Below are 288,358 nucleotides of genomic sequence, written 5' to 3'. Positions count from 1 at the left end.
GTGAAAGAAAACAACCATTGGCGTCGTTGCCAAAATAGGGAGTTATATGACATCTACGGAGCGCCCGGTGTAATCAGCTCCGTCAAGGTAGGGCGCTTAAGGTGGGCTGACCATATAATTAGAAAGGACGACGACAACCCCATAAAACTCCTAACTCTCTCAGTGCCACAAGGACGATTAAGACTAGGAACGCCCAAAATGCGAAGGTTGGACTGCATCAGCGCAGATACGACAGCGTTAGAAAGTGGGGAACTTGAGAGGAAGAGCAGCACACCGAGAAAGAGCAGCACACCGACAAAAGTGAAAGAAACTTCTGGATACAGCCGAGGCTTACCCAGGGCGGTCGTGCTTATGATTATGATGATAATATGTAAGTTTAAGTTAATTGATTAGATCGGTTTGAAGTCACCACCGGAGTTCGTCAAGGTTGCGTCCTAGGACCGTTCTTTTTTTAAATTTTTATGGACTTCATCCTAAGAAAGTAAATTCCACTTGATCGAAGATTATCCATCTCTTTCTCCTAAAAACTCTGCGACCTAGAGTATTCTGATGATGCGGTCAAAATTGACGATTCAGTCACGGGTCTTCAGGCCACTGTAGATAGCCTAAATAGGTACTCCGCATGCATGGATTTAAAAATCAATATTTCAAAAACCCATGTACTGAGTAACACTTCATGCCTTGATGCCCAAAATCCCCTGACTCTGTCAAACCAAATCATCGAAAGGGTCGAGAGTTTCAAATACCTGGTAGTATATGTTACGGAAAATGGCAGCTTTAAAAAATAACTGGAAGTGCGGCTAGGAATAGCAGGCGTGAATGTGGCATTCAACAGTATAAAGGCTATCTGGAGATCGGATATTTACTCAGTGAAAATCAAATGCCGCCTATATAACGCCTTCATGACACATATTATCCTCTATGGATGCGAATCGTGGCACCTCCCCAGGGCTCAAAACAGCAAAATACTGAGTTTTGAGAATAGGTGTCTCAGAAGAATCTTGGGTGTGTGGTGGTTTGACTTTGTGCGGAACGAAGAAATAAGAGAACGGACTCAGAAAACTCTGGTGACAACTGTCATCAAGCTGAGACAATACGGTTGGCTTAGCCATGTACTGCGGATGTCTTCAGGGCTGGTATTCCAAACGCTCTCGTGGCCGTATTATCTCGTGTATTTCGTATGTTTTGCCCATAACTACAATATTAAGAAAATAAATCAATCATAGTTAGTAGATAAACATTGTGTAGGCAGATAAAATTAAGTAAGATTTAAAAAGTAAAAAGATGTTTAAAATAACTGTAGGTAAATAAACATTTCAAGGAAGAAAAGAAACATGGTTTCTACTAATTAAATAAATAATGAAGTTTGAGGAATTTCAATGCTACGGTAAATAAAATATTTAAAGAATTCTTCATCATCATCATCATTCCTTTTCCGCACCTAATGGTGCATAGAGCACTGCATTAGCTCACCAATCGCAGCGTGTCTTGATCATTTTTCTTACATGATGGTAAGATGATCAGTCTGACGCTTCAGGTAGCAGTCTTTTAAAGACACCTTTATAAACAAATATTTCATATCAACCATGTCGGGAATCGAACCCGAGACCTCTTGCATGGTAGGCAAACGCGCTGACTATTACGCCACGAGGCTGACAAAAAAATTCTGACGCACAGTAAAAATTAGAAATTTAATTGTAAGGCGAAGTTTTAAAATGAATAAAAAAAAATTAAAAAAATGGTTTCAATCAAAATAAACTTGAAACGACTACACTAGTACTTTCAAATCAACAAATGATAAGAGTGTTGTAATTTATTTCCAGTTTACGGGAAGCCAATTCACCAATCAGCATAACACACCGAAGAGAGCTTGTGTCGTCACACGCGGAGTAATTTCAAAATTACAAAACTTAAAAATTATGTAAAAAAACTTCTGAACCTCCTCAATATAAGTATATTGTTGAGTGTCCTCGGCACGGGTAACCCCAGTGAGGTCACATTATTTTTATTTTTAATTATAGTTTATATTGGAAAAAATATGAATAAATAAATAAATACAATAAAAAGACTAGCTCTGCACTTTTCTTATAATACATTTATACTTAATTACCCGTATTTATTTTTTATTGATGAACAGAGACAATGATCTCTTGACCTACAGGTATTTTGACAAAGATGGAAAATCTTTTTAAAGATGGATGGAAGTCTACGCAATTTTTGCGATTAATTGATCAATATTATGATTTTATCATTTTATACTCGTATGATACAAACGAATCGTAGAAAAATCAACTAACTTATTTTCTCGTTGTGTAATCACACTCGTAACACTAAATTTTACGTGAAAAAAAATGAGTTGGTATTTTCTAAAACAGTTATTAAATCACCGATTCCATAAAATAATTTGTTACTGACAACGTGGCAGTAATTATTATCCATTTGTGACTTATTCATGATAGTGTAATAGTTGATTAACCTCCAAATGAATGTGCTTTGAACGACTATTGATTTAAGAAATTGTTCAATTTGTTTATAAATTAGTAACCAGGCAGAGGGCGTGAGGCGGCGGCCATTTTCATAGCCGCGCAAAACACGTAGGCCGGAAAAAGAATCATGCGCACCGAATCGAGTAACTCTGAAAGTCAAGCGTGCATATTCAACGCTATGTAAAAAGGACCGAGCAGTTTTATTGCCCGTGACTAATAATTAACAAATTATTTTCACCTTTTGACGAAAGGTGATCGACTGCCGTATGCAATATAGAAGTCTAGATAAGTTCGATAGCGAAGAGAAACGTGTACTAATGGGGTCAATATTTTATTTTGAATTGAAAATAATAATTTTAGGTGTTTGGTTTCTAAAAGTACAAAAGTTATAATAAAGGATGTGAAAAGGGAACTAAAATAATATGCATTGTTGTCAAAGCACAACATTTATTTATCTGCTTCGTATTTAGCAAAGCACGTCTGAAAAATATGTTTTATACCTACTGTGACGTCATTGTGTTGACGTCACGGGTTTTTGCAACGTGGCAAGGTTTTATACAGCTAAAAATAAACTTTTTAAAATCTAGACCAATAATAAAAAGGCAAATCTTAATTTGATAGGCACTAATTGCTTCGTTTTTTTTTAAGAAGGTAAATAATCAGACTTGAATTTGTGTTGCATTGGATTAATGCATTTAAACAAAAAAAACAAGAGATTAAATATACCTACATATCTTTTTTAATTAATTTTAACGCGCACAAGTCCTTTACATATAAATGGTATAAAACAAAGCTAAATAAACAACATAAAAGTAAAGAAATGACAAATGTCTAGAAAAGGAAGTTCAGAATAATAGAGAAAAAACGCTGGATAAAATAAACAAAAAAAAATGATAAACAAATATGTGCGTCAGAGGTATAGGATCCTAAGCGCCATTTTTGACGAAATATTTTTTTGCGTGACTTTAGATTAGATTTTTTCTCTATCTGATTTTATAATACAATATTATGTGCAATGTATTATAAATCTGATAAAATCGTTTTAGACCTGATTTTTATAATGACAATTATCTCGGTCATAATTACAGCTTAGTAATCCATACATATCACTTGAAAGTATAATTTAAAAAAATATATTTTTGTATTATAAACAAAAGAAATGAAGCATTACATTCGGTCATGGAGATCGTTTTTTGCTTTTCCTGAAAAAACAGCAAATGGCGCATGGGATTCTTTACTCTATACCTCTGACGTACAGAAATAAACGAGTAATTAAAAAATATTATGTTACTAGGAATTCACTTAAAAATTTAAAACAACGATTTTTTCAAAATGAATATTTATAATATAATGTAACCAGTTTGTTAAGAAATCTAAGTTCTTTCAAGAAAAGGGTGTGTTAATATTTATTAACATTTTTAAAAATAGCTTTTTTTTAATTTTAAGACATTTATGTCATTAGCATATTGGTTCTCAAGTGCATCAACCGTAGTACTAGTGAATTTGCGCTGTAATTTCAAGGAATTAAATATTATTATTATATAATTCATCTGCTTCCTTCTATACTTATTATATATCTTGATGTTTTGATGTTTCATCATTTTTTATTTTCGTATTTTTTAAATTTACTACTCACTGTTATTTAACATATTATTTATTACTTTAACTTCTTACTCTATAAACCATATCTCAAATATTATTTCAATTACGTTTCTTTATTATTTTCGATTAATTTTAATGATTCTATTGTTTTGTATATTTGATGTTATTATATATATTATATTATATTTTAAAAATGTTCTTTTTCGTAGGACTTTTTCAGTGTACAGTACAAAATTTAAAGATATAGATTACACAAACATCACTCTGTCAGATTTAAAATTTACACTAAAAATGCATTATGTAACTTGGTAGACATTAAAATAATAAATATGTACATCTCCCTTCCCCTCCTTATTCTCTCTTCATGCATCCTTGTCCTAATCTCACCCAATTTACAGTTCTTAAAAAAATATTAAATAATTGATTATTGAAAAATATTTACGAGTACATGAAAATAACATTTTAGATGTATAAACTTATATGTATTTATTTCATATGTAAAATATTTTCTTTACTAACTTTGTGCACTTTGTGAAAATCTGTTATTAGTTCTTAGTTTATACACTACATCTGTTTTTTTACTATAAATATGTATGTAGAACTGTTGGTTTCTAAAATAAAATAATCTTTGCATCAGTTTTTTTTTGTTTGGAATGTTATTATTTGTTGTTTTATTATTTATATTTTATTTTTCTGGATTGTCATTCTATTGCATCTCATGTTATTATAATTTAATTTCTTTAACTGTGTACTTTTTATTCTTGTAAATGATTATAGATTAACACGGGGATAGCTTAAAAACCTCAATAAGTTCATAAATATGGAAACGAGTGTACTTTTGAATAAATAAATAAATAAATTAGAATGCCCATATTTATATATGTTAGTTCAACCGCTCTTTTTATTCGAATATTTCCACTCTTGATATTAAAAAAAAATATAGACAATTTCATCACCCTATTTAAATAATTTACGTATGTTTTTTATCTGAACGTGAAAAATATTTGTACCTTTTTTATTTTGATTTTGAAAGGTAAGGAACTTATAAATTCAGTAAAAGTTGAATATATTATACGACTTACGCATGCAGAAATTATATTTTATACGAATTTCCTCACTTAATAACCGGTATGCCAGTATTTTATAATCAATTTGTTGTAACTAATCAATATATTTAGTATGTCCAAATATTTGCAGACGAATTATACTGGGTTAATAAATGGACACTTTTGTGGGTTATCTTCTATCAGATCCGGCTTTACAAAATTGTAAATAATAAATTTGATTCTCCAAAACTAATTAATCTACTAACTTACCGTGTCCCCTCCAGACCAACTTGACTCTATGATATTTTCTATAATCCTAAAATTAAAACAGATCATCGGAAACATTCTACCATCCCTCATCTATGTTAAACATTTAACTAGAATTTTAGTAGTCTAGATATATTTGATACTCCATATGCTAGACACAGAATATTGAAATTGAAGAATATGAAAAAAAAAAAAGAACTGAAGAAATATCTTTTAGATACTTTATAGTGCCTGTTTATAAATAAATCTGTAAAATATAAATAAAATAAATGTAATATAAACCTGTCGTAAAAAAAAAAATGTGTCCCACCAAAAAGTCTTTAGACTTAGTGGGTAACAAATTATTATATGTATTTTTTAATTATAAAATAAAAACGCTGCTCTGCAGCACTGAAACTGAATAGTTTATCGGGACAAAATATATTTCAATACTTTGTTTTCTTTATAATGTATTAATATTGTAATAATGTGGATATTTTATTGAATGAAGACTCTATGAAAACAGGCTGGATTCAGAACAACAGAGAACAGACGTTTTGTCTTTTTTGCTCTTTATTTCTAGTCATCAAATTAAATGCAATTTTAAACTCATACTTTTCTTCATTAATCCTCCAAGACTTCTCATCAATTTCCTTCTTTTTTCTTCCCAGTATCTTCTTGTTTTGTCCATATTTCTTTTATTTTAATTTATCTAAAAAACTATTCAATTACTTATCATTCTACTTTCTATATAGTTATAATCGCTTTATTTCATTAAAATTAAGTGATTACACGTTAATGAATAGCAGGCCCTACTTTTATTATATTTTGTATTTAAGATCATTGGGGTGATTTTCACAAAAATGGCGCTATATAAATTATCCAAACATTATTATTATTATTATTAACATGTACGTATGTCTGTATTCTAAATAAAATAAAAAAATAAACAATTATCTCTTGCCTGAATGTTCTGCGCTATAATTCACATTGTGGTGCAAACAAATAAATAAATAAAAAAAATGTTCATTTAATCGGCATTCCCCGCGTATCACTTCATTATAAGTTATTATGAAAATAAAACTTTGTTATCGGAGTTACACAGTTTTATTATTTTACAAGAACACTACTACAGTTTCGGGAGATCACTCCTCCTATAGACGTTTTATATCACCCGTCGATGAGAAGAGTGCTCTCCCGAAACTGTCTTAAACTTTTTGTAAAATTATAAAATTGTGTAACTCTGATAACAAAGTTTTATTTCGTAATAATTTAATTAAAATATGATTATTTTGCTATCGAAAAATTACTACGTCAAACTCCGATCTTCTCATTGAGAGAGGGGTGTACTTATGTAAGAATACGATTTTAAAAAATATATTGAATTTAATATTATTTTAGTATTACAAAAGTTCAGTAAAAATAAATAAATGGGTAGAAATTATACAGAATTTAAGGGAAGAATCTGATTGAGATTCACAAAAACAAATGCTGTTTGTAAACATTCAAAAACAAACTTTTTTTATACATAAAAAAACAACATCTTTCCATTTTTTGTAAATGCATTCTCCTCGAATACAGCCCTGGTAGATATATGCATAAAACATTTATGCTCCTTACATGTCTTTTACATATTAGATTGAACTTACCAGGGTTGCATTCTTCTCGAATGCAACCCTGGTAGATCGACGAATAAAATATTTATGCTCCTAACTTCTTTTTTACATACTCGATTGAAGATTTTAATATCTACGACCACGCACAGCGCAAAGATCTATATTTCTCTGAAAACTACACGTAAATAGGTTTAAATAAGCTGTTTAGGAGAAGTTCGGTGACATCACGCGTATAGAGGAATTATATATATAAAGATAAAGAAAGGGGCGTCTCTAACATTATTAGGTCGATTATTCCACAATCGAGCAGCTACTACTGTGAAAGAGTAGGCAAGACAATTAGAGCGGTGAGGGGTATGAACAGGGTTCTCTCTTCACTGGAACAAAGAGATAGTCCGTGTTGTGACAGAGGTTGGATGAGCTCTCTCAGATAAACAGGCGAAGTGGAATTATTTAAAATATTGTTAAGAAGTGATAGAATGTGAATGTTTATTCTATGCCTGATACTGAGCCAATGTAGTTTCGTGCGATATTCGGTTATGTGGTCGAATTTGCGAAGATCAAAGATATATCGTATACAATCATTCTGCAATCGTTCTAACTTATCAATTAATTCAGAGTTAGCATCTGGATGACATACATCTGCATAGTCAAGAAGTGGAAGAAGTAAGCTCTGGACTAATGTATGCTTAACATTAATTGGCAAGAAATTCTATAATCTTTTAAGTGAGTGCAAACTGCTATAAAGTTTACGACTAACTTCTTTAACCTGATTGTGCCACCCTAAATGCTTATACATGATAATGCCTAAGTTTTTGACTGAAGTCAAGTATGGAATATCTGTACTATCTATTTTGAAAAGAGGAAGTGCGGAAAAATTTACTTTTGAATACATTTTTGATATGGTTGGCGCGTTCGCCTCCCACGCTTGAGGTTCCGTGTTCGATCCCAGAATGGTTGACATAAAATATTATAATGAGCATAACAAATGAGCTATAAAAGAAAATGGTCAATGTTATACATCATTCGAAAGAAAATTAAAAACATAAAAACCATTGACGAGCTGTTTTTTCATTCATAGCATCTTCACCATATACTGCGCAAATATCGCAATCAGATTTAGCAGCTTTATTCCCTAGATTGAACGCGAACAGAAAAAGGTGTCGAAATTGTTCACTTTTGTCAACTTGATATACCAATTTGAAGGCTTGTAATCAAATAAAATAATATATTTAACGTAAATGTAAACATAGTATCTTAAAGAGCAGAATATTTTCTTTCAAATGACGTATAATCTTTACCTTGATGTAATACTTTTATTTTTAAATTTGGAAAAAATGGACAAAACTTTTTAATTAACAAACTTTATTCTGTTTTAACTTGAATAATTGTTGCGTTTTCGTCAAAATGGGCATAATAGGTTGTTTTATCTAACGCTTTCAAGCACTTTTTCCTTTTTTACAAAAACACAAAAAATATTTGAATGTAAACTCTTTTTAACTTTACCTGCCCAGACTCACTAGAAAATTTGTTATGAGTCCGACCAATTTCATTTATCTTTTAAAAATTATAATAAACATCAAACAAAATATATTCTTTGAAGGTTTAAATACAACCGTATTGTGAAATAAAGAAAATTATTTTTAAATGAAATGCAATCCATTTATACGCATTCCTTTAAAATGGTGCAAACGGGAGCTTGATTATTTTACATCCATGCACTCTGTAGCTGCAAGACGTGCCGTACTCTAGCTTTCATCTGTATTGAAAACAATCATACTTAAAAAAGAGGAACTAGAATCCCAGCCGCTCATGCATTAATTATTATACAGCGCACAGAGGAGTATTACCAGTCAAAAAGTGCGCGAAATAAATAGTTTTATATTCATTCTCTTAACTAAACGCAAATACAACATATTTTAAAGAGTTAATTATGTACTTGGGTTTCATAATTCATGTAAACAAAAAATAGGTTAATTCGAAGTTTAATTTTGGTATTTATTTCAAAAGCACATTTAATTATAATAATTTGTATGAGCATACAAGATACTTAACTAAAATATTAATTGGAATTTTTATTTAAAATCAATATATAAAAAACAGAATCTGTAGAATTTTCAGTTTCAGAATCTTCTTCTCCATTATCTTCATTAGCTGATTCGGGCAAGAGTAAATTTATCTTGCTATAAAAAAGCAAGGGTTCTGCGAAACTACTGCTTTTTTTGTCATTAACAGTTGTTTGGAGTTTTGTAGAGACTAGTGAGCTTTGAAAAACATTACCGTCACTAACTGTATTATTCTGGAATTTTTTTTGAACTGTTGTTGTTTGGGTCCGTCACAACCCCATTTCGTAAGCAATTTAAGTTCTTCTAGTTCTTTTACAGGGAGTGCCTTAAAGACCTTTTATATTTATTTATTAGTTCCTAGAATGATTTTTCATTGTTCCTGGTTAAATCAGCTTCTACAAATATTTCTTAGGTTTCAGATGGGGTGAGTTTGTGTGCGAATTTTGCGGTTTGCAGAGTGAATATTTTTTTAATACTTGGATGTATTGGAGTAGCTGTGATGTCTTTGAACAGTTTTAACACCTCACTGTGCCCGGCAGATTGTTGACTCATAATGGTTGCATAGCTCGTTTCGTCTTCGTTTCACCTTTCGTTTTTCGTCGCTTTCTACTTTCGCATAAATTTCCGAGAAATCTTTTATGATTCGGCCAAATTCAAATAATTTATTGATAGGCAATGAAACACAATACGAAACCTATTTCTTTTTTTTATGAAATGATCTTTTTTATAAGTTACAGCTGCCTAACTTTTTTGTAAAATCGTATCTAGTATTTTGTAATGAACGCCTCAGAATCAAAAGATTTTCACTAAGACATTTTGTATGTTTTATAAGTTTTTTTTCTAAATACATCATCTTTGCATGTTGTCAAACATGTATTTTTTTGTCACCTTTCTAATGCTTTCTATTCTCTTGTCTATCTCTATCAACAAAAGAATTATAATAATGTCACAAAAATTTTAATTTCTCCAATAGACCTTTTTTATTTTTTGTTTTTTTTTGAAAAAGCAGAAACATGCGGAAGGTTTTTTTACTAATCCAGTACAAGTAAAAACTATATTTCTCTGGTAAGAGTTTGGTTGCCCAGCACAGCCCAACAAATAAACATATTTACCAGTTTTCAAAAAATAATGAAAAAAAATACTGACTATTTTTCGGTTTTTTATAATCAAAACATATAATATAAATTTACTTTAAAAAAACAAAAAAATATATCTATAAAAAATATGCACTTTTAACATCTTTTTCCAAAAGAAAAAAATAGTGAAACAACAAAAACTAAACGAAAAACAATATGTTACGTGACGCTCTGATTAAAAAATAAAAAGTGACGGGGTGTACGATCGCCACAACGATCGGGTTACAACTAACGTGGCATGCAGAGATGGTAAGAGAGAGGGTTGTAGGTGACAATTCCATGCCATGATTTTAGTTGACTTCATGATCAAATTGTGATTTTTAGTAATTGACGATTTTAATTTTTTACTTTCGCCCGCTTTTCGCCTGGAAATACTCCTATGTGCAGCGTAGCGCCTTAGGGTGATTTCAGAAAAATGGCCTTATTTCAATTATCCAACTGAATAATTTATATAAGCTGTATAATTTTAGTGGGTAGGTACCTATGTGTGAGGGGAATATTTTATTTAATTATATCGTTTTTTTTATAAACTTATTTTTTTCCAATAATTTCATTATTATTGAATATTATAATTTACGCGTTTTGTCAAATACCATATTTAAAAAAAAATATTTGATCTATCAAACTTAGTCATTTTATTATATCAATAAAGAACTATAGTCCTACGGGAAATTGGAAATGTTTTCTTGCGCGCGGTAAAAATTAGAGCATTAAATAAAAGGGGAAAGTTTCTTGAAAATAAACCAAATTAATAAAAACGCACTACTTTGAACGACATCACTGGTTGACATACGGGGTTATTTTAGAAATACAAAACTTTAAAAAATCATAGCGCTGATAATAACGATGTGTAAAAAAAATTAGCTCAAAGAGATAAGACTATTAACAAATAAAAAAATAAAAAAAGTCTCTGAACTTCCTCATTACAATGAACTTTCACCAAGAGATTTCACTATCTCATTTAAATATTTTTCATACTGTACTGGGAGCATATCTAAAATGGTTTAATCTTTATTTCAATATTTTTATTGTGTTTTCCATCAAAATCCATATTTTATTTATTGACACTGATACGAAAATACAAAAATCGACAATATTTATGTGTATGAAAATAAACCGTAGAATATTTTTGACCAAGAGGGTACGAACCACAGAAGACAACCCCTCCGTAATGAACAAATAATAAAATGAGATATGAATTACCTATTCATTATAATATGGCTAATTAAAATTAGGCGTGGTGGACTGAGATGAATGGACAAGGAGATGCGAGTGTTTACTGCAAACTAATCTAAATAAACCAGAAAAGGGTTTACACTATATATCAAATACTTACGCCATTGTGGTCATTTTGGGTTTCAATTCTATCCACGCATTGGTGTTTTTTTTTCTGACCCTATTTTGAGGTTATGACATTTTTCAAAAATGTAAAAATTGTCCACTTTCTAAAAATGTATACGCTTTCTGTAATTAAAGTGGACGAATAGCTGCCTGCCTCGTGGAAACGTAGTTGGCGCGTCTGGCTACTTTGCATAAGATCCCAAGATCCATTCCCAATAAAGGTGACTTAAAATAATTAAGGGTATTTTTTGCAGTATTTCTTAACAAAATTGATAATATCTCACATATGTAAGAAACGATCAAGTTACAATAGCTGCATAAACAACACTATATATGTAACATATACATATACACATAGCCCATAAGTACATCGCATGCTCTGTCATTCATATTTGCACTGGTTTTTTTATTTTAACAAAATATTATCAGAATTTTATGTAGCTATTTTAATTCCCTCGCCAAACTGCAAACGCCGCTTTTTTGCGAAAATTTTCCTCTATTATTTAGCTACTCTGTTATTTAGCAACACATTCTTACAGAATACTAAAATATAACCAATAATATCTAAAATAGTTTTAACAGAGGGAAAACATTTTTGAGAAAGCAATATGGAAGTCGAGGCATTTACAAGGCTTCCTGATAAGTATAGGGTATAAGCGATTATGAGATAAATGAGTGGAAAAGTGTCTTGTATTGTAATTTATAACATTAAAAATAAAACTTGTATTTTTTATTTATTTTATTTTTCATATTAGAATTATTGTGCATGAAATATTTAAGATTTTTCCGGAATACTTTTTGAAAGTATCTATGTACTTTCATGTCCAAAAAAAATATTTTACACTCATATGATCACATGATCCTGTTTTGTCATTAATTTTTGTTATTTAAATTCATTGTTGTGATTAATCATATCATTATACTTATGCACGTACATATAACTCTAGACCAGCGATCAAATCTAAATAATGATTATAGATTTTCCATACTAATAAATATATTTTGAAAAATTAAAATAAAACAGATAGTCTACCATAAAAATAAAATGTGAAAAACAGTTTGAATCTTCGTCCAACTTGCCCACCATATACCGCACACCGCATTTGAGGTCATAAGTCTCTTTGGCGGTGCCTTCATACACGGAAAAAATGCTCGTTGCCGAACGAGAAAAGCTGCCCGGAGGAGCTTTCTGTAATCTGGTAGCCTTAGCATCTTTTTGCTGAAAGAATATAATCCAGAACTTCATTGGATTGAGGAAAATAGGGAAGTGAATTCTTTACTGACTGGGTATAAATTGATTAAACATGATCGATTCGTCGAAATTATTACAAAACTTCGCTCTGTATAACAAAAAAATATTTATAAATTTATTTGAATTTTCAAGTACAATGATTAAGTACTTTAGCAAACCCTTTGCTAAAAGCAATATTCTCCAGCCAACTAAAAAACAGACTAGGAAGAACAATTGGTCAATTTTTTTTTCTAAAAAACAAAATGTATGTCAAAAGGTACATACATGTAAAAATCTAATTAAATAAAAATAACTGCCGTTTTTTAGTAGGGAGGTAAGGCTTGCACATATAAACTCAGATAAAATCACACTGCGTTGTTCTCAGTATCGCTGTTTGGAAGGAGATATAATGAGGAACCAGGAAAGAAAAGGAATAAAAAATATTTTTGTATAGAGATCAAACTATGTTCTTGTTTAATGTTGCCGTCGCGACGATACTTCGCGATACCGACGCCGACGTACTGGCACGTTCAGCTCTCGTAAATCATAATAAGTAATATTTGCCGTGTACCTGCTCTCCCTTGAAAAGAATTAATGAAATAAAATATTTGGGAATTATGATCGACATCTTAGATGGGATCTTACATTTCTATGAATGCCAAAAAACTCCGAAAACTAATACATGTGTTCTACTCATTGAGAGGTGTTTTAGATTACGAAGTAGTTAAATCGGTATAGGTTGCGTCATACGGAGTGATTGGATGGGGTGATTGTTCGGAGGTCATATTAAATCCATTGGTCATTCTCCAAAAAACCATATTGAAAATAATGCTAAAACTGCCATCCACTTACCCCTCTCATACTATATTTGAAACAACAAATTTACTAACTGTCAGACAACTTTATGTTAAGGAAGTCCTTAAAAATTTCTGGTCTTAAAAAAAAAATAGAACACAACAAAATATTAAAACAAGATATGCAATAAGCATAAACTTCGGGGTACCTCTAAGTAGAACTGCCTTTTTTCAGAGGCATTTTGCATTGGGCCCTAGATTTTTTAACATGTTGGACCCTGACGTAAAGGCGTCTGTCAGTTACAATGTTTATAAGAATAAGGTGAGCAAATGGATAAGGGGTAGACCTTTTTATATCCTGTAATTATTTTCATGACTAAAAATTGTGTTGCTTTTAATTGCCAAATATCTCTTTATTGTTTATATGTACATTTTATTTTTACTTTTTATGTTTATTCATTTACATATGTTTTGTTTTTCTTATTACTTCTAGTATTTACACGTATCATTAATTTTCTAATTATAAATGGTATGTTCTGCAATTTATTTTTGTTCTTCAATTTTTAATTACTAATGATATATTTTCAAAATTATATTTATGCTTCAATTTTTATCATCATCGGTTTGTTTTCCGATTTATATTTTTGTTTAATTTCTTTATTACTAATGTTACATTTTATAATATGTATTTATGATTCAATTTTTATTATTATCGGTATGTTTTCTAATTAATAATAATTATGTCTCATTTCTTTACTATCAATGGCATATTTCCTAATTTATTTATATGATTCAATTTTTATTATTATTACCTGCATTTTTTCTAATTTATATTTAGATTGATTTTTTCGAATGTTATTTTTATTTTTTGAATTTATTAAGCATCATTTAATGAAATAAAAAAAAACGCATGTAAAAAATAAGGTCCTTCTTAAACACAGGAATTTCCTAGCTAGTCGGGACCTGAAACAAAGAAACTCTGTACATTTTAAAACTGTGAAATACATAAATAAATAAATCTTCATTTTACTGGTTTATTGTTATATAAGCTTTAGATTTTCAATGAAACTTCTTATATTTTCTGGACCGGCTACTTTATAAAGTATATAAAGGAATTATTAGTTGTATTGTAATTTTAATAATGATATTGCGGACAATGCGTGTGTCTATATATTTTAAATTAAAGATAAACGCCAAAAGTAAAACAAAATCGTAAAGATTATACGTTATTCGGAAGAAAAATATTCTGCGCTATAGACGCTTTACAGTGGGTATCCCAACACATTTTGAAGCTACAGAGCGCATGGATGGTTTGCTTAATAATAATGATATAATTCAATAACAGATAGGAACTACATTATAGCACGTCTTGCAGCTACATAACGTAAAAAGGGTATGAAATCTAGCCCCCATTTATATGATTAAACAATTGACTTCAGTGTTTTTTTTATAATCATAATTAAAGTCGTTTATTTATCTAAAATTTATCATCTCTGTTGTAATATGTCAATACTAACAGCTTCCAAGGGCGTTGAAGTCAGTCCATGTCTACAAAATTTGGACAAACTCGAAATATTGTTGATATGTCCCCTGGTCCATGAAAAAGTATAGAAATTGAAAAAAAAAATTTTTTCAGGCATTAACTAGTATTTATTGTGTATGCAGACAATTAGTAGAATTTCATATTAAATTTGGTAATATATCCAAAATAAAACAAATTTACTGGATTATAATTCTACTTTACTTTTTGAAATATGCAAAGGGTATATTGTGACGCGTTTCGCCTTGTTAGGACATTTTCAAACAAAACTAAACTCTCTTGTTTGAAAATGTCCTAAAAAGACGAAACGCGTCACATATACCATTTGAATATTTTTTTAAATAAAGTAGAATTATAATCCGATAAACTAGTTTTATTTTTGATACATTACTAAAGTAAACTAGTATGCAGTTGAAATAATTCAATTAAATGAATCTCACCGGCAAAAATAAAAGTTTCAGCTCTTTTACTTCACAAACATCAACAGATAAAAGAATTTAAGGAATAAAGATGTTCAAATATAGGCAGAATGGTGAATGTTACACAGTGTGTAAAGTAGCCACTTAAACCAGCCAATGACAGGTCTTAAGCCCTGTAGATGCCTAGACTTCTATATTACCTTCGCTAAAATGTTCTTCATCTCTGCTGTAATAAGTCAAGTCACAAAATTCAATTTTATTGAAAGCAATTAAAAAGTATTACGAAATGGAAAAAAATATTTATGAAGAAAAAAACATATCAACATTTAAAATAATGGTCAAGACATATGTGATAAACAATTTATAAATTAAATATATTTGCAATGTTATTTTTAGAACACACATAACAATATGTATGATATGTGTGCCCCACTTTAAGATTTAAATAAAAAAATAATAATTTAGTATCTACTACCCTTTTGTATTTTTTCTCTGGATTATTCTTGGAGCTTTGTTTTTTAGTATGAAAAATTCGTTTCAAATTTGTCGTGGTTTATTATGTGCTGCTGCGGTGGTTGGTGGATGGTTCAGTGATTGTGTTAAAAATTATTTTACATGAACCCATCTTCTTCAAGTTCTTCCCAAAAATTTTACTCCAAAATTTTTTCTTCTCTGCAATATTTTTCGTTATAGCTTTCAAGTGTACATATCGCTAGCCCAAAGCAACGGAGAAATTAACCAGAAATGTCTGATTTTGAGATACACACGCAGGTATGTTAATAAGTTAAAAATGTTTTTTTAATAATAAAATTTTAATGTTCGATAGTAACCTATGTGAAAATACAGTATTCATAATCTACTTCAAATAATTCAATTCAGTCAGAGCCTTTGCACACCAAAAAGTCCTATTATCTCAGAAAATGTGCTTCTGAGATATCTCACTGTTGCTTTGGGCTAGCGATATATTGTTTAGAAATGTTAATAATAAGTATATATTTTAATGGCAATTAAACATAATTTAATATTAAGACATTCGTGTATTATGTTTGTACTATTTTAAGACTAAATAATAAAAAAATACATAGATGTTCATACGCTTTAAATTTAATAAATTTATGTCGGCCTCGTGGTGTAATGATCAACGCGTTTGCTTACCATGCAAGAGGTCTCGGGTTCGATTCCCGACATGGTTGATATGAAATATTTATTTAAATGGGTGTTTTTACACTTAAAATATTTCATAGTCCCTGGACTGGTACCTGAAGCGTGATACTGATTATCTTACCTTCATGTAACAAAAATGATCAAGATCCGATGCGATTGGTCTTCAGACGCGGAAAAGGAATAATGATAATGGTGAATGTTACACAGTGTGTAAAGTGGCCACATTAACCAGCCAATGACAGGTAATAAGCCCTTTGGATGCCTAGACTTCTATATTACCTTCTGTAAAATGTTCTTCATGTCTGTTGTAATACGTTAATATTAACAGCTCCCTTGAGGGTTGAATCCAATCCTTGTCTATAAAAATTTGGACTAACTAAAAACATTGTTTACGTTATGTTTATTTGTAATCAACAGCGTTATTTATTTATTTGACAGAAACAAACAGTCGACAATGATACAATAACATAAAAAGATACGGTTTAAAAACAGACCAGCCAAATTTCTGAATAAAAATCATTCATATTAAATTGTGGCACAACAAAAAGGTGTATTTGCGTGTATTTGTAAGAGAGTGGGTGTAAAGGTGTATTTGTTTGGGAGTAAGTGTTCAGGTGTATGTAAGCGTGAGCATGATTAAATGGCAAGTGGGAGCGTATCGCAGCCAGAAAAAATATTCTTGATTATTTTTTAAATAAATTAAGGAACATGTTGAATATATCGATAGATTTTGAAAAATCAGTCTTGTTTGAGCAAGAACGATAGAGAAAAGAGTGTTGTGTATATTAGTGCAACAGACTGGCAGATGGAATACATACTTATTTCTTGCCACGCGAAAGGGGACATTGAGATTAATTTTGGAGAGTAGGTTAAAAGAGTCTACATATTATTTAATGATTTATATAAATAGCATAATTTAGATGTATTGCGTCTATTTTCAAGGGTAAAAAATTTATTCTGTGTGGCAGTTATTGTAATGTTTAACTGAATTCAAAGCAACTAATATGGAAATACGCTAATGATTGTAAATTTTCTAGAGCAAAGGCATTCTTCGATGCGTTTAGAAATCGCTGCCTGTTCTCGGTGTTCCCACAAATCACGCAAGATGTGCCTTATCGCGTTTGAACTTTACTTTCTTAATAAACAGAACAGTATCTGTTATCTCGCTTGTGTCCGACCAGCGCAGCGTAATAATAATTTATTCTTAGCACCAACTACTCCTAGAATCTAGAATATCCACAGATTTAGTTCAGGAAATATGGCGAAGTATTACTAAACTTATGCGACTCTTAAACTTCTAATATCTCATTCATTTAACACAATTCCCTTTCTGCACTTGATGGCGTATAGAGCATTGCATTGGTATACCAACGTATATTGAGAATTTTTGTTACACGAAGGTAAGATGGTTAGTATTACGCTTCAAGTGCCAATCCGAAAAGATTCTACTGTAAAAACATATTAATAAAATATATTAAGATTCTACTGTAAAAACATATTAAATAATATATTAAAAAAATGACTTTAAATGCTCTTCTTAATGCTTGGCAATCGCGATGGGAATCTTCCTCTTCAGGGAGGGTTACCTTTCTTTTTTTTCCTTCGATCCGTCAGCGCCTAGAATCTTCTTGGGTTATCCCCGATCACTGGACTACGCAGTTTTTATCAGGTCATGGTAAATTTAATAAAAAATTATTTGTTTTTAATATTGTTGACTCTCCTTCGTGCTGCTGCGGATATCCTAACCAATCTTCTGAACACATCCTGTGGTCTTGTCCCTTTCCCCTTCTCTATGATTACCGAATGGAGCTTCTCGCTACTATCCGTGGCCCTGTTATAGGTCCTGTCGGATATACAGATCTGGTGGCTTCTAAAAAGAATTTCAAGGCTTTTAAAAAGTTTTGTAATCATTTCGGCGAATTGATCATGTCCAATCAATTTAATCCCAGTCAGTGAAGAATTCACTTCCCTCTCTTCTCAATCCAATGAAGTACATATTATGTACTTCTGGATTACTTTCTTTCAGCACAAAGATGCTAAGGCTACCAGATTTCAGAGAGCTCCTTCGGGCAGCTTTTCTCGTTTGACAACGAGCAAATTTTCCGTGTATGTGGGCACCGCCAAGGAGACTTATGTCCTCAGATGCGGTGTGCGGTATGTGGTGGGTAAGCTGTAAAAACATATTATAAACATGGTAGGCAAACACGCGACCATAAGACTAGGAGGCGGACTAATCTAATATTTATGTAAACAAAATCGTATTTTAAATAAAGGTATCCGCTTTTCTTCGTACCCTTTAAGTATGAGATGTTATTTTATATTTTATTTATAACATTTCCTGGTGGGCATTTTATAGGAAAATACTTCAATATGGTGTTTTTGACATGGAATACATATGTTAAGTCTCAATTCTCAGCATTTCAGTAAAGAGAAACATGTCACTAAATTGAATTATCCATTTTGAAACTAGAAAAAAAATGTCATAAAGTAGATGCTTACATAAATAATGAACGACTTACTGAAATTGAACCTTTTAAATACTTAGGACTAACAATAGACAGACAATTAACATGGACAATTCATATCAACAATTTAATTAGCAAAGTGGCGACATTATCGAGTCTTTTTTTAAAAATCAAAAACTTTGTTCCAAAAACGGAAAAAATTCTAATGTATGAAGCCTATGTAAAAACTAAAATATGTTATACGCAACTATTATGGGGAGCAGGATATCAAAATGACATAAACAGACTACAAAGACAACAAAATTAAATATTAAAGTTAGTTTATGACCTTCCCTATTTAACTGCAACTAGAGAACTTTTTAAACAAACTAAGCAATTAAATATAACTAAACTCTTTCAACTAGAATCATTAAAATTTATCCATAAATTAGCCACTAATGTAATTGTAGACGAAGAACTAAAACTAATAAAAAATTGTAGTCAACATGGACATAATACGAGAATATCAGACAAATACCATATACAACTTTCTAAAACAAGACAAGGACAATCAAGACTAATGAACCAGGGACTGAAATTATACAATAAACTACCAGACAAAACTAAACAAAAGACTCAGACAAACTTTACAAAAGATGTAAAAAATATTATTTTGAACAACAGAGTATAAATGAAAAATGTATATATTATTTTATGTAAAATGAATGTTATAATCCGTAAGGGTAAATAAATAAATTAGTAATAAATAAATAAATAGGTAAATAAATAAATTTTCAAATAAAAAAAAAAAAAAAAAAAGAAACAATAAGTTAAGTTTGCAATTCCATTCTTTATTGTCTATGAAAGGTTCCGTGATCTGATATGAGTTACAAAAAAAAAACAAATAATAACATTGGTTAATATCGTGCAATTGAGAGATGCAAATATCTAGTTCATTATTATCATATCCATACTTTAAATTTTTAATTTCGGCAATTATTTCATTCAACGTAATTTAAATTATTATGTCTTCAGTTTAAACATTTTTTAGTGTGTGCATGGGTGTCCTAATTAATAATGTGCTGTTCCTCGATCAACACAGCACAAATTATGGTTTGCATGCACCAATGTCCCAATTGTGTCGTATTGTAAACGCGAGACAAGATCTGGACTTTTTTGGTGTAAGTCTTTATAGATTTAAAAATTCACTAAGATAGACCGGATCTTGTCTTGGGGTAGTAATTTTTATTTTGTTTGTCCTAGCTTTAATATTATTTAGTTGTATTCTATTTTATTAGTGCCTGTATTTATTATAAGAAATTGTATTTACCATCGTTAGAATGGACTGCATAAGTCCGTCAAATAAATAAATAAAATAATTAAATAATACAAAAAAAAAATACAATATATTTTATACATACTGTTTGTTTACCTAATAAATAATTATTTATTTATGTTGTCCTGGCATTTAAAATAAGAACCCCACACGAATTTTTAGTTTTAAACTGTTTACTTTTTGCGCTGTTGCATCACGTACACTTGCCGAACTTATTAGTATTTTGCTCTATGTATTATTGTCGTATTTTTTTGTTATAAACTTTCAAAAATATTTTTATGTTGCTAGAATTCCATCGTTGATGTGCTTTGTAGCTGCAAGACTTTTGGTTATGTTAGATTTCATATTACAACTAAATTAAATTTCAACTGTAAATATAGTCAAGATTTTTAACCACGCGTGCTTTCTGTAGCTGCAGGACATGTAATCTAGTCATTTTTAGATAAAACATTTATTTTCAGAATTTCTTGCTCTATTTATTATTTTACTAAAGCATTGTAAAATTCCGTTTATCCGAACTCCAGTCGTCGTGATTGCCAAATATCCGGATCGTTATAAGCAATTAAAAAGTAAATATGCTGTAATGCCAAAGCAATAGACTTCGGTAAACATGTTTAAGTAAGTTTTTAATGTGATTCCTATTCTATGTGTAAACTATATTTATACATTATTTTACTTATCGTATCTTTTGCCATGTTTTTTTTAAAATATGTTTTTCATCAAACATATGTATTAACATATTACAACAGAGATGAAGAACATTTAAACAATTAAAAATAACAAAATGTGCATTTAAAATGAACAAAATAAATCGTGCTGTCTGTCTGCCTGCTATCAGCTGCAATAATCTAATTTGTATTCTAATTCTTATCCAACAGAACAAGTCATTTTTGTCTCGGAAAAATAATAATTAGAACCTTAGAAGTTGCACATGTTAAATTGAATATAATTCTGTTATTATAATACTGTCCAAATCAACATGAAAAATAAAGCTGCACAAAACATTTTTCTTCGTGTAAATTATTGACCATAAACAATATTACCAGGTCGTTTATTAGTTTGGACCACAAAACATTTTGGCAAACAAAAACCAAAGCTCGTAAAAATCTCAAACCGAGCGGATAAGAAAAAACTAGGACTTTTTAATGCAGGCAAATTTTAAGATCAGAATTTTCTTGAACCCTTTCCTTTGTAACTTTTTGGTTAAAATATTTTAATGGTTATTAGTATTATGTTTATTTTACAGTAATTATTATGGTTGAGTTTCTACACAAATTAATTATTTAACATTAACAACATGAATCTATTTTTAATACCCCATATGCATCTTTTATGAACAATAAAAAATATTTTGGCGTTCTTTTTATTTACACAATTATTTCAATTTCGGTACAATTTTCTTAAATTATAAATAACCATGTTAGAAAATGGGAAACAAACTATTGTAGAACAGGGCTCGAACTTTGGTCCCGCTGATCCCGTCCTTGCTTAAAACAATTATTTATTTATTTATTTATTCAATTCAAATTAACGTGGTAGGCAAATGCGCTGACCACTACACCGCGGAGCTGACTATAATTAATATTGTATGATAATATTTATGAAAATTTATATGTATTCTTTTTTAATGTATAAAATCGTTTAAAAAGGAAATAATAATTGATTCAAATAAAAAGTAAAAATCTACACTATACTATGAAGAGCAGATGGGGTAAACGTGAAAATATCTCAAATACTAAAATAGTGAGATTTCGATAGTGGTTGTGTTAGGTATGTATTCTCCTTCATCATTTTACATCAAATTAGTCAACAGTGTATTCTCCTTCAATATTTTACAGCAAATTAGTCAATAATTTATAGCGTCTTCATCGTACACTGCGCAAATATCACGAGTAACTTTGTCGGTTTTATTCCCTCGATTGAACGCGAACAGAACTTTGTCTCCCTGACATCCCATTTTGAAGGCTGGTAATCAAATAACATAATATGTGGAATATTTTTTTGTCGAATTAAACCTTTGCGATATTGTTTTAATTTTCTTGCCCATACCTTACGGACATCAATTAAACAAAATAATACATCTTTTTTAATGCACACTCTGTATTAAATTTGGAATAAAATAGACACAACTTATTTTAATACCTAATATTTTATTTAATCGTGTTACTTTGTTAAACGAAAAATTACCGTTTGGATTTCTTTGTGTTTTTGAAAAATATGTTTACCAGATGGAAATATTTACTTTTTTAAAAAGGAAGCCGCGTAAAAAATATCTCTAAATGTTTTATATAGTTTACTCTGTGGGTGGGCCGGTGAAGAATAAAATTCTGTTTGGAAACAAAATAAAAGTAATCACTTATTTTAATTAAATCGATGTTTCCTCCTGTGTCAATTATTACGGCTTAGCAATAGATAGAGCCTAAAAGGCCGTAATACGTTCGTGGGTAGGAAAACTATTAATTAATTTTAAATAAATAAGACTATTAAATAAATGGAACCTTTAATTTTACCTGTTTTTAATTAAATAAGCTTTTCTGTACAATGCTTTAGTAACGAAAATAACGAAATAATACACATTAAAAATACTTACATATACGCGATAGTATACTCATCTACTACATTGGTATACAAATAATATAATTATACATACATATGAATAAATTTGCAAGATTCAATATGTCCATGTATTTATAATTTTCTCAAACTGAACGGTTTGGGTAGGTAGGAAGAAATTGGCTTAAGGCAATATGCCGGCTCTAATATGTATATATATATTGTATATGTATATAAAGTGTCAAATAATAATAAAGTTACATACAAATATTTGCATAAATCTATGTGAAATAAATAAATATAACATAAATAACTTATTTGATAGACATTTTAACTGAAATGTGTAGGGCTAACAGTTAGTAAAGTAAATATATAAAATACTGTTACTTTGATCAATAATCAAACAACCTTTTAATATAGCCCATTATACGATGTTCTATTGTAATTGTCGCCCTATACCTATTAAACTCACGCCTCTGCCTTCATCCCCACCCTCTTTTTTCAACTATTTCTTCCACAACATAAAATATTTCCATAGGCTAATTTGTGCATGATTGTCCTAAACAGTGCATGTGCTTATTAAAATGAATGTCGTGTTGGTTATATATTTTTGTGCAACAACTATGGTGAAGGTGTATGGTGGGTTTGGCATGTTGGTTTAGTTGGTGTCCCTGACAAAGCGACAGGAACGTTCCGAAAGCGGTAGACATAAAAAAGTCGGGAAGTGGTTATATCATCATCATCAGTGGCGCTACAGCCCGTTGTGGGCCCTGGCCTCCTCCAGAATTTGTCTCTATTCGTCCCTGCACCCCGTGGCTCTTCTCCAGTTCGTCAGGCTAATCGCTCTTATGTCACTTTCCACATTATCCAGCCATCTTAATTATGGTCTGCCTCTGCTTCATCTGCCTTCCGGAGTGGTATAAATAATCTTTTTGGGGGTGCGGTTATCATTCATTCTGTGCACATGGCCCAACCATTGTAATCTTCTTATTTTAATGAATTGTGCAATGTTGGGTTCGCCATACAGTGCCTCTAATTCATGATTAACCGTCTCCTCCACACTCCGTTTTGGTTGACAGCACCAAATATCTTCCTAAGTATTTTTCTTTCGAATACTAATACCATATTTTCATATCTTTTAGTCATAACCCAGCATTCGGCACCATATGTAATGACTGGTCTGAGGAGAGTTTTGTAAATAATGGTCTTAGTTTTTCTCTTGAGCAATTTGGATCTCAGATGTTTAAACAAGCCATAATAACATCTGTTTGCTGCCGATAGCCGTGGTTATATACAAATATAATATATAAGTGGTTATATACAGCTCGGGAGACTACTCTCAAGAAGACAGCCCCCGATTTTGCCAATTTCCCGCTCAGCTATGCCAAAAGGAAAAAAAACAGGACCCTTAAACTCTAGAATGACCGTTATTTTAATGAAACTACCAGATAAAATTCTAAAATATTTTTCCCTACCATTTACCATGCATCTGATTTTAGGAGAATGCAGAAAGCCGGCTTTGAGTTAACCCAAATCCTCACTGGTCACGGTGGGCTCGTGAGCTACCTGCATCGCTTCAAGATTTCCAAGATTGACAACTACCCATGTGATGATAAAACACCTCGAGATGTTCTTCACCTGTTGATGCATAGCCCCTTTTTCTGCTTTCGGATACAATGGCTGGATACGCGATGCAGATGTTTGGGCGAACACCTTTGCTACATCAGATCGGTGATACTTCATAAAGATCCCACATGAGAGGTAGCATCTTACATAGTCAAGTTAGTGCAGGACATAGGTAAAATAAACCAAAGTAGGACAAAAAATGCAAAACAATCTTCAATTGGAACGGAAGGCTTGTTGATGACTGCCAACAGGCTGGCTTCTTCTGAAGAGTTTCAAGTGGTTTTCTCTTTACAAGAACAAATGTTGAGTAGTTCCTTGAAATAGAAGAAGAGAAGAAATAAAAGCTTCTTTAAAGCAGAAAAAATCCAGGTAAATAATTAATGCAACACTTTGTAATGTTTACCATATAAGAGTTTAATATATTAGAACACTATTGATTTCAGGTGTTCTGAATTACCCATAATCAAACATATAAACAATTCATATTTACACCTAATAATGGGTAATTCAGAATACATGAAACTAGTAGTGTAATAAACTATACTATATAATAAACTCTTGTGTGGTTAAAGTTACAAAGTGTTTTATTTTAAATAAATTCAAAATGGTTTTTCACAAAGTAAATGCTGTAACAATAAATGATTTAATAAATGCAACTCCATTATTATAATTATTTATACATATTTTTAACAAAAAATTTACAAAACTTTTTTCTGACTAAAAACATTAGCACGTAAGGTAAAAATTAGACAAGCTAATGTGTCGATTCCTAGACATAAATTTTCCCTTCTGAAAATTGTTCTCCATCTCCGTTTAAACATCTTTCAATGTAATTTACTTTTTTAATATCGCAATGAAATATACTTTTAAATGCATGATAAATTTTATTGAAATTCAATAACGAAAAATTGCCAGAAAACTGAACATTCTATTTTTTTTTCGTTTGAATTTTTTATCAATTAATTTTACACAATACGAGTATTTGTTGCTATTTTATTCATCCTATTTCTTTTTCATAATTCCTTTCATTTTTTAAATTTTAATTGATTTTTTTTATTTATAAATTATTTTAAATTTATATAATATACTACAAAAACATAATAATAACGTATCCCCAACTCTATGAGAACAAAACTCATGTATTGAGTTGGGATACAACATAATGGAAATTAGAAGCAGGTACATTATTAAATAAAAGCAAAATAAAATTTTCAAACTATTACATAAACATATATTTCAAAAAACATCTGGACAACACGCTTAATAGTAAATAAATCTATGCAATATCTCGCAGCAGTCTCCTGTAATGGTCTCTTCCCTGAGACTAAATCCAAATTTACACGCTCCGCCTTACGGCCTCCGTGGTGTAGTGGTCAAGACGCTTGACTTACACACGGAAGGTTCCGGGTTCGATTCCCGGTGAGAACACAAATATTAAATGTGATTTTTCTCAAGCCTGGGTATTCTCTGATGTAATTCACCACTGTAATTGGGCCTTGTGGCCTGTTGTGGTGAAAAAAAAAAGCTACTTATTTCGGGACATACATAGTAACATAAAAGGCAACGTAATGCAAAATATAGGACAGAACTGTAAAAGTATCACAAATAAAGGTATTTCATTACAATTCATTTATAACAATCACAATTTCGACATTTAAATACAGGTAAAAAAATTACTAAACAAACACGTTTTTTTACAATATACATAAGAGGTAAAACAGAGTATTCAAAAAATAAAGCATAATTATATAGCAATGAAATACGTATTAATAGTTAAAATAGTAAACAAAAAAATCCCACAAAAGCGTGGCCTGTTCGTGGGTTTACAAGAAAATATTTTTGAATTTTTGATCCTATAATAAATAGACAGTTATAATATTTTTGTGTAACATGAGAAAAAAAAAATTCTGTAAAAGATTATATGTTTTTTTATAGTAATTAAAAAAGGAAATAAAAAATATTTAAAAAAACATTAAAATATTCCTTATTATTAAAGGGCAAGAAATATATCATAGAAAAAAAGAGTTCATATATTTAGTTTGATTCCAGGATAGTGCGTGTTTTTTTAAAGAAGGAAGATTTTGAAATTTTGGAATTAATGAAAAAGAATAAAAAAAAATTTGGCCTATAAAATATGCATGTCTCTATGCGAGCCTCGTTTTACAATGTGGTACTCGTATTTCTAACACACGATTCATTCTTTGAATTGATCTATTTGAATTAGTTGTAGATAAATTTTGGTTCTTAAGTATATATTTTAAACATTGAAAACAATATATTTGTCTTATGTCTAAAAGTTTAGCATCTTGGAACAATTGGAAAGAGGGAAAAGTGCGATTTTTGTGAAGCATTATTTTCAATATAAATTTTTGAACAGTATCTAATGGTTTAATATGGTTAAAATACAATATTATCTTCCACATAGCTCCTAAGTAGTATTGTTTGAGACCCTCGATTATATTTTTTTAAGGTTTGTAGCGCTCGGGTAGCCTATTGCATCTACTACAAGCAAAGCACAGTAGATACCTTAAACCATATTTTGCAGTACGAGATTCAGATACTAACCATAATCATTAGAATTATAGGGAAATATCACCTTTTTTCTACCATTGTAAATTAATAAGGGCCTATGAAATACCGTTGATAAAATTGATTTATTTTTTGTACGTATTAATAGCATAAAAAATATTTTTAAATTTATAATTTTTAATTCCCGCGTAAACGGTCTATTGCATTGGACACTTTTCATTGTTTGTGACCGTTTAAATTTAAATAAAACATCATGACGAATCTTGACGTCATAATTGCCAAGGTCAAATATGTCGCGTTTTGTTGGAGACATATTTTTTAGCATTTTCATTTTTATAATTAAGTGAAAAAAGAAAGTATGTATGAAATAATTCCTCCACAATATTCATATCGATTTTGAATATAAAATTATTTTTTCTAAATCTATTCAGACAAGATCTGGACTTTTTTGGTGTGAGTCTGTATAGATTTAAAAATTCACTAAGATCGACCGGATCTTGTCTTAAGGCAGTTTTTTTTTTTTGTCCTAGCTTTAATTTTATTAAGTTGTATTTTATTTTATTAGTGCCTGTATTTATTATAAGAAATTGTGTTTACCATCATTAGAATGGACATTAGATGCATAAGTCCGTCAAATAAATAAATAAATATGTTTTATCGGTATCTGTAGTATCCCTATAACACAATGAGAAAATAAATTTCAAGCTTAATAACTCCATAGGAAGTGGATCCCAGCCTTATCTTCAAACATTTGGATATACTTAAAATATATTTGATTAAACTGTAATAAAAAGAGATAAAAAAACATAGTTTCAGGCATTGCCTAGAAGTGAAATGATTCAGCAAGATTAATCTCACCCACAATAATAAGGGTTTCAAATCATTTACTCTACAGATCAATGAATTCAAGAAACATGGATTTTCAAACATAGGCAAAATGGTGAATGTTACACTGTGTGTAAAATGGCAACTCAAACTAGCCAATGACAGGCCATTAGTCATGTAAATGCTTAGACTTCTATATTTCCTCATTTAAAAACTTTTACATCTTATTTATTAGGATATTTTAATATGGAGACGGGTTGAGATTTCTACTAAAGTTTGATATATCGTCGTTGCGCGCAATGTCTGTTAAGCGATTTTAAAAAAAAAGTATTTGTTACTACTCATTTAGATTACACAAATTTTGTTTAAAAAAATAAACTTAAGTATATTTTTTTTTTAAATAAAATTACTTTATTTTTCCGTTTTATAATAAATAAAAAAATATGTAAAACGAAATGCATCATCAAAAAATACATTCTATCAAATATCTCCTTATTTTTTTAATAAGTGTTACTTAGCAGATATCACTAGCGCAACGACGACATTCAGTTTTATAATTGGTACGATTGATTCTATAAAATCTAGATTACCAAAAAATATATAAGAATAATTTTATTGTACAAGAAAGGAAAAACATTGTATTTTTTAAAAAGTCCAATGTGACCAAATAAATTTCAATCTAGCTGAAATCTACCTATAAACATTTGATCATACTCATCAATATTGTTTATTAAACTAACTGCTGTAAAAAGTAGTATAAAAATTTAAAAACGATTGCCTAGTGGCTGACATAATAAGTCAGATGAATCTCACCTAAGTCAATAACGGTTTCAGCTCTTTGACTTCACAAAAGTCAAAAGATATAAGAAAGCTCCATGTGGCACAGAGAAAACATGAACTCTTTCATATATTTTTTCAAGGTTGTACAAAGTTTATGCACTTGTACGGTCATTGCTTTTCTATGGAATAATTGGATGGGGAGGAACTTTCAACAACCATATTAAACCATTAGGAACTGTTCAATAATTTATATTTAAAATAATGCTTCACAAAAATTGGACTTTTCCCTCTTTCCAGTTGTTCCAAGAAGCTAAGCTTTTAGATACACGACAAATATATTGTTTTCAATGTTTAAAATATAAACTTAAGAACCAAAATTTATTTACAAGTAATTCAAATAGATCAAGTCAAAGAAGGAATCGTGTGTTAGAAATACCACATTGTAAAACGAGGCTCGCACAGAGACATTCATATTTTATAGGCCCAAAAATGTTTGATTCTTTTTTTACTGATAATATTTCATTGATTCCAAGCATTCAAACTAAAGATATGAACTCTTTTTTTCTATGATATATTTTGTTGCCCTTAATATAAAAGGAATATTTTTATTTTTTCTTTTATTTTTTTCATTTCTTTTTTTGTAATTAGGAACTATAAAAAAATACCACATGATCTTTTACAGAATATTTTATTTTCTCTTTCTTATGTTACACAAAAATATTATAACTGTCTATTTATTGTAGGAGCAAAAATTCATTAACATTTTCTTGTATACCCATGAACAGGCTATGCCTTTGTGGGATTTTTTGGTTTACTATTAATATGTATTTTATTGGTATGTATTTATCCTTTATTTTTTTAATACTCTGTTTTACTTCTTATGCATTTGTATAAAAAAAAAAAAAAACAGAGAAAACATGGCTCTCCATGCTACATATACAACTCTCCGGATAAAAAACACCGAGATACGTATAACGTCGGGAATAAATAACGAAGTTGAAAGGGTGGCTACGTTTAAGTGGTACATAATTTACGGGTCATGTTGCCAGGCTAAAAGACTAAAGATGAACTAAAAGGGTAGTCGCGTGGAGACAAAAGATGAAGAAGGAGTCACATGATGGTCAAATGATATTAAAAGAACTACTGGTGACTGGATGCAGTCACACAAGACAGGTACGTGTGGAAGAATATGGGAAAGGCAGCAGTGAACAGAAGTGAACAGTGAACAGAAGAGCAGTGAACAGAAGTGAAAGAACAGTTGAACGATGAGGAAGTTCAGTATTTTTAAAAAATATTTTTATTTATGAATTTGACTTAATTTCTTTTATACTCTGTTTCACCTCTTATGTATATTGTTAAAAAAAAAAAAACAAATAAAAAAGCCAAAAAACGTATAATCAGTGCGATGATTTTTTTAAATTTTGTATTTCTAAAATTACTCCGCATTAGATGTCAGATATGCTCTTTCGCTTATTTATTTACTTGACTTTTTGTACAATATTTTAATTATACATTGGCGGGCTTATTACCAAATGGAATTTTTTTCCAACGAACCAATTAAATAAATGTTTCATTTTTACAATTTAGTTACAAAACATATTCAATAGAAAATGAAAAGTTAAGAATTCTCGGTCAGTTTTGCCGATTGGTCCGGTAGTAGGTAAACCGAAAATCTTTCACAGCTCTCTTAGGTTTATTTATATTTTATTAATTTATTTAAAACTTCAAGTATAAAGAATGAGTACTTTCGCGGACTTATTGCTAAAAGCAATATCTTATTTATTTATTTATTTATTTGACACTTTATATACATACTCAATAAATATACATATAAGGGCGAGCATATTGCCTTAAGGCAATTTCTTCCTACCTACCCAAACCGTTCAGTTTGAGAAAATTATAAATACATGGACATTTGAATCTTACAATTGTATACAAAAATTAAAAGCAAAGATTAACAAAAATTAAATATATATAAAAAAAAAATAACACTATACTATGAAGAGAGGAGAGGGGATGGGAAGGAAAGAAGAAGGATAAAGGAACAATTTAAATATTTAGATCGGCCAATCAAAAAACAAACTGATCAAAAGAAGAGATTGGTCGGAATTTGTACTAAAAAACCATAAATATATATCAAACGATACATACATGAAATATTATTTGTTTAAAAATAACAGCTGTTTTTAGTTGTAGAGAAGGCTGGCACATATTAACTTTTATAAAAAAGTACATTGTGTTATACATATAAAAAGATGAGGAATATAGGATGAGAAAATGAGTTAGGAAGAAGAGAGAAAGAGGAACCAAGGAAAGAAAAACGGAAAAAAAATATATTTAAGAAAAAATATAATAAATAAGCAATAAACTCAGGGAGCTCAAGATATATCCTGTTGGTTGATTCATATGAACTAGTGACGTCGTTCGGAATTCGATTTTGTTAAAATATTTTTGTTTATTTTTTCTTTTATTTTTATAGAAACTTTGCCTTACAATTTAATCCTCTAATTTTTACCGCACGCAAGAAAATATTTTTTGTATCCAATTTCCCGTAGGGCTGAAGTTCCCCACCGGATAACTCTTATTGTGTCTTTTCAAATATGTGTTAGATTCTCGACCGGAAAATTTTTTTATCGTCATATTAATGACGTTTATTGTTTTGTAGTAAAAGCGAGCTTAAATTGTTGTGACATGAAATTGTACCTGCATATTAGGCAACGCCTGAAAAATTGATTTTTTCAATTTTTATACTTCTTCATAAACCAGGTGGATTTATCAACAATATTTTGAGTTTTTTCTAAATCTTTGTAGACAAGGACTGGAGGTGGTAAGTGAAATAATTTAGTTACGTGAATCTCACCCGCACAAATAAAGGTTTCAGCTTTTGAACTTCACAAACATCAACAGAGGAAAGAATTGAAGGAATATGGGCAGAATTGTGAAATTTTACACACAGTATAAAGTGGTCACTTAAACCAGAAAATGACTGGTCATAACCCCTGTAGATGCCTAGACTTCTATATTACCTTATCTAATATTCTTCATCTCTGTTGTAGTATGTTAATATTAACAGTTTCCTAGGGAGTTGAATCCAGTTTTTGTCAACAAAAATTTGGACAAACTCAAAATATTGTGTATTTAGAATTTGACATACCTATTAAAATTTAAGTAATTTACACCAAACATCAAATCAATACAATATTTTGGGTTTGCCCAAATGTATGTAGACTAAAATATAAGATGTTTAATAATTGGAAAATTGTTTTCAGGCGTTGCTTGGTATGTGAAAGAATTCGATCAGATGAATCTCTTCACAACAATAAAGCTTTCAGGTCTTTCGTCTCTGTTGTAATTTGTTAATATCACAGTTCCCCAGGGTGTTGAATCCACTCCTTGTCTACAAATGGTTGGACAAACTCAACATATTTTTGATTAATACATTGATACTAATACAAATAAATTAATATAGAGAATGTAAATTTCCACTTAACTGATCCGAAATATTCCTGTATTTTGAACCGAATTATGGTGCTGCATTTGTTATTTTATTTATTTCCTTAAGTTAGCTAGACACTTAAGTAAGACATGTGTATATTATGTTATATTTGAAATTATATACAATACTTTATCTTGATATTTACAATACAAACATGAAATCTTTTTTTAAATCACTATTCTTTTTTAATTTTTATACATTCAAAAGTTTTGCAAAAATTAAGTGTTTGAGTTATAAATAAAAACTCAAACTCACATTTTTAGAACCGTATTTTTTAATGACAGTTTTACTTATATTTGTGTATATATATATGTATTATTTTTTTATTTCAGAAATCATCAGTTCTATATACATATTTATAGTAAACAAACAGATATAGTGTATAAACTCAGAACTAATAACAGATTTCCACAAAGTATACAAAGTTAGTAAAGAAAATATATTACAGTTTCAAATCCAAAATAAACCACCAGATCATGACCCGACAAGTATCGGCACAGCAGCTGATGGTACCACGACAGAAAAACTACTATGGTGACAGAACAATGGGTAGTGTAGTACCAAAACTGTACAATTTAATACCAGCCAAAAATCGCGAAGAAAAAAACCTAATTTCATTTAAAAAAATAGTCAAAAAATTATTAAACAGCAAGTGAAACTTAAGTGTATAAATATATCTTATTCTTTAATTATTATTAAACTATGTACTTACTTATAAATTTAAAAAAAAAAAAAGTAATGTAACCCGCAGACAAGCTTCGGCTTTGCGGGAACAAAAATACAATTTTGTATGTTATTTACTTGTTAAAATGAATAAAACTCAATAAAAAAAATAAAAATAAAAAAAATAAATGCATTTAAGTTTATACATATCAAAATGTTATTTTCATGTACTCGTAAATATTATTCAATAATCAAAGAATTTTTTAAATAGTTTTTTTAAGAACAGTAAGTTATTGTAAATTGGGCAGGATATCACTAAATGTGATATTATATAATTATAATATCACTTTTAGCTTTTGTCAATTTCCACTTATGAAAATTACCCTTTGAATTGGTTAAGTTATTATTTTTCTTTTTGAGGAATGAAGTAATAAGAGAACGGACGCAGCAAATTCTGGTGACAACTGTCATCAATCGGAGGCGATACGGCTGGCTGAGCTATATACTGCGGATGTCTACGTGGCATCAGGTTCTCGACATCTTCGTCGTCGACTACTGTTCGTCGGCAGCCAGAAACTACGGGACGTGATCCTGACTTAGAAGGACGCACAGGAGCTGGCAGCCAAAAATTATGCATGGAGGTTCTTTGTGGACACCATATGCTCCAACTAGGGAGCAGACACGGAGTGATGAATTTTGGATAGTGAAATATTTTTCAACTGTATTTTTAATCTCTTAAGTACGAATAGGAAATAAAAAAGATTAGGTACTCTTGTAATTATATGATTTTATACAAATGTAATATTTTTTTAATTTAAACTACCATAAACATGATATTTGTATGAATGCAAGTAACTTTAACGTACTTTCGCGTGAAATGAGATAATTTAGAGTTTTATCGTAATTATATTTTGTCAATAGATAACACATTTTAACTAAAGATAATGACAGTTTATGGTATGTTATCTTTGCTTTTAATTGCAAAAAGATAATGCATTTAATCCAATTTTTTTTTATAGAAAAAATAATCATTTGCGTTCATATAATTTACCTAAATGTATATATTACAACAGAGATGAAGAACATTTTAGAGAAGGTAATATGGAAGTTTAGGCATCTACAGGGCTTATGACCTGTCATTGGCTGGTTGAGGTGGTCACTTTACACACTGTGTAACATTTCACCTACATACTAGGCAACGCCTGAAAGTATTTTTTTATGTCTATCTTCTTTATGGGCCAGGTGGATTTATCCAAATATTTGTAGACATTTTTATTTATTTATTTTATTTACAATATTAAATTTTGTTGGCCATTTTCATCGAGTTGCAAATAACTCACTATTAGAAAATAGGAATCAAGTTGAGGTAGAGTGGGGTTCGAACCACGGACCTTTGATCCGCGAGTCCGAGACACAGGACCATAACCCGATTAATTTAATCAAGTAGGATAAAATTTAAAAATCCTTTTTCACCAGTTCATCGAAATAATTTAATAACAAGCTTTTTTTTTATTTTTATAGGTGATAAAGAACTCACACGAGAGGTAGTATCATACATGATAAATATAGCGCAGGAAATTTGTAAAATAAACCAAAGTAGGGAACAAAATGCCGAACACTCCTCTAGTGGAACGGCAGGCCTGTTGACTACTGCCAACAGGCCGGCTTCTCCTGAAGAGTTTTAAGTGGTTTCCTCTCCACGTGAGCAAATGCTGAGAAGTTCCCGATTAGCCCACATTAATATATCCCTCCTGATCCCAATAGTTTAGATAAATTTTAAGATATTTAATTGCAGAAAAATCCACTTTTTGAAATATAAACCTTGTATATTATAAGCAAGGTAAATAATAAAGCAACTCCCATATAAAAAAAAAATAAAAAAATAACAAGCTTTTATTATAAATGCCAAATATGATCAATAGAAAAAAATTGATCAGAAATAAAATACGAACATTAACAATAATTACAGTGAAACAATAATAAACCTCATGGTTAACTTATAAAACAATGTCTAAAAGAGTTAAAAAGGTTACAAAAATTACAACGATTAGTTTATACAAAAGTTTTCAAGAAACTAACAAATAAAAGTAAACAATTATTTTTTTTAAATACTCATTTTTTTAAATAATTTCTGGGCCCCGATTACAATGGGAAGTAAACGTTTATCTTTAATTTTATCTAAAAAATAATTAAAAGAAGAACACTATTATTTTTTCTTCTAAACATGTTCTTGTTCAGTTATATGTTACCGACGAAGATATTTAAAATGTTAATGCAAATATACTCATCTTTCTACGCAAGTATCGGTTTTTCTTTATACAGTCGAAAATAACTCTGTTAACTTCCCATTGATATCAGGGCCCTGGTCCAAAAAGTAAAAATAAAAATATTTTTTTAGGCGTTGCCTAGTATGTAGGTGAAATAATTATGTTGGATGAATTTCACCCGCACCAAAAAAAGGGGTAAGTTCTTTATTCTTTTAAAAATCAACTCCTTGAAAAATTGAGGAATATGGATATTCACACATAGGTAGAACGGTGAATACTACGCAGTGCAATACAGCCAATGCCATGTCCTGTATAGCTGATGAGCCCAGTAAATGCCTAGACTTCCATATTTCCTTTTCTGAAATCTCCGTCGTAATTCCATCATTATACTTATAGAGGAATATTTTTCTTTAATGAAATGAACATAGATAATAAAAAGTACAGTCAGGAATACAATATATTAAAGAAAGAAGTGAAAAATTACATCAATAATTCTTCTTTATGTAAAACTGATTGAAAACATCGTTTATATTTTTTTTGTAATTTATTTATATTATCCTAAAAATATTTGTTAGCATTATATTTTTGTTTTTTGGTTTTATTTCCACAAAACAATTGACGTCATTTATAAAGACGATAAAAACATATTTAGGTCGAGAATCTAACATATATTTGAAAAGACTCAATATTTATTTATTTATATATTTATTTATTTATTAACGGACATTGTCCATGTATACAATTTATAAGGTTTAAATATTTTTTTTATTTATTTAAATCTTAAAGTAGGGCACACATATCATACATATTGTTATGTGTGTTCTAATAATAACATTGAAAATATATTTAATTTATAAATTGTTTATCACATATGTCTTAACCATTATTTTAAATTTTGATATGTTTTTTTCTTCATAAATATTTTTTTCCATTTCGTAATACTTTTTAATTGCTTTAAATAAAATTGAACTTTGTGACTTTGCCTTTTTCCTAAATGGAAGTCTAATTTTGTTCTTTTCTCTCGTATTGTGATCGTGTTCATGCTGGTTCCGATCATTTTTTTCCAAAATTCTGTTTTTTTATTAGAGTTTATAATTTTATGAACAAATATCATTGTATTGTAAAATATTCTTTGTTTATATGTTAATAATTTCATTTCATTTACCATCGACTTTACCCTCGTATTTCTGTTTTTTTTCAAAATGATTCTAAAGGCTTTATTTTGTAATACAGTTAGTTTATCTATGTTTTCTTTGTTTGATAAAAATAAAATGCTACTACAGTAGTTAACGTGTGGTTCAATAATTGCTTTGTAAATAGTTTTGCAGAAGTCCTTATCAATAAATCTTCTGATCCTTCCCAAAATTGATATTTTTTTTGCAATCTTATTTATTACCATCTTAGCGTTTTGGTGAAATGTAAGTTTTGAATCCAACATTACACCTAAATATTTAATTTCAGTGACTTCATTAAGTTTTTCATTTTCTATTACAATTGATGGTGTAATTTCTATTCTTTTGTTTCCTATATTCATATATTTAGTTTTGTTAACATTTAATTTTAATTTATTAATTTTTAGCCACAGTGATAGACTATTAAGTTAATGATTTACTCTGTCCATAATTGTTTTATAATTTTCTCCCGATATATATATTAAGGCATCGTCTGCAAAGAGTCTTATTTTTGAATATTTTAATGTTTCGATATAACAATAAAAGAATAGTTTAAAACATTTTTTTAAAAAAGAAAGAAGTATTGACAAACATAAGGGACATCGAGACAAGATCTGGACTATTTATTTAGTGCTCGTTTAAATCGTTGTAAACTTAAACCAAAAAAGTCCAGATCTTGTCTTGAGTTAACAATACGACAAAGGCGGGTCATTGGAAAATTTAGGCCATAGTTTGTTCTATGCTGATCGATGAACAGTACTTCATTGTTTCTCAATCTACGAGTCGGAATATTGAATTTTACTTGTCCCAGTAATGATGGAACATCGATTATACCATTTAGTATGCCGAACATATATATGGAGTCAATATTAGTTCTACGTTTTATATGAGTAATATGAATGAAAGAGAATATTAATAAGGAGATTTTTTCAATTTGTTTATTTTTCCATAAATATACATGGATTTTTATTCACAAAAATACAAAAATATATTGTAAAAATTTCATCTTAAAATTAAGCTTCAACATAATTTGGAAAAAATGCCCACAAAGACTTTAGCGTCTGAGCGTGGGCCATTCCTTTTTTAATGATTAATAAGTTTAAAGCATAAAAATATGGCATGACATGACCATGAAAAGAATAGAAAAGAATACATTATTGACTATTAAAAACCGCCTTAAAAGTTTAATTACAAAACTTTTACCTTAAACATGACTGTTAACATAGGTTGTGTCCGTTTTCTTCCAAATTACAATTATCTGAAGATATAAAACTTTTTTAATTATCTCACAATACATTCATGTATGTCAATAAATACCTACTTTGTTATATTTTTTTTCCGAAATTCAAATATAAATACCTAAATTCCCCATTACCTATAAAACACTTAGCCTTGCCGTTAACTATTGGTTTTTCCCACAATTATGAATAATTTACACGCTATAGCTTATAAGTTTATTTTTATTTTTTACTTAATCACATTATATAACTATACTAGCGGACCCGACAGACGTTGTCCTGCCCGAACTTTGGCTTGCTTGCTATTAGCTTGAAAAACTACTTTTCATTGATAAGTACCTAGGTACTTGTTTATGATTAAATTCCAAAACTAAAAATTGTTAATATTCAAATATTGAATTTAAATATGTACTTGTTTATGGTTAAATTCCAAAACATAAGATTAATATTTTGAACATATAACTATATAAGGACATTCAATCCATCTAATCTTCACATTCGTTAGAAAATGCCCTCACAAGGCGAAACAATTTTCACGAAATTTTTGTTTTTATATTTGTAAAAATAAAATTAAATATTTAGGATACTCAAATCAGTATTTGATTTCTTATATTATTAGTTTTAAGTATACTTCTTTTTGCAACCTTAATTTTCAAACTTTCTTAATATGATCACGAAGTAAGAATGTACTTTTCACATGAGTAAATATTGATGCAACCGCGTGGAGAAAAATCTATGACTCCGCGTAAAATTTCATGAACATTTCGCCATACTTTTTGAGTCACCCAATCACGTCTGCATTGGCGGGCTGTGATTGGTTGTAAAGTGACTAATAACACCGATACCCGGGCCAGGATGCAAGTCAGAACGGAAACCGGATGACTCATCCTTGCAAACGAGACGAGGAATTCAAAATAAAACAATGCTCTGTTAATATGCCCTGAGGAAAGTTATATATTATAGAATTTCGTTGGTACCAAGATAATCTTTTAAATAAAAAAAATCTGATAGTAAAAGAGTTTTGTAAAAACACAAAGCATTTCATTACACAAGAGGATATGAGTGCTAGACATGAAAAGGAATTTAAACATTATTTTTCTGTCACTCACTTGCATCATTGAATTAAGAATAGTCCAGAAACCGCATACGCACATCAAACAGAAGGCGACTCAAGTACTCATAAATAAGTAGGTTTACGTTTTGACCCATTAGTTTTTTTGTAGACGTCGCTCAGTACGCAACTCCTGGTTTGAATTCAAGTATGCCGTGTTGTGTCCTTTTAAAGTGTAGAAATACTGCTAGGAACTTAAAGAAACAGGATGGTATAACATTTCATGTGTAATTAGCAAACGAATGTTTAAGTAGCAAATGCATTACTTAAAAATATTATTATTTTTCCATCTGTCAGATTGTCAAAGAAACAAAATGCACACTTCGTTAGTGTTGCCAGGGTAGTAATTGTTTCCCCTTCTTTGCTCATCTAATGAAAAAACTGATGAAAATTAGACCTCGGATTAAACAACGCCGTGGGGAACATTTAAACGCCATTATCTTCAAAACATCCAATATTATTTGTTTAATATTTTAAGTTCAAAGTTCATTAATTCAATTACTCCTATTAAATGACCCTTTACTTATCTACTCTATTGTGTCAATCAATGTTTCCGCGTGCATAATAAAATTTAAGAGAAGTAAACAAATTGCTTTTTTTACTTTACATTTATAGTTTGATTTTTTTTTTTTCCAGTAAGCAACATTACGCGGCGACATCACGAATGCGCGCGGCGAAAGTAGGGCATAGTTGGGGGATTATTGGACGCGGTCCGATGGATTCAAATATGATTCTGCGCTCCTTCGGGACTATTCTTAATTCTATGTATAATACCTACATATAAACATATTATTTATTAAATAAAAATGTTGACAAAATAAAGTATAAAATTACAAATGGTTTGTACATACATACTTAATAATAACGTGTCTACCTCTCTAATAGAGTGAAAACTCGTCTAGAGAGGGAATTCGTTTTACGTTTATTTTTATTTTTTACGTACATAATATTATATATCAAATTATATTGTATTGTATTTTATTTACATTTCATTTTTACTATCTAAAACAGATTCCATAAAATTAGATATTATTTTTCAAATGATACACAATTTTCCATTGTATAAAGTTCGGGATAGGGTGGGTAACATATGTTTTTTTTGCAACACATGAATTTTGCTGTTGTATTACCTATGTTTAAAGTTAAATTGTTAGGAAATCTAAAGTTTCGAGAATTTTGTAAATTAAGATGTTTTTTTCTTTAAATGTCATCAATTGAGGGTATGTATAGTTTAAAAAAATTGAATTTGAAGGGTAAGTTCTAGGCTTTTTTAATATAATTTTAACGATGTTTTTTTGGGCAGTCAAAAGTGGACGTAAATTTATCTTATACGCTCCTCCCCAGCCTATAATTCCACACTGCATAATAAACGGTATGATTGCGTAGTAAACAGTTTTTATATTTTTGGGAGAAAGAATGTTTTGTAATTTAACGAATATGTAAATAAGTTTTCTAACTCTTTTTACTATTGCATTTATTTGTAATTTCCATTTCATATTACTATTTAGGATAATACCAAAGTACTTTAAATCATTAGACTTTTTTTACGGTCGTACATGTTTGGGGACACATAGTTGAATGATTTATATCGTTTTCCTTATTGTGAATAATGATATGAAAATTATAAGAAAATCACAATGCTTTTTAGAAAAGTGTAGAAATAATGTGTTCTCACTATTCAGTGATAATTTCTCCCTAATACTGTGCAAATACACATTGGACTAATTATGCCTAACTGAAATCGACAAAATCTACGTTTCGTTGTGCCGTTTTCCGCACCTCAAAACTGAAACGATTGGGTTGTTTTATTTTTATAAAAAGTATCAGAATTAAATTTTCTGTATCGATACTTTTTGCGTTTTTCAAAAATATTTGTATATCGTACGTCCGAAAACAGCAAATAAAACTAGGCGCTTTTAAGGGTTTTCAGATGGTTCTAATTCTCATAATAAACAATTAACAATAAATAAAAACAATGAGGACGACGGTAAATATCTATATTGAGTAAAAGTTATTGCTATAGTGCCATAATTCAGGGGAAAAATACGAGAATACGTTTGTATGAAGAAAAGTTAGACATCAGTTTCTTCTTAAATTATTAGTTATTATCATAAACCAGATTAAATGGAATATATTATAATAATATTAAACTGTAGATATCGAATTTTCGTCGAAGTCTTGAGTCTTGACCAATCTCTGATCATTTTGTTACTACCCTGTCTTAATAATTTTGTAATAATCGAATTATTTAAAAAAAAAATATTTTAGTTGGTTCTTATGCAAACTGACCAGAATTTTTACTAGCTTATTTTTTTAAATACAAGCTTTATATTTATTCAAGTAATGAAATGTATTGTAACAGAGATGGAAAACCAATTTGTAAAGGATATAGAAGTCTAGGTATTTACAGAGTTCAACAAAAGTCAATAGATAAAAATTTGATGAAATGTGGATGCTACAATATAGGCAAAATGGTAGATATTACACAGTAGAGATGGGCATTTTGGTTATTTAAAAGGAGTACTAGTAACGTTTTAAAACAAATAGTTATAGCAGCGCGGGCGAAAAATCTGGTGCAACCAGCTGCTGAAAAAGTTTAACAAAAATACTGTTTCCGTAACGAAGAACTACTCAGAATAGCCTTAAGGAGTCGTGGCCATTAGCAAACAAGCAAACAGCCATCCATAAGCAAGGGCGGGGGTAGTCTCAAAACTTCCGAGATCTGGCAGTCACGGTCATAAGCAAGGGATAGGTTGTCATCCTGGTGGGGGGTAGTTTCAGATTTACAGACTACCCCCCTATCCACCCAGGGCTTATGACCAAGACTCCTCAAGGAAAACCAAATTGTTATTCTACAAATACATGTGATACACTAGCAATTTAATTTATTTTTGTGAAACAGTTTCAGCTGTTTCTTGAGAGTTACTGTTTGATTTTTTTGACACCTCCTTTATTACACAGTGTGTAAAATGGTCACTTAAACTAGCCAATAACAGCTCATTAGCCCTGTAAGTGCCTGGATTCACATATTACCTTCTTAAAATTGTTTTTCTTTTCGGTTACAACAAATTTTAATCGTGTTACACTCCATTCTTGTCTACAAACTCGAAATATTGTTAATTGTATTATTATTTGTCAACGGTTTTCCAAATAATTTATTGTTACATGCATTCTCAAATTCTTTCCTGATTTTTTAAATTGCATTTATGATCCACCAAAATATTTAATTGTTTGTTATTTTTAAATAGAAAGAAGGAATTAAATTGAGGTAAAACGGATTCCTACACTTATTAAGGACCTACAACTTCTTCTGTGCTCTGCGCAAAGTACTTTGTCAACCTCCATTGAGTGATTTACTAGCGAAATATTTAAAAAATCTGTAAATCTCAGTGAAAATTAATAAATGGCTGACGGGAGGGAAAAATCCATTTTAAATTAGCATTTCACGTTGCCGTCACCGGAAACCCAGGATCTTTTGCATGACAGCAAACGCGTTAACGTCTAGACCACGCGACGAACTAATCTTTTCTTGATTTTTAGAGAAGCGATGGAGACGAAAACACTCGTTCGGTGTTCTGTGCGTTAAAAAGTGCGTTTTCAAAATGTTGCCTTAATTTAATGGTTAATCCTATAACTAAGCTTTCTGCATATCCTTATGACGACTGGCCAAATAATTAGAATCTTGCTGTATTTCTTACATATTATTATGTTAATATTTTTGTTCGATACAAATATTTTTTATTCAAATGCATAAAACTTTAATACACTGCTTACATATTGTTTATTTAAATAAATAAAATAGAGGTGGATTTATAAAACTCTGGGTTGTACAAATTGTACACCTATTTTTTAGACCATGAGACACATTTTTTTACTCTTAAAATTCAACCTTGAGGTTAAAATTGAGGTGCGCTTATGGTCCGAGGCGTCTTGTCAAAACGGTACATATACAATCGTAAGGTAAATAATCGTAACTCTCCCGGGTCTTTCGCCACAATATCCACCCCTCTACATCCGCCCTTTTCTCAAATCGGAAACATGCCAAGGAAACTCAAAAGAAAACATGACTGATGTGATTAATTAGATCGCAATATCCCAGGCATATATTTCATAATAAAAAAATAATTAAAAAGGCTGAATGGTGCAAAGCCGATTAAGAACCGGGTTGTGGTCCCGTGGCTAGTGTAGCAGACTCGCGAATCAGAGGTCTGAGGTTCGTGGCGCTCTACCAGACCTTTTTTTCATTTTTTAAGGGAATATTGCGTTCTTATGATTTACCCCAATATTTTGATTTCGATGATCATTTTTAACGAGTTGTAAATAACTCATTAATAGAAAATGGAAATCAAGTTGGGGTAAAGCGTGGTTCGAACCTCAGACCTCTGATCCGTAGTCCGCAGCATTAGCCACAGGACTACAACCCGATTTAAAAAAATATATATTAAATAGTAGAATAAGAGAAAAACTTTAAATGTAAATCCTTTTCTTTTTGTAATGTTACTTATAATGTATGATAAATGTAAATTTTTGTTTAATACTTTTGCTTGATGTCATAATTAGTTTAAAAAACGTTAAAATTGGTATACATCCCTTATGTTCTGCACCCTTCATATGTACTGCTATGCATATTTCTGAAATGATATTTAAATTGTTGTTTTTATATAGTGAAATAACCTGCGTATTATTAAAAATAATAATAAACCTTCATTAACTATAATATACAATGTCATACATACAAAAATAATAACAAAGGTTTATGGAGGACTTATTGCAACTAGAAATTTCTTACAGTCTAAACAAAACCAAATAAAAAATACACTTTTTTTTTAATAAAAAAAAAAATCAACTTTTAAAAAAAATCAATAAATAAAAAAAAAATTAAACAAAAAAGTTTAGAAACAACAAACAGTTGAAACATTAAACAAGATTATGGTGTCTATTGCTTACATTAGTTTTATTTTGAACATCCATATTCCTTCAATTCTTTCATCTGTTGATGTTTGTGAAGCATATTACCTTCTCTTAAATGTTCTTCATCTTTGTCGTAATATTATTAATATAAACAGCTCCCCAGGGAGTTGAATCCAGTCCTTGTCTACAAAAATTTGGACAAACTCAAAATATTGTTGATAAATTACCTGGTCCATGAAGAAGTATAGAAATTGTAAAAATAATATTTTCAGGCGTTGCCTAGTATGTAGGTGAAATAATTCAATTAGATGAATCTCACCCGCATAAATAATTTTTTCAGCTCTTTAACTTCACAAACATCAACAGATGAAAGAATTGAAGGAATATGGATGTTCAAATATAGGCAGAATGGTGAATGTTACACAGTGTGTAAAGTGGCCACTTAAACCAGCCATTGACAGGTCATAAGCCCTGTAGATGCCTAGACTTCCATATTACCTTCTCTTAAATGTTCTTCATCTCTGTTGTAATATTTAAAAAAATGTTTTGATTTTATTCAAATATTTGTAGATAAAGATTAGATCACAATCCCCAGGGAGTTATTAAGATTATCATATTTATTTATTTATATATCAACGGTTCAAAGAACAATTTACAATAAAAAGTTTAACAGAAATAATCACAGCAGTAAATAATTCATTATGTAATATATAATATGAAATATAACTATATAATTCAACTGAATAATTCAAACTAAACAAATTAGTTAAAGTAAAATATTTTTTTTCTTAAAACTGCAAAAAGGTGAAAAAAGAAACATAACATATCTAAATATTATGACAACAGAGGTGAAGAACATTGTAAATGCCTAGACTTCCAGATTTCCTTCTCTAAAATGATCTCCATGTCTGTTGTAATTGTTTATCTTGACAACTCCCTAAGGGGTTAAATCTAGTCTTTGTTTACAAACATTAGGATAAACCTAAAATGTTGTTGAACTAAAATTACTGGATTTTTCTAGAACAAAAGAAAGTTTTTAAAATTGAAAGATTGTATAGTATAAATCATACGATATAAATTAAATAAATAATTTATTTTATAATTAAGTTTTTATTTTTTATCTCTATTAGTTCTAAATCCATGTATTATAATGTGTATTAGTGACTTGTATTTGTTTATTATTATTTTATGGGCTATATTTTGGACCTTGATAATTTACGTGCTTTTTGTTGAACACGTTTTTGTCATCGAAAAAAAAAATTTAAAAAATAAAATAACCAAATAAATAAAAAAGAATATTATAGAAGATTATGGTGTCTTATCTGTTTCATTCGTAATATGTTGTATCATATTTTGATTTCGGTGTACTGTAATTTTTTTCTTATGATCAAATCAAAAGTGCTTCGAAAAGGTTAAGGAACCAAGACTTACACCATCAAGTATACAAATTGATGGAACATTACATTGGCGGAGTATTTCGATCATATGCCACATGAAGATAAGGTGATCAGTCTTACTTTTCAGGCACCAGTTCAGGAACAGGATATTTCACGTCGAAAACATACGTCTTTCTTCAGTTTCGCATATTCTTTATCAATTTATTTAAACTAATTAAATCGAAAATTAATATTTCTTTACAATCAAACCGCGAAAATAACAAAACGTTGAAACTTTCAAAAAAATAATTGTACCCCTCACTGCAGCATTGTCAATTTGTGATCAATCAAATACACGTGGTCAGTACAATCACCTTTTTCTAATTTCCATGACAGTGAAGGAATACAGTGTTAGTTTCAAACTGAGATAGCTATGGTATAGTGGGCTGGGGAGGTTGCACGGCGTTCATCACAAAGCCCCCTATAAATGTACAAAAAATAATTCTTAAAGTGATGCACTCCCATCTGATACATTGTTTCAATGTATGAAGGTACTGGACATTAGGCTTTTTTATTTAAAGTCATTGACATATTTCTGGTCATGCGATTACAAGAGGACATCTCAGCAGAATGCTCGTACGAGGTTTTCTTTTAATTTGAATCGTTTAATACTAAAAACACGTACGACTTTTGCTCAGGAGAATTTCTCTTTTGTGGCCCCAAGAGTAATTAATGTTCTGAATGTACCTACACATTTATTTTTTTTAGTATTATTTTTTATTTTTTATTTATTTTTACTAATAACAAATAAAAATACAATATTACAACTAAATACAATTTTTTACATTAATCAAATACATATATTAACATTAACGTTTCCCATTACGTAAAAGAAATAAACAATTCTTGTGTACATGATGGGGAGTGGCGTCTTACAATAGATTATTTTATTTTAATCAATAATATTTTTAGAATAACATAAATAAATTACAAAAAAAATATAAACGATGTTTTCAATAAGTGTTACATAAAGAAGAATTATAGATGTAATTTTTTACTTCTTTCTTAAAAATATTGTATTCCTAACTGTACTTTTTTTATCTATGTTCATTTCATTAAAGAAAAATATTCCTCTGTAAGTAAAATGATGTTGTGCATTAGTTGTTTTTAATTTAGGAATTAAGATATTACCACCTGTTCTAGGTCGCGTACTTACATTTTGAGACCTAGAAATACTACTATTTATTGTATCTTTATGTATTTGAAGCAAACAATTATTTTTATATGGCAATTTTATATCTAAAACCTTAATTTTTTTTAATAATTGAACAGTGGGAAAAGTAGACATTTTTTTCCAAATAACTTTTATAATTAATTTTTGTATTTTTTCAACCGGTAAAATATTTGTTTTAAAAGCACCACCCCATCCGATTATTCCGCACTGTAATACGGATTGGGCTAATGCAAAGTAAATTGATTTTAATTTTTCGATGGTCAATATATTCCTTAATCTAATAAATACATATTTAAGTTTTCTCATTCTATTTACATTATTATTTATTTTCTCCTTCCATTTTATATTTTTATCAATTATAATGCCTAAATATTTCATGCTATTTTTTCAGTGGTTTTAAGGCAATTATCATTATCATTTTAAAAGGAATAACCCGCTAAGCCTCTATTTAGATTTTTACTGGCTTGACAGCAGGCGGAATAGAGGATATATGGAAGGGGATAATGAAAAATACACCACAACACCCTGACCGATCGATGATCAAATGATTAAATTGTTACGTACTTAATTTTTTTTTTAATTGTCAACAGATTATTTACATTGAGATCCTAATTGTCAGTAGGTTTACGCATATCTCGGATAAGTTTATCAAATGGAATTTATTTTATAACATGTACTGTATCTGTTAAAATCAGACGGAGTGAGGTCACAGGTTGTGTCTTCGAGTTGGATTCCATGAAAAGCATGTGAAATCTGTATTTTGGCCTGAAAATCCTTAGATTAAGGCGTAACGTGTCTTGTAATACAATATTTTTTTGTATCGTATTATCATCGCTAAGATTTTTTTAAATTTTGAAATTACTCCGCCCGTGACATCACAAGTTCTCGTCGGCGAGTTCTACTGTTATTTAAAAGTAGAAAAAAATGGTTACCAAAAACCAAAAATCTATCGCAACACATAACATCACCGATTGGTTGGTTCTAAAGAGCTTGTTACGTATTTCAAAGTAATTCGTTTTTATTAATACATTTTTTTTTTCATACATTTTCGAGAAACTCCGCCATACAATTAAATGCTCTAATTTTTAAAGCGTGTAAGAAAATATTGGTACTAGGTACTGAACTTTCTTATTTTTTTTCTTCTAAGACAATGTTTTTGATAATGATCTAGATAAAATTATAACAATAAAGAAATTTGGGTTAATTTTACTTTTATTTAATCTGATCAACGAGAGCTTTCACCCAAGAAGGCATCTTCAGGACTGGTAAATTGTATACAACATTTTGAACTTTTATAATATTTCTTACAAGGTTTGGGTATAAAAAATTAATTTATAAGTATTTTATTAAGGGACAAGTGAAATTGACAGGGGCAGGAGAAATTGAACGGGAAATTTGCGTACCTATTATAAAACGAAATAATTCACACTAAAATGAATACAAAGACATTGGAACAATAGGCATCTTTCCCTCCTCGGCAATTACACATGGACAGGGGAATCTTACAAGAATTTAGCAAACAACCTGTGTTTGCCACATGTTCGACACTGCGACAGTGACCACCCAAAATCTACGAAAACTACCCTTCGGTTATTTTTATATGTTTTGTTATACATGGTGTTGAAACGGTGCTTTATCTGTTTATTTTTTTTATTGTTTACTTTTTAGCATGAACACTTTACAAATTTACTATTATGCTCAGTGTTAATTTTTGTAAATTTACTGATAATTTTAAGCCGCTAGAATTTCACTCGTCCATGCTCTTTGTAGCTGCAAGACGATTAGTAATCTAGCTTCAATAGGTGAATGTTATCAACTATCAAATAACTCAATTTAGTAAATGGGGTCTAGAATTCTAACCGTCCATGAACTTAGTAGCTACAAGACTTGTTGTAATCTAACTTCTATTTTTATAAATTTGTTTTTTATTTCATTTTTTTAAATACCACCAAAACTCTAAACATTATTGTTAAATAAAAAATGTAAATAGGGGCTAGATTTTTTTAATGTCCATGCGCTCTGTAGCTCCAAGACGTTCTGTAATCTAGCTCCCACATATCATAATTGAAATATACTATAATTGAAAACGAGGAACTAGAATCTCAACCGTCCATGCGCTCTGTAGCTGCAAGACTTGCTGGGATAATTATTTATTTTACAGCGCCCTTGAGGTGATTTTCAAAAAAATGGTGCTATTTATATATATATACAGACAACATAAATATAATTATATAACTTGTTTGCAAAACAGTCCATTTTTAGGAAAGTTTTTGACTGAAATTATTAACAAGTCTTAGTATTTTTATTTTATTTCCTATTATTTTAAAGGTAAGAAAAGAACATATGAAAGAATAAAATAAAGTAACGGTGTGTGAAATACACATTTAAAACAATTAACTTAGCATACTACCTTGGTTTTATGATAGAGAAGTTTACACGTAATATAGAACCATGACAAAATATTTTAAGGGACACACATAAATATTACATTTTAGTTTCTGAACTGAAAAAAATACTATTTTTATGATAATTTGTTGATTATATATTATTTTACTTGTTAATAAATACAAATAACAATGATGGTATTCGTGACTAAAACTAATTCATATTAATATATCTTTAGAGAAACAACACTATTGAAATAAAAAATAACAATATAAAGGTAAATTTAATAAAGGGGAGTTCGTAAATTCTAATTGTTGGTTAATTACAACTGCTTTAAGTTTGGTTCTATTTATTTATATATTTCCAGTTGACCCAACTTTTTGCCTTTATTTTCAAAATGTAATAATCAAACATTATTCTCACTGTCAAAAGCATGGAGAGTATAAGTGGGTTGCAAAATTAGATTTATCGTTTTTTAATCTATGGGAGGCAATATGTTCTTTTATTCTAATTTTAAGTGACGTACCACTTTGTACTATATATTTGTATTTTCACAATCATTTCCTTTAAAACTAAGAAAAAACAAGTTTATCTTTATTATTTACCAGTAATTTTTTTACTATACACAGCTACATTTATTTTATTTTTATTTAATGTTTTTTTTAGTTTTATCACTTGCATTTCCCATATAATTTAATTTTACCCAAGTACCTATCTAGTTAATTATTATTATATATTGGTAACAAACCATTTAATATTGTTTTTAATGAATTATTTTTTTGTTTTTCAATTAGTAATTTATTAACAAGTTTTTTTTGTAACCGTTTTGTATGCTTTGGCTTTTATAATGTTTCTTTTTTTATAAATTTCTATAGACATTAGTACATAAACTAATATATGAATCAATTCATGAAAAACGGATAATTTGTTAGATAAATGATGACGCGAATAGGCATATATGATGTTATCGCTAAATGTAGATTTTCTAAAAAAATTAAGTAAAATTTATTGTTAATTATTTGTCTGCTTAAATTTTAAAAGTTAATTTTATTTCTTCCATACTCCATCGTAAATTTTAATGAAACGCTTAAATTATTTAATTCATTAAAATTTTTATCTAATTGTCTTTTACTACCTTCCCAGCAAATAACAATGTCATCGACATATCCATAATAAAAATGTACATTTATAAATAATTTAGTTTTATTTATTTTTTATTCAAAGTGATCCATGTAAAAATCAGTGAGTTTAAGGGATAACGGACTTCCCATTACTAAACCGTTGATTTATTAAAAAAACATATATTATTACATTTAAAAAGGTTTTAATCTATGCAAACATTGGCTAGAACACCCCAGTTAGGGGTAAAAAAAGCCAAAGAAACTAAGAAGAAGAAGAAGACTATGCAAACATTTTAAATTTGTGAAATTTCTTATTTTTAATTGAGCCTTTAAGAATTTTTTATGTTTAAAGTGTCTTATACTTTTTTAGTTCATTTATAGATAAGTGAAAAGATTTACTCCGTCAAAATATATTAGAATTGAATTTTGTGGAATAGCAGCGCCTTTAATTTTTGTGATTATGTAGTTCTAGTGAATTTTTTATTGTTCAATCGGGGTTTGATTTGAGAATATTTTTAATGACGAAAATCGCGCTCGTTGGTCAAATGAAATAAAAGTAAAACTTAACCAAGAAATTTCATTGATAATTTTTCTAAATCATTAAGTTGATTCCATAACACCACTTGATTCCTATTTTCCAATAGTGAGTTAATTACAACTCGTCAAAAATGGCCACCAAAATTTAAATGCTTGGGTAAATCGTATAAACCCAAATGCTTATTTTGCTACAACAAAAAGAAATATCTACAAAAAACATCAAGCTTATGTTTTAGATCTTCTTTTGTAGGTAAATGCATCAAGATTCTCCCATATGATTTTGTCAAAGTTTCTCTATTTTTATTTTAAAATGAGTGTAATTCATTTTCGAGGGCGGACTAGGATAGAATTTTTAGGGTCCTAAGGAACACTTATGCCAAAAATCAAAACTATTTTTTCAAAAAGGTTTGCTGCATAAGTTGCCTGTATTCAATATATAACGATGTAGAAAATAAAGTTTTTTTTTCCTATTTTATTTTTCAAATCTCTTGTCTTAATCTATAAAAAAAAACAAAAGAATATTTTTTAAATTATAGAAATTACATTAAAAAAATACTAAAATATAAACTTAAATATTTTGTTCCATTAAACTGTAGAAACGTTAAGTGTATTATGTAAATTGTAAATTATAATACATTCTATTTTTGTATATATGTATACAATCAAATAATTTTGAAAAACTTTGTTGATAAAATAAAAATATAAAAAAATTGTTTCTACAGGAACAATAACAACCCAAAGCATTGCTGGTTTAATGAGTGATTCTTTATGATTATGTAAAATGTATGTACTATAGTCCTTAAAATATAGCTTGATTAGAATGATATTTGTCAGAAAAAGTGACGACATAACTTTGCAGTAACGTCTAAGGAGTTATTAATATTGACACATGAAAAATCATTCGTATCTGGCGTGTTAATTTTTTTTTTTTTAAATGCTGTACACATAAATCAACATTAATATATAAAATCAACTTTAAAACTGAAATAAACCTAATTATTAACGATGTTCTTACAAGGTTATATTATTTTGCAAAAACGTTAGAGATGGGACAAATTGAACCATGTTAATTAATCGAATAAAATAATAATTCATTTGATTTTGTTCACGAAAAAAGTATAAATGTCTTATTTGTTGGTGAATAATTGTGTTAAGCACACTATAAAAGGCTTGTTTTTGCATTTTTATATCAATTTTCGGAAACAGAGCTTCATGTTTGCATGAAAAAAATGATAAAATCGATTTGATCAGTGATCATCCCATCACTAGTGACATTAGTTTGACAGCTGTCAATCAAGCTATATTGTAAGGACTATAGTTTAAAATCAAGTAAACCAATTTAGTTATTTTGGTACATAGCAATACATATGTGATACTTTTTAGAGTCCTTGTGGTAAATTTCACGGTAATGTTGCTATACGAGTGTATTATCTACAAATTATTGAAGGAAGTTCATTTGTCACCAAAAATATTATGATTAGAATTTTTCAACCTGAGGATCCTGAATACAAAAAAAGAAAGAAATATGCACAATATATAGTAGTAAAAAAACATACGTGACTCCAAATAAGTGTAAGTATTTTTGTGGCATAATTTGCCTGTTATAGTGCAAAAACATACATATAAATAAAATAAACAAAATTAATTCAGTGTAAACAAAAGTACAATTTCAAAAATTATGATCAACAAGTGGAGTAAGGGGCTAAAATGACATTGATAAACCGAAATATATCAAAATTCCCCCTCAGGATAGTAAAACTTAAGTCACCCTTATTTCAATTGAAAGGGGGATGCAACTTCCTATTTCCGCCTATTGGTTGAATGAGAATAATATGTAACTGTTTACTGAATTTTGTTTATCACGAATAATATTCATATTCACAAGGTTTGTATTTGAAACTTCCAGAGAAATGAAGTTATACAATGATTTTGATTTTGTTTAAAAATGGTCAGTTATTTTTAACTAAGTATTTGAATTTTTAGGCCAGTAAATAGATAGGCCAAAATTTTTCTTTAAATGTTCTCAACCAATTCGATGTTAAATTGTGATTGTAGTCTAGATCGAGAACAAAGATCACCGATGTGGTCCATAGGGATGCCAACCAGAAATGGAGCTAGGCTGGTCATATAGCCAGAATCATGGACCAAAAAAGTTCTGGAATGGCGACCCAGAACGGGTAGAAGAAGTATCGGCAGGCCTCAGACAAAGTAGTCTGATGACATAAGACGAGTTTCAGGAAGCGGTTGGATGCGGTTGACTCAGGATAGGGAAATATGGAGATTAAAGGGGGAGGCCTATGTTCAACATTGGACAAGAGACGGCCCATGATGATGATGATTATAGATAAAGTAAACACTTTTTTTTTAAATGTGAGTAAGTGTGAAATAATTGGATTCAATCGTTAAAAAAAGACTAACACTTTTTTTTATTAATAAATTTCATAAAAGGTACATGATTTTTTAAAATTCTATACATATCTACTTTAACACATCTAGTAAATGTTATCACTGCAACTCTTCAAAAAAAGAGACTAGCTCTTGTGCTTGGATAGTGACTTACACTGTTTTAGTTATTTATTTATAAGAGTTTATACAATTTTAAATACGAGTACATGGGAAAAAAATAAAAACATGGGATATATAAAGAAAAAACAATACTACATATATTCTAATTAAAATTGAATGTAGTTTTTACACGTGTTCAAAAAATTTCTTTAGATTTACGTTAAATTTATTTATTGATATGTTATTTTTAATAGTTTTTAGTTCATTGGGAAGATTATTATAATTTTTTACACCTTTGAAGACAAAGCCATTTTCACCATGACTTGTGTGGAATTAAGGAATTTTAATATTATGTTAGTATCTGAGTGACTTATTCATCTCAAATTCTTTTTTTTTTCTTTTTTATAAATTTGTATTATATAATTTATTTTATAAAGAGTGTCTACTGTATGAACCTCAAATATTTTAAATAGACTTTCCATATTAAATGTTGAGGGTTTCTTTAGAGTTACTTCAATAATTAATCTTTGTACTATTTTAAGAGGGTTTAATATATTGGCGTATGAACTACCCCACCCTACGATGCCATATTGTAACAAAGATTGTACAATTGAGTAATAATCTATTTTTAAATGATTGAATTTTAAAATATTCCTTAACCTAATAAATATGTATGTACGTTTTCTAATTCGTTTAACAAGTTCACTAATATGGTCTTTCCATTTTAAGTTTTGGTCTATGTATACACCAAGATATTTAATTTGATCTGTTGTATCAAGTACTGAACATGTAATATCGCAGTTGGTTTTGTTGCAATTGCTTTGGTGAATAATTGATTTTACTACTGAATCTAAATTTGTTTTGTTAATAAAAAATGGATTGATTTTTGTCTTTTCCGTATTTAAAGATAATATAAGTTTGTCCTTATTCTCTCGACAGTGTTACTCTTGCTTCTGTAAAAGAAATTCAAGACTTCGGTATCATAATTTATGAAAATAGTTGTAATGATTATGCATTAAATAAGGGTATGTTAAAGCTTGGATTTGTATTGAGGTCAACAAAAGATTTTAAATCAATATTATCTATCAAAAAAATATATCGTGCATTGGTTAGGAGTCAGTTAAAATACAATTCTTCAATTCAATCAACTTTCTATGCTACCCTTTGTAACAAAATTGAAAAAATCTTGCATAAACTTTTCCTGATCATAAATTTTAATCTGCATTTTCTCCGAGAAAATATAAAATTGAATCTAATTATGCATACATTGAATTTACTTTAAATTAGTGATAGAAAATTATATCTGATCTTTTTTTTTGCATAAAGTTGGAAATAATTTGATTCAGTCAAAGTGCTTAATAAACGAGGCATCATATTTATTTTAGATTATATTAATATCTCTAAGTCGAATTCGCACATTACACACTCTCGGAAACAAACACACTGATGACCAAAAAATAGATGTATATGCTGTAACTTAATCAAACTTCAAGGACCAATAATTATCATTTAAAAAAATTAATAATAATTAAGTTCCCAGTATTTTCATTTGTTTTTTTTTATATAAGTGTATATTTTTTATTTTAAATGGTGTTTTTATATTTGTAAATTGTTTATAACTTCTGTATATGTTAAAGCTTTTTAGGCGTTAGTAAATATGCAAAAATTTGTAAGTAAATAATTTTCCAAAGGTTAAGTTTTTCTGTTAGTAAATAACAAGTTTTTAAAATATTTTCTCTAACTTTTTTTTGTTTAAAGAATTCAGAAATGTAATTTAAAGAAAAAAAACGGGTTTATGTTCAGTAGGTTATTTAAATTATAAAGGAATTCAGAAAACTTTATATAATACTGTACTATATTTAGTTTCTAACGACCAGTTGCACCAAAAAACTTCAGTTAAATAATTGTTGTGTTTGTCAAAATGGATAAATCGATTGTATGAAAAAAGTCTGCTGAAACAATCCGTTTTGACGAAAGCGCTTTATTATTTCAGTGTTTTGGTACAACTGGCCCTATTTTTTTGTTGGAAAATTAATATTTGCGTTCTTATGATTAACCTAAATATTTCAATTTTGGGGACATTTTTAACTTGTTGTAAATAACTCGCTATTAGAAAACGGAAATCAACTTAGGGTAGAGTGGGGCTCAAACCTCGGAACCCCAATCTGCGAGTCCGCGACACTAGCCGTGGAATCACAACCCGATTTGAAAAAATAGTTGTTAATTATTGTTTAGCAGTAATCAGGAACATCAATCCAACGGGAAGTTGGATACAATAAATGTTTTCTTGCGCGCGGTAAAAATTGGAGAAATAAATTCAACGGCAAGGTTTTTTGAAAATGTACGAAAAAAATAATCAAAAATATTTTAATAAAAAATCGGGTTGTGGTCCTGTGGCTAGTGTCTTGGACTCACAGACCAAAGGTCTGTGGTTCAAATCCCCTCTACCCCAACTTGATTCCCATTTTCTAATAGTTATTTACAACTCGGTGAAAATGGCCCTCAAAATTAAATATTTGGGTAAATCATAAGAACGCATATATTTCTTTTCCATTAAAAAATTATTTTTTTCAAAAAATTAAAAAAAAACAAGTTCATAGAAATCAACCAATGAAAAGAGAGTTATCAATGATTTCTGTTAGGCCTCCGTTAACGGACCAATGGGCAGAACTAATTGAGAATAAGCGGAAGAGAGCCTCTGACGTCACCCGTGGAGTTATTTTGTAAATACAAAACTTTAATGCGTCACATCAAATTTGAAAAAAAAAATTGGCTTAGTAGAACAATAATTAACAAACAAAAATAACCACTGAACTTCCTTATTCGTTGTACATTTTCAGTCCATTATTATTGAGAATCAAACCTTTTTCGTTTTTTGCTTTTAGTATGTGATGTGCCATATACTCGTATATGTTTTTCTGATTTATTTTTTTGTGTTTCTAATCCTATATTTGTGGTGATATACACATGTGTCTGTGTCAACTAATTGCTCGTCCCAACTCAACACAGGACTTTTAGTCCCATGGAGTTGGGGCCTTTGTCGAAAATTATGTGCAATAAACTTATGTATATAAATAAATATGTGATGGATAATGCTGCCGTGTTGTGAATTTTGCTAGCAAAATGCCATCGTCTTTAAAGCCTCCATGAGTGAGTTACCTATCTTCTATGGAAATCTAGCTATCTGCTGGACTTATGACTAGTCATTGGCTGGTTTGAGAGAGCGATGAACTTAGAAAATATACATTTGAATATTTATATCATCTACTCATATTTATATATATTTGAAGTATCTTTGTCAATAATCTTTGATTGAAGATGTTAAAAAAAATAATTGTACGTAAACATTTAACTTTTCATAAAGAAAATTCGCTTTTACTTTACAGACAATTGAAGCTAAAGGTGTTGACTTCCCTTGGTAATCGTGAGGGGAAGGCAGGTACTCGACGTCCCGGGCCCCGATTACAATAGTAAGTTCGGAGAATTATTTTTTATTGCCTTTAAAGTAAAATCGAATTTTCTGCATGAGAAATTGAATATTAGTATAAATTTATAGTAGAAACATTTTCATCTACAGATTACCTGTACTTGAAAATTTCATAAATATCTGAACTGAAAATTAGATTTTACTTTATAGACTATGGAAGATAACTCTTCTAACTATCCATTGTAATCGGGATCCAGGATAACAGACGTCTAGAACCTGCCTCCCACCCTCAATTGCAATAGAAAATTAACAGAGTTATATTCAGTTGTCTATAAAGCAAAAACAAATTTTCTGCGTGAAAATTTGTTTTTTTTAAAAACTTCTTCAATTAATTCTTAGTTAGTAACGAAGATACTCGTACTTCAAATTTTATACAAATATACACATTTTCGTAGAAAAAAATCGATTTTATTGTATGTATGGTTAAAGATAACTTTTAATTTCTCATCGTAATCGGGGCCCTGATGCCTTGTAAAGTAGAAGAAACAGATAGATATAATGAAGAATAAATAAATAAGTATTGAAAACTTAACTTAAAATATTTTTTGCCAAACATTAAATAATTGTGTATTTATATACATCAACAGAGATGAAAAACCTTTTATTGAAGGAAAAAAAAAGTCTAGGTGTTTACTCATGACTTGTCGTTGGCTGGTTTAATGCCTAGACTTCTATATTCCCTCCAATAAAATGTTATTTGTCCCTGTTGATATAAATACATAAGAATTAATAACTTCTGATGGAGTCCAATCCAGTCCATGTGTACAAAAATTTAGGACTAATTCAAAATATTTTTAATAAAAATTTCGTAATACACCACACGAATCTAAGATACTATATTATCACTGTTGTGAATTTCAGCGCGTTACACCTAGACTTCACATTTAATTTATGGAATAATTGGATGAGGAAGAGCTTATAACAACCATATATAACCATTAGACACTGTTCAAAAATTTTAATTAAAAATAATCCTTCACAAAAATTCCCTCTTTCCAAAAGTTCCAAGAAGCTAAACTTTTAGATATACGATTAGTATATTGTTTTTAACGTTTAAAATATATACTTAAGAACCAAAATGTATTTACAAGTCATTCAAATAGATCAAGTCAAAGAAGGAATCGTGTGTTAGAAATGCCACATTGTAAAACGAGGCTAGCACAGAGACATGCATATTCTATAAACCCAAAAAAAAATCCCTTTTTTACTGATAATATTTCATTGATTCCAAACTTTAAATTTTTCCTTCTTTTAAAAAACACGCACTATCCTGGATTCAAACTAAGGATATGAACTCTTTTTTTCTATGATATATTTTTTTGCCCTTTAATAATAAGGAATATTTATAAGTTTTTTTTATATTTTTTATTTCCTTTTTTAATAACTATAAAAAAATACATTAGAATCTTTTACAGAATATTTTCTTTTCTCTTTATGTTACACAAAAATATTATGACTGTATATTAATTATAGGAGCAAAAATTCATAAACATTTCTTGTATACCCACGAACAGGCCATGCCTTTGTGGGATTTTTTTTTACTGTTAATATGTATTTCATTTCTATATAATTATCCTTTATTTTTTAATTCTCTGTTTTACTCCTTATGTATACTGTAAAAAAAACAAAAAAAAATAAATAAATTAAAAATTTTTAAAAAATATCGGGATTTCACCAGGAATCAAACCGGAAACCTTCAGTATTTGAGGAAGCGTCTTAGCCATCACACCACGAGGACCGCATAATAATTATCTAGTATATGTTTTGAGCATATTTTTAACACTATGGTTGAATATATTTCTATCATCATTTCCTCATCCCCACCCAACTTATTCCCACCGGAGATGATTCAGATTAGACCCAATAGTATTAATTATTCCCGATTATGTAAAAAGTAATTTTTACGCTCGTCATTTTCCTTATCAAAATCCATTTACTGCGTGTCTTTCTATTGATTCAAAACATATTTTGATGACTAAAAAATATTAAAAATGAAGTGAAAAATTACAAAATAGGTGGTTTTTAAAACATAGTCTTATCTGACCCGCCACCGCCACGCGCTTTTTTTTTAGCCTGCGGGGTTTAAGAGAGAAAAAAGGTGAGAGGAAAGTCGGAGAGATTAAGGAAATGACAACGAAAAAGAAAGAAGAAAAAGTGGTGCATTGGTACACCAACCGCAGCGTATCTCGGTCATTTTTTGCTACGCGAAGGAAAGTTGGTCAGTCGTACGCTTCAGGCGCCATTTCAGGGAATGAAATATTCCAGTGTAAACACCTTTTTAAATAAATATTTCGTGCCGGCCATGTCGTCAATTGAACCCGAGATACTTGTAATAAGAACATAAGTAAACGCACTGACCGTTAGAACACAATGCGGACAAATACGGAGGTAGAATATTATATTATGATGAATTTATCCGGTTCTGTAAATACTCAATTTAAAGTTATAGACTAGGTATGCAAATACACTGTCAACACTGAAATGAAGAAGTTCCAAGTTTTTTTATTTATTTGTTTAAAGACTATTTATTTATTTACGGTTCCGTGAACCTTTTACATAATTACAATAAAACCAATGAAAAAAAAACAACATAAAATAGCATAATATTAAAAAGAACAAAAACATCGAGAAAAATATACAATCGTCAACAGTATGTATATATAAAAAAATAAATATTTGTTAGGTAAGAAAGGTAAATTAAAGAAAATAGCAGTTTTAAAAAAGAGGAAGAGAATAAAAAAGAGAAAAAAAGAAAAGAAAAAGAAAGTGCTTAAAAAGGAAAGTTCAAAAGTTTACTTCGTGGTTTTTATAAATATTAATACTAAACAATAATACATTTTAAAAATAATTATACACATATGAGTAAAGAGAACAACAAATCATTATTTGAACTTTTAATTGATATCAAACTAAGATATTTAAAAATAAACATGTTTTCATCTATCGTATTATAAGCGCTATGATTTTTTAAAGTTTTGTTATTTTGAAATTACTCCACCAGTGACGTCACAAGTTTTAGTCTGATTCGGACTGTTAAATGCTCCAATTTTTACCGCGTGTAAGAAATCAATTTAATATCAAATTTCCTGTAGCATTAAACTTGAGGAAGTTCAGTTTTACAATGTAATATTTATTAATATGATATGAATGTATTCTATTTCTTTACTTACATTGTTAGATAAGTGTTTAGTTAATTAGATTATTAGATTTGTAGAAACCATTGGTTCTAAGCCCATGCAATATTTTTTTAATGTTAATCAATCCCAATACAGTTTTAAGGATTGAGTAAAAGAAATCAACTGGTACACAATGATTTTTTCAATTAAAATACTGAAAGCTGCAGGACTATATGTGGAATTAAAATATATTGAGTAGTTACCTTCAATCCCGATACAAATGTAGAGTTTACAGCTGCTGAGACAAAGGAGCATTTAGCCCTACGGGAAATTGGATACAAAAAATGTTTTCTTGCGCGCGGTAAAAATTAGAGCATTAAATTGTACCGCAAAGTTTCTTGAAAATGGACGAAAAAATAATATTTTTTATAAAAACGCACTACTTTCAACGACGTCACTGGTTCATATGTACCAACCAAAGATATGTGAGCGATGAAAGATATCCGTTTCGCTTACCGTAAACGAACCAAACAGAGAACTGACAGAGAAGAACCTCTGACGTCACACGCTGAATTATTTCAGAAATCATCATCATTATTCCCTTTCCGCACCGAATGGTGCATAGCGCACTGGATTGGTACACCAATCGCAGCGTATCTCGATCAATTTTGTTACATGAAGGTAAGGTGATCAGTCTTACGCTTCAGGTACCAGTCAAAGGACTATGAAATATTCTGGTGTGAAAACACCCTTTTAAATAAAAATTTCATTTCAATCATGTCGGGAATCGAACCCGAGACCTCTTGCATGGTCAGCAAACGTGCTGACCATTACACCACGAGGCCGACTACACGATTTAAAAAATACAAAGCTTTCAAAATCATTGCGCTGATAATAAGATATATAAAAATATAATTAAAAATATTTTGGCATAGTTTAATAGTCTATTAACAAACAAAAAAATATTCAAACAACACTGAAGTTCCTCAACGTTTATTCAGAGGGATCCTCTACATCATCAGCTTTGGCCTTGCTTATTGTTTCGTCATCTTCTCTTGCCGAAAGTTACGCACAAACTTATAATTACACTTCGTTATATTCGTTTGTGTCGGCCTCGTGCTCGTGCAGCGCTTGTCCTGCCATGCAAGAGGTCTCGGGTTCGATTCCCGACATGTTTGATGTAAAATGTTCATTTAATAATGTGTTTTTTCTCTTGAATATTTCATAATCCCTGGACTGGCTCCTAAAGCGTAAGACTGATCATCTTACCTTCATGTAAGAAAATTGATCAAGATACGCTGCGACTGGTGTACCAATGCAGCGCCCAGTGTCATATGCACCATTGAGTGTAGAAAGGGAATGAAGAATATTCATTTTAAACTGTCTACCGTATTTTGGATATTATTTCAATAAATATGTACGTGATTGTATTTTATCCGACTTTTTATTTTCTCAATAATGATAAAATGTTTTCAAAATAATATTTTTGTAGGGTTTTGCCAAAATCGGTTTAAAAATAATTCGGATGTTGAATAATGGCACAATTTGGTAGCAAAATAATGAAACTTTTCAAAACTAGTGAGATCATTAAAAGATTGGTATTTTTTGACATATTTACCTACATCATAGTATCGATTTTCCCTTAGGGGATCATTTTGAACAGGTCTCGCACGCGTTTTTTTTAAACCACTAAACTACCATTAGTGGCCGACCGAAGTTTCGGCCAATAAAACAAATTTCCGCTGTTTCAGTTCGGCCAAAGATTCGCCGAAACCTGCGGTCAGGATGACAGGCGTTTTCAATTCTCCCCGCAACTGATTTTCAATATTTTTTTACAAGCAAACTTTCGAAAGATTTTTTTTTTATACATATTGCAATTAGAGATTTTGGGTTGTTACCCATTCAAATAATTAGTTGTTGTTTTGCCGTTGTCTGGCATAAAAAATAAAAAGTAGATTGATTTTGCGATTTTTTTCTCTAGTTAGCAGTTTTTAAATGTGGTAAATTTAATCAAAAATTATTTGTTTTTAATATTGTTGACTCCCCTTCGTGCTGCTGCGGATATCCTAACCAATCTTCTGAACACATCCTGTGCTTCCCCTTCTCTATGATTACCGAATGGAGCTTCTCGCTGCTATCCGTGGCCCTGTTATAGGTCCTGTCGGATATACAGATCTGGTGGCTTCTAAAAAGAATTTCAAGGCTTTTAAAAAGTTTTGTATTCATTCGGCGAATTGATCATGTCCAATCAATTTAATCCCAGTCAGTGAAGAATTCACTTCCCTCTCTTCTCAATCCAATGAAGAACATATTATGTACTTCTGGATTACTTTCTTTCAGCACAAAGATGCTAAGGCTACCAGATTTCAGAGAGCTCCTTCGGGCAGCTTTTCTCGTTTGACAACGAGCAAATTTTCCGTGTATGTGGGCACCGCCAAGGAGACTTATGTCCTCAGGTGCGGTGTGCGGTATGTGGTGGGTAAGCTGTATAGTTAGCAGTTTTAAGATCTTTCGTAATTTCTTTACAGTGAATTAGTAAAAGTTCTTATAGCGAACATTGAAAAACTGTAGCGTTTGAGTTATATGCATAACATAAAAACGAACCAAAAAGCGCTAAAAAATCAACAAATTTACTCATTAAATGTATGCTTTTTATTTAATGTCTTTTGTTTTACACTAATTGAAATGAACTCCTAAGATTCGACGGTAAAAACTCAAAATTTTAAGCCTTTTAAAATGACTTTCAACTTATATAAATAAGTTGCTGTCTTGGCCGAAACTAGAACAGAAGCCGAATTTCGGTTACGGTTTCAGCTGAAAATCTTGTTTCGGTCAGTCGCTACTACTCATATTTGTCCCTTACATCACATACAGCTCTGTTTGTTTATATAACAAATAAATAGTGTAAACAAAATTAACTTTAAAAAATATCAATAAGATATTAAACTAATAAGAATAGCTTAGATCAATAAATTAATCAACAGAAAAATGGTTGTAATATATTACGTAGTTTATGAGTAAATTTTTTAGCTAAATCCATTTATTAAATTGAGTTTTTCTACTGACATTTCTTGATGGAACTGCATTTTAAATATAATAATAAAAATACATATATATTTTTATTCCACTTTTATTTATAAATTTAAGTAGTGACCGACATCGTCAGACTGGTGGGGGGACTAAACAATTTTTTATGTTTTATATACAAGTGCAAGCGGAAGTTGTAAATCATGATTTTATATACTTATTTATTTTTTTAGGTAAACAAACAGTATGCACACAAATATTGCCAATTTCTTTGTATATTCGTGTAAGAAACTCATGCACACACCAAAAAAATTGTTTACACTTAATACAATAATTTAAATTATGTTTAATATAATAAATGTGCAAGAAACGAAATGAAAAAATATGTATTTAATAATAATGTTAAATATCTGCTTCTCACAAAATGTCTATAATTTTTGACCTAAATTTGCATACATTGTAACAAAAAATATTAGCCTCGGTAAATATATTGTTATATTGGTCGCATATTCTAGGTATTGTAGATTGTTTAAAATAGTTTGTTGACGCGTTTTCAGTGTAAAACAGAAGATTTTGTCTTGTCGGTCTAGATAGCACACGGAATGGAAGTCTTTCATTATGGAAATAAAAGAATTTAAATTAAAATCACTTAAGTATTTTTTTTTTAAGGAATAACCCGCTAAGCCTCTATTTTGAGGCTTGTCAGCAGGTGAGATAGAGGGAATATGGAAGAAGGTAATGAAAAATACACTGTATATAACATAGCAAATTTCTATGTATATAACATAGAAATTTGTTTAATCTCCCACCTGTCTAACGATGTCAGTCACGACGAAACCCGGTCACTTGTAAAAATATATAAATAAAAGTGGAATAAAACTATATACGTATTTTTATTATTATAATTAAATCTATTTATGTAAAAATTTAGGTTCCCTGTGTCTAAGGCCGCAAATCTCGGAAAGTAATCGATGAATTGTTTTTTTTTTACAAAACGTTGCATTTTAGCGGTGTTTAGAGTGTTTCTATATATTTTTTATTCAGATGTTCCAATGGAAACGGAATATTCTATGCGTTTTTAATTGACTCATAATTTTCATAATTAACAAGTACTGAATGACAGTTCTACACAGTGCTGCTATTTTACATATCAATTTTAGCCAAAGTTACAAAACTTTATTTTTAATAAAATCTATGTACATGTATACAAAGATTAATTATCAAAGTAATTTTAACGAAACTCTCAACATTCAATAAGGAAAGTCTATATAAAATATTTAAGGTTCATACAGTAGACACTCTTTATAAAATAAACTCTATTATACAAATTTATAAAGAAGAAAAATTAAGAATTTGAGATGAATAAGTCACTCAGATACCAACATAATATTAAAATTCCTAAATTCCATACAAGTCATGGTCAAAATAGCTTCGTCTTCAAAGGTGTAAAAAATTATAATAATCTTCCCAATGAACTAAAAACTATTAAAAATAATACATCAATAAATAAATTTTAAGTTAATATAAAAAAAAATTTTGAACACGTGTAAAAACAACATTAAATTTTAATTAGTATGAATGTATTATTGTTTTATGTTTTTTCTCTATATATCCTATGTTTTTATTTTTCTTTTTCATGTACTCGTATTTAAAATTGTATAAACTCCTATAAATAAACAACTAAAACAGTGTAAGTCACTCTCCAAGCACAAGAGTTAGTCTCTTTTTTTGGAGAGTTACAGTGATAACATTTACTAGATGTGTAAAAGCAGATATGTTTAGAATTTTACAAAAACATGTACTTTTTATGAAATTTATTCATAAAAAATAATAATAAAAAAACGACATATATTCGGAAAGTAATCGATGAATTGAGCAAAATTTTTTTACCTAATTAAGTTAGGTATAATGAATCGCATAAAATTGTAATAGAGTACAATGTATAAAACAATGTTTTTGTATTATTTCATAATTTTGTAATTTAGTGTTAATGTAATGTTTGATGTGTTTATGTTTATAAAATGCATTTGTGCCATGTAGGTATACAAATAAAATAATATAAAATATACTTTGTTTTTCGTTGCATTATACCAAAATATATCATATATATATCAAGTATAAATAAAATAAAACATAGTTTTTTGTTTGTTTTTCGTTTTATTATACCAAAATATATCAAGTATAAATAAAATAAAATATACTTGGTTTTTCGTTGTATTATACCAAAATATATCAATTATGTTAATATATATATAGCGAAAGTGTGTTTTTATAAAATAAAATATGAATTTAATTTACAGTTTTTTATTTGGATAGGACCGTTCTTAAAACTTTATGAATTGGTAATTTCATGCACGTATTTTATTTAAATCGCAAATAACAGCACATGCATATTTATTTATTATATATATACGTTTTAAATGAAGAAACTTAACAAAAACAAACAAAAAACAATCCAGCAAAGACAAGCAAGGCCAATAAAAATAAAAGAATTATAATTCTTAAGTTTTAGGACCCGGCCATTAGGTGTACAGTATTAAATAATAAAGTTAATTATTCATATATAATATAATGTTGAATATATAAAATTGGCAAGTTCGCCGTCCATGCTCGAATTCGATTCCTGGCAGGGTAAATGTGAAATGTTTATTTCTACACTGCAATATTTCATTGTCCCTGGACTGGCTCCTGAAGCGTAAAATTGATCACCTTACGTACATGTAACAGATGATCCCGATAAGCTGCATTTGTAGTATCAATGCAGTGCCATATGCACCACTGGGTAAATAAAGAGAAATGATGGTATTAGATATGTAAAACTGTTTGTTTTTCGTTTATGTGTTAATGATCAGGATAAGATGTAGTGCAATTAGTGTTCCGATTGCAGTTCCCTATGCACTATTAGATGAAGATAAATAATTAAGGTAAAAAGGAAGAGAATTGTAATGGGACTCACGAGTATTGTAAAAATAATTACATAGGTATGTAAATAAATAAATCTATTTTTGTCACGATTATGTTGGTAGGTAGGAATATTTAGTCAAATGATTATCAATTTCAAAAGTGATATAAATTAATACCTACTGGTACCACGTGAAAAAATTAAAGTTTTTTTAAAAACAGGTTTCTTACTAGTGTTTAATAATATGTGAGGTTTATAATAATGTAAACTTTAGATAGAAAAGGAAACGTCCACATAACAAAAAATGACAAGTTAATGTCCTTGAAAACAGTTTGTTACTTTTTTGACGAGAATTTTTATTTATTGACATTTTTAAAGAATACTTTTGGATTAATTATTACGCGCATATCACTACACACCTCAAAAGGAAATAAAACCTTATTCCTAGAGTATTTAATATTTAATCAAAATAGTTTTGACAGCTAGGTAAGTTTTTAAACGAATCTCTTGGCTCTCTTTGGTTTTGGTTATGTTTAAAAAATATATTTGTTTGTATAAACGAAACTATGGTGTGAAATAAATGTAAGAATGTTGGAATTCACATAAAAAGGTTAATTTCAATTAAGACGATGCTAATATCTGATTACATAATACATTCATGATTTGCGTTGTACGCCATTTTTTTATAGTGGCAGTTAGTTATATCTAGTATTATTATGAACATAAACTACAATATCATATTTTATGATAGTCATATTTCTGTATTATTTTAATGTCAAGCGGTCGTACATCAAAAATGCATAACATCCCAGTAGGTAACTACTTAAAAATTATAGTACTTTAACTACCGTAAAACAATAAAATTAGTCAAATTTCTCAAATAAAACAATCCTTCGTTGATGATTTTTAAAAATAACATTCACCGTATTTAATAAGCTAACCGTTTCAATTAATTGAATATTCTACGCGGAATCTAACAAATACGAAGTGACATGAAATGGCGTCTACAAAGCAAAAAGAACGCTGTTGACGCGATTAATATTCTACGTACGATTATACTTATATAATATGTATGTATATTACATTCGTCAGCATACATTTTATAGGTAACTTAACATTTTAATAGTGCAGTACCCAACATATGAACCTAACTTCGTTTCAAAACATATAATGCAGCAATCATTGAAATAAAAATATAAATGTTCGTCGACCGGGCAAGTTATACGACACGGCATATGCAGCTAGGGAAAAAATGTTTTCAAGTTGAGCGGATAGTGTATATAGGTACATTCATTTACTACGGAAATAAGTTTGAACAAAACCCCATCGCGAGCAAGATCGTGGATGATCGGGCGTTGTCGGGAGGTGTCGGAAATACGGCAATAGAGATAAACCTTCCGCCGTCGGCCGGGCGACTGGTGGCGACTTTTTGAACTACAGTGTTTATGCATGTGTACACTCGACCAATCATGTTTAAAAAAATATATTTTACAAATAAAAACAATATTATTTCAAGAGTTTACACAACCCTTCTATTATTTATTTCCAATGTTATATTATTCCAAATACGTTTGTGTTACAACTATAACTTAAATAAATAACTGATATTAACTAAATTACTGACAAAAAAGACACTGAATTTTTTCAATACTTTTGCATGGTAAATCAAGAGCAATTATACGACTTGATGTATTCATAAACAGATTTATGATTTTTTCATGAGTCAATTAAACTACTAAAAATCTTCTATGGTAATATTCATGTTTTTTTTTGTACATTTGTTGATAGAACTCCATTGTTTTAATAAAACTATCAATAAAAACGGTTTAGTTTTACTATATTTAAACTACAAAAAGATAATTAAAAGTTTGCAAAACAGTTTATTTTTAGGAAAGTTTGTTAATGCACCAAAATTGGGATTAGCAATATCTATTTTTTAAAAGGTGGGGAAAGAACAAATGGAGAATACAACAGAGTAAACGAGTAGGAAAACAGATTAAGTAAGCACAATACCTTGATTTCATGATTATATTATTTCCACCTTTTAAATAATAAATACAGCTTAATCCCCTTTTCGATCAAATACGAGACTTTCCTGAAAATGAACTATTTTGCAAATTAGCTGTAATTATATTTATGTTGTCTGTCCCCTATGAAATACTCACCTGATGTTTTTATCTCCCAATCTTGAAGGAAAAAGTATAAAAGTTGAAAATGTAATAATTTACCAGTCCTGAAGATGTCATTTGTCAAATTAAATCAATTCAAATTAAATCAAGGAGTTTTTGATAAGTTTATCAAAATCGTTATTTCATGGTAGGTTAATTGACTTATGAAAAATCTTACTCTTAATACCTATTCCGAATTTTACAATATTAATGTTCCATTACCTACTTACATCCCAGCTCTCTTGTGTCCCTTCAATAAACATGTAAATATCTTGTAATTAATGGAACTAAATTGTAAAATGTTGTAGATAGTGTAATATATATATATACTTACTAATGTGCCAACTGCATGACATAATAATTAACTAACTAACGTCAACACGAGTAATTTTTCAAAGAGAAAAATATAGAACACTGACTTTAACACTCTCAGTAGCGAGATGAAAAAAGCAATCAAAATAAGAAGATTATTATTCTAGGTAGAACCATTATAATAGTCGTTTACACCGTATAATAATAAATAAACAAAGAAATAATACAAAAAACTAATTATTTATCCACCGAAAATCAGAGAAATGTCATATTTTTTAGTCAATTTACTTTACGATTATTTTCATTAAATCCATAAAATTTTAGTATCCAAATTTCCAATGTATAATATTAGAGGTGTCAACAAAATAATGTGTTGTATTGAAATAAAGGGCATATCAGAATAAATATTAAATTGATTATGAAACGATACAAAACCTTAGATTTAAACCGAGCCAAATTTACTACTCGTACATGAATAAGAAAAAAATCATAAAAACCCTTGACTTCACAAACCATTTTTATTGAGATATTATTTTGTTAAATAAATAAACAACGCGGATTGTTATATAAATAAAACTCAATGTTATTTATAAAAAAAACTTTTCTTTAGTACTTTATTTATAAAGCTTCGTTTTACAAAAAATCTTATATTAAAATCCTTTTTGCCTTAAAAAACATTTAACGTCTTCTACTACATCTCCCTTAATTTCTATATGTCCGCACAGTTCGTGTACACGCACAGGAAAAACTGTGTGATTCCTTTTCTTTTTTAGATATTCCTTCAATTCATCAGCCAGCAACCAAATATCACCTTGAACTCGCCGCACGATGGCAATTTTACGAACACCTCTAAATGTTGTCAACAAATACACTGGCATCATATGATTTTTGTTTCTAGGAACAAAATACGGAAGATTTATTGATTTAGAATCTTGCGGAAACCAGCCAGATGGATATTCTTCTTTGATTATCGGTTTTGGAACTGTTTTTAGTGGTAATAATCGTTCCACATATTGCCAGTGGGTGGGGGATTTCAAAACTTCATAATCTGTGGTAATTTTGACATCTTTCATGTAAGGAGAAGATGTAAAACTTGAATACGTGCGCTTCTGAAAAAAATAAAGTACGTTAGAAAATAATAATGTAACCGACACAAAAAAATGCGTCGAGTGTACGCATAAAATGGTACTGTCACATGTCACATTTTCAAAAACGAATTTTACATATACTAAATGATAAAAAATAAATCTAATTACCAGTAATGATTGTAGAGGTTGAGATCTCATAGTGTCCGTGCCCAGATACTTAATATTTTGAGTTATATCGAAAGAAAAACCTTTAAACGCACGCCGCAAACAACAACGAGCCACCGCCATTTTGAATAGCGAATAGAGCAAATCGCTGCCGACAATAATAAGAAATATACTCGCTCAAAGGAAACATCATGGCCGCGGAGTGTAGATATTTGGGCTTTTCAAAAATCGTTTTCTGAGTTTAATTTTGAGTTTATATCGAACTTTTTTGCAGTTTATGTTGCTTAAATGTGTGTTTATTAGTAAATTAGTCTTGTTTACGTATTATTGTACATAAAATAGGTGTATTTTGGCTTGACATATTCGTTGAGCGCCACGGTTCGGGAAATGAATTGTGCTTTCGGTCGACGCATACGCATTTAGCATAGCCCTAGGTGGCGTTAGGTGGCTGTTGAAGCGGGGAAGGTAAGTTTTTTGACAATGTTTTTCTTGATTTTTCCTAAAATTTTGTTTATGACAAATTTGATTTTTCGTTCCGTTTTGTTTATAAAGTCCTTCAGTTATGTTTAAAAGAGATAATAATACTGTATTTCAAGCGTTTGTTTGTAAAAATAACTTCTAAAGTTGTCAAAAGTCAGAAAATCCCAACAGGTCATCGCTTTTGTTTACGATTTGGGAATACTTTAACAGCCTCGAAATATAATATTTTTCTTATTATAACAACTCAAAGTAGTTCGATAAAGTTATTTTTCGCGGATTATATTTTATTTGGATTAATTTCATGAGTACTTTTATAGTTTTGATCATTTGAAAACACCGTGACTCGTTCCGATCCGCGAAACTTTTGACAAGCTAAGGGATTCTATTTGACACTCGTTGTAACCGTATTTCAGATTTCGGTTTTTACAGCCGATAATCATTATAAACTCAGCTAACTGACTGCTATTTTATTTGTAATAGAAGTTACGATAAAAATAATAATTCGCTCCCTCGATTGTCAACAGGTCCTCGATGCATCGAATGAAACGAAGATAGCATAGCATGGCCGCACGTGAAAAGAAAACAAAAAATTTATCCAATTCAAATGCATCGAGAGAATCACCTACAACATCCAAGCAGACCAGTTTACTGTCTTATATCACCAGCACTCCCTCGGGGAAGGCGGAGGGCGCGGAAGGCATGAACTCCGCAGGGGGAGAGGCCTCGGCCGGCGGGCGCAGGGGGCCCCCCAAGGGCAAGGGGGGGCGCCCCCTCAAGAAGCTCAGCCCTACCACCAAGATAAACACCCTGCGCGGCAAGAAGAAGACCAAGGCTAACTTCAAGCTCAACATTATCACTGCCAAGGCAGTGGCAGTCAACCGCAGGGGGCGGCCTCCCTTGAAGAAGGAGACCGCCGAGAAGGGCGCGGAAGAGGAGCCGCGCGGGTCAGAAGATCCCGGAGCCAAGACTAGAGGAAGGAAGAGAGGAACTACCGGAGACGGAGCAGAAGACAAGTTGAACGAGAGCTCGGAAACTAACAAGACCTCTCCGGCCAAAGAAAGTGATAATAAAAAGACTGTAATCAAAACTCTCCCGAAAAAGGTTGTAAAAAAAAAACAGCTGATTGTCGCTCAAAAAGGAATTACGAAGAAAAAAGTTCTACTTGTAAAGCAAATTATCAAAACTGACGCCAAACAAGTAGATCCTAAAGTTCTGAAGAAGAATTTAACTGCTAAGTTGAAATCTGTTTCTGAAAAGTTGGAAGCTAAGAAGGACACTGCGGAGGATAACAAGAAGGAAGTATCCGGAAGCCCCGCTCCGGAGGTCGCAGAACCGGCTGCCCCTGTAGCCAATATAAAGAGAGAATCTGATCTGTTGGATGTACCATCTTCTGTCCCCAACTCAAGATCGTCTAGTCCTCGGAGTGGAAGTGCCAGAAAGCGCAATAGTGCCGATGTTAGTATTTCCAAGAACGTTCCTACAGAAATGTCAGCAATACCGTCCAGTATCAAGAGCCCTTACTCCACAAGATCTGAAAGAAGTAAAAGTCCATTTCCCACAGTCGGAGAAAACCCTCAAAAGTTACTTAGAAATGGAAAACAGAGGAAATTCAAAATAGGTTTAAAAAAGGGAATTCTTTCTGAAAATATTGGCTTGGAATTTGGCAAACGGAGGAGATTGCTGTCGGAACAGTTAGATGAATTTACAAAAGTGAAGAGACTGCGATCCTCTTCGAGAGATGGAAGCGAAATATCAAAATGTTCGGATATTACCGAATCTGATCTCAGTTTTTGCGATACGCAAAGTATTCACGAAAGTAACAAAACATTAGAAAATAAAGACAATTCAACATTGCAGGGTATTAGTCTCGAGGACATCAAAAGTGAATTGTCTTCTCCGGAGAGTTCTCCTGTAACCACCAAGTCTCTGCTGGATTCCTCACCCGCTGCCAAGTTACTACAGTCCAAGGTTGCTGTACTAGAAAATGCGCAAGGTAAAGGAGATTGCATGGACAATGAAAATAATAACACCGATGAAAAGATTAAGACTGACGCGTTATTTGTAAGTGAGAAATTAAACAAGGGTGATGCCATAGATACTGCTGAGGAAACTCTCAAATTAAGCCAAAATGAGAAAATTGCCGAAAAATCCTTTATATTAGATAACATGTCTAAAACATTCAACGATATTACCATATTGAGTAAAACTAAAACTACCAGAAGGTCTGCACGACAAAGAAAGAGTACTGTTAAAGCAAAAGAACAGGAAGAAACTGTTCTATCAGAAAAAGATGGTCTGGAATTAGAGGTTGCTGAATGTAAATTACTTAATACCAGTACAAATAATTGTACAGTCAATTCAAGCTCGAACGAATCTGTTTTAGATGAAACAAAAGAAGACAAACGGGAAGAATCTTTATTTAAGCCCATTAACAGTGATCCCAACCCTACGAAAATCACCACCAAAAAGTTTTACGGAGAGGCTCCTACCGAGGATAAGAAAGCCACCACACTTTGCGACACTCCCGAAGAGCTAGTTGATTCGAGTTTAGCGCAAACCAACACCAGTTTACCCTCTGTTCATACGCAAGACGGAGACGATAGTATAAAACTTCACTTCGACGAGGATGATGAACATGATGATTGTCCGATAGACGATTCAGCTAAAGAAAATATTCAGGCAGGGTACACAAATAAAGCCTACAGTAACCAAGATATTGATAAACTTATTGACAAACTAAGAAACTTTGAAGAACTTGATAAGAAACGGCAGGAAGAGAAAATGTGTACGGTTGATAAAATGTCAGTTATGGTAACTAATGATGTTGTTTTAATTCCCAAATCTAATATCGAAATCAAGAGTATAAAGGATCTTCCTCATTCTATAATAGTGGAAAAGTCTGAAAAGCCAAAGGAAAACGTTCTCAGTTGCTTTGAAAATAATTCCGCCATATCAATAGTAAAGAAAGATCAAGTAAGAAAATCATTTGAAATTGAATTACCCAGCAGCGTAACACTCATTAAAAGACCCGGTACATCTTCCAGAAAACATTCTACGGGTTCCATAAACTCTAAAGAGGATTCAGTATCTGTGATTGACAAAACACTCTGCAAAGATGTTACACTGGAACTCAGAAAATCCATTGATAAGGGTATTCTGTCATTAGAATCCACCGCTGGTACCACTAAGTCTTCTACAATCAGTACAGGAAACGGCCAGTCCATTAGTATCTCTCTGAAGCCTCAACCAGCTACAACTGTGATCAAGGACTGTATCACAGTGACACCTACACAACCGCTGAATGCGCTTCCGCCGGCTAATCCCGTGACAGCTCTCATCAGTCTGCCCGCTGCTAACCATCTGATGATAACCCCAGTCCCGCTGGCTAGCTCCATCACGCCAGTAGCCCCGATTACAGCCGGCGCGAGGAACTCCATCGACGCTATTGCTCCTACGAGTACCACCCCAGTTATCCCTGCTACTCCCGCTACCCACCCCTCTCCATCCTCTACTACTCCCGATATACCTAAAGCCCAGGACGCATTAAAGTTGCTTAATACGCAACTGATCCCTGAACCGTCAATTACCCTTACGAACACTCTAACTTGTAATGTTCCCGCAATCACCATTGTACCGAGCGTATCCCTTCACCCATCTGCTCCGGTACTTCCCAGTAACACAACTATCTGCTTGACAAATTCAATTCCATCCACATTGATACGCCCTCCCTCGGAACTTACTATCACCCCGGAGACTCTGACTCCCACTGTTGCCATTAACGAATTGACTCCCAAGCTGACAATCGAAACTGCCGACAGCTCTAACCGCGATGCTCCCACCAAACTTCCCGATGCTGAGAAATGTGTGAAGAAAGGAATGGAGCCCGTTGCATCCTTAGCGTCTATGGCCTTACCACTCGTCACCCCACAAGTGACGGAAAGTAAATCCGCAGTTAGTCCTCCTCCCCCTGTGATATTACCCATCGTGGAATCCCCCGAAAAGCAAAAACAAAAGGAGAAAATACTGCGGATTCTCGGGTTGCTGACCCTCAAGGAAGCGGATGAAGCTAAACTTGAGAAGATCAAACTGAAAGAACTTCTAACAAAGTCCAATAAATCAGCTGTGCCTAAAGCATCCAACAGTGACGGTTACACGGGAACATTGAAAACGGTCATTAAAATCAACAGAACTAGTCCAGATAAAAAGAAATCCAGAAGTCCTCTGAAGATGACTTTTCAGAAGAGTAAGAGTCGAGGAAACAAACTAGTCTCGGATGGCGCCAGTGGAGACAGTGAGTCAGATGACAGTCCTCACTACACCATCCACAAAGAGGTAAGATCATTTCTCTTATTATTCACCACTTTTCATGATAGCTGAAACATCCCTTAGCCTTCGTGTATTTTTAATACGCATTTTTCATAACGAATAATTATTTTTTTAATAAAGTTACAGTTTACAATAAAACCGTTTTCGAAAATCCTAAATTGAAATATTCTTTAAAATCAGTTTTTCAAGAGCTTTATGCATCATTTTCTTCAATTATCAATTTGTTTGATGTTAAAATTTTATCGAAGTAAATTGGTGATGAAATAATTATTCAGTTCTCTAATTTATGATATGTTATTAAAAGTTCTCATGTAAATGGTTTAGTGAAGTCCCCAGGTGGTAACAAAATGTTGCGATGTTTATTTATCCTGCCTGTGTAAATGTCCAAACATCTAATCAAATAATGAATACTTAGTTAACACTCCATAGTTCTGGATCTAAGATACTTCAGTTTCTATTCAATGGGTTAACTTACATTTTTTATTACTATTAATTATTTATTTATTATTTTTTTATACCAACCCCTCATTACTACAGCTAACAATATTATATTCAATGACTATTGTTTTTAAGAATCATTAATACCTGGCACTTAAATATTTACTGAAAAGAGCTTAGACTACCAATTGATTAAGTAATAGAAATTCAGTAATCTCTATAATCTTAACAATTAATGCTATTTAATTATTGTTTTGTTTTTAAATATTTTTTAATCCCAGGTACTATCACCCTTATGGATATCTTCAGACGGATTAAGGGCGAAAGTACCTACACATACAATCAAAATAGTGAAATAGTTACCAGGGCTCGTATTCTATCGGAAGTTTAAATTTATCTTTAATTTTATCTACAAAGTAAAATTAAGTTTTCTGAAGATACTTTGAATTTTCATACAAATATACACATTTTTGTACATAAATATCGATGTTACTTTATACCGTCTCGATATATACCGATGAAGATAGTGTTTGTAATTGCGACCCAGGTTTGATAGGTATTAAAACAGAGGGGTTGAACATTTTTGAAGGGGGAATATGGAAGGCTAGGCATTTACAAGGCTTATGATCTATCCTCTTGAGGGTAGAATACAATATTCGTCTTCAGAGATTTCAATATACTTGAATTTTATCTGTTGTGTTTATCAAATAAATGTTAAATTTAAGATCTCATAAGAATTAGCAACAAAAACTATATAGATAGATAAATATCTCAATAAAGATGGATAAATCGTAAGGGAATATGGAAGTTGGTTAAGCTGATCACTTTACGTAAAGATTTTAACATACCTTTTTTTTTCAAGCATTATGTAACTTTAGCAATGAAAACTAGCGGACTTTTTGTATATTGTAATGATGTAATGTTTCCTTATCTGGTTTCCAGTTTGGAGGATCTTCAGCCTGCAGTACGGGAGGAATAGAAAATCACATCACTTCTGGTGGGCATCGCAAAACTCATTACAGTAATCGATTTAACAACCATGGTGTGTGGCTATTTACTGTTTCCTCTTACTATCTTCATTAAACCTCTCATCCACTCATCTCTCACCCCCACCACACGACTACATACTCCGGTATTGTGTGTGGAACCAGTTAATGATCAATTTATCAACTTTTCTGAAAGGAACTCGAAAACAATCTCATTCATTCTGCATTAAAAAAAGTATTTCACTAACATAATATAAAAATATATTAGTATAATGTAGGTACTATCTTCTTTAACCCTTAACATAAAAAGGTCATTTTTATACACTACAATGTCCAGAATCAGCTTAACAAAGTCTTCATAAGAGGAAATGCGATTTTAGAACCAATTTGATACTTCACAGGAATCGTCTGCTATATTTTTATTTTATAGAGTATTTTATAAAATTATGAAATTCTTTACTTAATTATCAACAAAACAATTTTTCCTTAGTTATTGGGTACTATTTCTAAAAAGTCATAGCTTTTAATGTATATTAATGATTTATAGCTTTAGGAAATACAGGGAAAACTTTTTTTTAAAACAAATAAACTGCAAAAACATAGTTCTCTTTTTCAAATTCTATCCTAATTTTTGTTAACTGAAATTTTTACATAATTGTGTTTTTAAAATAATACTTATTCTTTAAAACCCAGTACATTTATTAGCTGTCTCCATTACATATGTTGATTAGGAAACGTCTTGCTAATAATTACATTTCTTACCTTTTTAAAAAAACTGTATGAGATATTTTTGATTTCCTTTTAGATGGATAGTTATTTTATTTTTTTTAATGAAGATGTTCACACAATATGTAATATCAACATCTGGTTTTTATTTTGATTATCTATATTCTGTATTTGCAATCTTAATATATATTTTTATTTAAAAACATAATGATACCAATTTGTACTGTAGTTTTTTTTTTTTTTTTTTTGTATATTGTAATATATTAGAATTACTAATGATATTGAAGTATTTGCGTTAGACGTGAATTATATTTTTTAATAATAAAAATGCAACAAAAAATAACACTAATATTTTCACATTTTCTTATTAATATTTTTTAATAATACGGTTTTTGAATACAACATTTGAATTTTTGGTATAAGGAGTAATTTTTTTAATGAATTAATAACAAACTGCATGTTTTAATGAAATAATAAATGACTACTGACTTGAATATTACTTACTGACAAGGAATAATACTTTTCATTTTAATATTTAATTTGTGTGGAAAATATCTTGGATATGAAGTTTAACTTGTGATGTAAAATAGTGTTTTTCTGGCCTGCCAATCTATAAAGACCAAACAATTATTAAGAAATGAGAAAATTGTAAAACTCTTATATTAATATCTACTTTTCATTATCACAAATCAACTTTTCATGAAAGATGCCTGAAAATTACCTACTCTTTTCTTCACAACATTTTTATGCATATTTTAAATATTAAAATATAAAACTATTTTCTTAAAAAGTTTTCAGTATTTTAAAGTTGTTTTTTTTATTATTATCACACTTGAAGTTTTGTAGGTCCTTTCGCCTAGTTTTTTTTAGCTTTTCAGGCTAAAATTTCAATATCAATTATGTAATTTTCTCCTTCCTCCATAATCCAATCGTGCTTGTGCAGTTTTGTTTTCATATAAATAGTTCATTTTGTTTTAAATAATCAATTATACGCATTTTAATATTTATGTCCGCTGGTTTCAGATCAAATGTTATTAAGGCATTATCCAATAAATATTAGATGTTCACAAATTTTTCAAAATCAAATATGAGCATCAAAAGTAAAACCAAATGGTTAAGGTTATTCATTAGAATGAAAGTTTTCTCCTTAACAAGATATTGTGTTTGCTTTTGCGTTACATATATTATTTTATTTGATTACAAGCCTTCAAAATAAAATGTCAAGTCAGCAAAAGTGTATATTTTCGACATCTTTTTCTGTTGGCCTTCAATCGAGATAATAAAGGATATAGACTATACATTATGAACTATTTTTTTATAATTTGTCTTGTTCGCTTCGTTTGGAAAAAAATCGACAAAACTTATATTAAGACCCATACTCACAGTAAAAGTAATGAAACTTTCATGGCCGTTTTCAATAAAGGTATTCTTATTTAATACTAACCCTGATAATTTTCCTTCATTATTTTACAACAAATTAGTCAATAATGTATTCTCCTTATTCGTTTCCTTCTTTATTTCCTCGTTTGAACGTCAACAGAAGGGGTGTTGAAAATGCTCACTTTCATCTCTTTGACATTCCATTTTAAAGGCTTGTAATCATATAAAATAATATTGGGTCTATAACTAAAAACCGAAATTTGAGCGTTTAATAAAGAAAATCTTGTACAATTCCGTTATTCAAAGTATTGTCCATCGGAAGTAAAAACATTTCCCCATATTTCTGGCAATTTGTGGATGCCATCCCAATAAAACCGGTCATCTTTTGAATCAAAGAACGAATCGAGCCAATTTTTGATGCCTTGGACTGAAGTGAAGCGTATTCCGGAGAGTGCATTCTTCATCTACCGAACCAAATGGAAGTCAAAAGGTGACAAGTCTGGACTAAATGGCGGGTGGGGCAGAACTTCTCATCCGCTATTTTCCAAATACTAGTGGCCGAGCATTGTCATGTTGGAAAATCAATGTCTCGTGTCTGGTCTCCCATTCTGGCTGTTTTTCCTTCAATGCTCTCTTTAAACATATCAGTTGTAGTCGATATAGCTCTCCAGTAATGGATTCACCCGGTTTTAGAAGCTCATAATACACAACTCCCTTTTAGTCCCACCAAATACAGAGCATTATCTTGGTAGCGTGAATATTCTTCTTCGGTGTCGATTTGGCTGGTTGGCTGGGCTTCACATATGATTTGTTACGAGTTTTGATCGACTAACGCTTCCAACATCTTCAAACTTTTCGGCTGTCCAGGCTTCTTTGATATTAAAATTGCCACTTTTAAAGTGCTGAAACACTGATTTCGCAAGAGCATGTTCGCCATACAATTCCATGAACAAACAATGAATTTCGGCTGCAGTTTTCTTTGCAAAAAAGTGACTCACCAAAACTTGCAACTGCTGTTTTTTTCGCCAATTTTCATAATTTTCCGTAATTAATAATAAGCAAATCAAACTCTGTTGACTGCTTTTAACAGTTTATGAATAAAGCTTCAAAATGACATGTATGTCAATGATTTGCTACAGCGTCAAATTCCGGTTTTTAAGTTATAGACCTAATATATCGCCGCGTTGGGGAAACAAGGTTCTATCTAACAAAATATGTTTTTTTACATTGAACTTTTATAATATTTATATTTAAATATCAGTTCTATCTGCATCAAAATTTAAAGAAAAACTAAATCAACCCTTAATTATTATTAAGTTTAACAAGACAAAATTAATAAAAAATATATAAAACAATGTCTTTATTTCAAACTTTGCCTCAAAAAAATTATGAATCTACATAGAACCTTGTTTCCCCAACGCAACGATATTTTACGTAAAATTAAACACAATATCTTGTAGAGCAGAAAATTTTATTTCGAATGAATAACCTTTACCATTCTGTTTTACTTTTAGTGCTCATTTTTAAATTTGAAAAAAAACAGACACAACTTATGTTAACACTCAATACATGATCTTAAATCTATCAAAAACCACCCGCCTATAAACATTAGGAAGATGGTTTGATATATTAAGTCAATTTGATGGAAACTCTATAATTAAATTCATAAACATACCTACCCATGCTTAGTCAAATTTTGTATAAAACCTCTACTGATGATTAATTTGGAATTACTCGATGGAAAATTGTACCAAAGTTAGTGTTTCAGAATTATTTCAAGAGTTAAATTTAATTTATTTTAATAATTCTTATTGGTTCATATTCATTGTTATTTTTATTTCTTTGTTTTCAACATTAGATGGCTTCATTTGAAAGGAAATTAAGACAATTGAAAGAAGAAAAAAATGTTTTTTTTCTGTAGTTTTGGATGTGACAGGGTTTAAAGAACACCCTGTATATTCATACCTAAGTGCAAACTTCCCCTGCTTAAAAAGAATAAGTTTTGCAAACTAGATTTTGTTAAATCTGTCCCTAATTTGAATTAATTACCCGATGCTCTTATCTCTTAAAACATGTGAATAAAATAGTATTTCAGTGGAAATGTTGTAAACTATCAACCATATATGAACGTAGTTATGCAGAAAGCAGCCAGTCCACGATTTTGAAAAAATGCGATATTGATGTTATCAGGTGCAGTAAAGTCAATTATATGTTCTGCTAGAAACAGCCAGACCGCTTTCGTACAAAAAACTGTAATAATTACCTTCTGAAAATGGCGTCGAACACAAAAATGGCATTTCTCAATTTGCAGAAAACACCCACAGAGATAGAAAAATCTTAAAGTACTTAAAAAAAATCATTAAAACTGGTCAAATAAATAATTTGATTCGTGTTTGTATTATAAAAAAATAAAACAAACGTATTCATTGTTTATCATTTGTATATGTCAAAAACATTCCAACTGTTGTGTAGATTTTATTGTTCACTCTTTTTACAAAGGTGCTATTATCTCAGTTTCACTTTTCTATAGCTGGCTGCTTTCACCATAACTACCTTCATATGAAGATGCCTGCTTAGGCGAAAGCGTTTGTCAATCTAAACCAAGAATTGACACAAACAAGTACACATTATTCCCTTATTAATCGCCATTCATATTTATCAAAATTGCACTGCCCTTAATTCAAAACAAAGATAAATCATTAGACATGCAAACATTTATGTGAGAAAGAGATAAATTTACATATATTATTCGTCATCATCATCATTCCCCCTTTTACACATAATAGTGCATAGGGCACTGCATTGGTACACCGATCGCAGTGTATGTTGATAATTTTTGATCCATGACGATTATTAGTCTTACGCTTCTATGAAATATTCTATTGTAAAGACATTTTTTTTTTAATAAGAATTTAATGTCAACCATGCTGGGAATTGAACCCGAGACCTTTCGCACAGTAGTCAAACGCGCTGATCATTAGACCAAGGCGAACATATTTTATTAGTTCATATTTTTATTTAACTTTTTGCAATAGCTGCAACCACTGGCTGTCACTGTTATTATTTTTGTGCTTTAAAATTGTGAAAAACGTGTTAAGAAATATAAATAATAAACGTAATAAAAATATAACAATTCATTAATTAATGAATTGAATTGCATTTACATATAAAACTATAGAACTTCTATTCTTTTCACAGTTACATTTGTAATAGCATTTTCTCATCACACATGACAGCATATTTCTGGATAGCGCCACGTCTGATCAATAGTGAAAGTCCCTCATAGAATGAAGTCAAAAAAGGCAACTTCCTACTAACTGAAATGCCCGTAATCCTTTTTGTGCTGATTTACATCTTGCAAACCGAAAAATGTTTTTTTAAAGTTAATAAATCTATTGCATTTTTAAAAAGATGAGTGGAAGACTAATCTACCAATGTACATTATTAAGATACTCTTGTAACATAAGAATTATCATTAATATGAAACATTAGAAAATAAGTACCCCAATAAGAAAGTTCAGTGGTTTTTTTTATTTGTTAATAGACCATTAAACTAAGCCAAAAAAAATCACTTTTTACATATCGTATTATCAGCGCTACGATTTTTTTGAGTTTTGTTTTTCTGAAATAACTCCACGTGTGATGTCAGAGGTTCTTTTCCAGTTCTCAATCAGTTCTTCCCATTGGCCCATCCACGGCAAGCAAACCGGAAGTCTTCCATAACTCTAATATCATAGGTTCATTCATGTGAACCAGTGACGTCATTCTAAGTAGTTCGTTTTTATTAAAATGTTTTTTTTATTATTTTTCTTGTATATTTCAGGAAACTTTGCCGTACAATTTAATGCTCCAATTTTTACCGCGCACAAGAAAATAGTTATTGTATTCAATTTCCCGTAGGGCTGAAGTTCTCATTCTGGCAGTGTATTTATGTACCACTTTATTCTGGGTGTCCTGTAAAGGGTTGAGTGCGCATTTGTAATGTGTCTATTTCATTAGATGCCATTGAGAATTGATTCATAATTTTAAAAATTATTAGGTAATATTATGGGCTCAATGCTAGGCAACTTCAAAATCCCAACTTTTGAGTCTACCACTAAAATTACATCTTTTTCCTCCTCCGTGAATGATACAAATAGACAAGTCGTGCATTCAAATCATATTCGAAGGATTTGAAGACGATACATGTTTTTAGTGGTTAACTCAAAAATGCCGATTTTGAAGTTACCTAGTTTCAGCTTTGAGAGGATTCCATCTCATTCAGTGCGATGGACGGGAGATTTGACCTTGTTGTCCTTACAGAGTCTGCAGCCGTGGATCCTCTGGCTGACGTACCCGCTGAGGCCACCGTGGGTAAAGAAGTCACCCCTAACCTGGTCATCCCGGAAAAGGCCTCCTCTTTCGCAATCCACCCGGGGCGGCTCTGCCAGGATCAGTGCTTCTACTGCGGCGGCAAGTTCGGGCTGTTCGATACTCCGTGCCACGTCGCACAAATCAAGTCACTCGACAGGCAGAATAAGATACTAGCTAGTAAGTGGCAATTTATTATGTATTGTCAGTTCAAACATATAACTCGCAAAAGGACATTTACACCGCAAAAAGTTAAGTTAAAAAAGTCTGAAGTGACATTATTGTTGGATTTTTATAAAAATGGTCAAAATGGGAATTTTTATGTTTCATTAGAAGTACTGGTAGTGAAAAACCAGCTATGAAACTGTAGTTAATGTGTGGTAGGAGGAGATATTGTGTCCCTATAAAAAACAGACACCAACCAAAGTGTTCTAGTATGTTAGTCAAATTAGATTTACTTCAAACCATCAACTACAGTCCAATTTAAAGTGAAATATGTATTCCAAAAAATAAGAAATCTAACTATCTATTGTAAAACAATATCCATATAATATAGTACTACTTATCTACGTTAATTTAAAAATACATTTAACACTTTTTATGTATCTCATAAAATGACTTAAATATCATGATTAATACACAAGTTTATCTAAATCAATGTAAAATAGTAATTATCAGAAATTTTAAACAAGAAACATGCTTCTCATAATAACAGCAAAAAAACAATAAAAATTTACAAGAAGCGGATAGATCCCTTGGAACCTACTTACACACATGTGCATTTACTATCTCCCAGGAAGCAACCAACTTTGAGCCTAATGTTTTTACAGTTATGTACTAGGGAAGAGGACAATGGACCCTGTACACCTAAAATACTAACCTTTCGGTCATCAGCCACCACTTTCGTCATCTTGTTAAGGAATGCAATATTTGTTTAGTTTTTTTTCAGTTGCACCATACACTTGCCAATTTGCTTTGCTCAATATATTTTATTATTGTTTTTTTTTGGTTGTTAATTTTTTTAAATCATTATTAAGTACTCAATGCACTTTGTAGCTGCAAGCTTTTTGTAATGTTATTTTTTCTTTTGTTTTTATTTATTTAGCATGTTTAATAAATTACAAAAAAAAATCAATAGAAATTCTTGAGGCGAAAGTACACTTGAAGAAAACGAATCTAATTCCACATAAAAAAAGAGGAAACCTCTCCTGCTTGGTTTTCATATTATGTCTAAATTAAACTTCAACTGTAAATAGGGTCTAGATTTTTAACTGTCCATGTGCTCTGTAGCTGCAGGACATCTAATCTAGTTTCTATTTGAAAACAATTATTTTTAAATTAAAAAAACTTCTTACTCATTTTTTTGTGCAGTGTAAATAGGGGCTAGATTTTTAAACTTCCGTGCGCTGTGTAGCTGAAAGACGTCTTATCTAGCTCCTATATAATTGTTAAAATTTAACCAGGGAACTAGAATCTCAACCGCCTATGTGCTCTGTAGCTGCCAAGTGTGTTGGGATGCTTATTGTACAGCACCCTTGGGGTGATTTTCACAAAAATGGGGTCATATAAATTATCCTAAATAAATTAACAAATACCACTTTGGTTAAAATATTTATAGTTTAGCTAGGTTCAGCTGCCAGTGTGTAAAGCAATAAACAAATCATACAGTGACAGGTCAAAAGCCCTATAATACCTAGTCTTCCATATTTCCTTCTCAAAAATATTCTTCAGCCATTAATCATATTTCATTTACACCGGTCTGTTATGGTCAGTTGGAAGATTAGCAATAATTCCAAAAATATATTCTTAATTAATATATACTTTATATTAACACTACAATTTTATGTGTATATGATATCATCGGTTGACATGTAAAATTTCATTAAGTGCATATTTATCGTAGACTGACATGTCACTAAATTCTATATTTTTCAACAATCTGTTAAATGGAAAAATCATATCCTAAACAGTTGTTTATGATTATATAATTTCACTCACTAAAGTTTCACAAGGGATTGTTGAAAAGTAAAGAACATAGTAATACAAAGTTATTTCACCATAAATCTGTACTTAATGAGTTTTACCTGTCAACTGACAATATTGTGTTATTTTTTACTGTCAGGTGTGTGTTTGATTACTTACCCTAATTAGACATTCAAAGCAACTTTATATTAATATTATAATTTTATGTGAATATTATATGATAAATGAATAACTAAAATAAACAAAAGTACCCAAAGTTCAAAAAAATAACTTCATAAATATTTCTATCAATAAAATGCCTATTTCAGATGAGGAGAAACTGACGGTGGATAGCTGCCTATGTGACGCGTGCTACCGTCACGTGGACCGCCGAGCCAACTGTCCCGGCTACCGTCGCAGGGCCCTGGGCTCCGGGGGCCCTCTGGCCGTGTCCGCAACCCCCGGCGCGGGGGCCCTGTGCCACGTCAGGGCCTGCCGCTCCCCCGCACCGCACTCTCTCCGCCGCAAATGGCTCGTCAAGATGAAGGCCAGTGTTGCCAAAGTGGTAAGCTCGACACATTTCTCACCTTTCCTCACCTGCTAGTGCATCATGCCCCAGAATGCACTGCATTCAAAAACAAAAAACATCTCGCATTGACCCTGTCAGGAATTGAACCTGTGACTCGAGTATGGAATAAAAAAAATTCACCAAAATACTATATATTATATGCAGTGAAACGTTACTATTTTATTTCAAATTGGTATTTTAGAAATGAAGAAGTTAAGTGGTTTTTTAAAATTTTTTATTTGTTAATAGTCGAGTAGTCAAACTAAGCAAAAAAAAATATTTTGGATGCTTATGTATTGTAAAATCGTCCCTATGTTTTTTTAAGTTTACCAATTTTTTAATTACTCCGGCCGTTACGTCACAAGTTCTTGTCAGTGAATTTTGCTGAAATTTAAAAAAGAACCCAGTTTTTGTCGCAAGAACTGCAAATCCCCGCGGTCAACTGTTTGCCTTCAGTTTTTTTTTTTGTCATTGTGCGAAAATTGTCTTATGAGAAAATATTTCAAATGCACCCACATCTCTGACATCAAACGTGTATTTTTCATATTAAAAAAAACTATTAAAATAAATATTTTATAAGTTTAAAAAATATATAATTTTTATAACTTTTTGCTTCCAACGCCCCCTACTCCCTCCAGGGTCAGCATTGTCCTTTCAATCCGCTTTAGCGCCCACACCACCTCCTTTTTGGTTTTATCGATAATGCTCCAATAAAACATTTAAAAATACTAATAACTTTCCAAATATATAAAGATAATAAGTTGGATAGGTCTCTTGGTTACACAGAATTTCTTGTCCCCAGGTACAGCTGGACCTGGATTACCCCGGGCTGCACACCATCCCCCTGTGTGACTCCCACTACCAGGCCATCTCACCCCTCATGGTGTGTGGGCTGTGCAAGAGGAGTCTCTCGAGGAATCACATCCACTACATCAATCAGGTTAGTTACATACATAATGTAAAAATGCTTATCAAGGATATGGACATTCGAACATAGGCAGAACAGTGAATGTTACAAACTATGTCAAATGATTCCTTAAAGGTTCTCCATCTCTGTTGAAATATTCATTGAAATATGTTGACAGCCACTTAAGTGACATTAAACAGATTTTATCAAAATGGCTTCCAAACATTTATGACTTTTAATGCAAAGGAAATAAATTATGTAAACTAACAGCTCATACAAATTTGTCGGTTATGTTTCTCTGGTAATTTTTTTTATTAAACTTTAATTTAGCCATACATAGTTGTTTTATTTTTTAGTTTCCATCTTAAATATTAGCGCTGGAGTGTGGCTTAAAACTGTTTTTTTTTTCATCCAACTTCATACTCGGATTAAATTAATGTCAAATGTCGCTTAAGCTCCTATGGCTCTCAGTGCCTCATGTCTAGTTATTTTTAATATGAATTGACACAATACTTTGCATATTCTTAGGAGTACCAAAAGCTGAACCCCATCGTTGCCGGAATCGGCCTTCCTGTAATATTCCGGGAGCGACCCGTGGTGTGTAAACTGTGTCGCTACTTCTGTACCTTGCTGCTCCGTCCGCCCGCCGCTCACCAACTCAATAAGAAGTCCTTCCTCGTCACTTATCGTAGAAGGTAACTACATCACTTGCCGTCTCTTTACAACATAAAATTATCTATTGATCATTTTCAATGTGTAGTATACTTTTTTATTTCTGCACAATTTAATCTTTTTTAACCTCCGTACAATCAAATTAAATTATTTACATTTGATTATCCACCCGCTTTCATCTGTCACCTGTATAAAATATGAATTGAATTAACCTTGTACATTTTTTAATAATTCATTTTGATTAATTTTCTTCCAGATTGTTACAAGCGCATAATTTAGAAATTCCCGAGGAACTGGGAAAAGACTCGAGCGAACATGTTGCCATCTCGGATGGCTGTAGAGACCAGAGTGATTCTAATAAGGAAAGGAAAAAGGGAAAGAATGGTAAAAACAAAACGAAGAAATCTTCAGAAATTCGTAAATCGACAGAAATGAATTCCTCTAAGAACTCTTGCAACTCTGAAAATACTCCAGATGTGGATCATAACAAGAAAGACAGTGCTTGGAAGGATCGCAATAGCTCGGAAAAAAGTCACGGTGGAATAGAGGAAGATATCGAATCACTCATCTCTACCAACACAATTCCCATACCTCATTCTAATTCCAAACCGGGGAGCCATACTGAAGCTGGTGCTCGTACCGTTTCTGAAATTAGTGACAATTCAGATTTGGACACGATCGATTATGATAATCCCCTTATTACCGCTATGGATAAACAATCGGAACTTCAGTATTTGCTTCAAAGGTGTAATGTACCTTCATCCACCATTCTTCAAAGAGGACCCATATCTAACTTAACACAAAAATCTAGAAATATTCTAAAAGTACACAATGCGTCCACCATTAGTAAAAATCAAAAAATTCAGGATAAAAATGCCAGACGAATCCAGAAACTAGGTCAAATTATTACAAAAAATTCCGACATAGAAAAAGCCCTATGCAGCAAATTGCCCAACCGAGAGGAATTCACCATAGAAACAACTAATAATCCAGTCACTGACCCCACTGGACTCAGTGTCCTGCGAAACATAGCCCTGAATGATGAATGTACTATAGAAACCATTCCACCCAAGACTTCTTCCAAGGGAGTAGATTTTCATTCTTTGAAGAGCAAATTGCATATGAGCAATAGTTTTACACAAATAAAGAAAAACCTCAACGCTCTCTCCAGACGTCCTCAAGATGATTCTCACAAAAAGAAGTCCAGTCAACGTGATAACTTCTCTAACCCAGTCCGTAGGCTGGAGACCAACCCTTCTATTTCTGTCCGGGAACTATTCCCTGGAGAAGAAGAAATGAACCTCCAATGTTCTATAGAATTTGGGAATTTGAAAGGTATAACTCCCGAAGGATGGGAAAAGAGCATTTCAACCATTCAGTATGACTCCGATACCAAAAAACTTTGGCACGAGTTGCAGAAGCCATATGGAAATCAATCTAGCTTTCTCAGACATCTTATTCTCTTGGAAAAGTATTTCAGGAACGGAGATCTTGTTCTAGCTCAGAATGCCAACTGTAATGCAGTCACTTATAGTGAATCTGTTCAAAACAGGTTGAGGTCTTACGATAATATCCCCAGTAATGGAGAATCTGCTCATTTACCGTACTACGGAAATCTGTTACCTAAGAACTCTTCCCTTACTGTTCTTCAACAACCCTCACCTCCGCCCTTTCTGCCCCCTGACACAATCCCAGAGAGCGGCAAGAAGTCAGAATCTAGTAGCCTTATAGACTTCAGGCGACAAAAGTCTGGAGCTGTTAGTGGAAAAAGTTTACTTAAAACAAACCAAAGTCCCACCGATCACCCTAAAACTCTCACCCACAAGAGCTCCGCAAGCTTGGCCAGACCATTGGATAGTTTTCTTCCGCCTTCAGTCAATCATGCCAAAATCCCTAAGAATGTTCCTATATCCATGGCACAAATTAATCAGAGTGTAGACCAATCTTACAATGTCTCTAAACTGCCGAAGAATGTACCTATCAGCCTGTCTCAACTGGAGAAGCTGAGCAATCAGGTGCCTCTGATACACCTTCCTAGTGTCCCGCGTCCCCCTACACCACGCCCTGACATCTCTATACCAGATCCCAAGACCACCGCTCCCAAGACTGATACCCACCCCAAACTCCGCACTGCCTCACTACCCCCAGAATTGATTGCCATTAACTCGCAGCACTCCACGCAGAGGAAATCCATTGAAAATGTGCTGAAAAATATTCAACAATTAGCGAAGGGTTCCTCAACCCCTGTGAGCCAATCCATCCCGCCTCCTTCCCTCCAAACTCCCGGAGTGTCTCCAATTGCTACGGGAGCTTCCAAGCTGGAAGATCTGCCTCCACCGCCAGCCAAAAAGACCAAAGGTCCTTCCAAACAGTGGCGCCCAACCCTGATTCCCATCACAGATGACAGCAAGCTGCGAAGTACTAGTGATGTACTCTACCAAACTGCAGATGGGCGGCGACTACCTAGCCTCGTGCAGGTTATGTCGGGCGGAAAACCCTACCACATAACCATCCAAGACTACAACAAGATGTGTGTTATGAGAAGAGAGAAACTAAAACAGCAACAAAAGGCCCAGGAGCACCCGAAGAAACCATCCTCGACGGGAAGCCTACCCCCTCCACCTAGTACTGAAATATCGTGTGATACGCCCCCTACGGCGACCGTCACCTCCGACACTAAGGCTCCCTCTCCCGTGTCCGCAACACCTGAGGTGATCGAGGTGCCACCGGAGGACAAGAGTGCGGAGTGGGTGACCGCCGAGCCTTCCTCGGGTAAGGAACTAGTACCGATGGTGGAGAAGGTCGCCGCGTTGAGCATTCTGGAGCCGAGTGCCGTATCGTTACTTAAGAATGTGGGACTGAAGAACATAACTATAGGTCCGGTGAGCACTCTGGCTGAGAGCAAGAGCTCCTTGCTCCTGCCCGGAGTGACCGTCCTGTCCCAGGTTCCCGGAGATAGTGGACAGGCCGTTCTCCTCCCGAAGCTCCCGCGTTCACTGACCGTGATTCCCCAGGTGACCCCCTTCCCTCCGACAGAGCCTTAACCCCTTCTAACCCCTCGGCCTCTTATGTACTCCGTAATGATTTACCTTTAAGAAAAAAAGAATTTAAAACAATACTGATTAGTGATTAACGTGTGCCTAAATCCGCAGAATTAAAATGCATGTATATATTTATAAAAATAAATCTCATTCTATTCTGTTAAGGAAGTGGTAATAATGAAGAAGGTTCGCGACTAATGCGAGGCTGTATATGAACGCTTAAACCTAAATAGTATACGCTATTCCATATATATATTTTTAACAATATTTGACAAAAGGTATATTGAAATGTTAAGACTAAAATAAGATTTATTCTTTGATTAAAAGAAATTGTTGAAGAGTGGTGCGTATTAGTATATACAAATATAAATTCTCACATGTGTAAGATTTTTATATAATTTTTCATGTCTTCAGATATGACGGCTTTCATTTTATTTCCCTTTTATAGGTTATTTTACACGATTTTAGCGTTAATTTACAATAAGACTTCATTTCTCCCCTTATTAAGAATTATTGTTTTGGACAACCTTTCAATAACTAAAAGCAATGGAACTTTTTCAGTTTTCATATACTCTTCCAAAGATAGTGAGTTAGCAATATTGTTAATCATTTTAATGTAATGCCTTATGTATCAAATAACTTGTTAGGTTTAATATAAGTATAATTATGTATCTAATAAACATATCTTATCAATTTTTCTTGGTTTTATTTATAGATATTATTTTTAGTTCGCCTACTGAGCTTAAAGTCCTAGGTTTGATTCCTTGCAGGGTGGACTCAAAATATTGATCTAACCACTATTTCATTGTTCCTGAACTGGAATCTGAAACATAAGACTCAAAGCCTTGCCTTTCATGTAAAAAAAAACACCTAAATAAGCTGCAATGAGGAAGTACAGTGTTTTTAAAAAAATATATCATTTGTTAATAGACTACCAAACTGTACGAAATTCTCTTACAATTCCATATCCCGCCTAAACTAATAAGACTGGTGAAAGCAACTATGACCAACACAAGAGGCCAAGTTAAGGTAGAAGGGGAATTCACGGAAGCATTCACTATTACCCAGGGACTTAAGTAAGGGGATAGTCTGGCTCCTACCCTCTTTAACTTGGTGCTGAAACATGTCATCTGCAAAACATCAATCGATACTGACTCCCACATATGTTATAAGAGTAGTCGGATGTGCAGATGACCTAAATATCATCGGAAGATCCTTAATAGCTGTCAAGGAAATCTTTTTTCCCTCTGGAAACCGCTGCGCGTGAGATGGGCTTGAGAATTAATAAAGAAAGAACAAAGTTTGTCCGACACCCCTGCCAACAGAGCAAGAAGTGGCGTGTAGTTCAGAGATAGTTACTCCTTTGAGGCAGTCGACCTGTTCACGTACTTAGACTCTCTTCTCATGGAATGTAACGAGGAAACTACATAAATAAAGGAACGAATATTGGCGGGCAATAAAACATTTTTCTTCTCTCTGCCAGTGTTTAAGTCAAGAAGCGTCAATTGGAAAACGAAGATAAACCTGTACAAGATCATTATTAGGACTGTATTGGCGTAAGGATGCAAGGCACTGACTTTGGTTTGGCACTGAGGTTGTCATTAAAAAAATATTAGCTATATTACCAAACGTCTTGCAGCTACAAAGCGCCCGAACGAATGGAATTCTATCAAATTAAAAGTAATTTCAATAAATTTGACAAATCGCGTCTTGTTTATGTTATGTAATTTGGTAATAGTGACTAATAATCACAATTCTGCAAAAAATGTGAGTAATAAAAACTATTTTGCTGCTCTGAGATACAATAGCCGCAAAATCTCGTTATTCGGAAAACAATTACTATTATTGGGCAATTATTTTTACTATAGAAAAATCTTTTTCATAGTAGTGTGTTTGCAAGTTCTTTTTTACAGATTCTTCTTGCGTTTAATATTTTGATTCTCTCCTTTTTTTATATAAATACATAACACATAGGATACGGCCATCCATCAATTATAAAATAGGAGTAGTTGTTTACATATAAGTAAGGGTTAATTTTGTACAGCATAGTTAAGCCCGGAATTTCGTGCAAAGCAGCTCGATCGCCTAACCACGGGGAAAAAAATGTATTGTGAATAAAATTGCGAACACCTCATAATAAGAAAACTGATGTATTGTCGGTTGCTCCAATACTTAAGTCGGTGTTGGTTGCTCTTTTGAAAGTAGGTAGGTAACAAATTAATTAATCATCTTTGGTTCACCCTTGTCTGTGGTTTGTTGCCTGTCAAATTTTATAAAATTACACGTGGTTTCACTGGTTTCAGTTTGACAAATCAACATAATTGTTTTTCAATATCATCCGCCGCGAAAGCCCGTTTAAGCCTTATTCAACAATTTAATCAATAAAAATGGAGGAAATTTCGTCTTTGGAGAGTGATTCTCGTACAAAATTCGAGAAAACTGTAAAAGGTATTAAGAAAATGTTAAAGGTAATGTTAATTCTACGTATTACTGTTTTAGCATTTAAGATCTTAAGAGGTTATGTTTTATTAAATCTTCAGAAAATATAATTATTATAAATTATGAAATCAAAAATATTAGCAAAGAAGATGACACAATCCTAATTAAGCATTGTGGGGTACTTCCGATGAAGCAATTATACCACTGTAAGTTGATAATGAAGTACTTTGATGGGGGAAAAAACCCTGCTCAGTCACTATCAGGAACAAGGTCGATTTCAGTCATGAAGCTGGTCGAGTCTAGAGCACAAAACTTTTATGGAAGCGGAACAGCAGAGTTTATTGTACTGAGACTGTTTAACAAGCTCAAGCGGAGAAGCAGATGGTTAAAGAACTTCCTTATCAAAAACAAAACTTTCAAAAGTGTAAAAACGTGTTCAGCTTTATTTCTCTAATTTTTAAAAATTCGTACTTAGTTTTATTTTTGTGTTTGTTTTATTTTTTTTTGATAATTATCTGTTTTTTTTATATTTGTATTAGAAGCACGCCGATAAACTTTTATTTATTAGTTTGGCGCGATTGACATTTTGTTATTTTTTGTCCATAAATTAAATCCATTATATACGATGCTGACACTTGTAATATATGTAAAACTCTTAAATTTGTTCAAAATTTTATACTTAATATTTCAACAATAATAACTACATTAAATTATGTGAATTAAAACCTTTTTTATCTATTTTTGTTTCAGTGGTACTGGCTTTTTGGGTTTTTATTCTGTTCCACTTTGAAATTGACTATTTATTTGATCTAAATTAGTTAAAATCACATCTTTTAAAGAACCAAATACTTTTTATTACAGAAAGACGAGCAAAATACTGGCACAAAGAAAAACAAAAAACCTTTTAATTTAAGCACTAGTACACCCATTACCAGGGATCGAGGTGTCGTCTACGTAGGACATATTCCTCATGGATTTTACGAGGTATTTTGCTGTAATATTTAAAAGCTTTCTTCTTTTTCATGTCAGGTCCCCCCGGCGTTGACGACCACTTAGGAGACGGCTTCCCTGTCCTAAGCAGCTCCTCCATAGTTCTAATCCTGGTCCAAGCTTCTAACATTCCGTCTTCCAATTCTCAGTGCTTTGTTTACTATGCCGAGCCGGAAGATCATTCGCACCTCTGGTCCATTTAAGGACCGCCCGGGGCTCAGCTCCATTGTTTGGTTTCATCTCATAGTGATGTCTTGGAGAATTGTTGGCCGAAGTGGTTACCTGTTGCCCTCTTCAGTGAAATTTTCTGTCGGGGCTACCTTCCCTTAACTGAAGGGGCTCGCCATTCATCCTCTTCCACTGATGTTAATGCCAGTGGCAACATTGTCCAGGACTCGCGGGGCCTAAGAGACCATAAATAAATGCTAGGGAGTAGGACTATTGGTAGTGTTGCTGATGGAATGCAATTTTGGCATTACACGACATTTTATATGCACCACTGTTAGTTACCCTTTCAAAATTTGACCCCTTTAATAACTTAGTACTGTTTTTACAATTTATGATATTATGAAATTAATTATAACTATAGTCTATTCATACTCGTAATATGCATTTTAAGTCAATCCTATAAGTAAATAAACTACGATTAAGCAAGTTTCTAGTCATATATAAACTGTCGGTTAGTTAAAAAATTTCCATAATTAATGTTAAGTGTAGTAAGTTTTTAATATTTATTCCAGGATCAAATGCAGTCATACTTTAAGCAATTCGGAAAGGTCACTAATGTTCGGGTTGCTCGATCAAAGAAAAATGGCAAATCGAAAGGATATGCTTTCGTAGAGTTTGAAAATAAGGAAGTTGCACAAATTGTCGCCCAAACTATGGATAATTATTTAATGGAAAAAAGATTACTGAAAGGTAAACTGTTCACATTTTAATATTAGTTATTTTTATGTAATTGGCATAAAACTGTTTGGAAACATTACTAAACTAGAAATCAGCTCCGCATGATTACCTGATCGTCTGACAATAATTTTTAATAATTATTATTTATTTTGTTTACCCTCATTTAATTTTTTTGTTTACTTTTTTTTTAAATTCTCTCATATACATGCTTATAATTTTGGCTTTTATGATTTTATATGATTTCTTGTTCTGCTTGCTTTGTTACTATACTTTATTCAAATCTGGCCGGTTACATGATAGTTTTATTTTAAATTTATAATACCCTACATGTTTGACAAATGTATTTTTGTTATAAATTTACTTCACTATTTTACTAAACTTCTTGTTTGCTTTATTTATTTACTCTGTCAACTTATTTATAATGTTTGACTATGCACAGTGGCGGTGTAGCGTGGGTTGGCACCCGGGACGGTTTTCAAATGAGCACTCCCAAAATAAAACAACAAATGCTTACTAAACGTGCTTACCCGACTTTATTTTACTAAAATATTCAATAACATGGTCAAAGTTTACTTTTCTTTCCCTTTCAATTGACAAAATAGAGAGATTAGATAGTTGTGCTTGGCTTATAGTTGATCTTAAATACGATTTAATTCATTTTAATTTTAAAAAGCTTATTTTACACGAAGCCACCGAAACGCAAATAGTTAGGAAGAATCTGAGACACAGCGCTAAATTCGGAACAAACTCAAAATAGTCCCATTTTACAATGAATCTCAAACCCTGCACCTGTGAAAGACTGGACGGGCATGCACAGGGGTGACAAAATATTTGAGGTGACACTTGGTATGAAAAGTGTTTTATGAATGTTCAATAAGAGGGAGATAGATAGTTATTTTGCAGTTCCTTAGTAAGTGGGCACTTGCAACCATAGATTGCGGCACGTCTACAAGTATAATGCGCACTTTATATGGGAAGAAAACTGTACAGTATCTTGTGCAATTTGCAAATTATCCCGTATAAAGCGAAAACTGGGCGTAAGTATAGCCTGTGAGCTCGCCAATACATGACAGATGACAGTAAACATAACCATAGAAAAACATAGCAGTTGAGCTCTCAGAAGTAAAGCAACGTGAATGCAGCAATGCTTGAACTACATGTCAATAATATTCTAATTAAAAAAAAATAATGTTATTTGGCCATACGGAACTTTAAAGCACACCTTGGTTTAATTACTAATAGTATTTTATCGGTTAGGTAGGTGTATTTAAAAAAAAATGTTGCGTACAGAAAGTGGCTTTGTGACGTTTTGACATTTTTTATAAGAAATTCATGGCGTAGCCGAAATACTGTTATAAAAACGAGGATGTTTTTGTTGATTGACGTTAGCAGGCGCTACCCAGGGGCGACTTTGTGACGTGAGAAATTATTTAAAAAAAGAGATTCATGGCGTAGCCGAAATATTGTAATTAAAACGAGGATGTTTTTGTTGATTGACGTTAGCAGGCGCTACCCAGGGGCGACTTCATGACGTGATGAAATTATTAATTTAAATATTTTTTTTCATTTTACATAGCGTAGCCGAGATAAGAAATTGCGTGGTGTTTCGAAATTTAACCGTGTAGGTAGCCGCCTAGTTACAATATTATTTTTGTATTTGTATAACTCCTGTTTTATAATGTTTATGTATTTATCGCTATAAGATTTAAACTAAAGATAGTTTTTACTTTTAATCGCTATCCGTTTTTTAAATTATGTTTGTAACACTCAATAATATTTATTTTTCAAGTATTCAATGTTATTTTTGCATTTTAATTAATATTGTTAATATAAAGCGTATTTTTATTTATTCGAATTTACTAGACTGTTTTTATTACAAAAAATAAAAATGCATATTTTTCTGTTATAAACAATCTATTAAAATAATACACATCAAATTTCCATTGTCTGTTGATTTGATTTGCAATCTTCTTTTTTTTCGATGGTTAAAACTCTAGGAAATTCAAAGACAATAAAATTTTTACTGTCTTATATTGGCGAGCTCACACGCTATACATAGCCCGAAAACTGTATGGAATATTAAATGGTTGACACGACGTTTGGCTGACCTGGCAGTTAAGTTTTTTTAGTAAAAGTTTAAGTTTATTGATATATTTAATGGTTTCAAAAATGTAAAAAACAAAGAACGTATTTATGTTATTTCCTGCGTGTAAATTTACGACAGTAACTTACGATCGCGCTTCGAAAATATATATATTTGTGTTTTATATGGATAAGTAAATGAATAATTCGCTCGCCCCCCCGCGCTTACCCCGCTGGTTGCGCGTGCTCGTGGTTGTGCGAGTATTTTTTCCTAGCTGCACTGTGGACGGTGTCACCCCTTGGTGCTGGGCACCCGGGACGTACCACCCCCCCTTTACTCCGCCACTGACTATGCATTCATTTTTACAATACATTTTGCAATTTTTCCATAAGGTTTCATTGTCAACACATTAAAAATTATTACAAGTAAAGGCAGGACATTTCTGCTGAATTTCATATCCCACCTTTTATTTCCTGTACCAATTTAATTAACTTAATTATCTTATCATGGCAAACAATGTAATAATGGTACATTTTTATTTTAATCTCCCTTTTTCTGATCAATTGAGTTTACAGTGTATGTCAATAAAGCTTTTTAATTTTTATTACATGTTTTTTTCAGTCCTTTTAAATTTTAAATGGACATTGCTGTATATATATGTTTTATTTAAACTCAATAATATTCCATATGTGTGTATACAAATAACTATATACTTCCCATATGTATTTTTGGTTGTCAGTTTTTTGGGAAATATAAAAAGATCTGTCACATAAATCGGCAGTATCACATAAAAATTACATCCGATGTTTTAAATTCTAATTTGAAGAAAAACAGATGAAATAAACTACAAACATGTAAAGCAAACTTACCTTAATTTGAAAATAATGCATATTGCAACTTTCCCTATTATTTCCCGCTCTTTATTCCTCATACCAATTTAAGCTACCAACTCATTGGAAAAACAACTAAGCACAGAGAATAAGCCTGTTCAACTTGCTCCCTCGTGTGGCAAATATGTTATTCTATACTATTTGTTCACCTTTTGGGTTATTATAATCAGAATGTTTCATGCATTTTTTTATGATTCCCGACGAATTAAAATTGTGGTAAGAAAATATTCCATATATTTTGCAGCTGAATATGTTCCCCCAGAAAAACAAAGACCCACTTTTTTTTCTGGACCTAAATGGGTGGCAGGAAAAAAATGTCCAGGAATTGACACCAGGAAGAAAGCGATAAAGGTTAGTTTTAAAAAAATTGAATCGGTGAATTAGTAGAAATGAAATTGATCTCCTGTACGTAACACATTGATTATTTTTCTTACAGAAACATAACCAGCGTATAACAGATCAAGAGTGGATCAAAGAAGCTAAAAAACAACTCAAAAAGTAAACAATTACCTTTGTATTTGTATATTTTCGTGATGTATAATATTTTACATCACTTTCACTCCCCACTTAAGGATTTTTGTAAAATGTATCCGTGACTTTATTGTATACATATTTTTTTAGATTGCATTCAACTAAAGCGAAGTTGAGGGCGATAGGAATTGACTATGACTTTTTTCAACCTTGTGATATTCCTGAAGAATTAGCTGACTATGACCCAGCCAAACCAAATGCAAATGTCAACGAGAAAAAAAATGACGCAAAAGGGTATGGAAGTAAATTTTTTTCGAAACAATTTTTCATACTCATGTTAATAAATTAAAACCAGTTTTAATCCAATATGTATTTATTTTGTATAAAACAGTTTTGAAAGAAATACAATCATAAAAAATATGTCAATCAAAGCTAAACTGGCAGTGCACAACTGAGTTTTAGTCCCGAAACTTATTTATGGAAGTGAAACATGGAACTGGCAGAGGAAGGATGAAACCAAAGTGAATGTGGTCAAAGTGCGATCTCTTAGATGAATAGGTGGGAAATCAAAGTATGACAGGGTTACGAATGAAGAAATCAAGCGAGTCTAAATCTGAGATAGGTTTTAATGATAAGATTAAGAAATGGTCTCACAGATGGTTTGATCATGTAGAACGAATGGATGACAAAAGAATGGTAAAACAGATATATTTATTTATTAAGTTAGTTAATAACACCTTAAGAACTTATATAAACTTTTAAAAACATTACAATTTTTTAATCAAAATTTCTCAATAACATATTTTTTCAGATTAATTTGAAATATTTCAATCTTTTCTATCTCCTTTATTTCTTCAGGTAACTCATTGTACAGCTTCAATCCCTTGTGCAATGAGTTTTGAGATTCTGTTTTTATCCTCATTGGTAATCTTATCTTTTTTTTATCCCGTGTTTCATATGTATGACATTATTGGTTAAATTTTATTATTGTTTTGATTTTATTCATCCCCTTAATTATTTTATGTATAAAAATTGCTACATTATATTTAATTTTCTGCTTTACTGTGAGCAAGCCAATTTCTTTGTGTATTCTTTCTACATTAAAATAGATATTTCTTTTGAGTATAATCCTCATCGCCTTGTTTTGAAGAATTTGTATTTTTTTAATTTCTCCTTCATTACATAAAAAAAGAATAGAAGAACAGTAATATATGGCGAGAATGAATCGTGGGACGAGGGCGACCAAGGAAGATGTGGCATGACCAGATAAACCAAAACCTTAAGTCTGGTCATGTCAAAAGCAGACAGAACCGAAGGGCATGTATAACAAGATGTATACATGTGAAACAAGCTAGGAATGTATGTTAAGATAGATGTTTGCAGGGGTTCATCCTCTCTGTCTACCCCTATGGGGAATAGGCATGATGGTAGTAGTAGTAGGGCTTTAGCAAAAGAGTTTTGACCGCTATCATAAAAGAAAATAAAGTATTTTATGCATTTTTATAAAAATATGGCAGAAGGTTACAGGAAAAGAGGAATAAAATCTATAAATCTATCTAAAACTTTTATTACTAACAATTTTTAACAAAACTCTAAAATATAGTAGTACTCCATAGACTTCTCATATTCATTAGCTGTAATCAAAACTTTTTATGTTATATTATTAATATTTGCATTATTTTTTAGGCATTTTGTATTTTTTAATTTATTACAAAATTGAATTTTTGCAGCGAATCGCCCGGTGAAAATGAAGTGCCTGCATCTTCAGAGAGTAATAAAAAAAAGAAACGTAAGGAAAAGAGCATGAACAAACCGGTATCACCAATTGCCAAACCTCCCAAGAAAAAGGATCAGAAAAATGGACCGGTATGTTCTATAACTTTAAAATTGTAACATTACAATTTTACTTGAAATAAAAATGTCTATTTTATTAAAACTGTTTAAAATTTAAGTAAGTTTTGTACATAATAATAAAAGTTGTTACTTTGTTCTTAAGGATTTAACTCGTCAATATCAATATAAAATATTCATATTTAATTATTTTACTGTAATAAAAAAATAGCTGTTTAATATATTTCTTAGTGTAATATTTTTTACCATATTTTGTCTCTTCACGTTAGCAGTAGCACCATATTTTTTTAAAACATACAGCTTTCATTAAAATAAGTTTTCATAAACCATTTATTCACTTATCTTATCTTTACAAATTTCGGAATTGATGTGTATTTCGGGAATGAGTTTAGATTAAATAAATAATGATTATAAAATACTCAATTTTCAGATTGGAAGAGGTGTTCGTCCACTTATGGAAATGAATTTGGATCTGGTGACAGAGAAAAAACCCAAGAATAAAGTAAAGGCACCAAAAATAGCGACATCCGCTATTTTGGCACCCAAAGAATCCATTGGTATTGTTGCAAAAAAGAAGAACAAGAAACAAAAGAACTAGATATATATATATTTTTTCTTCAAATGCAAAGTTTTTAAGAAATACTTCATTGTTAACTGGACACTCTTTATGTGTTATGCTTAAGTTTATTTTTGCATTTATTATTTTATTATATTATGTATCGCTGTAATCACTTTATGTACTAGCTATTTACAAGTGATTGTATCTATTTTAATTTTATCTTAAGAAAATGCCACACCTACTGACAAATATAAACATTTCATTTATTTAACTTATTAATTTGTTTTATTTTTGTACTTCACACCTATTTTTGTGCAATTAAAAATTACTTGTATCATCCATTCAATAAGAAATTTTGTCATATAAAATTATAATAGCCACAAACGTAATTTTATTGGGTAAACAAACAGTATATGTATAAATATTGTCAATTTCTTTGTATATTAGTGTAGGGCACTCATGCACACACCAAAAAAATTGTTTACACTTAACGACGCTTAATTTTATAGCTTAGATAATGTATTTTATTGTCTAATGTGTTGAGCTAATTTTGTCATGTTTAAATGCATTTTTCAATCTCATTTTGAGATTCTGTAATTTGGTTAGATTTCTTTTTGGATTGTCGTGGACCTCCCTTTGTTCTTTTCCATTTCATCCTCCTGTTCTGGAACCAGACTTTGACCTGAAGCAAAAGAAATTTCATCTCAGTAAATTAAATTGTTAACTAGCACAGAATAGGATAGTTTACATCACCCAAATATAGCATAATTGAACATAGTTATACGAAAGCAGCCAGCCATAGAAATATAAATCTGAGATAATAGCACCTTTATAAAAACGAATGAATAATCAAATCTACACAACAGTTAGAATGTTTTTGACTTTGACAAATTAAAAACGATGAATACATTAGTCTTTTTATGTTACAAACAAGAATCCAATTACGTATTTGACCAGTTTTAATGTTTCTTAAAAGTACCGTCAGATTTTCCTAGTGCTGAGTGTTTTTTACGAATTGAGAAATGCTGTTTTTGTGACTGGACACTATTTTCAGAAAGTGATTATTACAGTTTTTTTTTTGTGAAAGCGCCTGGCTGTTTTTAGCAAAACATAGAATTGACCTTACTGCACCCGATAACACCAATATTTTTTTTTAATTATGGACTGGCTGCTTTCTGCATAACTACGTTCAATTGTAGGTCCATTTTACCGTTTGATATTAACAAATCATATTTTCATTCTAGTAGGCAATAAAAATAAAAATACTTGTATCGTTTTCCACAATTTTTAAACTATATTAACTATAAATGCTTCCATAATTCTTTAATGATTTATCTATATACCATGTTCCATACACTTAAAGCAGGTTCTCCACAACAAGCGTCTTTTCATGCTTATTTGGGAGCTTGCTACCTACCTTATGCAAAATTGACAAATCAGATTTAGATCAGACAGCTAAATAGATAATGTGTGAAAGGTACTTCTAGCCAGAAATTAGTTATTTTTCAGATCTTTCTTCTAAGCATAAAAAGTATTTCAGAATTGTATATATTTAACACTCAGGTCTTTTTTATCTGCCGGTTTTAATGTGATTAATGTCAAATTAACAATGTTTTGAGCATGTCAAAATGTTAGCAGACAGGCTGGATTTCCTGCCTAGGAAGTTATTAAAATCTAAATTTGATTCTGCCGGATGAACCTCACCCACATGATAAAGGTTTTAGCTTCTTTACTTCACAAAAGTCGACAGATGGAAAAGTTGAGGGAATGTGGAGGTTTAAACATGGTAGAATAGTGAATGTTACACATTGACCTGTCATTTGAACCAGCCAATGGCAGGTCATAAGCCCTCTCTGTTGTGACAAATTAAAATGTGAAATTAAGCCAATAGCTGGAACAGTGGCACAGTTATATTACATACCTAGTGTTGTTTTTAGTTGTCATGTTGAAATTAGAGAGGATTCATTCTTATGAAAATAACCAAATGCATGATTACTAAATTCATTCAAATGAATAAGTAATTGAATGAATGAACAAACGAACTTATGAATCTCGAAAATTTAAAATATCAGCAGGCTTATTCTGCCACAATTTCGTTTCGTAAGTTCGTTAGTCATATAGCCATCTCACTCTAACGCAATCAAAGTCATATTTCGCTCTCGTTTCCTCGCATATGTTACAAATGAATTAACTAAACGAATTCAGTTACAGAATAAGGCCACTGTTTGGCATCCTGGGGTAGCCACATGCTTTTGGATTCATTCAATTAATTAATTAGATTATTTTCATCTCTGTTGAAATACTGAAACTTACCTGTCTTTCTGTCAAGTTGAGTGCTACAGCTATCTCGTACCTCCTGAGTCTTGTGAGGTAGTTGGAGTGAGTGAACTCATTCTCTAAACTCCGGACTTGTGATTTACTGAATGCTGTTCTCTCCTTCCTGCTGCCTTTTGAATCTGAAAAAATAAAATATAAATAAGTACATAGATAATTGGCGGAATAAGAGAGGGCTGGCTGTAAGGAAGTGCTATGATTAACATATGGGTGATATTCATCTGACTGAATTATTTCTCCTACATACTAGGCAATGCCTGAAAACATTTTTCAGTTTTCATACTTCTTGGACCGATAGTTTTTACACTTCTACCTATTTACTTCTTTATTTTTCATTTTTTATACTTGGACCGATAATCGACAATATTTTGAGTTTATTCAAATTTTTGTAGACAAGGACTGAATTTCACCCCCTGGGAGGTTATTAATATTAACATTACAACCCTCTCTATTTCAATGGAGAACATTTTAGACCCGTCGGTGGCTGGTTTATGTCTCCTAAGAGCCTTTTCGTGCTTGTTTATTTTTATCACATGCTGACTTTCCATCAGCAAATTATGTGTGATGGAACTATGAAACGTTGACCTGACTTAGGTTAGAAGCATGCAAAAATAGCTGTTAGGCAAAAAACACTTAAAGTAAGGAAATCATACGATTTTGTCCTTTTATAATGCCTTTATAAGGTATTTCTGTTTAAAAATATAGGTAAGTACCTGTTTAAAAGTTTTATATGGCTAAAATCGTGGGTTTGTTGGCGTGCCTACCAAAACTTTTAATCAACGTATACCAAGGTATTCGGCGGCCAAATAGCGCACTTTGACGATGATGTTACGAAATGCTTTCTGAGGTGAGCGAAAGGAAATCAAACTTCCATAAGTTTAGACAATTTTCCAAACATTGTGGCCAGCAATGTAACAATGATAAAATATCCTGCCATTCCAAGCAAGAAATCAGTACCCATTAAACATTTAAATAGGGTTGAGGAAATTATGGTTTTATGTATTTGGTATTTTTATCAAAATAGTTGTATTTTTCGTTTTATTTTTTTATTTTTTTTTATTTAGGAAACATACAGTACATTTATAAAGTTTAATATTTTACACAATTAGACTTAATTCTAATGGACCAGTGAAGTTTCCATATTATAAAGCAATTATATGTAAGGTTAATTATGAAGGAAAAAGAAAAACACAAATGAAAGTTGTTTAAAAATTAAAATTTAAGTGAAAAAAAGATATTTTAAAGTTTGTAGTGAGTATTTACAAATGGAAATAATATTAAAAATGAAGAAAATTTGTAAGAGTAATTAAAAATAAAGAATGAAAAACATGCTCAGATGTAAAAATAAAATAAAATAGTTATAACATTTAAAAAAAAAAAAAAGGAAAAACATAAATATACACATATTTATTTTAAGGGATTCAAAGAAACGATGAGAAGAATCTTCAAGTGAAATATAAGACAATAAATTTAAGTCAATTTAAAAAACATCTTCAAAATTAATGACACATTATAGTAAGAGCAGCAATATATTGATTTTATTTACATATATAATATAAGTAATCAAAAGTAGCTTAAAAGTATAAAAACATGCCAATGCAGCAGAGAAAAAAGAAAAAATAAAGAAGGAATAACAAGTATAGCAAGTAATCTTTAAAATTTGTAAAAGCAATATAAGGAGAAGATTTTAAACCAAGAGAAGTCGATAAAATTTCATTAAAGCGATTTTAGTAGTAATACAAATTTCAAAAGAGAAATTTGATTTATAATATTAATGTATGTAATTTGAGTGATATAAAAGAAAAGGGGATCAACGGGAGTTTTATTCAAAAGTTTTCCATACAATAGATGTACTTGTCAAAATTACAATTATATATCAGATGGCATTTAAAACAAACATTTTTTTTCTTCTAGACGCTTCCTTTTAGCTAGGAAGGGCAAGGAAGGACCTATAGCAAATCCCACAAAAAACATGAAAAGACTCTATGAGGGTCTTCTTATGTTTATGTTTTTAAATAAGCAAAAAATTATGATGAGAACGGTGTTAAAAAAATTTCGTGCGACGTCAGATAAATTTTCTAGAAAGGTTTAACATATGCATATTTTGAATTACCCGAAAACGAGACGTTTCGCGCCCTGTAGGACAAACAGCACGTTACGCGATATTATTGACAACCCTGAATTTATGCGGAGCATTAACTTTTATGTTCCGGATAATTACCTTAGACAGCGTCAGCATATACTGTTTCACATTCCAATATACAGGACCAACCTGCCAATGGTTATACCGGTTGGAAGAGCTATCTCTATGTTGAACTTACTTTGGACATTGACATTTTTCCCGTCTCTGGGGGAGTTTTTCGTTACAAGATTCTCTTACTTTTTTAACATATTATTCTCTGGATATTATGTATAATTATGAGTTTTTTTTATCTATACCTAATTTTACTTTATTATTTTAATTATTTTTATATCTATGAATTAAGATATTCCATTTCGTAATGTACGTATATATTGATAAATAAAATTTAAATTGAAGTATGACGTTTTGGCGCCAAACTTGTACGCAATGTTTATTAGAACTAGTCTTAATTTATTATTAGTGCAGTCGGCAGTCATAACGTGTGACGTCAAAATGACGTGATGCCAACTGCGTGCCGTTTTGTATGTGCGGATTCTTAAACCCATTAAAAAATATATATTGATAGTTATATCATTGGAATCGTAAAAATCCGCTCTAAATATAGTAAATAATATTATCGTCTATAAAAGATAACGATCTCGCACAATGTTGCTGCTGGCTGTTGGTAGGTAATATTAGTACATAAAAATATCTAAACATAATATGTGTTAGATAGGACGATAGGAGCTTGTAGCTTATAATGGCTGACGGAATATTACGATCTGTCTGATCTGATCCGCCGCCGGAAACTAGATAATATGTTAGTTTTGTTTATTAGATCGTCACTTCCGATGACTCTAAACAGACCTAGTTCATTTACCTACACCCGATTTCCTAATAGACATTGCAAATAAAACGACAATATTTAGCATGAATAGGTACGTATTAGTACAGGGAGCATTATTTTTCCTTTTTATGCACCACAACAGATAAAGAGGCCAAAAAAAGAAGTTCAGTGCTACGGGATATTGGATATCTTTTTTTTCTTACGCGCGCTAAAAATAGTACAGCGAAGTTTCTTGAAAATGTATGAAAAAAAAAGAACTACTTTGAACGACGTCACTAGATCTTCTGAATCTACCAATGATAGAGTGTTATGATAGATTTCCGGTTTGCGGGAAGTCAATTCACCAATCAGCAGAACTCACCGAAAAGAACTTCCCACACGAAGTAATTCCAAAATTGCAAAACTTCAAAATTTCATATTATAATAATAATAATCAAAGTTTATTAACAAAAATAACAATAACTTGATCTACTACATAAACACTTAGGTAATAGATTTCTCTGGATCATGTCTAGTCTGCCTAACTAGGTACAACCTGTTTTAAGGCAGACATTTTTATGCAAAAATAAACAATAACATCACTACCTACTTGTTAATATACTAAATAGTTATACAATATTAATTTATTAGGAATTTATTTTTAGTAAATTTTCCGATTTTTCTCGACCTAAATCCAGTAACCAATTTTTTACAAATTTGTTAAATTGAATCCGGGTCATGGTTTTGCAATCTTTGGGTAACATATTGAATATTACCTACATATATTTTTTTTAATTGGTTTAGTTTGATATTTTATTAACAATTTAAAAAATCCACTGCACTTCCTTCTTTGGCAATTCAGAAATTATAGTAGGTAATGAATTTATTGATTTGCATTAAGGCTCATTACATTTGGCGCCGTTTTCAAGCGGAAAAAACTGTGCTAGATAAACCAGTTATGGTAGAACGTGATTTGAAGAGTCCACGATATTATCACGTGACCACAACCCGTTTATATTATTGTAATGACTAATTACATTTCAATCATTTGTTGTGTAAATACGAGATACCTAATATAATAATACCAAAATCACTCGCAAACGAGTGGAGGCGTATAAAAAAAATATATATATATATATATAATAATAGAAATCGTCCACATTTGATGTATTTCCAAAAGGGGGAAGATGATCATTTATCGGATTTCCTTTGACCGAACATTATTACGTATATTAATTATATTACCTGTTGAAGATGCCGCCTTAAAAACTGAACAGTAACTCGTGTGAAGAGTCGTGACAACATGTTAGTCAAGAAAAACCACAAAAAAATACTTCGGTGAAAGACAAGAATCAAATAAATATTTCACATCAAACGCGACCAGCTGGTAATCAAACCCTGATCCTAGTCAAATACACTTATAACTAAACTGAATACACTTATATAAATAAGAAAATCTGGCTTTTTGCTGATGACAACAAGAGACTTAAACTTATTGAATCTCCTAATGATTGTTTTCTTTCTCAACATGATATTAATTGTTTTAATGAATGGTGCGACGTCAATTGTCTTCAACTTAACATTGACAAATGTAAAATAATATCTTTCTCGCGACGAAAAAAAAAATACAATTCAACTACAAACTAAAAAATACTTCCCTTTCATTGGTTTCGTCAATAAAGGATCTTGGCATTACTCTCCTATCGTAAACGCATTGATAATATTGAAATCAAATCTCTCAAACTTCTTGGTTTTATCAATAGAATTACGACGGACTGCAAAAATAGTAATCCCATCAAAACTCTTTATTTCTATACCATCAAAACTCCTAAGTTCTTTTTGTTCAGTTTATTGTGTTTATGTTTCTTCGTGTAACTGTTGTAATTGACTTGGGCCGTATATTTAATAAATAAATAAATAACAAATTAGTAACCGCCGCACCATGAGGCGGATATTGTCCAATGTTTTAGTACTCTATAGTAAATTCGTAAATTAGGGGCACAAATCTTCTCTCAGGCCACCGAATATACTTTAGGCTATAGGCTGTTGGGAGACAACGGCGTCGGACATGACGTTGTGTCGAGGATGGCAGCGGAGGAACAATGGTCAACGGTGGCATCCTAAGCTCCAGTTAGCAAGAGGGGTTGCTGTCTCGGCGTCAGGTGGCAACCGGTCGTATAAACAAACCAAACAGCAAATCTCCCAGACTGACATGAAGACTGAAGACTAGGAGGGCTGACCCCAAGTAAATGGGACGTACAGCCAGGAGGAAGAAGAATAATTTATTCGTAAATATTGTCTGCGTCTAGGCGTATGAAAAATATAGTTCCGCGTGTGAAATAGAACCAGAATCCTGAAGATGTGTTGACGGCTACTCTCCGGTAAAAATCCTGAATAAGAAAATCGAGTAAATTAAGTCTGCCTTGCAGTGTAGTTATTGGCGCGTTCGCCACAGTGCTTGAGGTCCCGGGTTCAATTCCTGAAATGGCTAACGATAAATATTTTATTTAAAAGTGGTTTTGCACCGCAATATTTCACTGGCAAAAGGCATTTCACTGTCCCCAGACTGGTCTGTCTTTAAATGCTCTTCTTGACGCTTGGAAATTGCGATGGGAATCTTCCCCTTCAGGAGGGTTACATTTTTTTCCCTTCAATCCGCCAGCGCTTAAAATCTTCTTTGGTTATCCCCGATCACTGGACTACGCAGTTTTTATCGGGTCATGGTAAATTTAATGACAAATAATTTGTTTTCAATATTGTTGATTCCCTTCGTGCTGCTGTGGATATCCTAATCAATCTTCTAATCGTCTGAACACATTATGTGTTATCGTCCCTTTTTCTCCTCTCTATGATTATCGAATGGAGCTTCTCGCTACTATCCGTGACCCTGTTATAGGTCCTGTCGGAAATACAGATCTGGTGGGTTCCAAAAAGAATTTCAAGGCTTTTAAAAAGTTTTGTAATCATTTTGGCGAATTGATCATGTCCAATCAATTTAATCCCAGTCAGTGAAGAATTCACTTCCCTCTTTTCTTAATCCAACGAAGTGAATATTATGTACTTCTGGATTACCTTATTTTTGCACAAAGATGCTAAGGCTACCGATACAGATTACAGAGAGCTCCTTCGGGCATCTTTTCTCGTTCGGCAACGAGCAACTTTTCCGTGTATGTGGGCACCGCCAAGGAGACTTTGTCCTCAGATGCGGTATGTGGTGGGCAACCTGTCCCTCGACTGGCACCTGCAACGTAGGACTGATCACCTTACCTTCACTTATAGATGCCCTTATTACTTATTGACTTATACAGATGCTTGGCTTAAAGGGACAAAATTGACAACTTTACGAAATCACGCAATAAATTAGGTGCATAGGCACGTTATTACCAAAGGCGTTGTATTAGTAAAGACGTAAAAATATCGACTTAATTATTATTAAGTTTATTAAGGGTCGGAACTCTCGCGGCCGATTTTCGTAAATAAATATAAATATTTACTATCTTTTAAAATGGGAATGCCAAACCCTGTTTGGCCTGATTTAGGTGTTTCGACCCTTAAGACAATTTTTAATACTTTTGAAATGATTTTTATGTTTTTTCATACTTTTTTAGCTTGTATTTTTTATATGTAATTTTAATACGCTCTTCATACTTTTTTAACCTGTATTGGGTACATATATTTTGTTAATTTTAAAAACTTTTTCATTCTTGTAATTTCTAACATCTGCACTCATACTCGTTCAGCGTGTATATGTAATTATTAAACTTTTTTTTCTTTTATAGATTATATCATTTTCAATTCATTTCCATATCTTGTATTATGTTTGTTTTGTAATTTTTTGAAACTTTCTCGCACTCTTTTAATTTGTAAAAATTTCATAATTTCTATTCTACTTTTGTAAATAATGATATAGTTTAAAATATAAAAACGACTGTAAATAAATATTTTTGTCTACGTGTCCCTTAATGAGTTTTTTACAAAAACTCCTTGGAAATATTATATAAAATTATCTATAATATGTTTTCAATTTAAATTTAAAAAATATTGTTACAAAAAATGTAAGATAAAATAATGTCTTCATTTCAAACTTGTATGTCTGAAAAAAAATCTTGAATCTACATGTAACCTTTTTTCCGCAATACGACGTAATACAAATGGTTGTAGACGATGGCTGGATTTCACCCCCCCCCCCCCCCACGGAGTAAAATTTCAACTGACACAGTTGCATCAATAATTATTAATATTTTTTTGTTAAGCAATGTTAATTTCTGCAATTATTTTTCCTAGTATACCTATATTTATTTATTCTTTTACAATGTTAATGTCTGCCATTAGTCTTCCTAGTATACCTATACTTATTTATTATTTTACAATTTTTGAATGGTTAAGTGTTTTGTTTAATCTTGAATTATAATTTTAAACATGACTACACAAGACACATAAACAATGTGACGCCCTTGTTAAAAAAATGTCTAGGGGTCGTACCGTCTAATGACGTTGTGAAAGAAGCGTGTGACCCCATGACCCTAGTTTTCTAAGAGATTAAACCGCTTCTTGTCAAGGGATGTCCCGATTCCCCATCCACCCTAATGTTGATACTTCCAAACCTACCCCAGGGTACAATTAATTACACCCGTTAACCGATTTATGTGAGAAAAATATATTTGTCTCTTGGCTACCATTGATTAGGTACCTACTAGGATAATACATAATATTTATGCTGTGAAGTTATTTGTTTCTTATCTTTTTCTGCATAATGTAAGCGTTTTCTGTAATCACGCGTAATATCACAATTAATTGTTTTGCTGAATCAAAATACGTACAAAAATATTTTGCACTAAAAATATAATAAAATTAGATGCGTTCTTTTTTAAATAAAATAAAAGTAATTATATCTGGCCTCTGGGTGTAATGGTCAGCGCGTTAGCTTCCCATGCAAGAGGTCTCGGGTTCGATTCCCAACATGGTTGATATAATATATTTATTTAAAAGGGTGTTTTCACACTAGAATATTTTAATTCAATTAATTTATTTTAAATATAACATATCCATTACAAACATACATTCAATACGTACATATTATAAAAAAGAAAAAAAAGTACACGAAAGAGACTCATGTCAAATTAGTAGGAGAATCCTGCCCCGGAAAACCCCTTCGGATACATGGAACAGATCAATATCCAGAGCAATGTTGTTCAGCATAGCGGTAGCTCTTCCAACAGGCATAACCATAGGCAGGTTGGTCCTGAATATCGGAATATGAAACAATCTATGCTGACGCTGTCTTAGGTAATTATCAGGAACATACAAACCAATGCTCATCATAATCTCAGAATTATCGATCATACCGCGCAACAATCGATAAAAATGTGTGGTCAAATACACATTCCTTCTAGTCTCTAAACTGTTGGAGCCAAGCATACCCGGAGAAACTTGGTCGGGTAGAGCCAAGGATAATACCCGCACTCTCTCATGTAGAGATATCTCAGAAATCATAGTCCCTGAACTGGTACCGGAAGCGTAAGCATGATCATCTTACCTTCATGTAACAAAAATGATCAAGACACGCTGCAATTGATGTACAAATGCATTGCTCTATGCACCATTAAGTGCGGAAAGGGAATGATGATGATGATGAATTATATCTGGCAGTTCTTAGCCAAAAATAATTCCCATACTAAACCAGTGGTCGTCAATTTTGGCTGGCGAGCCACACGCGGCTGTTTAGCTACTTGCAGTAGGATTTGTACTTTAAGTGTGGTATTTTATAATATTAACGGTTACATTTCAATGCTCTAATTTTCACCCCTTTCAGAAATCATTTTTTATATCCAATTTCCCGTCGCACTGAACTTCCCCAATAACAGCTTGGTTCACTACACAAGTGGTCTGCTTGTGCTGTTAAGTAAATTATGATGTTTTCCAGCACCTGGGATAGTACTATTCTTGACTTATATGATCAGTTAAAAAAAACTATTTTTCACAAAGTAGAGACATATTCATACGAACAATATTTTTCAAACATAAAGCTTATCAAAAGTAAATTGAGAAATCGTATTTTGATAAGAACCCAGAAACGTGCTTATTCATATAAATAAACAACCCCCAAAAATTATTTATAAAAACAAAATTATTATTCTTCTCCTCGAAATTTCATTATCAAAATGAAATTTAATTAAACTTACAAACCTTACTTCTCCAAACGTTTCAAGAAAACAAATGCAAAGCAATTGTTCGTATTAAACATGACAAAGTTTTAACTATTAGAATAAAACTGTATTTTTTCAAACAAATAAAATTATTATAAACTATGATATATTGTGTACAAAGTTTAATCCAGTATACTGCCATCATGAGCAAAAGGGTAGTTTTTTTGACAAAAATCACACTCTGAGTTAAATATGAGGTAATGTTCTACAATAGATTTCGAACCATTTGATATAATTATGGCAATCAGCCGTAATATTTTGTTTTTCAGTACGAATAACGATATGGCATTTTTAAGCAATCATGAAGATTCGCATATATTAAATAAATTGTGTATGTTTTACGTATGTATGTATGTGTATGCGCATGGATATATGTATGTATTTATGTATGTGTGTATTTTTGTAAATAAATATATATATATATATATATATATATATATATAATATGTATATGTGTAAATACGAGTATATATGTAAACTAGTAAGTTTATATGTTATTTGTATGTTCTTTCTATTAATTTGTAAATTATTATTACGTATTAAAATGTAATTGCCTAGCTTGGAACGGGGTTACGGGGCCCTCTTTAGCTGGGCAAAGTGTACAAAAATTGTACATATGATAAAATGTATATATAAATAAATAAATAGAGATCCATAAGCAAAAACTTAGTGTAGATATGACACACACAGGTTTTACGCTTTAGAAACTTTACTTATAACTGCTTTTGCTTATGACAAAAGTATAAAAACCCGAATACGAATCGCGAATTGTCAAATCAATGTTTTTTTTTTTTCAATTTCGTATTTCAGTACACCGTGTTATTTCGGAACCGTTGAAAAAAGTCCTTGTGTATCTGATTCCGTTTCTATTTGATAAGTTTTTATTTTTATAACTTTATTTTGTTTAAAATTATTATTAATCTTCAAAATGTTTTTATTTATTGTGATATGACTTCATTTTGTTTTAAATTATTATTGATATTTAAGTATGTTTTTGTTGATTATGAATTAATGTACAATTTTGCTTCAAACAATTATTTACGCTATCTCAAAGATGTATTTTATGAATTTTTATTTCTATCATTGAGGAACTTCAGCCCTACGGGAAATTGAACACAAAAAATGTTTTCTTGCGTTCGGTGAAAATAAGAGTATTCAATTGTACGGAAAAGTTTCTTGAATATGTACGGAAAAGTTTCTTGAATATGTACGAAATCATTTTTTTTTTATTTTTTAAAAAAACAAACAAACAACATCACTAGTTCATATGAATCAACCAATGATAAGAAAGTTGTGAAAGATATTCGGTTTACTTATCCTCGACGGACCAATCGGCAGAACCGACCGATTATAAGCGGAAGAGAACTTGACACGTCACATGCGGAGTAATTTAAGAAACACAAAACTCTAAAAAATCATAGCACTGATAATACGATGTGTTAATTTAAAAAATATATATATATTTGGCTTAGTTGAATAGTCTATTAACAAGCCACTGAACTTTCTAAATTGTATTTCTTCTTTTCTTCAAATTCTTCTTCAATCTCTTCGCTACTAAAACAGTGTGGGATGAAAATGGATTGGCATGGTTTAGCTCGAAGTCATATATGTTGATCGTGTTTATTAAAATATTATCATCATTCCATGTCCACTCCGTAGTTGGAGCATATGGTGTCCACAACGGTCCTCCAAACATCTCTGTCGGCTGCTAGCTCCTGTGCATCCTCCCAAGTCAGGTTCGCGTCCCGTAGTTCTGACACGAACTGCCGACGAACAGTCAGCAGTGGACGTCCAGGACGTCGAGAAACTGATGCCTTGTAAAGTAGGCAAGCGTGGTTAAGGAGGCGTCCGCAGCACATGGCCAAGCCAACCGTATCGCCTCCGCTTGATGTTAGTGGTCACCGGAGTTTGCTGCGTCCGTTATCCTATTGCTTCATTCCTTAGAAAGTCAAACCAACGCACACCCAAGATTCTTCTGAGACATCTATTTTCAAAACTCAGAATTTAGCTGTTTTGGGCCCTTGTGAGGTTTCACGATTCGCATCCGCAGAGGAGAATAGGTGTCATGCAGGCGTTATATAGGCGGCATTTGATTTTCACTGAGTAAATATCCGATATATCAATATATTTATAATATATTGTATACCATTATTTTATTGTCCTTTTTTGACTTTGCAACATGGTTTAATGTTCTTTTTCTTCAGTTTCTTGTACATATATTTCTTTAAATAACTGTTGGCTTAGATGGAAAAAACGATTTTTTCTATGTATTTGTACTTTTTCTTGATTTAAGATATAGGTACGTATATTTATATTACTATTAATCTGGTATTGGCATTTTAAATATGTGATCAACAAGTAGAATACCATGTTGATTTTTTTTTTATGTAAACATTTCCGCTCAACGCGGGTTTTTTTAACTTAAAGAGCTAAAATGCACGCAGCCCAATAAAAATGTATTTTTGGTATTGAAATAAATAAATTGGTAAAATATCAATAATATGACGTTAACAGAGTTTGGATTGTTTAACTTTCCTTTGTAACATATTGCTCCAATTTGCCATCTTTCGTTTGCATAATAAACTTTATAATTTTATGATCGTTTAGATAATAATATCTGCTGTACTTATTCAGTAAATATTTATTTCAAATACCTTCGCGTATATTTTGTAGCGCCGGCGTTACAGTTATTATAGCAATATAGTCGGTAATTAAAATTATAATCATGTATCCGGGCGGATGAAGAATATACATATTTCTGAGAGTGAAATAGAACCGGAACATTGGCTAGAATCGCAAATGTTTTCAACTCGATGGCTACTCGTTCCGAAAGCGACGATATTACACAATTTCAGTCGGTTTTATTATAAAATGATTAATGACACATAATTTATACTATTTTCATTTACTTACAAAAGAAATTTTTAAAATGTCTATTGTCACTACAAATTTAATGTCTTAGTGGTTTTAAAAAAAAATCTAATGTATGAAGCCTATGTAAAAACTAGAATCGGGTTGTGGTCCCGTGGCTAGTGTCTCGGACTCACGGATCGAAGGTCCGTGGTTCGAATCCCAATCTACCCCAACTTGATTCCCATTTTCTAATAGTGAGTTATTTACAACTCGTTGAAAATGGCCCTCAAAATTAAATATTTGCGTAAATTATAAGAACGCAAATATTAAAAAAAAAAAAAAAAAAATGTTATACGCAACTACTATGGGAACAGGATATCAAAATGACATAAACAGACTACAAAGACAACAAAATAAAACATTAAAGTTAGTACATGACCTTTCCTATCTAACAGCAACTAGAGAACTTTTTAAACAAACAAAGTAATTAAATATAACTGAACTCTTTCAATTTGAATCATTAAAATTTATTCATAGCTTAGCCACTAATGTAATCGTAGACGAAGAACTAAAACTTATAAAAAAATATAGTAAACATGGACATAATACGAGAATATCAGAAAAATATCATAAACAACTTTTTTAAAACACGACAAGGACAGTAGAGACTAATAAACCAGGGACTGAAGGTATACAATAAACTACCAGACAAAACTAAACAAAAGCCACAGACAAACTTTTCAAAAGATGTCAAAAATATTATTTTGAACAACAGAGTATAAATAAAAAATGTATATATTATTTTTGTAAAATGAACGTAATAATCCGTAAGGGTTAAATAAATTTTCAAATAAAAAAAATTATATATAAATAAAAATTAAAAAATATTTAAACTTAAACATTAAATAATCAAAAAAGTTTACCCTCTTCGTTGAAAACTTCCAATGACTGTTCATCCAATGTGACATTTTCCGAAGAATTTTCTTCTCTGCTGTCAGGATTAATCCAGTTGTCGCTGTAATCATCAATAGTGACACGAACTTTCGACACACATTCATTTTCCGAGTTCTCTTCTCGAATAAACTGATAATTATCAAAGTTATCTGAGCTACACTGATCGTTGTCAGAAGAGTCGCAATTATGGGTTGACAAAAATCCCGCGAATCCATTGATGGCATAATATCTTTGATCATGCGCAGGAACTTCAAAATTCAAATTTTCGTGTGAACGCGACACATCCAAATTTTCGACAAATTGAGAGAAGCCATTTTCGTCAAAAGACCGTACAATAGTAGTTTTATTATAGATCGAATTCGCGTAACCGAAAATTGTTTGTAAGGATGTGTCAAGGTGTCGGTTATCGTAATAATTTGGCGCCACCGTTACAGGTGTGCAATAGTTTAAATGTTCATTTGTATTATTATGTTGGCAGTACGTTTGGTTTATGAAATCGTACTCTTCAGAGTGGTTTAAATTTTGAACTTGTTCGTAATTTTGATAAAATTCTGAGACTAACGTTTTACTTTTCGACGCGTCTTCCATATTTTATTATTATTAAATACGTGTATTTTTTTCAAACTGTCATCCGACTGAGCTCAAGAGATAACTGAATACTGAATCATTTCAAAGATTTTCTCCTTTCATGATCAACCACGTGTGCCTGTTTTTTCCAAATGAGTTCCTTGTCCAATCACACGAGGAAGACTTCAGTGGGGGTGGAGCTAATCGCGAGGATTTATCTTCATTGGTTGGAAAATCACATTAATTTAGTATCGAAATAAAAATATACAAGTACATATTATCTAGGTTTATTAATTTTATAATTAATTCGGGCGATAATTTATGTGGGATACATTTACTCTCTCATTACAAACGAAAATATTATAAAGTCAATTATTTGATTATTACTTAAATCATTTACAACTCAAACAAGATGTTTAATTTACTTAGTGACCTATCTTTTAAAAAATGTGTTTGCCAGAACAATAACATATTTACCTTTATTATATATAGTATCGTGAAATTGCATAATAAATTGGCATAGTGAAATAAAAACATTAAATATTTTATTTGAAAGGTATGTATTACGTACACTACAATATTTCACTGTCCCTAGACTGGCACCTGAAGCGTGAGACTGATCAATTTACTTTCATGTAACAAATTATTAAAACACAGTGCATTTCGTGTACCAATACAGTGCCCTCAGGTGGTGATAATCATCATTTGATTTATTTATTTATTCATTCATTCAAAATTACAGTCGTTTAAATATGAATGAACTTATCAAGGCTTTTTAGGCTTATTCCTTGTCAATTAATCAAATTAACAATACAAAGTACATAGTAAAATTAATTAGATTCAATTAAAATGACATGTGATTCAATAGAATAACAATCCAGAAAAAAAACAATGCAAAAAGGATAAACAGATATAAATATTAAAATATAAATTATACAAATTTAGATTCATACATATTCAAATAAACAAAATAATAGTATCATTGAAATCAACAAAATAAAAGTATAATAGTAAAATATGATAAAAAAAAAAACAAAATAACAGTATCACTGAAATCAATAGAAAAATAATGGAAATATAAAAATATAATTGAATAAATGACAGGCGCAGTTGGTTAAACTGTGAAACTGGCGTTGCGGGTTCAATTCCTGCCAGTTGCAAGAAAGAAATCAAAGAAAGATTTTTTTCTCAATTGGTATGGGTGTTGTGGTGTATTTTTCATTACCTCCTTCCATATCCCCTCTATCCTACCTGCTGACAAGCGTCAGAATAGAGGCTTGGCGGGTTTTTCCTTTTAAAAAAAAGATAATTGAGATATGGTTTATACAAACTCACTCTATACTATAGTAAGAAATAGGAGTAATAAATAATATGCCAAATAAGAGTGAGTACTAAGTTAAATAATATAAAAATACATAAGGAAAAAACATAAGAATATAAAGGTATATAAAAAGCAAATAAAAGTAAAAGTATGGAAGGAAAACAAATTTGTCAATTTTTGCTAATTGCTAATCTCGAACTTTTAAAAAATTGACAACCTCGTCCTTATCGATGTGCAGCAACCAATTGCAAATATTTTTCTTCAATACATTGGCACTTGTGGAGTTTTTTATGGCTGCTGGAAGTTGATTAAAAAATTCGGAGCCAGGAAGGTAAAGTTTCTTTGAGCTAGCTTTGAGTAAGTGGTAGGGCCAAGGTAATTAATCCTTCCCGCTGATTATGATGTTGATATTTGTTAGAATTGGTAAATTAGTTCTTTCTATATCATGTCTAGTATAAATATTTATTTATATCAGACCAGAAAATAATATTATTATTAATTTTATATTGCAGCAGAGAAGGAGAGGACAATTTTTGGGTTGGCAATACAATAGCATAAAAACTTATATGTATTTTTAGGCGTCGCCTAGTAGGTGCAATAATTCGATCGGATAAATCTCATCCACATCAATAACGGTTTCGCTATTTTACTTTACAAACGCAGATGAAAGAGAAATATGATTAACAATGTTTTGAGTATGTCTAAATGTGTGTAGACAGGCTGGATTTTCACCCTAGGGAGTTATTAAGATCTAAGTTGATTACATCAGAGAGGGAAAACATTTTTGAGCGGAATATGGAAGTCCAGGTATTTACAGGGCTTGTGACCTGTTGTTGGCTAGTTTAAATGGCGATTATACACTGTGTAAAATTCAACATTCTACCTATGTTTTAACATCCAAAATCCTAGACGAGCATATTTATCTCGATGGCTACTCTTAGTCGAGTGGAGATAAGCCCGCCTCGTAGTGGAGTGGTTGATGCGTTTGCCTAACATGCCTGAGGTCCCGGATTGAATTTCTGTCATGAAATATTAGTTTAAAATGTGATATTACACTCCAATATTTCACCGTCCCTGGACATAAGACTGATTACCTAGCCTTCATATTGTAACAGGTGATCAAGATTCACTGCATATGGTGTACGAATCTAGTGACCTATGCGCCATTGGGTTAAAATGGGGAATGATTATATAATACATTTATATGTTTACACATAATGCTCTCAAAAATGCTCTATTTGTTGAGTTTTTTTAAACTTTTTGTGCCGTTATTTCATGTAAACTAAACTTGTCAAACTTACTACTTTGCTCTATACATTTTTAAAAAATATTTTCAAAATATTTTGAAATTGATGGAATTCCACTCTCCATGCTCTTTGTAGCTGCAAGACGTTGCTTCCATAATTATAATAAGCTTCCATATTATGTAGATAAAATTGACTATAAAATTATTCGGATCAGAGGTCCGAGGCTCGAAACCTAATCTACCCCAACTTCATTGTAATTTTCTAATAGTGAGTTATTTACAACTCGGTGAAATTGGCCACCAAAATTGAAATATTTGGCTATATTATATGAACGCTAACATTAAAAAAAAAATAAAAAACAAAAATCTAACTTAAATTTCAACTTTAAATAGGGTCTAAATAGATTTCTAAGCGCCTATGCGCTCTGTAGCTGCAAGGCGTATTAGAATGTTTATTGTACACATTGCACCGTGCCCTTGAGGTGATTTTCACTAAAATAGCGTTATCAAAATTATCCAGAGTAAAAATCTTATTTGTGTGGATGTATTGTACCTACATAATATATACCTACCACCCCTACTGATCTAGGAATTATTTTAGTGTTTTTATTTTCAAACAAAAAGATAACTAGGTGACAGGGAACACTAGGCGAAAGCTGTCCATCATATTTTATTCCGCCGATCTTGTCACTAGACTTGTCTTCAGACCCTGATTTATCTTTTCGGTGTCATCTTCAAAGCTACCCCGTGTGACAGAAACATCAAAGGCGCATACTTAAAAGGAGCAGAAGTGAAACATATGTTTCGTGATATGTCGACAAATTGGGCGGTTAATTATTTCAAATTAACTCTGTCACACAACTTACGGCACAAACTAGTGTAAGTTAAATCATAAGAAAACTATTACTACGATACGTTTATTATTTTGATTATTATAATTTATTAAAGAAAAAATACGCAAGTAAAAAAATTGGACTAGAGAAATTTTCATTACCTACTCTCGTCGTTGAAATTTGTCTTTGATGAAATTTTGAAATGCGGAACGCTTTTGAAAAAAACTAAACAAAACAAATGACCAATGCTAAGAAATTTGACAGCGTAGTGGGCATAGATTAAACTAATATATAATGTATTAAACTAATATATAATTAATACTAATGTATAAAAATATTGTAATTTTCTTCCAAAATGTATGTCTGTAAAACGATTGGGTGTTTTTTAGGCTGTAGTCCAGTAAAACGCACGAAAAATTAGGAAGTTACTTTATTTTAAATTTAGAAATGCGTTTTATTTAAAAAGTGATTGTGGATACTTAATTTTACATGTAACAACACCATATTTTTACTGCATACGACTTATCACGACTTATCACGACTTATTTAGGTAAGAATTTTTTTTTTATTTAGCTCGGCATTATTTGGAAAAAAAAACATCAGCTACCATAGAATTAAGAATAGTCCAGAAACCGCATACGCACATCAAACAGAAGGCGACTAAACTACTCATAAATTAGTAGGTTTACGTTTTGACCCATTAGTTTCTTTGTAGACGTCGCTCAGTACGCAACTCCTGATTTGAATTCAACTATGCCGTGTTGTGTCATTTTAAAGTGTAGAAATACTGCTAGGATCTTAAAGAAACAGGATGCAATCACATTGCATGTGTAATTAGCAAATAAATGTGTATGTAACAAATGCATTATTTAAAAATTGAATAATTTTTCCATCTGTCAGATTGTCGAAGGAACCAAATGAACATTTCGTTAGTGTTACCAGGGTAGTAAGTTTTTTTACCCTACTTTGCTCATCTAATGAGAGAACTAATGAAAATTGTATCTCGGATTAAACAACTCTATCGTAGACATTTGACCGATAATATCTTTAAAACATCAAATATTACGATGATATAAAAATATCCGTTTTATGTCAAATAAAATTTGTTTTATATTTTAAGTTTAAAGTACATTAATTCAATTACTCTTATTAAATGACCATTTATTTATCTACTCTGTTGTGTCAATTCTTATTTCCGCGTGCACAATACAATTTTGGAGAAATTAACAGATGGCTTTTTTTAACCTTAGATTTGTGTTATAATTATATTTTTTCCCATCGTGCAACATTACGCGGCGGCATCACGAATGCGCGCGGCGAAAGTGAGGCATAGGGGGGAATTATTGGACACAGTCCGATGTATTCAAATATGATTATACGCTCCTTCTGGACTATTCTTAATTCTATGTCAGCTACATTATCTTTTAATTTTAGTGTTGCTATTATTTTTTCTTGTACCACTGCAGGCCAGGAGGCCCAATTACAGTGGTAAATTCCATCACAGAAATACCCAGGCTTGAGCAAAACCACATTAATTATATTTTGTGTTGGGAGTCGAACACGGAACCTTCTGTGCGTGAGTCAAGTGTCTTACTACACCATGTAGGCCGCCAATATTATTGTTTCTTATTTATGGTAACATTTTTTTTTTCATTATTTTTATACAAATAATTGACATATTAATCATAGACCCGCCATTTAGAGTAAAACAATTAAAAATTCACGTAAACGTTCCCATAGTTACTGAATTTGTTCATTTATACCAGGGCTTCTTGTTTTGTCGCCCTCGTGGTGCAATGGTCAGCGCATTTGCCTACCATGCAAGAGGTCTCGGGTTCGATTCCCGACATGGTTGACATGAAATATTTATTTAAAACGGTGTTTTTACACTTAAATATTTCATAGCCCGTGGACTGGTATCTAAAGCGTAAGACTGGCCATCTTATCTTCATCTAACAAAAATGATTAAAATACACTGCGATTGATGTACTAATGCAGTGCCCTATGCACCATTAGGTGCGGAACGGGAATTATATTGTATGTTATTTATACCAGGGCTGCATTTAACGAGCATGCATATACTACGAAAAATTGAAGGATACTCATTTTTGGCATAGAAATTAGTTTTTATTTTTATTTTTTTAACGTTAACATTCAACATTCATTGTTGGTGGATCCCAATCAGATTCATTCCTTAAATTCCTTACGATTTCTACCCATTTATTTATTTTTACTGTATTTTGGGGAATGCAAAAATAATATCAATTTACATTTATTTTGTTTAAATAACGTATCCCTATAAATGCAGCCCTGTAAGTGAGAATAGCTCCGAAATTGCGCCGCTAGGCTTAGTTTGAAGTTTAGACTTGGTCCCTACCCTGATGTATGGGAGCAAAGTATGGACTTGGAAAAAACAGGAATGAAAGTAGGCTAAATACTGTCGAAATGCGATCTCTTAGGTGAATGTGTGGTAAAACTATGTACGATAGATGCACAAATGTCGAGGTCCGTACATTATGTAAGGCTGATATAGGCGTTATCGACAAAATCAAGAAAGGAGCTCTGCGTTGGTTTGGACATGTAGAGCGAATGGACAGCGAAAGTACGGCTAAAAATATTTACAATGCGAATGTTGATAGATGCAGAAATAGAAGAAGACCGAGAAAGACATGACATGACCAAATCCAACAAATACTTGAAGACGGACATGTTAAAAGTAGGAATCAATGAATTTTGCGCCAATTGGCGCGCGTGCATGAGAAGATGTATGAATGTAGAGGAAGCGAGATCTGCACGCAAAGATTGAGTGATGTGGCGTTCTATCCTCTCTGCCTACTCTTATGGAGAAACAGCGTTATGGTTTGTATGTTTGTTTGTTACTTTGCCATATTACAAGCCCACTTGTGACGTACAGCATTTCAGTTTAAATGTGGTTTTTAAAAATAAAATCAATTATCAAAATACCTAAAACAATAACCCGCACATAACCATTATTATATTATTATTTACATAGGATTCATCGAATCTCATATAATCGTCAATAAATTTATAACTATAAAATATAAATCAATGATTAGTAAATAAACCTATCAAACGAAAAATTTTAAATCAAGAACACAATTTAAATCAACTAACTAAAATCAATAAATTTAAATCAATAAACACGAATCTAATACTAAGCTGCCTTGTCCTGCAAATATTCTTCGACTCTATGGTAGCTCTTTCCAAACAGCCTGTGCTTGATAACTCACGACCGCGTCCGCCGAAAAATTTCAGGATAGCAACCGACGGACTTTTCTTTATACAAACGTATTCCTGTATTTTCTCCCTGAATTATATCACTAGAGGACTAGAGTGAAGATTTTTAACACAGTATAAATATCCACCATCGACGTGTCCCTACCGTATTTTTATTCAATGAATTTTATGTTTTAGGAGCCATGACCACCCAAAAATCTTGAAAAGCGCCTAGTTTTATCTGCCGTCTTCGAACGTATGGTATACAAATACGATTAATATTTTTGGAAAAAAGGAAAACGTGTCGACACAAAAAAAAACTTTCTGATATTCTTTGACTTTAAAAACCAAAATCGGTTCAGTTTTGGGGTGCGAAAACGGAAATAAGAGGCCTCGCCTTTGTTTCGTCTATTTTAACTAGGCATAATCAATGCAGTTGTTTTTTTTGCACAGTATTCAGGGAGGCATCTGTGAGAGAGTGACAGAAAAACTATAGGGTCAAAGCACCAATGAATGACCGTTTAAGGTTCAGCTATTATTGAAATCTACATTAAAGGTATATATTTCATTATTTAAGCGTACAAAATAAAATAAAACAATTAAAAACACATCAATTTTACTTAAAGATAGCAGAATCATCAGTGAATGACCACTACTACCCCAGTAAAAATAATACTCGGATTTAGTTACATCATAATATTATAAAACACCCCAACACATTAGAATATGGATATATTCAAAGAATTGTGTAAGAAATAGCATCAAATAAAACACTTATCACACCTTTCCTTATAAAAACACTATCAATTTCAGAACAATAACGGGAAGACGCACTATTACCTTTTGGCAACTCTTAGTTCAAAACTGGTAAATTTGTTTCTTACCAAAAGATGTGTCCGCCTACTGCTTTTGTCATAGTTTCTAGTGTTAAAAGTTTTTTGACTGGACACATTTAGCAATTCTTATTATATTGTGTTTTATTTACCAATTGTCATTTACTGGGGGGGTGGTCATGTACTGGTGCTTTGACCCTATTCAAATACCCATTCATCAAACCGCTCCCCACTACATATCCTCTTAACCCCTAAAAACTTTACAATAGATTCCTTAAAAAATTGCCTTTAAATAACTTTCTTAGTTCGAAAGATTTGTAGGCACTGCAGCTGAAGAAACAGAGTCCCGGATAATATTATTTATTCAATAAGTTTGTATGGTATTTTCGTGATGACAACTTAATACATTCTTTGTCACCCTAACTGAAAGTAAAAAATACACAAATTCTTTCACGGGACGACATACAAATTGCTTTTTTATTATGAAAAATTTGAGCCAACAAACCCGAGAACTTTAGAAAAACACTTTTGATCATTAATTTGGGACTATTGATAAATAATCTAAACATAGTCATCAATTATTTATTTTACGATAATAAATTATATATCTCAGCTTTACCTTTATGAAAATGTGCATTTATTTTTTTATAAGTCGCCTTGCTTTAGTATTGTCACCAGAAAAATGGCAATTTATCACTTTTTTAATTGTCTTATTCTATGATAGGTATCAATGGGTAGAATATACAGTCAGTTGTCTGTTAAGAAAAGTAGCATGGATGATGGGCCTCGAAAGGGGAGGCTACACTACGGAGAAATGGAGTTAATATTAAAAATCTCTAGTTTGCAAAAACGTGGAAATAACTTTTTTTTTTGTTAATAAATTTCATAAAAGGTACATGTTTTTTAAAAATTCTATACAGATCTACTTTTATACATCTAGTAAATGTTATCAATGTAACTTTCCAAAAAAGAGACTAACTCTTGTGCTTAGAGAATGACTTATACTGTTATAGTTGTTTATTTAGTTTATATAAATTTAAATAGTAAATTCGAGTACATGAGAAAAAAATAAAACATAGGATATCCTATATATATGAAGAAAAAACATAAAACAATAATACATTCATACTAATTATAATTTAATGTTGTTTTTACACGAGTTAAAAAAATTTCTTTAGAATAACTTTAAATTTATTCATTGATATAATATTTTTAATACGAGTAGTTTTTAGTTCATTAGGAAGATTATTATAATTTTTTACACCTTTGAAGACAAAGCTATTTTGACCATGACTTGTATGGAATTTAGGAATTTTAATATTATGTTGGTATCTAAGTGACTTTTTCATTTCAAATTATTATTTTTTTCTTTTTTATATATTTGTATAATAGAATTTATTTTACAAAGAGTGTCTTCTGTATGAAAGATACATGTTTAAAAACAATTATATACAGATCTACGTTTATACATCTAGTAAATGTTATCACTGTAACTCTCCAAAAAAGAGACTAACTCTTGTGCTTGGAGAGTGACTTACACTGTTATAGTTGTTTATTTAGTTTATATAATTTTAAATATACGAGTACATGAGAAAAAAATAAAAACATAGGATATATAAAGAAAAAACATAAAACAATCATACATTAATACTAATTAAAATTTAATGTAGTTTTTACACGTGTTAAAAAAATTTCTTTAGATTTACTTTTAATTTATTTATTGATATATTATTTTTGGTAGTTTTTAGTTCATTGGGGATATTATTACAATTTTTTACACCTTTGAAGACAAAGCTATATGCTACATTGACTCCATATCTATGTTTAATTTTCTAAATGGATTCATTGATATACCATCGTTACTAGAACAAGTGGCATTCAATGTTCAGATCCGCCTCGCCGGTTGCGAAATAATAATGAGCTGTTCCTTGATCAGCACAGCACAAACTATGGCTTGCATGCACCAATGTCCCGATTGTGTCGCATTGTAAACTCGAGACAAGATCTAGAATTTTTTAGTACGAGTCTTTCTAGATTTAAACAATCACTAATATAGAGCAGATCTTGTCTTGAGATGGTAAGTTTTATTTGATTTTTTGTCCTAGCTTTTATTTTCTTTAGTTGTATTTTATTTAATTTGTACCTGTATATATTATAAATAAATATCTTACATTGTAAAATGGACTAAATTACTCCGTAAATAAATAAATAAGAGTGTAGGGTGTAGGTACTACCTACTAGATGTTTTTTTTGTGGGTAGGTACATCACATTGACATAATCATTCTAGAGGTGTTTAAGAAAAACTAAACAGATATTTTAAAAGATTTATTCTCTGAAAACAGCTAAGAGTTTCTCAAAAAATAAATTAAACTATTACTGTAACGAAAAACTACAAGTTAAATCGCTACACGAAACTGTTTCTCTGAAATAACAGTTTAAAGCAGTGTGGACAAAACCACAGACACCGTTTTGCTTATGTGTTTCTTGAAGCAGTTTAATTTGTGAATGAATAATATCCTGAATATTTTTTTGTTACAGAAACAGTTTAATTTATTTATGTGAAATTGTTTCGGTAGCTGGTTCTACCAATTTTTTTGACCGTGCTGCGCTGCTCTAATCTGTTATTTTTTTAACGGTTTCACGAAACAGTTTAATTTGTGAAACGGTAATTGTTGCTGCTACTCATTTTAAACAATAGAGACGCCCATCCTGTTGAAAATCCGTGTTGAGTCGGGGCACTTGTAATACATTCCCAAACATACATACATACAGACACACATACATATATATTCACACACATGTATATACATATTATAATTTATACGTAAATATTAAGTTTTTATATATCACTACATATGTTATGTTATGTTACTTATAATTTTTATTTATTTTACATTATGCATCTATATATATACTGGTCAATCACCGGTTATTCCTCATTATATTACTGGATTAGATTGTATTAAAAAAAAAAAGTTTTGTTCAGTTTTGTGCAAAGTGCAAAGTTAACATTTATGAAAGTACCAACGTCCGGGACGTTCCTGAGAGAGCTGAAGACGTGGCACAGTTTTTTTAAATCTAGATACCAGTGACTGAATCTGTGTCTCCCATCGCAATTTTTTGTTAATTATTATTGTTAACATAACTCATTTCGCAAATACAAGAGTTACTGGATACTCCACCCTGATGCTGCAAAAACAATTACAAATTAATACATCTTTCTGTCAAAGAGGATTGGCCTACTACTCGGTTTAAGTGTACAATCTACTTCCATTGTCCATAAGGACAATCAGTAAGTACTTACAATATAAAATTGCTATTAAGAAATGGATAGTGGAGGGGGGTTGCGCACGGATCGATGAGTGGATCAAGCCAAATAGGTAAAAAATTGTGTCCTGATTATGAAATTTTGTATGCAAGTCTAAATGAATTTATTATGTTTTTTATGATTATTTTAGTTTATATTGCTTATTATGTTAACGATGATAATTAGTTTAATCAGATTAATTACGTTTTTATTTACTTATTATGTTAACTATGTAAAATAACTAGTTAAAGGCATGTTTTATTATACTTATTGTAAAATGTTTCCCTCGGCACGGGACACTCCAGGGACATTATTCTGTATAAAAAAATACAACAATTGTAAAAGTATAAATAAATAAATATCAAAACTAATTATTGATTGGCTATTCTAAACAGCTGTTCTCTAGAATTTGTGACGTTTTTTGTAGTTCATTTTAATTAAAACGCATTCTTAATGTTTTTTTCGTTTATTTTCGAGTAAATTTGCCTCACAATGAAATGCTCTAATTTTTACCGCATGTGAGAAAACACTTTTTGTATCTAATTTCCCGTAGCACTAAACTTCTTCGTAAAACATTTCTTTAACACACTGACATATAATTAAATAGACGAGTTACAAGCGCGTAAAATATGGTAGTTGCGTTCCTATGATCTCTTTCTCACATAAATATTTACATGTGTATCGTGATTTGCTGTATCTTTTTTTTATCGTTGAAAGCAAATCAATATTAATTTGCTAAAACTGATATGTCCTATAGATTTAATTCCAGTCAGTGAAGAATTCACTTCCCTCTTTTCTCAATCCAATGAAGTGCATATTATACGCTTCTGAATTACCTTCTTTCGGCACAAAGATGCTAAGGTTACCAGATTATAGCTTTTTTCGTTCGGCAAAGAGGAACTTTTTCGTGTATGTGGGCACGGTAGGCAAGCTGTTAAAACTGAGATGTTTTTAGTAAGAAAATAACTTATCTATTTACTGTGTCAATGGTTGACACAATAAATTTTAAATAGATATTTGAATAAATAAGAAAAATACAAACAAGCTAAAAAACAATGTAAATATTCAATGAGAAAGTTCAGTGGTTTTTTCTAATTTTTTTGTTAAAAGACTATTAAACTAAGCTAAATTTTTTTTATTAAAATTTTTATATATTTTATTATCAGCGCTATGATTTTTTTAAAGTTTTGCATTTCTGAAAAAACTCCGCGTGTGACGTCAGAGGTTCCCTTACGCTTATTCTCGATCAGTTCTGCCCATTGGCCCATTGAAGGTGAGCAAACCGGAAATCTTCCATAACTCTCTTATTATTGGTTGATTCATTTGAACCCGTGACGTCATTCAAAGTAATTCGTTTTTATAAAAAACCTTTTTATTATTTTTTTCGTACATTTTCAGGAAAGTACTCAAATTTGTACCGCTCGCAAGAAAACATTTATTGTATCCAATTTCCGTAGGGTTGAAGTTACTCTTTAAGGGAGGGTTATATTATTTACTCATGGTCGAAATGACCAAGATTTCGCTGCAATTAGTTTCGCAATCTCAGTGCCCTACGCACCATTAGGTGCGAATATCGAAAAGGATAATCCGTCATCAATGTTTTCAATGTATTATGTAAGCAATATTATAAAATGTCGTATTAGTGATTCATCATTTTCCAATGAGGCATTCATTTACATAATAATGATGTATTAGTAGGTCATCTATGTATTTGCTTTTAGGGAACGGACTTGGGAATTATTTTTTCGTAAATTTATTTAAGCTAAAATACGACGTAAAACTCGGCTGCAACAATAAATTGTTTTATGTTGGTATTTCAATCACAAATAATAATAAAAATGCATGTTTTCCTAGAATCCTAATTTTTTTTGTACACTTTTTTTTCTGAAATCAATATATATTTTCGCATTTTATACAACTATAACAAACAAGCTAGAGTCTTAATTGCAAATAATAATTATAATTTAATCTATCTGCATTTGATAAAATTGACTTTTTTTTTTGTATACATTCACATTGTATTTATTTTATCTTGTTTTAAAGAAAAAAATGCTAATTTGGGATCAATCCGTGTGGATCCGTTGACGAAAGAGTTTTCTGAAGATCGAGTTAACAACAAAAAACCTTTTGATTTCCATATTTATGTTAGTTCATTACTATTGTATTTTTTCAGTCATGCCTCGTGGTGTAGTGGTCAGCGCGTTTGCGTACCACGCAAGAGGTCTCAGGTTCGATTCCCGGCATGGTTGACATAAATATATTTATTTTAAGAGGTGTATTTACACCATAATATTTTATAGTCCCTGGACTATGTAACATTTTGTTATTTTATGTCATTAATAACGTAGATACTTGTTAATATCAAAAATATACCAAAAAACGTAATTTGTAATTGATAGATTTCATATTGCGTATTTAGACTTACGCTTCGGATGCCATTTCAAGGACTTGCGATGTTAAAATACTCTTTGAATAAATAATTATTGTCAACAATGTCGGGAATTAAACCCCAGACCTCTTGTGCGGTGCGAAAACGCACTGAAACAAGATCAGAACAAAAATCAAGATAAAGATATGGTACCTACATAGAATTAAGAATAGTCCAGAAACCGCATACGCACATCAAACAGAAGGCGACTAAACTACTCATAAATTAGTTGGTTTTCGTTTTGACCCATTAGTTTCTTTGTAGACGTCGCTCAGTACGCAGCTCCTGGTTTGAATTCAACTATGCCGTGTTGTGTCCTTTTAAAGTGTAGAAATACTGCTAGGATCTTAATGAAACATGATGCAATCACATGTCATGTGTAATTAGCAAATAAATGTGTATGTAACAAATGCATTACTTATAAATTGAATTATTTTTCCATCTGTCAGATTGTCGAAGAAACAAAATGAACATTTCGTTAGTGTTGCCAGGGTAGTAAATTTGTTTACCCTACTTTGCTCATCTAATGAGAGAACTAATGAAAATTGGATCTCGGATTAAACAACTCTATCGTGGACATTTGACCGACATTATCTTTAAAACATCCAATATTATTTAACATGATATCAAAATATCCGTTTTATGTTTAAAAAAAAATTTTTTTACAGTTTAAAGTTCATTAATTCAATTACTCTTATTAAATGACCCATTACTTATCTACTCTGTTGTATCAATCAATATTTTCGTGTGCACAATAAAATTTTAGATAAATTAACAGATTGCTTTTTTTTTTACCTTACACTTGTGTTATAATTATATTTTTTCCCATCGCGCAACATTACGCGACGGCATCACGAATGCGCGCGGTGAAAGTGAGGCATAGTGGGGGAATTATTGGACACAGTCCGATGTATACAAATATGATTCTCCTTCTGAACTATTCTTAATTCTATGGGGACCTACTTAGATCTTTGTGATTATGGAAATAAAATAATGTAGTTAACTCACACTGACTACTGCCTACTTTTGTATTCATGAATATTAAAACTATATACCATAAATTAAACAAGAAATGGAGTAATTAAAAACGCTTTTACGAGATGCTGAACATATTTATGGCTGTAAGATTAAGCAGAACAGAATGGTCCGCCGAAAATAATATTGTTACAAAATGTTGTTGTCCCCAACCCGAGACCCGAGACCCGAGAGCTTGTAATGAGTTTAGCAGACGCCGGCGACATACTTTGTATTCTCGGCCATTTATTAAATCAGACCGCGATTAGTCACAACCGTTACGATGTTTCATTAACGAGATATTACGTACAAATTGTAAGCGTAAGTTAGCTTGACGCTTTCGTGATAATATATTGGCTGGGAAACGGACCATCACATCTTATCGACCATAAAACGTAACCCCTTCCTGAAAACAAACTGAAGTACTACTTCTATCATCACGCCATTTCCCGTAGGGGTAGGTAGAGAGGATGGACCGCCACACACGTCTATCCTGGCATACATTCCTAGCTTCTCCCACATTTATATATCTTATTTATTTATTTATTTATTTATTTATTTACGGACAAAGTCCATTATAAACATTACAATTAAAAGAAATTTTTACAAAGGAATAAAAAAATATAAGGAACAGAAATAAGCAGCAAAGACAGATGATAGATTTTTTAGATTAAGTAAAAAGCATAGGCTAACTATACAGATTCTTTAGCTGATTTGTAAAGAAAGACATCCTTACACCATAATAATCAAGATCTTGATGATCGTTCACCCGCCTGATCATTCTGGGCAAAGGCGACTGTGCACCATAATTGGTCCTGTAGTGACCGAGGAAAAGCATTTCATTATTTCTTAGTCTACGGGTGGGAACGTTAAAAAGAATCTTTTGCAAAATTTCAGGGGCATCAATGAGACAGTTCATAATTTTATACATGCAGATTATATCTGCAATGCATCTGCGTTTTTCAAGACTTGATATGCTTAAAAACCTCTCCATATCAGAATATGAATAGTCTCCTCTTTCCAATCCCATCTTCCATGCAATTTTTCTTATAAAACGATGTTGAACTGATTCAAGGCGCTTGATATGAACAGCATAATGAGGGGACCAGATTACAGATGCATATTCAAGAATAGGGCGAACTAAAGAGCAATAAAGTGTTTTAAGTGTAAGCATACTTTGGAAATCAGACGTAGTTCTATTAATAAAGCCTAAAATTTTTAAGGATCTGTTTACTATATTATCAAAGTGTTCCAGAAAAGTTAGTTTATTATCTAGGATCACTCCAAGATCTCTTATAGAGGTGACAATCGAAAGAACTTGCATACATGCCCTCGTTTCTGTCCACTTTTGACACGCCAGACTTAAGATTTTGGTTTATCTGGCCATGCCAGGTCTCCTTTGGTCGCCCTCTTCCTACAGTATAAGTATGATACGAATATCCTTGTTGCATGGATAAAAGGCAAATATCAACCTTTTGGGCGGTTTGATATTATTAAATGCTAATTTGACTATTTAGTCTATGCCCAGGTGGATAAAGAATACATGTATATGTGTGAAATGGAACCAGAACCCTGGACAAGTGTTTTTTTACCACAGGGTAAAAATCCCGAAAAAGCAAATCGAGTGGGGGTAACTCGGCCTCGAAGTGTAGTGGTTGGGACATTTGTCTACCGTGTTTGTAGTCCGACCCGTATTCGATTCCTGGCAGGATTGACGTTAATATTTGTTTTAAATGTAATGTTTCATAATAAATATTGTGATCTTGACATACGTAATAACTGCGAAAAAATGAAGTCTAAGAGGTGCATAAAATACCTGGGAGTAATCTTTGACTGTCAACTTAAATGGACCAACCATCTTGAAATAATTGTTAATAAACTGAGATATTTAACCTATGTGTTCAAACGGCTAAGTATTTACGCCCAGCTTAGTACTAATAAAATGATTTATTATGCACTTGTATAGTCATCGCTTTCCTATAGAATAATTGGATGGGGGGGAGCTTACAACAGCCATATTAAACCATTAGAAACTGTTCAAAAATTCATATTAAAAATAATGCTTCACAAAAATCGCACTTTTCCCTCTTTCCGATTGTTTCAAGAAGTTAAACTTTTAGACATAAGACAAATATAATGTTTTCAATGTTTAAAATATATATTTAAGAACCAAAATTTATTTACAAGTAATTCGAATAGATCAAGTCAAAGAAGGAATCGTATGTTAGAAATACCACATTGTAAAACGAGGCTCGCACAGAGACATGCATATTTTATTGGCCCAAATTTTTTAAATTCTTTTTTAACTGATAATATTTCATTGATTCCAAACTTTCAAAATTTTCCTTCTTTTAAAAAACACGCACTTTCCTGGATTCAAACTAAAGATATGAACTCTTTTTTTCTATGATAAATTTTGTTGCCCTTTAATAATAAGGAAAATTTTAATGTTTTATTATATTTTTTATTTAATTTTATTTATTAACAAAAAAATCAGAGGTCCAATTTTAGTTTAATGAATAGTATGTTCTTCTGTAAGATCACGATAAATGGTTGTTTTTTTTAGAAATAAAGTTATTGCATATCGTTAGTACGAGGAATGCTCATTCCTACGGCTGTAAATTTAGTTAACCTTTGAATTTTCCGTGAAAATGACAAAAATAACATTAAAGTGTAATTGACAGATCTGTAAATTTCGGAATATTTTATCTAGATATAATGTTTGATTATGTTCAAATGCTTGCAGACTGGCTGGATTTCCTCCCTAGGGAGTTGTTCATGTTTTAATTTATTTCAACAGAGAGGGAAAACATTTTTAAGAAGGGAATATGGAAGTCAAGGCATTTACGGGGCGTATGACCTGTCATTGGCTGGTTTAAGTGGGCACTTTACACACTGTGTAACATTTAAAAAAAATATTTTTTGCCGGTGTCAAGTGTCAAAATTTTGCAGTAATTTGTACATTGTCTATAATAAAACTCAGTGAATAACGGGCAAAATAATTTAAGAATCCTTTAAAAGCCGTTATTTTTTACCAAACAAACTAGTAAATGCACGTAAAAAATCAATGTCTCACTTCAAGTATAAATTCAATTGACTGAGATATCAGATTCAACCTTCTTTGCATACATAAATATTTATTTACATACTCGGAATGTCGCAGAAAAAATATGTTATGGGCATTGGGGTATATGTAAACAATAGTGTTCAAAAAATGTTCCCTTGACATGCGGCCAATTGGCATATGTTCGATAGAACGGACTTTAGTTAGTTGCGAGCATTCTCCGGCTACTTCTTTCCTCGCAATGACTAAAATGCCCATATGTACGCTAAGATACTGCACAAATCGATCTGGAAAAGATAGAAAACGCGATGGTATAACCTTTCACCGGTTAGCAACGTTTTTATCTCAATCAATACTTGTTTAAAACAGCTATTTTAATGTTAAAAAAAGTTTTATGAATATGTTACCAGTCGTAAGCTAACTCCTTTCTCTGTCCTGCTCAGTTAGTCGGGCGTAAAGTGAAACGATAAACAAAGGTGACGCGTATGCGGAAGGGAGCGACATACTGAATAGAACTTACAGTAGACCGATGTAAAAAGTCCGGGCTTTTTACTGTACTACTTGTTTTGCTTGTCAAAGTCGACGTGATATGACGTGACGATACTCGCTCCCTCCGCTAGTCGTTTCTCTTTCCTTTGGGGACGACTTTTTAACTCGGATTTGTATGCAGTGTTATCTCTATATATTATATCTCAATGGTTATGGGCAGTAATAAAAGTCGTATATTTGTCATGTCATTTTTATTGTTACGAAAAAGTTACACAATAAAAATAAAATTGTTTAGTTTTTCTGTGAGTAAAACTTCAACTTGTAGTAATAAGTGCTACCAGCAACCATTTATATTGCACATTGCGTTACTTAATATTTAATAATCAAGCTTAAAATTTAACAAAAAAGCTTAGCTCCAACAACTTCATTAAACTACATCAATTCCAGGTGAAACAAAATAAGCTATATATAAAAAACAAATATAATTAACATGATATATTTCGACACGTCATTTTTCTAATATGAAACACTTTTCATCCGAAGTCCAATACTAAATGTCTAAAATAACTATTCGGGAAGAAATTAGTTAAATGATTTTGCTACCTATTCTGAATAATAAATTATAAAGGTAGAATGAGTGAAATGATGTATACCTGAAGTTTCCTGTATTGGCAGTTAGAAAATTCAATTTACACTTTGTATGATGTGATTTTAAATTATTAATATTTCTTAATCATTGTGTCAAAATATTCAGTTATCGAATTTTCTTACTCTAAGGATGCGATATTTTTTATTCATCAGTAAATGGAAAAAATACAAAAGAAAGGAAATTCTCACTATCTTAAATAAATTTTACGTATTTTATATTTTATATACTTTTCAGTATTCCAACTTTAAAATGTGAATATTTTATTTAATGCAAAACAAGGTTTTTTTTTTGTAAATATGCAAACGTTTTATAAAAGTGTTGTCTTAAATAATACTGTTAAAAATGCAGAAGTACCTACCACAAATTGTAAGTTGGTTTTCACTTTTTATTTTATTTTACTAAAACATAGTATCTACTTAAAGTAGGCTGTTCTGATGACGAATTAAAGTATTTTCTAAGCCTAAAACATAAAAAAATCTTTCATGGTAACTACATTATCTAGAATAGCATGCTACATGATTTCATTGAAAGCTTTGTAAGTATGAAAAACAACCAACAAGCAGTTTAATCAATTGGTATGATTTTTCGGTATTATTTAAGTGATTTTCAGTGACAATCATTGTTCTCTCTGTATCATAAATTAGTAATAAACACAACCACTTGATGATTGACAAAAAACATATTCAAACTTTTTTTCTAAAGTCCACCATCTTTTAATAAATTAATTATATTAAACGAAATTGATAAAACATAAAATTTCACACAGCAGAATAAAAAACTTAATTACGTTCAGTTATTAATAAATTATATATAATAATACTTTTTGCATAAAAGTAATGTAAAAATATTTATGAATAGTCTAATTTTGTAATATTTTCAAGGCATGAATTTTTATCTTAAAGCAGCACATACTCTCAGTACTACTAACATTAAAAAGCTTATTATTAACTTATTCTAACAGGAATGATTTTTTAACCTCCTTTGTTTATTGTTTTTTTTTTGTGAAATGTACTTAAAATGACGAACGTTTATAATTTACTTTAATAACTCCGAATTTAGAATTAGCTCAGTTGTTATGAATTGAAGCGAGATATTTTTTATCAAATATTGAAACAATGTAGCCAAAACACAGAGATTATTAATTACGTGTAAGCATTGCTCTCATTATAATCTGTATTGATATTTTAAATTTCATTTTACAAATTATATCATCATTTTCTTCAATCTAAATCTCACTCTTGACATCTTAAAAACTAATCTAATCTTCACCTTTGATATTCACACTAAATCATAACATTTTTTCAACAATCAAGTTTTGAGGGATAATGTAAAACTGACTATATATGAGTATTTCCAAAAATAGCAATAATGAATAATCAAAAACTTTGTATCTATTTTTACACTACTATCACTATAAATATAATCAATTTATAAAATAAAATTAATATTTGAAGCCCTGACTTTGTGATTTTCAATGTTAAATAATATAACTATACATTTATTCAGTTTGTGTAAATCACTAAATTAACAAACTTAACACTAAAGATTTAAAATATTTAGTGTTAGTTTATCTTTCAGCCTCGACAAAGAAACGGTTCTGAAACCGGTAGTCATATTAAATTTATTTTAGTAATTCCATACAAACTAAAAACGTAATGATATTATTTAATTTTTGAAATGCAAAAAAAAAATTTGGACAAAAAATACTATTATCATATATTTTGTAGGTACATACTCACACATTCACTCACACTCATACGTACAAGTTAATAATTTCATTATTTTCCCTGTGTTTAAGGAAAGATGTTAAGTTTTTAAACAAACCATCACATTGTTTCTCCGTAAGGGTAGGCAGAGATGATAGAACACCATATTACTTTGTCTTTGCATATAGATCTCGCTTCTTCTAAATTCATACATCTTCTCATGCACGCGTACCGATTGTTCCGACTTTTGACGTGTCCATCTTCCAGTATTTGTTGGATTTGGTCTTGCCGTGTCTTTCTCGGTCTTCCTCTATTTCTGAATTCATCAACATTCGCATTGTAAATATTTTTTGCCGTAATTTTACTGTCCATTGGCTCTACATGTACAAACCAACGCAGAGCTCCTTTCTTGATTTTGTCGATAATGCTTATCTCAACCTTACATATTGTACGAATCTCGACATTTGCGCATTTATCGTACATAGTTTTACCGTACATAGCCTGAGAGATCACATTTTGACAGCATTCGTCTACTTTCATCCCTGTTTTTCCAAGTCCGTACTTAACTCCCATACATCAGGGTCAGCGCCAGGACTCTATAGTGGACTGGTAATTTTGGCTATTAGCCGAGTTTGATTTAAGACCATTCACACTGTTCCCTGCACACACTCTTCTTTCAATATCTTTCTCAGTCATTCCATCCCTTGTAAACATACTTCCTAGATACACAAATTTTCTTCCTGTTACAGTATAACCCCAGTCACAGTGATTTCACATTTAGTCATACTTTAATTTCTTTCAAAAACCATCACATTCGATTTATCGACATTCATCAGCAAATCGCTTCCCTCGCATACATCGTAGACTTTAGTTGCCAAGAATTGCAGGTCTTCTTTATTGTTAGCAAGAAGCACAAGAAGTCTGAAGTGTAAAGATATCAAATCAAATACACTAAATTAGTTCAATGGAAAAAGGGAAACATTAATAACATTAATTTTTGAAAAATTCATAAAAAAGAAATAGTCAGTTTTTAAATACCAAAATGCTGTAATTTTGAATTCTAACCAAAGACATAGAAAATACTTATTACACAGAGTTGATACCATGGTTGCTCAATAACAAACCTTAGCAAAATTGCGTATTATTAAAAAATTTCGAAGTTTGATTTTACCAATTGTATTTGAATTATTTATTGCAGCAAACCGTGTCGAGTGATTCACCATCAAATTAAGTGTTTCAATTGCAAAATTGTGTTTGTATTTTTAAAATACGTTTATCTATGTTATAACTTGTTTCTCTACATCTATGGTTATGACAACCACATACAAAATGGGGGTATTGATAACACCGTTGAAGTAGCCATTAGTGCAATATTAGCACAACTACCGCTCTTGCTGCGTGCTCGCTTTCTGTGCTCGAACCGGGATAGGGGAGGCGGGAGTTCCATTACTGAGCACGGACAGGGAGTTTGCGCGCTTCATGCTATAATCATAATCAATAACATACAAATTACATCAAATGCACAAACCAAATTGATTAATTTATTATAAAAATATAAAGTGGGTGGTACTTTAATTTACATGTTTGGATTTAAATCGTACATTGGAAGAATAAGTGTCGCAAGTGCAAATTTATTGATTTCGAGTAAACATCATTTGAATATTTGAAAAATCCCTGTTAATTGAGTTTTTAATTGGGGAATCTAATTTTTGTACATTAAATTATAATACATGAAAATGACTAAGTTGGCAAACTTTTATCACGGTTCCTTCATTCATTATTTTTTATTTCAATTTATTTATTTTAAAAACGTTTATGTACATTACAAAATATTTCAATGCATACATAAAACAAAAATTTAATACTTAAATTTAAATATACAAAAATGGTAAAATAAAAATACCCAGCAATTATAGAGAAAGAATGCTATCCTCTCTGAACTTTTTTTCCCGTATACACCCGAAACATTACTACTCCTCTAGAGACCCCGGACAACTGATTAGATTTATTTTCTTATTTCCCAATTTCTTTTCTTTTTACCATATTATTTTAACTATGTCTGTATTATTAGAATTCAATAGATAGTTCATTTTACGGATAGTTTTTAATATTTATAATTGTTTCAGTTAAAATCCTTGTGAGTAGGAACATAAAAAATTAACTATATTTTTTCATAAAAGTAAAAAATTCAATGAGGGTGATATCTAAAATTATGAGGAAGCAGACAGAAGACCTTCAAAAAAAGTTAAATGAATTTTTCAATAAAATTTTTGGCTGTATAATACAAAAAATCATTTTTATCAATTAACACAATAAAATCAGATTATGTGAAATATTATACATACCTCATTAATTAAAAAAAAAATAATTCTAGATAAATCATATGTAACATATTAAGACCTTAAGCATAATTTGTTAGAGAAAATGTTAATAATTAAATAAAATGTACAAACGGATCAATTTGACAGTAAATTACATGGTTAAATATTCCATAACATTAATGTTCTTGTTTCATTAGAAATATACATTTATTATACATACAAACCACCATGTGAATTATTTATAAATGTATTTTTAGTAAGTAAATTGGAAAATCAGCAATGTTCACTCTATTTTGTTACTAACTTAGTTAAAGTTGTCTGTAGAATAACACATAAGACACAACATGTATGTGTGTAGGCAGGCTAGGCCCACCCCATGTAGAAGTTACCTTAGTAAATCTGAGAAGTCAGCCACTGTAGAGGGCAGGTTAGCGGAGTGACGGTTACCCGTGAAGCGACTGATGAGCTTAGCGGAAGATCTTCTCAGCGAAGCCTTCAGCATTGAGAAGGAAGCACTCCGTTTCACCTCCCCAGACTGTTATGCAATTTAACAACCAACTGTCTCATTATGTACACGGCTAGCAAACCCAATATTGCATTTACAAATCATCAATATTATTCTGATAATATAACTATTATATTAATCCAAGATGTTTTAATTTTTAAAAATACTTTAGTTTCTAACTGATAAATTGTGTGTATGCACGTTTTTATCATGTATTTGTACCAGTGCAGGATTGTTTACTATATTTCTGTTTGAGTGTTAAAATTGTGTATTATTTCAATATGAACTAAATGTGATGGGTGAAACATCGAATATGATGCAAATCATAAACATTAAAATGCCAACAAAGCTGATTGAAATCATATTTGTGTGGTTTTGTGGAGCTTTTACAATGTCATGTCGTCGGATGATAACTTAATAGTAATGGCAAATTATCAGATACTCTCAAAGAGATGATCCATCTCCTTTTCAGAACAAGCAAAACTAACCAATAAATTTACGATGACATCAAGAATGGATTGTTAAATTGCATAACAGCGACATCTATTATCCCCATTCCGTACTAATGTGCATCTGAGCTAAACTCAGTCAAAGCATTGCTTTACACTTAGTAATAGTAAATAAAATATTGCAATCGATTAGGTACTTACCATTTTCTCTGCACTCTTATGTGTGTAGTTAGGTTGTTTTATTCCGTAACTCTGTTGTGTTATGTAAATAAAATCAATAGTTGATAATGAGGAAGTTCAGTGGCATTATTTCTATTATTCATTAATAGAGTATCAAACTAAGGCAAAAAAAAATTAATACTTTTATGTATCGTATTTAACCAGCGTGATGATTTTTAAAGTTTTGTAATTTTGAAATTACTCCGCGTGTGACGTCACAAGTTATCTTCGGTGAGTTCTGCCGATTGGTGAATTGGCTTCACGTAAACCGAAATCTATCGCAATACTCTATCATTGGTTGATTCCGAAGAACTAGCAACGTTGTTAAAAGTACTTTGTTTTTATTTCAATCACTTTTATTACTTTTTTCATACATTTTCAAGAAACTTCGCCATACAATGTTCTAATTTTTACCGCAGGTAAGAAAACATTTTTTATATCCAAATTCTTGAACCACTGAACTTTCTTATTGGAATTTTTATCATGAGCTCATTTCTAAATGAATTGGTTAGCAGTTAAAAGTGAGATATTTTTGTGTAAAATCTGTCAGCATAATTATCATAGTGACTAGCATATTGGGTGAATTATGTGTCGGTACATAATGCTTCATGCTCCACCAATGTTGAAAAATATTAATTAGCACCGTTTGCGCTAACTCCTATATAACCTAAAAATACGTAAACGAAAGAGTTTAAATAAAATTTTAATTTTAACTGGAAATACTTCTGGTAGGTACCATTTTCAATGGTATAGAATACGGATTTAAGGTAAAAATTTAACGATAAATTTCTTCAAATTTTAGGATGACCATAATATGTCAATTAAAATATAATTCATGTTGTACAGTGTGTTACATAAATTACAGGTCGTAAGCCTAGACTTACATATTTTCTTCTCAGAGGTGTTATTCGTCTCTGTTGTAATATATAGTGATAAATACAAGAGAAAAAAAACAGGTATCATTTATTAAAATAAAAATAATAAAATATAATGAGAAAAGAATCAACAAAATATATTTATTATCATTATTACAATTTATAAAGAAGTAAATATTGAACTAAGTGTTGTTCGTCAAAATTATAAGTACAAAAAAGTCTAACCATATATTATTATGTATAGCAATTGTAATTCTGTTTCCTGTTTACCGATAAAACTGCAAAATAAAATAAAAATACCATTTCATGTCTGTCAAGATTAATAAATACTAATCTTTAATATTTACACAAAAATATTCACCAGTAACTTCCTCCATAAAAGTCATGCAAAAAGCTTTTGTGCATTAAATAATAAAAACAAATTAATAATAAATATAGAACATTTTTTATTCAATAAATTTATAATACAAATATTTTTACAGTGCGTGCACAAAGTGAATAATGCGATAGCAAAAAATTAAATGAAGAATAAAAATAAATGTGCAAAATGTCTGAAAATTGTGAATTTATACAAAATAATTTACAAAAATCGAAAAGTTCATTTACATTATTGATTATTAAGAGAAAACTAATTTAAAAATCTATTTCTTTTTATTTATGACCGCAACAACAGTGATCTCTTGTTGTAATGTTGTAATCTTCTAATATTTTATACTTAATTTGTATTTTTACTGAAGTTTATAGCTAATATAGCTTTTATACATTTTCTCACTTAGAACTGATTACTTTAAAAGCAATTCTATTTGGTCCCTAAAATACTACAACAAAAGATCACTAAGTAAATGTGTTATAGAAAATAAAGATATTGCACAAAAATAAATTTAACAAATACTGAGACGAACAAAAATGTAACATTAAGTAAATTAAATCAATATAAGGTGAAACAAGTTATGAATAAAATGAGAGATGTATTGGGGTTAAAAAAATAATGGATAATAATATTATGAACACCTAATAAGGTGCTCTGTATATAAATAGAAGCAATTTATACTCAAAATATTTTTTGGTTTAACTACTATTGGACCAACATTTAAAATGGACATGTAAAATACTAAAATAAATGCGTTAAGTAGCTTGAGATAGCTACAAAATTTGTCTGATAATAAAATTATATAAAAAATATGAAATATATATTTAGAAGTAGCATAAATCCTTAAATTTAAGGAAAAAAATATTTCAGAATAATATAAAAAGGGGAAAAATAAGTCCATAAGTTATTTAAATTGGTGTTTTTCAGCCTGTGGGTCGCGAACTTTGGCAGCCTTGTTTGGGAGGATCACGGCCAAGCAATATAAAATTAAAAATCAAGGGCCAAAAGTCCTACACTAGCACAAAAATATAATTTATATAAGGATGTGCCTGTTTATTTTTAACAATAAGTTGATTTGTGGTTCTATTTTTGAGACGCAAATAACTAATATCAGTTCACATTAGGTAGGATATGGCGACCGGTACTAATAATTTCAAAGCTTCCCTTACATTCTGGACATTCTTCTTTTCTCTTAATCCAAAAGACTAAAAATAATTGAATTCCATTCTAAGCATACCATCATGCAGACGGCTCACTGAGCCCAATCATTCCTTGCGCTCGATTAATACTAATATGGTCTCAATAGAAATAAACTTAAGGTCCTGGGGGGTCGCCAGATTTTTATACTCGTAAAGGGGTCCCGTATTCAAAAAGATTGAAAAACACCGATTTAAATCATTGAATAAATGAGTCAGTCTGTATATTTTTTATTTACAATCTCGTCTATTGAATGGATTACGCTGCGAAGTCCAAACAAATTCATCTTTTAAATTATCAAAATTCAAATTAAAAGTTGTCAAAAATATATCAAAATACATTAGTCAACTTTTTGCTGAAAAGATATCATGATTTGAGATTCAAGTGAGATTGTGGAAAGATTTAAGAGCATTGAATGTCAAGAAGAAAAAGAATAGATACATTAGGATTTACGTAATCATATGATAAAATGCATTAAAATGTTCAGTTTTTATTCATAGAGTATAAAAAAATAAAAGAAACAGAACAAAATTAAAATTGAAAATAGAAATGGATGCACAAATAAGTTTATATTTTAAAAAATAGTAGTTTATATATTAACCTAAATTTTTTTTAAATTATGCTAAGTTAAAAATATTAAAAGCACAACATTCAGCTTGATGTGATGTATTCTTAGAAATCATAGCTTTTTTATATTGCGCTAAAGTAAATTTCAGAAGTTATTTCTTTGTTAGACGAATTAAAAATGAAATAAATTATTGTTAACAATATAGACTGTTTGGAAAATAGTTATTATTATTGTTCTAATTGACTATCAGAATTATGGAAATTAAGAATGTATCAAATCTCAGACTAATAATAAAATGAATTGTATAAACATTGATATGGATGATAGAGATGTATGTAACCGGGATTAATAATCCTCGAGAGAAAGCTTCCGAAGTATCATAAACTATATTACTCATTTGACTTGCACAATAACGATGAATCAGTTTGAAAATATGTTTTGAAATTCGGTGTGACAAATCTCAGAGTATCATTAATTACCGGGAAAAATGAGGTGAATGTTAGTTGGTTGTAACGTTACATAACTAAGACTATCGCTATTGATGTGTGCCGGTATGTATTCCCAGGACATTGAACAATTTGGACTTCAGATTGGATCTAGGTTCCGCATTTGTGCCTCCGCCCGTCTGATAAATCAAAACAAAATAATAAATAATCAAATTATAATCTAAAAAAAACATAATTAAGCTTATAAAAAAAATAATCTGGAGATTTTTTGCTGAAGTTGAAATGAATCACAATTTACATGAAATGAAAATGGTTATTTTTTAAAACAATTAGTTTAAAAATAACTAATGGTTTAAAAATAATTTTAAGATATTTGAAAAAAATAATTTCGAGTGAATTTGTTAATACATATATAGTGTTCAATACACCCAAAATGTTATCAGCAAAATAATCTCTAAATACAATTAAAATTTCTTATATAAAGTGTAACAGAAATTACTGGAAAGGGGATACACTACAACTCTACAAATTCTAAATATAATAAATATAACAGTTGTGCAAAAAATTAAAAACAAAATTTTACAAAGCACCAAAACTAAACTTAAACACGCAACACATGAAAAACAGCCCATTATCAACAGACTTGTATTTTTTAAAGTTAAACTTACATACCTGATTCTGAAGTTATCTTTGTGAGAGGCAAATTTGAATTTAAATATTGATCAGATCTGCTCTGTCAACTATCCTAACGACTTGATATTAAGAATATTTTCTATTCCTCGGAAAGAATTCAGAGTCTTTAAAGACGCAAACATAAAAATAAGATACCTCAATTGATGGACAAATTTTAAGAAAGGAATACAGAAGTTTTAAAAGAATGGCACAAATTCAAAACAACGGTAAGCATGTTTCTCCCCACAATACGAAATATCGTATAAGAGTGCCTCTGAATTGTTTCCTCGGCGTAGGTTCACTTCACAAATTGTATATATCGGGCCATTTTCTAACCTCTTCTTGTTGGTCGATGTGCACGGAATCTATGGATTCCCGACTTCCTCTACGCGCCGCTCTCAGTTTTGCCTGTTTCACAATGTCCAAGGCCTGTAAACGGGATAAATTCATTGGGAATGAGACCCCAGTCTAGTAACCCGGGACTAAAATATCTCTAGGTGGTCTATATTCATTCATGGGTGATGGTACTCCTCCAGATAGATGATGAATGATGATTCCGATTCACAGTCAGTGATTCTGACACCTTGGATGAATTTTCTCCGATTTAGATAAAGTGACGTTGTTTATTGAATAGTGTTAGATGAAATTATAATTCAAAAACATTTCTTATTGGATAAACTTTCTAATTTCTGCAGTAATAATTTGTAAATTAATATAGTGAAAATCATAATTTGATAAAAATGATAATATTTTTATTTTAGTCACAAATTTGATGAAGAAAATAGTTTAAATTTTTTCCCGATTACATTATTACACCCTAGTTACCTACATTTACGTTTATTAAATTAACTCTAAACAAGTTAGATTCCCTTAATTGCGATTTGTTTGAATAATTATCCATGTAGTATTCTATGCAAATCCGGAATATAAAAATTTGAATGTAAATAAATCGGTCAGTCTTCATTAACAAAAACAATATTTGAATAGGTCACTAAAGCACACATAGCCTATTATTGTGATGAAACTGAAGTGTGTGCAGAGCAACAATCGCTGAACTGGTAATCTAAGTTGAGTATTCTGTCTACAGTGAAGAACACAAAATACCACTCTTGTGGAAGTACACTTACTTGTTGCACGTGCTGATTGCCGCGTGCAAGAGAGAGAAGCATGAATGTTAGTGGGCGATAGTGTTAGTACAACTACTAAGTCACTTTAAGTGAAAGCTAAATTATCCTTCCATTAACTTATTACTGTGTTGAGTGGCTTATGCACGCATAAGAAATGTTCGCAAGTAGAAAAATTATTTATAATTGTAATTTATTGTAACATGTAATTGCTGTACCTCAAATTATAATTCTATTCAGAAAATAATCATTTGAAATAAAATAGTTGAAAACTGGTTGCAAACCAAATATATGTATTAATACATAGCATGTTTCAGCTATTTTCAGTCAACTCGAAGCACTTTTTCATAAAGAAAAATGAGGATGAGCAAATTGCAACAGAGATGGGGAGCATTTAAAAGAAGGAAATGTGTAAGTCTGGGCGTTTACAGGGCTTATGGCCTGTCATTGGCTGGTTTAAAAGGCCGCAGGTCATGAGCCTTGTAAACGCCTAGACTTCTATAAGTCCTTCTCTAAAATTCTCTCCAACTCTGTTGTAATTTGTTCATCTTAATAACTCACTAGGGGCGAAATCCAGTATTCTGTCTACAAACATTTGGCCAGTAGTATTGTAAAAATTATCATGTTTGTTTTTTTTTTTAACACCTTACGAGGAAAATCTTTTTTGTCTTACTTATTGCATAATTTATAAAAAAATATTTATTTTGTAGAAAACATATAATTTCATTTGCTTTTTACACTAACCTAAAGATGGTGGTAAATAGCTCGAATCGCCTTCTGACAAAAGACCATTCTGCGGAAGAAATAATATAAATTTCCATATCAATCAACCATAATTCTACACCACGGTTTGTATGAAAATGCATTTAATGGTTGTGAAAGCAAAGACCGAAACAACACAGATAATGAGAATATTGGAAAGATAAAACATTTTCAGACAACACTAAAAGTATTATTAAAATGTCACACATGACACAAACAGCTAACATGATACATTTTAATAAATTGTAACTTCCAATTAAATAAATTAACAAGGAATTTATATTAACACATGTATGAAATACACGATATTGACATACTAAAAACATTAAAAATAAATATGTTTCCTCACTTAAAGTGACCAACGATCATTGTTATATTTGAATTATGATATTAATGTATCAAAAGAATTAAAAAAATAGTAGATACTGTATTCTTCTGTGGTATAAACATATATTTGAATTTCGTGGAAGATGTTGAATACAAGTAGAACAATATTTTTATTTCTTTCAATATAAGTGCAAAATTCCACACAACGGTAGAATATTATGTCATGTTAAACAGAAATAACCAGAAAATGTGTTAAAAAAATCCACTAATACTTTTTTATATCTGTTTAGTAACACAATATTTTACCAAAACGGATCAAAACAAATCACTCCAAAGCACCACAAGTAAATTAACCGTCACCATCCACCTTCATTAATGTTGTTGTATGTAACAGCGTGAAACCTAATTGCAAATACATATTTACCAAAACCACACGTGCAGCTAAACATTGGGCTATATATACTTGTACAAATAAAATATGTTCCCTCTCCGAAGTACTGTACATTTGTATCATAGATCAAGAAAATTATATTTAGAATGGTATTGAGTCTAATGTTTAAAAAATTATATTAATGAAACTTATTTTAGAATGAGCAAGTACATTGATAAAGTGAACTGTTTAAGATACAATAAATTAATTTAAAAAAAAACACTTTTTACCATTCCCATAAATTTTATGACAGTAGAAGGTTTTTTCCTCATTTTACCAAAAAAGTTTGTAACTGCAAGAGTTTTTGTTTTGCAACGATAATAATAAATCATTGAGTCGATACAAAATCATGAATCTGCACAAAACATTATTTTTAAACATCTCTAGTTTGAATAAATTATGAATAACTTTTTCCATCAATTTACTACAAGCTTAATCAATTTCACTATCTAGATTCATATAACTGATAGATGTCACATCTTTATAACCTGAAGATAAACATAGATTTATTTAAATGCCCAATATGTTCCATATTTTTGTATGTTCTTCATAAAAAATATTAATTCTTACAGTATGCGGAATGTCTTTTGGGTGAACTAACTAATAATAACTTTTGGGTGATTAATTGTTTCGAACCTCTGTTTCAAGGGCCATTTTCATACTTAACCCTTAAGATGGTCTTTGCAACGGAGGTGGAAATGTAGGAACAATCAATTCCACAAAGGTTCACTCAAAAACACCCCATACATTGACAATGACAGTGAAAATCTACACAATCATTTTTGCAAATTCCAAATTTGTCATCCGTCCGATGGTATATAGCAGGGATGGCCAACTAGATCAGTCCCGAGATCTAATTTTTTACTGTCCAGTGTCCGTGAGACTGACCAATCATCATTTCCCTATCCGTACTTAATGGTACATAGGGCACCACATTGAAACTCCAATAACAGCATATCTAGAGCATTTTTGTTACATACAAGATACACTTCCGGCGCCAGCTCGGGGACTATGAAATATTGCTTTGTAAAAACAAATGTTTTTCATCGACCCTGCCAAGATTCAAACCTTGGACCTTTGCGTTCTTATGATTTACCCAAATATTTAATTTTGAGGGCCATTTTCAACGAGTTGTAAATAACTCACTATTAGAAAATGGAATCAAGTTGGGGTAGAGTGGGATTCGAACCACGGACCTTTGGTCCGTGAGTCCGAGACACTAGCCACAGGACCACAACCCGAATATCTATTTTATGCCTCGTCGCAATCGACAGTCTCGATGGTTTCGATCGGTTGGCCACCGCCGATATATAACATTGTATGATCTAGCCCGGGTAAGATATATCGATAGTCCTACCTCCTTCCTGCTCCTCATGGCGCAGTCCTCGAGCGTCTCGGCAGCTTCGTACTTGCCCTGGCGGCGGTACAGAGCGCCCAGGTTCTTCAGCGTAGTGGTGACCGTAGGAGAGTCCACCTTGGCGGCCTTGTGCCAGCCCCCGTACTCCCCGTACGGAGCGTTCTCACGCTGCAGGTGCTTGTTCTCCTCCCTCTCCTCCGCCACTTGCCAGATAGGCTTGTTGTCACCTGACAAACACAATTTCTATTAGCCCGGGAGAATCCAAACAGCCGATTTAACCAACAACTACAACTTCAAACATAGCTGGAATCGTTGATGAAATAATATGAGCCTTCCAAAATTAAATATTAGTGCTCTAAATGAAGTGGTCCTGTAGAAAAGTTATTTGTTGAATTTAGAATGGTGAATGTTACATAGGGTGTAAAGTTATCACTCAAACTAGTTTAATTTGTTAAATGACTTACATATTCCTTTCCTCAAGAATGTGTATATCTCTGATATCCATGAAACTGTTAAGAGTTTAATGAACAGCCTTCTTAAATTTTCACAAAAATTCCTGTATGTCAACTGTGATAATAATAAGTGCTTTGTTTTGATAATATTTTTTTACAGTTTATTTGCCGAAATGTTTTTTTTATATTTCGTTATTTATACATAAAACCTTATTTTTAGAGTAATGTAAAAGATAATTAGTCGTCAATGAACAGATTAAATATCGATAAATAATAGAACTCAAATATTTGTTTAATCTCTTATAATTTTTGACAGGGGTTTCACTTTGCAAGAACAAATAAAAAATGTTTTTACTTCCCAATTTTTTCTTTTTCCAAAATTTATCCAATACTAAACATCAATGAAGAATGCGAGTATAATAATGATAGCTATTGCATGAATTTATTATTTTTTTTAGTAAAGATCATGTATGTAAATCTAGTCATTTATCTCCAGAGTATTTTTAAAATTCCTCGAGGATTCAATCCAGCAGTTGCCCATAAAGATTTGCGAATACTCAAAATAATTATAATACAAAATTTATAACAATAACAAATATTGGCGAATAATTGTACTGTAAGTCCAGTCCAGTCCAAAATAAGCACAGTTTTTGTGTCTCATTCAAATCAAACAATAATCACACTGGTACTTTAGTTTCTGGAGATTACATTTCCTAAGGATAGTTTTATCACTATACTGTGAGTAATAGTAGCAGGTTACACCAACATTAGGTGTTTAACTACATTATAATCAATACAGAAATACTAAATAAAATAAACCACAAGCACATATCCTTTATATCAAAATTATATCCAATGATCATAAACATAATTGTTACAAATACATACTGTGCCAGAAGAAGCAATGTTACATTTCAATTTAGATGTATGCAAAGGGATTTTAAAATAGAATTGTCCAATCCACCGTAAAGAAACGACATGCTTTTAATATTTACTATTTGAATACCATAACCCAAACAAATTGAATGAAAAAGAAAGTGTATATCGTCAACGGCAATCCATCACGCGTATGTAATATCACAGCCTAAGACATCTTGTTATGCCATTTGGCGGTAAATATATTATAACATTGCTAGTAAAAACAAAAATAATAAATATTGTAAAGTAAGATTTAAATGTAAAAAAGAAAAAACATAAATTTACTGAACATACATCAAAGGACTATTAATCTCTCTCCTCTAAAATGGTCAAATTACGGGGTGATGGATTGCCGTCGACGACATGTTGAATACAATAATTATTAAAACAGAAAATGCGACACAGTTGGGACAAGTGTGACCAAAAAACAGTGCTTTTGAAAGTTAGCTATGGGGTCATGAAAATATGTCATAAGTTAGTGAAATTTGAATCCTATCCTATCTGTGTCACACTATCCCAAATATGTCACACTCACCAAGTTACGGTTACGGTAGACTAAACTCTCCAATGTCACAATTAACATTATCCCATTCCGTTCCCATCTTCAAATACCACTGGACTCAAATACGAAGAACATTGAGAAAATAATCCAAAGTATTGAAGCACTAGAAAATAAACTCTCAAAAATACTCCAATTATTACTGACAAATAAAACGCAAAATATAAAGAAAAACCATGCAGTTTATTGTGACAGTGAAATTATGTAGTAGATATGTACTTAAAATAATATTTATTGATGCGAAGCATTCTATTGAATGCATTATTCAATGATACAAGATAAAACACGATTATATATTCAAATAGATGTCTACACAAGTTCTTAAAATGATTCAAGAATATAAAAAAGGGGACACAAAACACAGTTTAATTTAAATAAAAAAACACATATTGAATGGTAAAAATTGGGATTGGGAAAATAAAGTAATTTTAGCTAAAAAACATAAAACTAAATATAAAATCATATTCCAAAAAAATATGTTCGTGAATTGTAGTAAAAATGGTACATATTATAAAATCTTATTTTAATAAAAAAAGAAAAGAAAAACATTTATATCAACTAAAATTATCTATATGGGTATAATTATGTAATTTTACAAATAAACTTTTCAAATATGCAATCGTACATAATAGGAAAAGTATGAACACAAATTTTACTTGGCCAATTTTTTGGTCACGACATAACAGAGCGAGCGCTGCCTTAGATTTTTTTTAAATGGATAAATTTAGTAAATAATCTCCATCTGTTTTGCTAGCCCATTATCATTTTACTGATTATGCTTTCCGCCTTACAAATCAAATTTTGTAAATGTAGCGTAGACAATTGCAAATGAATGACAAATGTATTTGAAATTTAAATATTCAGATATTCGGATCCCAAACCTCTAAAAATAAAAAAAACGGAACTAAAATTTATCACATAACAATTTACATACAAACAGATATTAATAATTTTTCAAATACAAAGATATCTATACAACTATTTAATAAAAACGTACAACATAATACGAACATCAGTCAAAATATTAAAGATATGAAAAAATGTCATATTTAAAAAATATTCACATATTTACTTCGGGAAAATTTAAGAGGTGAAGTGTAGTCACATAATATTATTATGTACTTCTCCCGTAATGTCAAGGATACTTTTGAGTTTGTAGGAATAACTGCCGTAATTTAAGCTCTAATTAACATAAGACAACAAATATGTCATGGAATTTAATAACTTGTATTTTTACATAGATTTTAATTTTACATCCACGTAAGAGTATTATTGGTAAGAAACATTGATGGGTTATTTAAAAACGAATACTTCGAGGTTGGATAGCAGCTATAAAGAATGCAATACCTAATATAAATTGGTATTTATTTATCTATTCATTTTTCCCATTATAAACAAAGATTAATAATAAAAATAATGTGACCTCACTGGGGTTACCCGTGCTGAGGACACTTAACAATATACTGGAATATGAAATGAAAAAAAAAACCAATTTGTAAAACCTTCAAGGGTAAATATTTTTGTTGACATACAATACATACCAAATATATACAGTAAAACCCCCTTTTTATGTTTTTTTTCAAGTGAGCAATTAAAAAAGTATAAAACCGAGGAAAACATTAAAGTGAGGAAATGAAAAATGTATGGAAATACATAAAAATAAAATTAACCTTCCTACTAAACTATAGTGTAAATGTGGGGGTCAAAAGCAAAACTGCCACTGCCTATGATCACCTTTTTGGAAAGACCAATAAAACCAGAAGCAAAAATACTATTTCTTTTAAGTTCAATGTGTTCAACTTTTTTTTTATTTTTTTAATTTTTTTATTTATTTATTCACACTCTTTATCAAAATACAATTCCATATTCACTTTGCCCAGCTAACAAGGGTACATACCCCGTTCCAAGCTAGGCAATTACATTTTAATATATTATAATACTTAACAAATTAATATAGAGCACAGACAAACAAAATATAAACTTATTCGGATACACATTTTGATTCATATACATACAGACATACACATATATACACACATGTATATATAAATATACACATATATACACATGTACATACACACACACGTACATACACCCATGCGCATACACATACATACATTCATAAAAACATAGACAATTTATTTATGCGAAACTTCATGGTCAAACTTCAATCATCTGAGTCATTTACCTGTTCTATGTATACACAGACAAGATAATGAATGTACCTAAAGTACTTTCACGGAGGCTGGACTGCTGTACACGTGCGAACCACGCGTGATATCGCCCATTCCACACCATCCCAAAAATCCACACGGTATTTATTTATTTTACAGAAACAAACAGTCGACAATGAGCCTTGATACCTTGCTATTTTGGGCAAACGAGGCGGCGTGCGACTTTGTGATTTTTGACACATCGAATGAGTTTTTAAAAATTTTCAATGTATAACCGGGGGTTATGAAAAACGCAAAACACGATATTTAGATACTCAATTTAGATTTAGTATTTTTTATTGAGGGAAAGATTTGAATGAAAACGTATGGAAAAACATGGGACCTGAACATTTCTGCATAAAAAGCGGGAAAACATAAAATTGAGGAATGAAAAATGAGGTTTTACTGTATTATGATACTGACAAAAGTTGCATAGATAGTAACATACAACCAATTTTACATAAACGTGCATAGAAACAGAAAAATTGGTATCAAGCTATTGTTGTGTATTTTATACAATTATTTTTATCCAACAATCAAAATCCACCTACCATAAAAAAATTATACAAGATTTTGTAATTTACATGATTGTTTTAAAAATGCACACTGTGTCAGAAACTTAGTAAAAACAAAAACATTTTGGGTAAATTTGATCAGACAGAAAAAACAGAATTCCGGAGATATTTAAATGTGAATTTTCAGACTGGGAAAATGATATTAATAATCAACGTATTTAAAAAACACCATAATGCCTTTAAAATATGTTTCAGGTTTCTGTCTTACAAAAAATCCTTAATTTATTATAAAACTAAATAAATGCCATTGTAAAAAGGACTGCACATTTAAAGCGATTACTAATCTAATGAATTCTATACACTAATTAATAATAACCATAGATACCCGATACCAATGTGATATGAATGTATTCACTAACATAATATTATTGAAATATGTAAAATAACCACAACTTGCACATAAAATCAAGCATGGAGAATTGCATCTACCAAAATTATTGTATTACAATTTTATTTATCTTTGATAGAAAATTGAAGAAGACTTATTACCATTATTGATTTAACTAATCAACTAGTTTGATATCTACGATTTAATTTAGTTTGGTGCAACATAGAGGCATTTATTAAGCAAATAATAATACAAAAATGTATTTAAGATTGTACTAACCAGTTAAACATATAATTTCTAAAAAAATGTGCATCAAAAGAAGCATCTGATAATCTGTTCATATAAAAATATAAGCAAAATAGATCAGAATAAACAATAATAATAAAATTGATTATGAAGTGTTGTGAAGTTATTGACAATTATTTTTTTTAGATATTTTTAACAATTTTACTATAAAGAAGTTGAGATCAAAGCAGTTATTTGGGTAACTTTTTTATATTTATATTGTGTTGTAATTGTAAGTAGGTGGTAGGGGTCTACAATATAAGAACTGAATTTAATAAACAACTTCTCCATACCTGAAATTACAAGCTATGAAAACAAATTATTTACTTTCATATAATATGTATTATAAAAAAAATAGTAAGCAAATTGAGTAAGGAATGGCAAAATAAACATTTTCGCTAAAATTATCTTAAATCTATGACAAAAGTCAAAATCACCAAATAAAATAACTAAAGTAAAATATTCACAGAATATTGTGAAGCATTATAATAAAAAAAAAAACATATTGACTAATGAATAAGCGATCAATCCAAAACATATGTTTGGATATCAATCTACAGCCATAGACTTGAGAACAATAAGTACGAGGGATATTACATCCAATGATACGTGTAATAATTATTTCTTTCTACTAGGGATAATGTCTGCCTTTGGTATTGGCGAGGAAGGATTGTCCTTACCATCAATAGTTCCAAATTCACGTTCATGCGCTCGGGTCAACACTTGTTTGTAGAGAATTTCAGCTTCCTTGTATTTTCCCTGAAAAAGACAACAAAGCTTAAGAATAGTCCACAACAAACTCATCATTCAGTTTATAATGTAGAGGTAAGACTGAGATCATAGAACTCACTGATGGTTATTCTCATGTGCTTTTTTATTTCCTAGATAATTTTGTGGCGTACACATCTGACAAAGTGTAGTAATTGGTTTCACATAATATATAAAGATGCCTACTACAGAGCAAAAGCTAAAATAGATTTTTAATTAAAGTTATAATTACCTGTTTAAGATACGACGAGGCCAGATTGTTCTTTGTTTTTGCAACATTTGGATCGTCAGGACCCAGTTTCAATTCATAGATCTCCAAAGCTCGCTGGTAATAGCGTTCTACTTCGTCGTATTTTCCCTGCATTTGGATACAAATAATTTATTAAAAACTAACTAATTTTAAATAAAGAAAATCCTTTCAATAGGTTTTACCCAGAAACTTAAAATTTACATTCTAAAATTATATTTTATTTAAAACTGTAAATAATTTAAAATTGTAAATAATTTAAAATTGTAAATAATGTAAGTAATATAAGAAGATTTGGTGAGGGATGGATTGATGTTTGTCTACAAAGATGAGAATTTAAAATACAAAATTCGAGATGAGAATTTAAAATACAAAATTTTAAGTTGCTTTCATCAGTTAAATGTACCAATAATGTAACTGACAAAATTTTATATGGAAAAATTAAGTTTATTATATTGAGAAACTAGTAAATTTCTAACTGTTTCTTTGTACTATGGATTCTATAAAAAAGAATAGTAGGCAATAAATAGTAACACATATTTAATAAAACTCAACGTACATAATAGAATAAACAAACTAATAATAGATAAGACAACACATTTTTGTAAAATATCATACCTGGTTTTGGCAAAGCAAAGCCAAGTTATTAAGCTGCTTAGCAACATCAGGATGTTGGTGTCCTAAAACGGCTTCACGGATTGCAAGAGCTCTCTTGCACAATGGTTCGGCCTCCTTGTATTTACCTGATCGAAAATTTGAATATTAATGTACGTAATTCAACATGAAATAAATTTAAAGATTTATAATTATTGCACTATATTTTTTTGCTGTTCTTTCCTTGTCTACCATTCCTTATAGCACTTCTTAATGAGGAAGTTCAGTGCTATGAGAAATTGGATGTAATTTTTTTTCTTACATGCGGTAAAAATTAGAGCATTTAATTGTATGGCGAAGTTTCACAAAAAGGAATGAAAAAAAGAAATAAAAATAAACCAATCAATTAAAGCACTGTTATGTATTGTGATAGATTTCCGGTTTCTGGTAGCCATTCTTTTCAACATTTAGTATATTTTGACACTACGGTGCTTTACTTTTAAACGTCAGCACAACTCACCGACATCTTGAGACATCACGGGCGGAGTAATTTGAAAATTACAAAACTTAATGATACACGATACCAAAAAATTAAAAAGTAAATTTTTTGGCTTAGTTTTTGATGGTTGATTAACAACTGAACAATTTCAGTCTTGCATCCTGCACAGATCTTGACATTGTGCACTATCGTAATATATTCAACACACATTCACCTAAAAGATTGGATTTGCTTTCTTTTTTTTTCTAACTTTCATCTTTGTAACTTTATTACTATCATACATTATGGTTGTAACCAGAGGTCCATTATGCGCTAAACTCGATGGATATAAGATGCATAAAATTTTTTAAACATGCATTAAATTTGTGTTTTTATATTACCCCGTTTTCCATAAAGAACAGCCAAATTGTTAAGGGTAGCAGCGACGGCTGGATGGTTTTCCCCGAGAGTAGTTTCTCGGATACTGAGAGCGTCATTTAACAAGTTAGCTGCTTCCCTGTACTTATTTTGATCCCTAGAAATTAAAGCATCGTAACATTATTTAAGAAAAATATTTTTCTAAATGTTTCAAAAGTAGGTATAAACATTTTTTTTTCTTTAATAGTCAAACCTCTTACCAAGTTCTTTCCAACTTATACTCTTTTTGACACATGAACTCTCACACATTCGTACACAAATATTAATATACACACACATGAATACAAACGTCGCACACATACAATTTTGTAAACTCTTTTCTTATATATTATTAGATTAACAGGGGGTTTTTTTGATTGGCTATAGTATTGTTAATATATTTTTACTTATTTTTTATGTATTAGCTGTAAAAATTACAAATAAAATAAAATGCAGCAATGAGAAAAAGTACTCAGCACCAAATATAAGGTATAAAAGCATCTTATCAACGGTGTCTCATCAAATTAAACATAAACAGTACTATTTTATAGATAGGTTTAGAAGATTGGGACTATTCATTCAAAATAACCTAACAAATATAATATGAAATAAAATTTAAATCTTCTGACATACATTATTATATAAGACACACATTATTATAACTTTAAAATGAAATCATCCTAGGCAAAAATTAATACAGACACTACTTCATCGTATTCAGTATGAATATTTTACCAAAACTGATGCTAACCCTAGACAACTAACCTTCGTCGCATAGTCGAATATGCAACAACAAATACGCTGTGTCTTTTTATGGCGCACACTGATGATCATGTTGTCGCTTGTCAACTCAGTGCTTGCCACGGTCACTCACGAGACAGTTATGTCCAGTGGTATTTGTTTCATATATGTGTATATAAACATATGTTTTTAATTAGAAATATCCACCACAAAAATCGTTCATCGAATCGACGAATGTACAAACGTTAGGTGTCCATGATTAATTAAAAATATGCTTAACCTGTTGATTACACATTGGTGTGTGATGAGGGTAGTGCCTGGGGTGCCGATCGCGCATTTACATTTTGTAACAATATGTTATTTCTATTTATCAATTTGTTTTTTCATTCCGCTGACAACTGCGAGTTTACTCATTAGCACCATGCTTCAACATTATTATATATATTACAATAATAAAATATTTTACTAAAAGCAGTAACAGACAACATTCGTATACAACTGCGAGTGGTATAGATCTTCCCACTTTTCGTAGATCTTGTTGTTCGGGATGAATGTTGTTGATTGGCATGGCTTAGCTCGAAGTATTATGTGTAGATCGTGTTTTTTTTACAAATTTACCATATACCATTCTTTGATTGTCTTTGCTACATGTTTTTATATTCTGTACTCTCCGAGACCTTCGCCAGAGCGTCAGTCAAACTGTCAAAACGTCAAAGAGTCAAACTGTCAACTGACCTATAGACAAGAGCTAGGATGTTGAGCATCGTGGCCACATCAGGGTGGTCGTGGCCGGACGTCTTCTCTAAGTCCTCGAGGGCCTGCTTGCACAGGGGGACCGCCACCTCGTACCGACCTTGGGACGCATACTGAATAACCAGGTTATGGAGAGTGCGCAGGCGGGCTGGGATTTCGAAACCGGTGTTGACTTGCTGGGTGAACTGGGATGATGGTGTCGGAGACATGGCTGAAGGAAATAATTAAATAGGTATTACTTCATGATACATTATTTACGCTATCCCATAACTGAATTTTTTAAACCATTAAGAATATTTGTTACTTTTCCAAAATATTAAGAACCGAGTCTCCTTAAATTTTTTCAAAAGGCTAAAAATATCACCGATAAATATTATTATGAATTTTAATAAATGTTGAGAAATTATATTATGATTTACTTACTATTCCTTTCTTCTTGTTCATCATCAGGGAAAAGATCTACAATAGGATCATCCTGTTTCCCGGATCCCTGCCTGTCACTACCGGTTCTATTGCTGTCTTCTTCATTTATGTCACTATCATATTTTCTGGAAGAAAAAAAAACTTTACCCAACACATACTTTGCACACTACCTATGTCGATTTTGTTGTTATTATGTATTACTTTGAATTTTACATCACGAAAGCCAATTGAGGCGCTGAGAGCCGTAGGAGCTTAAGTGACAATCGACATTAATTCAATCTTAAGATGAAAAAAAATGTTTTAAGCCACACTAATTTGAGCGCCAATATTAAAGCTGGTAACTCACAAAATCTGTGTGGCTAAATTAAAGGTTCACAAAAAAATTACGCCAGAGAAACATAACAGTCAAATCCAATCCGTATAGGCTGTCAGTTTAAATAATTTATTTCCTTTTCATTTATGTTAAGGAAAAATCGTAATTCCTAGTCACCTTAATCAAAAAATAAATATTAGGAAGCCACTGAAAACTTTTTTAAATGTCCCTTAAGTTCATCTGGCTCTCAGCGCCTTTATTAAAGAAATAATTTGAATAAAAGATGAATGATAATAAATATAATGTGGTGCGGTACTGACTTGATGGATGCCATGAAGGAAAGATGGCTGTTTTCCTCCTCAAGTTGCGCCACCCTCTGCTCAGCAGCCTGAAGTCGCTGCTGGGCGGCGGCGAGCTCGTCCCGCAGCCAAGCGTTCTCCTGGCACAGTCTCCGCACCTGCGTCCTCAATTTCTGTTTCTCCGCCTCCACGGTCTGGAGGTGCGTCGCCAGGGCCATCATCACCTGCACAAAAACAAATTTCCTAACATTATTAACATATTCACCCTTATTGATACGTATTGACACTTATGTAATATATCGTAACCCACGAAACATATGAAAATGACAAGCGATCCACTATAAGAAAAGAAAACAATAAATAGCCAAGTAAACAATAATTACTTTAGTCCAGTCCCGTCTAGTTTTAAAGATCGTATCCATCTCACTTCACATCTTTACAAAAATAACATTACAAAAAGACTTGACTTATTAGCTCCATATGTTCGATGAAATATTTAGTAATCACCGTTAAAGTAAAATAGGATAGAATTCATTCAGTTAATTGAATGTAGTTATGCAGAAAGTAGCCAGTCCACAATTTTGAAAAAATGAGATATTGGCGATATTAAGTTCAGGAAGATCAATTCTATGTTCTGTTTAAAACAGCCGGGCCACTTTCATACAAAAAAACTGTAATAATCACCTTCTGAAAATTCTATGTCAAAATGCCGTGAAAATGAATGTCGCCTCATGTATTTAAAGTTTGTATGAGGCTTCATTAAATATTAGATCTGGCTGTTTTCTGCAAAATGCATATTTTAGGTTGTGTGGTCAGCCAGACTCAAAAAATCACCAAAATTCCTTTATAACATAATTAAATTATGTTCAAAGTTATATTTTTAGAATGGATGAAATAATTCATTACAATTAAGTAGCCTGATAAAAACATAAAATAATATGATCAACACATAATGACATAACACACATCAGAGTTTTACTGGGGCTGGCTGTTTTCTACAAAATGCACATCTTAAGTTGTGTGGTCAGCCAGACTTTAAAAATCATTTAAACGGGTCAAATGCGGAATTAAATTATGTTTGCACTATAAAAAACTAATGTATACACTATTCATATTTTGTTGAAGTAAAAAACATTCCAACTGTTGTATAGATTCAATTATTCATTCTTTTCACAAAAGTGCTATTATCTCAGTTTCACTTTTCTATGGCTGGCTGCTTTCTGCATAGCTACGTTCAATTATACCTCGATAAAGAAGGTTGCGTAGCTTTGAAACCGGTCGGTAGGAAAAAAAAGTTTGTTTTATACTTATTATAATGAACAACCACAAAGTTATTGCTTCAAATATAAATTCAAAAATATTAACATTGATAACTACATGGCTAGAAAAAATAAAAAGATTGAAATTCTTAGATTTTCACGACCGTTCAAAATAGGTTGAGTTTCTCCGGATTTTTTTGCCGACATTTCGGATTGCATTGCAGCGCCTATCACTTTAGATGATTACTGCAAAAAATATGGCTAGGAAAAATAAAAGGACTGAATTTCTTAGATTTTCACGACCGTTCAAATATAGGTTGAGTTTTTACTGATTTTTTTGCCGACATTTCGGATCGCTTTGCAGCGCCTATCATTTTAGATAATGTACGATGCATTCCTGATGATGGACGTTGAAATGCGATTCGGCAAGAAATGCAAACGACGCGACAAATGGCAAAAAATCCATTTGCGTGATCAAAATGGAATTTACTTAAAAAAATATTCGTTAAAAATTCCCGAATTACTGAATTTATTTTTAAATTTACGCAAAGTTTCAGAATGATTTTCGTGATATTAAAGATTCTAGGGAGAACAAATAATGATAAAATGTGAATTTCTTTATTTAATCCGACTTCCCAGGGTCGCGTGTGAGCGGCGGGGAAATACGCCATTTTCTCGCGATTACCAGTTGCAAAGCGCCGCGCCGTAAAAAAGGTTTTTTCAATATAAATCGGAAGACTACGCGTGAAATGAAATATTACGATCAATAAATGAAATCGGTTTTAAATCGAACAGAATTACCGATCGGCAAATTATATTTGAAATTCAAAAAAAAAGTCCAATTCCAGCTGAGATTTCTCGGGAAATGCTTACCACCGAGAAAACTCAATTGGTCTCGAGAATAGAAGCGGACCGTACTTTTCGATTACAAACGAGAGAAAAAGATTTATAAGTGAATAAATTATCGTGAAAAAATCATTCTGGATTATCTTTTATCGACAGTAAAAGAACGATGCAAATATTTAAAGTTGGGCGTAGAAAAATCAAGATAGATATTTAGCATGATCGAATTAGATGTAAATATATCGTTATGGCGTTCTACCCTCTCTTCCTACCGTTACAGTTAATTGGCTTATCTTCTAAATTTGCCATAAACGAATGTGTGCATTTGAAACTTTTTGCGTCGTAAAGGACTAGGAAAATTGCAAAATACTGTATATGTTTTTTTAAACATAAGATTTCGTTGTTTTAAGTTGAGCGGTTATAATATATTGTATAAATGTAATTATTAACATTTGAGGAATAACCTGCTAAGCCTTTGTTTTAGAGGCTTCCCAGGAGATCGGAAAGAGAAAATATGGAAGGAAGTTATTAAAAATACGTCACAACACCCAGACCAATTTTTTTTTTTTTTTTTTATTTCGGTCTTCCACTGGCGAAAATCGAACCTACTACGCCAGTTTTAAAGTTGACCGTCTAACCAACCGCGCCACGGCAGTTTCATAAAACAAACAATACATAATCAAAATAAAACAGTAATCATATTGATGTTTTTTTGCAGACAGTATTAAGTATTTTTATCGAGTATTTATTCAAAAAAATATACAAGTTATTACACATTCGTCCCGATATTTCTTGATTTAGATAAAAAATATTGACTAAACGATTTACCAGTCTAGACGATAGTGGATTTTAGACGAAAGTGCTCGTAGGTCAATAAACAAAATAATAAAACTAAACCGATAATTTTTAATGATGTTTTCATCAAAGTTACTACATACATAATCCCCAAACCCTCGATGCAAAAACAAAACACGTTTTGTACTGAAGTAATCAATATCGTAAAGGACTAAGTGAATGCGAAAAATATAACTAATAAAATACGAGTTTCTTTTAATGTTTACACAAACTTATTTGTTTACAGAGTATATTTATTCGTATTATTACATCGATCTAAACTCTCACTCCTGATTGTATAGAAATACAATGGTTAATCTCCCGAGGGTATTTTTCAACACCGAGAAACAAAAGCGAAACAAAAACAATAGAGTAGCAATCGAAACAAAAGCGCGGGAAATAAAAATAAATTGAAAAAAACTGTAGTAAAAGTTCAAAAGCGTAGAAACTGTCTAATGTAGAGATAGGCACTCTGAACAACTTCTGATTTCCGAAGGCAAGGTTCGAACGCGTGAGTTGAATCTTCAAGTACGTGATCAAACAATCACTTTTGCTTTAATTGCAAATAGTTCGAACGGTCAATAGAGAAGGGAATGATATAAAAAGTCATTAATTAAAAATCTGAAGGTTTAGATGTAATGTATATGTATGAAGACAGCTCTACACGTTAGCCTATACGTTCACCAATACGTTGGTGCGCGTACTGGTGACGAAATCGCTACACTGCCCAAACGTTCGTGAGTCGTTCGTTCTGTGTCTCCGGGCCAATGTGCGGACGTGTTTAATCTCTGGTGCATAACGTCAAAGCGCATAAAAATACATAGCTCAGGTGCCGAGATGGATATAGAAAATGTTGCGGCCGCCATGTCTTTCAAATTTAAAAAAAAATTTTTTGAACTTCAAGTAAAAAAAATACCTACATTTTGACGGACTTACTGCTAAAAGAAATACCTTCTAGCTAACAAAAAACCAGAGAGGTGAAAAATTGATCAAAATGTTTACTTAATAAAGTTAATAAATATATTTTCGAATCAAGACTGTTGTTATAAATAACTTTTTTTTATTTAATGAAAACAACAGCTATTACGACAAAAAATACAATATTAACAAATACACCAAAATTATAGGCCAATTATTTCATTAGTGGGATACAGCTTGTTGTATACATTAAATTACGAGGAATCGAGGAAAAAAGAAATACATAAAAATGTTTTAGTAGTTTACTTATTAAATCATTTATATAGCACTCATAAGTGTGCACTATTCACAAAAATATTCCCTCTACACGTTTGTCAACACGTATTTGCCAGCGTACTGGTGAACGTATTGGCCAACGCATAGAGCTGTCTTAGAAGGTGCAAATGTTCATGCACCCGCAAATTTATAACTGTATACAATCATATTTACGCACACCTTGGATATACGTCTTTTACTAAAAAAAATTACTCGCGAAATAATTTTGGATTCATTTTCACGACAGACATTGTTTGCAAATTGAAACCGTGATACGCTTCAAAGCTTTCGCAAATAAATACTCATTGATATATTATTAATTTAATCATAATTAATTTGGGTTATGGTGCCGTAGAGTGGATAAAAATAAATAAAAACGGAATAAAAGGCAAAATCAAATATGGATAAAAAAAATAACACATTGACGAGAGCGTTTATTAAGGGAAAAAGATTAAACAACAAAAAACGTAATATAAATCCTTAGTAGGAAACAAACCCTTATTTTTCATTGTCAGTTAGAGGATTTTGGAAACTATCCCAAACGAAAATTCTTTCAGGATCCTGATTTATGAACGCCGCATTATGATAATTTATTTAACTTTTCTTTGTTCATTTTAAATTAGTACCCCACGGACACGTTAACTTCACGATCAACGGTATATTTTTAATACATTTATTGTTCTTAAAAATTTACCTTGAATTAAATTTGTCAGTTTGTCGAGTATCGTGTTTGGTTATATTATACATAAAACGAAAATTGGTGTTTAATTATATAATAACACCTCTCAACTAAAATAAGAAATAAGGAATACGATTTGTTTACTTTCATTTCTCTCTCATTGGGCTGGTACTCTAAGCGCTCTCACTGGGGTAGAGAACCCGTTGCCAGCATGTAATTTACTTACTAATTACGCGCTAGCAACTCTTGCTCTACCCCCGCGAGAGCGTTCAGAATCGCACTACTGATCAATTACGGCATTTTTAATTTTTGCTGATGACATAATAATACATCTATATTGTTTAAGACGCTCGCTTCGCGCACGGAGGGTTCCGGGTTCGATTCCCGATGAGATCCCAACAGCGTGGTAGCAAGGGTCATGAGCACCCCTGGCGAAATTTATTTATTTATTTATTTATTAACGGACATTGTCCATATATACAATTTATAAGGTTTAAATATTACAATAAAAGAATAGTTAAAAACATTTTTTAAAAAAAAGAAAGAAGCATTGACAAACATAAGGGACATCGAGACAAGATCTGGACTATTTATTTAGTGCTCGTTTAAATAGTTGTAAACTTAAACCAAAAAAGTCCAGATCTTGTCTTGAGTTAACAATACGACAAAGGCGGGTCATTGGAGAATTTAGGCCATAGTTTGTTCTATGCTGATCGATGAACAGTACTTAATTGTTTCTCAATCTACGAGTCGGAATATTGAATTTTACTTGTCCCAGTAATGATGAAACATCGACTATACCATTTAGTATGCCGAACATACATATGGAGTCAATATTAGTTCTACGTTTTTGTAGACTAGAAATATTTAACATTGACTCTATTTCAGCATAAGAATAATTATCTCTCTCTAGTCCAAGCATCCACGAAATCTGAATTTTGGGCCCCCAAAACTTATTTTCTAGAAAGAGAAAAAAAAAAGATGGCTGTGGGTCTGCAAAGTGCGGCCTCCTGAGTGTTGCGCCCCTGGCAGCCGCCCGCCAGCCTCTAGCTACGACGCTGGATCCCAATAATTATTTTCTCTTAAGCCTGGGTGTTTTTTTGCTGTAATTTACCAGACATAATTGGGAAGCCTCTTAGCTAGTTGTGTAAAAATAAGCTGAAGATACTAAAAAACGACAAATTTAAAATGATTGAATCAGGATTGTTTGCATTATTTGATCAATTGAACGTGTGTGGTGAAGTCTAAGTTATCACTAGATCCCATCCAATGGGTTTACCGTAAACGGGAGAGGTGCTTATTTACACGTGGTGAGTGGTAAGGGATGAATAGTGTATGAAAGGAAACGTGGCCGGCAGCGGTAACGGCCAACAAACATTCTCTATCAGAACTAGGTTAGGGGGTGGCGGGGGGACGCGCTGCATAAGCTTGCCCGGCCCATTAACCTCAAGTTACCAGTACCGAGTACTAAGACAGTACATACTACAGTGCAAACAGATGCAGGACAACTCTACTTTACTAACTAGGTCGAGAGTAAGGACTATGCATTGAAAAATATTATTAAGCCTAGAAGAGAAAACCGTTTAAAACGAATATTTCATGAAACCATTCGATGCAATTAATCAAAAGATTAAAAATTAAGGAATTAAAAATTTACACTGAAAAAATTTTTCTTCCTAAAATCAAATTTAGTATTTTTGTGGGATATTTTTAAACAAATTACAACAGGGATGGAGAATACCTTAAAGAAGGGAATATGGAAGTCTAGGCATTTACAGGGCTTATGAACTGTCAATGGCTGGTTTAAGTGGCCACTTTACACACTGTGTAACATTCACCATTTTGACTGTTTGAGCATCCATATTTCTTCAATTCTTCCATTTGTTGATTTTAGTGAAGTTAAAATGCTGAAACCTTTATTCTTGTGATCATCTGACTGAATTATTTCACATACTCTAGGCAACGCCTGAAAACAATTTTCCAATTTTTAAACTTCTTCTTGGACCAGTTAGTTTTATTACAATATTTGAGTTTATCCAAATGTTTAACATGTTAATCTTAATGACTCTCGAGGGGGTGAAATCCAGTCTTTTGTCTGCAAACATTTGGACAAACTCAAATATTGTGTTTTCAAAAAAGTTAGGGTTTAGGGTAAAACAGGTTTTATAGTAATTGAACATGCTTTAGTAATTGGATACACTAAATGTCTTAATCTAATAGTAAAAAATAAGTTAACATAAGAATTTGTGTGTTTTTTCTTAAAATTAACGCAATAAGTTTATTTATTTCTGACCATTAGATTTAGAATATCCAATTACTGTAGCATGTACAATTACTAAAAAACCCACCCTATTTCAAAATCGATGCAATATTACAAAATAATTATTTGAGTTTCATTACGTTTGGATATTGAACAGTTGGGGAAAATGTTCATAACATCTTAGAAACGTAGGCTTAATAAGATCAGAAAAACGTCGAGTTAACATTTTCTATCAAGTACCTACTTTGACTAACCTTATTAGTAAATAGGGTTAGTTAGTGTCAGATCAGATATGCAGTACTTTGCGGTAGTAAATACAAGTAAGGTAAATATGGTATTTAAGGCACAATTCACAGTTTTTTTTTGTTATAAATTTTAAATGAAAAAAGAACTTAGATTACTGAAAACCGATTTTAAAGTTTTTAATTCAGTAAGGGCCAATTGCACTCCGAAAAAATAAGTTAAAGAAGTTCATAGTTTACTTATTTATTTATGGTTCCATGTACTTGTTACATAATTACAATAAAACCAGTGAAAAAAAATACAACAAAAAATAACATAATATTAAAAAAAGAACAAAAACATCGAGAAAAGTAAACAATGGTAAACAGTATTTATATATAAAAAAGAAATATTACATCAGTAACAAATATAAATATTTGCCTTTATAAAAGAAAGGTAAATGAAAGAAAATAGCAGTTTTTAAAAAAGAGGAAGAGAAGAAAAAAAAGAAAGTGCTTTAAAAGGAAAGTTAAAAAATTTACTCCATGATTTATATAAATATTAATATTAAACAATATCAAATTTAAAAAAATATTTATACACACAAGAGTAAAGAGTTAAAACAAAAGTGAAGAACTCGTCATTATTTGAATTTTGAATTGTTAATTCTTTTTTAAAACACAGGACTTGATCATCAGCGGCGTGGTATAAAATAAATCTAAATCATCACTGTATTGCTTTGAAGGTCGCTGCATGCGAATAATCGGTGAATTCAATGAATAATTAATACCATGATGATGACTGTAAAACAAAAAATTAAGTCGTGTTGGTCTATGTGGAATACGAAAGTTTATTAAAGTTAACAGTTCGGGGCAATCTATTTTATTATTTAATAATTTATAAATAAACAAGAGGTCATTTTTTGTCTTGCTTGACAGTAATGGTAAATTTAAAGCAGTCATCGGGGATTTATAATTTATTTCTGACACAGGTAGACCTAATTTAAATTGAATATATCTTAAAAACTTTCTCTGTACTCGTTCAAGTTCATATGAGTTGCAGTAATAAACAGGACTCAGGAAAATAGTTAAATAATAATGGTTGCATTTTCGTCAACATTAGCAAAATGGGATGTTTTATCTTACCTTTTTGTGTAGCCCATTTTGTCTATTTTGACGAACACGCATTTCATATTTAACTTTAAACTTTTTTAACATAACTTTTTTTGTGCAACTGGCCCTAAGACGCGCGTGATAAAATAATTAATAATTTAATAAAATAATAATAAAGTTTGTGTTTCCTTCACGTCTCAGCGGAGCAACCGATTGGCATATTTTTTTGCATGGGGATAGCCGGAGAGGTGAGAAGTAAAATACGAGTAGAACACTTATTTTTCATCGCTAATTTGGAAAAATATATATCAATAATGAGCATCATTATTTGAAAGGTGGTTAGCTGGGATGTCAAAAGAATCGATATTGTTTAAATTTGAACAATTGACTCGCTTTATCGCTAGTAAGTTTGGTTTTTTTTCGTTTTGGTTTTGTAATAGGATTTTGGATTTGTGAACAGAATAACGAAGATCGTCACCATAGGCAAACGGATCATCGTATTTCTTTCGTAGCGATAGTCGAAAGACCAAGCTACATTCTTTCAATCCCGATAAAGTATGTCCTTCCATCGGGAAAACTCTTGTTGATAAACGAAAATTCTTATTGATAAGCGACACTAATTCATTACCTAAATAATTTCTCCCTAATACCACGTGAGGGAAGCCGCGGGTAAGAGCCAGTAATTTATATACGAGTATATTGAATAAATTAGTACTAAATAGGGAAATATCACGTACTACGAATACCGATAAAAATATATGAGATGGATTTAGAATAATTAATTATATTTTCAAAATCAATATAGATATTGTAGAGATTTTTTTTCATATATAACTTTAAAAAAGAAAATATTTAAAAAAATGTCACTAGAAAAACGTGACATGTTTGGCATTGATAGTTGTGACGTCAAGATTCGTGACGATGTTCTTTAAAAAATTAAATGGTTTAGAAAAAAGTTGAAAATAAACAAGAATCGTGAAGTTAGGGGCGTGGCCAATGCAATGATCGTTTTTGCGGGAATTCAAAATTACAAATTTTATAATATTTTTTATGCTACTAACAAGTAGAAAAAAAATATTTTCTTTACTGGACAGTATTTTATAGACCCGTATTACTTTAAAAATGTTTAAAAAAGTGATATTCCCTGTTGTTAGAGACACAAAGACAGATCTCATTCATATTTTGTACCTACCTATCTTTTTTCATTAGTTTGGAAGTCTGAATTAGCTACATAAATTCATGTTTTTAAGTATAGTAGCAATATGTTCCTTTAATAAAAACAAATGTGGTGAAGTAAATAAAATATATTTTATTTACCGAATTTCAAATCACCGAAATGTTCATTTGCGTATTAAAACCATATTTTTATAGTAAGGTACCTCCTGTGATCCTAAACCCCCGATATGTACAGGGTGTTCTTTAAACCTTGTCATATCCGAAACTGCAATGATCAGTATGGGCAAGAAGACATATTAGCATATTTAAAAGAATATTTAGAACCAAGAATTAAAAAAAAAAATATATTTAAAAAAACAAATGGTTGCTTACTTCTGCAGAGATGTGAGGGGAGCGCGGCGCAGTATCAGACTCCACCCTCCCCCCTCCTCGTTTCTCCCCTGCAGAAGTAAGCAACCATTTGCTTTTTTTGATATTTTAAAAAAAAAAATTATTTGTTCTAAAAAATAATTTCATGTGCCAATATGTCTTCTTGCTCATACTGATCATCGTGGTTTCGGATGTGACAGGGTTTAATGAACACCCTGTATATTTTAACTATCCCACAGTCATTATAAATATTTTTTATATTTTAAAAAACTCATTTGTATTACTAGTCAGATGAATTCGTTTTCGAAATGCAGTTTCTGGTTTTCAAAAGAAAATAACGAATTGACTTGTATATACAATTTTACAAAAGGTAAGATACTTACAGGAAATATTTTTCCTATTGTACATAAATCAAGTTCCAACATTTGTTATTTATTATGTAGAGTAAGAAAAAGGTAAATGGATAGTAATATGTTTAAAGGGATGACGAAGATCTGCGTTATGGATATACTTGTATGTAGAAGCTGAAGGGAATATTTCTCGTGACGTCCGTTTAACGCGGGTCGGATAAAGTGCGTTAATAAATCATACTTGACAAACGGGGAGTAATATTTCGGGAAGGTCGTGAAGGTTCATGGTCTGGGTCTGGACGTCTGGAGCGATGCGCGATAGTCGCGGTCGTTCACAATATTAACATAAAAAAAAGAAAATTAAACATATGCGGGCTAAAATTGCAGGGAAAAAATAATTATACAAAACGCCTATTAGGTAGGCAATATTATTGACGTTTGCTTTTGCCATTTTAGGAGATAATTCATACATTTTACATAAACTAAAATTCCTTCACCGCGTTGTTCCCCGTGTGACTAACTTTAAAAGTTAGCATAAAACGTAAAACAAGTTCGAAGATTTGCTGTTAAGATCGCTCTATTTTAAAGTATGCTTTAATTGAACTTTTAATAAATATAATGATCTTATTACAATGTTTCAAATTACCAAAATGTCATACTTAGAAATCCCAGCAAAATAACAAATATTTAGTCATAAAAAACTTACTTAATAGCTTTCCTAAAGAAATCAAGGAAACATAATATGCAAATAAGTTTAAAACAAAATTATGGGAACACTTTATAAAACAACTAGATAATAACTGTCTGAACATTTTGTTGATTATCTTTGTTTGTTAAGTCTTCTTTGTTTATTCTCACATGTAAAAATTATTCTTTAAAAAAAGATATTGTTAAGTGTCCTCGGCACAGGTAACCCCAGTGAGGTCACATTATTTTTATTATTAATCATAGTTTATAATGGAAAAAAATATAAATAAATAATGTATTATATAAAAGACAATTTATTATTTTTTATTAAATTAATTCTAACGATATTCCTCGTATTAATGAAAATTCTTCTGTTTAAGTCACCCTCAAAGCACAGGAGCTTGTTTTTTGGGATAATGACAGTATTATTTTTTTTTATAAATAAAAAAATAAATATTAGCGTTCTTATAATTTACCCTAATATTTCAATTTTAGTAGCCATTTCCAACGAGTTGTAAATGACTCACTATTAGAAAATGGAAATCAAGTTGGGGTAGAGTGGGGTTTGAACCTCGGACCTACGGCCCGTGAGTCCGCAACACCAATCACGTGACCACAACCCGACACAAAATTAAAAAGTAAAAACATAATATTACACTAAAACATATATTGAAACTGTAGCAAATGTCCCTTAATTGTGTGAAATTAAATAAATACCCATGTTACTTATAAATTTTAATGTTTGAATAATATTTAAAGTAAATATTGTCAATTTTAAAATCTACGAATTTAAAAATAGGGGAAATGTTCAATCCAGTCTGATTATCATATTTATATACAAGAGCCAAGGTAAATTTTTGTGCAAACATCAGATTTCGGCAGCCTCCGAGTGTAACAGCAAAAACACTTACCTCGCGCACGGAGGGTTTTGGGTTCGATTCCCGGAGAGATCACACAAAATGTGACTTCTTATTATGATTTTTAAAATACCATAGTGGAAATAGATTTTTGTAACTAAACTTAATAAAAGTAAGCGGCGGTAGTAATTCACCACTGTAATGAGGAAGTTTAGTGCTACGGGACCATCAAATTGTACGGCGAAGTATCTCGAAAATGCATGAAAAAATTCATAAAAATAAACTACTTTGAATTACGTCACAAAATCTTTCGTCTCAACCAATGATAGTGTTGTGATAGATTTCCGGTTTCCGGGAAACCCACTCACCAATCAGTAGAACTCATCGATTAGAACGTGACACCACTGGTGGAGTAATTTCAAAATTTAAAAAAATCAGAGCTGATATCATAATCATCATCGTTCCCTTTCCGTACCTAATGGTGCATAGGGCACTGCATTGGTACGCCAATCGCAGCGTATCTTGATCATTTTTGTTACATGAAGGTAAGGTGAAAGAGACTATGAAATATTCTAGTATAAAAACACACCTTTAAATAATATTTCATATCAACCATGCCGGGAATCGAACCCGAGACCTCTTGCGAGAATATTTAAAATTTATATATTTTATCAACTTATTTGAGAGAACTAAGGGAATGATTAAGTGTGGAGCGGTACTGACCTGAGCCTCGCCCAGCCCGAGCTCGATCATCTCGATGGTGTGGCGCACCAGACGCTGCTTCTCCTCCGCGGCGGGCGGGGGCTCCAGGGCTCCAGCGGCCAGGCCCTGTAGCAGCTGCGCGTGCTCCGCGCGGAGGGCCTCCAACCCCTGTGCCACGGTGCGCGCGCCCGCCACCATCTCCTCCTGCGTCATCTGCGTCATCCTTCCGATGTGCTCGATCTTCTTACTATAAACAAACAAACAAATCATTCAGAACGGTTAAACATATATTTCTTTAGTTTAGAAGAATTGAGTCGATGGACTGTCAACAAACAAAACTAATCGCGACAACCCGTCTAGTGGGGTTTTAGTTAATGGGAACAACAATGAGCCAGTCAGCCAGTAGATTATATATGTTATTTAAAATGTACAGCGGCCTTAAAATGGTCACCAGATTTTCAGACTAATTTAAATTTAATCCTACCAATGAACAAGACACAGCCTGAGTTGCACAGTTCAAATTTGCGCTGTGCACAGACAACAGATTTCCTGTAGGTAAGACATAAGACCCTTAAATTTGTATTGAAGATAAAGTCTATATCGATAAAAAAAAAAAATTCCTTTGTTAATAAAATTGACTATAAAAAATGATATGATCAAACCGATCCTGACATATGCCTCCGAAGCCTGGTTATCACAAAGAAATACGTAGGGAACCATTGCAGCCTTCGAATAAGAATCCTCAGAGTTGTCTATAGCCCTGAGAGAGAAAACAACTATTGGCGTCGTCACTACTATAGGGAGCTTTATGAAATCTACGAAGCGCCCGATGTAATCAACTCCATGAAGGTGGGGCGCTTGAGGTGGGCTGGCCATATAATTAGAATGGATGACGAAAACCCCCTAAAGCGCCTAACTTTATCTGAGCCACAAGGACGCCAGGAAGGCCCAAAATGCGATGGATGGACGGCATCAGGGTGGATACGACAACTTTGGAATTGAGGAACTGGAGAGGAAGGGCAGCAGACCGGCAAGAGTGTAGAAGACTCCTGGATACAGCCGAGGCCCACCCAGGGCTGACGAGCTTATGATGATAATGGTGATAATGATAAAAATAATTTAATAGTTTTTACGAATGAACAAAAAAAATAACTTTCGTTCGATACTCAATAATATGGTGATTGGTAGTAGCTAATGAGGAAATTGGATATAATAAATGTTTTCTTGCGCGCGGTAATAATTAGAGCATTAAATTGTACGGCAAAGTTTCCTGAAAATGTACGAAAAAAAATATTAAAAACATTTTAATAAAAACGGACTGCTTTGAACAACGTCACTGATATGAGTCAACCAATGAGAAGAGAGTTATGGCAGATTTACGGTTTGCTTGCTGTGAATGGACCAATGGGCACAACTGATCGAGAATAAGCTCAAGAAGGCCTCTGAGATCACACGCGAAGTTATTTCAGAAATAGGAAACTTAAAAAATCGTAGCGCTGATAATATGATATACAAAAATTGAAAAAAAAAGTTGGCTAACATTTTTTATTTATTTTTTAAACCAATAAACTTCCTAATTATTAATTAAATAGTTTTTCTAAAGTCATCCGGGGTAAAACTTCCGTAATTGTAGACGGTAGAACTAGACCGTAAGTTGGCAAGTTGTTTAATGTATTGAAATAATGTATGTGTATGCTATTATACGGCGTCGCCGTGTCTACCCACTACCCACCGACACGGAACTGCATATAAATTTATTTTAAATTGGGACTCGGGTTGATATCGCTAGCGCCCATACGTACCCAAACTCAATAAATAACAATCGATTAATTTTTAATACGATTCATCCTGTCCGTATTTTTTACATTTACTTTTGAAAAACCGATATTGACATATTTATTTATTATATATACGGCCTAAGCCAATTACAACAGTTACATGAAGAAACATAAATGCAAGAAACTGAACAAAAAGAACATAAAACTATTTAGCAAAGACAAACAAGGGCAAAACAATAATTGAATACAATATATTCATAAAAACGAAAGACCTAAGACTCCGAGCTAAACCATGCCAATCCAACTTCATCCCACACTGTTTAGTCGCGAAGAGATCTACGAAAAGCCGGAAGATCTATCTCGAAGAATTAAAAGTCGTGTGATGAATTGACTAATCTACACATTCTGGACATTGGGGCATAAAAACCAAAGTTGCTGTTGGAAGATTTTATAAATAGCAGTTTTTGACTTCTGGTGACACGGTTGGGAACATGAAAAGAAATTGATTGCAACAGAGATGGGACATTACTTATAGCATTAAGTATTTTGAAAATGCATATAAGGTCCATCTCAGTTCTATGTCTCTCCAATGAAGACAGATTAAGAGATTGCTCTATTTCAAAATAGGAATAATTACCCCTTTGTAATCCGAGCAACCATGCCACTTTTCATAGAAAACGGTGTTGGACAGACTCAATATGGTCAATATGAGTCCTGTAGAATGGAGACCAAGTAGGATATATTTTAACAGAGGCGAGGTAGCTCGTTTATAGGGGAATGGGAGTCCATTTATTCACAGAGTTTATGACCCGTCATTGGCTAGTTTGAGATTTCACTTCCGTATTCCCGTCTTAAGCAGGAAGATCTTTGTTAAAATATATTTCAGTTACCCTTGATAAATCCCCAAAGTTAAATTCAGTATTTTGCCAACATAGATTTAGATTTGGACGGCAACGTTAGACGAGGACGACCAAGGAAGACGCGGCATGATCAGATAAACCAAAATCTTAAGTCTGGTCATGTCAAAAGCAGACAGAACCGAAGGGCATGTATGACAAGATGTATGAATGTGGAAGAGGCTAGGATTGTATGCCAGGATAGACGTGTGTGGCGGTCTATTCTCTCTGCCTACCCCTACGGGGAAATGGCGTAATGATAGTAGTAGTAGTAGATTTTGACACACCTACTCAAAATATTGCTGTACAAAATTATACTTTATGTGCGTTGGCTGAATGCAGAACTATTTATAAGTCGTATTTTTAACAAAAAATTGTTTTTTTTCAAATTTTCAAATGTCCGAAAAAGTACTATTTACTTCGTGCAGATAAATATTTTTTTATTTACAATTTTAAAGCCCGTTTAGGGTGATATAAACATAAAGGTCAAATCGTTTTATGTTAAGTCTCGTCTGGATGGTCATCGTGTGCTTTTTAATGTTGATTTTAAATTTATCTACAACATAACTTTTCAAGAAGTCAGTTAAGTCATTGTAGTGTTGTCTATAGTATAGTACTTTTGACTGTCCTGCGCTTGTCTTTGCTGTTTCAATGTAGTAGTTATCAGAATCACTCGCAAACGAGTGGAGGCGTATAAAAAAAGTGTTGTTGCCCGGTATTTATATTTGTGTGTATGTTTCCCGATGCAGTTTTGTATGAAATATTTAGGGTCTCAATTTCCGTCAAGTATTTTATCTCAAACTGGCATGTTTTTTTGTGTTCAGTTCATCTCTCCTAAAAAAAATAGTAAAATACAGTCAAACTAGTTTTGCATCCAGCCAACGAAATAAGTATTTTAAAAAATATATATTTAACGTAGTTTTGCAGAAAGCAGCTAACCATAGAAAAGTGAAACTGAGATAATAGCGCTTTTGTAAAAAGAGTGAATAATCAAATCTACACAACAGTTGGAATGTTTTTGATTTTATGAAATGATAAACAATGAACACATTAGTTTTTTTTTATATTACAAACAATAATCCAACTATGTATTTGACCAGTTTTAATGATTTTTAAAGTACCGTAAGATTTTTCTAGTACTGTGGGTGTTTTCTGCAAATTAAGAAATGCCGTTTTTGCAATCGACACCATTTTCAGAAGGAATCAAAAACCAATGGGAAGAACCACAGAACAACCTCTGACGTCACACGCGGAGTTATTTCAGAAATACAAAACTTCCAAAAATCATAGCGCTGATAATACGATATGTAAAAAGTAAAAAATATTTTTTTTGGCTTAGTTTAATAGACTATTGATAATTAAAAAAATATAAAAAAGACACTGCACTTCCTCATTGACCTTACTGCACCCGATAACATCAATATCGCATTTTTTCTAAATTATGGACTGGTTGATTTCTGCATAACTACGTTCAATTATGCCTTGTACAATCTAATAAGCTCTTAAAGCCTAGTACGAACCTTTGTTAAAAATATAAAACATTAAGGGAGTTTTCACGCTTTTTCTATGGCGTCGCATAGGTATTTGAAATATATGGATACTTAATATCGTAAAAATAAATCATCAATGTGAGTGGATTATTATGATTAGAATCTATTGAAGTCTAGAGTATTTTTAGTTTCGTGTCATAAAGGACCATGGCGCTTTAAGCTCTGTGATCAAAGCTGGATTTAACGAAGATAAAGAAGGAGCTTGTTATACTTCACTAAGGAAACCTACTTTACTGAGAACTTTGAGGAGCCTTTCAACTCGGCCAACGTAATATTAATATGCGGTAGAACTAGAAATGCGGCGAGCAAGTTTCTCCTAAGCAGATAAGCGACACGCTACATACTTTATAGGTAGCACTATTTTATCACGTATTCAATTTAAAGAATTTAATAGTCAACATTTGAAAACTAAAGAAACTTGATCACATTATTATTGTATGATTTAATATATATATATATATATATATATATGTCTTTCTGGGTATCCACATTATAAAAAGAGTTTTAAGAAGAAACGTATAATTTTTGTATACACTAAATATAAAAACTGGAAAATGGTAAATGAATAATTATGCGTGAAAATTATTTCAAAAATATAAAACATAAGACGACTTTTTTCAATGTAATTTTTAATTGTGATCCCACCCCCACCCTAAGGCCCGTTTTTAACGACCGTTTTTGCAACGGGTGAGTACCCGTTTTCGTACCGGACCGCTGTCCGTTGGACAGTTTTATATGGGCTAGTATGAATAAACGGATCGTCGACAACGACTCCTGTTTCTTACCGGTCCGTTTTCACGGTGTTAAAACGGTCGATAACAAAAGCCCTAATAAGTTAGTATATTTTTCAATTTATTAAACTCTTACTTCATCTTTTTCTATATTTGATTAAAAATTATAGACAAACCCTTATGGATCGGGTAGTGTAATTTGTTAATATTGTTTACTATAACACACTTTTTTTAAATATAAAGTGCATTTCATTCAATCATTTTTATTTAATTAACAGTTCCTAGTGAGCATTATTCTTAATATAAGAAAATAGTACTAGTTGTTCAGTTTTTTTATTAATTCCAAGTTTTCATAGTTATATTTTTTATAAATCGTTAACAATTAAACAGCTGACGCATCGTTAACATTTCTAAATGCCCACTAGATGGCAGTGTGAGCGGCAATGCGACCGAAATGAAGGAGGCTACTCGTACAGCTAAATGCGAAATCATATTTCCCAATGACGGCAATTAGATTATGCATCACCATTATTTATACATCATCGTTAGACTATGAATTTACAAATTAAATGTACAGACGCGCATGCATAAACGTTTTAAATTAATCAAATACGTTTTGAGCGGGGAGGTTGAATATGTGATTAGAAATTTCTCTCTATACGACTATACTTTCGTTATTATAATGTGAATTAATAAAGCAAAAGAAACAATATTTTAATAGTTTTTTAAAAAATGGATATTATAATACATTCGTTTCATAATATTTTAATGAAATGCTTGACACTTCCATAATAATTAAGAAGCCAAATGACAGAATAAGCGCCCGGCAGTTTTTCAAAGATATTAGAGAGAAAAAAAAACATCTATGTAAAATATCGTAAAATCAGGTACTTAAATCTCGGTTTTTTCAACATGTGACGTGATTTTAATCAAGAATTATAGACACCTTAACAAATGAATATAGAGAACATTTTTGAGAAGAGAATACGGAAATCTAGACATATCACATGGCTTATGTCGTATTATCCGGACTGTTTAAGTAGTCACTTTACTGATGTAAATCATAATATCGTTTTCTGAAAATGGAATATCTTTTACTCTCTTCTTACTAAGTTTAAAACCTTTTGTTATCTGGATGGTAAACCAGAAACCGGAATCCACGAAATAAATTATTCAGTACTTAATGCAAACGAAGTACCTACGTTATTAAAAAAATATATATATATTTATAATGCTTATGTTTATATTCCATAGCGTAGGTCGAAAATTGTTCTAAGGATAGTGATGATGACATTATCCATAATGATGTCAACGGCAGACAAATGTATCAGGGCCGTAGCCAGGGATACCGCCTGCCCTGGAAGATTTTGTTCCTCCCCTAGTGCCCTAGCCTGTAGGTCCTTATCGAAATATTATTTACATATATGATTATTATATTTGCCATAATTAGACATTAAAATAATATAAAGAACTTACGAATTGAATTATTGACGACGACGTTCTTAAACATTATAGGTATTACATAAAGTCGATTGCACGATTTATTATTTTTTTGGTTATTAATGAACTAGCATTTCGCGGTAGTTATCTATCGCGGAACATCACAAAATAAACGACAGCATCAGCAGAAGAAGGGATGCTGCAAAAATGATTTGAGGAGATTACGTTTTCTCCAAAGAGAGCAACTAGAATATAAAAAAAGCATACAGAAACGCTCCTAGGTCGGCTAAAATGTACTCACCTAAAAAAACACTAGCTTTGTTTGTTGACGCAAAACTTACTAAACGACAGTATATGCTCATTCAATCAGAAGTTAAAGCAAGAAATTCACATTTCTTTAATAAAACAAGTATTTCATACAATAAATATTGCAGTTTCTGTATTTTTAAATTTTTCGAACCAATAAATACCATTTTATTGCATATTTGAAAAATTTCCCGTCAGAATTGAATTTGGGACCTCTGTGCATCGGTGCAACTATGTTTAAGAGGCAAATACTCATGCTATTGGAGAGTAATAAACTGTATTAATGTGGAACCATTGCTCAAGGGTTTCTGGTTTGATATTTTGTCTCAATATAACGCCTTATATATTTCATTATTTGTAATGTTATTTTGGTAAAATAAATTAATTTTAATTTGAAAAATTGATTATGTGAGAGTCTTTTTTAATCAAACTTGCGGAATGCTCTAAATACATACCAGCTATACTCTATCCAACCATTTATTTAACTTTTGACAGCTCGATTATGTATCGATTAGGGATGTCCTAATGCGTTACCGAATCGATTTCTCATAAAAATCGACTTTACTTATGAAAAAGTTTTAATCTCAACATTTTGTAGTTTATAAACATACCCAGACGTTTAAAGCAGAGTTTATATTACGAAAGCGCTGTAGTAAAACTTTTTTTTTTTTAAAGTCTTCATTCAATAAATAATATTGCTAAAATTACATCATTTCTTTACAAAATAAACTTTAAATACAGTCTCGATAAACTCCTTAATTGGAGTTTGTCATTGGGTGCAGGAGCTACAGAAAACCCAAATATGCATAGGACTATTTTATTGTCGTAATGTAAATTGAGAAATTTTGTGTCGCGACACTGTCAGTTTGTCGGCGACAATAATAAATGACAGCGACCACGGCGCCATTAAAATTCAATATATTCTGACGAACTGTCAAATTAGTTTTGGCCATAGACAATCGATAAGTAGTTTTTAATAAATATTTGATATTTTCACAATATTGAATCAGTTAGACATTTATATTTCATGTAAATTAGTCGTATTCATTATTAAGTGAATAAAAATACTGTGGCTTTCGATAGAAATTTTTTTTTTTTAATTTCTGGTTCATCTTGTCAACTTGTATAATCCTCGTTGCATAAGTAGTCTCAATAAACATCGATATCGATAAATATCGGAGCAAAAGAACATGTTGCTTCACTATCGTAATGAAAAAAACATGAAGTATTGCATTTTTCGGTCTATGGTTGCCTGTCAATAATTACGGAACTTTATAGGCGCCCATGTGTCAAAAGTTAAATAAACGCTTGGAAATACTGTAATGCTACATATTTATCCCCGGAAATACCAATGAAATATTGATTAAAAAATCTGGATTCCTGGACTAGCATCTGAAGCGTAAGACGTTTTAAGAGCGTTTTACTTTGGTCATTTTCAAAATCACCGATTCAAATATAAACTCGATTTCTATCAGAGCATCAGAGGATGAACAATTAAAAATAAGTGTCCACTAAAAGTATGAATTATGTACTTACATTTAAATCGTCGGGATTGTAAAACAAAGACGCATGTGGTTTTCTTCAACTTTACGTGAGAGGGGTTTAATGAATTTTTTGACACTTTATGTTACAACCAGAAAAATATTAAAAAAACAAGTTGAAAAGTAAAATTATGCCATTTGATACTTGGGTTAGTAATATATATTATATATGTATTTTTAAACCTCGGAAAAAGCCTGTATATAACTTTTTAAATATCAAATATTAAAGAAAGTCAAAGTCGCATTTTTCGCACATCCGTCGTTGTTCTACGATCACGACGAAATAATCGGTGTCGACCAATATCAATATCCATCCGTCTTAGGGAATTACCCAAAAATAGAAGTTTACACAATTGGAATAATGAGGAAAACTCATGCAACAAAACAAAATGTTTTTTCATGATTGTTTTCATTATTAACATATAACAACAGAGATGAAGAACATTTTAGAGAAGGTAATACAGAAACCTAGGCATCTACAGGGCTTATGACCTGCCGATGGCTGGTTAAAGTGGCCACTTTACACACTGTGTAACATTCACCATTTTGCCCATATTTGAACATCTATATTCCTTCAACTCCTTTATCTGTTGATGTTTGTGAAGTTTAAGAGCTGAAACCTTAATTTATGCGGGTGAGATTCATCTAATTTAATTATTTCACCTACATACTAGGCAACGCCTGGTCCTTTAAGAAATATATATATTAAAAAAATAACATTTTCAGGCGTTGCCTAGTATGTAGGTGAACTAATTCAATTAGATGAACCTCACCCGCATAAATAAACGTTTCAGCTCTTTAACATCACAAACATCAACAGATAAAAGAATTGAAGGAATATAGATGCTCAAATATGGACAGAATGGTGAATGTTACACAGTGTGTAAAGTGGCTACTTAAACCAGCCATTGACAGGTCATAAGCCCTGTAGATGCCTAGATTTATGTATTACCTTCTCTAAAATGTTCTTCATCTCTGTTGTTATATGTTAATAATGACAGCTCTCCGGGGAGTTGAATCCAGTCCTTGTCTACAAAAATTTGGACAAACTCAAAATATTGTTGAATGTTTTCATAAATGTTTTTTTCATTATTTGTCTTTGTATTGTTCAATTTAGTACTCACTGTTTGGTATTTATTACTTTAATTTCCTACTCTTTAAACCATATCTCAAATGTGTAAATATGTTTGGTATTATTTTCTATTAATTTCAATGATTCTATTATTGTGTGTATTCGATTATGTATTTAACTAAATTTGTATAATTAATATTTAAGTATTTATATCTAATTTTTTTTTTGTTATCTTTTTGGAATGTTATTATTTATTTTTTCTGGATTGTTATTATTTTGCATCACATGTTAGTAAATATTATTTTATTGTGTATTTTTTAAATATTGTTAATTGTTATGACTTAACACAGACAACAAAAGCCTTAATGTTCGTGAATATGTAAATGAGTTAATTTTGAATGAACAATATAAGTTTTAAAAATATATACATATATATTGGAGATATTGCAATAGAATCATAAAATGCCAAGTATAATAAAAGTGTATCTAAACTTCAAAATTAGCTAACTCAATATTCCACTCATGTAGAAAATTAGACAAAATGAAATCAATTTTATTCCTCAAACAAAAAAATATATTCATTTTTATGTCAATCTTATTCTAAAATATATTAAGTTAGCTATTATTGTATAGACATTGACATAAAAGTAATATTATTGGTCACTATAGTAGACCATGTTGTTAAAAGTAACTGCCATTTTTGCGATGATTTTAGGGGGAAGTGGTATTATTAATATGGATAATTTACAAAGCGCAATTTTTTGAAAAATCCCTTCAAGGATGATGTACAATAAGTAACCAAACACGTCTTGCAGCTACAGAGCGCATGGACGGTTGGGATTCTAGTTTCTCGTTTCCGATTATGAGTGTGATGATTTGTGACTAGGATTACCGAAGGAAAATGATCTTTGTTTTTCATTTCTTTGAGAGGCTTATCGTGAGCAGATTATAAATGAACAAAGAAATATTCGTTCAACACATTTCTTGGAAGGCGTAATTTGAAAACGGAAAATGTGTACATTAGGAAAAATGTGTACAGTACAAAAGGAAAGGTTTACATTTAAAAAGGATTAACAACTCAAAGAGAGGTGAACGAAAATATAATTAATTCGACATTCTAATCAATTATTGAATAAGAGATTCTAAGTAAGAGAATTAGCAAATGGTTTGCTAAAAGTATACACGATTCGTCAAAAATATACAATAATTAACAGATCATAAATTACAATAATAATTGTTTTTATTTGGAAGCTTGAGTAAACATGGTAAAATTATAAATGTGGCTGTTTGCATTTAATCTCAGGAGGGAATATTAATTTACTATAATTTATAAGGGTAAAATATACATTTAAGTTTGTAAGTGAAAATTCTTGATAGAAGTTCATTGTAATTTATTATATAAATAAAGACGAGTGATACTTTAACCCACAAATTTGGAAAATCCAGTGACCGGTTTCATCGCTTTCGCGACATCTTCGAGACTGGTATCTTTATTAAGAAGTTCAATGTATTGATACAAAACAGATGTAAGGATAGATAATTCAAAATTATATGAAAGTAAATTAAATAAAGTTATTTTTATCTTAAAGATCATTAGCAAATTTTTTTTTGGGTTAACTAATGAGTTGGTATAATGCTATTTTAATGAGTTTAAGTATTTTATTTTTAGTGCCCCATCCTTCGTGAGTGTGACTTCGTGAGGTAAATAACGGATATAATAATACATTATTTGATAACCTAATAAGAAATAAACAAAAGCGTCTCGTAAATAACAAATTAACCCAAAGTTTGACAACAAACAATAATAATAAAGACCGAAAGCGTTAGGCAAAACGTTCGTATATTGGAAAAACTAGTGATAAAATTGGACAAATAATAAATAAAAATAAATGCACCGCAGCCTTTTACAATAATAATTCCTTCGCTAATTTGTTGGTTAATACTAAAGACAAAAAAGATCAGTTTTCCAACTCAGGAACTTACCTTCTTAATTGTCACGACTGTAAAAATACATGCTACGTAGGCCAAACGGGTAGACCCCTTAAAACACGCATAAAAGAGCACATACAATCACGGTCGAATAATAAAGATAATTCAAATTTTGCAAATCATTTGGTAAAAAATAAACATTCCTTTAATGTAAAAAAATAATGTAAAAATAATTCATATTGCACATAAAAGCCACAAACTGGAAATTCTCGAAATTAATAGATTAAAAAATAAACCCGACGTAGAATTACTTAATGAACAGATAACACACGTGCATTCTCCATTCACTTTACCCATTGTGATATATTTTTACTAATGACTTTTTACCCTTTGTTTTTCAGAAATCATAATTGACATAAATTACACTCACGAAGGATAGGGAACTAAAAATAAAATACTTATAGCATTATATCAACTCATTAGCCAGAAAAAAATTTGAAAATGATCCTTAAGATAAAAATAACTTTCTTGAATTTACTTTCATATAATTTTAAATTATCTATCCTTACCTCTGTTCTGTATAAATACATTGAACCCCTTAATAAAGATACCAGTCTCGAAAATGTCGCAAAAGCGATGAAACCGGTCACTGGATTTTCAAAATTTGTGGATTAAGGTATCACTCGTCTTTTATTTATATAATAAAAAAAGTAAAATATACTGTTTAAAGCGTGGTCCCCAGAATGGGAATTTGTTACCGATATGAAACTGACTCCACCGTAAAATGTTATTGTAAAAACGGTAATATATTATAAAAATGGCGTTATATAAATTATCCATTATAATAATAATAATAAATTGACGGAGCGCAGGCGCGTGCAGTGGCGAAGCTGTCAACATAACAGTATTATAAAAAAACAGCAGAGTTAAATTCAATTAAAATCGCGGTTTATGAAATTACAATAGAAAATACATAAAGCTACTTTGACAAAAAAACTATTTTTTTAGTATGTGGGAAGCCGATAGGAAGACCCACGGTCCTTAAAACGGTTTTCGGGTATGTGGAGTGAGTGATTTCAATACCCAAAACGAGAAGTCAAATTTAGACCAAATTCCAATGAAACGCTATTTTACGCTTTATCCCCTATTTAAACTTTTTTTTAAAATTAATATTTGCGTTCTTATGATTTACACGAAAATTTCAATTTTATTGACATTTTAAACGAGTTGTTAATAACTTACTATTCAAAAATTGTAATAAAGTTGTCGTAGAGCGAGGTTCTAGCTAATTAAAATTAGTCTTTGAAACACAAACACTAATATATTTAAATGTAGAGATTTTGATTTCAATTTATAAAAAAAACTCTAACATTATAGTGTCTTTTCAATGTGAGGACCCTAGAACGCTATCTGGGACCCCACTGATATTTCTGTAAATATGTAGATGTACGGAAGTAAAAAAATAAAATAAACAAATAAATAAAACGCTCATATAAAACAATCGAGCATTCGTAATTTCGTGAAAAATAACGGGAAGCATGAACTACAAAATTATGATTGCGGTCGTTGGGTGAGTAGATAGTGTATTTTGGCTACACTGACCAAGACATTAGGTGTGGGTCGGTGTACATGTTGTGAATGAAACTTTTCTGCGTTCGACCTTGCAGATGCCGTGTCCGAGTAACCTACATCTTGTAGAACAATTGAACGTAATTATGCAGATAGCAGCCAGTCCACAATTTTGGAAAAATAAGATATTGGTGTTGAGGGGTGCAGTATAGTCAATTCTATCTTCTGCTAAAAACTCTTCACATATCTCTTGTTTCATCTAATTATAGGCGAAATTCATATTTATGGCGAACTTTGAATAATTTTAATGTAATAAATAAATCATTTAACATAGATTTATTTGCAAATAATCTTAATAACGTACGGCGTTTGCTTTCGAAATAATTCGTAAAAATTTTTCTTTTCTTTTGAATTTACATTTAATTACTATTTATTTTATGTTCGAGAATCTTTTTTAACTTGCCGTGATGCTACTTGTGAAAACCTGTAATTGGCTTATTTGTTATTTGTTTTGTTATATATATATATAAGATAATTATAGCTGTTGATTATCCAAATAAATAAAATAAAATAAAACAGTCAGGCCACTTTCATACGAAAAAAAACTTGTAGCTCAATAACAAATTCATATCGACGTGCTTAAAAACATGCTTAGCATTTGAGCGATCACAATGAACATGCTTAATTTATCGCGGTCATAAGTCAACGCGTATGTAATCTCTAAGTCAACGCTCGTGTCGGTTTGTTTTTTTGTTTTCCTCGTAAATAAATACAGTTCATTGGCGAAAAATCGGCGTTAATTATAAAAAATAATACAATATATTGCATTTACAAAATAGTAAGGAGTATTTAATACAAAAAAGTGAAAATTAAATTACAATAACTATGCCAACTGCTTTTCTTGACATTTGGCTTGCCAACCGCCGGCTAAATGCAATAAATATTACATAAAAATAGCAGTTTTGGAATATTTTCCATATTTACACCGGTGGAATTCAAATATGTGATTGCGCGGCAGGATTATGCGTCGCGAAACGTAAATATTTTGACATTTAATATAAGGTGTTCACGAATATTCCATTGTGATCGCGAATACGGTGAACAACCATGGTGAGAAATTGTTATCATGTCGCTTATTAGCACGTCGATAGCTATTTGTGATTGAGCTATGTAATAATCACCTTCTGAATATGGGGTAGATTACAAAAATGACATTTCTGAATTTGCAGAAAACACCCACAGCACTAGAAAAATCTGGTATAGATGCTGATGGGAAGAATAATGCGTCCAATTATCTTAAATTAATTAAGGTGGATAAATACATACGTATTTTAATTTAAAAAATTCATTAATTTAAAAATACGTGTAATCAAAAAATATGTTTAATACAGAATGTCACATCATAAATTTAAAGTTTGCATGGGGTAGCATTCAATATAAGATCTGGCTGTTTTCTGCAAAATGCATATTTTAGGTTGTGTGGTTAGCCAGACTTTCAAAAATTGGAAAAATATTTTTTTAAATTATTTTGATGTTAATATAACAAATGAATTAAGTGATTCTGGACAATTAAATACCCCAATATAAATATAAAATAACATGTTCAATACAAAATGACACAGCATACATCAGAGTACCAGGGCTGGCTGTTTTCTGCGAAATGCTCATCATAGACCACCAGACTTTAAAAATCATTAAAACTGATCAAATACATAGTTTAATTGTTTTTCATATTATAAAAAAAAACGAATGTATAAAGTATTTATCATTTGTCAACGTACGGCTTTTAGTACATCTCTTTGCCACTAAAACAGTGTGGGATGAAGTTGGATTGGCATGGTTTAGCTTGAAGTCTTATATGTCTTTTGTTTTTATGACTATATTGCATACCATTATTGTATTGCCCTTGTTTGACTTTGCTTCATAGTTTTATGTTATTTTTGTTCGGTTTCTTGTGTTTATGTTTCTTTATGTAACTGTTGTAATTGGCTAAGGCCGTATATTTAATAAATAAATAAATAAGTAAAAACATTCTTATTTCTGTTGTGTAGACATGATTATTCACTCATTTCACAAAAGTGCTATTATCTCAGTTTCGGTTTTCTATGACTGGCTGCTTTTTGCATAACCACGTTCAATTTCAGTACCCACTGTGAACAGTAAAACAGAAGCAAACTTTCACAGCACACAAAATGTATTGCGTTATTTGATATATATTATTTACAAAGGTACGGTACATAAAATGAAGTGAAATTATAAATCTACAGATGTAGTTCATCTGTCGAATCGCATAAAATCTACACAGAGCTGCTTAAAAAACTAAATTGCAATAATATTTTTATAACTGAATCTAAAAGAAAGTCATTTTGCATCTAATATTTACATATAAAAAATATTTATTGAGTAAAATTTGCTGAAGAGACGTATTACGATTTTCAGGCAAAATGATCATTTCATGCCTATTTTTATGGCTACATAACGCTTATATTTTTTTGTTGAATTCAAATTATGTAAATGCCAATCAATTAGCTATTTTATGTTTTCTCAGAGAAATAAAAAAATGTTCAATAATCTATTGAATTTTTTAATTATTATTGTTATAACATGAAAATTTAAATATCCGACTTGCTAAAAGTCGGATATTTAAATTTAATATTTAAATAAAAGTTTAAAACATTTTTTTAACTACAACTTATTAAAATAAAACGGGGCGGTACCTAATTACTTCGAAGACATTCCTATAAGTATGTGTTTGAAAGAGGCTAAGAATCAATTGTCAGTTATGGATATAAACGATTTTTCACGGCCACATTATTTGTACTTAAAATATTTCATATATTTAAAAAAAAAAATTGAGATTGAAAACGTATTTGATCAACGAAGAGATACGCACTGGATGTGAAATAGGGAATGGACCAGGTAGGGGGGGGTAGATTTTTGCGGAAAGGATGCTAGTCCGTGACATTAAGAATTTGTTTGTTGATTATTTTTTTCCAAAAAAAACGAGTTTAAAAAAAATATATATTAGGTTTTTTTTATAATTCACCATGAGGAATGCTACTTTGAAGTATCGCGGTCTGACCCTGAAACACTGTGTATAGTATAGATTTATACTGTGGCAGATTTATACATCTGTCAACGCAGTAAACGAGTAGTACTGTGTGAGAAGTACAATGTATTCTGATTCAGTTCCAAAAAAAAGACATTTACCGACAGAGGTTATTTTACGAACAAATTAAATATTTACATACGATTCTAACAAAACACTCATTTTAGGGCTTCAATCCCATACAACTATAAAATTCATGTCATTTATTTATTTATTCATTCAAAATTACACTCGTTTACGCATTCATGAATTTATTAAGGCTTTTTAGGCAGTGCCCGTGCTAAGCCATAATAATTAACAACAAAAAATACACAGTAAAATTAATTAAATTGTAATAGCACGCGATGCAATATAATACAATCCAGAAAAACAAAGTAAAAATAGTAAAATTCCACCAAACTTCCAACATAATAAACATATCTTATTCGTCGGCGTTAGCGCACAAATAAAATAAAAGAATATTGAAAAAAATATAAAAGCAAGAAAAGGAAGAAAATCAAAAACTAAAATGAACTGAAAGAAAATGTTAGTACAAAAAGTAGTAGAATTCCAGAAATAACAAAATGAGTTTTTTCCTATTATCTACTTAGTTATGTATACTATTTTTATTAATAATCTAATATTTCAACAGCTTGATGGTGAAAGTATACGAAGAAAGAGAAATTTTATAACTTCACCTCTCCTTCAAAACTAACAGTAATTTATTAATCTCAACCGGTTGAAATTAATATTATCAGATAAAATAAAGGATAGCGTGAGAGAACATTATTTGATAATTCTATTTCATATCGCGTGCTAAAATTTTCATTTCGTTAGAAAGGAAACATGAAAGGAATATAATTGTTAGGTACATTAACTTCATCATAAAAGAAAATTTAATCAAGAATATTGATAGCTAATTGCTGTGGCATGGCGAGACAGTAAACCAAACTTTTTGGCTAACGAAAGCTCGTTAAACGAAAGAAAGAAATTAAAACCATTTTAACGATGGAAACGTTATGAGGTCAGAGCTCACAAAGGGCCAAACTATCCGATGCATATAGAAAGGGCACGTATATTGTAAACATAAAAACAAGATAATTAAGAAAACAAACATTTTAGTATTATGATTTGAAATCGACACTATACTACATATATGCACCTATTTATTTTATTTTTTCAATTATTTCTCACTTATTTTTACATAATTAATTAATTATATCTGAGAAATTAATTATTGGTCTTATTATTTTTCTCAAATTAATGTTATATTTAGGTATACCTTGTATTTTGTATCAGAGACCTTGTTATTTCAAGAATAAAAAAAAACATATAAACATGGACATTGCATTGATTTATATACTGTTCGGCGTGTTGTCCGGATATTTATTTATGTTTATGTTTTATTTTTTTATTATTCTTTAATAATATGCATGCTTCCACTTTCTATTTTGTTGTATCTCAACTTAACACGGAGCTCTTGGCCTCATAGAGGGATACGTTATTATTGTTTTGTTATGTGTAAATTTGTATGAATAAATAAATAAAAATAAAACTAAACAAATAAAAGTAAGAACATTTTCGCACATAAAGAAGGAAAAGCATTGATGCGTTTTATTTATACTTCATTAATCAATTATTTAATATTGTGTAACATTTAAATTTACTGCCATATAAAATATACTATTGTTCTCCAAATATCGGAGGTTGTATTTTATACAAGAAGGTTTTAATGGCGCTTGTCATGAAGTTTGTTTAAATGTTATATAAATTACATGTAATTTCAAATTGGATATACATACAAACTTTGTGATTTCCCATTTTTAATCAAATTGTATGTTTGTTTTTAAATCAGTGCCTTTAATAACACCGTCATGATTAATGCCGATTGGTTTTGGCAACACCACCAATTCCTCTTTTTTATCTTATATGTAATGGTAAATTAATATTATGTGGGAGGGACCCAGGGACGCAGGAGCATATGAAGCAAGTGAGGCTGAGCCTCACTAAGAAATTATTGGTATTCACCAGTACCTAATATGTATTTTAATTTGCATTATATCAACACATTATGAAGATGAAAAACTAGCAACCAATATAACAATGCTCAAAGATGCCTACAAACATGGTCCGTACTGTGTTATTTACTGTAGGTACCTACTTAACATTTACGCATATTATACTTATCCTTAAAATCTGAGCTTGACTAGAAATTTGGTATCAAAGACGCCACTGGAGGGATCGCATTATAAAGCAATGCAATGGTATACTTTTTAACGAGATATGTACTAGAGAAGGAACAGAACTAAATGACTGTAACCTTACATACTATTCGGTTAATAGGCAATTTCGAAACGCCATTATTTTAGATTAGAAGTAAGCCTTAGTGAAGTGGTTAGTTCGGAAAACTTGCGATGGGAAAACCATAAACATTCAGTCAGTTTCCTTACACAATTTGTAGAGACAAACGTTCAACTTGACAAAGGAGTATTTTTATCTTACACCTTTAGATCATTCGAGTAGTTAATATAAATGTTTTGGCATAAAAAAATATATTTAAAAAAACCGAACTTCAAAAGGGAACAGATTTTTTTGCGGATAAATATAGAAAATGGATACTTTTTGAGAATTTATTTTCGAAACATTAATTATTAACTATGTTCAGTATTGTCTCTGGCGCTAAAGGAACACATTAGGATAAATTGCCTGTCACTCCAAACCATTTTATTTGTATCTTCTGTTATTTCGTTAAGTATGCTAAAGTTATGGGTTTAAATGTTTGCGATTGTTTTTGTAATTTTTATATTTGCCACTGTTTTGACGTACCTATTTATATTTTTTGTTCATTTTGGATACATACACAAGAGCTTTGTATTATGTTTTTATGATTTATATTTCGCTAAAGGTGCCGTTGAATAAAAAAATTAAATTTGGAATTTGCAGGACTCGCAACCTATCTTTATAAATATTTGTGTCTATATGATAGACAAGAACACACAAACATTCACTTCAAATTCGGGGGCATTTTTAAAGAAGTAATAAATAATCTAGAAAATACGAATCAAAATGTGCTGAAATAGTGTTTAAAGCTCAGACCGTCTGATCCAGAGACAACATTACGACGGGACCACAAATTAATAACATTTAGAGTTTTGTCGATGATCAAGAGTCATGAGTGTGCCAACCAATTAGTTGTAGGTCATAAGTCCTAAAATTTCCAAGATATTTGAATTATCAACAAATGAGGAGCAAACATTAAAAAAGTGATTTGTCCAAATTTGAAAACAAAGGCTCATATCAAATTGAATAGTTCATATCTTTATCTGTGAGAAAAAACACACTATTAATTCTAAACACGTTTTTTCCTTAATAAAATATGTTCATACATTTAAACAAACGGCGATGTTGAAAACAAGTTTTTCTTCACTTTTTAAGCTGTGACAAATAACTTTTTGAATGTTTGTTTCTCAAATATAAAACATTGGAGCAATTTTCCCAGGATTACATTTTCTTTTCAAATTTATATACTTTTTATAAATTACGAAAAAAAACTGATCAGAATTTCTACCAAACGTTATTCGTGCTTCGAATATTCAATTAAAGAGGGGGGGTAGATGTTGGGTATTATTAAGTATCAAGGTAAGTAGTAAAATCGATTCGCGAAATCTTACCAACTCTACACACTAAACTAACTAAAAATTCAGTCGACAATAATACTCGTACTAGATATCAGTCCTAGCGATCTGTTGCTTAATAGATACTAAAAGCTTAAAAGGGTGAAAAGTTCCGGAGGGAGAAAAATCAAGTACGAATGAAATACGGACGAAAATCAAAACTGCGTAGGAATACTACACCAAAAAGTTAAGCGAATTAAAAAAAAAAACTTTTTTAGAAATAATAAAGTTAGAGAGGAACGCTGACGTCATTCGAAAATAAAATGAGTTAGAGATAATTTAAAGGAAGATTTATGTATAATAAAATGCAAAAAATCAGCGACCACCGCGTATAAAGGTCCAGGGTTCAACTCTCCCGATAGGTTCGTAGTTTTTCTAGATTGCCATTTATAGTGTGAGACTTGCCATCTTGCTTTTATGTAATAAATGATCGCCATGTAAACGCTGCAGTAAATTTGGTGTGCCAATGCATTAAGATTGATAGGCTATTACAACTGTCAGTGTAACAAATTAATAAATAAAAAAACAGAATCCTAGACGAGAGTTTTTGGCTCTAGGGGGGATGGATCTAGTATTATTTGTCTGCAATGATTTTGACATATTTTTTAACTGTCGATACCAACTGGTCTAAGAACTCACCTCCATTAATGAAGGTTTCAAACGATTGAATAGTGATATATCAGCGTACAACGCAATAAAAAGGTAGGCGACTTTAACACTGTTTGGTTAGGGTATTAGGTACACAATATTAAATTATCTTAACTTGTAGCAAATCTTGAAACATAAATGTCACATGAAATATTGCTTTTGATAAACGCCATTTGTAAAATTTTCAATTAAATTAGTTGTTATTGTATCTCACATAAACTAACGAACTGATTAGCACAATGAAACGTTTACTCGTTCGAATCATAGTTTATAAGTGAGATTAATGGCTCTCTACTATTGTATGCCAAACTCATGTTTGCAATATCACTAATTAAGTGTTTACGGGAGCCACATTTTATATATTAATAACAGTTGGATTCTTAACATTATTACCTCAAAATTAACGCTACGCATTTTAAAGATATTTGAAACAACAATAACACTTTCTAAATACTTAACTACTCCAAATTTCAATGTGTTTTATTTGCGCGAGTACTATTTTTATATGCACTGGATGGCCATTGAAAAACTTAAGTGTTTGAAAAAGTAATAATAATTGTTCGTTTTATATCTTTTTATAGACTACAGAGAATCCCGTGGAATGTGAAATGGGGACGTATAAAGTCCAGTAACATGAAATCGAGATTTCTACAAGTGAAATATCAAATATTGATATTCTAAGAAAATGGCGTTGGCATTCGTATTTACCTGCTTTGATTGACACAAAACTTTTCTGTAGGGATTTTTAAAACAACGGTTTTACGTAAATAAACCTCTAGCAATTCAAGAACTTGAAGAGAATATTTGAGCTGAAATCCGATGTTGAGGACTTGAAACCTTGCTTAGCTACGGTCATGAAAAGTGCTGTGGAAATAGCTTGTATTGTATTTTAAATACAATACTGAATAGAATTCACGTATTCTATTTTCAAATAAAACAGTAAGAATTTTTAAAAATGTGTTTGTGAAAAGTATTTTGGTTTGTGCCGTTCTGTCTTATAGCGGCCCCCAATTATTATTTTTTTAAGAGAAAAATAAATATTTGCGTTCGTATGATTTATCCAAATATTTCGTTTTGAGGACCATTTTCAACGAGTTGTAAATAACTCACTATTTGAAAATGGGAATCAAGTTGGGGTAGAGTGGGATTCGAACCACGGACCTTTGAGCCGTGAGTCCGAGATACTAACCATGGGACCACAACCCGATTCAATTTTGAAACAAAGACAATAAATTTGTTGTTGATAGGCATGAAATTGAACTAAATGTATTTCGGTACTTATGGAAACTTTACCTGAATACTAGATCCCGGTATTTGAATAAAAATAACATACAATTAAAACAAACTGAAAATATTATTTAACGATAAGAAAGTCTACCAACAAAAAAACTTTTACGGGTTTTTTGTAATGGTTTGAAAAGTTATATTTCTCCTAAAACCGAGCACCTTGCATAACTGAGAAGTAGCAGTTTTAAATGATGAAAAAACTATTATTTATTTTCATTTTGATGGAAAAAAATACTAATCATTTATGAAAGAATAAAAAAAATTGACTCTTTTTCCCTAATCTTAACCGCAATTAATAAAATTTAAATACACGACGACGTAAAGGAGTAGAGAGAAAAAGTGATAATATTAAGGGGATGACATTTTTATTTTATGTTTTATTCAACGGCAATTTATTCGTAAAAATACGCTAAAAATTATCACGAACTAATAAATATGAAACTTTAAAAGCGTTTCGTGTCTTGGCAGTTAGGTATAAGAAATGTACGATATTAATAATGCTAAACACGTAATTCAATTGACGCTCTCTGTGGGGCAGGGCTATTAAGTTGAAGAGTTTTCTTGTGTAAGGAAGCTTATGATATGAAAGTGGTTTGTAATTCGACAGTAAATAAGCGACAGATATTTTTTTCTAAACACGAAGGGTTGTTTTTTGCTACAAAAAAATTAATACGTCACAAAACCACTTTTTAAATGATTTTCGTTAGCATGGCAATATCGGGTAATTCTACTGAAGTAGAGAAACATAAAAATTGTTATGTAAAATATGTTAATAGTAACATTTGTTATTATTGAAAATGAATAAAAAATTAATGAAACTTAATTAAAATTATACTCAAATTGTGCTCCTCGTTTTCCGCACCTCAAAACTGAACCGATTTTTCGCAACAGAGGGAAACATTTTTGAGAAGGGAATATGGAAGTCTAAATAACTCCCTAGGGAGGAAATCCAGCCTGTCGGCAAACATTTGGACACACACAAGACATTGTTGATCAGAATGAAATTTTCAATTCAAGTCAATTCCTTTTCCGTTTTCTATAATTGTTCATCATATTTGTATACCGTACGTCCGAAAATTACAGATCAAATTGTGCGCTTTTGTGGGATTTGGATGATCCTAGCTCCCGAAACAATTTATCAAAAGAGCAAAACGATAAAGACACGCCAACGGTAAATATCTATGAAAATAGTAAATATGTGGGGTTCATAGTCCATGATCGATGACACACACGTGCTAAATAATTTCACCTGAAATATTGTCATGACTCCAAGAAGCAAATCAGCGTTTTCTATTGAATTCAATCCATTACCTTATGCAAAACACGAGATCAACGTTCTGCAGTACATTAACATCGTCCCTACCATGGAGATATAAGTCACTTAGTTCTAGCACGTAGTTTAAGTGCAGTATCTTCAACTCCTCATCGCCGTAACACTCGCGCAACACAATTCACTATTTATTCGCCATGTAATAAATCTATATTCAAACCGCAACCTCCAAAATCCTACAAATATATATAAAATGATAGTATGAAAAAAAAGCACTGCTGTAGTGCCATAGCCCAGGGAGAAGATACGAGAATACGTCTGTATGAAGAAAAGTCAGACCGCGTTTCCTCTTAAGGAGTTGATATTAAAATAAATACTGGGTGATATTAAAAACAGAAATTCTATGAGTTTCATCACCCCAGTGACTCAGCTTAAAAGCACCAGATAAAAAATTCACCAAGATTTACGATTCTACTCCTTGATCTTCATTTCAATGACAGCCGTCCACCGCGTGCTACTAATTTTAGATTTGAATAAGAGCGATTTTTGGACGAGAAACAAATATACCTATATTTCTACAGACCTCTTTAAGGAAAAAATAAATCAATTGATAAACATGATCTTTATTTTCAATGAATTAATTTAATATTGATCTCCCAGCCAAATCTTAAGTTCACATATCGGAGTATGTTAGGCATCTGAAATGGTTAAAACTTAGGCAGCGGAGAGACTATCACACCCTCACATATCTGTTCACTGTACTTCATAGTCTTAACTCTCCAATATACCTTTGCGAACATTTTTAACGCTTATCAGTTCATGTTTTACCTCTTCGTTCTTATTCTTATAACACTCTCTTCATTCCCATCTATAATTCCTTCATGTCTTACTCATATAGTGTCCATGCGGCTCGACTGCGGAATCATCTCCCGTCCACTATCAAATATGTTTTTACAGTAGCTTTGTTTAAATCACGCCCGACGAAACATCTCCCTTCTCTTCCCCAATCTCTCCTCTTTCTATCTCCCTTCATTCCTTTTTTTCCATTGGAGACTAGTATTGATTTTAATTTATTTATATAAACATATTGCTAGTTAAATTCTTTTCTCAGATTTTTTAAAAACTAAAATTATAAAAATAACACCTTTTATTTTATTTGCTGGTTGGAAGAAATTGCCATTTGACAATAAGCTCGCCAATGTGCAAATATGAACGTACAAAAGTAAAATTAATTATATATATATTAGAACAGCGAAAATACTACAGCCGAACTTGGTTATCACGAGGAAGACGGGACCGACTGAATTTGCTCGTTATAAGCATTACTCATTATCCCAGAGGAAGGTTTTTTAAATCCAATCGCCATTGTACTCGTATATTGTCACTTTTGAAAATTATAATAAATGCTTACAAACATATTAGTTTCTAAATTTCAATTGTAGTTAAATAAACATTCATATTTTTTCACAATGTTGACACTGTGAATTAGTATAGAGAAAACTTTTTATAAACTTCAACATTTTTCTCGCAACGTTCTATTTTACAAACAATTGTAATTTTTTCACAAATTGAAACACTTTTGCTTGTTAGTAGTCATGTTTACAATTCAAGGGTTAGGTTTTAACTTATCTGACATCACCCACTAGTAATGTTCCTTATGCATTAACCATAGAACATAAAAAATAATAAAAACATTGCGATAATCGCCGAAACAAGGATGTCATTCATAATCTACAGAAGTTGTAAATTTTATTAAGGTACCGAGCCCGTGAGTATGATTGATACTCTGTCAATGTTGTCGACGAAAACACCAATCAGGTACTTAGAAGCGTACAAAGTGTCATTAACGTAAATTGATCCCAATCTCCAGCGGCATCGGTATTAAGTTAGTCCCCCATTTCGATTTTATGACTAAGGTTCTTATTCGAATGTTTTTAAACGACTAAAAAGTTTTTACTCAACTACTGTCGGCAGTATTTTTGTTCGGTATGTATATTATACGGTAAAAGTGTATAAATGTAAGGAGAAAACCACAAACTAAAATTCCAACTAATGTTTCGTCATTATGTCCGAGATCTCGCTTATTCCGTGATCGTTATAACCAAATACGACTGTATATTGATGTTTGGGGGAGGGAAAAGCGGAAAGGCGATATAAAATTACTGAAATTCCAAGATATTATTTATCGAGTACAAATAAATGTCTCTCACTAATATGATGAATACCCTGGGCACGAAAGCACTTTAGAATTATTTTTTTCCGTAATGACCATCGCAATAAGGCGCCAGAGTGTGGGGCTCAGCACAGAGTACAAGCTATAGCGGTTGCTAGTTACTGGCTACCGGCCGCCTGCTACCTCTACGTACTGAAATCAATACGGTCGGCGGCCGTAGAGACGAGAGGCAATGAACCGCCGGCGGTAGGTGCGGGCTGGAAAACCTCGTGGAGTGATACTGCCGGTCAGCCCTAAGGCACCGTACACACTCCGAATACAAAAACACAATACAAACTATCGTTTGGAAATTCGGCATCGTAAAGACGAATCCAGAAGGTGCTGACGAAGCAAATTAAATGAAGAAAACACCCAACGTGGACTTTATACAATATCGATTGATTGAAATGATGCTCATGAAGCATTCCCAGTTTTTTTTATTCTGACTTGAGACTGTTAAAGGCATAAGTGTTGCATTGAGGTCACATTATTTTTATAATTAAACGTAGTTATGCAGAAAGCAGCCAGTCCATATTGATGTAATCGGGTGCAGTAAGGTCAATTCTATGTCCTGCTAAAAACAGCAAGACCGCTTTCATACAAAAAATTGTTTTAATCACCTTTTGAAAATGGCGTCCATCACAAAAACGGCATTTCTCAATTTGCAGAAAACACCCACAGCACTAGAAAAATCTTAACGAATTTTAAAAATTATTAAAAGTGGTCAAACATATACTTAGATTCTTGTTTGTTATAAAAAAAACTAATATATCCATTTTTTATAATTTGTTAAAGTCAAAAACATTATATCTGTTGTGTAGATTTGTTTATTCACTCATTTCACAAAGGTGCTATTATCTCAGTTTCACTTTTCTATGGCTGGCTGCTTTCTGCATACCTACGTTCAATTGATCATTGTTTAAGATGGAAAAAAATAATAAATAAATCAATTGGATTCTTGTATTGTAATATACGACTATTCTTACGAGCGCACAGTCAATGAGGAAGTTCAACCTTACGGAAAATTGCATATAAAAAATGGTTTCTTACTCGCGGTAAAGATTAGGGCATTTTATTGTACGGCGAAGTTTCTCGAAAATGTATAAAAAAAATATTTAAATAAAAATTAACTACTTTGAAATACAGAACAAGTTCTTACTAATCAACCGATCGACAGAAGCGTTGAATAGATTTCCGGTTTCCGGGAAGACAACCCACAAGTCGGGACAACTCAAAGACGATAACTAGTGATGTCACCGGTGGAGTCATTCCAAAATTACAAAACTTTAAAAAATCATTGCGATGAAAATACGAAACACAATTTTTTTTTTGGTTCCGTTTGAAAGTCTTTTAACAAATAAAAAAATAAATAAAAAACACTTAACTTCCGCATTTGATCGAAGGTGCAAGATGTGCCTATCAATATTCAGACGGTTCTTGGCAATATTTTTTGTAGTTTCTTCGACAAACTTACGAATAAGTTGTTTTTTTTTTTTAAATCTGAAAATGAACTTTCCTCTAATCTCACACATAATAAACAAGTCAATAAAGTTATGAAGATAGGTATTGAAAAATGCGTTAAAAATATAGTGACACGAATTAACTTATCCTTAAGTAAAATTTTGTTTATTTTAAATAACCATAAAAGAAAATAAAAAAAATACATTCACGATAATAACTAGAGAGCGTGAAGAGGCGCTTGTTTGTTTTTTGATGTCAATAAAATTAATCGGGTGGAGCGTGGCCTTAATTTTCAGTCCAGACGCATTTATTTAGCAAAGTCATTCAATAGACAAGTGGAAAATACGAACGTACTCGTATTTTCAACCCTTTCGCTGGATGTTCGCTTGTTACACTTAAGGTGGAATTTAACTACACGGCACTCTAGTTGAATTCGCTAACTATAAAGCACGGATCAAATTTAACTTAGTTAACAAGACAAAACTAAGTAAAACTTGTCTTAACTATAAGCCGGTTAATCCGAGTTTTGTACTCTATAATATTATAAACTACAAATCCAGCGTTTACTTTAGAGAAAATTTAATTTTAAAAACAAAATTTAGGTATACAAAACATTGAATTTATCATGCAAAAAGGAAACACAAGAAAACATCTCGAATTTGAAAATTAAAAATTATAAAAAGGATTTAAAACATTTTCCCTGTGATTGAAAGCTCTGGTTCATTGTGTATAGTTTAAAATAATCGTTTATTTATTTGATCTGAAAATAGTACAAACAATACATACAAGTCCTAATTTTAGCTTAATTATAATTATTATTACACTATATATTACTCATCAATATTTATAAACTATACACATTTCAAATTTGCACTTCGTCAAAACGCTAATATGGCAACGAAAAAGATGATATAAAAACTTTCAAATTTAGGAAGAATCCGAAGATCTATTTATACATGCAAAACAACACTGAACCCCACACCAACCACCCACCGCAGCAGTGCATTATCCTATCATACCAAGAATATTTAAACAAATCAACCATATTACAAAACAAAGCTCTAAGAATTATCCCTATTTGTTTATTAATATCCCTATCAACCTATTAGTTTTTCTCAAATCGCCCGTATAAATTATATTTAAACATATCCAAATGCTAAATGTTCCAAAACTTATTTTTCATATAATATAATCTTCTCTTAAAGAACACCGCCAACACATGTTTCAATAATTTGTTTCACTCTGTTCCATTGAAATATTGCGTATTGTATATTTTTCAACTTATTTTTAAATGTACCTACACTTAAGATAATATTTAGTTTTATATAAATTATCCTTACACTGTATAATATTCACCAATCTGAAGATGCCCATTAGAGGGTGAAAGCGCTAATTGGTCAAATAAATAAGTGGAAGTGTACCAAGTATTTTTAAATGAATAACTTATGAGTAATTATTCTTTTTTAGTTATTTTTACTTTTTTTCATTACCAGTATTTTTTATTCTAATTAATAAATAATAAAATTGATTCTCCTAACCTTCTTGAAAGACTTCCATTCCGTGTGCCATCTAGACCGACAAGACAAAATCTTCCGTTTTACACAGAAAACGCGTCAACAAACTATTTTAAACAATCTACAATACCTAGAATATGCGACCAATATATTTACCGAGGCTGATATTTTTTTGTGACAATGTATGTAAATTTCGGTAAAAAATTATTGAATTTTGAGAGAAGCAGATATTCAATTATTGTATACATATTTTTTCATTTCGTTTCTTTTACATTTATTATATTGCACATAAATTAAATTATTGTATTAAGTGTAAACAATTTATTTGGTGTGTGCATGAGTTTCTTACACTAATATACAAATAAATTGGCAATATTTGTGTACATACTGTTTGTTTACCTAATAAAATAAATAAATTACAGTATTACAATGGAATTTCATCGAGAATTGTCAATAAATAATTTGAATAAAATATCCAAATGTTTTCATTTTACCTTTACTCGAAAGATTAATATGATTCATCATCAGTATAACCTGGTTACCAAATCTATCAAGAATGTTCAAATAATTCGGGACCTCGGTGTTCTTTTAAATAGTAAACTCGACTACATCGAACCTGTCAGGCGTGCGAGTATTACATTAATAGATGATGCCTTCAAAATGTTAGGTTTTGTCACTAGAGTAACTAAACTATTTGAATGTATAAATAAGCTGAAAATTTTGTGCTACGCATTTGTTATAAGTCGGCTTGAACGTGCAACTTCAATCTGGTCCCCATACCATGAAAGTCACAAATATAAAATAGAAAAAGTCCAAAATATATTTTTTAAATGTCTATCATACATAAATAATTACAAAATCAATAATTACAAAGAAGCGAGAATACATTTAAAGATAGACTCCCTGGATAATAGACGACAGATTTCTGGCTTAATGTTTTTATTTAAGTCTTTAAATGGCATTACTGACTGCCCTAATTTACTTAGTTTAATTAATTTCCATGTACCCTTTAAACGTACCCGTCACATCAAATTATTTTATTATGCCGACGTAAATACTAATGCAACAAAAAAATTCATGCATACATAGAATCTGCAACTTTCAAAAAGGAAGTCAGCGACAGCATACACGCATTGTCGTCGTGGGTGAGTAATGATGGGTATTATTTAAATAAAACAACTTTGTTTTTAACCACTATTTTTTTTTTCACCGACCGGTTTAAAAGCTAAACAAGCTTATTTCTCAACGTTTACTTAACTTATGAATTCTTTATATTTTATTTTATCAGTATGCTGCCAATAAAACTTATAAATCAAGTATTTTTGTCTTGAAATGTGAGATGGGTACGTTCGAAACTAGACAAAACATATATTGTTTATTTGGTTATTTATTATTTTTTTCTTTAATCGCATTTTTAATTTCTAAGATTTCCAAGTTGTCTGATTTTGATATTTTATTTTCAACATGAAGAATTTCATGTTGTAAATAAAACATAATCCAGTGTCGTTACTGAAATTAAGATTATTTTCTATCAGATGGTTTGTTACCTTTGAAACCGGTCGGTGCAAAAAAAAAATAGTGGTTAAAAACAAAGTTGTTTTATTTATTTTATTATTATAAATAACCACAAGGTCTGTGCTTTAAATATACAATTTACAATATAAGTTTTTTAATTTTAATCTTTATTTTAAATTTACAAAGGTAAATATGTACAAACATTAAATTTTTTATTTTCCAAATTCTATTCTTGTATAATATAACTTTATTTTTGACACATTACGTATATTGTTAATTGTAAGTTTGAAATAATTTTTAGTCTAGTATTAAGTTTCTATTATATAACCGTATTATTGTGTATATAACCGTATTATTGTGTACTGATCAAAACATTTACGATATAATATAAATAACAAAATCGTACTGCTGTGTGACCTTACCAAAAAACACACGAATTTACAGAAAAAGTCCTAAATAAAACGAACATGCTTTTTGTGATCGTATTTTCAAACGACAAATAGTTTTCAGAGAATATAAATAACACACCATGCCTCAAAAGAAAACATTAAGTCATAACAGTTTTCATTGCCTCCCGAATACGCACATTGTGGATATGTAATGTGCTTCAGTTAAAAGGGAAAGATAGAACAAAGAAAAGGGGTAAGTCACGTCACACGGGTGTACTATGTAGGTACAAGTGACGAGAACAATATTAAGTTAACAGCACACAACCAAAGGGAAAGGTAATTCATTCAGAGTTATATCTTTAACATACTATATAAATAAGTTTAAAAGCGGCGGCCAACTTCATTCCAAATCCAAAAAATTTAAGTTAACAAAAAACTAGTTAAGAATTCACAACACGATTTTGTACTTTTTAGCATTTTTTTCAATGCCTAATTATGGTTGCTTGCTTTCTTACGCAGTTGCTTGTGCCTAATACGCTGATTCATCAATTAAATCAATCTAAATTTAGAGCAATTGGAAAATCAACAACTTGTTGCCCATTTTCTAGCACGGTTATTTACGACTACAAGAAAAAGGCCCCTAAATTGAAATATTTGGGTAAACCATAGGAACGCAAACATTTATTTTGCTATAGACATGGCTGGTTTTGAAACCAATCGTTAAATAACATATAAGCCTGTTTTTACATGAGAACATTTTATATCTGTTTATTAAATTTTATTGTTTATATAAAAAGGATACGTTTTCTTTGGTGGAAGCTATTTTGTATAATACAGCACTTTTTTTACTAATAACAACTGAAATAATAAATGCGATTTATGTTACATTTTAACTGGTCTTACTTTCAGCATAAACATTTTGATGGAAAGCTATAAAATGTAACAGACATTATACACCCTGGTTTTATTTAACATCCTGTACATTTTAAAACCTTTGTGTTGGCATTGCAAACCTGTGTTTTCGACGCTCATGAAAAAATCCTGAAAAGGGAAATCGAGTGCGGATAAGGTCTCGTAGTGCAGTGATTGGCGCGTTCGCCTACCAAGCTTAAGGTCCTAGGTTCGATTCCCAGCAGGGTGAACGTGGAAAATGAAAATTATAGGTATGTAGTTTTACACGGCAATATTACATTGTTACTGGACTGGCACCGGAAACCCAAGATTAATAATAATAATAATCAAAGTTTATTAACAAAACTAACAATAACTTTATCTACTACATAAACATATGGTAATAGATTTCTCTGGATCATGTCTAGTCTGCCTAACTAGGTACAACCTGTTTTAAGGCAGACATTTTTATGCAAAAATAAACACTAACATTACTACCTACTTGTTAATATACTAAACAATTATACAATATTAATTTATCAGGAATTTATTTTTGGTAAATTTTCCGATTTTTCTCTACCTAAATCCAGTAACCATTTTTTTACAAATTTGTTAAATTGAATCCGGGTCATGGTTTTGCAATCTTTGGGTAACATATTGAATATTTTTGGGCCCAGAAACCTGAAAATTCTTTGCCCGAATTCAGAGTTTGATCACCTTATCTTCGATGTAACAAAAATGATCAATATATGCTGCGATTGGAGCACCAATGCAGTGCCCCGATCACCACTGGATGCCGATAGGGAAATAATGACGAATTTATGAATTAGGTGTCAACGTAAGTTGTGTCCGTTTTTTCCAAATTAAAAAAGGGCATCAAAAATAAAACAAAATAGCAAAGGTTATGCGTCATTAGAAAGAAAATTTTCTGCTCTACAAGATATTGAGTTTGCTTTTACGATACATACGTTATTTCAATTGATTACAATCCTTGAAAACATAATGGGCCTTACTCATTAGATTTCCTTATACCAGGTTTACATTAAGAAATAACTTTACCCGATTCAACTATTTATAACCGATATAAAAAAAAGCTTACTAATAAAAATATTTATCACCTGTAATGACAATTCACAGGTTATTTCATGCTTAATTTTTTTTTAACAGTCAACACTGAGTGTGCGCAGTAACTTTTATAACAACACAAACAAACGTCAAAGTCAAATCGAGACTTCTGTCAGCGTAATGGAGGACATGGAGAAAACCGTTATAATAAGAAATCGATCTTACCAAAAAAAGAACATGCCTCTTATTTTCTTTAGAATTGTATTCGATTTTAAATTCTCTCTCTGAATAATCCTTAAAAGGGTCGGCTCTTTTTTAAAATACTTTTTGTGCACGAGAAGGTCGCAGGACTCCGAAATTGTATAAAATTGAAAAAAAATCTGATTAACTATCCATTTTGATTACCGAAAAATATGACTTTTGACAGATCGCGTGCTTATTTCAGCGTTATAACACATAATATGCAGGTATAAAGTTTTATGATCGCTATCCCAGATTTAAACCGAGTTTAACTCTATGCGAGGTTTATAAGTAAATACCATCATTATTCTACTACTATTCTCAAGCTTAACTTTATACCCGATTTATAAGTAAGGCCCAATGTCAAATAGACGAAAGTGAGATCAAGCTTTCAATCGAGAGAATACAGCAGCCAAAGCTTCTTGCGATATTTGCGCAGTGTACGGTGAAGATGCTATAAATTACAATATTTGAGTTTGTCCAAATGTTCGTAGACAAAAGACTGGATTTCACCCCGTCGGGAGTCATTAAGATTAACAAATTACAACAGGGATGGAGAATACCTTATATAAGGGGATATGTAAGTCTAGGCATTTACAGGGCTTATGACCTGTCATTGGCTGGTTTAAGTGGCCACTTTACACACTGTGTAACATTCACCATTTTGCCTATGTTTGAACATCCATATTTATTTAAACATAGGCAAAATGGTGAATGTTACACAGTGTGTAAAGTGGCCACTTAAACCAGCCAATGACAGGTCATAAGCCCTGTAAATGCCTAGACTTCCATATTCCCTTATTTAAGGTATTCTCCATCCCTGTTGTAATTTGTAAATGCTATAAATTATTGACTTATCTGTCATAAAATAATGAAGGAGAATGTATTATTGACTAATTTGTTGCAAGTTTTGTTGTTGTGTTCTCCTGTTCTCTTCATTTGGGAAAAAGTGGACACAAATTATGCTAACCCAATATATCGAATACAACTCGTATTAAAATAGAATGATAATTTATATATTTTTTACTATCTGCAACTGTTGTCCTCGATATTATATTAGGTATATACGCGAAGTAAGAACAAAGCATTATTCGTAAATAAATTGAAATACATAGAAAATAATATATCCTGAGACTAGAAAAGATATACTAATTAGTTTCCACGCGAAAGAACACCGTTAGAGATGAAAATAATTACATACATACGATCAATACAAAATACATCACTTTTAAATAAGATGTTTAATGAAGTAAACGGTTCTTCGCTTAAAGATCACTATCTCGGCCCAAAAACCCAATATAAATGTTATATGTTTTTGAAAGAATACATATAGGATTATTAAAAAGCATTACGAATAACTAGATTATTAAAAAGCAAGAATTTATAGTGGTCACGAAGACCGCAACCCATCACGTAGTTATTATACCAGAAAAGTATGCAAATTCTATCATCGACGTGCTATAACGAAAATTTCAATTGAAATGAAATTGTAAGTAAAGTATTCGTTTTTAAATTATTTGTGTTTTTTTTTTCTACTAGATTGAATTCTCAAAATTAACTAAATTCTAACGCAGCAAACATTCCATACTCATTTGAAAATCTGAGCTTACGTTTTTGGGGTGGCAGAAAATAAAAAAAATAATTGAACGACGGCAAAGGAATTTACTCGAAAGCTGTACAAGATACAGAAAATAATGGGAAAATTTGATAGAAAATATTGTAATAGCGCGACATCCCCAAAGGGAAGGCTTTCTAAAGATTGTTGTGACGTCAGATTTTCTTTCATCTCAGCATCTAAATTGCATTTACACCCTTACTGATTATTTCACAAATCATTTTCACTTTTTTTTCCTATGAAATTCGACGTAGAAAATTCTAGAAAATTCGACATAGTAAACTATTGATCGAAATAATTATTCAATCTAGCAGGTTATATGCTAGAAAATTCAGCAAATAACTCAATTCGGCTCATCTAATCGGCCCTTTTGGCCTAATTTCATCGGGCTTCGGTTGATTGGGATTTCGGGCATCTAAAAATTTCGGCCCTCAGGGCCTCAAAATGTTTTACACTACTTCACAATCGCTATGCGGGCATCGTAAAACGGCTCATCTTGTATTCATGGAACAAATTATTGAGATACGCTTCGATTGCATTGCCCTTTTCCTATTCACGATGATAATTATAAAAAGAAAGTCAACAATTATTCGGCAATATTTTGAATATGCCTTAATGTCTGCAGGCATATTTATTAATGAATTTATTTATTTATTTAAATCTTAAAGTAGGGCACACATATCATACATATTGTTATGTGTGTTCTAATAATAACATTGCAAATATATTTAATTTATAAATTGTTTATCACATATGTCTTGACCATTATTTTAAATTTTGATATGTTTTTTTCTTCATAAATATTTAATCGAATATATTATTTGAGAAGTTTTGTACTACATAGCAAATACATACTAAAAATATATTATGCAGTTTGTCAATCAATTTTGGAATATAGTATAATTGGATGGGGATGTGCAAATGACACAATACTCAAACAACATATCATCGCAAAAGATTTAATAAAAATTAGCCTTAAAGTCTATCAGAACGAGCTCCCTCGACATTCGAGTATACAAAAAAGTTAATGGTATGACTATAAAACAAATTTATGCTAAAGTTTTACTAATGTATGCTTTTTGTCAATACCTCCCATGACACCAAACACAATTACTGGAGTTACTAGACATTCCAACCCGATGCTGCAAAAGCAATTGAAAATTAACACAACTTTCGGTCAAAGAAGATTGGTCTACTTCTCCATAAAAGTGTACAACCTACTTCCATTGTCCATAAGGACAATTAGTAAATACTATCACTACAAAATCGCTATTAAGAAATTGATATAAGAGGCGGGATGCGCACGGATTGATGAGTGGATCAGGTCAAATAGGTGGAAAAATGTATTTATTTGTAGTGTTTTTTATTTGTGAGTTTGGTGTTTTTATTCTGTTTTATATGTATTCGAGATTATGATTCAATTATGTTTAATAAGGCACGTTTCAAAATCATATAAAATGTCTCCCTCGGCACAGGACACCCCAGTGAGGGAACATTATCATTAATGTAAAAAAAAAAGTCATACATACATTGTAAAAGAACAAATAAATAAGTAAATTAAAAATATATATATATGCTAGGAAGACTAATGGCAGAAATTATCAATGCTTAACAAAAATTAATACATAAATTGTAAAAGAACAAATAAATAAATACGTTAATACATATTTTTTAAATTAGCACGTTATCCAAATAAAGCATAGTTGGAATAAAAACTCAGGCGCACACAAGAGGCGAATTTGGTGCGTCAGTCGAAATCAACGCCCCCTAGTTTAGATACCTTTTACATCCCCGGGGTGGGGGAGACCGCCAACCCCTGCAGAATATAAAGTTTGGTTGCTATGGTGACCAGAGGGTGTTGCTACCCTTAGGAAAAACATCAGGCGGGTAGACGACTGCTGCAGCCAATAATTTGAGACTAATAACATTCATAAGAAAGTAAGTGTTTTCTGCGGTAGCAACACTAGAGTTTTCTTCCTTGACATATTTTTTTTATGATTCGTGTAAATTATCAAGTAATGCATTAATAAAAAAAACAAATTTGCTAGGGTAGCACCCTTGGAAGAAAATTTCCTTTTATTATTTAATAAATATTTTTTATATTTTTATTATTATAATTTACCAAGGAAAAATTATAAATGGCTTCAGTCAGACGACAAAATTTGATTCAGGATACGGCACTACCAGATGTAAGGAGTAATGCTTTACCTCCGTTAAACTACTGGGAGTCTTTCTAAATTCTGATCTTTCTCTTGATACATCAGTACGACGATAAATTCATAATTCTACCAACTGCGAAAAATCAAATGCACACACAAAAACTTGCCAGTTAATGCCGCCTGTCAATTAAAAAAGAAATGGTATCTACACACGTCTACCAATTGATAAAATGATTAGACTACAACAGACGTCTGAATTAAACTCCGCAGAGAGACTCATTTCTAGAATCTTCAAGTTCAGTCATATCACTGCAGTACATGAGGAATTAACATACACTGGCTACGTTTTTCACAGAGGGTGGAATACAAACTCTGTTGGTTTATGTGTAAATCACAGCACAACTCCGCTCCGGAATATCTACAAGAACCGCATTCCAGGTGAGCTAGCCGATAGACTTCTTACGCTTAGATCATCTTCATCTCAGGCGATAGTGAGTCATTATACCTGTAGGCAACTAGCACACTAAAATCGGTGAACGCGCATTTGCGGTGGCAGGCTCTATGCATGGAATGCTATTCCAGCAGAAATTCGCAACTGTGAGTGTGAAATGATGTTTCAGAAAAAAAGCTTAAAACCCACATGTTCTCTAAATAATTTGAATAAATCCGTAGCATGTCATTGTGATGACAAAATTAATTGTTTTACTTACGTTTTTAATTAAATCAATATTCATAGAATCACCTTATAAAGCGCCCCTGATGCATTATGTCTAGAAAATAGGTTATCCATAATAATAATACATTTTTATTGTGATTTAATGGAATTGAAAATTTATTTGGTTTTATAGATTAAATTATAGATTTTAGATTACATTTGTTCAAAATAAAATATTCATATACAGTACCTATATATTTGTTTGCTTTGCTCCAAGATTAAAGGGGTTACCCAACGAAAGTTTTTTTTTTAAATTAACGAAGAACACCAAAGCTTAAAACCAAATGAATTAAAGTCGAAGTGTACTTGATAGGTATAATCTTGTACCTTGAACTAAGCTCTATTTTTCACCTCAACATTAATAGTGTCCTCGTAGGAAAATTTCGTGAGTAGCGGATTTCAAGATTTACACATTTCTGTCAGTTTCTTAATTAACCGGAAAAAAATGAACACTTTCAATTACGTTTGAATTACATTGACTTTTTTTTAAAATTGGTCGTCGTTAAATATAAATGAATATTACTAAAATTAATATATAAATTTTACAACGTAATAAATGGACGGAATTACCTTTCACGTGTATATTTATGTGTTCGTCGAGTCAGAAATTGAGTTCAGGGCCAGGTGATAAGGAGATGGCAAGAGACCTATCAATAATAATTCATTCAACTCAAATTTACTCTTTATAAATCGTAAAATTTCTGTAACTTTCGTCAGCAAAATATTGCCATCGAATGACTCTACAAATACTTCCATTTTCATATGGAAAATTCGAGTCAAGTATGTGAATCGATAAATTGTTACCGTCTCTTCATATACGAGGCCTTGGATTTTATCGTGCAAGACGTTAAGTGAAAATCAACCTAATCCAAGCTGGTGTATACGTTTATGGAGATGATTTTTCAAATACGTTGGGCTTTAACAGTTACCAGTATAACAGATTAGGGTAATGGAACACTTTGTTAGAATAAAACTACCGATTTAGAATACAGTGATTAATTTTCTGGGGCCCGATTACAATGAGAAGTTAACGTTAATCTTCAATTTTATCTACAGAGTAAAATTATGTTTTCTGTATGAAAATCGGAATATGCATACCATAGAATTAAGAATAGTCCAGAAGGAGCGTAGAATCATATTTAAAAACATCTGACTGTGTCCGAAAATCCCCCCACTTAGCCCCACTATCGCCGCGCGTATTCGTGATGTCGCCGCGTAATGTTGCTTGATGGGAAAAAAAATTAATCATAACGCAAATGTAAGGTAAAAAAAAAAGCAATCTGTTAATTTCTCTAAAATTTTATTGTGTCGCGAAAATATTGATTGACACAACATAGCAGATAAGGGTCATTTAATAAGAGTAATTGAATTAATGAACTTTGAACTTAAAATATAAAACAAATTTTATTTAACATAAAACGGATATTTTTATATCTTGTTAAATAATATTTGATGTTTTGAAGATAATGTCGGTCAAATGTCCACCACAGAGATGTTTAATCCGAAGTCCAATTTTCATTATTTTCTCTTATTAGATTAGCAAAGTAGGGTAATAAAGTTTACTACCCTGGCAACACTAACGAAATATTCATTTTGTTTCTTCGACAATCTGACAGATGGAAAAATAATTCAATGTTTAAGTAATGCATTTGCTACTCAAACATTCATTTGCTAATTACACATGAAACGGTATACCATTCTGTTTCTTTAAGATCCTAGCAGTATTTCTACACTTTAAAAGTACACAACACGGCATTTTTTAAATTCAAATCAGGAGTTGCGTACTGAGCGACGTCTACAAAGAAACTAATGGGTCAAAACGAAAACCTACTCATTTATGAGTTGTTTAGTCGCCTTCTGTTTGATGTGCGTATGCGGTTTCTAGACTATTCTTAATTCTATGATGCATATATTTTTTTCTTCTAAATCAAATGCAAATATACTCATTTCCGTACACAAATATCGGTTTTTCTTTATATACAGTCGAAGATAACTCTGTTAACTTCTCATTGTGATCGGGGCCCTGGGAAGGACTTAACCCTTATATGGTAACGCGAGCAGAAAACTAAGGCGTGGGTTAGTCATCGAGCGAAGTTTACATTCAATACTATCCGAAAGTGAGGTATGGCAAACGAAAGTCGTAATTTAAATATTGAGTAAAGAGATCTTCAAAGTGAAATTTTGTAGGTAGGAAAAAAATAATGCGAGGTACATATCGAGGCTTTACTGACAGAATGCATTAAGTCACTAAAACAAGTTACGGGATAATCGCATTTAAAGCTTTTTTCAACGCATTATTTCGACCCGCAATTTTTTTTTTTTTTTAAACTTTAAGAATAATTTTTATTCTAGGCATAGCATAAAATTTAATTTCAACAGATTAGAAAAATATTTTAAATATATAAAGACTGTTGACTTATTGCATTCTGTCAGTATAGCTACGATACATTTCAAATGTTTTTAAATATAGGTTCAAGATGTTAATTTCAAATTTTATGCAATGCCTAGAATAAAGATGACCCTTCGAAAGCTTAAAAAAAATCATAAAAGAAAATAGTGGGAGAAATAATGCGTTAAGAATAAAAAAGCTTTAAATGCGATTATCCCGTAATTTGTTTTAATGACTTAATGCATTCTGTCAGTAGAGTCACGATATACTAGTACGCGAATGTAAAATATTGTTAGGTACACTTATACTTGTTAGCATCATCATCATTCCCTTTCCGCACCTAATGGTGCATAGAGCACTGCATTGGTACACCAATCGCAGCGTATCTTGATCATTTTTTGTTATTTTTTTGTTGTCATAGGTAAGATGATCAGTCTTACGCTTCAAGTACCAGTCCAGGTACTATGAAATATTCTAGTGTGAAAACACCCTTTTAAAAAAATATTTCGTACCAACCATGTCCGGAATCGAACCTGAGGCCTCTTGCGTGGTAGGCAGACGCGCTGACCACTACACCGCGAGGCCGACAAACTTGTTATCTGAAGTTATAAATAGAAATGTCTATTTGTAGCTAAATAAACGTTCCAAATAGGATACCACGCATGAGCAGATCAATAAGGGAACATTATTTTCAGTACAGAAAAAGGTGTACGTTTTACAAAAGTAAAGATCATAATTATTTATGTTTTTTTTAAATCGATGGTCCCTATGTTTGAGAAGTGTAATCTACAACACATTGATTTTCTTTTTCTGTCTCGAACTATCCAACATACTTTCAGTGATGCGAAAGGAATATTTCCACCTAGATATGCCTTTTTTGATAGTAAAAGATGATGAAACTGCGGAATGTTTCCAGCTAGAAAGTAGAATTCTCCTAAAATATAGATCTTTCCTGTAAACCCATATAAATGCAGATTAGACAGTATACGCCCGGGACCGTCTGTATCATATATAAACAGTTTATTTCATTCTAAATTAATTAAATATTAGTTTAGACTATAAAGATGTGTGAATAGTTTAGACTGAAAAGTTCGTTCTCCTAATCTGACGATACACTTTAAAATCTATAAATTAAAGTATGCCTAAGGGAGTCGAAATAAAAATACTAGTAATATTAATATACAAATACAACAGAGATGAAGAACATATTATAAAAAGGGAATTAAAAATTAATATTAATAATTCCCAAGGGGATTTAATCCAGTTCTTGTCTAAAAAATTTGGACGAACTCAAAATGTTGTAAAATATTATTGTTTGATCGATTTTTTTTTTTTTTATAATGAGATTTTTTTATTAGTAAATATAATTATTTTGAGTTTAAAATTTATATTATCTTCTAGTTCTATCGAAAATCATTTTTATTTGTTCGTCTTTTTCTTTACCATCTAGCGTAGATACGCTTCCCAGGGGGGTACACATATGTATGTGGACTTTTTTTTGGACTGAAAATGATTTTTTACTCTAAATGTACTTTTAAACAACTCTTTAGTATATTATTAGACTGCAAAGGCAGCACATAGCATTTTTTCGACAGATTTTAATGGTTATTTTTTACGTCAAAAATCGTCAAGTGTGAATTACTCAAAATGGACCCCAATTATGCAGTTTTTCTGTGTTTAGTAACAAAGTTATTTAAATAAATGATTTAAGTGAGAAAGTATTTGAGTAAATAAACCCACGAAATATTCATCATTAAATTGGGTTTCATGATATTTTTTATTGATTTATAGTATTACATAATTGATTTTTATATGTATATATGTTTATCCTTTAAATCTTTGTTATTTATTCTCTCTTCTTGTCATATCCTTTAAATCTTTAATAATAATGATGATAAATTTCGTCAATTTTTATAGCGCCGTTTTCGTGAGTAATCACTTCAAGGGCGCTGTACATTGTAATTAATATATATATATATATATATATATATATATATATATATATTTAATAAGGTCTATCTACATAGCCTGTTAAGTGTTAGCCACACTTAATTACTATTTACTAACAGACAAATTTTACAAATCATGTAATACACATAATATGGTACATCTAAAAATTACATCTAAAAAGTAGCATATTTCAAGTCAGGAAACGATTTCACAAATAAATAAGTTTTTAATTTTTTTCTGAAAAGGGATTTTGTTGCACAATTTCAAACTTCTGAAGGTGGGGCATTTCACGCCAAAGGTCTGGCTATTACAAAAGCCCTATAGCCAAATTTGGAACTCTGGTTGCGTGAGTGGGGTTGTATAACCTTCCCTACAGCAGAACAGGAGGCTGAGCGGAGAGTGAGACGCCTATCTGCCAGCTCGTCCGGAACGCAGATTTCCTTAAGGTATTGAGGAGCCGTGTTATGCATCGCCTTGTACATTAACCAACACAGCTTGTACTCGACCCTTTCTGGAAAACGTAACCAGTGAAGACTTTGAAGCAACGGTGTAATGTGATCGTGCTTTGATACACCAAATATTAACCTGGCAGCTGCATTCAGAATGGGCTCCATTTTATATTTAGGTAAGCCAGCATATATTCCATAGCAATAATCGACTCTTGATATCACAAATGCGTTCGCCTCATTAGGTAATTTTTTTCGGATACACTTAATTTGCCTTAGCTGGTAGAAACAAGCACTGACTGTCTTGTTGATTTGCTTTTCAAGCGAAAGTTCAGAGTCAATGTGAACGCCTAAAAGCTTAACAGCGGGTATAATATCAGATCCGGTGTCTAAGGAGGGATCATTTAACATTGTTATTAATAAAATATGTTTTTAATAAATACAATAATATAATAATATAAATAAATAAAAAAAAATTAAAAAAATGTTTTTAATAAATATAATAATAATAATTTCGTAATAATTATTTAATAATTGTGTGATTAAATAAAATTAAAAAAATATCGTTTTGCCACATTTAAATTTTGTGTAACGAAAATGAAAGTTTTTCTAGTGGCCAGATTTGTCTCGGGCATCAAGAGGTTATAGAGCTCTCAAAATCGCCCTTGCAATGTAAACATGTTTTTTCCATTAGTCAACCAAGATTTGTGACACAAATTGCTTAACTAAGTACAAAAACTTTTCCATGGAAAAGTAATTGAAATTTTCGTTCTATTATCATTAGAAAGGAGGCTTAAATTATTATAAACAGGCTTTTACCTTGGATTTTTATAAAATGTTAACTATTTTTTTGCAGAATTAGAAACAAAAGAAATACTTTATTTCTCTCGATTAAAGTAATTGTTCGACATACATTATCGAACACATGATTTGAAATGCGATTGAAATATTAATAAGCACAGTAAAATAAAAACACACTCTTAAAATACTGGTCAGGAAAAGCTATCTATAAAAAATAACGATGTAATTTTTTTTTTTTGTTACGTAAGTGTAATGATAAAAATTGCGAGTAGATACTAATATACATACAAACAAATATTTGTAACATATCTTTAAAATTTGTATAATATGACGCAATAGAAATATATATTTAATTAATAATGTTTAGAAATGAGAAATATTCTATGTGAATAATTCCGCTATTCAAAAATAATAGAGACCTGTTTCTTCAAAGAGACACATCAAACGTTGTGGAAACTGTGGGTCATAAAAAGCCAGTACTTTCGTTAAAATAAAACTAAGATTTTAATTCCTTATTTCTAGTCACTAATTAATGTAGACACGTTACTGTTTTTAACATCAGTTCATAATACAGCATACGCTTCGAACCCCCGTTTTACTTGTATAAAAATAATAACATGAATGTATATAATATGGTATTAAGTATTGCGAAGAAATCTTGTTTTTGCTATAGGAAAATACCTACTCTAGAGTTTTCCCGGAGTCGTGGTGAAATAAAAATGAATTATTTTCAGAAATTTGGATAAAACCTTACGAAGGGATCCGGTTCGAGAAATTTCCACGCAGTTATTAACGTTGGATATATGACATAGTATTTATTATCCCGTATTTTATTTGTGGCGCCCACAAAAACGAATTGGCTGCGGTAAAATTTTATGAAAATACATGAACACGCTCCTCATAATGTGCAGGAAACGTTAGTTTTCATTTCCAGTATCGAGCATAATTTGTTTTGGGTATTGAGAAATTTGATACATTTTTTTTATGCGTAACAAAAACAAGTTAAAAATACTTTACAGTAGAAAATGAAATACAATACAACTCTGACTAGAAAAAATGTTTCGTGGCCGACTTATGATTTTTAAATAAACTCAAAATACGATTTCTTTAATAATAATAATAATAATAATAATAATAATAATAATAATACTAATAATAATAATAATAATAATAATAATAATAATAGTAATAATAATAATAATAATAATAATAATAATGTTTGGATAATTTATATAGCGCCATTTTTGTGAAAATCACCTCAAGGGCGCTGTACAAAAAATAAATATCCCAACACGTCTTGCAGCTACAGAGCGCATGGACGGTTGGGATTCTAGTTCCTCGTCTCCAATTATGTTATATTACAATTATGATATGTATGAGCTAGATAACAGAACGTCTTGCAGCTACAGAGCGCATGGACAATAAGAAATCTAGCCCCTATTTACATTTTTTTTTTTTTTTTTTTTTATTTGACAATGAAGTTTAGAGTTTAAGTGATATTTTAAAAACGAAATTATAAAATTAGAAGTTAGATTACAAGTCTTGCAGCTACTGAGCGCATGGACGGTTGAAACTCTAGACCCCATTTACTAAATTTAGATATTTGATAGTTGATAACATTGACATAATATGATAAAAATAATATGATAGTTAACATCACAAAAAGTCTTGCAGCTTCAAAACGCATCGACAAATAGAATTATTTAATAGGGAAATATCACATACTACGAATACCGATAAAAAATATATGAAATGGATTTAGAATAATTAATTGTATAAAAAAACATGTCCCTACAAAAACGCGACATGTTTGGCATTAAGAATTGTGACGGCGAAGTTCGTGACGATTTTCTAAAAAAAAAATTGAAAGGTAAGGAACAAAGTTCAAAATTAACATGAATCGTGACGTATTAAGGGCGTGGCCAATGCAATGACCGTTTTTGCGGGAATTCAAAATTACAAATTTGAAAATATTTTTATGCAATAAGTAGCAAAATAATTATTTTTACTCGACAGTATTTCATAGACTCTTACTATTTTTTTAACGTTTAAAAAGAAAACTGATATTTCCATATTCTGTGATATATTTACTGAATAAAAATTTAATAATAATTATGAAAAAATTTAATAAAAAATCGGGTTGTGGTACTGTCTCGGACTCACGGACCAAAGATCCGTGGTTCGAATCCCACTCTACCCCAACCTGATTCCCATTTTCTAATAGTGAGTTATTTACAACAAAAACGGCTGTCAAAATGAAATATTTGGGTAAATCATAAGAATTCATTCAAATAAATATGTATTTTAGAGTCACTTGGCATAAGGGGTAATTTATTAACTTTTTTTCCAAATTATTTAGTGGGGAGGAAAATGAGTATAAAAATAAAGAATTCTTTAAGTTTAGCGAGGAAATGTTTATCAGGGGTGCCACAAGGGTCTATCTTGGGTCCCAAATTGTTTATAATTTATGTGTCAGTGATTTGATTTGCAACGTCTTTAAAGAAGTAAGGAGATTTATTTTTGCAGATGACACCGCACTAGTTATTTCCAATAAAAACCCATTAGAATCACAAGAGATATTGCAAAGTGATTTTAATAAATTGTTAAAATGGGCTCATGACTATGGTCTCATTATACATGCAAAAAAGACTAAATGCTTATACATAAAATCTCCTCATGCCAAAAAATATGTTTTGCCTAATATTATTGCTCATCGCACAAATTGCTTGCATAATGGTATTTCTAACACATGTAATTGTGAACTCATAGAATTTGTGGAGGAGTATAAGTATTCGGGTATTTTTATTGATCATAATTTTAAATGGGATCGTCATATATTTAAACTTTGGGATCGATTGCGGACTCTTGTGGGTACTTTTTATAAGTTATCTTTTATTTTGCCTAAAATCACTCTTAAAATTATTATTTTTTTCTTTAGTAGAATCAATAATAAGATATAATATAAAGTCGTGGGGACATTCGACTAAAACTAATATTAAAATGATACAGGGTCTACAGTATTCTATAGTTAAGCGAATTGTACCTGCAGATATTTACGAACAAAGAAGTAATAATGATCTCCTGTACAAAACAATCAAAACTCTGCCTGTTCGAGGACTACTGTGGCTTTGCATCATTTTGGAACAATTTAATAGTAATACATCCAAGTTTCCTCTCAAACATAGCCATAATACACGCTTCACGTCTAATGATGGCTTGGTAGTACCGAAAGTATGTAATAAATATGGAAATAGAACTCTCAAATATTAAGTACCTAGAATTTTTAATTTATTACTAAAAGAACTTAAATTTAACTCACATTGTAACAAGAGCAAAATAAGAGAGTGGCTACTCGATCAAGAGTTTATATATGAATAGTAGCTTAGGTGTAAATATTTTAATTTTTCATATGTTTTCTTGTATTTAAAAAATAGATTTATATTATTATTTGTATAAACATGTTTATTCTGATCTTTCCGGCTGTTAATTTTTATCTGTTATTCATTGTTTTTATAAATGTAAATAATATTATTAAGTTAGTATAAATATAATCTTCACCAACAAGCTACAAAAAGTGGCTTGGTGAGATTTTAGTTTTAGTAAAAATATAACAAGTGAATTTTTTTTAAATTGTAAAAATGTATAATTATACTATTAAATAAATAAAGAAATAACGCAAATATTTCTTTTTCTGAAAAATAAAAAAGATTTGTGCAATTTTTTTAAAATTAAACCCTGAGCTATGTTTTGCGGATTTGATAAGGGTTTACGAGCATAAAGCAATGTTTAACTCTTTAAAGGCAGTGGTAAAAAATCCCTCTGGAGAGTTGTGTAACGTTGTGTTACATTAAGCAAAAGACGAGTGATTGAAATACAAGTATAAAAAATAAAAATAAAATATAAATACATACTGTTAAAAAACTGTTTTTCATAATTTATAAAAATTATTAAAATACGACTTTATTCTTTTTTTTAAACAGAGAGATAAATCAAGTCTTGTTTATATTATTTGTTTATTTGACTAATTGTAGTATGCATTACTTTACGGGATGTTTGACCCATTACGTAATGCAGTCTGTAAACATAAGTTAGAAGTTAATTAATAGAAAGCAGATAACTGCTAAACTGCCGATATGTATAGAAAAATAGATCCATATAATCCGCGAAGTATTCAGCGAGCGAATTGCCCTATTCACGGGTGAATTCTGTCTTGCATTTGTACGGCTTCTGAGTGTGTAAAACAGTGCATGAGATCTCGCTATAGTATAATTTTTGGGAACATACAAACTGATCTCTTTCATTATATTTGGATCATATTTTCTAATAAAATGTCTTTATATGAATAAATAAATAAATACTTCCAGAAATCAGCTTATAGAATTAAAGAATATATTATTCTGAGCCAACTTAGAAATCTCCATTGAAGGAGTTGCTTAGATATTTTCAAAAAACTTTGAAAAGAGAATTTTGAAATTTAATATTTAAAAAAAATTTAGTTATACAGAAAGCAGCCAGGTATAGAAAAGTGAAACTAAAGAAGAAGAAAATAAAATCCACACAACAGTTGCAATATTTTTTACTTTGACAAATGATAAATAATGCATATACTCGTTTTTTTATAATACAGAATATGTATTTGAGCAGTTTTAATTATTTTTAAAGTCTGGCTGACCACACACCTAAGATGTGCATTCTGCAGAAAACAGGAAAGCCTTGGAAAAACTTTAATGTATGTTGTGTCATTACGTATTGAACATGTTATTTTATATTTATATAAGGATCACTTAAGTAATTTATTATAATAACTTTAAAAATAATTTAATCATGTGTTAAAGGAAGTTTGGTGATTTTTCAATGTCTCGCTGACCACTTAATCTGAAATATGCATTTTGCAGATAACAACCACATGTTATATTTAATGATACCTCATTCAAACTTTGAATGTATGAAGTGACTTCAGCAATAAAACATGTTTTTTATTACAGGTATTTTTAAATTAATGAATTTAATTCAAATACTTACGTTACAGGGAAATATCACATACTACGATTACCGATAAAAATATATGAAATGGATTTAGAATAATTAATTGTACATTCAAAATCAATATGGATATTGTGGAGAAATGTTTTCATACATGAATTTAAAAAAGAACTTCAAAAAAATACGTCGCTAGAAAAACGCAACATGTTTGGCCTTGACAGTTGTGACGTCAAGATACGTGACAATGTTCTAAACGTGTGAATGGCAGGAACAAATAAACATAAATCGTGACGTATTAGGGGCATGGCTAATGGAATGACCGTTTTTGCGGGAATTCAAAATTACAAATTTAAAATATTATTTATGCTACTAATAATTAGCAAGAAATTTTTTTTTACGGTACAGTATTTCATAAATCTTTATTTCTTAAAAAACTTATATTTCCCTATAATCCACTTTAATTTATTTAAGAGAACAAGATTTCTGGGGGCATAAATATTCCCATCAGCATATATACTATGCCGTAAGCATTTTCTAGTGCTGTGGGTATTTTCTGCAAATTGAGAAATGCAGTTTTAGTGAATAATATTTTCGCAAGGTGATTGATTATTACAGTTTTTTCTATGAAAGCGGCCTAGCTGGTTTGACAGAACATAGAATTAATCTTACTGCACCCGATAACACCAATATCTCATTTTTTCAAAAATTGTGGACTGGCTGCTTTCTGCATAAATACGTTCAATTGAAATCTGTTTTTGCAAGATTTAGAGACGGTTTTGAATAACGCAATTATTTGGGTAGGTAGATTTTTATGTATAATTTATTATGGCATCAATAACTAATTTTCCGTTTTTGGTGAAGATTTCTAAGTTTGAAGAGTCTACATCGTCTACATATGAGGGTATCAGTACCCTTATATGTAGACTCATGTGACATAGCCACCAAAGGGTTAACATGCTTTGATTTATTTTACGCAATTGCTGGTTAGTACAATGCGGTTAAGTTACAAAGTTATCAAGCAATTTAATTAAATCAATTTTAATCAACACTTAAATTATCTTATCAAGATATTGATAAAATAAATCAAATTTTGCAAAGACTTGTCCCCATGTTTACCCAGCTATATAATATTTTATTACTAATTTATAGGAAAGAAGGCAGGAGAAACCACACTAAGGGTTGAACACCAACCACTTAATTTTTTTTAAAGTAAATGATGCATTTTCGTGAATTAAACACATCGAAAACACCTTTAAAAAAAAAAAAAAAGAAAGTGAACCAACTTACAAATTAAAACTAAAACCAAACAAAAAATATTACGAATATTCACTTGAGGTATTTTTGTGGATATTACATAAATATGTAGTATTCGGAAAAATGCTAAAAGAAAAAATAATTCTCTTTTGTCTGTTCAATAATATTGTGCAGTTTTATTATGGCAAGTTCATTTTCTGATTTTGGGTTGAATCTTCCCTCTATTCCTCTAAGTTAAAAACTTATGTAACATTTTATTTATTTATTTTAAATAAAAACATAAATTAGCAATCTAATACGTTTATTTATAAACGGTTGTATACTTTTGAGGGGGTAAAAAGAATTTATAATTAGTTGTCACTCAAGCCAACGGATATGGCAAAACAAGGGAACATTTATGAAACAACATATTAATACATGATTAAATTCTCGCGAAAAAAATCCCTAAGGACGCAGGCGAACGTTTATAATGGGTTTCGAGAAAGAAAATTGTCAACAAAAGCAGAGCACGATTTCCGTTTTTTCCTTTAAGGAAATTTGAAAAGAATGACACAGTGGCTATATTTGAAATATTTTATTTAAGTTAGTTCGGTACAAAATAACATACAGCATTGTAATCTGGCTTCTATTATTATTGAAATTTAACATAACCGCAAAATAAGTTTAGACGTTTATTGTACAGCACCCTTGAGATAATTTTCACAAAAATGGCGCTTTAAAATTAACAATTAATTGAATAAATAATAGTCATTGTAATTATTGTACCTCTTCAGACTGCCGCGTGATATAGTTGTAACGGTTTATTATTTAGCTTAATATTTGGACGCACGTCGACTGTAAAAAGCTGTGACAGCAAAAAATATAAATTGTTATTTTTTAGAAGTGATTTGTCATACATTACGATACTTTACTTTTTCATCTCAAAAGTGGTATTTTTTATCGTGATCAGTACATAAATATTTATTAAACGGAGATAAATATCAAGCTATAACGGTATTTCACAAGCGAAATGTTAACTGTCTTACTGAAGGTTGACAAAATAGGGGTTCATTTTGACTTGTATGCGATAAATATTTGCATATTTAATTATGTTACTATTAAAAGTCTTTCGCGTTGTAACATTTTTTTTTTTTTTAAATGTTGATATATTAGTCAGTTTTTTTTAAATCAAAAAAATCTTGTATGAACTTACAATTTTTTTAAGGATACTGAAACGGGTAAATTATATTCCAAAATCATTTTTTTACATTTCTAAAAACATTTGTCATAGTATTTGTATAAACGTTAATCAAAGAGAATACCGAAAACATAATAAGTTGTACATTTTTGATCCTGCTGAAAATTGTATTTTTTGAGTTTTATCAATTTTTTCGAAGGAGTAATACGTTAAAGGAGTCGTTAATAAGTAACTATGTTGTAGGGTTGGATAGAAACATAAGAAAAAATGTATGAGGTTTAAAGTGGGTGCTAGAAATGCTAAAATACAAAATACGATATTGCAGTGTTGACGGTGTGCTCTCCTCATATTTGAGTGAGAGGGAATAATTTATATACTCTCGAAAAATAATTTATTTACCGTAGAAGTAATTTGAAGGTTCAATGGACGTATGTATTGATTTAATGAACGTATGTATTGATTAAATGAACGTATGTATTGATTTAGGTAAATTTAGGTATTCAGAAAACATGAATCTGAAAAGGTATTAAGAGAGATGTTGGAAAAACTATAAAGCTAGCTATTTATAGTTAAAAATCAACTTTGCGATAATGATAATATATGCTTTTAGCCAGGGCGAACCGTGTACAGAAGCGATTATGCGCAGCTTACCATTATATTTGACTAACCATAAATTTTTTTTACTGTTATTTTATTTACAGAAAAACAAATAAATAATTACAATTTATTTTAAATCATTTCAATATTAATATTAATAAAGCGCGCCCAGCGCCTGCGGTGAGCCAAGAAACTAGCCGATTATTCCAGCTTATTTTTTCATAAAAATAACTATATTATATTCTGAATGTCTTAACCCTAGTGCGGGTTTCATTTCCTAGATTAATTAAACATGCAGATTACACAAATTATTTGAAGATTCTTGATTTGAAAAACAGTATTTCAAACATTATTTCTTAAGGGTTATTTTTCTTTGAGATGGTACTTTTGACATAAGACCATTTACTTTCATGCGTCATATTACAGGACTTATGGCGCTCGACGCGGCCGTTTTTCGCACTATTAATTTCTAGAGCAATTCGGCCAGTTGACATTTCAACTGAATATTTAATATCGACTGAATTCGTAGTGCTATCTTTTATTTATTTTTTAATGAATTATATATTAAAGTAATGGATAATATATCTATATAATATAATATATCACGAATTACGTCGTTTGAGTTGATTTCATGGATGAGAGTTGTTGTATCACACAGAACCACAGACAAATATCAATTTGTAGTATATATTACTTACATTATATTATGTACCTTCTATGTAGGCACAAATATATGATATTTTTTTATGGCTTACCTGTAAATAAAACCACCATTCGCCACTGGCTAACACTTACTTTACTTTACTTAAGAGAAACAATTTAATTGGTATATTAATAAAACGCTGACTAGTTTTCCATTATAGTTACAGTTTCAGCTGTTTCTAGAGAATAACTGTTTTAATATAACTGTTAAATTTGTTTGAACGATCTCTGGTTTACATTAGAATAAATTTAAAATTTATTACGAAGTAAAAAAACAATTCTGACAGAATTTTCAACACGTGCATAAATTCGTGTTGAAATGCCACCACGTATAAAAGGGAAGTTTCTCTTAAAAATATAAATGCTGTTCGTAGTGAAACTTTTCACATTTTTGGCGAGCGTTGTACGGAAAATTCCCTTTTGATATCAGTTGAGAGTGTCTGACATTATTCTCAAGGCGATCTGAGAGAACGTATCCACTTCCGCGTTCGCAATGCGCCATCCGGGCTACAGTTGAATTATGTGCAAAACATGCGGCAGATGGTCGAAGGCTGTCGGAAAAAAATATAATATTTTGAGTTTGTCCAAATTTTTGTAGACAAGGACTGGATTCAACTCCCTGGGGAGCTGTTTACATATTACAACAGAGATGAAGAACAATTAAGATAAGGTAATATAGAAGTCTAGGCATCTACAGGGCTTATGACCTGTCAATGGCTGGTTTAAGTGGCCACTTTACACACTGTGTAACATTCACCATTCTGCCCATATTTGAGCATCTATAAAAAATAAAAAAATGTTTAGTTTAATAGTCTATTAACAAATTTTTAAAAATTTTAAAAAACCAATGAACTTCCTCATTTGCACTTAACAAATTACGCTTAAAAAATTAAGTTTAATATTTTCTGGGTTTTCGTTAAAATGCACAAATTTATGCAAGCGGGTTAAATTTAAAAGAGGAAAAACTACTTATTGCCGGAAACGAAGACGGGGACTTTTGACGTTTAGCTAAAGAAACTGCATTATGTACTAAAAATTAATTTTCCCAATTTTCTTGCCCGTTCCGGCAAAGTAACATTTCCTTGCGTTCTTCATTTTGTTTGGCCTGCCGTGGCCGTGGGTTTAACCCAATTCCGAAATGGTGACATTTTGCACCAATTTCTTTCTGGGATTTGTAACATGACCCGACCTACACGTAACAACTGGACACAAAATAAACACAATTTACACGACGTTATTATGGACAAATGAAATCGTTATGTTTGCGAGACTTGTACAAAACGGCCACACGAAAAAAACATTTGACTGAGTTTCCCTACTGACATTTCGTGGAACTACATTTTACTAATTTTTATTTAACACTATTTTGAAATAATGTTATATAGTCGCTCATACGGAAAAAAACCATTCGATGACCACGAACTTAGCTACAGATTACAGCAATACAACGGGCCGTGTGTACTTGCGTTGAGAATTGCAAGCGCAAACCGAAACCGTTCATTACACGTTCGTTGTTAAACTAAAAACCAAACTAAAACCAAACCAAAAATTTGGAACGATTTTGTTCTATGCAACAGAGCTTAAAGGCTTCTCTAGAGAATTATTACTCTGAAATGTTGACTATGTCCACGTACTGGATATTACTTCCTAGGCCCTAGGGAGTTTATCAAGATTAACAGGTGTTACATCAGAAAGGAAACATTTTGACTTATTAATGCTTAGAGTTCCATAATATACCCTTCTCATAATATCGTGACTTATATTCTATCAATTTTGAGAACTCCCTACATGGTAAAATCCATCACTTTTCAAGAAACATTTTGACATGCTTAAAATATTGTTGATTCAACCAACTGGTCTAAGATAAATTGAAAATGATTTTCGAGAATACACGACGAACACATTTATATCTGTGGACAAAACGAACAACGGAATGGGAAAAAATGCAGGTCAGGCAAATAAACTTATTATATCAGTTCTTGCCAAAAGTTTCAAATAATAAATCATGTCATTTGTCCTATTTTAAAAAATTATCACAGTCAATTTATTTTTTTAACGCGGCTCATTTCGACAACAACTCGGCATAATTAGCTCAAAACTCGATTTTTTAATATCATTTCGTTATTCTTTTCGCGTACAGATATGTTGACAGTTCAGACCTCTTAGCACAGTCATACAGGCTTTTTTGTGTGGCGCGAAACACGATTTATCATCATTAACGTGATTTTCTTTAAAAAATGCATTCTATATTTTGATTATCTTGAGATGCTCGCAAACAATCGTAGCTAGCTGATATGACAGAAAAAATTCGTATAGGGAAATACGCTGTTGTTAATGTTTGAACTGGTATTGGATGGAATACTGATAATCGATAAGTATTTCTAACATTCTGTTTTAGTTAAAATATTTTTTATTGATTTATCAAATGGCGACGCCCTAATCTTAAATCAAACGGGTTTCAAACCATACTGTTTTCTTTATTTATTGATTTGGCATTTTTATTGATTTTTAGAACCCCGTATTTATATTTAATTATAAAAATCAAACACTGATTTGAGTCTACTGAACATCACTTCATTTTATTTTTACGATATAAAAACAAAAATTTCTGTGACAATTATTTCGCCTTTTTAGGGCATTTTCAAACGAATGTATGAACATTCGAACAATCCCATGTCTTATTATTTGCATAATTCAAAATAAAAACAAGATTTCTATTTGTAATCAAGCAATTTGGTCTTGTCATGTTTTTTAATTATTTTTGTTTTTAAATAAGCAAAAAATAACGATGATATTATTAGTATATTAATATTTTTTTCGTGCGACGTCGGATAATTTTTCTTGAAAAGTTTTTAATATACATATTTTTAATTACCCGAAAACGAGACTTTCGCGCCCTACGAGACTTTCGCGCCCTGCGAGACAAACGGCACGTATGACGTTTTGGCGCCAAACTTGTAAGCAATGTTTATTGGAAGCGCAGTCGGCAGTCATAATACGTGACGTCAAAATGACGTGATGCCAACTGTGGGCCGTTTTGAATGTGCTCATTTTTAAACCCGAAAATTATAGATAAAACTTGTTCTGAATACATTAATAGTTAAATGATTATAATCGTAAAAATCGGATTTAAATATATATTATATTTTAACGTTATTCCCGACTTGTGAAATTACCCTATTATTTTGTACAAATCTAATAATAATTTATGTTATTAATACTAAAACATCGGAAAGCCATTTACGTTGTACCAATAACACGAAAACATAGGTTCATCTTTTTGACATTAGGAATTATGGGGGTAGTCACGTGAGTCGCAATATGACACGATTATGCAAATCATATAAAATTCATAAATGGATATAATAATAAAACGAACCTTTAAAAATAGAAAATTTAAAAAAATTCAAAGGGTGGTTTAATAAATACGGATGTTCGAAAATCCAGTGAAAGGTGAATGTTACACAGTGTGTAAAATTGCCATTTAAACCAGCTAATGACAGATCATACACCCTGTTAATGATTAGACATCGATATACCCCCTCAAAAATGTTTTTTACATTAGTTGTAATGTATTTTTTCGTCAATCGCGTATTGAATTGAATAATTATTTTTAAGAAAGGCAAAACGTTTAGTGGTAAAATAGGAATCAAAAAGTTGAAATACTAAAATTAAAATTAATATTACAGTAAAGCCTCGGCAAACCGGAGAGGCAAAAAACAGTACCTTGGCACATTACCACAAAACATGAATAAAATACATATAAGTTAAACAACTTTAGAAAAATATTTTATTATCAAAAGAAAAATTTTCTGTTCATGTTTTTCTAACTTTATTTTGTGCGGTATCTTAGTCGATGGAAAAAAAAGCTTTCAAATTCGTTATCTTCAAGCCCATTCCAAAGTGAAACTTTTTAGGAAGCAACGACTTGACGAAACACGATTTCCCGCCCCATCCGATGCGTCCGGATTACCGCGATCATCCAATAAGTGGGGATCCGGATTAGCGATGTCCTACTGTATTTCATATTCTGATGACAATTATTGTCTGTTTATTATTACCAGATCCTAGATTTCATTGAAAAAAAACCGCATTATGCGAAAGCTCAGTGTTTTTTAAAAGATATTTCTTTATTTGTTAACAAACTATCGAACTAAAAAAAATGAAAAATATTTTTATGTATCGTATGCTACGACTTTTTCATGTTTAGTAATTTTTAAATTACTCCACCCGTAACGTCGCTAGTTCTCATCGGTGAGTTATCCTGATATTTAAAGTAGAGCCCCGTAGCTATTGAAATACAATCAATATGGATAAAAAAAAGGTTTCACGGAATCCAGAAATCAATCGCAACACATCGAGGGTTTACTGACAGAATGCATTAAGTAATTAAAACAAGTTCCGGGATAATCGCATTTGAACCTTTTTTCAACGCATTATTTCTCCCAGTTTTTTTTTTGTAGGCATAGCATAAAATTTGAAATCGATATCTTGCACCTATATTTTTAAATATTTGAAATAATAAAAGAGCCTTAAATGCGATTATCCCACAACTTGTTTTAATCGCTTAATGCAGTATGTCAGTAAAGCCTCTCGTTGATTCTTAGAAAACTGTGACGTGGTTCATTTTTATTTATGTTTTTACACATTTTCGAGAAAATTCGTCCTGCAATTGAATGCTTTGTTTTTTACCGCGTACAAGACAATATTGTTTATATCCAATTTCCCGTATCACCGAACTTCTTCATTGATTTATCGTTAGTAGAAGAAAAACATTTAAAGCGTACCTACACATGCCGATTAATACTTTGGGGTGCTTCTCAAGGAGAACGATTATAAACTCCGATAGTAAAACATTAAATTGATTACTGTGCGGTTTCTTCAACAATTAAAAATATCGTACAAACGTACTAATAATGTAACCTGGTAATAGGTTTAAACAAATTATATCGATTACTTCTAAACTGGCCCATTTTGTTGGAAATTACTCCAAATCACGCTACTTGCTATTCTCGCGTATTCGTAATCTTAACCTTGAGCGTTCGGGGAAAATTAACCGAGTGTAATTACAAATCATTTTTTATTTTCACCAGATTGGTTCGAAAAAAAATGTGGCGTTGATAGCATTTTTGAGTGGTCATGCCAACATTGCCAATATTTCAGATCAGTCTATTAACATTAACACATGGCAGAACAACCCAGAATATCTCCACCAGCACGAGGCCCTCGTTTTTCATTTGATTATTTTTTAATAACATTGAGAATGTTAAAGAAAATGCATCCAATTCGTCCTCAACACAACAAAATATACAAAACATATAAATTAAATAGAAAAAAGTCATGTGAAAATAACATACACATTACAATTTGGAAAAGACTTTAGTAAGAGAAATCCTACGGTCACGAAACACTAAACTAAATTCTGGCACTGAACTGAAATAATATTTGATTTATCGGTCAGCTTGAACGTGTGCTTGTTGCTGTTTAGTGGCTTTTTTCCAGCCGTAACTACGAAAATACGGACTTCGTGCTTTACATTTTATGTATTCCCCTCTCAACTCCCCGCTGTACCACCTCGTTAACGCGTAGCGATAATTTGCACCAGTGCTGTTGAACGTGTCGCAGTGATAACAGCGCGTCGTCATTATATTAAAGTATCCTCTCGCAACTGTATTTTATGATAAAATATATGAATTTTGCAGAAAACTCAAAATATTGTAAAACAGATTTATAAACACTGCCATGACATGAATTTTTTTCAAAGTCGTATTTATAGCATTTTAGCTGGGGGGCTGTTCCTGGTACCACACTCAAGAACACGCGGATTTTTTTCACGTTCAGGCTCGGAAAGTTAAAGAGAAATCAAAATCTGGCTGAAGAACAATAGGATAGAAAAATATATATTTATATATTTGAATGACATGTGAAATTTGTAAAAAAATTTTTTTTAACAATGTACAGATTGTACATTCCTCTTAAGAACAGGTTTCCCTAGTGAGAAGGACTCTTAAATTAATTTGGTATAAACAATATTTCATATTTGCAGCATGCATAGGTTCGAACTGTCGGTAGGATCGCAGTGAGTCACATCTTACTGGAGGGTGTGATTCTATAAAATGCTGCGAACGTCCAGTTGCATTCCACCGGCAACACTACGGACTAGTCCGACTCGTTAGCGTCCAAATCGCGAACCCTGGGCGTTGGGATCACAGTCATAGCGGTGTGATCACAGCAGATAAAAAAAGGATGAAGGGCGAGTTTCTGGCGCCACCGAACCATAACCAACCAGCTAAGAGAAGGTAGTCCCGACAGAAAAATCCACCAGAGAAGGCAGCGGGAAACCACGCTGGTCATATTTTCCCAAGACTCACTATGGTGAGTACATCCCATAAGCAGTTTTCCAGGCTGCGGTATATAAGAGTAGCGCAAGACCGAGATACTTTCGCTGTAGTGATCGCCAACGTCAGGGCGGCCTGACAAGGCACCGCAAGAAGCAAGCAACAACAAAAAAAACGATAAAATGGACAATATTATCAACACCCAGAAAACTTTTAGATGCGATATAACATAATAAATAGATAATAGAAATAGATATATAATAAATAATATATTGTACTGTTAATTCAAAATCGCGACTTAATTAGAAGTGAGAGTATATTTCAGTATGCTAAAATTATTCGGTGGTCGAGATTAGGTCGGAAGTTGGAAGACAAACTTTTTAAGCTGGCCACAAAATTTTACTCAAGGGCTACGCTAATTTATTAAAGCTACGAAAAGGCCTTTGCATGAAACAGGAAGTGGTGTTCAGCTTTCAGTTGGTAAATTATTAATGAAAACATTTTCCTAAGATTTCCCCTTTATCACCAACTTTTAAAAAATTACTACGAAAGCCAACGAATTTATAATCTTTTGTTAATTTAATGAACAAAATGAAAGCAAAAAGATAATGTAACCGTAATAACTTCATAAAATATATCCGACCTATAATACTTCCAGTACTTTTAATACTTCTTTAAAAAAATACTTATTTATTTTTTACTTGTAGTTACAGTTTATCACACATTTTTTGAGGCATAGATCCCAACTCCATGGGACCAAAAGTCCTGCATTGAGTTCGGACGAATAATTAGTTAACACAGACGTACGATTATATCACCACAAATATTATTTAGGATCAGAAACATAATAATAATTTTAAAAATAAATATATGGAACATCAATATAATAAACAGCAAACTCAAACATTTGGTTTACAGTTATTTTCGGTAATTTATTCTACTCTAAGTTAGTTCTCTAGTTCATCACCTTTTTTTTAAAGCGTAATATCTTATTTTTTCCCTAGTTTGAGGGAAATACAGGCGTATTTTAATCACAAATGTTCATGACTACCAACGAATAATAAAAAAAAATACTAAAATAACGAAAAAAAAAAGTTCTGAATGCTTAAAGGTCAAATTTTGGAAAAATCTCAATTAAGTATAAAAATTGACATACATATCTCCCAAACTATAAAACTTTAGCTAAGGAAAGTAAGGTCCAATAATTAGCAAATGACCTTCTCTATGTGCGAATTCGCTATGGCGGGCTCAGTTCCGGTCACCCTGTATACATTTTATTAAGTAAAATCAAATTTAATCAGACGGTATGATATGGGATTAAATCATACCACATTATTTATTTAGCGTATGGCAAGAAACAAAAAACATGAAAATGAGAAAAACATAATAAAATTAACAGGTCTAGATCTAGGCCAGTCAGACATTCTATCGATTCAGAAACCGTAGTCAGGAAGTCCGCTGGATCACCAGGGTAGCGTCTTGCTGGGCAATCTTCAACGGTATATTTGATGGTATGCCTTTCGACACCATAGTCACAAACCGATGAGGGTATCTTCCCCTATTTGTGCATCATGACCCTGTTTAGGCTGCACTGCACCATGTGCGAGTACTTCTGGGAAGGTCAAGATCTGGTATTTTCTCATTGATGAAGTGCAAAGCTCTGCGCTCGATCACAGTTCTCTTAGCCATGAGCTGTTAAGCTTAAACTCATCCATGCCTGGGTATTATTAAATTTCTTTGAATGGGTTGGTTGGTTATTAATTAAATGAAAAAAAAAATTAAAACCAATATCAAACAATAAAATATTTCAATAATTTTACTTACATTCTGTAGGCGTTGAGGGTTTTGGACATTATACAATTTGTATCAAATTAAACTTATTGAGCTGGATATTCTTGAATTCATGGCTTGTAAAATTCACTTAACAAGAACAGTCGTCTAAATCAGACGTAAATAATAAATAAAAAATAAACAACACATTATTCACTTAATAACTGAAAAATTAGCAACACATTATTCACTCAATATTAAACTACTAATTTACGTAATATTTGTTTTTCGGTAACTTAAAAAAAATAAAATATCAGCGTTCTTATAATTTACCCAAATATTAAAATTTTTGTGGCCATTTTCAACAAGTTGTAAATAACTCACTATTAGAAAATGGAAATCAAGGTGGGCCAGAGTGGGGTTCGAACCTCGGACCTCTGATCCGTGAGTCCGCAACACTAGCCACGGGACCACAACCCGATTCAAATTGACAATTAAAAAAACGTGGGTTACTGATTTAGCATGTAATATCAGTGGATATTCTAACTCGACTGATTATATCCACTTTAATGCCTTATTTTGTTTATGATCTACGTTAATCATGCTTTATCTTATCACCGATTCCAGAAATGAGAAAAGACAATATAAACACGATAAAATATATACAAAATAATCAATATGCAATATGCTTTATCAAATCAAAAGATGTAAATATGGGCAAATAGGTTTATTAAAATTATAATCAATTTAATATATATTGTTTAATTGGGTTAAAGTACACGTTAAAAGTTTGCGGCTCTAATGGTATTTTTTCAGAGAGATCGGTAAATAATGTAGTTTCATTGAATTAAAAATTATATTTGATCACTTGTTTAATCATTACATATGTAATAATGAATCAACAGATATAATCCAAATAATTGTAGCATATGACAGCTCGGATTGAGAGATTATGTTATAGTCCAATGTTCACTTATTTACTAATATTTAAAATATTAAAATTATATTTATAAGCACGAGTTAATGATGTAGTTAATTGTCAGCGTTAAAAGCCTGTGTTTTAATTCAGAAATAGACGGTTTATTGTAACAAAGGCGTCGTGTGGCCTCGATAATACTGTCGGTATATTGTAGAGGGGTGCTAACGTCCATCCCCTAGGATAACTACGCGGCAACTGGCAACTGGAACTGGCACTACCCCAAGAAAATACGCTTAAACGCAGGATGAGGCTGACGCAAGACTCATTTTGATATTTTCAAAAAAGGCACCAAACATTACATTTTTTTTCTTTCGACCGGTTTCAAAGCTGCACAAGCTTCTTTATGAAAGTATAATTAACTAAATTAAATTAATCTTATCCTATTTTACTTCCAACAGTGTTTACTGAACATTAAATCGAAACATTTGGAGCTAGTATAGTCCAGTCTTTTTGTCATGTTGTTCTTTTTGTAAAGATAGGAGGTGTGGAGTGAGATGGATACGATCTTTACGATTAGAAGCTTGTGTACCTTTGAAACTGGTCGATAGAAAAAAAAGGTGGTTAAAAACATTGTACTTTTATATTTATTTTATTATCATGAATAACCACAAAGACAGTGCTTCAAATATAAATTTAATATTTTATTTTTTATTTTTTACTCAATGTGTTTCACAGATTCAAATGTTACCGATTCAGTACTTTATAAAAACAGTAAGAATAAAATAAATAACATGTGCACAAATAAATATATATTATCTACAACAAGGCATTTGGGAATCCTACCGTTCTGTGCAAATACAATACTGATTTTGTTGTATTTAGATAAAAAATTTCAACGGAAATTTGGTTTAATTTTCGGTAGCACGTTATGAACCATTTTACATAAATTATCATTATAATTTTCGAATAAAAATGGAGAAAATGGATAGATCTGATGGTTATTTTATTTTATTAAGGATAAGAATAAGTAGAAATATGTAAACAATACTATAGCAAATTTAATGATACATAATATAGGAAAATAAAATTGACATAAGCGTGTGTGTGCGACGTTTACGTTCATTTGTGCATGTGCATATGTGAAAGGATGTGTATATTCTTGTGTGAATGTGGGCGAGGGTGCGTGTGTGTGGGTGCGTAAGTAAAAATGTATGCACATTTATAGGGGAGATGGTATAGGGGAGGGCTTGGTAAGAAGTTTGATTGTTTAAACATATGTTAATACATTCAAAACCTAGTTAAATAATATTACGATGTTAACGGTCTTTTTAGAATTATTAATAGCTACAATTTTAAAATCTGTGAATAATTCATGGTCGCTAGTCGCAACGCCGGCATTGGCCTTAATTTAAATTGTACAGGTACGGTATTCCTCTGTTATCTGGTCTCCATATTATGACGTTCACATAAAGAATATTGAATCAGTTCAACGTCGATTTTTGAGAAAGATATGCTGGAGGTTGGGCTTATCCAGAGACCAATATAAGTATAATGAGTTAGAAACTAGTTTAAATATATCTTCTCTTCAAGACCGTCAAAATAAATCTGCCCTTCTAGTCCTATTTAAAATTCTCAACTCACTCTTTGATGCGCCTGAACTAGTGAGCTTAATAAAATTAAATATCCCAACTAGAAACCTCAGACAAAACATACTCTTTCATACCAATAACCATAGAACTAACTATGGTTTTCATTCCCCTATGCCCAGAATTCTTAGGTCTGCCAACAAACATACTAGTCTTGATTTCTTTGATAACAAGTTGTCTTTTTTCAAACGATCACTGAATCAAATTCAATTATAAACACATCTCTCCCGCTTCCACTCCCACAAAGTCTACTATTTACCATTGTGTCTATCTACTTTTTTAAATAATAATTTTCTATGTATACATATGTCCTTAATTTGCCCATTGGGCGTATATATAAATAAATAAATACATAATTGATAGATTCGTATAATTCCCGATAACACCAATAAAGACATCAAATAAAAAAGTAAAACCCAATTAAATTTTATTTCCTGTGGATAATAATCACAAATATTTGTAATTAAACATAATAAACAGAATTTCTTAAAACTTTACATTACTTATATTTAAAGGGACAGGATTTAGAGGATGGATGTCAATTTTTATGCGTTTTAAAACAATAATGGCACCTGACGGCAGTACACATGATCTACATGTCCGTTTAATAAAATTTGACATAAAGGCTCTACTTTTGAAAATAATTGTTCAGTCAGTTAAATACCGGAAATAAAGCGATAGTTTAATAGAAATAAAAACTTTTTTTAGATTACATAAAACAGTTTAGGCTATTTACATTAAGCAGGTTCATTTACATGTTTAAATTGATTTTATGTCCAAGAGAAAACTTAAAAACGTTATATTTGACATGCATCCTTTATATCCCTTATCCTTCTTATGTACATATAAAAGGACGGACAAAAAAATATAGTAAAATCACAAATCTAGCTACACAATCCACAACGTGCACAAAGAAATATGATCATATGTCACGAAAAGGTAAGGTGAATCGTTATCAGTCTTACGCTTCGGGTGTCAGTCCAGTGAAGATGAAATAAAAACAACTTTAAAAAACTAATATTTCATGTCAAACTTTCCAGGAATCGAACCCGGGACCTCAAGCATGGTAGGTAAACACACCAACAACCACACTATGAAGCGGACGTGTCCAAACTCGATTTTCTTTTTAGGATTTTTACCTAAGCAGCCGTCGAGTCAAAAAGACTCGTACAGGATTCTGGTTCTATTTCACATACAGAACTGTATTATTCTTTCGCCCGGACGCCTTAGGTGTTTATTAAGTGAAATAAATTTTAACATACCTACAATTTAAGATTAGGCAGATGTTGTTTAGCAAATGAAAATAAAATAGCTCTTATTAAGGTGTAATGATAAGCATATGTAAAAATGGCAGACTTTACAGCCTTAAGGGTGGTTTGAACTGAGTACATAGGGGTAGATTCTCTCTACACCTACATACACAAGTAGGCGGGTATAGGGTAAGTATGGCTATACCGCGGTAGGTAGTACTTGACTCACTGGCGACGCTATTTGACGGGGAAAACCGAATTTCTGAACGCCGCACCGCAGTAGGGTATAGAAAGAAAAGTGTTTTTAATAATTTTGCGGAGATTTGAAAAATTACATTATTCTCAAGCGAAGACAAACTTAATATGTGAACTTCGAAATAATAGTAAAATGAACGCGATAATTGGCTTAATATTAAATACGACCGTCAAAAACGTAATTAAGAGGATTTGCGGTGCCATACAATGGGCAAAAAAAGACAAATGCACGTCGGACTGGTCATGCCTAACTACAATGAACCAAACCGACTTTCACAGTACCGTTTTCCGCACCACAAAATTAAACCAATTTTGTTTTATTTTTTCTTAGTATCAGAATGAAATTTTCCGTCTCGGTACCTTTTCCGTTTTTCAAAATTATTTATAATGTTTGTATGCCGTACGTCCGAAGACAGCAGATAAAACTGGACGTTTTTATAGGGGTTTGGATGGTCCTAGCTCTCATAAGAAACGATTTATCAAAAAAGTAAAACACGCCAATGGAAAACATCTATAGTGAGAAAGAAAAACTACCCTAATTCCATAATCCAGGAAGAAAATACAGAAATACGTTAGTATGAAGAAAAGTCAAACTGCGTTTCCTCTTGAGGGTTAAAAGATTCGAATATCAACTTAAATAATACTACCAAGCTTGATTCGGATTAGACGGAAAGAGAAAATATAGTATATTAGGTAGAAAACATTTTTAATTTGGGGTTACTGATATAAGTCTCAAAAGCTGCAATAGATTTTGTTTAATAAAAAAAATAATTTGCGTCCTTATAATTTACTCAAATATTTCAATGTTGGGGCACACTTTCAACTAGTTGTAAATAAGTCACAATTAGAAAATAAGAATCATGGGGTGGAGTAAAGTTCGAACCTCGGACCAATTATCCGTAAATCCGTGACACTAACCACGAAACCACAGGACCCGATCTATTTTTTTATTAAAAAGATTCGTAAATGCAATTGAAGATGTTTGAAGGAAATGTACAGAAGAAAAGGCTTAGCAGATAAATAAACAATTTACGAAATTGTCGAAAAATGGAATGTGGAGTTTTACAAAAATGTAGGTCAGAAAAGTTATTTCTGTTTAAAAATCGTAGATAACAGAAAAACGAAAATGACAAGGAAAATCCAAATCCAAAATAAAAAACATTTCAAAATTAAAGGTTAATATTTTGATACAAAACAGGAAAAAATATTATACAATCATTAGAGTAATAACCTAATAGAGTCCCCCATACGGAGAAAAAAACGTTCTACTATTATTGACCACGACGTTAGCTACGGATTATAGCAGTACAGTAGGTACTAGGGTAGAGAATTGCGAGCACTAACTGAAACGTCTATCACACGTTTGTTGCTAAACTAAAACCAAACCAAAAATTTGGAACGCTTTTGTTCTAAGCAATAGAGCTTAAGGGCTTCTCTAGATAATTATTACGCAGAGATACAACCACTATTTTAAAGCGCGAAATACTTATTTGTAATTTGCAAGTACCTTGATTTTTATTATTTGAAGTGATTACATTTCGAAAAAGTAGGTTTATAAATGATAAATTTATCAAAGTATAATTGCAAACATAAAAAAAACTAAACGTGTGGGAATGTAATGAATATATTTTGACATTTATATTTATTTATTTATTTCACAGTTATAAAATATACAGAGGTTCTTTGTTTCAGATCCCGACTTGCTAGGAAATTCCTGTGTTTAGGAAGTGCCTTCTTTTTACATGTTTTTTTTTTCATTTCATTAATTGATGCTTAAAAAAATTCAAATAATAACAATATTAAACAATTCAAAATAAATATAAATTAGAAAACATACAGATAATAATAAGAATTGCAACATTATTTATTAAAAAATGAAACATTAATGCAAATTAGGAAACATATCGATTATACTAAAAACTGAAGCATAAATATAAATTAGAAAATATTACATTAATAATTTAAAAAAATTAAACATAAATATGAATTAGAAAATATACCGATAATAATAGAAATTGAAGCGCAAATATAAATTAGAAAATATATGATTAAAAGAAAAAATGTAAATGCTAATAATAAGAAAATTTAAACAAATATAAATATCAAAACATAAAAAGTAAAAATAATATACAGATAAGTGAACATAAAATTGTATTTATAATAAAATGTATAAATAAATAAAATAATAAATAAAAAAGAATAAATAAAAAAGAATAAGGAGATATTTGACAATTAAAAGCAACATATTTTTTAGTCATAAAAATAATTTACGGGATATGAAAAGATCTACTCCTTATCCACTTGCTCACCATTTTCTTATAAACATTATAACTGACGGACGCTTTCATGCCAGGGTCCTACATGTTAAAAACCCCGGGGCTTAATACTGCAAAATGCCTCTGAAAAGGGGCAGTTCTTTTTTGAAGTACCCCAAAGTTTATGCTCATTGCATATGTTGTTTTAATATTCTGTTGTTCTGTTTTTAACAGAAGACCAGAAATTTGTTAGAACTTCCCCAACATAAAGTTGTCTGACAGTTAGTAAATATAGTATAGTTAGTAAATATAGGTAGCTATTAGGTACTCGCGATAGTAAAATTCATACTGGTGGTTTTAGTTTTATTCCAAAATAATTCAATGTTAGGGCTTTGGGTTTAAATATCTCTTTACCACAAGAGAAACTAAAAAATAAACCTACAAGACAGTAAGTAAGAAATACATAAAAGCAAACATCAATCTTTTCTAGGAAACTATAACACTTTATTGACAATGTAACACGATAAAACCTTTACCAAATAAAGGATTTGTTAGAAATCGATGATAAGGAATGTTATATTGAAATATGAAGAAAACGTGTTAACTTGTCGTAAAATACAGTCTTGAAAACATTTATAGCTCACGTATGAAAATATTATTAATTTTACGCTATGTAATAGGTATAAATAAACGTATTTTTCAATAAAATTCACACGAGTCATATAAAATCGAAATAAGATAAGACAAACCTGAACTTTTTTATCATAAATTTTGTAAATGTCTAAAAGCATGGTTTATATTATCTGTTTTGAAATTTAAAGTAGCAGTTTTATAAACTTTTAAGTACTACATTTTTTTTAACCATGTTTTAGCGCTTAATGCATTTTTTCCATTTAAATTATTTATTGACAATTCTTGATGGAATTCCATTGTAATGATGTTATAACTTATATTTACATATCGGTAGTCAGATGGCAGAAGGGACTATCTGTAATTTTCAAAAATGTCCAGGAGAGCTGAAATAAGACTAAATTTCAAGACTTCAATCCACAAACTAAAACATTTTAGTGTTATTTTTAAATAACAAATTACCATTCTAAATAATGCTGTTCTTATTTTTTTTTCTATGAGTATTTACCGAAATATTTACTAAAACTTTTGAAAACTAAAACATGGAAAAAATACAGATGGTCCCTTCTGCCATCTGACTACCAATATATACCCTGTACATTGTAATAAAACAATAAATATTTTTCATATAATAGAATATTCTCTTAAAGTACACAGCCAACACATGTTTCAATAATTTGTCTCACTCTGTTCCATTGAAATATTGCGTATTGTATCGTTTTCAACTTATTTTTAAATGTACCTACACTTAAGATAATATTTAGTTTTAAATAAATTATCATTACATAATATTCACCAGTCTGAAGATGCCCATTAGAGGGTGAAAGCGCTAATTGGTCAAAATAAATAAGTGGAAGTGTACCAAGTATTTTTTGAATTAATAACTTATTTGTAAATATAAGTTATTACATCACTTAATGCATATGCATTTGTTACTGGTTGGTTCCTGAGTTAAATCTTTATAATTAAATTAATATTCCTAAATCCCTAATAACATTCCTGATTTAGGTATATAAAGTACGCATATCTGAAATCAAATTAACTTTTTTTTCTTTAAAGACAGAAGACTCATATATGTATATTTTAAAAAGCCACTAGTTTAAGGACGATTGAACATTATAATCGGAGATTTATTTTACATGTATCTGGAAAGCCTATTTGACCTTATTCCTATTTCATGTTGACTATTAACCCACAACCGCAATCAATTTGGACAATAATAGAACCTGTCGTAAAGCGTCAGAGTATTCGGTATTGATTTGAGGTTTCGCCCGAGTGCATGAGTCACGCATCATCAGAGGCGCATCCTGTGAGACAATGACGTGGGAATTATGTGCAGCCAGTGGATCCAGATAAACAGGTTGGTTGAGGTATTGCCATGGTTCGAGACTTGAATCAAATACATAAAAATACCTAAAAGCACCCCATTCAACTCTTTGATGCACAGCTATTTATTTTAATAAAAAATAATAAACTATTATTATTTCCTTGATTATTGAGTGAAAAAAAATAATAAAAAATGGAAAACGCTTTTCCAGGTATTATAAATTTTACTACCACCATGCAAGTAAGGAAAAGTAAGTTAACAACTCTTTGGATCAGAGACTAGTGACTTATGTCAGCGAAAATGTAATCTCTAAATTGTATTATCAATGTTGTAATTAATATTTACCACGGTTTTAGTATATTAAAAAATACATTGAATATATGGTACGTTTTTTATACCACTGTTATTCAGAGTTAACTTACATAAAAACACATTTCGTCAACTTAATTATGGTTTAATGAGATGCTAAAATCGGGTATTAAATCAAAACCTACGATAATTGAACGTAGTTATGCAGAAAGCAGCCAGTCATAAAAAAGTGAAACTGAGATAATAGCATTATTGTAAAAAGAGTGAATATACAAATCTACACAACAGTTAGAATGTTTTTGACTTTAACAAATGATAAACAATGAAAAGATTGGATTTTTTATATGACACAAACAAGAATCTAATTATTTACTTGACCAGTTTTAACGATTTTTAAAGAACCGTAAGATTTTTCTAGTGCTGTGGGTGTTTTCTGCAAATAGAAAAACTCCATTTTTGTAATCGACACCATTTTCAGAAGGTGATTAAATACATTTTTTGTGTGAAAGCGGTCTGGCTGAATTTAGCAAAACATAGAATTGACCTTACTGCACCCGATAACATCAATATCTCATTTTTTCAAAATTGTGGACTGGCTGCTTTCTGCATAACTACGTTCAATTGAATTATTGGAGCTTCGCAAAATTTACCCTAAACATTAAATTTCTTATATTTTCCGGCTATTAGATGCATGAGTTTTTCTGCATCAGTATGCTGTGTTTCGCTCGTACTCTTTCCGACGTTTCGGATCGCATTAGAGAGTCTTTCGACACTGGAAAGGAAAAAGTTACCAAGCGACACTTTACAGAAGAGACAATCAATTTTTTTTTTTAATTAATAAAGAATCTAGTATTCTATGAATCACGCCAAAATAATACGTACGAACGAGATGTTTTTATTAACTCTTGAAAGACTGTGGTAAATAATTAATTTGCGCGCGGTGATGTAACATCGTGTTACCACAAGAAAAAGACGGAATATTCTAAAGTTCAAACATTTGAAAAAAAAGACCACGGAGACATACTGTGAATAATTCCTTTTACATAATTTATAAAAATAAACATATAATTTAGTCTTGTTGTAGCAAAAAAATTATAAATTCGCCGCTCATAATTGACGCGTGCGTCCCACTTGTTTCACAAAACAATGGCTACGGCGACTACAGAACAGCGTCGCTGTCTTCCTTGCTATGTGTTCTATCTTCGTGCTCTCTCTAGTACAGGTGTATTGCTGTATTTGCGGACATCATTTTTCGAGTAGCAAGGTTAAATATTTTTGTATCAAAATCCAGCATAGTTAGACAAATTTTACTTTCCAAATCCGGTGTGAAAAGGTCTATTTGAAAATTACAAAAAATACAACTTCATCATTTAAAAAGTAAGCGAGATATATCAAGTCTACTGTCGTATGTAGACTAGTGTGACATCACAGCCACACTAGAGTTCATTAAAAAAGAAAACAACTTTTATTGGCTCTTCTGGAAAGTAGCTACATATCGCTTGGTAACTTTTTCCTTTCCAGAGTCGATGTTATTTGTGTAGATATATAATGTAACGTTATGTACTCAGGATTTGTACCGTGTCGCAGTCCTTACTGAACGCAGCTTGTTAATTTGAAAGCTGTGTCGTTTCGAAGTCTACGGTTTCATTTGATTTCTTAAACTGCCTTTACCCTACACCTCCAACTTTAACTGTATTCTACATATCATATACAAATTAAATTTAATTACATATTTATTCTTAATTTATAAATTTTGTACCTAAAAATACACAACATAATCGCGTTATAATACAAATTAATCTGACAACTTATAACTGAACCAAAACGATATTTAAATTTTTTAAAAGGTGCGCAATCAATAGTGATAGATGGCATTCTCTGGAAATCGTGCAAAAAAAAACAAATAAATACATGGCACTTAGCAAGTGTGATGTCACGTGTGATGTCATACTGTTTGTTATTTTTTCTTCGAGCTTGAAGAAGCTACGAAGGTAAGAAGAATGCGTCGCGAAAATAAAGACGCGCTGATCTCAACATGACGTAACGAATTTGGGCTTCGTAAAGTCGCCCAATCAATCAAAGTACATATAAGGAAATCCAGATTCAATGACTGTAACCCAACGAGTCGCCGTTCAAGATATGAGTTTAAGAAATTGTATACCTACGTAAGATATTATAGTTCGTTAAACATTATGGAAATATTTCAAAAATTGAAGGCGATATGGAAGTCTAGGCATTTACAGGGTTTATGACTTGTCATTGGCTGGTTTAAGTGGCCACTTCACACACCGTGTAACATTCACCATTCTCCAGCCAATGCAGCCTGCCTTCAAACTTTTGGAGATACTCAAAACATTGTTAAATATTTTTTTTAATTTTCCCTTACTGTACACCGCTAACAAATGTATCCAAATAACCTTGTCCCTTTCTGATGCACCGAAATATTATTACATCTATTTTGACTTGTGTTTTTTAAATGTACCTAAACTTAATACAATATTAAGTTCTGTATAAATGATCTAAACACTATTAGCGCTAATTGGTCGAATAAATAAGTGGAAATGTAGATACCAAGTATTTTTAATTTATAACTTATATTTTAATATGAGTTATTATATAAATTAGTGTAAATATTTTTTCTAGTGTGAGCATGGGTGTCCTACACTAATACAAAAAAAACAATAGATTTTATACATACTGTTTGTTCGCCTGATAAAATAAATATTTTTATTAAATAATCTATGAGTTTGTAAAATTCATCATTCAAATAAAAAGTACATTTAAAAAATAATCTTATAGAAAACTTTACTATCGAATCTAGATACATAGGTACACTAGAAGGAAGATGACAAATGCCACCTTCATTATATATCATCCCGTTTGACCGGTTCGGTTAATATGGAAAATTCAAGAACAGGCTGTACCTTATCCGCTGTTCTCCGTATCCGTACCTACATCATCATCGCGGATATTAACGCAGGTAAACCTAGTTCTGCAGGTTCCGCGGGTTTTGAGGTATTGACACTCGAATCAATCAATTTGTCATTATTAGAACTGATGAAGTAATGCACTTATTATCATCAGTTAGTTATTAGTTATTGCACATATTATCATCAGTTAGAGATACTTACAAAAATGGTAAATACTATCATAATAACACTATTTACTACATAGAGATAGATAAAAAAATACGTTTCATAAATCGTAATAATTAACTTTCTTGGATGCTAAAAAAAATACAGTCTGTGCTATAGTATCCAACAAAGGACAAGACACTAATTGAATATCAAAGATTTAAGATAAAACTAGGTAAGCAGTATATTACACCGAGTTATTATTTATGAATTTAGATATTTGTTATATACTATTATAATATTTTGTGTAAAATCACGCTTAAAATAAGTCTGTTACATTACAAAACAAGAAATTAATGAAATATGATACTTACAGGTGTATTTTGAATCGGGTCGTGGTCCCGTGGCTAGTGTTGCGGACTCACGGATCAGAGGTCCGAGATTCGAACCCCACTCTACCCCAACCCATTTTATAATAGTGAGTTATTTACAATTCGATGAAAATGCCCCCAAAATTTAATAATTTGGGTAAATAATAAGAACAAATATTTCCTTTTAATAAAAAATATAAAAAATGTCGAAAACTACATTCCAATGGTGCGCTTTGGTAAAACAATAAAAAATATAGGTATCGAAAAGAAATATATTCGGTTAACGCCCTAGGTATAGATAAATTTAGTTAAAAAATTTAAAAAGCATTGAACAAATTACAAATTTATCGGGTGTAAAAAAATATATGTTAATCAATTTGTACTTTTAATAAAAAAATCAAACGCTGATTTGAGTCTACCAAGCGCTTTATTTTATTTTTACAATATAAAAACAAAAATTTCTCTGACAATAGTTTCTATTGTTGTGACTTTGTTTTGAGAATTGTTTGTGACTATTGGTTTTTCCCAGAATTATGATTACTGCACATGCCATACTGAATTATAAATATTTTAAAAATAATATAAAGTGTTTGGTAGACTCAAATCGGTGATTGATTTTTATATTTAAAGTATAAATATGGAGTTCTACAAAATAAACGTCAAATCAATAAATACATTATTCAATGTGATACGAAAAATTGTAATTTTGTATCAGTCGAATATAATGCAATGAAAAAATATTTTTCACACTTTACGTTTTTTGGATTTTTTACAAAATTGTAGGTTACGCCGTTATACAATAATTCCACCGTGTGTTGAATTAATTTTGAGTATTGCCATTTAAACAACGGTGGCGCCCTCCTTTGTTTTCTAATCTACTTTGACATACTCTATAATGTATCGCAGCGATCGGCAATTGGCGGCCCGCGGGCCCCACCCAGCCAGGGAAGTGCTCCCGGCTCTCCGGGTTCCCTTCAGTTCCTGAACGGATCACTGTACCACAGTAGTATACGCAGCCCGGCCGTCAATCGAGGATTTCACTTTATTTTTACATAAATCAGAATGTTCGAGGTAACGAGTGTTGTAGTCGGCGACATGTTTTGTATTAAAATGCCGTTTCAAATTTATTATTTCATCGTATCAATTATTTAAATGCACATTAGGCACATTGGTTATTAATCATTTATGTTTTATTCGCACGCACACGAGTGACGTCGACGGTCACGTGACCCCTAAAAAAAATGACACATTCATACGGCCCGCCACCGACACTAATTGCCGATCGCCGATCTAAAGTGTTTTAAAACGGTGACATTTTGATATTTTGTAATTTTCCATAATTGTGAAAAATTAAAATTATATAATAAAGGGTCATCGGCGCGGGTTACCCCAGTGAGAACACATTATTTTTTATGTTTCATATTTTATAAAACGTAGAAATGAATCGTTTATTTTTTAAATATTGATAACAGTGACCGTGAAAATTTACGCACGCTAAGCAATGCAAAATATATTAAGTTTAAACCTTTTTACGGTAGAGACCTAAATAATCGATTACTTATTTAGATATTTACCAAGGAAGCTCAATTTTAGTGATAATGTATAATGTTTGTCGCTAGAGGCAAAACTAGCACTTCAACGGAGTTCTGGTGCCAACCCTTATGCATGGGAGCAAAGTGTGGAATTAGAAAAACAATTATGAACGTAGGTTGAATGCCGTATGGTAAAACGGTGTATAATGGGCGCGCACTAATGTTGAGATACGTGCATTATGCGAAGCTGAGACTAGAATTATTGACAACATCGAGAAAGGAGTGCTGCGTTAATTTGGACATGCAGTGTGAATGGACAGCGAAAGAACGGCTAAAAAGGTTAACGATGCGAATGTTGATGGATGCAGAAAAAGAGAAAGACCGAGGAAGACACGGCACGACCAAATTCAACAAATACTTAAAGATGGACACGTCGAAATTCGGAATAATTGGCGTGCGTGCATGAAGATGTATGAATATCATTGAGATATAATATATAGAGATAACACTCCATACAAATCCGAGATAAAAAGTCATCCCCAAAGGAAAGGGAAGACCAGCGGGGGGAGCAGGTATCGTCACGTCATATCACGTTGACTTTGACAAGCAAAACAAGTAGTACAGTAAAAAGCACGGACTTTTTACATCGGTCTACTGTAAGTTCTATTCAGTGCATCGCTCTCTTCCGCATACGCGTCACCTTTGTTTATCGTTTCACTATACGTTCGACTAACTGAGCAGGACAGAGACAGCTTACGACTGGTAACATATTAATAAAACGTTTTTTGACATTAAAATAGCTATTTTAAACAAGTATTGATTAAAATAAAAACATTGCTTACCGGTGAAAGGTTATGCTATCGATTTTTCTATCTTTTCTAGATCGATTTGTGCAGTATCTTAGCGTACATAATATAGGCATTTTAGTAATTACGAGGAGAAAAGTAGCCGACGAATGCTCTCAATGGACTAAATTCCGTTCTATCAAACATATGCCAATTGGCCCGCAGGTTGAGGGAACATATTTTGAACGTTTATGTTTACTCTAGTTATGTACCTCAATGATGAATGTAGAGAAAGCGAGGTCTGTATGCAAAGACAATGGCGTTTTATCCTATTTGCCTAACCCTACGGTGGAACGGCGTGATGGTTTTGTTGTTGTTATGTATATTTTTTGTTTATTTCAATTGCATTTGTACTAAGCCACATATTATAATAAGTACTGCTTTTATTAAATTCACAGCATTTGGGCCCAAAACACCCGTATATACGATTAGTAAGAGTATACACTTAATTAAAAATATCGAGCCATAATCGGCAGAACACCGTAAGCGAAAAATAGTGAATTGTGCATGAGAAGGTTTTTTAAAATCTTGGTTCCATATACATTTTTTTAATAATTCGGTAAATGTGATTTATAATGGTTGGTTACTGCCAATACTGAAACGACAGCCAAATTGTTTAAATACCTTTCGCTTTTAAGATAGTGGCGGGAACGCTGTTTTGCCTATAACTCTGACAGTGGTGTGAGCTAGCGTAACCGCCTACACTGTCATCGGTTACGTTGTTTTACTTAGCTTAAAAATAGTATGTCAACATATTTTATTTTTTTTAAGAATGGAATGATGCGGAGTAATACATAGAAAACTATAATTGGTCTATAATTTTGGTTTATTTGGAAACATTGTTTTTTTGTTATACTGGCTGTTGTGTTTTATTTTGATTAATAAAAAAATATATACTTAAATGTGGCAGGTGAGTTTTATTGAGCTACTTTGTTTTTAAGACTTGTGCAGGGGGCAATAAAAAACACACTTTTCCTTTAAAAAAAAGCAATTCGCATAAAATGTCGCTTACGTTGTTCTGCCAATTATGGCTCGATATAAAGGATGTAACACATTCAAAACGCTATTTCAAAAATGGTTCACATGCGAGCTTAAAATGGTACAAGCAGATAAAAATGTGTTTCCCGTTGGTAAGAATGCAAGAAACAAAAGGGAATAATAAAAAGGTGAAATGTCCAGCTTTTGTCTCAAAGTTTGAGAACATCTGTGAAGCCGAATGGCAAACGGATTTGGATGAGTCATTCTGACATTATAATAATATACACACTCACTATGAAGTGACACACATTTACAAATGTGTATTATTTGAGGCCTAACCATTGGAGAATTTAAAATAAGGATTTTGCTCCGTTAAAAACACTTTTACAAAGGACTTTTTTTCCAAATATGGCAGAATGACACATGCACGGGACCGAACAAATATTGTAGGTTAGGTAATGAGAAGTCATACAATATACCAATATTCTAAGCAGATTCGAATCGATTTTTGAGGAAAAAATCGTGTAAATAGAAATATATTTTCGTTGGGGAGTACCCGAGCAATTTAACTGGGATAATTCAATATAAATGTAGCAAACAAAACAATGAAATTACGAGGAAAGCTTTCGCCAGTAAAGTTACTACCTACGTACCACACTACAGACTAAAATACAAACAAAAATTGAGGAGTCTAGGGGCATTCTACGGAATAATTCAGTGGGAATACAGACAACACAGATACAATATTTGTACTAGAAACAGGTGTATATTTCACTCACGGTGTGCGTTCATCCATAACTTTAGGAATAACAGTGACCATAAGGCTATGTCATTAGAGCAGCATTTCCACCAATCTGGCGATAGGAAAATTGATGGCCATCAGTTAATTTGAGCGAGCTTATTACAATAACAAACAATATATTAAAACTAAATAGTATTAACATATAAGTCGTCAGAGGCGGATAAAATGGCGATGTCAAAGATGGTTATCAAAATCTCCGCCGATAGAAAACGAAATACGAAAAAAAAATTCCTGGATGATTTATAGCATTAATGTATAAGACAAAGTGTATATTTCAAGTGAATAAAGTATTTTTTTCTATCAAATTTACTTACCAATTCGATATTGACAGCTACACCACTACATCAACTCGTCACTTTGTTCTGGAATCAAGACAGCCAACCGAAAAAAGTTATTAAGCCAAACTTTTTCAGTACCTACCTACCTAGACGTCTTTTATTGGGAGATGTTCCCAAATATAGACTGCGGTATATGTCAGCAATATTATTATGTTACATATCTGCGTTATATAGATACAGAATACTATTTTAACAAAAAACTTCAGCATCATATCAACGTACTTGTAATTGAAAGAGTTTTTTTTTTTTGAAAAGTGTTAACTGTCTGCATAATGAAAACTATTTTTCAAATTGTAATATTAATGAGCAAGCATGGAAAACGGCTACTCAGAAAAAAAAATTATAATATTTGGTTGTGACCGATCGAAACAAAATTTTCAGCCGAAACCGATACTGAAACCGAATTTCGATTTCTGTCCTAATTTTGTCCGTAACCGAAACATGTTTGAATATGTTTACATGCCCAAAATTAGGCATTTTTAGTTTTAAACCTTATGAATTCGTTAAAATAAGTCTTAAATAAAATACACAACTAAATATAAAACATTAATTTAATGTTTAAATTAGTTTATTTTCAGCGCTTTTTGTTTCTTTGTTTTGTTATATATATAACATATATGTAACAACAGTGGCGGCATAAAGGGGGGGCCTTGGGGGTGGTCCGCCCCGGGTGCCCAGCACCAAGGGGTGACACCGTCCACAGTGCAGCTTAGAAAAAGGACTCGCATGACCACGAGCACTCACGACAAGCGGAGTGAGCGGGGCGAGTGCGGGGGGCATTCACTTATCCATATAAGACACAAATTTGAATATTTTCGAAGCGTGAAGTTATTGTCGTATGTTTACTCGCAGGAAATTGTTAATAAAGCTAATAACGTAAAAATGTTTAACAATATTTGAGTTTGTCCAAATGTTCGTAGACAAAAGACCGGATTTCACCCCCTCGACAGTCATTAAGATTAACAATTTACAACAGTGATGGAGAATAACTTAAATAAGGAAATATGGAAGTCTAGGCATTTACAGGGCTTATGACCTGTCATTGGCCGGTTTAAGTGGTCACTTACTAAAATCAACAAATGGAAGAATTGAAGAAATTTGAATGTTCTAACATAAGCAAAATGGTGAATGTTACACAGTGTGTAAAGTGGCCACTTAAACCACCCAATGACAGGTCATAAGCCCTGTAAATGCCTAAACCTTCATATTCCCTTATTTAAGGTATTCTTCATCCCTGTTGTAATTTGTTAATTTATTTGAATGTTTTTGAAACTATTAAATAAACCAATATCTACTTAAACTTTTAAATTAAAAAAAATAACTTTCAGGTCAGCCAAACATTGCGCCGACCATTCGATATTCCATACAGTTTTCGCTTTATACGGGACAGTTTGCAAACTGCACAATAAACTGTATTGTTTTTTTAGTCAAACTGACAAAATTTCTACATTCGAAGAGATGTGTGATCTCAGCAGCGGCAGAGAAAACGTTGACACAAGAGAAGCAGCATCCACACTCTTACCGGCTTTATGTGACTTTAATTTTTTATGGTATATTTCTTTCTGGTGTGAAGTCCTAGAAGAAGTGAACCAGGTACAAAAGTACATACAGAATCTGGGTTACTGCTGGAAAAATGTGTTATAAAAATGAAAGCGCCCAAAATTTACATTAAAAATCAACGTATCCAAGTAGTGGAAAAAGCTATTTCCTACGCAACTAAAAAATGTGAGGACTTGAAGAAGAGGAAGGAGAAGATTCCGAAAACGTATTCCAGGAGAAGTAGCCAGAGACTTTGGACTTACATTGCCAGAAGAGCTGCGGAGAACAATGTTAAAATGTGTCAATAGATTTAATAAAGAGCTTAACCGTTGATACAAAGCAGTAAATATAGATGACATCCTAATAATATTTTCTGTTGTGCAGCCTAAAACTTTTTTTATGTCAACAGAAGAAGAACTTCATGGTATAGTTCCAGATTTATCAAAATTCTATGATGAATTTTCCGATGAAGACATTGTTTTGGAAATTGTCCGACTACGGCGCCACGTGGAAGCCACCAGAATTTTTTGACAAGTGGCAGTCTAGTGAACTACCTTGGAGGTTCTGAGATTCTTTGTAAAATGGGATTATTCTGAGCCCATTCCAAATCTACCGCTGTGTCTCAAATTCTTCGGCTTCTTTGGCTTCGTGTGAAAGAAGGTTTTCAAAATTAAAGTTAATTAAAGCATATTTAAAATCAACTTTGAGCCGAGCGTGACTATCCAACATGTTTATTTTGTCAATTGAATGAGAAAGAAAAGTAAACCTCGACCATGTTTTTAAATATTTTAGTAAAATAAAGTCGCTTAAGCACGTTTAGTAAGTATTTGATGTCTTATTTTGGGGATGCTCATTTGAAAATCAACCCGGGTGCTAACCCACGCTCCGCCACCACTGTGTAACAGTTCGTCAATGTACGGTATCGGAACTTTTACTTATTAACTATAAAAGAATTACAAAAAACAAAAGATCTTAGAACTATTAATGATAATGAACAAATCACAAAAAAGTCTTGTTTATATTTTTAAATGAGACAATGGCAATACAGTAACTAATTGATTGAATGGACAACAATCCAATATCTTTAATTGTGTTTTTTTTTATGAATATATGATTAGTAATGTTTATTTGGGATACTTTCGTAAAAAATAAAGGTTTTCAAAAGTCTACTTGTAAACAAATATTAAAAATCGGTGGTCGGGCGCTACCAAAATCATTATGCCAAAATCATTCTGATTATGCCAAAATCTTAAAATCAAAATCTTTAAACTGGATTAAAGTATTTTAAGTGATAATCCCTTTAAATATCTAGACTTCCATATTCTCTAATAATTCCTTCATCTTAGTTAAGATACCATTCTAATAATTATTTCGTTTCTGATGAGATACTACCAATTTAGATAATCCAATTTAGTGCCACTTCCATAAAACACAATTTCTGACTGATTTCTGCACACTTCGTCTTCAACTGAGCACCAAAAGCAGTCGGTATTTTAAAAACATCAGATTATTACATTAAAAAAATACAATGTTCATAATAACAATACATTACTGTTATTATTATTGTTGTAATAATATATTACACCAACAACAAAACGAATAATTTTATTGGTGTATTATAAATTTTCATATTATGTCTATAATTGGTGTTACTAACTTCTGACATCATTATTTATAAGTTGAATTTGTTATGTTGGTACTTTTATCATTAATCTTTCAAGAAGCAATCTGATTGAACCTCTCGGAGTATTCGATTTTAAATTAAAATATTTTATTCAGTCCCGTGTTGACAGTGTACCGTGTGATTTTATTTGTGATAGTTATATCTTCTCATAGTATCATTTCTGATACGCGTGGACCTACGGCTTTTAATTTATCGATAAATTAAAATGTGTAACTTATAGGTTAGGTTAGTATATTGACAACTCTGTTTCCTTGGAATGAAACTGAATAATCGTGTATGTAATTTATTTGATTAAATTGCGTCAAAATACGAGTCAAGGTTTCTACAGTGAATTTAATATTGATTGTAAAAGTTGTCTTATTGCTGTGTTTCAAATTTCGTGGTGTTCAAATCAAAATTTGGCAGAGAATCGCGTAATGTTAAGTGATTCCTTTCTGCCAAAATTATTTAGAATAATAATAAAATAACTTTCAACAAGTTTAAGGTAATGCCTTCAGAAATTCATACGGTTGGGCTGGGTGTGTACATTCTGTCTATTATTTGGTTCTTTACATTGGTTTTGTGCATAATATCTGTCAGAACAGGGCAACTCATCGGTGCATTGGCCTTCATCATCTCTACTGTAATCACATTCATTCTAATACTAATTCCGAGGGCGACGGAAACCGATTCCCCTAGTACGGAGAAGGTTTACGACCCGCTGTTTGTGATCCGATATTGTTTATTAGCATTTCTTATAATAAGCATTTTGGGTGGTTTTGGCGCGTTCTTTGTTTACCACTGCATGACTCCAGTTCAAACTAAGAAACTGAGACATTGGATTCAATAATTTTAACATCAGGTATGTGTGAAATAGTTTCTGGTAATAATTTTGCACCAAAAGTATGTATGTATAAAAAAAAACATAATATAATATTTGGAATTTTAAATATTTTTTACATTCTTATATATTTTAAAATAGATGGATATTATCATCTTTCATATTGTTTTAATTTTTTTTAGTTTATTCAGATAAAAACTATAAGTATGCAATATTACAACTAAATACAAGTTTTATATAAATTTAATGCATATATTTACATTTACGTTTTAAAAAAAAACAATTCTTGTGTACATTATGGGGAGTCTATGGGACGTCTTACGATAATTTGTTTATTTTATTTTCAATTAGTAAATGGTATATTTTCATAAAATATAAACTATTTTTTTTATAAATATATCGTGTTTTTTCAATCAGTGCTACACAAAAAAGAATTATGAATATAACTTTTCACTTCTTTCTTAAATAATATGTTGTATTTATATTTTTATTTTAATTATATTATTCTGTATTATATCGCGCATCCTATAACTCAAAAAAATCTGATTTTTAATCAGGTATACTTAAAAAAAGGATAAAAAACCCTCGTATGGTAAAAATTGACATAATTTTAGCTTCACAACTTACTCACTTGATAGTTGTATAACACACTCTCACCAACACTTATTTGAGTGTTGCCATTCTTGAACAGTGTCATAATTTTTCAAACTGTTTTTTTATGACAATCGGGATTTTCTTTAAAAAATGTTACTGAATTTTTTAGGACAAATCAAAATATACATGACGCAACGGCATCGCTTAAAAGTGTTAAAAGATTTTTTTTAAATCAATGAAATATTTATTTATTTATTCATTCAAAATTACAAAATTAAATATTTATGAACTTATTAAGGCATTTTAGGCTATGCCCGTGTCAAGCCACAATAAATAACAATAAAAATACATAGTAAAATTAAATAGATCAAATTATTATGACATAGAATAACAATCTAAAAAAAAAGGTAAATGTAATAAATAATCAAATTCCAAAGAATACAATGCAAAAAAGATAATCAGAAATAATTTTTAAAATATAAATTATACAAATTAAGAATCACACATAATCAAATATACAAAATAGTGGTATCATTAAAATCAACAAAATAATAGTAAAATATAGTATTTAAAAAAAACAAAATAAGAGAATCATTTAAATCAATAGAAAAAGAATATTTATAAATAAAAGCATAATTGAGAAATGTATTCTAATATATTCTCAATATGCATGGTTTTATTTAGTTTTTAAGCTCTTGTGGGCCTCGATTACTAGCACTATCTCCATCAGTACATATCAAGACAGTATAAAGTGGAAATCGGGTTGTGGTCCCGTGGCTAGTGTCTCGGACTCACGTACCAAAGGTCCGTGGTTCGAATCCCACTCTACCCCAACTTGATTCCATTTTCTAATTGAGAGTTATTTACAACTCGTTGTAAATGGCCCTCAAAATTAAATATTTGGGTCATAAGAACGCAAATATTTCTTTTTTCAATAAAAAAAAAAAAGAAATCAATATTTTTGTACAAATATTTGTGTGAAATTTTAAGATATCTTCGTCAGTAACCTGTAATTGGAACATGTTTTGAAAAAAAATCTTAATTTTAATTTGTAGATAACGTTGAAGATAAATGTTAATTTCCCATTGTAATACAGGCCCTGGAAATTTAGTTTTTTTGGGTTATGACTATTTTATTAAATGTATGACATATTATGTAGAGTAGTTAGATTTTTAATTATGAAATGTGCAATACAATTTAGAATCAAATTATGTAATGTTGCTAATTTTTTCACTTAAACGTGGAAAAAAAAAAAAAAAAATATTCCATATTTTTAAGCTACTACTTGACCCAATTGCAAATACCGACCTTTTTTTTACTGCGCTTTGACACCTTCAGATTAGTAGGATTTTCAAAACAGCTAAATGATTTGCTCACATATTTGTTTGGAATATCTTTGGACCTTTCATACTCCAAGATTTATACTGTATGGTATTTTACAATAGTGACTGATACATTTAAATTTAAGCATTATTTGCAAATTCCAAATAATTACATTATGATTAAAAGTGAAATGTCTTTCAAGTGTTTTATATGCCTGGGAAAGTAAGACATAATTTTATATTTGTGAAGTACAAAATTGTGAAATAGGATTTTTAAAATATTTTTTCACATAACTTGTCTGCGAAAGAGACAAATATAATTGTAGCTGCAAGACGATTAGTAATCTAGCTTCAATAGGTAAATGTTATCAACTATCTAAATTTAGTAAATGGGGTCTAGAATCCCAACCGTCAATGCGCTCAGTAGCTGGAAGACTTGTAATCTTAACTTTTTTTTATACATTTGTTTTTATTTCGTTTTTTGAAATATCACTTAAACTCTAAACTGCATTAAAAAAAATGTAAATAGGGGCTAGATTTTTTACTGTCCATGTGCTCTGTAGCTGCAAGACGTGCTGTAATCTAGCTCCTATATATCATAATTGTAATATATCATAATTGGAGACGAGAAACTAGAATCCCAACTGTCCATGTGTTCTGTAGCTGCAAGACGTGCTGGGATATTTATTTATTGTACCACGCCCTTAAGGTGATTTTCACAAAAATGGCGCTGTATAAATTATCCAAATATATATATTTATACATGTAAATACTATTTACTGTACAATTTAAGTAAGTGTTAGTATATTTATTTTCTTTGAAATCACTGAATTAAACCTTAAATTAAAGACATGAAATTAAACCTAAAAAAATAGCAGCTTTCAAAAATAACTGTTAGTGCGGCTAGGAATAGCAGGCCCAACATTCGACAGTATGAAGGCTAACTGGAGATCGGATATTTACTCAGTGAAAACCAAATGTCGTCTATTTAACGCCTGCAAAACACTTGTTCTCTTCTACAGATGCGAATCGTGGCACCTCACTAGGGCCCAAAACAGCAAAATACTGAGTTTTGAGAATAGATGTCTCAGAAGAATCTTGGGTGTGCTGTGGTTTGATGTTGTAAGGAATGAAGTAATAAGAGGACGGACACGGCAAACTCCAGCGACACTGTCATCAAGTAGAGGCGATAGATACGGTTGGCTGGGCCATACATTGCGGATGCCTCCTGAGAACCTTAACCACGCTTGCCTACTTTGGACGTCCACTGTAGACGATTCGTCCGCAGTTTATGTCAGAATTACGAGACGCGAACTTGACTTTGGAGGACGCACAGGAGCTAGCTGCCAAAAGATATGCTTGCAGGCTCTTTATGGACACCATACACTCCAACTAGGAAGCCGACATGGACTGATGATGATGAAATTAAACCTTATTTGCTGAACGGTTTTAGAACTTTACTGTTCCCTTTTCAATGTGTAAAAATTAAATTAAACGAGTAAAATATATGTAATATATAAACAAAGCTTACATAAGTATCTACAAATAAAAACGAGGTCTTAGAGTAAAGTACTCATTCAAGGAAACAAAAAATTAAATAATGTAAAAAAATAAAAATTAAGAACCAACATCATTTATTGTCTTAATTGCCCATTGACTTGACAAAAAAAGTGTAATCATCATCAGGTGTAAATATAAACTAAACTAAAATATATACACAGATTAGTACTTAGGTACTGATAGGGTCAGGTGGAAGGGTCAAGGCAATGTGAGGTGGAGGGGGTGAGGTTTCCCTAATTATGGGGAATATTGATAGCATGAATGAAGAATTTTGGAATATAATATTATTAATTAAAGTTTTCTTTAAATTTGTTTTTTTTTGGATTTCAATATTTTCTACGTTATTCATTATAATACCTTTATTTGTGACAGAATGTAAATGTTTAATTTTATGTGAATGAAAATAATGGTTTGCATCTATAATATGGTTTGCAAATCCAGAAAAACTATTGCTCATAAGTCCACAGCGGTGTTCGTTAACTCTAACTTTTAAATTTCTCCCAGTTTGGCCGATATATTTACTATTACAATCTCCGCACGTAATTTCATACACGCCACTTTTTTCTAAAAGTTCTATTTTCGATTTGGAGTTATCAAGTATTTTCCCTAAATTGTTGTTTGTATAGAATGCGGGTTGGACATTGGGGGGAATTTACTAAACCAGTGAATAGAATTTTCTGCCAGGATTTATTTTCAGTTTTTATGTTTTTATTTGCAGAATATAAGTATTTTCGGATGAATTTTTTTTTTCTTGAACATTTTTTCTATCAAGTCACAATCATATCCATTGTTATTAGCTATTTATTTTATTATATTTAATTCGCAATTATAATTGGCCTTACTATGGGGGATATTAATTAATCTGTTTAACAAAGAGTGAAAACTGGCACTACACTGACTATGAAAATTACAAAGTTTTTTATTTTAAATAAATATATTTGTTTTTCTTATTATTATTATTATTTTTTGATTGAGCAGATACAGTCTAATTAGTCCTCCTTATTTTGACTGTAATTTTTTATGTAAAGATATTTATTTTTAAGTAGAATTATATATTTTTATAGGTAAACTTCACCAACAAGCCACAAAAAGTGACTTGGTGAGGTTTTTGTATTTATTAGGTGTACTACTTTTTTATGTATCTTAATTTTTATTCATGTGTACTTTTGTAATTAATAAATAGATAAATTAATTAAAAATTAAATAATATCCGTTTTCACAAACTGCCCTCCCGCTCGAATATTTTTCTTTTTGTTTCAAATTAATTTCATTTTATTCACACATACCACCTAAAGGCTTATATCTACAAGTTTGCAATAAAATAGTTCCAAATCTCTAAGATCATTGGCGTTGAATTTATTTGATTTTTATTTTTTTTAAATAAATATTATTTTACTACCTTAAAATTTAATTTTTATTACTTCGGTGCCAATTACCTAATACTTTAATGAGAACTTTCTTAATCGCAAATGCTTTAAATACTTTTACCACTTATAAATTTTATTTAAATATAACATATTATAACATATATTACATATAACATGACTCGCTTGTAGTTTTTATAATATTTTATTTTATTTGACAGTAAATCAATCTAAACAACCATAATATGATAATAAAATATTATATGATATATTTCATAACATCTGCATACCTATGTGTATTCTAAGAAATGTGTTTTGTAATTATTAATGGTGTTTGTATTATATGGTAATTTATGACTTATCACCAAATCACATTGTTTCATATTCTTTTACTGGTTTAGTTAAAAATCAAACAATGAAAATCATGATGTGTTTAATATTGCATTTACAGTTTCAAGATGTCTAGTTCGTTAACGAAGGGCCTTCGCTCTCCACTGCGCCAAATCCTGGATTTGCTACGCCATAGTAGGAATAATTTATTCACATCTCCCAAACACCATGAGATTATTGTTATTCGGAATAATGATGAGTTTGTTGACAGGGTAAGTCAGTACAAATTAAAATGTATTTTATTTTGTATTAATAAATTATTGCTCGGCTATTTTCTTAGATTTGTTTATACTATTTTATAGATTTGTTACCCTTTCAGCCCGGGCGTTCATTCAAATTTACACAAATTTAGATTATTTTTTCTCTCGTACCTACCGAAATTCAAAAGCAACGAGTTTATTTTTTAATTGCTGGAGTCCCTTAGTATGTCTCTATTTTTTTTGTATACATCTATAATCAGCATTACACAGAAAAGTTCGTTTTTAACTTTGATAGCTGGCTTCTGGCTGGTTTGTTTTGTTTTGGAGTGAATTTTTACCGTCCTTATAAATTATATGTAAGGCAAGTTTTAAATATGTTTCAGTAAAATTAAATTAATTTGATTAAATAAACATATATTGGAAGATAATAACATTTTTCAAATGAATTTTGTTGATTAAAAAGAATATTTAAAAAATCAAAAATACTTTTTTTTTCAATAATTCCTGAAGTACACTCAAAATAAAATTTTTGTTTTTACATCCACAAGAATTAATTCAGGTCTGAAAGGGTTAAATCTTCCAAATCAACTATAATATTCTCAACAAAACATTTATTTATTTTTACACCTGTTTTTTAACATAGTCAGATATCTACTTTCTTAAAAACTAAATCTAAAGAAATTGAAGTTTTTTGAGAGAGTATAATTTTTTCTCAATATTTTGTATTAAGAAGCTTTCTTATGTTATCATTTTTTACATTATAATTTATAATGCTTAGTCACTGTAATGTTACCAAACATTATGTTGTGAATTCTAACTTTTCCGCCTCAAGGTATTACTTGCACCCTCTAACGAAATTCATTTGTCGTATCGCATCATTCAAAAACATTGTAGGTCGCAGGTTCACACTCGCATTTGCCCTTGAAACAGCGCGTTATCTCAAAATGCGCAGGAGTCAATTTCATGACAATTCGCGCAGATCTGCACCTTCGACAAGCCAATCGTATCGCGCGTCTTCCCTCGACCGTCGCAACCCCGTGCGGAGACCCTTCCTTCTTCTGCCTACGTGCCCCAGTTGTGTCGAAATCTAGGACCCGTACACGCGCATGTGACGATTGCACCCCACGCCGTAAAACGTTAATAAATCGTAATTAAAGCAAAAATTGCTTGGTGGATGAAAATTTTTGCCACTTTTAACTTGGGGTACTCGAGCCCTCGGTACATATCGATTAACTTACCTCAAAACTTGCAGATAGGGGTCGGTAGTGTATATAGTTTATCTCCAACTATACTGTCATGGTGGTATGAAGTCCATAACTTCCGATTGTAATCGCAACCCGGGAAACATTAGAGGTTGACATATTATTATAGTTTTATTTCTATATTATAAACATTTTTTAATGAGAAATTTTAGTTGATTTCATGTACATTTACAATAGACACCACTTTCAATCACCTCATTTAGTGGTGGTTTAGACTCCATAGATGATAGCCAAATATATAGCTGTGTAAGCGTACATAATGTTTAACACTCTCTGTTTACTTGTGTTTACCTGCGGGCAGCATTACTCACACCTTAATTCATAACTTATTAACTGCTGTGTCATTAAGAACTGCTGACGAATTTGCCCGAACACAGTCAAATTTGAAATCAGATACAGTTCCATTTAGTATATGAAAATAGGCTCACAGTTTTGAGAAATATTTAGTTTATTTGTGGAGAAAATTGCTTTTGCATGCATGTATATTTTTTAATTTATGATTTAGAATTTCTTAAAAAAATTCTTAACAATAATTTGAAATATTTTTATACTATTTTGTCTGTTTTTAGAGAAGGGTTAATTTTTTTCGTTTTATGTCATAAAGTGTAATAATTATGTAGTATACGTATCTAGATGGAATTCTGATTTCTAAAAAATATTTTTTTAAATAAAAGTAAATAGAATATTGTCTTAAGAATAAATAGTTTAATTTTAAAATATTTATGTTTTTCTAAATAAAGTTTCACCATTTTTCTATTTATGCTATTCTAAGTTTGTCATTTGATTTCATTTAAATTATTTATTGACAATTCTTGATGGAATTCCATTGTAACGATGTAATAACTTATATTTACATATTAATAACTTAAATTTAAATTTAAGTTATTAATATGTAAAAATAAATAAAAAAAATAATTTAAATTTAAATTAATAACTTATATTTACATATAAGTTATTAATTTTAAAAATACTTCGTACACTTCCACTTATTTATTTTGACCAATTAGCGCTTTCACCCTCTAATGGGCAGCTTCAGACTGGTGAATATTATACAGTGTAAGGGTAATTTATATAAAACTAAATATTATCTTAAGTCTAGGTATATTTAAAAATAAGTTGAAAAAAAAATACAGTATGAAATATTTCAATAGAACAGAGTGAGACGAATTATTGAAACATGTGTTGGCGGTATACTTTTAAGAGAATATTCTATTATATGAAAAATATTTATTGTTTTATTACAATGTACAGGGTCTAACTAAGGGGGCTAATAAGGGTGAGTTTTTAAATTCTATCTGTTGATTTATCAAAATTCTATCGCTATTCGATATTTAAAAACTCACCCTTATTAGCCCCCTTAGTTAGACCCTGTACATTGTAATAAAACAATAAATATTTTTCATATAATAGAATATTCTCTTAAAAGTATACCGCCAACACATGTTTCAATAATTTGTCTCACTCTGTTCCATTGAAATATTTCATATTGTATTTTTTTTTCAACTTATTTTTAAATGTACCTACACTTAAGATAATATTTAGTTTTATATAAATTACCCTTACACTGTATAATATTCACCAGTCTGGAGATGCCCATTAGAGGGTGAAAGCGCTAATTGGTCAAAATAAATAAGTGGAAGTGTACCAAGTATTTTTTAAATTAATAACTTATATGTAAATATAAGTTATTACATCATTTGTCATTTGAGTTTACTTGTTTATTAATGAAGAATTATTATAATGATTTTAAATTTCAAATTGAAACAAAGGTTCCACAATTCATTCTGTTTATCATCTCAAGAAATCTCTTATCTGAGGTTATTTTAGTTCGGTAGTCAGATGGCAGAAGATACCATCTGACTACCGAGTTACCTCTGTATAGCACACCTCGAAGTCCGATTATCTCAGAATATGTTCTTCAGAGATATCTCTCTGTTGGCTTGGGCTAGCGATATTATATTTTTCCCCTTAATGGCATAAATAATCCTTTTTAGGATGGATTGCCTAATAATTTTTTTAAAAATCATCTATTATATTGAATTTGACCAACGTCTCAGTGATGGTTATAATCTATAAAATTTCTTACTATTTCAAACCTCTTTGCAGTCATAGTAATTTGTAAAAAATGCTAGATATTATTCATCATAGCACATAACTTCATTTTTAATGTATTGGAATTTTTCTTATTTTATGACTTAATGCCTCTAACCTTGTGATGATGAGTTTATCAAGTTTAATAGATGTTTCAACAGACTCTTTAAGAAAAGAATATGAAAATCTACGGTCTAATGACTTGTCATTGGCTGATTTAAGTGAGATATGGTCTTAACCCTGTAAATCCTTGACTTCAGTATTATTTATTTATTTATTTTTGCACCACAATAGGCCAGGAGGCCCAATTACAGTGGTGAATTACATTACAGAACACCCAGGCTTGAGAAAAATCACATTTTAATTTTTGTGTTCTCATTGGGAATCGAACTCGGAACTTTTCGTGTGTGAGTCAAGCGTCTTGACCACTACACCACGGAGGCCTTATCTTCTCAAAGAGGTTCTTTATCACCATTGAAATATCTATCAATGTTTATATTCTAGTTATTTTAAATTTATTTTCTTTTATTCAGGAAACATACAGTACAATAACATAGTTTTATAATGTACAAAATTAAACTTAATTCTACTGGACCAGTGAAGTTTCCATATTATAATATTACATGCTAAGGTTATTAATTCACTATTTTATTTTTTAGAGTACAAAATTAATAAGGGAAAAAAAACCATAACTGAAAGCAGTTTAAAAATAAAATTAAAATCAAAGTAAAAAAAGTTATGTTAAAAGTATCTAGTCACTATGTAGGAAATAATATTAAAAATAAAAAAACTTACTAAAAGTAATTAAAACTGTTAATAAATAAGAATAAAAACATGCTCAAATGCAAAAAATCATTTTCAAAGAGGAAAAATATATAAAATTTAAGAAGTAAAAAAAATAACAAATGAGAAGCAACAATACAAGAAATGAAAGAAAGTACCCAAATTAAAGTTAATTTAAAAAACAACTTTAAAAATAATAAAATGTTACGGTAAGGAAAGCAATATGTTATTTTTAAAGCAATTCTAAAAGTAATTAGAAGTAGTTAAAAAATATAAAATCATGCTCAGAGTAATTAAAAGGAAGAAAAAAAAACTGTATTTCCAAAATCCTTACAATGAATAAAGGCAATGTTAAGAGAAAATTTTAAAGTAAAGGTAGTTAAAAAAAACATTAAAGCGATACTAACAGTAATTAAAATTTCAATAAAGAAATTTAATTTTAAAAAAACAAGATCGAAGTTTTGTTTTTTAAATAATTGTAATCCTGTATGATAGATATATATATGATTGAAAAAGCTGTTAAAAGTTTAACAAGATCTGTGTAAAAACTAATTCTGACAATAGTTTGTATCGACGCTAGGTATTTAAAAGTTTGTTAAAGGTTATTTCATAATACATAATTACTTTATAAATCAGTTTGTTTCCTAAGACTGATTAGTATCGACCTTTGGTTGATGTATGCACACCTTCTGTATACACACTTAGATAACGTAGTTCTAAGAAATTCACATTTGACTCGCTCAATTATTATTGACTCTTGAGTATTTATTTGTCTTACATACAATAGTCAATTTATATTGATAACTGAGACTAAAACTGTAATGAGACAACTTCTTTCTACACTGTATTACCTAAAACCTTTTCACTTTGCTGAAGGTCATACCAGGGTGTACCTACCCTATTTACTAAACCATGTTTTAGTTGTCTCACAAAAAAGTTTAGTGGAATCAGATGGTTTTCTGGATGACATGGATTTTCACTGTACAATGAGGTTCATAGTGCCGATCCATTATAATATATACTACATATATATAAAAAAATAATCATTTCAACTTTATGTAATTTTCATATTTCTTTAATTATTAGGTTGGCTGAGTGGGAAATTATTTAACTTCATGTGCTTATTATTATATATTATAGTATTGTTTCAATAAATATAAAAATTCGAAATCTGAAATAAATTTTCCTGTTTTGTAAAGATCAAAGATTATTGAGATAAATAAAGTGTCTACTTAGCTAAACAAATTTGGGTTACATCAGTGGTACAAAATCACTTTTGCTTTCAGTACATCAATTGGCATTAAGGTCATTATCGATCGCTATTGAGGTTAACAGCTAGCAACTAAAATATCTTGCACCCATTCTAACATGCATGTTTCAATACTTATTCTGTTTCATAATTTTATTTTTGCAATGTGCATAATTCAATACATTTTACTTCCAAAAAATTGCAGTATACTGTATTATGAAACATGTCACTCGAAGTTTTTTTAAATTTATTTTTTATTTTTTTAAATAAACGGCATAAATTGACTTTAACATATATTGAACATAAATATGAAAAACAAATACATATATAAATACATAACAAAAAATTATAAAATTTCTTTGTATTAACATATTAATGCTCAGTCAAATTTTAATTATTAACAAATTACAACAGAGATGAACATTTTAGAGAAGGTAATATAGAAGTCTAGGCGTCTACATGGCTTATGACCTGTCATTGGCTGGTTTAAGTGGCCACTTTACATACCTTAAAAAAAACTTTGCATTTTTGGCCAGGATATTAATCAATTTTGCAAAAAAATAATCCTTGCATCTTTGATGAAATTATGTCTTAAAGGAAGGAATATTGATGTACAGATATTATTCCTTGCACATAATGCTTGGTTTCTTTTTCTTTTATTTGATTAATTATTTTTAATCTAAACATAAATTAGATATACTTTGACATTGAAATATCTGACTACCTACAGGGTTTTTTGTCTGAAGTAATTTGGTTTCTTTTTTACAATGATTTTTATATTGGTTTATTTTTTAATATACACGATTTTACCATTTAATTAGCATAATCAATGTAAAAACTTAATGCTAAATATACTTGGCCTTTTTGCGCATCGTATAAATAAAGTAATGTTTATGATAGTGAGATCGTTTATGATGGATGCTATCATGCCATGATCTATGATTTAGTTTGATGTGCTTGCCAAAACTTCAATCACAGATTTCATTTATCTAATTTAGTCGTTAGACAATTCTGTCCTTTTAAAGATGGTCAATGTATTAATTTAATATCAAGTGCAATGTTATTATAAACATTATACACATCTTGATAAATATGAAATTTAAACGCGATTAAAGAAACTCTTATCATTAAAATTTAATTAGTAAAATCTAAAATATATTGATGTTAGCTAATTAACGATTAATTAATATGCATTCATGATTTTAACATTTAAATCAAACACTGGTTTGAATGTTTTTCAAGTATATAGTCTTTATTCAAGAAAATCCCATATTATTTTACATCTTAAAACATACAATATTAAACAATATTTGTCCTAATAAACTATCAACTAATACAATATGCACCAACTCAACACTGATTTTCTAGTGAGTCGGGGCACAGTTCACAGGCATGGGTCGTTCTTGATTGTGTCACTATAAATTATGTCCCTGTCCCGTATAAATGTATGTAAAATGTTATTCAACATTATTTTTGGTACGTGTATTTTGTACATACACAAATCTGGATTTCTCCCAAGGGGGAGTAGGTATATATGGTCATAAGCCCTGTAAACGCTCGAATATCCATAATCCTGAATTTGAAAAAATTCTACCTCATCTCTGTAGGGATATTAATAAAAATAAAATGTTATTAATAACAAAATAAAAAAAATATTTTGAGTTTATCCAAATGTTTGTAGACTAAATACTGGATTTCACCCCCTAGGGAGTCATTAAGATTAACAAATAACAACAGGGATGGAGAACATTTTAGAGAAGGGAATGTGGAAGTCTAGGTATTTACAAGGCTTATGACCTGTCGTTGGCTGGTTTAAGTGGCCACTTTACACACTGTGTAACGTTCACAATTTTGCCTATGTTTGAACATCCATATTTCTTCAATTCTTCAATGTGTTGATTTTAGTGAAGTTTAAGAGCTGAAACTGAAATCTCAAAATATTTCTCTCAGAAAAAAAATTCCATGCCCAATTTCAAACCACTGGTTTACCGACGAGTTAGAAGGTCCACCATTTTCACTAGGTCGTCCCTTCCGCTGGTTGTAAGGCAGCGGAAACCGAAGAACGAAGCACACACTGGTTTCACTGGCAGCGAAAAGCCAAATCGACTCGTAGTCCTGAAAAGGACTTTTAATTTCAAAAGAAATAGCCGTGGTCGGGATCCATAAGGTGAGAAGTCCAGTAGTCGAATCCAAGGGCAGGCGAAGGTCTTGTAGAGTAGTCGGTATCGGCGGAGGGTAGAGCGGGAGATGATTCAAACAAGAGCAGTAGAATGAGACTTATTTATTGACTGGTGCCGCGGCCTTTTATTCACAAAAAATATACATAGCCCATACCAGATGGCCAATCACGGGCGGGAGTTAGCCGACTAATCCCGTCACGAGAGAGATAGCGTTCTGTCGCCCTCTCTATCTGTCCCTCTCTCGCCACGTATAAGGACTACCTCCTCCTGCCACCTGACCGCATTAGGGTGTAGACTGCGCGGTAAATAACATGCACAGAACGGAAATATCATTGTTAAATTGAGTATGATGCGGCGATATTTTTATTAAATTCGAATAATATCCCTAATTCTATAGGCTTCGGTATAACAAAAACCACCCCCTAAGGTAACTAATAAAGTCTTTATTGAGGAGGTAGTATTTCGTACAGTATACCGTTACAGTATACCGAGGTTTCTATTCTGGCTAGTTATTTTAAAGGCCCCAGGAAAGGCCGCTGAGTTTTTCTGACGTCCGAAACAACTGGAAACAGAGAAACTTGGTGCTGAGTTGCCTGTTGGTTGGATATGCATAATATAACTTTGTTAAGTGAGGCCCCTAGAAATGGCTTTTTGTTTTATTCAAGACTAAAAAAAGAGGTTGAAATTTTTTTTTAAATCCTATAAATTCTTTGCATAGGGAATCGCTTGTCAAAATTGTTGATTATTTTACTATTTTTAAAATTACAGGTGATGAATAGCCATCGTCCAGTGATTGTCAACTTTCACGCAGAGTGGTGCGACCCTTGTAAGGTACTGACTCCGAAGCTGAAGCTCCTCATCGAACCTCTGGACAACCTCGACCTGGCTGTGGTGGATGTCGAGGATCACGCCGAGCTGGTGCACACCTTCGAGGTCAAGGCCGTTCCAGCCGTAATAGCTATCCGCGACGGGCTGGTGGTGGACAAGTTCATAGGACTAGTGGACACCGATATGATAGAGAACCTTATCAATAAGATGTCAGGAAGACCGACGCCTGAAAAAAATAAAAAGGTCTCATAATAGAGACATAGCTTTAATTTATCTAAAAATTTAGTTTAAATATATTTTTTTTTATTAGATGTAGTATCAACAATTTTACCATATTATTTTTTGTAACAAAATGAAATATTATCAAATAAGTCGTAAATTTGGTGTTGGAAAATGGGAGCGAACCTCAGATGTTTGATCCAGAGTTCACATTCATTTTCGTCCTTTAATTAACCTACAAAATTTGTGTAAAAATGAATGCATTACAATTAATGCATGTATATACATATTTTAGTCCAAATTATCAATATTTTACAATGTGTTTTCTTTCTTTCTTTTAGGGTTAAACTCTGATTGGTGTCCCATGAAGTCTCTCGACTGCTAGTAATGTAATGATTATTATTGATAACTTATATAGCGCCATCTTCATAATATAATGCCTCAAGAGCGCTTTACAAAGTGATTCTATAAATTTAATTTAAACTTTTTGAATTTGTAATTTAAGTAAAACAATTTACTTTGTTATCACATGCTTCGTATTCATTTAAATGATTTAGAGAACAAGTGGGTTTTAAGATTTTTTTTAAACATCACTTCACTCTCAGTTTCGCTCTTCTGCTGGTAGAGGATTCCATGCCATAGGGTCTGCAACTACAAATGCACATTCAACGAATTTAGTGCGCTGTTTGCGTAGAGGTATAATAACTTTTTCTCTCGCCGTAGATGTAGTTGATCTAAGCGTAAAACGTCTGTCAGCTAGTTCATCTGGAATGCGTAGTTCCCTTAGATACTCCGGAGCAGAGTTGTGCAGTGACTTATACATAAGCTGACAGAGTTTGTTCTCTGTGGAAAATGTATCCAGTGTAATTCCCGAAGTAGTGGAGTGATATGACTGGGATTCCAAAAATAAGTGTTGCTGCGGCATTCAATACAGACTGTAGGTGAGTCGTTTTATTGATTTATAGACTTGCGTAGATACCTTTACAATAATCGACTTTAGAAATTGCAAACGCATTTATTAATTGACGGGCGGTATCAACCAGCAAGTTTTTGCATATGCATTTAATTTGTCTCAGCTGGTAAAAGCACGAACTTATCGTTCTACTAGTCATAGCACTCCACTACAGGCGCCGTGGCGCAGTTGGTTAGACGGCTTACTGTGAAACTGGCGTCGCGGGTTCGATTCCCGCCAGTTGCTATAAAAATATCTAAGATTTTTTTCTCAATTGGTCTGGGTTTTGTGGTGTATTTTTTGTTACCTCCTTCCATATCCCCTCTATCCTACCAGCGGACAGGCTTCAAAATAGAGGCTTAGCGGGTTATTCCTTAAAAAAAAAAACTTATTTGTCAAGAGAAAGGTCAGAATTAAGGAAGACTCACAGTAGTTTAACGGTGGGTAAAGCGGTACTCCTTACATCGGTTAGTGCCGTATCCTGAATCAAATTCTGTCGTCTGGCTGAAACTATCCATAGTTGTTCCGTTTTAGATGGGTTTAATGTTAGTCTGTTTTCAGCCATCCAGTTTCTCAATGCATCCATCAATTAAATTAACAAACACACTTCTCTCGTCTGGTTTACAACAAAAATAAATCTGTGTATCATCTGCATAGCAGTAAGACCCCAATCCACATTCTTTGATACTGTTCTCTGTATCTTTAGTGTACAGGAGGAGTGGTCCGAGTACTGACCCTTGAGGTACTCCAGTAGACACCTGAAAGTTGGATGAGCTATTACCCTGAAACACAACAGCATATTCTCACTCATGAAGATATGAACTAAACCACATATGTGCCTGATCACGGATACCATAAGTTTTCTCCAGAAGTTCAAGCAAAATATTGTGGTCTACAATATCAAATGCAGCACTCATGTCCAAAAGAGCCATCAACACCAGATTACCAGAGTCTACCGCCGTTATAATGTCAGACAGTACTCTTATCACTCCTGTCTCTGTGGAATGAAAACGTCAGTAATAAAATGAGTCGGGTTGTGGTCCTGTGGCTAGTGTTTCGGTCTCACGGATCAAAGGTCCGTGGTTCGAATCTAACTCTTCCCCAACTTGATTCCCCTTTTCTTATAGTGAGTTATTTACAACTCGTTGAAAATGGCCCTCAAAATTAAATATTTAGGTAAATCATAAGAATGGAAATATTTCTTAAAAAAATAAATAAATAAAAAAATCTATGAAACATTATTTATTCGAATGTTATATTTTTTACAATATCTCTAACATAAAATTAACCATATTTATACTAAAGGCTTTTTCATTCAAATTGACAAAATACTCATTTAGTTTATCAGTTTATCGAGGCATGCTAACTTAGAAATTAAAATTGATAAAAATATAATTTGATAAGAAATTAAGTCATTACATATATTTATCCATCATGTGTGATTATAATCAAAATACGTGGTACATAACATATTCTAGATTTCTATTAAAATATCTAGCCTGGCTTTCAATCTTTGGGGCAAGCGTTCTAATGATTCAGAAGTTTTAATTGATATATTTTGAAGAATGAAGAAAAGCTAAAATTATTTATTTCTTTGAAACACTTATTATTGAATAATAATAAATTAGTTTTCGTCTGCTATTCACCTCAGTAGTTAGTATATTTTGGTACCACACATGAGGCCATGGATTAAATTATCGGCATGGTCAATAAGATATATTGATTTAAAAGAGATTTTTCACTAAAATATTGTAGTTTTGCTGGATGTGTAAGATATATTATCGTGGAATCATGTTACAAATTATGAAGATACACTACAATTCGTGTACCGATGTTATGCCCTACACACCATTAGATACGGACAAGGGCAAGACTATGATATAATAATACTAATTACGAATGTTTTTATTTTTTAAATATGCATCTTATGCGAAAATTCACTCTTGTGTACTACCTAGGGGTTTCGATTCAAATATAATTCGTTATCTGTTGTAAGAGTTTATTTTAGAATGGCACTGTATGTAGGCATGATATAGGTTAAACAAATGTTCACATTGTTTTTTATATATCCGGTTTTAATAGCAATCTTGTAAATAATTTGTCAATGATCACAACGGGTCATATAAATTAACGGAGGAGGGTAATCGAACTTTTCTCTATTGAGATTTTACAAAGAAAAGATATTGTAAAGTGTGACCTTGGCACGGGACATAAGGACACATTCCTGTACATAATATATAAATATTGTGTTTTTAGATAAAAACTAATGGTCCATTTTTTATTGTTCTTGCCCTGATGTCATATGTAATATAGATGCAATATTTTAAGGGACTTGATATATTTTTTGTTTGACAATCGTGCTGGATGAGGTAATTTGCTAAAAATCGTAGTTGGGTTGTATGAAACATGTTTAAATGGCAGCGAATAATGAAATCTCGTGTATTATTCTATAGGTGCCTTAATTGGTTGTATTACATTTACTATTTGAAATATTTATCAAGTTTTACTTCCCTTCAGAGTAAACTTGTAATAGCTTGTGCTTCTCTATGCTTTCATTTGACAATTTATTCACTGTATTATTCCATAACACTTTTTAAGTTGCTATTCAAAGGTTTGCAGTAGACTCTTATAGAAGACGGCATAAACCATCATAAATAAAATGTTCTTCTTCACGTGGGATAAATAATTGTACATAATTACAAGTAAATATTCTCAAATCATAGATTAGTTGAACTTCTGTCAGTACTAACCAGTGTCCAACTGTAATGTTTTAACTAAGTTGCACATCATAAAATGTTAAAATTATATAACTCTTCAAAAATTGTTTAAATACATTTTTTAAATGTGCTAGATTTATAAATGTTTTTATATGATCAGATACAGCTACTATACTGTTTTTTTGTTTTAATATAACAATCACAAAGAATAATTAATGTGAAAAAACAGTTAGTATCTACACACAGAGTAATTATTACAAACCCAAACTGTAAACTTCTTAAAACTTAAAAATGTAATTGAAATCCCTGCCCTTAGTCAATATATTTTTAAGTTTTAGTAGAATTATTTTTTCAAAAGGGTTTATTTTTTGTCTAAATTTTATAAAACATTTGATATGTTATTTTCACCATTCATAAACCTCAAGGCTCACACTTATGGGTTTTTATTCTCTTTAAAATGGTAAATTTATCATAAATGAAAATTTCAAAATGTCTTATGAATTCGATAAATAAATTGAGCTAGTTCATCCATGTTTTCAAATTTACATAAAGAAATTAGAGATGTTTATTGTTTTCACGCAAATAAAAATATTTTTATGTCATATTTTAGTTCATTAATAAAATATTGGTACACAATTACTTGAGCAGTTTTATGATTTATTATATTTCAGCTACGAACTTTTGTGATATTACTCTAATATTTAAGGTCCAAAGAATAATTAATGGTTTCTGTAATTTGACATCTCAACTCTAAAACATATATATTTGTGTTGAATTTTTTATTTTTTTTATCTTAAATAGTGACAAGATAAAAAAAAGAATGATAAGTAAAAACCAGGATATTAAATATAATTTCACAAGCCAATTATTAATCTGCGTAATCTATAAGTGTGAAAGCACTACAATATTAATGATATGATGATGTATTAGTTGAGTTGCAAATGTTGATTATTTGTAGATAAGTATGTACATACATTTTTATATTTTGTTAACTATCGATTTATCAAACTTACCTTATAAATAGTAAATCCGGGTGTTTGAAATTCAATGTAATTGAAGAATTTGAGAAGTAATTGGTTCCACATTTCAAAAGTGTATTAAAATGTATTACATATTATTATTTATTCCACAAAATATTGATTTTTTACCCTAATTGGTTAAAGACAGCCATGTGACAATAAGTTTGCCAATATTATCATGTAAAAAAACCAAAATAAATAAACATCACCAAATTCACTTCTAAATAATCTGTTGAAATATTTTTAGCCAGTAAATCCATCAGAATTATTACCTTATTCCCATTACTGGCAAAACTAACCCATACCCGTAAAATAAAATATATTCTTTTTTCAATTTACATATTCTTCACCTAATTGTTTTCTTCCTCTTCAGCCTGTAGCCATACACTCCTGAACGTAGGACTCCTCCATCCTTCTCCATGCCAGATGGTCTTTGTTTACTATTTGGATCCATAACAAAACATTAGTCGTACAAATTGTTCATTTCTTCTTCTTCTAGTGCCTTGCCGGGTCCCCCCGACGTAGGCGATCATTACAGCGAAAGCATATGTATATGTCCTGCGCTAATTTTACCAGCCAGGACGATCGCTTATTGATGTACTCGCCGTAGTGAATTGTTCATAATCGTACTAATTGTTTTAGTCATATTGAATAAATAAATTTATTTGACATTTCATAAAATTGTATCCACTTTTACAAATTTGTAAGTCTTTTGCCTCTATTAGTTATTATTTTCGTGATAAAAGTACCTAACTATTTCATTTTTTTATGAAATGAATAAAAATAGCCTGTATGTATTAAAAGTAATGAAAATGAAAAAAAAACTTAATAAGACACAAGGTGAGAAGTAATTTTCTTTAGATTCTCTTATATTTAGTAAATGTAAATAAATCATTGTTATAAATATATTTATCCTACCTACGTACATCACATGCATTCAATTATTTTAAGTATGTATGTACATAAATATGTTTTATTGAAAATTAACAATGAGGAAGTTCAGTGCTATCGGAAATTGGATATAAAAAAATGTTTTCTTACGTGTGGTAAAAATTAGTGCATTTAATTGTAAGGCGAAGTTTCTCAAAAATGCATGAAAAAAAAATTGTTCTAATATAGATTTCTGGTTTTAGGATAGCCATGTTTTCAATGTTTAGAATATTTTGACAGGTATGGGGTTCTCCTTTTAAATGTCGGGAAAACTTGAACTTGACTTGACTTAAACTTAAACTTGACTTGAACTTGTGACGTCACGGGGGAGTAATTACAAAACTTTAAAAATCATAGTGATGATAATACTATACATAAAAATAAAAAATGAAATCTTTGGCTTAGTTTGATAGTATTGACAAATAAAAAAAAACACTGAACTCTCTCATTGAATTCATAACATCAATACTAACGTATAGATGAAAAAACGGGGACTTGTGAAGCTCTCTCATATTATTTAGAATTATTATTTATAAAAATGGATTTATCGATGTGGTTGTTAAAATAAATAATTTCATTATTTATAAATTAAAGAAATTTTATCCATCCTATAAGCTATTCTGACTATATGATAGATCAGGGTAAAAGAAAATATTTCATTAAGAAGTCTTTCTCCTAAAAAATATGAATATTTTGTGGTTCCCTCGCTTAATTTTTGTAGGATAAACTTGACCAAAATACATTCGCTGGTTCTATAAATTTTGAACATGCGTATCTTATGAACTTTGATATAAAAATATAATTCTGGTACATAAATGTATTTATTGGTGTTATAGTGTGAAAAAACCCGCTATTTCAGACCAAAGTCCACTATATATTTTTGTTATGAAGAAAAGAAATACATATATTAAGTAAATAACAAACACCATAACTTTATTTAGAATATAAGTGCTTTTAAAGTTGTACTTTTGAAATGTGCGCTTGACAATTGAATTATTGGCTATATGTATACTACTGTTTTTACCGTGCATTTCATTAAATGTTTACCTAATAATGCAATGTAACTTTCTAACAATATAGGGTATTGAGCAATAAATTTCATTTCTGTCTAAAATTTTTCTCAAGAACAATGTTATTTTATAATAGGGAAATATCACATTTTAATTTTTTTTTACAATTTTAAATTAATACTGTCTAGTAAAAAAATACTTATTTACTGCATAAAAAATATTTTTAAATTTTCACGAAAACGGTCCATTGCATCAGCCATGCCCCTAAATACGTCATGATTTGTGTAAATTTTGAAATTTGTTTGTGACCGTTTAAATTTAAATATAACATCGTCACAAACCTCGACGTCTCAATTATCAAGGCCAAACGTGTCGCGTTTTTGTAGGGACATATTTTTTAATAATTTCTTTTTTAAAGCTACGTATGAAAACATTTCTCCACAACATCCATATTGATTTTGAAAATGCAATTAATTTTTCTAAATCCATTTCATATATTTTTATCGGTATTCGTAGTATGTGATATTTCCCTGTTAGGAACTGATTTTTTCAACTAAGACGGTACCCTGATTTTAAAATGATTTTCTACCTGTTACTGTATACAGTTGTCGAATAAGCATCTTGCTCACATTACATCTACATATATTTAACCACCTTGTAGTAGTAAGAGTATAGGTTGGTATAACTGCATATCTATCCTTCAATAATAATATATTGTGGTTAGTTCAAGGTATATATTTATCGATTATTTGTTATATTCTGACTAGTATATACTGCCATGTAAACTATTCAATTATAACTTCTAAGAAATAATGATTGAAAATTAGTATTGGTTAGTTAGGGATGGTGAGGTAACGATATTTCTGGATGGTAACAATAAAGAATAGAATCAACTGTTTAATATAAAACAATTTTTTATTTATTTGTTGTTCCTTTCAATCTCCTTTTACAATAAAATATAATAACACAGGATAGTAGAAAGAGCGTAAATTTAACATTCCGTGGCGGAATTTGGACACCATTTTATCCCTTCCGAGTATCTTTTCAACAAATTTAGCCGGTCTTTGTGAATATTGTGTGGAAGATACAACATCAACAAAATAAAGTGTGTATAATATTCTAAGAATAAAAAGAGTATTTTGATAAATGCAATATTTCCAGTTCAATATAGATTTCACTAAATATTTTACTAGAATTTGAAGACACTGAAGTTGGGATAAAATGGAGCCAAAGGGCATATACATATGTAAGTACATATTCTTTGGATTAAATCATTATGCATATTATAATAATAATGAAACTGTCTTAATATCAAATGATCCATTACAATATAAAATCAGTCTAACGTGTATTAAGGCAACTCGAGAGCGTCAATATTAACTCAATTCATTTTATTGTTGTTTATTTAATGTTCATATATATTTTTTTTAACAAATCGATCGGTCAATATGTGATGCGAGATAAGCAAGATTACCAACGTGTAGGATTTATAGTTCATTGGAAAACCTTTTGTTTGAAACACTGACAACACTAATAAATAAGAAACTTTCAATCCAAATGACCAGCTAATTAATAACATTTAGTTTATAACACACAACCTATCTACGTCTCATGTTCTGAGGATGGTGATTACGCCTGACTCCGGGCATGGCTCATCTGTGAACAGTCTTCCTCCACCTGGAACGGTCTTGTGCATCTACATAACATCTTTTAATTATGGTAAAGATATAAACATTTTTTTTTTTAAAAGGTTCTACATACATAATGTTTATGACTATGTATAAAATAATTATTTTGGAACACATGAGATAAATCAAACAAATAGAAGAATCTTGCTTACCATTGACCCGATCAATTCTAGAGTTATTATGAATCATTTACAGTAATAGCCTTTAAAAACAATATTTTACTTCCAAGTTGGTTTGTAGTCCCATTTTGAACTTCCAATGAATATATGCACGGAAAAATATTTGAGTGAAGAATATGTCTACTAATTTGTGCATTCATCGCAATCGCACTAGGCAGCGATCGAACACGAAACTAAAGAGTATTGTGGTGAAGTCTGAACCTACCTCGACGCAGAAAGACTGCTATATAATCAATTGTGATTTTTCAAAAATACATTTTATGTTGTTATATTATTCGGTTTAATTTAAACATGGAATTTCTTTGTCATTTTCCAAATCCAAATTTTCATTTAGAAATTGTACAAATATGTTCAGTTGGAAAGATCAGAAAAGGAATACAGCACGAGGAAAATGGACATGACTCATGCATACAAACACACCACCTATTTTACTTCAAAATAATGGTGACAGTAGTAAGTCCCGTAGAGGTATTTATAAATATATTTTACATTTTTAATATTGAAAATATAGTTATATAACTTTTTAAATAGACTTAAGAGTAAAAATAAAACAAGTAACAAGAGTAAACGACTATGAATATTTACAAAATTCACAGAATTGCTAGATTATTAATTTACATCTTACTATTATTGATATTAAAAACAGCGAAACAATGACTCTAATGGTCGCTAAATTTTGTCTCATCAATTATCACTAGGCTTTAGTTCAAAGAGTTTATTTTCTCCCTGTATAACGTTATGAGTAATGTTTACCGATTACATTTTATTTGTTATGTTCGAGCTAACTCCGCAGTAATTTTGTAGATTTATAAGGTGATGGAACGTGATAAACCAATTGCAGTACATAATATTGTAATGTTACAGGTGAATTTTGATCAAAATCTAGTAACTCTCGGCAAAAGTGCTAAAAATAATGGGTGGTTAACCTTATAAGGAAGATGGTGGTAATCAAAATTTGTGTTTAAGATCACCAATTGAAGGAATTTATTTAATGAAATACAATACAGCTGGGTTATTGATATGGAGCAAATAAAATTATATTGTCAGTTAAACATTTTTTTCCAACAATCAGAACCCTAACTGTTAAACAAAACAAATTCCTAAAATGAAAAAAAAAAAAAAAATGTTGATTATACCCCGGGCTGGTATTCCGAACGCGTTTACAGCGCGCTATAATGCGTATTTAGTACGTAAAAACGCGCTATACCGCGCTATAATTTCGTTTAGAATACCACCCCTGGTCAAATTAGAGTTATAATCTACATTTACATAAATGAGGCAAAACAACATTCTACAATAAATATAATAGTTGAAATCGGTAATTGATAATCTTAAAAAAAATGCACTGCAATTGTTGCAGCTGGAACAGTTTTAAAAAAATGAAAGTTTTATGATTAACTGAAATTTTACCGTTGAAAAAATGCTGTTTGACTAGACTATTTTGTGAATTAAACAGAACTTTTGTTTTATGATGAACATTGTGTTTCAGAAAAATAGATTTACTGTACCAACAATATAAAAATATTATTACACAAAATACATATATGTTGTTGTTACATACTTTTAATTACATTTATGTATGCATAATGGAAATCTGCAATGTGCTAAGATTGTAATGAGAAAAAAAAACTGTGAATAGTAAAATCGGCTTGAACGCATTCAGTGCTCGAGTCCCACATTACACTATACGCCTACATTAAAGTGCGTCTTAAATGTAAACATCTATACCAAGGCAATATTGGAAGTAGGTGTGACACGGTAGTCAACTTTTATGAAAAAAAAATCATTTCGATCAATGACTAAGTCAAAATAATATAATATACAAGTATGTATTATATATAAATTACAACAATCGTCTTGTATATTATGTACATTCGTATTTTTATCTAAATGCAGTAAGAGTATTACACAATAATTTACAGGTAAATATGAAACACTAATACTTTTTACAAGTTTACTATAATTTTCACTCTTGAAACATGTAACATAAATATTTACGAAACAATTTGAGTTTTGTAATTTGCTAAAGTATTTTAAAGTTGCTTTTTTCATGCGGTACAATGTAATTCGTATTCAAAGGTTTTTAATATTTAAAAAAAAAAATCATACATTGAAATATTTTGATGGAACAACATTCAAGACATGAAAAGTGTGAATGATGTAAGAAAATGTTTATGTTTGATGTGAAATTTGCATTTGATTCTGTTAAACATTTTTCAAACCAATTTAGTATATTTTTCTAGAATTGGAAATTTCTAACTCAAATCAGTAGTCAGTTATTTTCAGGAACATTTCAATGTTTTATACATTCTACATATTCACGAATTCGCACCATTTGTAATTAAAATAACTTAATGTTAACCTTTTAATGTTCGCGTGATCACATCCTTTTGAATATAAATATTACCCTATGTTCAAATATGGTCCAGAATTTATAAAAAAAAAAAAATTTAGCTCAATTATTCATCGATATTTATTTCATCCCCTTCAAAATAATCGCCATTAGAGACTATACACACATGCCAATGTTTTTTTCCAATCTTCATAGCACTTCTCACAGGTCGATTTAGGAATGACTTTTAGCTCTTGCGAATGTTCTTTTATCAGCAATGTTTGAGTATGTCCAAATGCTTGCAGACTGGCTGGATTTCCTCCCTAGGGAGTTATTCATATTTAAATTCCTTAATCGAGTCAAAATGCTTTCCGGAAAATGGTCATTTGAGTTTATAGAACAAGAAAAAGTCACACGGAGCCAAATCAGGTGAATACGGTGCACGGGAAACGACTTTTACATTGTTTTTGGCCAAATAATCGCATACCAGGAGAGATGTGTGAGATGGCACATTATCGTGATGCAAAAAGTAAGAGTTATCTTTCCATGAATCTGGCCTTTTCGATGAATATTCTCCCTCAAATGCTTCAATACGTCTAAAATAGTATTCCTTATTGACCATTTGGCGTATTGGAAGGAACTCTTGAGTGCACAACACTATGATAAGCGTAGAAAACAGTCATCATCCTTGATTTTTGAGCGACTGGTGGTAAGCGCCACTCTGAAGATTGATGACTTGACATCTCTTCGCCGATAATGATGCGCTGAACGGTGGTATTGTTCAGAGAAAGTATCTCTTCAGCATTGATCTTTTTGAAGAAAATTAAGCAAAATTTGCAGAATACACCAAAGATCGACTTGTTTAAACAGCTGCCACAAACAAACTACATTAAAAATTGACACATATGTTTATGAAAGTCCTACCAACCTTAAGAAGAAAAAAAAAAACTAATATCTTGAGCGCAGTTCTTTTAAATTACACATTCCGGGTCATATTTGAACATAACAGTATACCTTTATGATTGGGAAACAAATATTGTACTGTCTAGTATTTAATCAAAGATCCAAATTGCTAAAATAACTTAATCGCCAGTCCCAAAATGAGCGGGTTGTTACTTACTAATTTGTATGACTTTCAGTGGGAAATAAAAATTAACTAATAAAATTTTATGTGGCAAATTGAATTAAAAAAGAGTTGCACATTTTACAGATCACTAGATAAACCTAAAGTTATGGCAAAAATAAAAATAAATTGTATACTTATTAAATAATTTTTGGCTGCGCATTGTTCAACCAAAAAATGATGTAAATTTTTATTTATCGAATAATATGAGTCACTTTGCAGAGGCAATAAAATAAAAATATTATACTAAAGATTACACCAATATTAACATAATATTGAAAGAAAGACTCAAATGTAACTTGATTTTATCGGACACGTTGGGAATCAAAACATAGAATAATATCACAAATAAACATCAAACCTTGATGTATTAACTAAAATGTTCAGTTCACACTTCGTCACCCAAGTCTTGTACACAGTTCTCCGCAATGGGCACAAACCTGTCTCCTATCTGGATGAGAAGTATAGTTTTGTCAACGTGGGATCTCAGGCTCGAGTCTCGATGGTTGGGAGTCCACCTGTGTACCACCTGGAAATTGACATGCAACGGATTATGTTTATTGATCACCAGTAAAGACAAATAATTAATATTGTATTAATTTCAATGTAGATTTAATTATAAAATTCTAGTTTGAAGCACTAGTTTTGTGGTTATTAATCATATATTGAAACAAAAACATTAAAAGTGGTTAAAAACAAAGCGGTTTTACTTTAATTTTAATTACATAATTTTTTATACTATTAAGCGTGCTGTCCAGATGTTTATTGAAATATATATATGTTTATGTAATAATTTAATTTTTTTGATTTTTTCTGTTCAATATTGTGCATGCTTCGACTTTCCATTATGTTGTATCCCAAATCAACACAGGGCTCTTGGCCTCATAGAGTTAGGGACACGTAATTATATATTTTTTGTAATACATACAAATGTATTTCTATGAATAAATGAATTAACGAAATGAAATTGCAGATTGACTTTATGGGGAAGTTCAGTGTTTTTTAAAAATTATTTGTTAAAACTAAGCCAAAAGAAATTTAATTTTTAGGTATAGTATTATCATTGCTACGATTTTTTTAAGTTTTATAATTCTGAAAAAAACCACCAAAACTTCAAAATTACATCACAAGTTCAAGTCGCTGAGCGTTTCTTACATTTAAAAGTAGAACGTGAAAAACTCTTAAAATAAATTATCTGTAATTATCTTATTTGTATCAAATTGTATTAGTATCAAAACACGCTAAATTACTAGCTTAAGAGCACATAAATACAAATATTGACCAATGGATAGTGAAACTGATGGCGCCAACTCCGCATCAAATGAATTTACTAGAAAGATTAAATTTGTTTAAATGCAAATGGAAGTAATTTATTTAAATGCTAATTATAATAATTTGATTAATTTGTCATACCTGTCCATCCATTCCTTCCTGGGGAACCCAGGTCCCCCAGTGATTCCTCCCCCCTCTTTGCCTCTGGTAAGGAGATGGCCACGTCACATCGATCCTTCTCCCCAAGTTTATACAGTCGTACACACCCGCTGGGTCGACAATCACAACCTTACACCCGATACTAATATGATTCTTCAACTCGGTCTTCAGTGAGTCAGATCTCTTTACAATTGGTTTACGAGTTGAATCTTTCGGATCACCGGCGATTCGTAGTCCAGTTTCTTTCATAGATAATTCACTGTACTTCCCCGCGAGATCGCGATAGCTTTCTCGGTCGCGTCTCAGCTCTTTGGTTGTTTTCACTAATTCTCTAGGACTTTCGCTGGATCGTTTTAAAACACTGTGTTCCGAACTAGATTCCACATTTCGGAGAGTCAAGTCTTTGGAAGCTAAATTGTCTATGTTTTTCTCGGAAGTGTGCTGTTTGGCCATGAAGTCTCGCCCGCTAGAGCCGGCGAAATCGCTACTTCTTCTTTTGTGGGATTCCTTAGGTTGGTCAAAGTGTCCCGAGAGTTTGAGGTTAGCATTCCGATTGGCTATTATTTGACAATTGTCTCCACCAGGATTAAACGAGAGGTCTTCGGTTGAGCTGTCCGGTGTTGGGAAACTGGCAGTAGTTGACAGCTATAAAGAAATAAACAGTTTAATCACGGTACGCCTTCAATACAAAGTGTATCTATCTCAGAAAAAACATTTATTATCAAAATTAGACCTAGATTTCTTCTATGCTTTACTAATTTACATGTTCAATACAATAATATTAATGACCAAGTAGTAGAAATTATTTAAAGTAGATTAAGTTAAGAAATAGTGAACTGTTAAGTGATTAAGAATTAACATAAACTATTGTAAATATTTCTAAACATTAGTCAATTTGTCACCTTCGTAGAGCGAGAGTCTCCCCTGCGAAGAGCCTTCCCCTCCTTGTCACGAGAGTGTCCGGCCCTCTCTGGCGGTACTCCTTCTCTCTCTGTCGCACTAAGCAGCCGGAAGCTCGAGGGGCGTATTCTGTCCCTCTCTCGGTCTCTCTTGGAACGTCTCGCTCCGTCCCTGGCGCGGTCGCGTATTGACAAGCACTGGAAGCAACCGAATGCACATTAAAGAATAACAATAAATCTTCTGATTGATCTGTCTATTAATAAAGGAAATGCCTATTGACCATAGCCAACGAACACCCATTATTATTTGAAGCGGGTAGGTGGTCCCGTGGCTAGTGTTGCGGATTCACGGATCAGAGGTCCGAGGTTCGAATCCCGCTCTACCACAACTACATTCCCATTTTCTAATAGTGGGTTACTTACGACTCATTGCGCATGGCCCTCAAAATTAAAATATTTTGGTAAATCATAAGGAAATTTTATTTATATGGTATCACTTTTTTTAGTATGGCACAACAAAATTTCAACTGTCATTTACATAGCGGTAAAACTGTTTCAAACTTTTATGATAACTGTTTAAACTATATCCTTTTCGAATTATGTTTATAACATCAAATAATATTTCTATTGCAAATTTTTTAAACTTTCTGCATCGTAATTTATTGGCGTAAAGACTTTATTATCCCTAGACATGCAGCAACCGCATGTCACTATTAAGTAAAATGTAAAAATTAGACACATGAAAAAATGGTCAATTATACTGCACCACACCTACTTTGAATTTAGTTTGAAACAATTATTTACAGATTTTTTTATTTACCTCGATTTTATTCTCTATTCACGCGGCAGCGCGTCTTTTGACGGATCGAATGAGTTATGAAAAAATTTCAACATAAAACCGGGGTTATGAAAAACGTAAAAAACCTTAATTGGGGGGAATATTTGAATAATAATGTATGGAAAAAAATGGGGCCTAAATATTTTGGTATAAAAAGCGGGAAAACGTAAAATAGAGGAACGTAAAAATGAGGTTTTACTGTATTTTTCTTTTTTAAAAGTATTTTTGATTTCTCATTAGGATTGCACAATTTTGCAACATTTTTTCTAAACAAAATTAGGTATTTTTCCTTGTAATCAATAAAAAAAACATCTTTTACAATGTTAACAGAAATTTCCTGGCGCAGCTACGATATGTGGTTTAAAAGAAAAACACAAAAAACAAAGTCAATCCAACAAATTCATTAAAAAATCCTGTGATTTAATTTTAATCATGTACGAAACCCTAATCACCATAATAATCCCTGTCCCTGAAATGGACTTGGAGAGAGACAAAGCGGGTCCAGGACGAAAGGCAGCATGCAGTCCGCCGAGCTAATCTGATTATTTAACGACCCCCTTTGAATAGGACGCAGATGAAAGGTTAATCTGGTTAAGAGGAGGGTGGTTATGTTACCTGTCCTGAGTTCCTGGATTGGTGTATGGGCCCCTGCCTCCAGGAGGGGCGACCCACAGCTGATGGTGGGCGGGAGGGGTCGGGGAGGGAGCCCTCTCTCTCCCCACTCCCGCTGCTTTTGGAGTCGGCAAATTCGCGTATCGTTATGTATCCTAAAATAACAGGATAGTTTATAACTGTTTATACCTTCATTTTAAGATACTAAAACTTAAACAAAACGAACAGTACATTGAATATCTATTGATAATGTACTGAATACCTACTCACGCTGATGCTGGTAAATAGTAATGGTAAAGTTTTGGTTGAGTTTTTCTGGGTCAATGTGTCATTCGCTCTGCTGCTTCTTTGTTGACATTTTTTATTACATTGCAACATGCGCGTCGGTGACAATCAGGGATGTTGACTAAATTTAAGTATGTAACGTATATATATATATGTATATCACACACTTAATCATAAAATTAACAACTATAATCAGTTATGTATTTGTACATTAGTTTTGCTATATGTATTTGTTTTTAACATTGCAAACATAAGAAATTTTTATATTATTAATTAGGCGCAATAAATAATTCAAATTGTCTCTACCTGAACTCCTCTCTGATACAATCAATTTTTAGTGTGTGACGATAAAATAAATTGTTTTACTGAAAAGTTTTATTTACATTTTAAGACTGATTCATTGCAATATTGCATAGAATCAGTTTTGTAAAGCGGGCTTTAAAATTGCGCCTATATAAATTATCCATTATTACAAAAAATATTAGTAGTTGATTGTGTATAAATTGACGAAGGGAACCTATAAATATTATCTACAATACCCAAAACAAATCTCGAGTCAGATGTCCTTAAAACTTGCAGAAATTCAAATAATACGCCACTTCGCAGATTATTCTATACGTAAGTAGAGACGTTTCTTCTTTGTATTACGCAAATTAGACGCTCTTATTTTTTTGATTCTGGTAGATTTAGGCGATAACATATAACCCTTTCGCTCCTGTCCAACACGTTTGTGTGGGTACAAACAAAAATTCAAATTGCCTTCCATATTCTGTTAGATCCTGGCCACGATTTTTCATGTTACTGGCCACTTAGAACATAACATATTTTTTATATGATAGCTCCAGTATCCGAAGTGGAGAGATGGTCCAAAAAAAAGGAGAGTAAAGAAAATTTTAAAAAATATCTCAGGAGCGAAAGGGATAAGCCATAATACAACTGCGTGAAATTCCAACATTTTACTATTTAAACTGGACTCAACATTAAGAGCAGTATCCAACGAATACTATCAAGGCCAACGGAGAAACCGAGATATTTAGTACATATTTTTGACATAGGAAATACGCATATGTAGAAAGGTATGTATACATACATACTAATAATAATGTTTGAATTTGGGAATCGAGTGCATCCGAACGTTCTCGGTGGAAATTGAAGGAATGTTCATTGGTCGATTTATTTATATTTAAAATTGTTTTAATAACAAAATCAATTTTTTACAATTTCCAAGGGATGCGTCGCATCCACAACATGTATGGACGGTAAGCATCAACCAACACATCAACCCTGATAAATGCTGTAATGCCACCCCGAGTTGGCACAATACCCAGAAAAATTTAATCTGTATCTGATTTGGCTGTGAAAATATGAGACATTTGATATTTAAATTGCATCCGATACACAATGATTTAATTTAGTTATCGAGGATTGATTGAATAATGATTTATTGTTTCACATATCGGATTTAAAGTGCATTATGAAAATATTTAAATTATTTACTGATTATCTAAATTTGTTTCTGACACTACGAAAGATTTAAAAAGTTAAATAGATGATGGAATTTCAGGCCATGAACTGCACTCACATTTTTACTTCTGCAATAAATAAGCCTAACCGACCTGTTTCTGACTCCTGCCTTTCAAAGAATAACCTGGCAGCGTTGGTGATGGGCAGCTCTGGCTGCTCCCGACCCCCCAGTAAACCAGCTAGAGATGCCAGAGTAGAGCTGCCTGGTTTACCCACACTGGCAAGGCTGCCGCGAGTTCCCGCTGAAAACACAAAAAACAATTCGAAATTACAAAAAAATACTTATAATATGGTAAATAAAAAAATCAAACTCCCTTTTAAACAATATACATAGATAAATAAGTGATTATAAACTCGTAAAATATTTAGAGTAATTAACATTTTTTAATTTATTTATTACAAAGTTACACATACAGTAAAATCACCTTTTTACATTTTTTAAGGGAGCAACAAAAACAGCGTAAGACTGAGGAAAAACACTAAAATAAGGAAATTAATATTTTTACCTATTTTTATTAAAAATATTTCGTATTTTTTTTAATAAATTGTTTTTTTTATTGAACAAAAAAAAACATGTTTACATAATTTAATGTAATTAAATTAAAAAACGAAAATAAAAATTTCAATTTGTATAAAATACAAACAATATTTTTTTCCTTAAATGATTTTTTATTTATATGGTATCACTTTTTTTACTATGGCACCGCAGAATTTCAACTGTCATTTACATTGCTGCAAAACTGTTACACATTTTTATGATAACTGTTTAAAAGTTTAAACCGTCCTAACCGTTCCTAAACTACCTGTCGCAATATAGCAAATTGTCAATATGGTGTTTTTGTTTAGAAATCAATAAGGACATAGTGAAAAGCTAACTCTAAGGGACCGGAACGTCACTGAGATTGTATTTAAAATATGATGTAAGAATAAGATGTATTTCAAAAGTATCAAAATACAATGCAAAAAAGCCTTTAAGAAAATTAGACACCTACTTACAATTTAGTTTGAGACAATAATTTACCCCTTTTAAAATTTACATTGCTTTTATTCTGTATTTTGGGCAAACGCGGCAGCGTGCTGGTCCGTGTTTTTTAACACATCTAATGAGTTTCGAATTTTTTTCAATGTAAAACCAGGTTATGTAAAACAGGGTTATGGGAGATGGATATTTGAATGAGAATGTATGGAAAAAATTGGACCTAAACATTTCAGCGTAAAAAGCGGGATAATGTAAAATTGAGGGACACAAAAACAAGGTTTTACTGTATTTCATAAAATAGTAACGTACCTCAAAAACTCTATGAGGCCAAAAGCCCTGTGTAGAGTTGGGATACAACACAATGGAAAGTGGAAGCATAGATATTATTTAAAAATTATAACATAAACATCAAGTTTATAAAACCATCTGGACAACACTCAGCACCATTTTATGATAAATAATAAATAAAAATATTCCATGTCTCGCAGCTGTTTCCTGCAATGGTCTCTTGCCTTAGACGAAATCCTACATTCAATATTTCTCCTAAGATGGTTTTTGTTTTGGAGAACTTAATATGTTCATCCAGGACATTGAACAGTCTTGGGGCCAAAGAAAAATTTATTTGTATTAAGTCATTCAAATTACAGGAAAACCTTGTACGAGCATTTCGCTGAGATCTCCTCCTGTAGCCAGAAATGTGACCATGACTCTTGTATAAAAATTTGTCTAATGTCCAGTACCTGGAAACAGTGTCCCAGATGGGAAAGTCGGGGGCCAAAAAATATGTTGTTTCTATTGCGATAACCTCAGAGAAGTAATTTATAACCCGCTTATAGGCACCTTTTTGTTCTATTGCATAAAATAAAAGCCCTAGAAATTTTTGGTTTGGTTTTTGGTTTAACAACAAACGTGGAACGGACGGTTTCGTCGCTATACTTGCAATTTTCGACCTGAGCACCTACGGCCTGTTGTTTTGGTGTAAACTGTAGCTAACTTTGCGATTAATAATCCTAGAATGGTTTTTGTCCGTATGGATTGCTTTATAAGCGGGTCGCGAATTATTACTCAGGTGATAACAGAGTTAGTTACAGAATGTGAAGTAAAGGAGAATGAATGTTGGCTTACATATGAGGCTGTTACCGAGGGAAGTCCTCGACATGTCCAGGGTATGGTGGGGAGTGTGTGCGGGGTGGGTGTTGATGCTGATGCTGCACTCGATACCGTTACTCCCACTGCCACTCGAGCAACCTTCCCCGCATCGTCTCCTCATCCTGCAATTCATACAAACAATGATCATTCAATGTCATCTACATTATAATAATACTAAGACTAAATAGGCAAATATTCGTAGGATTTTTGGTTATTGATGCAGGGAGCTCCTACCGGTCGGAGGTGACAGAAGAAGATGACGTTATGCTTCGATGCGTATTTATTACATGTTGAATAATATACAGACATCGGTCATGGAGCGTGAGAGTGACGGCGAGAACTGCGAACTTTTAACTCCTGAATTACTGCCTGAACTGAACTGATCTACTTAACTACTCATGGTACCTAAGGGTGCAATTGCTTTTTCAGTAGCTGTTCATAGTGCTCTTCCCATTCGAGTGAAGAATTGAGGTCATCTTCTGTTACTGTCAGCAATTTGACATCACAAAACACAGACAATATAGGAAAAGCACGATTCACCTTATGCACTAACCTTAAGACAAGAGTAAGTCAGATGACAGTGGGCATTGGTTTCCGGATGAGTCCCACATATTAGTAAAAGTTTATATTTTCAGTTGCATACCTAGGAATTAGCAGATGAAGTTTATTTTTTGTAACTCGTCATATTGGAACCGTATAAATATTTTACATAGTCAATGTATCAAATAATACAAAAAGGCTTATCGAAAATGAATCTAATAATTTCGAACATCAGATTTTGCGGTTCAAACTAAAAACCAGCATAATATAAAAAAGCAATAATTTTTAGCCATTCAGAAAGTAAAAACAAACACAATGTTAAGTTTAAAATGGTGCACTTACTTTCTCCAAAGCCCCATGGCATGACGCTTGATGGTAGATAGGGTGAGGGAGCCACCAATGAGACCAGACACTTGGGGATTACTCTCCACATAGGAGGTGGTCAGGGGAGACACATAAATAGGGTACCCGATAGGCTGGTCACACGATGAGTTTATTATGTTGCGTAGTGCCTGGAAGAAAGTAACCGAATTTTAGTACCGGCTGTTTTACCGTGCATTTTTGTTCATTTTGCGATTTATATGAGAAAGTAATCCCTTGTGACTATGACATAAAACATAAATAAACCACTTTGTGCCTATTAAATTTGGTTTCAATAAAATAAGTATGCGCATTTGCGTCATATTTTCAGTGGCACAAATAGTACAAGATGGTTAGTATATTCATTTCTGTCCCATCTTTAATGGTTCAAGTAGTATATCTGGAATATTTCTGTTATTTGTACAAATTACTGGAATGTGGTTACATAGATGCAATGATCTGTAAATAATAACCCATTTTGCAAAATATGAGTTCAGTGGCTAATTAATTGGGTTCATAAAAATGCACGTATAAATAATACCTGCTTGGCGTTCTGTATGCTGCCTCTCTCGGGGTTGCGATTTCGGAGGTAGACCAGCTCTTGCTGCTGTCCGGCCCATAGCCCACGGACACATTCCCGGTTCAGCTTGATGACCCGGAATCCGAGGTGACGTTTGTTCAGCATAATTATCTTGTACTCGTCAGTCCCTTCATCCATCACATGCCTAAAATAAACAATAATTTAATCATATCTGTTTAATTGTGTCTTGTAATCCTTCTTATCTTTAAAAATTTATTTCTCGAGAACTCTAATATCTATTAAAAATAAATTTGCATAAAAAAAAACATATTAAAATTATTAAATTCATAAGTAAAAGCAACTGAGTTGTGGTTTCGTGATAGTGTTATGGTCTTACAGATCAGAGGATCGAGGTATTTTTTTATTTTTATTTTATTATTTTATATGGGAGTTAAAATACAAGGTTTTTATTTCAAAAGAGGATTTTTCTGTAATTATATTTCATTAAATTTATCTAAACTGTTGGGATCAAGAAGGATATACTAAAGTGGGCCAATCAGGAACTTCTCAGCATTTGCTCATGTGGAGAGGAAACCACTCAAAGCTCTTCAGGAGAAGCCGGCCTGTTGACAGTAGTCAACAGGCCTTCCGTTCCACTAGAAGAGTGTTCGGCAGAGGATCGAGGTATAAACTCTATCCTGCAACAACTTCATTCCCATTATCAGTTTTGTATTTACAACTAGTTAGAAATGGTCCAAAATAGTTGGTTGAGAGCAATTTGCACCAAAAAAAGATAATTTTAAAGTTTTTCCAAATGCAAAAAAAAAAGAGAAGAGAATATGAAAGTTAAGCATTTCCAGGGTTTTCGAGTATCAAATTGATGTGTCAAATTTGAATTAATCAAAGTTTTTATGGGCTTTCATGTTAAAAAATTGCATACCTCAGAGCTAACAGATGAGGCGCTCCCCTAAGAACGTTGTTTCTCCAGGTGGGGGAAGCTTCGTGGCAGATGACCAGGCGAGAAGTATGGCAGACTATGGCCGAGTAGAGAACTGGACAGCTGCAATACTCCTCGGGAGACATGAAGTGATCCTGAACATTGACATGACACATTAGTCAAATACTCCATTATCATTATCATACATTATCCGCATCTAATGGTGCATACAAAGAATTGAGAATAGTTCAGAAACCGCATGCACCGTTTTAGTAGTAGACGTCGCTCAGTACGCAACTCCCGATTTGAATTCAACTATGCCGTGTTGTGTCGTTTGAAAGTGTAGAAATACTGCAGGGATAAAAAAGAAACAGGATAAGATCACATTTCATGTGTAAGTAATAAATGCATGTGTAAGTAGCAAATGCATTACTTAAAAATTTAATTATTTTTCCATCTGTCAGATTGTCAATGAAAACAAAATGGACATTTTGTTAGTGTTGTCAGGGTAGTCAAATGTTTTACGCTACTTTGCTTATCTAATGAGAAGTATCGAAAATTGGACCTCTCGGATTAAACAACGCCGTGGTGGACATTTGATTGACATTAACTTTAAAACGTAATGGCATCAAATATTATTTAACATGACATAAAAACATCCGCTTAAGGTAAAATTAAATTGGTTTAATTTTTTAAGTTCAAAGTTCATTAATTCAATTACTCTTATTAAATGAAACTTATCTACTCTGTTGTGTCAATCAATGTTTCCGCGTGTACAATAACATTTTAAAGAAACTAACAAATTGCTTTTTTTTTTAAATATAATTATCTTATATTTGTGTTATAATTATATTTTTCGCGATCCGGCAACATTATGCGGCGACTTCACGCATGCGCGCGGCGAAAGTGGGGAGTTTTTTGGACACAGTCCGATTTATTCTAATATGATTCTACGCTCTTTCTGGACTATTCTTAATTCTATGGGTGCATACTATTTTTTGTTTAAAATAATATAATTTAAATTACGTTCTCATTTGGTTATTTTTTCTTACCATTAAATGCAAGGCTATCTAAAATTTCGTCAAGAAGACCTAACGACACATGCCATAGCAACCCTTAAATGATATTAGACTCTTATCTGGTGTGATTTTATCAAAAGGACAACAAAAAATAATATAATTATATAACCACTAGTCGGCGTCGTGGCGCAGTTGGTTAGACGGCCAACACCGAAACTGACATTTCGGGTTCGATTCCCGCCAGTTGCAAAATAATCCCTGAAAGATTTTGTCTTAAATGGTCTGGGGGTTTTTGTGTATTTTTCATAACTTCCTTCCATATCCTCTTATTCCCATCTACTGACAAGCCTCTAAAGTAGAAGCTTTGCAAGTTACTGCTAAAAAAAACAATAGATTTTTCAGTGAAAACTATTTCAACATTTTCAGAATATAGCTTGATGATATTATTTTCACATAAAATTTATTTCTGTTAAAATGGTGTTATTTTCCAGTAGATAGAATGATTTAAAGCTGTAAGCTTTTGAATAATTATTAGAGTACAATGTATTTGAAAAGATAAAAATATACGACTTACCTGATGTAATTTGAGAGCCATTCGAACACCAGGAGCAAGAACTGAATGGAGGAGTGACATATCTGAGAATATCCACTCGTCTCTTACACACGTTATCCTGAAGTCTCCCTTGAAGAGTGCGTGCAGGCCATAGAGGAAAAATTCCACGCTGTAAAAACAAAAAACAAATGTCAATTAACAAAAAAGTAACTCTTTACAATAAAAAATAGTTAGTGTAAAAAATTTACATCTTATACACTTCCCACCGCAGAGTCCTCCGTGGGTACCCACCAAATTAAACAGGTCGGTTTGAAGTTAACAAAAGACGATAAGTAATAAGCCCCAAGTTGTGCTAATTTGTTGCGTTGTAAACAAAGATTATAAATAATCAACCAATAAAAGATTTTTTTGTACCTGGAAACCGTATTATGGCTGGCAGCCCCGAGGCTCCGGCGCCCGACCATACTCAGCCCGAAGCACAGAGAGACCAGAGCGGAATCCCGTGCCACCATCTTCTCTCCCTTCTGCTTGTACAGGTCCTCTCGTCGCATGCCACAGTAGGACACCCACTCGTGGTACACGGAACAGAAGGATGCTCTGAAAAAAGGAAAATAATTTGTTCGGTTGTTCAAATAACTTAGTCTGTCAAACGGAGTAGAAAACAATAAAATTCGGAATTGTAACGGATTTTTATGCAACACTATCATATCATACCCCTTATCTGCACCCGATAGTGCATAGGGCACTGCATTGGTACACCATGATCATCTTTTACGTGAAGGTAAGGTGATTGCCTTATGCTTCAGGTGTCACTCCGGGAACATGAAATATTGCAGAGTAGAACCACTGTATTAATCAATATTTCATGTCAACCTTCCCAGGAATCGAACCCGAGACCTCAAGCATGGTAAGCGAACACGCCAACCGCTGCATTACGAGGCGGACTTATCTCCACTCGATTTCCTTATTCAGGAGAGCAGCCAACAAGTTGAAAGTACTCCTCCAAGCTTCTGGTTCTATTTCACACACAGAACTGTATTCTTAACCTGCCCAGACACAAAGGAAACACTAAATTATCATTCTTTGATAGGCACAAGGAACATTATATTGGAGACTGCTATTTTTAAAGTGTTATCACGAGAGAAAAGGCATAAAAACCTTAGCGCGATGATTTGGTTTCTAATCGTTTAAGTTTACGTCATTCGCATAGATATTCAGGATGTCATGTAATTTATTACCTAGTGATGCCCGAAGCTCTAAAATCATAATCTTCGTCCAAGTTGAGATTGAATATGGGATCCAGGTCAATGAAGTTCCGATCGAGGGTAGGTTTTAGAGCTTCTAGAATACTTGCTGATGAGAGCCATTCCTCCAACTTGGGAGACTGGATCGTGTAGAATATTATACTCTAAAAAATCATAGCAAAAATAAGCAACATCGAAAAGAGGTGGAAACAAACAGTTGAGTTTTTTTTTTTTTATTTTATATTTTAGATATCTGTACTCTTTATAAGTGTATTGACTCCTGAATTAGTCACCAA

General features: G+C 31.3%; 7 protein-coding genes and 1 long non-coding RNA gene across 17 annotated transcripts; 3 read left to right on the top strand and 5 right to left on the bottom strand.

Annotated features, from left to right (window-relative positions):
* Positions 1-68,391: 68,391 nt before the first annotated feature.
* On the bottom strand, positions 68,392-69,200 carry mRpL49 (mitochondrial ribosomal protein L49). Of its 2 annotated transcripts, none has more exons than XM_088228000.1 (2): positions 69,065-69,200; positions 68,392-68,917 (listed from the first exon to the last, which is right to left on the bottom strand). In XM_088228000.1, exons 1-2 carry the CDS (start codon positions 69,182-69,184, stop codon positions 68,459-68,461), a joined length of 579 nt encoding a protein of 192 aa, XP_088084126.1. In that variant the 5' UTR covers positions 69,185-69,200; the 3' UTR covers positions 68,392-68,458. The 2 variants fall into 2 exon arrangements, with proteins under 2 accessions (XP_088084126.1, XP_088084127.1); XM_088228001.1 differs by having other exon boundaries at positions 68,392-68,914; positions 69,065-69,197.
* A 32-nt stretch (positions 69,201-69,232) lies between these two features.
* east (enhanced adult sensory threshold) lies at positions 69,233-89,592 on the top strand. 2 transcript variants are annotated; one of them, XM_088227999.1, is made up of 8 exons: positions 69,233-69,526; positions 70,066-73,873; positions 75,248-75,302; positions 81,700-81,927; positions 84,039-84,274; positions 85,080-85,217; positions 85,713-85,879; positions 86,113-89,592. In XM_088227999.1, the coding sequence occupies exons 2-8, from the start codon at positions 70,103-70,105 to the stop codon at positions 88,898-88,900; spliced, it is 7,383 nt and encodes a 2,460-aa protein (XP_088084125.1). In that variant the 5' UTR covers positions 69,233-69,526; positions 70,066-70,102; the 3' UTR covers positions 88,901-89,592. The 2 variants fall into 2 exon arrangements, with proteins under 2 accessions (XP_088084125.1, XP_088084123.1); XM_088227997.1 differs by having other exon boundaries at positions 75,248-75,347.
* Positions 89,593-91,049: 1,457 nt separating this feature from the next.
* On the top strand, positions 91,050-99,361 carry LOC148280677 (uncharacterized). Its single transcript, XM_088227996.1, has 8 exons — positions 91,050-91,365; positions 92,198-92,320; positions 93,067-93,244; positions 96,450-96,556; positions 96,642-96,703; positions 96,827-96,970; positions 98,407-98,542; positions 98,958-99,361. Exons 1-8 carry the CDS (start codon positions 91,285-91,287, stop codon positions 99,123-99,125), a joined length of 999 nt encoding a protein of 332 aa, XP_088084122.1. The 5' UTR covers positions 91,050-91,284; the 3' UTR covers positions 99,126-99,361.
* Positions 99,362-99,645: 284 nt separating this feature from the next.
* Positions 99,646-114,969, bottom strand: LOC148280676 (uncharacterized). The gene is made up of 3 exons (XM_088227995.1): positions 114,351-114,969; positions 101,400-101,542; positions 99,646-99,768 (listed from the first exon to the last, which is right to left on the bottom strand). Exons 1-3 carry the CDS (start codon positions 114,967-114,969, stop codon positions 99,646-99,648), a joined length of 885 nt encoding a protein of 294 aa, XP_088084121.1.
* Positions 114,970-132,957: 17,988 nt separating this feature from the next.
* On the bottom strand, positions 132,958-139,475 carry LOC148280675 (uncharacterized). The gene is made up of 2 exons (XR_015822542.1): positions 137,787-139,475; positions 132,958-136,558 (listed from the first exon to the last, which is right to left on the bottom strand). It is a non-coding gene; the product is annotated as an uncharacterized LOC148280675 (long non-coding RNA).
* A 395-nt stretch (positions 139,476-139,870) lies between these two features.
* On the bottom strand, positions 139,871-245,235 carry Klc (kinesin light chain). 5 transcript variants are annotated; one of them, XM_088228006.1, is made up of 14 exons: positions 245,114-245,169; positions 244,777-244,851; positions 169,666-169,891; positions 157,083-157,285; positions 156,450-156,574; positions 156,009-156,237; positions 154,517-154,650; positions 153,662-153,786; positions 153,029-153,154; positions 152,709-152,787; positions 146,699-146,925; positions 143,826-143,837; positions 143,035-143,127; positions 139,871-142,205 (listed from the first exon to the last, which is right to left on the bottom strand). In XM_088228006.1, the coding sequence occupies exons 2-14, from the start codon at positions 244,815-244,817 to the stop codon at positions 142,116-142,118; spliced, it is 1,710 nt and encodes a 569-aa protein (XP_088084132.1). In that variant the 5' UTR covers positions 244,818-244,851; positions 245,114-245,169; the 3' UTR covers positions 139,871-142,115. The 5 variants fall into 5 exon arrangements, with proteins under 5 accessions (XP_088084132.1, XP_088084135.1, XP_088084133.1 ...); XM_088228009.1 differs by lacking the exon at positions 244,777-244,851 and having other exon boundaries at positions 245,114-245,235; XM_088228007.1 differs by lacking the exon at positions 143,826-143,837.
* A 3,135-nt stretch (positions 245,236-248,370) lies between these two features.
* On the top strand, positions 248,371-270,758 carry LOC148280673 (uncharacterized). 4 transcript variants are annotated; one of them, XM_088228004.1, is made up of 4 exons: positions 248,371-248,585; positions 254,472-254,622; positions 262,944-263,246; positions 263,564-270,758. In XM_088228004.1, the coding sequence occupies exons 2-4, from the start codon at positions 254,479-254,481 to the stop codon at positions 263,567-263,569; spliced, it is 453 nt and encodes a 150-aa protein (XP_088084130.1). In that variant the 5' UTR covers positions 248,371-248,585; positions 254,472-254,478; the 3' UTR covers positions 263,570-270,758. The 4 variants fall into 4 exon arrangements, with proteins under 4 accessions (XP_088084130.1, XP_088084131.1, XP_088084129.1 ...); XM_088228005.1 differs by having other exon boundaries at positions 248,381-248,844; XM_088228003.1 differs by having other exon boundaries at positions 248,381-248,585; positions 262,944-270,758.
* pcx (pecanex) lies at positions 270,747-288,226 on the bottom strand (the record flags this gene model as incomplete). Its single annotated transcript, XM_088228013.1, has 12 exons — positions 270,747-275,701; positions 276,586-277,248; positions 277,506-277,700; positions 278,956-279,107; positions 280,854-281,003; positions 282,866-283,011; positions 283,772-283,941; positions 284,331-284,514; positions 285,250-285,401; positions 286,840-286,987; positions 287,233-287,415; positions 288,057-288,226. Coding segments are annotated over 12 exons (2,454 nt in total), but the record flags the coding sequence as incomplete, so codon positions are not given.
* Between the last annotated feature and the right edge of the window lie 132 nt (positions 288,227-288,358).

Source organism: Micrasema longulum, unplaced genomic scaffold (assembly GCF_059751315.1).
Source record: "Micrasema longulum isolate JH-2025_06_02 unplaced genomic scaffold, ASM5975131v1 h1tg000552l, whole genome shotgun sequence".
Classification (NCBI taxonomy): Eukaryota; Metazoa; Arthropoda; class Insecta; order Trichoptera; family Brachycentridae; genus Micrasema; species Micrasema longulum.
The sequence above is the reverse complement of the archived record's forward strand: the minus strand, read 5'-3'. Positions and strand labels throughout refer to the sequence as shown.

Excerpts from the sequence above, each read along its gene's own strand:
- LOC148280673 (XM_088228003.1), top strand. The coding sequence starts at position 254,479 with ATGTCTAGTTCGTTAACGAAGGGCCTTCGCTCTCCACTGCGCCAAATC. Across the intron at positions 254,623-262,943 it reads ATGATGAGTTTGTTGACAGG|GTGATGAATAGCCATCGTCC; the intron begins GTAAGTCAGTAC and ends TTAAAATTACAG.
- east (XM_088227997.1), top strand. The coding sequence starts at position 70,103 with ATGGCCGCACGTGAAAAGAAAACAAAAAATTTATCCAATTCAAATGCA. Across the intron at positions 75,348-81,699 it reads TAATCGATTTAACAACCATG|AGTCTGCAGCCGTGGATCCT; the intron begins GTGTGTGGCTAT and ends TTGTCCTTACAG. Across the intron at positions 81,928-84,038 it reads GCAGAATAAGATACTAGCTA|ATGAGGAGAAACTGACGGTG; the intron begins GTAAGTGGCAAT and ends TGCCTATTTCAG.
- LOC148280677 (XM_088227996.1), top strand. The coding sequence starts at position 91,285 with ATGGAGGAAATTTCGTCTTTGGAGAGTGATTCTCGTACAAAATTCGAG. Across the intron at positions 93,245-96,449 it reads GGAAAAAAGATTACTGAAAG|CTGAATATGTTCCCCCAGAA; the intron begins GTAAACTGTTCA and ends TATATTTTGCAG. Across the intron at positions 96,971-98,406 it reads AAAAAAAATGACGCAAAAGG|CGAATCGCCCGGTGAAAATG; the intron begins GTATGGAAGTAA and ends GAATTTTTGCAG.
- LOC148280676 (XM_088227995.1), bottom strand. The coding sequence starts at position 114,969 with ATGGAAGACGCGTCGAAAAGTAAAACGTTAGTCTCAGAATTTTATCAA. Across the intron at positions 101,543-114,350 it reads GGAAGTTTTCAACGAAGAGG|ATTCAAAAGGCAGCAGGAAG; the intron begins GTAAACTTTTTT and ends TTATTTTTTCAG. Across the intron at positions 99,769-101,399 it reads TCAACTTGACAGAAAGACAG|GTCAAAGTCTGGTTCCAGAA; the intron begins GTAAGTTTCAGT and ends CTTTTGCTTCAG.
- Klc (XM_088228006.1), bottom strand. The coding sequence starts at position 244,817 with ATGGTCACTGTTATTCCTAAAGTTATGGATGAACGCACACC. Across the intron at positions 156,238-156,449 it reads TGAACAAGAAGAAAGGAATA|CCATGTCTCCGACACCATCA; the intron begins GTAAGTAAATCA and ends TATTTCCTTCAG. Across the intron at positions 154,651-156,008 it reads ATCCTAGCTCTTGTCTATAG|GGATCAAAATAAGTACAGGG; the intron begins GTCAGTTGACAG and ends TTTAATTTCTAG.
- mRpL49 (XM_088228000.1), bottom strand. The coding sequence starts at position 69,184 with ATGGCGGTGGCTCGTTGTTGTTTGCGGCGTGCGTTTAAAGGTTTTTCT. Across the intron at positions 68,918-69,064 it reads AACCTCTACAATCATTACTG|AAGCGCACGTATTCAAGTTT; the intron begins GTAATTAGATTT and ends TATTTTTTTCAG.